This window comes from Atractosteus spatula, chromosome 4, assembly GCF_055471065.1.
Source record: "Atractosteus spatula isolate fAtrSpa1 chromosome 4, fAtrSpa1.hap1, whole genome shotgun sequence".
In the NCBI taxonomy this organism is placed as follows: domain Eukaryota; kingdom Metazoa; phylum Chordata; class Actinopteri; order Semionotiformes; family Lepisosteidae; genus Atractosteus; species Atractosteus spatula.
The window spans coordinates 15,254,245-15,542,602 of record NC_142709.1 but is presented as its reverse complement, the minus strand read 5'-3'; the positions used below and the strand labels follow the sequence as shown (position 1 = coordinate 15,542,602).

The following is a 288,358-nucleotide window of genomic DNA, read 5'->3' as shown; positions in this document are numbered from 1 at the left end:
AAATCTGACTGGTATTTGTGGTTCTTCTAGTCTTCCGAATGATTTGTAAGCTTTGCTTCTTTGGGTCTCTGTGATTCCCTTCTAATGTAAAACAGGCAAGCTAGGCTGACTGGATTTGGCCAACTGCGGTTGTCACCCATCAATCAATGTCAGAGCTCAGATGCAACAATTTAACAACCTTTTCAGTCAAGACTGCAAACCAGAATAACATCTGCATGCATTGAAAGACTTTCAGTTTACAATTGCTAGAAATACAGCACAATTCTTTGTGCATTTAGCTAGTCATGTCCCATGTGGGCAAATAGCGCAGTCCGTAGTTAATGAGTTTGAATGCCAGTTTGCCCAGTTAATGTTCACAGGGAAATCAGGCCCATTGTTCTAACTCACATTCCCCTGTTTATTTACAAGAATGATATGATCATTGTTTAACAAAGTACCACGTGTTAAATAGTGGTGGAATATGAACTCTCAGGGGCAGTCTACCTTTCCTGATATTGAATGATGTTATTTTTTGTTGCAGCTGCCAAAACCAGTTGCAACATCAGTAGTGAGATCAGAATTCTGGCCTTGAACAGCTGTTATGTTTAATACTGAAAGGTTTCATAGTTGTATCTCAATATCAAGGCCGCCTACCTTAAAACGGCAAGGTTTTTGAACACAGAATCACTCATCTCTCTCACACAGGGCCTAACCAGCTGTCTATTTCAACTAGCCTCTTCACAAACCTCTTTTAAGTTGATGTTTTTTCCCTCCGCTACTACAACGGAACAATCACTTCTTGTAACAATTGGCAAAGATCATGATCAGTTACTACCTGGTCTTGTTGAATACTTTTCTTCTCAGGTACAAGAATAAAAATGATTCAGTCTCATGAAAACCTGATATATTTCTTTCTGTAACATTGCCTTAGCTTATTGACTCTGAAATAGAGATCAAACACACATTCTGCCGTTTTGAGTTATAAAAAGTGCATACTGTACTTTCAACTTGTAGGACATCAGGTACATCGGTACAACCAGTTAATGTGGTACACTGGTAACACCTCACCTGAGTTCCAAGTCTTTACAAATGGATACTTTAAGGGTGCCTTAAGATATCCTGAACATGCTTTTTCTTTCAGATCTTCTATGTCTGATCTTTTCTCTCCACCTCTTTGCAAGCCAGACTGCATTCTCATTGTTCAGGATTGATCATGTATAACAAACAAAAGCGTGCTTTAATAACTGTTCATTTCCAATATCTTCAATTAAATAATATTCGCTATTCAGTGAGGTGTTTCTGATTTCTATTGATCATTTCTGGGATATATATATATTTCTTCCCAGGGGATCCCGGGTAAAACCAGCTTGTCACTGTAAATACGTTTTTATTTTATAAGCAGGTTCTCAAGTTACATCCTTTACTTAAGACAATAAAACACTTCTGGCAATAGCTAGTTTGTGTTTCTTGTGTAGAATAAATATTGCAATACATTCAGCATGAATAAGTTAAACACCTGCCCTATTATGAGGGAGCCACAGAGCTTCAGGAGACAACCAAAGTGTAATTTGAATGAGCCACACTTAAAACACATTTTGATGACTATGTTGCAGAACCACAGGAGACAATGCCTGAAGTTGTAAAAATGTGCCATTTCAGAAACATTCCAAGTGAATATGGGGATTGAATTGAATTGACTCTGAAACATAACGAACAATATTTAGATTCCTCCGAAATAAGTATTTATCTGTCCTATATAACAAATGACCCTTGAAGCAGAGTTATAGTTATAAAAAATCTAGAAAAAGGAGAAATAAAAAGAAGGCCAATCCAATCTCCCTCAGTCTTTTAACTGAAATCTGATCAACGCTGCCTGAGATTGTTATCAGGATAACAATGTGTATGAGCTACACTGATGAAACTACTGTACATACCTATATTATTACTAAGGGAAGAAAGGGATATTCTTCCATTGATATTAATTGCATTGTCATTTCAATGCTCTTGGGATTCTGGGCCAAATTGATCAAATCTGAAACCTCCACATGATATTTTTTCTTATGAACAAAACAACACATTTGATGTTTAAAGGCAACACAGCGACCTTTAACAAGTGTTCCTTTTCTCTGTTTTGTTCTTAAGAATATTATATATCTGGCATTATGAAAAAAACTATATTAATTAATCAATTGGTTAATGACTTAAACACAAAGTTACTTTATAGAAAACAGTATCGTGTTGTATGTTCAGGATAAAGCGTTTAACAAGCGTTAAGAAAAACATTGCATTTGTGTCTAAAATTGCCTATGTGGTGTGTGGAATGTTGGTTATCTTGAACAGGTGTCTTCATTCCTGGCATTCACACACCAGCAAACTTGTCTCACACAGGTGACAAAGTGTACAATATGTTGCCTGGATCTCTTAATTACTATGGGCCCTTCCTGCCCACAGCAATTAAACTTATCTGGAATGGCTGTTGGGGATAATTAAGTAACTATTCAGTTTGTATCTATCTGAGTAAAGTAGGTGTGTGCTTGACTTGAGGTTAAAATTTGGCATTGCAGTAGAGCGTACTTAATAACTGACCAGCACTGCAAGAACTTCCAAGTTTCTGCAAACTCCAGGAACTGTGCACATTTTTTTTAAATGATTCAATGAGTTTTGAAAATTGTACACTTAAACTTGTGAGAAATAACCATAGTGATTATAGGATAATCCAGCTACTGTTCTCTGTGGAATATGAATTTGATGAAAACCCTGAGGACAGTGGAGAATCTTAATCTATTCACACAAGTTATCTGTATACTGCATGCAGAGAGAGAAGATCATGGAGAACATAAGCAGTATCCAAATCTAGCGTAGCAGAAACTACTTGCTGATTTTTAGCTTTACTAGTTCCAAGAAAACAATATTTAAAAAAAATCTGTCTGAAAGCCCAAACACTACTTCTTTAAACTCTTGAACTGAGCCCTCCTTAAAACCATTAGAAAGGCTTCTGTCTGACCCTGAATGTATTTTTAGCAGACACCTATTGTACGTCCGTCATTCAGATGAGATGTTAAACTGCACTCCTGACTCTCAGTGGTCATTAAAGATCCCCGGGCATTTCTCGATAAGAGTAGGGAGTTATCCCAGTGTCCGGGTCAAATTTCCCCCCTTGGCCTTTACCGTGGTCTCAAAATTGTCCCCATGTATGATTGGCTTGCACTTGCCCTGCGATGAACTGCCGCCCTGTCCAGGGTGTACCCTGCCTTGCGCTCGTTGCTTGCTGGGTAGGCTCCGGCTTCCTGTGACACCATATGGTATAAAGCGGTTTGGCAACTGACATGACATGATATGACCTGTTGTATGTGACATTTTAGAAATAAGTGAAAGGCAGGGATAACATTATTAGCATTAGTCACTATGCTATGTGTGGACGTTTTTTCTATAGTTCTAATAGTTTTACAGTGATCCAGTGGTCACTCATGAACACATGTTCATGGTAACTGTTAAAAACTGGGCACACTGCCATAAGTGACCGCATACTATCTGGAGCAATTAGAACTTGCTCTGCAATTATCCAATGATAATTGACCATTGGATCAATTTTCTCAGCCTCCCTCATCCAGTTAATGGGTGCAGTATGTTATGCCCCTGGTACGGTGCTCTGTCATTGAGTTGCTTTCAAGGTTACAGATTTCAGTTCTGACCTGCTTCTCCTGCATCTGTCTGAAGATCAGTCCCGAGCCTGACTCCCCTGAGTACCTCAGTCCTCTCCTCAGCACCGTACCAGTGGCTCCTGCTCACAGGAGGGACGTTTCTCAGTCGGATCCTGTCCTGTCGACTGAGCTCGTGGTCTTTGAACTCTACCTCTTCGCAATCACTGCCGGCCTGAGTAGATCACTGAGCTCCTGCAGTTGGACTACTCATACTGTATGTGACTGTAAAATGTTGCTGACTACAGCAATAATATAGTGACTAAGGAATTAAGTTGTACTCATGCTGCTGTAATTAAGCACCCTGTGAGGTTACACCTTGGTTGTGCCTTCTTTGGTGTTCGCTAGAAATGGCCTTTTCATCATAAAATAAAACTCACCTCAAACCTTGGCTAAACTGCACTGCGACGTCTTGTATTTCTACACTACAGATCAGAGGAGGCCCCATTAACTCATCTAGCTGATTCAAGGATCGGTTTAACAACATCAGTGAGCAGCTTGTTTCAGACTCCCACAACCCTCTGCAAAAAGAATTCCCTTGTGTTCTCAGTTTTTACATCGCTTCCCTGTAGCTTCCACTTGAGTTCTCTGACTGGGTTGACTTTGTCAGCGCCTTTGAAACAAACTTGTCGTGGAGTGCGAAATAATTTAGCCTTTGCCTGAGGCATCATCATCGATCTAAACATTTCCCTACTGGGTGTTGATTAAGGAAAGTAGTTTATTATCGAAAACAAGATAAAAACGAGTTTGTGGGTGTTAAATATTAAACACCTAACTAACAGATGTTAACCAAGCTGAAATGAAAACCTGGACTGGAGAAATCTAATTAATTCTTAGGGAGCCTACAGTCAAACTTTCGCAAATAAATAAAACTACAGGCACATATTGGTATACATCATACATAAAATGACAAGCTCTGTTGAACAGAGATTACTTTCTTTCATCTTCGGTTTGTTTATTGCTGAATATATTAAGCAATAATTTATAAAGAATACCTACAATTACATAGAGGGGTTCGTTCAAGAATAGTGTACAATAATCCTTTATGATGAATACAGTACAAGTAACTATAAAGTATAGGTATAGTATGAATATATATCACAGATGAAGTTATATAAGCATATATCATTGGCTGAACTGCATTGTATGAATAAATGAAAACAAGATTCTATTATGTACAAGGCTTAAATGATTAAACAAGCATTTCTTTCAGAATGTTTCATGTGTTTCTATCTGCAGCTTTTCAGAAAGAATGCTCTTTCTGAGCATTTAGCTCAACATTTTATTGTACATTAATATTCAGAATTTGTCTGTCCAAATGTGTGTGTGTGTTAACTTGAGAAGATTCAAATTTGATATACTGTACTTGAATATCTCTAAGATGCATATCTCATATACTGTAAGTTTGAAGTCTTCTCTCATTTGTTTTCTGAATGTTTGTGTGATTTCATTCTGCAAAACACCAAATTCCAAATTGGGAAAAATGGTAAATGTAAGGAATTTTTAGTGACTTATTTCCAGAAATGGAAATTCGGAATATTTTAATATGTTTATTTTTTTAAAAGAAGATTTTAATTATTCTCATATTTTATCAGCAGGAAGGAAAGTATTGATATGTTTCATACTGTAGATAATGTCCCATCTTTAGGTTCCCCATTCTTCTGCTCCCTAGAGAAGACAGAGTTTATGGATACCAGGTTCAAATATTAGCTTGGACAATTAGGAGATTATGTATTTTAGACAATTTTAAGCTTAGTCTCATTCTTTATAAAACAATTCTTTAAGAGCTAGATCAAAATACAAAGCATACAAATGTACAGTATTGGTATTTTCAGTCATTTTAATGCACCTTTCAGTGCTCATTTCAAACTTTTAGCAAAGCATACTCCTTTTTGATTTAAAAATGAAATACATGCTGAAATGGCAATTTCAAAACCATAAAAACTGTCAGGTTATCATTTTTGCAGTTGCTTTTTTAGGTTTTAGCATTGGAGTAATCCTCAAATTCCCTTTTGGAAAACACTTTTCCTGCAGTTTTTTCTTTACGTTTTAACATAATTGTTCATGTTCTAGCTAGTATATAAAATCTTATTATAACACTCCTTTTGCCAGATTTGGTCTCATTGTTTTATGCTGAAAGATATTACATTCACTCAGAGGTTCACCTGGGATTTCTCAAATTTAAATTTATGATTATTCTGCTCTGTGAATGTAGGATTGTTCTGTCCTGTGCTTCTCTTCTGAACATTCAGATTTTTTCCTGGCAAAATCAGACATGGAAAAATATACAATACTTTAATTTTTTTCCTGTGTGAATTACTAGGATAAAAAAAATTAAGATTCCTTTGTTTTCTGAATGTAATTTGGAATTAACACTTCAGAAATATTGTGCTGTTACAGTTACTTGAGAGCTAAACTAAAGTTTAATTTGCTGCGTGAAGTTATGAACCACCTTGAGCAACACTGGAGAAATAAATATTCCCTGCTTCAATTTAGGTTTGGCTTTTGGAAATAAGCATTTTGTTTTTCATACTGAACCCACATACAGTAACACCTGTTCTACCATTAACTCTATTACCCACAGTTTAAACAACTCTCACTGGGGAAGAAAGGTTTGCAAATTTGTGGCAGCTATCGAACATTTTGTAATTGTGGTTAGAATTTCCAGATTACTTTATTAATATGGAATATGTATTAAGTGTGATTTTCTATGTCTGTACAGGTAATCATAATTGAAACTTCTTGCTCAACTCTAAGATGTTTGGCTTAGACATGATTACGACTGCAGCTGCAATAAAATTATTAGCATATTTATAGGAAGAAGGTGAAATTTATGTTATCAAGGCTCCCAAGATATTTAGTAAGTAAGGCAGGGGCTACAGAATGTGTGTTTCCAGAGAGACAAGAATGCTGGCACTCAGGGGAACCCAGGAAGGCTCTAATGCTCATTAGCAGCTCCCTTAATGGGAACACCATCAGCAAGAAGCACAAAGACCATCTTTTAGGATAGTGCAGAAGTTGAAGTGTTTACAACTTCACTGACTATGCAGGTCCTTAACGTACACAAAAGTCCATCCATTTTTCAGAAGCCCAGTCAGTTTCTCTGCAGCTCTTATTAACTCAGCAGTTTTTTGTGCATAATTTAAGGACTGTTTCAGACCCTGATATTGAGTTGCAATGAATTACAGCTTACAGCTTAGGTGTGAAAACCTTATATCCCTCAGCAAATAGCAAGTGCTAATATAAAGGCACCGCAGGCCAAACAAAGTGTCATACAGTACCCTGACACTCACACACATTTCAGTTCTTTGTGAAGACTTCCCATTAATGATCAATCTACAGTATTTGTTCTTTTTTTCTATATCTAGCTGAAATGCAAATACATCCACAAGAAATATTTTTGTTGCTTCGGCAGTTAATATGCGGGGCATTTTCCTCAAATGGTATCCTCACACGATTGTAATGCATACCCAGAGGCACAAAGTTACAAAACACACTCAGACTGAAAGGTCCCTGTAGAGAAGTCTGTAGAGAGGTACGCAAACTGCAGTACAGTATGTTTAATTCAATTGTGATGATGCTCAACAAAACTGCAGCGCACAGTGCTAAATCGTGCATTTACCTATTTACTTAAACAAGAGTAATGGATGGTTAATATATATGGAAAATGCTGCAGAAGTAAAAACAAACTTCTTCAGCTTACAGTAGCAAAACTGTAATAGTTCAAATCCAAATTGCTACAACCAGTGTTTTTTTTTCAGATTGTACAGACCAGACCTAATCTCAATAAGAAGTTAGAAACCTCTAAAGAAACAAAAAAATTGCTATGAAATATATTTAAACATTTCATTGCTACAGTACATATACAAGCATTTTAATGTGACAGTGGTCTTGCATATGTAATATGTCAGATTTAGGTTTTATAGGGAAACAGCATGAAGGTAGATCTAGAAGAATCTAACTGATACATACAGTAGTTATTCATGTAACAAAGAGAAGATTTTAGCTCTTACAAAGCCTTACATGACTTGAGCAAGAATTAGAATTCAACTTGTGCTGCCCTTCCTCCAAAATAAAATCAGGAAGCTAGACCAGTAACTGCAATGCTTCCTGAAGGTAACAGCACACCCAGCACAGTTTGAATTTGTTATTATTTTCTGACAGCAATGTAAAGGACAAAGGAATAATAACAGGCTTAATCCAGTCAGAGCTCTATCTAAGACAGCAGTAATAACTACAGAGTAGCAATCTGTGTCTCTTTTTTACTGCTCCTTGTGTGCATTAGAGATAACAAAACAGCATAGAAAGCATAAAGCATAGAACTATAGAAAACATAATTTGATGTTTAATTTACTCAGCATGACAATACATACAGGGACACGGATGCAACAGTATACTTATAAAAATTTAAATGTTTGAATATATACTATATACTGTATAAAGTAGACTCCACCTTTATTAATACTTTTTGTTTTGACACATATTTTGTTTTAATTTCTTGAGTGGGTAAGTTTGTAAATTTTCCGAATTCCCATCACACCTGTGTTAAATAGGAGGTGGTGTAGTGTTGTCGTTAAGCCTTTGAAATTATCACTGGAGGTTGTGGGTTCTAGTCCCCACTGCAGACTCTGCTGTTGTACCTTGACTGAGGTACTTTAGACCAGTTTTTCCAGTCTTCCCAGCTTTATAAGTGGGAACATGCATTGCTGGGGGTAACCCCTGTGATAGACCACTGTCCTGTCTATAGGAGGAAGTCACATGCTCTCTAGTCTTCTAATTTCCATGGAAACCATGATGAGCTCTGGTATAGACTTTACCTGCTTTCATTACTTCAAACACCAACTCTCCCAAAACTAAACACGAGCTCTCGAGTGTATCAGAATAGGCTCCCACACAGCGATTGAGTTCACGTTTTCTAAGACACGAAAATCGGGAAACATCAATCATATGCTCAGATCACATCAACAAAACCTGTTTCCTCTACCTTTAAGAGCTAACACGCGTTCTGGGCATAGGAAGAAGTGACCAAACGAAAAATGTTCCAAATGTTCCAGTTTTTGTCTTTTCTCTCACAGTGCAAGTTAAAAGAGCAGATGTAAGCATGGTGGGAACTAATTTAACATTTCTGCCATAAATGCTGTTGAAAGAATGAGCTGATTTAAGTGCAGTTATGTGAAAACAAGAACATAAGAAAGGTTGCAAACGAGAGAAAGCTTTTCTGCCCATCTAGTCCGTTTGGAAGTTGTTAACTAATTGATCCAAGGGTAATGTTAGTTTGTTCCAGATCCCATTCTTAAAACAATTTACATACTCAAGCGCCGTGTAAATGCAATCCGTCAGGAATTCAAGGGTTTTAGACATGGGGTTGTGTTTCTTGTTAGTTTCTTCGTGTTGGAAATAGTGTTTCATCATTTATTTTACACTCGTACAATTTTTGATTGTATCCAGCCCATTCATTTTCATTTTCTTACCAGCTAACCTGAACATCAGCTGTTGAGAAGAGAAATTGGTGTCACCTCAATCTGCTTTTCAGTGTTTGCCTGTTGTAATTTATCAGCAAAATTGTCAGCCTGTAATGAAGTTGATGAAAAAGACAGTTCTCTTTGTATGGATAGGATGATGAGACGGATCTGACTGTCAAAGTCATCTTTGCTTTCCTATATCAAGTTGATAGTATGATTGAGCTGCTTTGAGAATGATACACCTTATTTTGTAATGTGTTAGATTAATATCTACTTTAGAAACTATAACTATAATGCTTATGCAAAAGAATGGGCTAAAGCAGGTACAGAGAGTCTGATCCAATACATTAGAGTCAATAAATAGCTAATCTTCATGCTTAGAGCACATATACTGCATAGAGAATGATACCTAATTACTGAGGGGAATCACACCTAATCATAGTTTTATTTGTTCTGTTATGAAGGTAAGCAGATGGAGCAGCAGGAAATGAGAAGGAGAAATATTTCCAAGGAGACAGTTACCACAGGCATGTTGATCTGATGAACCCAGAGGAAATCACTCAGCCACTTACCTTATAGCTGCACCACTGAGGCGAACTGCACCAGTAATGAGCTTGAAGAGAATCCTCTCTGTGCGCTGTAATTGAAGAACCTCTTTGTTTTTGTATGAATAGCAACATATTAATGAAACTGAATGATTGGAAAATCACTTTTGGCAGTTTGTGTTTAAACTCTGTTGGTTTAAATGCAAATGTTATGGTGCTATATAAGCAATTTGCAAGATGTTTTCAGATTGTTTCCATTCCTTTGGGATGGTTATTAGCTCTTAGGAAAGTAGCTCAAAGCTAGCCAATTGTGACACAGTGAACAAATATGGTTTCAATATTGCTCAGAGGTTAAGAGAATTTATGCTTTTTTATCTAAATACTAGAACTATTATTCAAATTTCTCATTTTGTTTTCATTACTAATAATATTGCTGGTGGCAGATGGACTAGTGAGAGTCATTACTGACAGCAAGTGTACACCATCCTTAACACTAAAATGAATGATGACTATATGATCTTCCTTGTTTGCTTGAAACTTGAAATATTATCTCTAATAAGCATTCTGGGAGGGGTGGCCCGTGACTGGGCAGAGTGAAGTGTCCCCCACTCTCAGTGTTAAGCAGGAACGTCTTGGCAGAAATGAATCAGATAACAGATAAAAACAAATCAAACCGATCAGATCAGATTAGATAGATTAATGTTAATAAGACAAAAGCAATTTGTATTTGATTTTTTTAATTCAGGCAAGGGCTTGTCGTGTTATGGTGATATCACTCCCCTTAATGTGATCCACATTCACATGTACGCTGTGTAAGCCCATGTGGACATCTAGAAGCTGCCCTAAAGCAAGAGGAATTAACCCTTTCACACAGATTTTTGTGCACTGCAATACCACATTGGCTGACAGAGAGAAAACACACTCTCTCTCTGCTCCCATTCCCATCTATAACATAATGCAAGATCACCTCACAGAGTACTTTCACAATACAGTCGGGGAGAAATCAGATGTTTCAAACGTTTCAACAGCCTGGAAACCTCTCAAAGGGAGACAAAACGAAGATTGTGTTTATGTAAGCAGCTGTTATCTAATGAGACAGATGCAGTGCATCACAGTTTCTGGCAAATATTCCTGATTAACTATAAGACAAACATACAAAAGGAAAAGCATTTCAAATACCTTGCCAAATAACTCGCCATATCAGAGACGCCAGCTTACAAGTATAAAATGTGCTTCTGACTGATCACAAGGGCAGCCTACTTAAAGAGAGAGAAGAAGAAACACAGGCTGCGAACAGCATAGCACAGACACCAGGGTGTGTCACAGGGAGAGCCCCATGACACTGGAGCAGGAGTAGCTTCTACCGAGCTGCTGTGACAGAACCACTGTCAAGGGATAAAAACAAGACCTTGCCAGTAGGCAATGTCAAATCTCACACGCCATGAATAAAAATAATTGGTGCAGGAAATCAAATCAAAACACATTTGATAGACACAGACACATCCCAGTAAGGTGATTGTGGAAGAGTACTTATTGATATTTGCACTTTTCCTTTATGGAAAATGGACAAGAATATCAAAAAGAGCTTCTTATAAGCCAGATGTTGCTGCACTGGAGGAGCTGGAAGTTGATGGGTGATATTATGATAAATGCTAGGGAACAGTCTAAAGATCTGTATTTATACTTTAGACTGCCTGATTAGTGGTGATTGGCGCTTGATCTTCTCGTGAGTTTTTGCCTTTAGATCCTGGCAATGGTTCTGAGTGCAGAGCGAAACTAGGAAAAGCATTGAGTGAAAAATTAAAAGGCATGTGCAGAAAGCTCTGATTAATGAAACCAATTCCCAACATTATCACAGCCCACTCCTGCTATTACTTACAAAAATGGCCAGCCATATCACCCCTTTAAAATGTAATCCATTATTCAATATAAAGGTGATGAGAATACAGAAACAGTAGAAAACAAGACAGCAGTGGATTTGGATATTATCAAAACTAAAAAATAAACTACATATCAAATTGTGTTTTAAATAACCATTTAATATCAAATGCTGATCTTATATTTTTTGTTAGACATTGGTTATCAGGTGGATGCTGCACACTGGTGGTGGAGGGGAGTCCCCATTACCTGTAAACCTGTGGTTTTGAGTGGAGTGTCCAGAAAAGCGCTATAAAAGTGTAAGCAATTATTATTATTAATTATTATCTTAAATCAAGATCAGATATCCCATGAGCCCTCAGAGCGCTATTTGCTTCAAGGAGTTCCAAAGGGCTTGAGAACTATATCATAAAACTTTAGATGTTACCACCAAACTTTCTTCTTATTAGTATGGAGATCTTCTGTCTTTGGTCTGCATTTTAACTCCCCCAATGAAAGCAGTCTCTCTCACACACTATGTACACTATGATGTTTAGAAAGTGTGTGAGACATTTGCAATCATACAAAACATACAGCAGTACAACACCAGCAGTACATAAGAACACAAGAAAACTTATAGACAGAGGACATTCAACCCATCTAGCCATAAGCCTATACAATACATGCAACCTGTCCTTGTGTATGTAATCAAAGGACTGGGCCAAGTCTCCAGCAAGGATCACAAACAGAACAAGGCAATACCTGATAGGAAAACTGATTTGACATATAACCCTTCCAGTTGATGATATATTATACTGTATATTACTGACTCAAACTATTTGTTTAAAATGTCTACAGAAGAGTCTTCTGAGTCTGATGTTGTTTTAAAGTACAGTATACACCCACTTCTGCTCGGAATGTGAGAAAAATCCAAAGCATTAATCCTTTTTTTGGGCTTTGATCTGAATACTGAATACTGAAGAACATTTCCTGCTGAGAACCTTCTTCTCCACATGATGAGTCCTTTTTAGGTTTCGCCTTTAGAATAAGAGCTGCTTGAGACTGCTAGCCCTCATCAAGTCTCGCTGTTGAAAAAGCAATTACAGCCCACCTGCTCAACCTGTGAGACATGGCATGAAATGTAACTTCAGGAGCCCTTTGCAAGAAAAAGGCAATTAAGACTTTAATTGCCGATTTACAAAAACACAAATGTATATGCTTTCCAAATGAGATACAAATAGTGAGTGAGATACAAATGAGCTTTGAATACTGAATTGGGACACACTGAGAAGCTCAGGAAGTATTCCTTGAGATTATAATTGCCTCTTTATAACTCTGCTTGTAGGTTTCTAATTCATTTCCTATCAAGTTTCAAGTGTAGAGCCTCAAGCTATTTCTGTTTGCTTGAAAGAGTTACTTTTATTATTTCTTACAAGAGCTTGCTCTGTAACACAGTATTGTTGTAATTATATTTATCATTAGAGTATCTGGTGCCACACATCAGCTTTTGTGTCTAGAATGCTAAAACAGTAGATATGGCACCCAAGGGATGTAGGAGCAGATACCGTACAACAACACAGCAGAATCCCATCTTGTTAATCAGCCCCTTCTAAAGAATTTAATTTTTCATATTTGAAAATGGTTGTGTAATGTATAGTAAGTTAAGACTGTTATGGTAAAATCACTTTACAGCACTTCCCAAACTCTGTTTCCCATGGTGAGAGGAACTTCTTTGACTTTAGCAGACATGTCCAGTGCTTCTGTGGCCTCTATGTGTTAGGCTGTGTTACACCACTGGTGTGTGCGTTGTCTCTATCTTTGTAAAAGATTTTTGGCCAATCTTGTGTCCTCCAAGCCATCTACACTCCTTAATAATAATACTCGTTACACTGCCTGTCATGTGTCAAACATGGTGTGGACATTACATGCACCAAAGACAAACTCTGGTTTTTAGGACACCAGGAAGCTAGTCCCTGAGCTCCTGACTTCACTTGTAGGGCTCTGTTATGAAATTGTTTTAGTTAGAGTTTCCTGGTGGGGCCCTAAATATTCTTGCACAATTTGTTGCAACTTCTTATGCTATTTTTATAGGGTGGAGCTGCCCCAATCCCAACCTGGAGGACAAGGTGCTGTGTGAGTACAGCTCCTCACCTGCAGCCACATGCAGCCATATCACCCTGCAACTCACAACTGGCAACCCACTGAAGCTAAGCAGGTATGAGCCTGGTCAGTACCTGGATGGGAGACCTCCTGGGAAAAACTAAGGTTGCTGCTGGAAGTGGTGTTAGTGGGGCCAGCAGGGGGCGCTCACCCTGTGATCCATGTGGGTCCTCATGCCCCAGTATAGTGACAGGCGCTGTCCTTCGGATGAGATGTAAAGCCGAGGTCCTGACTCTCTGTGGTCATTAAAAATCCCACGGTGTTTCTCGAAAAGAGTAGGGGTGTAACAAATTTCCCAATGGGCCTTACCAATCATGGCCTCCTAATAATCCCCATCTATGAATTGGCTTCATTACTCTGCTCTCCTCCCTACTGATAGCTGGTGTGTGGTGATGGCTGACTATGGCTGCCATCGCATCATCCAGGTGGGGCTGCACATGGTGGTGGTGGAGGGGAGTCCCCATTACCTGTAAAGCGCTTTGAGTGGAGTGTCCAGAAAACACTATATAAGTGTAAGCAATTATTATTATTATAATAATAATATTATTATCATCAACCAATGCACTAATCAAGCTCCCAAGGCACTCTCTATACCCAGTAAACATAGGTCTAACCTCACCCAAGGAGAAAATCAGGCGCTCCAGTCTCTCCGCAACAGGGATGATATCGTCATCAAACCAGCGGACAAAGGAGGTGCTGTTGTGGTGTGGCGTAAGGATCTATACATCTCTGAAGCCTCTAGACAACTAACTGACACTTCTGCCTACCTCCCTCTCCAACAGGACCCTACCACTGACTACCAAAAGGAAGTGGTATCCACCATTTCTCTTCTTATCAGCAGTAATGAGCTCCCCCAGGAGGCAAACCGGCTCATCATGGAACATCCACAGGTATCTCAATTTTACCTCCTCCCCAAAATCCACAAACCGGACACCCCTGGACGCCCCATCGTATCAGCATGTAACTGTCCAACTACTTACATCTCAGCCTTTCTCGACAGCCTCATGAGACCGCTGGTTGAAGATCTTCCCTCATACATCAAAGACACCAACCACGCACTCCAACTTTTTAATGATTTCCAATTTCAGGGTACCGAATGCTACATTTTTACCATGGACATCACATCTCTGTACACCGTCATTCCCCATAATGACGGCCTTACAGCACTCAAGCACATGCTGGACAAACGCACAGTGCTTGATCCACCCACCCACACCCTGGTACGCCTTGCAGAATTGGTCCTCACACTGAACGCATTCTCTTTCAATAATCTTTTTTACCAACAGGTCAGTGGAGTTGCCATGGGCATCAGAATGGGACCCAGCTATGCCAACATTTTTGTCGGCTGGGTAGAAGAACGCTTCTTCGCTTCCTACACTCGATATCGATATATCGATGACTGCGTCGGTGCCGCCACATGCTCCAACGATCAGCTTGAGTTCTTCCTGCACCATTTCACCAACTTCCACCCGTCCCTCAAATATACGATTAACATATTGTAACGCAACGGGGGCTCAGGCGGGCGCCCTTGCCGCATCAGGTCGGCCCCACACTGTCCGGGGCTCGAACCCGGGACTTCCGCGTCTCTCTGCAGCGACCTAGCCCGGTGAGCTAAAGAGAGATCTCTCTACAGCCCAGTAGCTGTAGTCCTGCTATCACAGGGAAGGGCGGTGACGTCACCTGCTCTGGTAAGCCGGCTCTTACACAGTACCTGTCGGCCGTAAGCGTTACACTCTCCCCCGCTTAAATCGCCGTCCCCGGCGAAGGGCTATCCCATCCCACTTCTGACACCAATGTAACGCAACGGGGGCTCAGGCGGGCGCCCTTGCCGCATCAGGTCGGCCCCACACTGTCCGGGGCTCGAACCCGGGACTTCCGCGTCTCTCTGCAGCGACCTAGCCCGGTGAGCTAAAGAGAGATCTCTCTACAGCCCAGTAGCTGTAGTCCTGCTATCACAGGGAAGGGCGGTGACGTCACCTGCTCTGGTAAGCCGGCTCTTACACAGTACCTGTCGGCCGTAAGCGTTACAATATCTTCCACTACTCTTCCGTTTCTAGACATCCACTTGTCTATCAACTACCCCCGACTGTCCACTTCAGTTTATTACAAACCCACGGATTCACACAGCTACCTCCTGTACAGCTCATTTCACCCCAACCACACTAAAAACTCTCTTCCTTTTTCACAGTTCCTTAGGTCACGACGATTATGCAGCGACGACATCGACTTCGAGAACCAAGCCCTCGAAATGTACTCATTTTTCATCAACAGAGGATACCCCAGCAGTGTGATTGACAGGGCCCTTGCCCGAGCCAAAAACACCCCCCGGACCATCAACCCGATCAGGAACTCCCGCCATAACAACCGCATTCCTCTGGTGCTTCCTTACCACCCTAACACACTTCCTATCCCCAGGACCATTAACCACAACTTTTCCATCCTACAGGATGATCCCTCCATTGGGGCCCTCTTTTCTGATCGCCCTATCATCTCATATCGCCGACCACCTAATCTGCGTAACCTCCTTGTTCACAGCTCCCTTGACCGCCCTCAACAACCATCCACACCAGGCACTTTCCCTTGCAACAGAGCTCGCTGTATCACCTGCAAATACACAGCCACCACCACACTCATTCAAGGCCCCTCAGGACAATTCCGGATCACCCAGACAGCATCTTGTACCTCCAGCAACCTTATTTACTGTATCTCTTGCAGTAAATGCCCAGCCATCTACATTGGAGAAACAGGAAGGAGACTCGGAGACCGTTTCAGAGAACACGTCAGGGCTGTAAAGATTAAAGATCTCTCCAAGCCCATTGTTTCTCATTTCACCTCTGACGGCCACGACCACTCTAATCTCTCCGTCTGTGTTCGTCAAAGACGGTTTTCCAAACTCATACATCAGAAAGACCACCGAAACTAAAATTATTCTGCAGCTAGGATCACACCTTCTCCCTTCCCTTAACGACAGACTACTGTTCTTTTAAATTTTCTCCATTCATTGGAAGTTTCATTTCACACCTCTCTGCACCCATTCTGACTTCACACCTCTTGATTGGCCTCTCTTTCTGTCCCCTGCTCCCGCCTCTCACTCCTCCTCCCTCCCAACCTTTGTTCTCCCGCTACTTTACCTTTGCCTACTGCCCTGTCTCTCTCACACCTGAAGAAGGCTCCACGGCCGAAACGTTGTGTTCTCTTTCTTCTTTTTTTCAGCATGGAATAAACCTATTACTTGTTCCTTTGCAGCCTACGCATGCTGACGCAGCTACCCACCTGAATTATTATTATTATTACCTGGAACCTACTCATCATCACCAAATCCCCACCATCCCCACTTGGTTATCCTTTTTTTTCTTCATACTGTAATTTTAATTTTCAGAATATCATGCAATCACCCTCACATGAGCTGAAATCCATATAAGATGTAAAATGAACATAATTTACATAGAGAGAGATAAGAGATAAGGTACTCTGCAATTGCATGTATTAACTAATGTAAAGATCCTGTTATCATCTGCTTAAGGAAGCAGCCTCTAGCAAACAGGCCACTTCCTGTTCCAGCAGGCTGGCTTTGAGAAAAAAAAAGTGTGGAATGAGTTAAACAGATGCGTCCATCACCAGTCACATCCCGATGTGGGAGAAGACAGCTGTTTTCAGGAGAAGTGACAGTGGGGTTTTTTCTAACAATTTATACAGGGCTTCCAGAAAAGTGTGGACAGTGTGGAAAATGACAGCAGCTGTACTACTGGAGAAAGATGCCAGTAAATCTCACATGCAGTTATAGAGACAGGATGCAACAAGGCGGGATGAGATAGAGGGTTTTGGAAAGAAGGTGACATTTTCAATGTGGTCGGGTCTGGCATAGTGATTCAACATGTGTTGCTCCCACAGGGTTTTTATAACCCAATTTCAAAACAGCCTCTGAGATATATTGCTCTTCCCGTGCTGTTCCTGCAAAAGCATTCAAATCTGGGATTCAATCCTGAGCTCTCTGTGCCCACACCACATAAAAGATTGTGTAAAAGTTATTTATTTCTGCTCTTGCTGTAAACTGAAAGCATCCTATTTGGAAAATATACAACATTTCATCCTTGCCTGATTTGAAGGGGTTGCTGTAAAACAAAGTATTTAGCAATTGAAAATGTGTATCTGAATAAATAAGTAACATTTTGCTTCTATTAAATGCTGCTCCTTTCATTAAGCATTGTAGTTTGTGTCCTCATCTAATTCAACTTAAAATACATAAAACAAGGTCTAATCTGAAAGATAAAGGAGGATGGGATGTCTGTGGAACACATTGGATAAGAACAGTTGCACTGCATATGGACTGGAATACCCCTATCATGGTGAACGGAATTGCTGTTGGATTTGGGTGCGTGGTAGTTTATACCAAATGTGTTTTTTGAATTAATCAAATACTTGCCTCTTCTTATTTCAGTATAAGATCATGTAGCATAATATATTAGTTATTTTACATTGTATATAATATACTGTACATCCTTGTCTATTTTGAAATGTATGAGATAATACAGGTAAAGTACTACTGGCTGTATCCAAAATGGGAAAAGGCAGGAGCATCCCAGGAAGAGTTTATGGAACATTAATATGACTGTTTTACATACTGTATTGTTATCTGGCATGCTGTGGGACTTCTGAAGTCTTCATAAGAGTTCCCTAAAAGGCAATGAGCTGATAATTTACGCCAATATACAGTAAGCAGTTCAGCACAGGCTTGAATGCTTCTTTCGGTGTCTTCAGCACTAACAGCTAACTACCAATGCTGGAAAAGTTAATTATGTAAAAGAAATAAATGTATATAACCTCAGCTTCGGAAATTTTACAGTATATGGAACAATCTATTTGAAATATTAAATGTTTATGACATAATCAGTTGATACAGCATTATCCATAATCCATTAGAATCTATATGTCTCTCTTTATACAGTAGGTGTCCCCTGTTTGCTGCAGGGAATTAATTATGTATACAGTACAGATGAGGGCATTTCTGCAGGCAACTTGACACATGTGACAACTCTGTAAGTTTGCAACCCATGAAAAAGCAAATGATGTAACACAACATAAGCAGGAGCCCTTAGGGCTAGAATCTCTGAATGCTGGAAACACTTTCTTTAGGACTCATTTTATAGTATCACTCAATCTGAAGAACAAGATTGTGAGTCCGAACATTATATTGCAGGACATTACTTTATTGTGTCCCTGCAAATGTGGCCATTCTGGAGAAAACCTGAAGCAGCATTTAATATTCTTTAACTACCACTATGCCTGAAAGCAAAGTGCAAGTGCTATGCCCATTTGTTAAATATTAATGGCACTTCATGGAAAAATAAGGTATTTATTCAATCGTTTCTCCTTTCTTGCTTTCGTCTTTGCTGTCAAGAAGGTACAGAACGCAGAAAGCCACATCCCTCATGCTCTTGGCTCCAGATGAAGCAGACGATGAATAACAGATTTCAGCCTCTGGAGACTCACGCAGCCTATAGAGAGTTTTAGTCGTGCAGGAGCCAATCTTTCGATCTGCTTGAATTTTCTGAAGGACACAGGCCAAATATATCCATCACAGACAACCTTAAGCTCAGAAATCACACTGTGTTCCACTTCTGAGAAATATATCACTACAAGAAAATTGATAACTTCAGGGATGGGTCAATGAAAGCAAATTAGATTTATTCCAAGGATGGGACAACATTATTAATAGTGAAAGATTAAAGGAACCAAATCATTTTTACAGTTAATAGCTGCTGGATGAGGAGTGATTTGAAAGCTGTGAAAGGAATATACAATGAATCGGTATGAATAATCCATATATTGTCTTTATATATTTTTAAAATACCTGCTTCTTTATTGTCAGTATTTAACATACTGTACTAACGCATGCACAGATGTTCTTTGAACAAGGTCAGATTAGTTTAAGCCTCCCACTTCTTTACTTTTCCATGCCTGACTGATGGTAAAGTACATTGCTCTGATTTCTATTTTACCAGCCTGAACTGCTGACACTTTTACTTTCCTCTGTACCCCTGTAGTCATGAGAAGAAAAAGCAAAAAGATAATTTGTTTTCTAGCAGATTTCCTGAGTTTAGGTTAACAGAATTGAGCTCATAAGATCAATAGGTGTATTCCTGTCAACACAGTGCATCTCTCAATTTTTCATTCGAGTTGACCGAACGTGAGTTGCAGCACAGTGATCATTGTGGAACTATAGACAAGGCCAAATTCCATAAGCTGGTGAAGACAAAGCAGAATTTAATCCTACACACAGTCATAGACAGGCACGTTTGTAAGTGAGAAACGCATACTAGTAAAGAAATAATACAGTTTATTTCAAAGCCCTGAGCACTATCACAAAAAGGGCCCATTAACACAATTACTGTGGACTGATGATGGATAGTTGTAACAGGGCTCAGTGTACTGCGAGAGTTGAGGAAATGACATCATCACCCTCTGAAATCTAGACAGACACTGTCAAACACTGCCCTCATCTGTATCTGCACTGAATTCCCTACAGCAAACAGATGACAACTTCTGAAGAGAAGATTGAAGATTGTCTTTCGGTGTCGCGGTGTTATTCGCTGTCCACCCGCGGGGTGGCGCTGTGAATGCTAGCAGCCCCCTGCGTGACCGAATTCGAATCCCGGAAGGAGAATGGAGAGTTGCACTCGTCACGCAATCAATAATAAGTGCTATTCTCCGACCCAAATGATTTGTGGTGCTGTGAGTATTTTAATTCAATCAATTGAAATGTAGTTTTTTAGGTTTGGAATTTTTTGTAAATACACTGAGCGGCATGACAAATACAAGTGAGTAATGAAACCTGTGCTCTCAATACATCAATGAAAAACGCACCAGAATTAGCTTCCAGCGTTATTGCACAGGCCGTCAGAAAGACTCTTGCACTTTCACAAGCTAAAACATAGTTTTCACCCAGAGATGTTAAAATAAAGCAGCACAATTTGCTATCAATGTAGATGTGCCTGCTGTTTTCTTGGTTTTGTGTGTGTTACCATTCTACATTTCCTGTGTCAGACTTAGTTCTTGGAAGTCCCGCTGTATTGTTTTTTGTTTTACACAAGGTCTCATTTACAGAGCTGGTTTAATGATCTAATTAACTGCGTAACTCTAAACTTATAGATGGTCTCTGAGGCTTTTCGATCTCGTAGGGAAGGTAAAGGCCATACCAAACCCCAGCTGTGGCATAGTGACCCTGAGCTCATCCTGGCTGCAAGAGCTTTAGGTAGCCAGAAAGCAGGAGACTCCCTACCTGCTGGAAGAGACAATGGTCCATCACAGGAATGACCTCCTCAGCATTGCTGCAGACTGGCAGCATACACCAGTGTCTACAGCAGCAACTTGAACCTACAAGCTACCAGTCAGCAGACCAGAGACTTACCCACTATGCAATACTGCCCTCTACCAGCTGTAAAATAGAAAAATCTGCTTGAGTTCTGTAATGGAGCAGCTGTGTCTCCCAGCCATCTGTGATGGTTAGCACTGCAGGGGGCGAGAGAGAGAGAAAGTGCAGCATTCTCATGTGGGGGAGAGAGTCAGCCCGGCCAGTACCTTGCTGGGAGACCTCCTGGGAAAGCTGAGGTTGCTGCTGGAAGAGGTGTTAGTGGGACCAGTAGGGGGCACTCACCTTGCGGTCTGTGTGGGTCCTAATGCCCCAGTATTGTGCTGGGGACACTGTACTGTAAAAAGGTGCCATCCTTCAGATGAGACGTCAAACTGAAGTCCCGACTCTCTGTGGTCATTAAAAATCCCAGTGTGTTTCTCAAAAAGAGTAGTGGTTTTACCCCAGCGTCCTGGCCAAATTTCCCATTGGCCTTTATCAATCATGGCCTCCTAACATTCCCCATCTATGAATTGGCTGCATTACGCTGTTCTCCTCTCCACTGATAGCTGATGTGTGGTGAGTGTACTAGTGTCTTTCTCTCTAGAAATAGGTTCAGCACCTCAGCTCTTAATGACTAAGCTGCTCTTCATGGGGTAAACTACTGTAGTTAAGGAAGACCTGCCACATGGTCTCAGAAAATAGTTCAGTTTAATATTTTTAGATTGGCTGTGCATTATTAACTATGTTGTACCTACCTGATTTCTGGAATCGCCAATTATGTGTTTTTCACACCTTGGCCCACAGATATGAACCCTGCAACCGCACACGGGGTGAGAATGAGGAAGTGGAGGGAGAATCCTCCCTCCCCCCCCACCCACCTTTGAGCCAGTTGTCTTTTAACATGTCAAAGGCAGCACCACCCTATAGCTGAGGATCAGCACTGATTGGAGGAGAGATGCGTCACTCACTGACAAAAATCACATCACTGTGAGCTGAGAGAGACTTGGCCGGCTAACCTCTCCCAGCCCTCAGAGGTGCTTAGCCCATTGTGCACCAGTGCTAGGGGAATCACAGTCACAGTAGATTAATTGCTTGGAACACAAACCAGAAGACTCCAAGAACTGAGTCTCACAATCCTGCTTTTGCCATTTCCATTTCCCAGTTACAGATATGAAAAATATGCTAATTACCAAATATGCTGAGCAGGTTCCCTCAAGCAGAGTTTCCAGGTGAAACTGATCACTACCAAGAGATATATAAATTGCCATGCATTTATTTTTGCTTGTTGAACAAGACGTTCATAATACCCAAAATAAATGTGAAGGTCTGTAAAAGTGGGCAGCTAAAATTCATGGCCTGAGATTGAATTTTCAGGGGGAGGCTGCTTACTATGAAACTAAACTGCATTTTCCACAATACACTGAGAACATGGAGAAACCCTAAGACAGAAAAGTCAAGGAAACATAAAAACTCTAATTATAAATCCTGAAACTATGCAAGTTAGGTGAAATGGAGACAAGAAAGTTTGACACAGAAATGAAAAATAGATTTTGTTTACCTGAACATCTGATCAATAATAGTCTCACTGGCACTGTTTAAACTTACATGTTAATATTATAACTATCATTATGAAAAGTTGACTATTGATCAGACACTTGGAAAAACACAACTTGTATTATCCAGAAAATACTGGAAGTGAGACATTGCTGGGTGAAAACCCCAAACACCAATGTAAAGTCTCTTGGCCCTCTGAGTTGTAATCACAGCGTGTTTTGCCTGTGGGGTGAAAGCCAGTGAAATACTGCTTGAACTTTAGTTTTTCAAAAGAAAATTGTGTTGTACATGACTACCCTACCATCAATCAATGACATTCACACTGTGTCCAGGAGATTCATGTCTTCTGGTTTTCAATCCACCCTGATCTCTTAATGACTTGATTGGAATCAATTGTTCAATTGGACAAAAATATCTTAATTACCATTGCTTCCAAGTCCTTATAAATTTTTATAAGTTACCTATGAGACTTGATGGACTTATAGCAGCCTCCCAAGAACAGGAATGAATATCACTAATTTAAACCTTTGCTGATGTATCCACAGGGGCACAGTACAGCTATTTAAGTCCATGTTGAGTATGCTACTGTGGCAAAAATGACAATTATTGCTTTCTTTCTTATGTTTTTAATTTTTGCAGGCATGACGAAATTAAAAATTAAACATTCATGCTGATGTTATTTTTGAAATGTTATAGCTGGGCCAAAACAATTTGATGAAGTAATTATGAAACTGTTCTCATATCATTAAAGCTTTCAAGATAGCATATAAAATCTAAGTCTATTAAACAACAGTATTGCCAAGTTTTAAATTGAAAAAGCATGGCAGGGCCAGGATAGTATTGGGATGGGAAACCTCTGGAAAACCACGTTGCTGCTGTAAGCAGTGTTGGTGGACCAGTAGGTGGTGCTCTTACCTCTGGAACATAATTTTCAAATGTGTTACATCAGCTACCCTAGGTTCCTGGCTAAATTTCAGTCTTGGTGTTACGAAACGTCTTTCAGGACCCTATGCAGACAGCACAATCCAGAAGGGAGTGAACACACACGGGGAGGAGACGAGGAACAGGGCTGGTAGACGAACAGGGGGGGCGTGGTCCAAAGCAAACAACTCCAAAGGGTGTTCTTAAGGAAATTCATGGGATGCAAATGTCCAGAACCGGGTGGTCCTTCCATGACAGACAAGTTAAAAGCCAGAGTGGGAAACGGCGAAGGGTCAGGGAGAAAAGGGGGGAACGGGACCAGGCACTCCAAGTCCCGGACTTGGCTGGTTCAGGACGCCGATAGGAGGCGAACGCCCCCCGAACCACGGACGTAGGGCAACTCGGTGGTAGGCGGCCCTCTGGGCGTCCGTGTTCCAATGCAGAGCCGGGAACAGAGTGAGTGTCTGGCTTTTGCAGGGAGGCCGGAACAGGGAGCAGGTGCGCAAAATCAACTAAAATGTGAAAGAGCCGGAGCACCCTTGAGGGGGAGGGATTACAATCATGTCACTTGGCTTGCTTGTACAGTCTGAGCTCCCTAAAATCCCCTTTCAATTCAACTGGTTTAGTCATTTTTTACTTCCCAACACTTCACCGGTGGACAACTGGGATCCCTTCCTATCTGAAGAGTATTTTAACGTTAACAGTGCTAATACAAATACTTGTGTCCCAATGTTTCTTATTAATAGAAATAACTGTGTCAAAGCCCAGTCAAATTGTTTTGGTTAAATGAGTATTTCAGGCTTTATTCACATTTACTACAAACAGTTTCTTGCTCTACGGCTCAATGTCAGACTGCACCGAGAAAGGACGATTTCAATTTATTTTTCTGAAATAAAATAAAACAGCCTAACTTTCTCTTCTCTGTGCTGCTTGTGTTTTAGAACTCCAGTTAGAGTAAACTGGAGAGTCCTAATAAGAAGATGAAATCACCAAGGGCAAACAGAGGATTAATGGAACACATTGCCACTGGAGGAATAATATTAGCATCACACACCTCTGAAAACCTGACAGCCTTTCATTTTAAGATTAAACAATTGTGTCAGGAACAGTAAAGTGGGAATTCTTGTTGCAGAAATCCTTCCTCTAGTTCTCCCAAGAACAGTGTTTTTCCAAAGGAAAATGAATTTCCTTTGATGCTTGGGATTATGGCCTTATAGCAGAGAAAGAAAGATGACAGTCTATTGAAGCATGTAGACAAGGAACAACTGGAAGTGACATTCTTCAAAGACTGTTGCTGCAAGTAACAACAATCTGTGCTTTAGCTCCATAACTTACACACAATAACCATGTCTCTTTCAGGGCTCAGCTCAAGGTTTGCTGCTGAGGCTGGGCTCATCCGCTGACACTTAGGCTGATGAAATAACATGAAATTTAATTGCATGGGGCTAACTTCCCTGTCAACTTCTAAACCTTCCCCTGCTAAACATTTTCAGGCCTGCAAATAATTTCTACTCTGATCAAATTTACTTTGACATATAAATCTACAGATATGTTATAACTTTATTATTATTATTATTATTATTATTATTATTATTATTAAAGATTATTATTTTAGAAGTTATTTAGTATTATTTAAGAAGAACAAGTGTAAACATTTTAAGTTTCGGTAGCTGTGACCTATACAGACTTTGTTTTATGGTGTGCTCGCTCCCTTTTCTCTGTTGATGCTACAGAGATGATATACAAATGCTTGCAAGTCTCTTAATGGCAATCACTGTACATACGTTATTCATAGTGATGGTTAGCTTTTAAGGTAAAATTCTTGGGGTGGTAATATTGCAGCAGCAAGAGTGTGTAAGAATGTACAGTAGCTCATTGGTTGTGAACAGAGTCTTGTAGAGCAAGGTGAAGGAGCTGCTGAACTTTTAATGGGGTGTTTGTACTTCCATAAGCAAGAAATGATCTTAATGCCATATACAGTATGTGCACTTAATTGTATCATATAACCATAGGATCTTCAAACGGCCACATTTCTTTTGCAGTATTTAATTGAATGATCTACTGTACATGTTGAATAAAGTACATTATATTGAATGTAGGATTTCACTTTTGTAATTCACATTACCGGGAATGACTGGGAAACCTAATGGACAGAGGTCAGAACCCACTTTAAAAATAATAAAATCTTAAACATAACCGCTGGCTTTAGAAAATTCTTTCTTAGGCTTTTCTCATGGCAAAGTGTGAACAGCCTTTCTTCTTTCATTCCCCGAAGCTGCCAGAGTCCATTTGCAGACCGCATTAACACAAATAACCTCGGAAGACAAAATCTGAAATTATTACATTCCTTTTTCTACTCGTTCAAGGTGCAGGTAGTTATTTTCCCCCGTAAAATCTCCCAGTGAATTAGGCTGTGGAATAAGTGCCTTTAGCACAGTCTTTTTTAAAAGTCTGTTCTCAAAATCGATTTCATTGTTCACATTTTACAGCATATCCAAATGCTAAAATGCTCTCCTTGCTAAATAATTACTAATACTAGGCTGTGGTACTCTTGATTTCCCTTTTCTGTTGTTAATATAATCAATGAATACGCTTCTTAATTCGACACGCTCTTATGTGATTTAAACCAAATCCAAAACCAAAGCTAGCCAAACCTAGCTGCATCATTAGGAAGATGAACTCAAAGTATCAGACTTCTGAGAACATCTGAAATAAATCAGTTTTCTTACCATGCAGGGATCTGGGTGAGATGGCATACACCCTGTTTTAGCTTATCTGTGCAAAATGTGTCTATTAATATTTAATCACTAGGTATTTGTTCTCTGAATCTGTTTTTCAAATGGAAGTGTGGAGAGCTATGTATGAATTTCATGCAAGATTGTAAAAAGATCATGCTTTAAATTTAGACATATTATGGTTTTCTGTGTATAGTGAGTGGTGTGTAACTAAGCAACCTGTGTTTGAAAATAGCATATGGGGTCTTATTTAAAATAAATCAGTTTAAGGAAATTTACGGTAAATTGATATTTTCATTGGCTGAGTCAGGACTTAAATTAAACCTAAAGGTGCTAAGCCCTTATTCCTAAATACATCATAATTCCACCTGTATTCCACAGAGGCTGAAGTCCCCTTTAGAGAAGATGAAGATGATGAAGACCATCAAGAATGGCACAGCCAGAGAGCAGGCCAGAATATCATAACTCTAACATGGCCTATCCATCCTGTCTCCCCCTCACTGTGTGGAATTACATTTCATGGATTCAAAAACATTTCCCTTTAACCACTTCCTGGAGCTCCCAGAGACAGATGTACCAAATATGCACAAGGCACAGTTAACTCCACTAAGATTATACAAGTGCTGTTTAAACTTTCAGAATAAACAAGATTTTTTTTCTTATGCTTACGACTTTTATTATCATTACTCAGTGGGCTTGTCGTGATGAACATCATTCCTCCTGGACTTTTTTTTTTGTCAGTTATATGTGTTATTAAAACATGAACACTGTTGTTGGTGTTTTGTAATGGACCTTTTCCACGATTGTTTAAAAATCGGGCGCGGTTCCTTCTTTTCATTTAGGCCTTTAAATACAATGAATTCTTGTCTCTAGCGTGCAATTAATGACTTTGCCCCAGAAAAAAAAGTAACCGCTCCCTCTTCTATATCACTTTTAAGCTGTTTTTTGGCGCGATGTCGATTTTGCAATAATGTACCCCGTTTTATGTTACCATCACCATCTTGCATTGGTGTATCCAAATATCAGTTCGCGGCTAGAAATTGTTCTCCGTGGGGTCACTTTTGCCTCCCAGCTTGGACCTTCAGCTTTCGGCTTTGTCCGCTCCGATCGGCCACGTCACACACGGGGGGAGCAGGGGCCGAAATTCCTGAGCAGTGCTCAAATTTCCTGAAACCCCACACATACCTTCAGTGCGTCTCCGAGCAAGACTGCCTTTTTGCCCTCTGTGAATCTGCGCCCTTGGAAAGACAAAAAGGTACGAAAAGGAGCTCCTATCTTTTTCTCGTTACATCTTCAGTTGTTTCCCTTGAATACTCGGGCTCGCTACCCTTTCTTACGAAATATCGCATCTTTCTGTCTCCCGCAGATGTTGAGGAGCCTCTCAGTATTTGTTCTCCTGGCGGTCGCCTGCTGTCATGCCGAGGTAAGCTGGGTTATTTTTTTAAACAAGCAACATTTCACCCATCTGCATCAGAATAAGGACAGTTCCTGTTTTATCCAGCAATTATTACCATATTTACAAGTTATAGTGAATAAATCATAACTTTGTATAAAAAAGACGGAGTTTTTTTTCAAATAGGATGTTCAGTGTTGGGAAAACCAGCCCTAGATTTAAGCACCGAGTTGAACTTTAAAAATTAGATTCCGGGCGCGGAATAGACTCGATTGTAGTATGATTTCTGAATTACCAGGCGATAAAGATAGTTACAATTGCCTTTAGGTTAGAGTGTAAAAGTAATACTTGGTTACACTACACTAATACTTGGTTAGTAGCCTGCTAATTAACCGGGCTTTTACCTCCTTTTAACAAGCAAATCTAAAAAGTTAATATCCAGCAAATATAGTAAAGTCCCAAAAGTCAGATCGTTAAAATAACCTAATTTTTTTCAAGATGTCTAGGACGGGGTTCTGCTTATTTCTATAGAGCGACGACACCAGTCAATTTGACAACGAAGCTCAAGAATTGCTCAGGCGCTTAGAAGAAAATTTAGGAATGTAGGATGAAGGGACGTGAGGTTTATAATGGTTGTATCAGGATTATTTTCTATCAGCGTTTATTTCACAAAGTGCAGTAAAAGCCTATCATTTAGATACAGATTACATCTGTACTGTATCCTCTCCTATACAGTATGTGAAACGCTTTGGGATGAAAAGCTCACTGCACAAAGCATTAAGTTGTCTGTCTGGCATGTCCCCCGCTATGTCTAAGTACTAAACGATTTTTAAGAAAATGTTATATTGTATATGACATTCCTCTCAAGCAACCGATGTGCGCGCACATAATTTTACCGTTCTCTGTCCCCGGAAACCTAATGTCTAATGTCTAATGTCTTCAAAGCACAATTATCACCAACCTGAACATCATACTATAACAGTCATACTTAATTCACTTTTATGAAATATGATAAACGTTTTGAAACTTTAAACGTTTTGTGATATAAAAAACCAAGAGTGAGAGAAGTCCTTGCTCCAATACCATTGAACAGTATCTAGACCATTGTGTTCTTGTTTAACATTACAGTCAGAAGACCACCCAGGAACACAAATATTTGTGAGGTGGGATTTTAGTTTGTCTCCAAACAATTTAGGGAAAATGCCATACTGTACATAATTGCAGAATGATGTACAGCACATTCACCAAATAAACACTCTGGGAGATGAGCAGCTCCTCTGTCAGTTAACCCTTTCTGTGGCAGTGCTCTGTGGCTCAGGCCAAACAGCAAGTGACAGACGTTAACAGACAGCTGTTAAAGCAGAAAGATAAAAGGATGTTTTTGTTTGCTGGGTTTAATCTGCTCAGAAGCAACAGGGCAGGGAGGCTTGTGTTTCTGACACTGCTGTGTAAATGCAGCTGTTCTCTCTTGTAAGGTAAGGATTGTATGCTGGGCATCAGGACAAACTTGCTCCTGATTGATTGCTCACCTAAGTGCTAAGATCCCAGGCTTAGTAAACAACATCTGACAACCATGATGCTCTCACTGAATTTAAATGTGGGATTGCCTCTCTAATGATACACAGCGAGTGTCTGTTGCTCCGCATACCAGGTGGGCAGCTGTTGGACATCTGCTTGGACCTGTTTTTTTTTAAGTAGCAAAAAGCATCTAATTATAAGGAGCCAGCAGTTTCTCAAATGGTGTAGACTTCTCCATTTAAAAAACTAAATGGAAAACGGGCTATTGCGTGTATAAATGTCTAAGTGTGAGTTCGATTTAAGCCAATTAGGGCCAATAAAATGTGTTCCAAGATGAATACGCCTAAGTATTCTTAATCGATGATAAGATAAGCTGCTCCTTTTGAATTATTACTAGTCGAGCTTAAGACTTTTTTTGTGTGAAAACAGTCGTGTCTATGGGAAGGGCAGGAAGTGATGTATTGTAGCAAACAGCATCAGAATTGAAATGACCTCTCTTAACTCATGGAAGAAGTGATGCTGGAGTGATTGCGTGCACTGAAGTGCTATGAGCACAGTAATACTCTGACTGCCCTGGTGGTATGGAACAGTGTTAGACCCCACCTGTATGAGGAAGGCCTCTTTCTGTGTTTCTCTGTGTTTCTCTGTGCGGCGCAAAAGGGAGGGACTGTGGGAAAAAAAGAGCGACTACAACTGCGAGACTCAGAGAGAATGGTGTATTTGTAATGGCCACAGTCTGCCTCCCACAGCTGGGATTCATTATGTAGGAACCGTGGCAGAGCTTCAAAAGGCCGTTGAACAGTTTTGTCTGGGTAATTCTGAGATGAGATAATACTTCTCCGACATGGGCTGGTGTAGGTTTCATTTGTTGAGACTGCTCGTCTGCGCTGTGAACCTTAGCATCTGCATTCCCAGTAGTGTATGGATTTCCAGATTCTCTGCTGTACGTTTTATCACCACCTCCCAGCTTGGCCCCAACCAAAGGAGAATTGTTAAAAGATCACAGAAGACAACAGACTGCTTGAACTTATTGAATAGTATTGTTGCTCAGGTTGGTTTGATCCACTCACAACCTCCTGACCTGAACTTTTTAAAATAAAATCCAAAGAAATGAAAAAAATCTAAAAATATAGATTCTCCTTTTTCTGCGTCCTTGTTTTTGTGTCGCTCGGTCTTCACTCCTCCTCACTCTCGTTCTCCTGAGTCGCATATTCAAACAATCAATTCTATGCGGTTGTATACTCATGTAGGGTGAGCAAGGGATTGCTGTGCTAATTCAGTATTTTTTTTTATTCTGGAAACCTGAGTATAAATCCATCATAGCCATTCCTTTGTTCTTTTCATGTTGATTTTGTTGATGTGGATCGTCCCCAAATAAGCTCTTAGGACTGGTCGCTCCTCATCAATACTGCAGAAACCTCCTCTGATCTGAAGAACATCTTCCCTTCTCTAGGTCACTGCACTCTCTTACTATTAAGAACTCCCAAGGGCCACATCTTACATCCAAAGGAGGGATGAGATTTTATTTTCTTACGGAAAAAATAATTTGACAGGCATCTGAGATATAAAAAGCGATTTCTCCAATCCATGACTCTGGCTTGAATCAAATGTTTAGCTTGTAGTTTACAACATGATTCAGATTTTTGCTTTGAAATGCAGCAGATATGCTCAGTAAACAGCGTGATCAATCTTCGGCCAGGCTTTCGTTGCTGACATTCCATAGATAAAGATTCCTTTTCTAAACACGGAGTGTATAGAAAATCTGACATTATTGTTTTAAGTGTCAGACGGTTTGCAAAAGTTACCGATGCTGACATTTAGAAAACAAGAGAACGGAAATGAATTTGTCCAGATCCCGTGACAGCAGAGACATTTGCAGCTACAGTAGGTAATTGTACTGACATATCTGGATGTCTTTCAGACTTATTACCAAATAAACCTGCATCTGAAAGCAGTGGTCTCATTTTAAAAGCCTAGAAAACTATTACATTAATGAGGTGTTTATTTTATTGAGAGCTCACTGGATCTGCTAAATAAAATCTCCGTTTTGTAAGGAATGACAGCCTGTGTTTGAGATTTGAATTTCGATTTCTGTGTCTTAATGATACAGTAAATGGTATATTATTTGGAATTTAAATTATCCTTTGTGATTAACAGAGATTATTCTTAATCTCTATTTTTCAATGGCATCTTTATTAAAAGGAACAAGTAAAGGTTTATTCCATGCTGAAAAGAGAAGAAAGAAAACACAACGTTTTGGCTGTGGAGCCTTCTTCTGGTGTCAGCTCCACAGCTGAGATGTTGTGTTGTCTTTCTTCTCTCTTCAGCATGGAATAAACCTTTACTTGTTCCTTTGCAGCCCACGCATGCTGACGCAGCTCCCCACCTGAACTGTCTTGATTAAAACTTCATTATATCAAATATTGATTAAAGATGGCATTTTTTTCTGCTTATCCCCCCAATAGCCCCACTAGAAGTACTACCCTGGAATTTCATAAATATTTATGATCTGCTGTACAGTGACATTCAAAATTTTCAATAATCAGAATTAACTGTTTTGCTTCATAATTGTACTAATTTCACACAGGGAGAATTTAGAATCGTGAAGTATTGCATCTAGGGTGATTGTTTGGAGAGAGGTTTTTTGCAAGCAATTTTAAATTCTGAAAATTCCAAATAGATACTTAGTTTCTCATTACAGTGTAATAGGGAAACTAGTTTTAAATACTGAAGACTGCCAAATGTCTGGTAAATTCCAATCAGTGTGACACTCTGAAATGGTGTAATTAAGTGTCGTAGTGTCTGTTGCCTCCAGACTGAAGTCAAATAGCCTTCCCTGAAAGTTTTGTGTGTCTGCCTATATAAATGTCAGTACCATTTTCTTTAAAACTGTTACTAAAATAGTACTTCAGGTGCTTCTGGTTTAATAAGCAAATCAGTTCTCAACATGAAAGGACCCAAAATTTTGTTTTGGAGTTTCCAGATGATGTCAAAGGATTTTCATTCCTTCATTTTACCAAGCAAGTCGATTGTGTACAAATTCCCTTTTACTATGACAGCCCGGAGACCCATTCACACAGCAGAACATCTGCTGAAGGAACTGGAACACTTTGCTCAAGGGAGCGGCAGCAGCAATGCCCTACACAGAACTGGACTCCAAACCCCAGCTCTGCACTGCTGCCCCCTAGCTCCCGGGGGGTGTTGACGCAAGATATCATGCTTTTTATTACTTGCAAAATGTGTACATTTATTAATGACAAAAAACCCAGAGATAAATATATAATGCTGGCTGATTCTGGATTGTATTCCATTAGATACATCTCTGTTATTCATTATATCTACTCAGTGATGCTGTAAATGAAGTTTCTGCACACCGCCAAGCTGATTGTTAATTAGCAGTGAATTGCTAATAGTGCATTTTTTAGCAGAAATGCAGATTTTATCATACGAATGACATTTGTCACATAACTTATAGCACATATACACTATGAAACAGCAATATGTGTTAGAATAACAACAATTCTAGAGTGCCTGAAAGACCAGTGAGATTTTGAACTTATTGTACTTTCTTACTGCAGTTAGATGTCTTGCGTTGTGTTATGTTTGTGTTACGTTTGCTTGTAAATGACAGGTAAAGTAGACATGAAGCCTACTCCCAGCATGTTTAGACAAAATCAAAAGTTAAGATACAAATATGTCATTTTTTGGTATTTCTGTATATTATTATTTACAATTCTAAAGGGCAAACCCCTTCAAAAACTAATTTTCATTTCATGAATCTTAGAATTCACAGAATTCCAAGAGTCTGTTTAATCAAGGACTACCGAGCACAGGATGTGCTATAAGAGGCATTTAAAATTTATGAACTTCCAAGGCAGTGATCTAATACCCTGATGAATGCAGTTTTGCTGTCATGTTCTAGGCTCAAGTGAAACTCTTTAAAGTATTCATGCTTCTAAAAATAAAGAAGCGACAAAACATATTTTATAGAAACGGAACCCAAAACAGTATTTCCACAGTGATACAAGGCAGCTCTTTTATTATGGCTAACAAGTAATTAAATATCGTTATTTATATGGGATCATTTTTAATGATTCAGATTCCCAATGACAATTTGAAATGGCTTGCAGATGATGTGCTTGTGCTGAGAGTTCCTTCTTGAACCGGTCCTTTACTGGTAAATCAAAGTCTGACTGGTGTGTTATGAAGCTGGAGTGTCACCATACCAGTCTAAAAGCATCCAACTGGGCTTTCCTGCTGTGTCCTGGAGTGCTGGAGAGGGAGTGTCATTAAAAACAGTTTTATAAAGAGATTAATTGTGCAAAACCTAGCATAGACGGAGTGGCCAGCCGTAGAAGAGGTTAAAATTTAAGTTCTCAATATCTGATCTGCAAGGCACAGAGAGAAGCCACTCCCTGTCTGTTATTCTTGCTTCAAGGTTTTCTGGTCAGACTGTTTGGATCTTCGATAGCAAGAGAATGTGTTGGAGAGGGAAACTTTACAGTAAGTTGCTTCATGCAACAGCGAACAGGCAGGTGTGACATCCAGTAAGTACAGAGATGCCCTTGAGATTCAGGCAGGCTATTTCCTGCCATTTCCCCTGGCAAGGTTAACAAAGAGGACAGATGAAGGACTGCTCCACTATGAACTGAGCGTCTTTGAAAAAGACTAAGGCGCATTACAGCCTACAGACAAAGTGCTCTGACTGTGACTGTGCTACTGCTCTGATGTTTTCAATCTGCTTAGCATGTGTTGAGTAGAAATTGACATTCCATTCTTGGAGCAAGCTGGTTTTGAATGATCTCAACAGTCACATCTTTTTCTGGTTGTGTTCCTGAGCATTTGCCTAGCAGAGCTATGTTGTTAATGGTAGTGTTGTTCAAATTCAATACTGTGTTGTCTTAGGATGTAAGAATGCTAAGGATTATGGATTTTTTGGGATGTGTTTTGGAAATGTTGTGATGAATTCTTGGCCAATAATACTGTGAATTAATGTGGGATAGCTTTAGATTTAAGATAAAAGTGTAGTTTTTGCTTTTTTTAACCCTTTTTGTATCGTAAACATAATATGAAGGATGGGTATGTGCTTAAGCATTCAGTATGTGCTTAAAGTAGAACACCAAATGCATAAGGATATGCACTGTGTAAAACTTTGCTTTGGCAGGGCAGTTGATGCTATTCTGGCTTTGGCAATGAGATTCCAAAATGATCAAATCAGATGATCCTCTGAACAGACGAAAATACCAACATCCTACAAGTCCAGTAAGATTACAAAAATGAACTACAGGCTGAGGAGCTTGAACTATCGGGGGGGGGGGGGGGAATCCACAAGCAGTAAACACTTTCAAATATAGAAAGAAAATTGTTCCAAAAAATATGAGTTCTTTCTAATGAGAACACGATTAGTTTAATGGCATGGCTGTTACACAGGCTTTCAATGAGGATTTTTCAGCTTTTCTTTTTTTTTAAGCCTGTTCCATGGCATGGCCAAGTTGTCTCCAGTAAGAGTGCGCTGACCCTGGAAAAAATGTCTCGTGCACTTAAAGACCAAATTACCTGGATATGTGCCCAAAGAGGCCCTGTGGCCAACTGTTGTACCTCAACACAGTTCCGTTGTGAAATCAAATACTGGGCATTTAGAATTCGGATTCATGTCGTTTGCCCTTGGCTGTTGAGCAGAGAAACGGGGGGGGGAGAAAACTGCATTGCACTGTCCAGGCCTCAGAGACTGCAGGGCCTTGAGGGTGGAGTGCTTTAGTTATTTTAACTGCTAGCAGATGTGCTGGGGTCTTTGTTCCAAGAAGCAAGGGCGCCTTTTCCTTCATGCTTTCTTTTCTTCGGTGTTTCTTTCAAGCTGAGAAATAAATACAGCGCTCGCTCTCCGAGTTAAAAAAATAAAAATCACTGTACTGGGAAACCTTACAGGACTAAATTTCCCACTCTTTTCTGGGAAGCTGCTGTTCTTTCAGACTAAGATGACCAGTTAATCCTTTCAGTGAATAAATGCTGTCAGGAGAAGAGCCTGAGGTAGTGTTTGTGCTTTTCTTACTTTGAGTCCGCTGGCGTTTCCCTGCTCCGGTCCCTTTTTTGGGGCCTTCATTCAGAATGCTGAAGGATAGTAATCAGGCCCCATTCATCAGCTGCCTTTTGTTTTGTTTTTTGCGATTCAAGCAAGGAACGGAATCTTTGCATTCCAGAAATGAATTTGGAAAACCAGAAAGAATCAAGAACCAAGACTGCTGTGAAAGGTTTTGTTGAAGAATACAGTGAATCCGTTAATGCTAGAGGGGGTAAGAATTGAGCTCCTCTAATGATCACATCCCTGGCTCCTCAGTGTCTTTCATGTATGTCTTTACATGAGGCCCTGTGCTCTAAGGCTTTTTAGTTTTATAATCGTCAGGGGCACTGACCGTGCCAACCTATTAGACAAGAACGAAACACGAAATGGAGGACATGATGGAAACCACAGGAGAGTGCATTTGAAACTGAAAAAAGAAAGGGCTTCTTCACACAAAAGTGATGTGTTGTCTGGAACAAGCTCCTCAGCCATCTTGGAAGTTAATACCCTGGCTTCCTTCAAGAAAAAAAAAATTGAAGTCTTTGGATGAATTAGTCACCGGAGATCAAACGGGCAAGATGGGCAGAGCGACCTCCTCTTATTTGAAATTTTCTTATGGTTTAACATCACTCACTATGTGTTGTCCTTAAAATTGGATTGTGCTTTGACTATGCTAAACACAATACACATAGACCAATGACATTCTTTTTTTCATGCTTGTTTCACTGTCATAAACATTTCTCCTGTTTCTAATTGAACTTGATGAACTGCTACAATTTTACATAAGCTAAAATATATTGCATAAAATGAAGCACGGACCACAAAGTGGGATGGAGAACACACATTGCCCTCCCCCTTGACCCTTGACTACAGCTATAGGGACAATTTTGAATGGCTAATATATGTCTGGGAGACAAATAGAGTACCTGGTAAAAACCCATACAAACACAGAGGAATATGCAAGTTCCACACCTCTTTGGTGCCTAATTTATTTTAGTGTATATGCAAATGTAAATGGCTGTATTCAAAAATAAGACTGCTAAGATGTGAATCTATATGAAATATTAAGCATGTGCTGAGATTTTTTTTTAAAGATTTAACCAATGGAATTAGCCCCAGTTTATGGCACATTAAGAGGCCATTTTCAACTTGTTTTGCGTTTGCTGCTGTGTTTAAACCCATATTGTTTAATGTCCCGTGTTTTTGCAATCCAGAAATCACTTTTTGCAAAGCAAAACAGTGCGGCAGCATCTCAGGTTTTTCACTTGTCATGCGGTCTTGTGAAAAACAGCTTTGCCTCATTTCTTACCTACACAGGCCTTTTCCTGTTTTTTACCTACACAGGTGGACTCTAAACTGGCTGTGATTGATGCTGTTGTATCAGCCTTCCCCACATTTCATTTATGTAGACAGGTCCAATCTGAAAGCACTATGCTCTCAGTCCACTTGTCTTTTAAATTTGCCACAGGTGCCCAACTAATTGAACAGCTCCTATCCATGGGGCTAGATAAATTGTTCCCTTAACTGCTGATCAGAGATTAGTTTCTCCTGGGCCCGTAATTGAGTGTGCAGCACATTTCACAAATAGAAAGGGAGACAAAACATAAAGAAGCAGAACAAGCAGACGGATATTCTCGCTGATTCAAGCCCCTCCAAGCACTGGTGATTCTTATGTGACAAGTGCAGCAGTATTCTGTCTCTGCTTGGATTCAGTCCTGGTCATTTTTGGACCCAGGTCCAACACAGCACCACTTTCTAGCCACTGGAGAATTCCACTCTGCCACAAGACCAAGTTCGTTGCTGTGGCAGTGTTTTATACTGTCTAGATTTCAGAGGGGGTGATGTCACTCCTCTACAATCAACTAATTTTCAGTCAGCCAGTGGAACAGCCTAGATGTGAACTAGCAGTGTCTGGCACATAAGACACAATCTGAGAGTCCCTTTACTGGCTCAGCAAAACTCCAGGTAGCCCCTGGAATGCAAATTTGTGACTTTTAGCAAGTGACAGTGAATTATTTTGGATTTGCACAGCTGCAGAATGAGTCATGAGAGGGAGGGTTTGTTTTTTTGTGTTTATGACCCAGAAAACAGAGAGACGGAATACTTGCTCTGGGCCTCACTTAAAGTGCTCTGCAGGGAGAGCAGACTATTCTCTCTGCACTTGTTTTCCTACAGTACTTTATTAGTCTTATGTATGACTAATAGCAGGAAACAAATGACCACAGGGACTTCCAAAAAACAGTCATGCAGGGGGTTGTAAACAGGAGAACTACAAACTAAATTGTTTTGCAGAAAAAATTGTATGTAGTATCAAAATTAAAGCTATGCATTAAATGCAAGTAGATTCACCTATCACCAGAAAGTGGCTTATTCCTGGCCTGAATCGCAGCAATCTGAAGGCTGTCTGGTAGGTACTAGGCACAAGGTGGGACATGCATGTCTAAAATATTTCCTTGAAGACAGGTATGTATTATGGGTTTTGCTTCAAACTGTTACATTCTTCAACCTATATTTGAAAAATGTTTTTTTTAATTTATATGTATCATTTGCATAGGTCTCCTGGCCTGAACATTAGATCTATCGCATGTGCTCACTGTAAGTGTAGCCGTGTGGTGAAACTTTCATTTGATATACAGTATTAGAAATATTATATTTTCAAACAAGAAGGGGTGATTGGGCAAATCAAGCCTGTTTAATCTTCACTAGCTGTTTGACTCCAAGGTTTCTTGAAAGAATCCAGGGTATCCTGTGTACACGACTGTAGACTGGTTCCAGACTCCCGCAGTGTTTTGTGTAAAGAAATTTCTCCCATGCTCTGTTTTAAATACACTTCCTCTTGTGTCCACTGGTTCCTGTCTTACTGTTGATTCTAAAGATATCTATTGGGCTGACTTTGTCAGTGGGGATATTAAATAAGGTACATTAAGGTAAATGAATCTGGTACTTTCGTTGTGGTCTCTGTACAAGACTAAAAAGGGTCAGTTCCTTCAACCTGTAGAGTATGAGGGGAATAAAGTGTAGGACTTGAAGCTCCAGAATGTATTAGGTTGCTGAAGACCTTTCACATTTCTTTGGTCTTCAGTGGGACACTTGTTGCTTCCAGCTAGTTTCCTCTGCAGATGTTGTTATGGGTAGCTAATAGCTTTGTAAATAATGACCCTGTCTTTGAAGTGTAAGGAGAATCATATTCATATTTCCTTTACATGATAGGAAGGCACTCCTGAGTGAACCTGGCTTTGCTAGGCAAATCACTGGCCTTTTAGTTCATTTTCTTCTGCAGACAATTATAAAAACAGCAGACGGCTTTCAGAAGAAGAATCTTTGGAATTTTGTCCTTTTGTGTCTAAGTGATTATAGAGCATTACCTCAGTGCTGTGGAATTTTAAAACCATCCTATTGCATCTTTTGTCCTCCTTGTGCCCCCAGAAGGAGCACTTGGAGTATGAAAGGTCGGTCATGTTCTGAAAACCGGGCTGTGGAATATTCCCACTGCCTTGGTCCCTTTTCATTACTTCTGAAATGTTTATGCGATTTAATTATGGAAAGCTGTGTAACCTTGGCTGTTTTTTATTGCTTGTTAGTACTTGGGAATGATCGTACAGGATTCAGGAAAGGCAAACATTTAATCAAAACTTTAGGTCTCAATTCCTTTAAGTTTGCATCAGGAGAATGGATACATTTCAGACAGCACGCTGAGATGTCATAGTTCTGTCTGACTTCGGGCCTGCTTGGCTTCTGCCTGGAAGAAAAAGGCCTGAGGGCTGCTTTCTTGGGTGCTTTCCACACTTCAGAATATCACAGCCATTTGTTTCTGTTCGCTGAGCTTAGTTTGTTCTTAGAAAGGAAGGTATTGTCTAGACAGCCTTTGCTTAGCTCCAAATTCTTCTTGGGAGAGGGGAGGCAGGGAGGGATAGAGAAACGATCCTCTGCTTCTTTCGTACTGTACGTTTTTATTTGGGGGGTTTTTCTGTGAGTTTAGTGGCAGAAATGGCTCATTATTCCCTCAGCCCCGGAAGAGGTCTGAACTCTCTCAGCGGCCGTTAATTGAGGCATGGCGACAGACCAAGCCTAAAGAAAGGATCTTGGGGCATTTGTCTTTCCCTTTTCTTTTAGTATTTTATGTCAGGCTCTAATTGGTAATTGTGAAGACGGTTCAAAGGAGATTTGTGCACAATACTTTAAGGAACTATCGGAACCTCCAGCAGTGCTAGTATCCCCTAGGGAGGAGTGTACTTCAGAATATGACACAGGTTTACCATGAAAGGGCATTTCCATTTATATATTGATTTGTATTCAGTGAAAATATATCAAAAGAAATTATCTAAATGTCAGATGGCTTACACATTTATTTTTAGAAAGGTTTTGTTTTAATGAAATGGCTCTGTTCTCCTCCCCACTGTTAAATATTGTGTGGTGAGCGTTCTGGTGCACTGTGGTTGCTGTCGCATCATCCAGGTGGGGCTGCACATTGGTGGTGGTGGAGGGTAGACCTCATTACCTGTAAAACTCATTGAGTGGAGTGTCCAGAAAAACACTATACAGTATGTGTAAGCAATTATTAGTAATTATAATGTATTCTGCAACTTTGTTGCTTGTTTTGCAATGTTATCAACTGTTTTGTCAAGGAACATTGTTTGGAAAATGGTTGAAAGTACTGTAGGTCCCTACAAGCTTCTGGTTTAGCTCTTAAATGTCATGTAATGACCTTCTGAATGAGAAATTCTTCTTCTTATTCATAGTAATAACAATAATAGATGCTCTATTTACACCAAATGAGAGATTAGTACCTCTGTATGGTTACAAAAATAAAAAAAACAGACTCTTCCATAGTGGAAAAAAAAAGATTTTTCACAGAGTGCTGGCTCCTCAGAATTTTTTAATTGTGCTCCAGAGTGGACAGTACATCTGCTGTCAGGTGAAAAATGAGCTGTGCATTTTATGCATCATATCCTGCAATGCCCTATTTTCTGTCCTTCCTGAAATAACTAATGATAGTGCTGTTAAAATGACCCCTCAGCTAGTTTTACCAATCACATTGAGTCCAATTCAGTCTTACGGTCCTCAAGCCTCCCCTTAGACATTTTTAATTTGCTGAGGATCACTAAATCATACTCAAAATAGCTGATGTCAGCCAAGGCTTTTTTAAAATGCAGATCGTTTTTATAGCTACGGAAATGCCATGCAGAATAATTGAAACGTGATGTTTTGGGCTAGAGAATTGTTTTCCACCTATCTGCAAATATCCCGTGTATGCAGTGGTTAGATGTCATTGAATAGAGTACATGAATCATCTGTTATCTCTTTTGTAATTTCTCATGAGTTATAAAACTTTTTTCAAAGAATCATACACAATTCTAATGGTTTTTACATGGATATACTTCTCTGGTACAGTTGGATTAAAGTATTTGTCATGCCAAGAGAAATCCAAGTAAATAGTGTAGGGACATCTGTCAATGCTGGAACATGCTTTACCAATGACAACAACGAGGACATGGGGGTGACATTAATTTCCTTCCCCTCTGCGCTTCCTGGCCTTAAGCTTTGATAAGTCTTTACAGACGTTGTTTTTGCTGGACTAGCTGATTAGCATCAGAATATTGTCTTAGCAGGAAGAACAACAGAAAACAGAAAATGAGGCAGAGATTTTAAAAGCACGCGACACTTTAGGATTCCTCACCTCGGTGACAACATGCTCCTGCTTCTTGTCGCTCATACCAGCATGACGTCACTCACTCCTGCATGATGTCACTCAGTCAGCGGAGCTTGATTACAGCATGCCATAATGGAGTCACTGAATGTAATAAAGTGGATTTTATAGCACATCCACTAGTTTACTGTTTTATTGCTTGTGCTTGTGGCTTGCTGGAGTTCGGATGCCCCTACTGTGTCACAACATGGTAAAATCATGGTAATGCAGAGAGATACAACAAGGTAACTACAAAAAAAAACATATCAGAAGTAACTAAGGTGTCAATGCTAGTGCTCGCTTCACTGAATAAGATTGAATCTTAAATTTCTGGTCTTGTCTTAACTTTAAACTCCTCCCAAAGCCCTAAACACTATCCCTAAATATTTTAGATTTCCTGTTGACGAAGAGTTGCTAAACCCTTAAATTAGACTGTATTTCCTGGGAGCTCTGCTTATTTGTAATTTTCAGACGACTTTGCCTGGACATTTCTGACCAACACAGATTTCGGCTTCCGAAAGATCTAAGAGTACTTACTGTACGTGTACAGCACACTCCAGTTCCCAAACTAAAACTAAAAGGTGCAAACTAAAACCAAACACTGTGGCACTGAACAGTGTTGTTTTTGGCTGTAGTTTTGCTTTTTCTCGGGGGTTCAAGAGAAAAAAAACCCTTCAAACATGTGTTAAAAATGTTTGCCCAGCTGGAAAACGTTTGTCTCTTGTCTGGTGTCTGTTCCTACAGTGGCCTTCTGCTGAAGAGTCAGACTGTTCGATGAATCATTCCAGTGATTACCTAGCCTCTTGTTTTGGAGGTTCACTCTACATTGCAAGAAATGGAAATGTAGGCAACAGTACAGATTTAGCTATGAGCCGGGTGGCAGGAGCTGAACTTAGCAGGGGTGTTCGGTGCTCCCAGTAGAGTACTGCTTTGGGTGGCATCTCATGTAACCACACAGTGCTCTGTCTAGTGGTTAGGAAAACTGTTTGATACATGAGTGAATAAGTGGCATCATATGCCACAGAACAGCTTGTTGGACCATGTGGAGTCATGTCAAGACGTTTTCTTTGACAAAAAGGTGATCTAAATCAATGTAAAAGGTACAGATCGTTAGGGAACTAAATGCATGCATCTTAATTTGTAGCCTACAGGCAGACTGGCCCAGGTCTGCTAATCTTGCCACCCTAGATGAGATGAAGATGATTTGATTTATAGGATAGCTCCTTCTGGCAAGCATGCTGAATACAAATCCATTCGATGAATTTGAATGGTGAATCAGTGGTTCCCAGTACAGATCCCTGTGCCACTCCACTAGTTACATCATCCTAGTTTAAAGAAAATATCTGTACTCTCTCTGTTTTATATTAAACAAATCTCTGTCCAAATACACATATGTCCTTGAATGCGAGAACTAATCTTTTAAGAGGAACATAGTTTCTGCACATGGGGTCTAAAACGTGTTTTTATTACATCATAAAGCCTTTTCAGTCACATCAGTCTCTCAGAAGAAATAGAGCCTCTCATTAACTGTGTGGTACCAATTGCACAGTACAGTACCTAGAAAATGGATAGATGGGTCCATTCTTTGTTACTAAGCAATCAGAAGGTGCAGGTGAACTAGGACACAGTAGGAAAGCACACTGGTGCACTTCTTCTTACTTCTTTATTCCTTTAAAGGAATAAAACTGAGATTTTTTTGATTATCTGCTGTCATCCTTCAAGCCTTTGATTTGAGTCCCATTTTTTTCAAAAGGCCACGATGATCATTATCAGGCTTGCATGCTGTACTGAGAGCTGCCACATTATGTGAAGGAGAACATTTAACAAGCTCTCCCTTCTGGGTTCAATACAGAGATGTTATTTTAAGTCCTGCAAGAAGTCATGCTATATTCTTATATAATGGTGGCTGTGACAGTATGCATGTCTTTTTTCGTACTGGCTTTGTGAAGTCATTGCTCATGTCTCCACACCACAATTCTTGTCATTTGTTTTTCCCTGTTTTAAACAGTATTTAAATGTCTGTCATCAAAATGTCGGTGGATATACTCACACATGACTGAAAACGGGTCATTTCAAGCATTTCTGTGAAAAGAAACTGTTGCAATACATGGGAATCAGTTTATTTAGTCGTGCCTCTTCTCCTTCAAGTAATGTGAGCATAAATCCACTTTAAATAAAGAAAGAAATGTTTAAAACTAATGGCAAGACCCAACTACATTACAGATCCTGAAAATTGACTCTATTCATAAAATGGGAATGCTGGATTTACGGTTTCCTTTTTGTGCTAGTGTCACATTTGAAATAACAGGTGTTGAACTCTTAAAACAGGCTTAAAACTGCTTGAAAACAAGAGTGAAAATTATATTTCACAATTTTGCCAGAACTCATTCCAAGTCCTCTTTCATCTTCATGTTTTAATTGATCATCTAGTTTATACATAAATGAAAAGACCAGAGCCCCCTCCTGTGGTTTTTGATTAAAGCTATAGAGCCTTTCTGTCTGTGCTGAGCTTCTCGAAGCTGTGGAGTACTTCTCCTTTGTGATGCGTGATGACACGTGTCCCAGTTTTGTCATTCAAGATTCAAGGAAGCAAATTTAGGGCTGGAATGGAAGACAGATGTCCCCTTCACATGCTTATCTGGTGCACACATTCTGCTGTTTTACACTAATACAACCTGAAGCTCTTTGGCAAAGGAGGATAACACTGTGTTCTTTATGGTTACTAAACTTATGTCTTCACCCAGTGTCTCTAAAAGTCTTCTTTCTACCACATTGGTCATTTCCTTGATGATTTAAAGGTACATTTACTAGTACTGACAGGTTCATTTATCTCTGTCTGATTAAAGCCGTGTATTAGAGTGAGAGTCTTTGTAGAAATATGAAACATCACCCCTCTGTGCTGGAAGTGGGGAATTAAGGTACCGCAATGCAGGCACACCTGCTTCCTTTACTTCCCAGGCATGAGTTTCACACTTGTCAGCTACTTTTTGGGACGTCAGGCTGAGGGAAGGCGATGCTGCAGAGCCGGGGAGCGAAGAAGAGAAAGAGGAGCCCTCTCTGTCAGCCTGCCCGACTGCTCGCCCTGAAGGGATGGATCCTGCTTGATGTCACGGGATAATGCTAATCCCCAGATTCAGTACTGTATGTTCAATTTTAACTTTTGTTAAACTTTTTTTTATCCTAACTGAACACTTACGTGATTAGGAAACACTAACGTACTACATAACTTCCGTCACAGGCAGTGCGAATTAAATACAAGATTTACAGTTTCTTACGAGAATTGATATGAAGGATGTGTTAGTTCTTAACAACACTGGAGCGGTCTTGGTAGTACGAAACCTGGGCCTGAACAATACTGGGACAGGAGACCTCTAAGGAAAACAAGGTTGCCACTGTAAGTGTTATAGTGGACCAGTAGGTGGCGTTCCTCCCTCTGGACCAGAATTTCCAATCCAATGTCTCAGTCTTGTAACTGTGGACACTGTGCTGCAGGACAATATTTCTCAACCTTTTCATACCGGGTTACAAGCTCCCTAAGATCCGTCTCCTTGAGGACCAATTTGGTTTAAAAGTGCATACATTTTAATCAGCAGTGTCTCTTAGGGTTATGGCAGCGACCGGTCACCCTGAGACTGGAACTGGCACTGGTCCGGGGACTGGGAGTTGAGAAACAAGGCTGTAGAAGGCACCGTCCTGGTAAAAAAGTGCTTCCGACAAGTGGGTTTCTTGGAAGATGTAAACTGGAGCTCATTCCAAGAAGCTTTTCTGTCCTGCTGTGTGTGTGATGTCGTATGCCACCGGTCTGTGAGAGCCGGGCAGGGAAATAACTCCTGAGCCATGCCAGGAGGGCACAGCTCTGTTCAGGCTTGGCTTCGGCTTGGCTATTGGGACAGGGGTCAGTAAAAAGCCAGTGTGGAGAGGGCTGTCCCAGGAGGACTCGGTACAAGAGTGCCTGTATGAAAAGGAAAAGCCACTGGAAAGACTACACTAAATCACAGCTGGTCGGCTCTTGTTCTGAAGAGTCCTGGCCCTTCAGTGTATGTAGGTTTCTTCATTCACTGGCGATAGGTCATGTTTACTTTGATTCACGGAGCCAGGAAGTGGTCAATGAAGTAACTGAGACTGAGATCAGCTGCATTGACCCTCTCTGGTACTCCGGTACCGGTACCTGATCTCTCTAATCTAAACCCCAATTTGGATTGAAATAAATGGATTTTTACTTTCTAAGCGTTTTAGAATTGTGCCTTTCAGTGAGCAAAAGAAATGACTTGGGAAGGTTTTTTTAGCTTGAACTGAGCTATAAGAAAAGTAAAACAAAGGACTTTTTGTCTTGTTTGGGATTTTAGCCCATCTGAAATCAATCCTACTGTATGTGGATTTTTTTTTAAATTTGAAATGTAATTCTGAGCAGTACCGATGAGGAATGTTTAGTCATTTTCTTTGCCTTGGTGTTGTGTGTTCTGTTTGCTCCCCACTTATTTTTTGCAGTTTGCATCTCAATGCCCAATTTTGTCATTAAACTGGAATGTGTGCTCCCATCTGCTCTTAATTAGCAGTGTTTGTGCAAGCTTTGGCTCCATAGCGACAGCAGTGGGGGTCAGAGAGAACGATTTCCTGCACCCAGACAGACTTTCTGCCCTTTTCCATGGCAAAAACCAGGCAGATTGTTCAACCCTTCCTGAATTCATCTGATTTATTTTTGTCTGTAGTTTGGAAAAAGGGTAGAGGAACATGCATACCTGTTAACTGTAGCCAGTATTATGTTAGTAACTGGATTTAGAAAACACTTTTAGGGAATCATTTTTCCAGCACAGACGTCTCTAACTCAGTCGTAAATCTATATGCCTTCCTGCCATGTGTATCTATGCAGAGCTCTGCCTATGGGACCTGCTTGGCTCTGTGGAGGCACTCAGGCAGTCGCAGGAGATGGCTGTTTCACTGACAGCTGAGAGGCCCCTGGCGGACTCTATTGCTCTTGTGCTCCCAGCGGTGATCTGCCAGCTGTGTGCTGCTGCTTGGGGAATCCCTGTCACAGCAACTTGGCTAAAGAGGAATTCAACCCACACTTCAAGTGGGCTCCCTCACCATTTGAGCCACTTGAGAGCCCCGCATTGTCCTGTTTTAACATAACATCCCCCTTCATCTCCCTGCTGGAAAACATATATGGCATTCTTCAGAAACTGGCTTGTGTTCTGTTGGATTTACATGTCATTTCGGTCTGGGTGGTCCGACCTGAGGGCAACTCGTTGTCTGGCCTCTGCAAACTAGGCAGTCTATACCTCTTTATTCTAAACAGCAAAGACTCCATCCCGCCAAGTGAGATCTGAGGAACGATAACTGAGTCAGAGTACTAGAGGACGCCACTGTATGATGTGTGAACGCACCTCGAAGAGATGAGCAAAGCGGTTAAAAATCTGTGATCTCAATACTTGAGAGGAATCTATGGTAAAAAAGACTGAGGGAGAATGGGCCTCTTTTTTTACTGTAATGAAGCTGTAGAGTCACTGTTTAATGTAGCAGCTGAACAGGTCTGTGCAGCCCATGCTTGCTGTTAACCTGCTCCCCTGCCACCATCAGCAGTCGCCTTCCTTTTCTGTGTAATTTCACCCCGAGCTGCTGTCCAACTCCAGCCACATCCTCTCTTTTGAAGACGCAGGTGATGCAAAGGAGTGATGGCATTAAAGCTGGAGCCCTGGCGGCATAATGAGGTCAGGCACAGTCCCCAGAGGGTCAGGGTGCCAGCAGAACGAACACGCTGACTGCTGTGTTCTGTCACAGAGCAGCAGGGAAGCCTCAGTACCAGCCCCACTCAAGTACAGCATGGTCCCAGCTTTTTGACCCGGCTTCTTCTCAGAAGGAATGTCTGTTCTCTCTGGGCTCAGGAACACCACTAACAGGCCTCAGAGGCTGTCCCAGATCTGAGAGTCAGGCAGAGTCACAGGGCAGCCATCACTGGATAGGTGATGATATCTATTCAATTATCAAGTCATATCAATTGTTGGTATTTCTTATTTTATGCATTGCTCCATCAAGAGCTATTCTTTTCAACATTCTGTTATGTATTCTGACAAGTTTTTTTTGTGTCGATCTACTGACAGTTTAGAACCCCCCGTGGCAAACCAAGAAAACCTTTAAGTCTGTCCTTTAAGGCGACAGACTGTAAGAGTAGACTAAAATTTGGAGAAATAACCTTTACGGGCCTGTTGTTGTAATGTTGTAATTTTCTCTGCACATAATATTGTCATGCCTGGTTGAGTAGTGAATTATTTTAATCTAATAAAACATGCAGAATCAAGTACATTGCAATGTCAAAGATAACTAATTGATTCAAAGAGCTTTTGGTTTCTTGGAAATGGTTTGATTATAATACCAGTTCTAAAAGGACACTTCAATGGCTGCTTCAGAACATATTCAGCCCTCGACTTTTCCAAACAGAGAAATGCATGTTTAGAGTTAGTTTTATATACGATTTATATAGTAAAATCTTTATGGTAAAATCAGCTTTATATATGATTAAAATCGTAAAAGTTAGTTGTAGGTAGAAAAAAACGTAAATGTGCAGAGATGAAATGGTGTGCTGCTGGCCTTGTACTTACGTCACATGTAAATTCAAGTTCAGAAGTTATTGCTTCTTTGGAACAGTGTGGCCATGACTGTAGGAAAAGAGTAGACATTTCTCTTTTTCTCTCTGACCAACAATAGAGAATGGCCATGTCGAAGATAGCTAAGTCTTCTCCATTCAATTTAGAACATTTCACTCCATTCCAGGAGATAGTGAGTTTATAATTGACACTAGCTTTTATTTTCAGATGTCAGTAATTCAAAATGTCGTAATGCCTTCCCTAGACACTGTGCTTTTTATTGTCCAGGGAAGTGGGTGGTGGTTTTCGTGAGAAAGAAATTAAACAATGATTACATGAAAAACCCTGCACTGCCTGATAGCCTGAGCAGCAGTGAGTGTCCCCTGATAACTCGGGCCCTGTGGGAATGCTTGGTACACTTTGATGACTTGGTTTGGGCCATAATTGTATGATGATGGTGTAGTAAATAATACAGAAGTTTGTGATCAGCAAAATGGACCTGGAAATCATTGTGAGACAGGAACCAGCTGTGTATAGCCAGAACAGTTTGAACAACAATATCTACTTATCCTGTCAGCCTCAGTGCTGAGGAATGAAAATTAGAGACTGCAGTACCTTTGAGTAGGTGTGTGTTGGCAGGGGGGGCTGGTAGGGTATAAATATGTTTGAGTAAGACAGAATACATGAGATCAAAACCTGAGAGTAGGCAGTCTTCCACAAAGTTTCAGCCACTAGCTACTTCTTATCTACTTAAAAACCCTCCCCCATTCATTAACCCACAGCCTTACCTTATGGAACAATGATGTGTCTCTTTAAATACCCTGCCTAGGGACACATGACAGCTTGTAATGCAGGTCAAAGTTCAAAGGGCAAATAGTACCAACAGCTGTGTTTTCCTGAAGATGTTCCTGTGAAGTATTACTGCTACAAACTAAGTAGTGAGCTATGCACCCATTGTCTAGCTTACTGTTTAACTGCAAATCAGTCCCTGTGCAGAGAGAAAATAGTTTGGCATCTGGAGTGGGGGTGTCCTTATCATGAGCTGTGATATGTTTTGTACAGAGTAGAGCAGAGAGGCAGCTAGTTGGGACCATCAGTCAAACCCAGGAATATGGCCTTGTGAGCACATTACTTAGTTGGCTGATGCTTTTATGCAAAGCAACTTACATCTGCACCCACATTTTATCCAGCTGGCTATTGTACTGGACCAGCAGTAGGTGAAGTACTGTACCAAAGGATCATGCTCAAGGGTACAAGCAGTGTCATACCAGGGATGTGAACAAGCCCAGCACCCTGGCTACAGCTCCACACCACTGCTGCCTGCCTGTCTGGCTCAGCTGCAACCTCACAGGGAAGTTCAAACATTCTGACATAAAACCCTCAGTGCTAGCTAGTCTACAACACTTTCCATAGGGAATTTAGGTTAGTGATTAGTATTTGGGCTGACAATGCCTGTTCATTTTTCTTATCTATAAACAAGAAAAGTGCATTTTTTTGTTGCTGGGGTTGAGCTGCCCTGAGCTTTATTTTTAATGAACCTCTTCATATTTGTCTCTTCTGTGTGGGAGATATTCCCCTTACGAACCCGACAAATTCTTCTCCCTCCACAAGGAGGAAAATCCACAGGACAGGTAGAAGTGTGAAGCCTTCTGTCAGAGAGTGAGAGTGGCACTGAGCCACTCCTACTCACTTTGTGACAGAGAGTTGCTGTGAAGTGTGCTCTCAAGGATGATTTCCAGTTCCCTGGACATCTTTTCACAGTATTGGTTTAACCCGTGTCCTTGAAGAACGTATTAAAGCTCCATGCACACCACTGAGAGAATCAGAGAGATTTATGCTCCATTATTGAGCCACAACACTGAGCACTAAGCAGGCGCCCTGTAGAGTCTCTAGAGATTGAGCATATGATAAGAAATATTTGTGGGCATGTGTATTAATCAGAAGGGTCTAGCATATTTGTAAGTAGCCAGGCTGTCATTAACCCACCTGACAGGCCATTTTTCCAGGCGTCATGTCTGAAACAAACATGTTTGACAACATGAAGTCAATTTTATTTGAGCAGTTTTCTATTTTAAAGAGAACATATATAGTATGTAGGCATTCGACAGAATTTTAAATGTAGGACTGATGAAACCAGAGGAAGCAGTGCCTATTTCTTTTCCTGTGACCTTGAAGTAGCGTATGCAGAAATCATAGAGTACAGAAATCAAGAGTACAGTTTTTCTGTAGTCCAGTCTGACCAGTGGTTTTTCATACCATCATAGCATGACAATAGCATGTCACTGCTATTACACATAGAAATAGACTTTTTAAATAGTGCCACAACATAAGGCCTGTGTCAGTATTGTGAAATGAATGAATGGGCTGTTCTGATTAATTTCTTTCAGAATTAGAAAGAATCACACTTTCAGAATGTGCATGCCTGTACACTTAGTAGACTCTTGCAGGGAGGGATATAACATTATGTTCCTTTGCAAGTTTTTTTTTAATTTTCAAACCATTACATTCAGAACTACATACCTTCATCAGCCTGAAGGATTAAATTCTGCAATGTGGAGCAAATCCCACTCTGTGAGACACAAACGTTTCAAATGATTTGCATACTTGTTAATGATCCATTTACGCCAGGCACTTAAAACCATTCGATCGTAGTAAATTGGTAGCTGAACGCAACGTTCGTCTAATTAGCCTTCAAATGATTAATTCATCCACCCCCTAATGTGCGTAATTATATGTGTTTAAGTGGAACTGATAAAATAAATTCCATTTTAGAAGTTATGCCTCATCTCTCTGGGGTGTCACTGGGATTAAATTATAGAAACCTCTATCCTGAGAGCTGCGGTACAGGAGTGCTGAAGCCTAATTAAGTGAAGGGATCCTCTCTCATCTCTACAACACAGAGGCTAGAGAGGGAGACAGATACGAGCTCTTCTTTTGCTCCCAGCACCTATGGGCCAATTTTAAGTCAAATGCTGGACTCGAGGAGAGTGAGTCCTGTTTAGGTCAGCACCGGTCTCCGGAATTAATGCGTTACTGCGGCAGAAGTTTTGTCTGATCTCTTCCGATTTTTAAAAGGATTTAACCCGAAGTGACTTCTTACTGAAAATCCATTAAACAATGTTAGCCCTCCAAAAGAAACGCAACAACAACAACAAAAAAAAAACAGCATGCAAAGGGAATGAGTCTCCAGGAAAGCGAATTTATTGCTTTAAGAGATTCAGCTGGGAAACTATTAACATTATGACTAACGCGGTGGGGCACTGCAGAGGAGGGGGAGGGGTGGGGGCGACGAGGGGAGGTAGAAATTATGGCATCCGTGGGAACAGCGCAAGGAAAACAGAGCTCAGAGCCAGATGTGGCCGTTCTGTTAAAGAAACACGCACTTGGCTTACAGTTTTACGTTGTCCACAAAACAGCCTTTGTCTATAGGCTATGTACGCGTTTGCGCTGAAGGAATTTAGGTGAGATTTGGGATTCGTGTTTTGGATGCCTTTAGAAAATAAAGGTCTGTGCGAGTATGAGAGCAGCATGTGTGCTGAACAACATCATTATCAGCATAAACAGCTGTACATTATAGCAGAATTTGTCCTTGAGTACTATCTCAGTGGGGCACTGTGAGCTCATGGGAAGAAGTTTCTCAAGAGTTTTCATCGGCCCCCCTGCCTTTGAAAACATAATGAAGTTTAATTACGGCGCTTGTTAAGTGAAGTCTGTCGGTCGGATTTCGGCTGAAGCAGTTTGGTCATTGTGTTGGGAAAAGCAAACTGAGTTTGCTAGAGCATATTTATCAAAAAGTACTGTGTGTTATTAGTAAGCAAACCTATGATATAGGATGCTGGTTAATATTAAAAATATAGGGTACATTTACTTGATAATCAGATATTTTTGGTCCCAAAAAATATTTTGTACCCAAACATGCAGGATTGATAGTTAATCCATTTTTTTCTACCGTCAAAATATTGAACAAAATGTCTTTTACACAAATAGGTGCTTCGTACCTGGTAAATTGTATTTCATCCATCCATTTTTTAACCGCTTCTTCCAGTTCAGGGTCACAGGGGGCCAGAGCCCATCCCCGCAGGCAAGGCAGGGTATACCCAGGAAGGCACGCCAGTCCCGCACAGGTCACACTCACTCACACCTAGGGCCAGTTTTCCCAGAAGCCAGCTAACCTACAAGCGGTTCAAGTAGGGAGCTGCGTCAGCGTGCGGAGGCAGCAAAGGAACAAGTAAAGGTTTATTCCATCCTGGAAAGTGGAGAAAAGAAACACAAGAGGCCTGAAAAAGGCTCCACAGCCGAAATGTTGCGTTTCTTTTTTTCTCTTTTTGGCATGGAATAAACCTCTACTTGTTCCTTTGTAACCTACAAGTATGCTTTGGGACTGTGGGAGGAAACAGGAGCACTCAGAGGAAACCCACATGAACATGTGGAGCACATACAAATTCCATAGAATAGAGACAGCACCCCAGGTCCAGAATTGAACCCAGCATTGCGAGACACTAACCACTGCAGAACCATGCTGCCCCAAGTGTATATATCAGTCAATAAATCATCTGACTTCAACCAGTGGGCCGGTAGATCTGAATGGAAGTCTTAGATAATATAATGATTAATATTCAAACAAGAATAATGCTGAACTTTATTTTTTATGGTGCCTCACAAAGTAACATTCTCAAAGTGTTTTAAAACAAAATCACCCAGATGCAGTATTCTCTGACTAGTGTGCCTAACCTTCTGTCCTGTTCAGTCCTTGACCAGTATTCTTTTACTTTCCTACGATTGCAGCTGAGACTGAAGTTTGTTTTGTTTTAGGGTTATCAACTAGAAATCCCATTACTTCAGCTGAAAGAATAGCTCTGGCACTTTAAACAGCACAGCAGTGCAGAGGTTACAAGAGCTTCTTTTTACTGCGTTAGCCGGGCTCTTGAGGTTCGCTGCTGGAAGTAAGGAAGGGGAGAAGGGGGGTTAATTGAAGAGGGCTGTGTTTTGTGCCTTCAGCTCTACCTGGCGCTGTCTGATTGGCCTCTGCCTGTGCTCCTGCTCACCTGATTGGTTAAGACTCTTACATGGCCTTTTTTCCAAGCCAGCAGTGGGCCTGTTGAGGTACAGAGAGGTGCAAAGTATCTGGGTCAGCCAAGTCCGCAATTAGGTAAAACCAGTGGTGTGAGTCATTGTTCACTCCACAGATGCCTAGTACTGACTTGTAGTGTAAGTATTTCAGAAATTCAACATCTGTAAAAATGTAGTTTCTGACAGTTTGTATAGGTTTTTTTTACCTTCGAAGTGCATGAAGATATGCACCTTCCACTTGACTTTTCAATTAAAGGCAATCGTGGGCCATTAATGTTACATTATATCCTCCTTGTCTGATGTATTTCTAAATAAAAACACCAAGACAGACATCTAAGATGTGGCAGAATTGCAATTAACATACACAATTAAGGGGTGTTTGCTTTCAAAGGGAGACTACTTAATAAGAAATTGAGTGTCTCAACTCAATGTCACTCTGAAGATAAGAGCGTTCTGTTGTCAAGGCAACCTAAAATACTACAAGTCTCCCTGTTTAGTAAACTAATGTTTTTTTTGTGCAATATTGGTAACACCAATAAATGAACTTTTTCAGATTTGTTTGTTTACTTTTCTTAACCAGAGCAAGGCCTACTCGGTTTTCTCAGTTCATATATTAGTCTTCTAATATATATTTTTTCTGGTTTGACTAACAGTGCTCATTTCTATCCCCTCCTTTCTGACACCGCGGGAGTGTCTGGTGAATCTGTAAATCTTAGTTTTCTGCAGGCTGTTGCCTTGGTGATGTGCTGAAATGTTAACATAATATAATTTATATAGTGTCCTTCATGATGCATCATCTCAAGGCGCTACATTAAAGCAAGCAACATAAGAAACAAGTATACACAAATTATCAAAGTACATCAAAAGGAATCAAAAGCAGACAGCCTCCTTTTTAGAGTTAATTACAAAGTTTGGTTTGTGACACATAGAGTGCAGGCTACCCCATCTGTGTCAATCAAAGATTCTGTATCATTAGAATGAATCCTTCCTTGACCCACTTCTGTTTCCCCAGCACAGCTGTGTTTCCTGCCTGGCCAAATTCTCTACTTGCTACAGCACCACTCTGCCAGGGCTTCAGAGTGCTCTGATTGGTGCAGACATTGAAAGGGCAATATGGGTGACTCATTTTAAAAATCTATAAACCAACTGTGCTTTTACTGTCCAAATCGCGAGAGTTGAGAAATTACTGTCATGGATGTCAGATTTTCACTGCCATGGGTACTGATGGCCAAGATGACAATAAGCCTTCAGGTTTTGCTTTTTGTGTGGAAAGCCAAGAAAAAGGACATACTGGGTTTTGTGTTGTACAGTATGTATATGTAATGGATATATGTAGGAAAGCAACACACAAGGCTTGTTAGAGAAAAGAGAAAAAAATAGTGAGCTTTGAAAAGGAAGAACACAGCGTGTTTTCATTCCTCAGCTAAGTTTCTAGCAAGACTGCTATCTTGCCTAATTTATAGAGTGAGAAACACAAACCCAGATTTATTTCTGCTACACAATTATGGGTAAGCAATACAAACAGTGTTAGGATACATAGTCAATACATGTAGTCAAATGTGTAGAATTTAAATAAAGGGGTGTTATGTTATAATTGTACATGGCCTATTGTAAGGCATCATTTTAGAAAATGTTGTGCAATTTGTGTTATCATGTTACAGAAAATGTATTTACTGCTCTGGACCAGTCCGGTGTAGAACAAACAGATGCATAACGGGGTATAAAATGTCCTAATTCAATAGGCTGAAGGAACTAAAGCATTTTAGTCTCAAACAAAGTCAGCCTAATAAGCTTTTCAGAATTAGCACTTAAACACAAACCAGAGAACAGGAAACTGTGGAAGGGTGAATTTAAAACAGAACGGGGGGGGTTCTTTACACAAAGCATTGTGGGGGTCTGGAACAGCATGTCCAGCAATATTGTTGAAGCTAATATCCTGGTTTCATTCAAGAAAAGGCTGGATAAGGTCCCTGGATCAATTAACAATAACAGCCAAACAGGCTAGACAGATTGAATTGGCCACTTTTTTGTACCTTTTCTCCAATTCCAACAAGACAGAAATATCTCAACTCGGTGTGACCCTGTTAAGAGCTTTATGTTGTCTTGGCAACGAAAGAACCATAGTGTCACTGAGGAGTTGAGTATAATGGAACCCAGTAAGAAATAAATCACCTTTTTCCTGAGACATCTCTCTCAATCCCAGGAGAAGGGGGCATAATACGCCAAGGCTGTCTCCGATGAAATCTCAGGGTTTTCTTCCACTCTTTTATTTTGTTGGCCTCCCTGCAGTAGTTTAATCACACTGAAGTATTCAGTCGTTTTTGATGCAGGGGTTCAGATGCATGGATGTAGGGGTTCAGTTCTGTGTTGATATGAAGGTCTTCCTGTGAGTACTGAGTAAAAGCAGAGACAGTGCAGATGTCAGTTCAAAATTATCAGTATGTTTGTGTTTCGTCAAGCAGATTGGCCTTGTTAAACTGTGCTGTGGAAAAAAGGAGGCAAGAATATCTGTGATGGGTTAAGAAATCCTTTCTAGAGAGCTGATGATTGTGGCCTTGGTGTAGTTCTTTATCTTAAACTGTGTTTCTTCTCAGGCTTGCAGAAAGATAATATACAATTCTTAAACTTTGCCCTTTGATTTATCCTTATTTTGTAGGCAGTAGCTAAAATGAAAATGAAAAGCACACAGAACGTTAATGCTAGTTTAAAACAGCTCAGGACTGTATCTTCCACTCTTGTGGAAGCATACCGCTAACACTGTACAACCTGACTGAACGACAAGCACACAAGACAGGTACTCCTACTCCTACAACCTCTTGTGTATAGAAGACCCTCCTGCTCTCAGGTTTAAACACATTTACACATAATTTCATCTTCTGTCCTTTTAGTTTGTGTTTCATTGTTCATTCTATAGAAATTTTCTGGGTTGATTTTGTAAGTGCCTTGCGGATTTTGAATTACTCGTATAAGGTCGCTCATAGTCTTTCCTTTCAAGGATAAAAAGGTCCAGTTCTCTCAGCCTGTCTGTGTAAGACATTTCCTAAAGTCCAGAAATGTATGTGATTGTCCTTCTCAATGTCTTTACTATGACATGTGACTAAAACTGTACACGATATTCTGAAAGAGGCTGTACTGATGTTTTTATACAATTTTAACATAATATCCTTCAATTTGGATTCTGCACTTTTAACTATATTGTGTATCTTAACTTTCTGTTCACCTTTTTATTGCTTCCACACATTGTCTAGAAGATGAATTTGTCTGCAGGAAATAAGTGGCTTTCTTCTAGTTCTGTATTTTCCATTTTGTATTTATATTTGAAATATTTACATTTATGCTTTATTTTTACTACCTGCGTGTAATGCTCCGTGCTTATCTACAATGTAAATTGTAAAATTTCCTCTCCCGAGTATGAGTGCTCGTCACTGAACTGTACTCTTTTTTAAAATCCAGTGATAAATGTTAAGGTGTATGGCTTCGGACACTCTGAACATGATTTTGTGGCTCTTAATGACTGGAAATAATTTTCTTGTTTCTCAGAGATTAAACAGATGTTTAGAAGAGTCAAGTTAATTAAACCTCACTTCTACAATTGTGACCGTTTGTAATTTTTGCCTTTTAATGACTGGTAAAATGTCACCATCTTGTGCTGTAAAGGTCAGTTGTTGCTCAGAGTCAAGACTTCATTGTCTGTTTTTCTAGCCTTGTGATTAACCATCTGTTCCCTAGAAATGTAAACGTGAGTTATTTTTATGTGTGAGAAAAGCATCTTGATAGGTTACGACAGCACAGTGCCAGGGATTGATAACTGGGTACAGAATCGAATAGGTTGGGGGAATGTTGCCACCCATCTGCGCATCACACATGGGGGAGTAACTTCGATTAGGTTGGCACAGTGAAAAGCCACACAGGTCCTGGGTTTCCCTCTGGGAAGCCTGGCCACAATGTGTGTGTAGCACCAGATGAGCGCTCATTTCCAGTGACACTTAACTGTGCTATTTTACCATGACCCGAGGAAAAGAGTGTCAGTCCTTTCGAGTACTTTACCCTGAATATATGGAACTGTTTTCAGGGTGCCAGCTGTGAAGCTGTTGACAGATTTGAGTATCATCAGGCAAGGGATAGGAGGAACACTATCATAAACTCCTTTTTCATGTCATGCAACTGTTGACTCTGGGATAGGAGGCACTACATCCTAGATTCCCTTTTTTACTGTATGTCCTGAAACTGTTGACTACTGAGTCTCCTCTACTCAGGGGTAGGAGGCAATCTTATGTTTTTTGGAGTTGTACCTTGGAGGCGTTAAAATTGAAAAGATCAAGTGCTGAACTGCCATCAGGCTAAACAACACTGAAAAGGCAAGACGTCAGATTTTGTTTTCAGCAGTCTACTTGCAGAAGATGCTTAAATGAGGATCACTCCCAAGCCAGTGCTGTGACTTGGCTGGCTGAGTATATTCAGCATGCAGCTGCAACAGCAGTGCTCTTCTGCATTTGCCTCAGTATTGAAAAGAGACAGAGCTGTTTAGAACACCTACTTTACTTTGTTCTCAGCAATGGGAAATGTGTAATGCAGCATTCTGCCAGACTGCCTTTTCCTTAAAGTTTCCACAGAAGGTAGTGGCTGTAGGAAATCGTCAAAATAAGGGAGCTGAAACCACAAGTTCAGTCACCAAAGAGCACTGATGCCCTCTAAAGTAGAACCTTTGTTAAGAAAATAATTTATGGAATTATCCTAGCTTTCCCAGCATGGTTACATCTAAGGTATACTTAAGACAAGGGCGACAAACTCATTTGCTATGATGGGCCAAATTTGATTTAAATGTACTCCAAGTAGGCCACAAATATCATATAGTATCAAACTATAAGATACAACCATTATTTTATTTAAAATATCATTGTTGTGGTTATTGTACACTATGTAAATCTATGCTCCATTGAAAAGAATTTTGTCTGGATGTCTCCTATGAGTTAATTAAGAGACTGTATACACCCACCCCTGGTTATACAACAGCTCAATTTACATTAACTTTTACTACAAAGAAGTGTGGATTTTAATACCTGTTTTTCACTGTACAGAGCCATTTCCACTACAATGAAGGCACTTCCAATGAGCTCTCATTTACTTAATTGTTAGCCATTGTCCTTATTTTCAACATCATGTCAGCAAAGAGTGCTGTCAGAGCTTCAGGTGTCACGTAAACAAAGAAAACAAGGAACGTATCCCCCTGGTTGTGGAACGTGAAGTGGGAGAAAGGATTGAAAATGGTGAGAAGTTGAAAGATATTGGAATTGCTATAAATTGTTCGAGTTTCTAACTTTTACATATTTTGTCTTGTCAACTTCTACAGTATGCTAAGTTAAATAAGCTAATTAGCATAAACATTTAACAGTGTTGTAATTTTCACAAGTCAAGACCCCTAAATTAACAGTGTGTAATATTAGGCAATTTACTAGACCTCAGGAAGGCTTAAGATGATTTAAGTGATTGCTATGAGAAATTTCACATTACAGAGTTGTTGAGGATTGAATTACTCTTGCATACTGAGGGATAGGTGTATATGAATATCAATTAGTAAACTACAGGATTGAAATGCAAATTGCACTTGAGCTGGGATTAGTGATCAGCATCACCTGTAAACTCTGCTTGAGAGACTGATGAGACCAACATGACACATCATCATAAGGTGAGCAGCAGCACAACAATATGTTGTGCAATTGTCACTTTAAGTACTTTTTGCTAAAAAAACAGAATCGGTAGAAGGCAAATTTAATAAGTTACTATGTGACAAAAAATCAAAACACTGAAAATGTGGAACTCAGATTATTTGGTAGATATAATAGCGATATTAAAAGAGAATACTTCCAACGCTATTGCTATTGCTCTGTGGCAACTCAAATCGAGCATGTTTGCTTTCCATTCACAGCTCCTAAGATATTTAAATTATCCCTCTTGTCTTGAACCATACAACATGGCTTTTCTTTAACTCAAGAACAATACTGTAATTACAAGGCCCTGTCACTGTTCTCAAAAATCTCCTACTGAGACAATGCGAAACACTACAGTTTCTACAGAAACACTACAGTTTCAGTGAGATCAATGGTGATATACTGTAGCTAGTGAAGCTGCTCACAGGTAAAGCTGTGCAGTTTGCAGACAGTGATTTATTTTTGAACAAATCATTTCAGTGAAACAAATTAATCCATTGCTAATCTGATTTACTCAGGTCTTTCAGCTCAGGGAGACGAATGGGGTATCGAGTCAAGCGAATCAACACAGGAGAAATGCATTAGTTTTTACCCCAGAGATCAGAGAATGAAGGGAGGATTTGGGAACCTCAAATCCAGTGTGATACAGTAAACATTAAACAATTGTATATTGTAAAACTCCATCAAACATGCATTGCTCTCACATTCATAGTGTCTGGTTCTCAGGACTGTGGTGAAGAATGAATTTTTGCTGGTTATTTCTGACAACTGCATTGATTTAGCTTTGAAAACAATTACGTCAAACTGCTGTAATAATACTAAGCACAGGATACCTCTACTACTAGAAGAGAAGTACATACTTTGTGTTTTAAAGCAAAGGACAACTGTACGCAACAAGCAGGCCAAGTTTTCATCATCTAAACTGTCTATATAACATATTTTCTCCGGATGTTCACAAAATATTCATCTTTTTTTCCTCACACTACACATCTTTTCACATGGAAAAAGGGAAAGGAAGTATTTCTCTGAATGTCACATTTTGTATTTCTGTATCAGTCACTGAAACTCCAATAATTTTTCAAGTCGTTCTCTGGTTCAGACTCAACTCAAGTGGTGCTGTTTCATTCAAGTAAATTGGTGAATCAAATGACAAAGTAAACACATCATTTGAATTAATTCATCTAACTGCACTGAATCAAATGAATCAACTCACTATGAAAAATAATCTTAACTGCCCAACTCTTGCAATATGAATTCTTTGCCCAACATTTTCAAAAATCATCTTTTTTAAGACAGTTCTTTAACACACTTAACCTTTCCAAATGTATATTTGGCACAAGGAGCTAAAAGGATTCGATTTACTTTTTTCCTAAAATTTTGAAGGGAAAACAAGTAAATTGGTCACAGGTATGAGATATTTTGGACTGTGTGAGAACTAGCAAAATAATAAACAGACACCAACACTGATGATCTGTTTCAGAGGACTTTTAGAGTACGTGAATACCTCTGGTACTCTGATCTGTTATTTAACAGTTATTTAATTAACTGTTATTTAATTTATTATTTAACACATCAATTCACTTTTGAAGCTCTTTGATCTAAACTATTATTTGAACTGTGCAATCTTAACTTAAATCTACACCTTTAACATACTTAAAGATTTAAAAATAAAAAATACTCTGGGAAAAAGAAAGAATGGTCTTTGTGCGGTTTTGGACAATACACTTTTTGTGGTTTTATGATTTCTGTGACACTAAGTAACTAATAAGTATTCATATTAATCCATAATATACAAAATGTAAATGTTAAAAATTATTGTTCTTATATTATTTGGTGTTTGAGGGGGCATTTCATCATCATTAAATCATTGAGCAGTTGTTTAGATTATGTTTATGAGGGAAGAATTAATATATCCAGTACTATTTATGGATTAATTTGACTGCATTTTAGTTATTTCAATTAAGCAGTTAAAGTGAAATTGCTACCTTACTTTTACAAAGGGTTTCAAGTATGGTCAGGTCCAGATAAGATTTGGTGAAATATCATTTCCCGAGTGGTGAACCGTTTACTTTCATTTCACGTTTTAATTTTTTATTTTCAGTGTTGCTAATATTTAGTTTTAGACGTTTCTCATTATTCACAAGAGACATTTTGAGGCACTATTATGAAAGAAGAGTTTTGTTTCCGTTTTTTTTAATATGCGTATGTTAATTTTTAAAAGTCGTGAGTTCCATCTTGTGTTGTTAGCTGGTACTGCAAAACCTCACTAGAAATGTACTTGTATGCGTGACATTTTGCAATACCCAGCTTTTAAAAACAAATCAGAATTCAGAAAAAAATGCCTTAAGATCCTTCTTGTAGCTTGGTTTTTATTAGATTTCTAGTCTTCCTTTCTTTCTTATGAGCGCAGCGCAGTAGCGTAGTCTGCCTTGCAGTTTGGGTCCTCTGTTTCAGTTAACACAAATATATATTGATATCAATAGATACGCTATCTGTACATATAGAGAAGATACTGTATATGTAAAGATAGTAAAACATATAAAGTTTTTCCATGCCGGGTACAGTATATTTTTCTTGCTTTATAAAATCTGGACAATTGGTGCGTACAGTGTGTTTACACTTCATGTTTTAGGGTTAGGGTTAGGGTTAGGGTTAGGGTCAGGGTCAGGGTCAGGGTCAGGGTTAACATCAGTTGTTTACACTTATATATTCTGTTACATATTAACAATAACGCATTTTAAGATAATTCCAGATGTCTGTGAATGAAAAGGCGACGGTTTAGTCTGAATGTTGGTTTATAAACAATCATCAGTTTATTGAAGTTGATTGAAGATTTTAAACTGAGAAAAAAAAAGTCGAAGGCATACTCCTGTAAAAGAGCTGCGAGTAGTTTGATATTCTGCCACTAGATGGCGCTATTATACAGACAAAAATCGAGCTGTTATTTATACATTACTAATGTGTTACTTGTGCATTAAATAGGATTTTTGAACGTTAAAAAAATGTTTTCCTGTCATTGTAAACACAGCAGGAGAAATAATGGAACTAATTAAAATAATGGAACAGATTAAGGTAGTTTAATGAACACAGTTCATGAGCCTATCTCAGCAAGCAACAGGCACCAGCTGGGAGGGAGCACATCACAGGGAAGGGAGCACACAGACACAGACTCACACACACAAGGGCCAGTTTCCCCAAAAGCCAATTAACCTACTTGTATGTTTTTAGACTGTGGGAGGAAACCAGAGCACCTGGAGGAAACCTCCACAAACATGGGGAGAACATAGAGACTCCACAAAGACAGCACCCCAGGTCCAGAATTGAGCCCAGGGTCCCAGTGCGATGCAGCAATGCTAACCAATGCGTTACCCCCCCTGCTGAAAATTTTCAAAATAATCAGGCATCTTTTGGTGACAGTCATGTTTGGTTTTTTCCTTTCCACAACTAAAGGGAACAGCTTCTGACCCTTTACTGTTCTTTGTTTATGGGTAATGACGACACTGAGTGCAAGAAAGAAGATATTCATGCAACATAGAATTCATTGAACAGCTTTCTTTAATTTGGTCAGTGCTGTAGTCACAGAGAAACTGAATGTCCTTGTTGTTGTTGTTTTTGTTTCTTGCAGCAGGAGGTGAAGAGCAAGTCCAAGATCTGTGCCAATGTGTTTTGCGGGGCAGGAAGAGAATGTGCCATCACTGAGAAAGGAGAGCCAACCTGCCTTTGTATTGAGGTGAGTGTCTCTTTACAACTGCAGTTCCTGCGTTCCTGTGTTCAGGAACACAGCGGACACAAGCCACCATGATTTTAAGAACTTTAGTTCATGAACCCAGTTCATGAAGCCCATTTGGTAGTGAGTAGTTAATGTAGCCAGCTGTTTCTTGGGGGAATGAGGCTTCAACAACAAGGCTGAGCAGCTTGTTTCAGTCTCCCGCTACCCTTTGGGTAAGGAGTGCCTCCTGTTCTGAGTTTTAAATGTGCTTCCCCATACTTCCCACTTGTGTCCTCTGGTTCATGTTTCACTATTGATAGTGATGTTGTCCATTGGGTTAGCTTTGCAAATGCTTGACTCAGGATCCCCGTCCTTGTCACTCTGTTCTCTTCTCAGCCCTTGTGCCTGAGTGGAGAGCCAGGCCACAGAAAAACAAATGAAAAAGTTTGAGGGACAAAGCTCTTGTCTGTGAGAGAAGTTCCCTCAAAACTCCAATGAAAGGAAATACAAATTCCTACTACTTGTAGTTCAATGAGGGTTTTACCCAGTCTGCTTGCTTGTGTAATAAAAGCCTAATTAGTGGGACTGGCACAATGTCATATAGGATATGTCAAGAAATATAAAGCACATGAATAAAGCCACTAAAAACATGTATCACCAGTGATTATTTTCACAGATAAGAGAGGGGAAAAATAATTGCTGTGCTAATGAGAAATCGTGGGCTGCACGTGTCACAAGAGGCTTTTAATAAAGACCTGAATCTGGTTCAGAGGTGTTAAAGCTTGCTTTGTTCCAGTCCAGCGGCGGAGTTTGTTATCCCTAAATCCTCAGTCACAAACCCCTAAAACTGAAACCCCGGGAGAGTTACCTGTATCTAATCTGTATAAGATAAGATCACTTTATTGGCCATATACAATTTCTTGCATTAGGAATTTGTCTTTTCGCATACCCCAGCTTGCTCTCCATGAGACACACAGGCACGCAGACGGGGAGAGAGAAGCTTGGGGTCAGAGCATAGGGTCAGCCATTTATACGGCGCCCCTGGGGAAGTTGGGGTTAAGGGCCTTGCTCAGGGGCCCAGCGGAGTAGGATTCCTCCGCTGGCCGTGGGACAGGCGCAGATCCTTAGCCACAGAGCCACTGCACCATATTTTCAAATGTTCAGTCATGAGTTCTGAAGGGATGCATTCTGTAGGGAGGGATTTCCCCCTCAGATAAAGAACCTCACTTTCTAGCTTTGAAAACTAAAAAATAGTTATGAGTAATTTAACAACAGTTGTTGACCTGGAGGACAGCAAGGACGCGGCAGGCCTGAGGGCGGTGTCAGTGTGCCGTAGGGGAGTCTGGTGTCACAGGGGGTCAGTGGCGCACGAACCCCTGTGAAGGGAGAGAGAAAGGCCTGAAGCAGAGTGGGATCCTGGCCGTCCAGCTGAGGAACGTTATTAAAACTCCCAAAATTAATAACCTGGACAAGCCAGCAAATCTTAAGTGTATTAGCCTCAGGAATCCGAAAACCATTTCTAATTTAAAAAAAATGCTGGAGGCCTCTTAAGTGGCAGAAACAGAATAGTCAGGTGTTATAATCAGGAACTGGCAGTGGAAGGAAATGCCCCAAGTGCATTTTTCTTTAACTTTGGAAGTTCAGTGTGCAAAAGAGCCCTTTCTCCAATAGAAATGGAGCTCCACAAAATATATGTATTTTATTTATATATTCCAAGGCAAAATTCCTCTGTTGATGACTGAACGTTTGATTTCAATCTTATGGACGTCGAAGCTGTCGACTCATTGTGCAGGAACTATTGATAAGGGTGAGATCAGGTGCGGCCCTTTTGACCATAAGGTGGTCTGCTTATCGGTTTGTTGAATATTTACTAAATGTGCGTGACACACACGGAGTCTCATTCAAAACCACTGCTTCTTCCAAGTGCTTTGTTTTTTAGTTTTGTTCTGTGAGGGGTTTTGACTCCTGTCACCAAGTGTCCTCTCCTTTGCGTTTCACGTTCAAGGAAAAGGTGGGCAAAGGGTTGATTAAACTTGATTTTTTTTCGAAATGTCGTGCTGGTGTGTGGAATCCTTACACGCGAGCCTGCCTCCGAGTGTTGACCTTCCTCCTGGGGTTGTGTTACAAAGTTGCGCTGCGACAGACGCTGGCGTTCCGGTTCGAGAGCCGAGCAGGCTGATTGCGTGGGCTCTGCCCGATAGCGAGGGCGTAACTCGGTGTCGTCGTCTCTTTAGGAATGCAAACCTCACAAGAGGCCCGTGTGCGGCAGTAACGGCAGGACCTACCGGAATCACTGCGAGCTCCACCGGGATGCCTGCCTGACGGGGCTGAAGATCCAGGTCGCCCACGACGGACACTGCGAAGGTGGGTGCGACCCGGCACGGCACTCTCAGGGCCTGCTGTTCCAGGCTCAGTGAAGAGGTCGCCGTGCCGACGACTCGCCCTCCTGGGAAGAGCTGCGCAGGCACTGTTCCCTGTGAAGGTGTGAAAGGAGGTTTATTCTGAAACAGAGGGGCCTGGAATTCAGGCTGACATTTTCTCTCCCTCATTCAAAACCAATGTTTCCTTCTCCCATTTAATAAGGTGCTTTGTTTTTGTTCTCTGGGGTTTTTGACTCCTACAATTATACCTTCCCCGTCTGATTTGTGTACCATTGTTCACAAGCATTTTATATACTAAAAAAACATCTCCTTTAATTACCCTAAATGGCACACATTTCAGGACCAGTATATTAAAAGTTAATCGTTTGATCCTTTATGCAGAAGTCCATGTAGGACACAACAATATCCCTTACTGTGCCTAGCTGTCAGGTTCCTTTCTGAATACAACAGGTGTCTATACAGCACAACCTGACCTGTCTTACGAATCTACACAGATGTTTGACTGTTAATGCACACTGTTACAAAAATCCCTAAGAGAACTGATCTTAAGTGTGCAGTACGAAACAAGGAAAATGTCCAGATATTTTCTGTATCAGGATTGGCCTGCTGCATGTCATAATCAGACCATATCAAACCAGGTGCCAATGTAATCTGCTGCCTGGAGTGTTTGAAGCAGCAGCCAAGGGTTGTCTGGTGGAGATGGCATGAGATTAAAGCGTTAAGCGATGCTGTGAGCTGAGTGTGCATAAATCCTTGTTAATGGGCAGATTAGTGTTAATAAACGAGGGATATAAATGCAAGGTCTGAATTAATTGGGTATATCAATCTTAAAACTAGGATTAAATTAGTTATTAAATTAATCTAATTTGAATTTTCATTTAGTACACCTAGGATTTTAGAATCTTTCAGAAGTTAAAAATTTGACCCCTCCAGACTGTGTGGGTAGCATTTATTAAACACACACACAGTACTTATTTTCTTTATTGTGTCATTTGTTGCCGTTCTTTGAAGAGTGTGCCTCTCACTTTTCAGTTTCATTCCTATTTCCGGTCCTGCTGGGTGTGAAACCTAGTGTCTCTCGGCTGTTGTCCTCGGCAGGCTTCATTCAGTGAACCCCAACATGAACTGGCCCTGAACGTTTCTGCAGAGCAAAGTGAAAGAAGGAGCTCGGGGAATACACCAGTGTGTCCTGACCGTGTCTCAGTCAGCCTCAGAGCACAGCCTGCAACCGTCTGCTTCAGACAAGGCATTTTGAAGGCAGGCTTACGTAAATTGGACTGTTAGTGTAGTGGAGCTAGTTTGGACAAGGTGACGTCACCGCCATCCCTGCGCGTAGCAGGGACCTCAGCCACCTGGGCTGAGGGGGGTCTCCTTTAGCTCATGCGGCTGGTTCCCTGTTGCGCTCGCACCCCAGGTGTTGCAGGACGAACCGGCGGGGTGGAGCAGCGGAGGGCACGAGCCCGCGCGGAGCCGCTATGGTCACATTAGGGTGACTCTTCGTTGAAGGATTTGATCTAGAGAGCTCATTTTCCAAAGCTGTGTTAACATGGACAACAGACACCACTCTGTTTCTTTCCACACCTGTGCTGTCTCTTCTAAGGAACCTTTTAAAAGAGATGCTGATTTAGAGGCATTCAGTCATAATCCCACAGATGACAGCTTTGCACTATTGGTTCATCAGGCAAGCAAATGTCTGAACCTTCAGAGATTTACCAGCTCTTGGAAAACGGGGGTAGGTTTTGATCTGGATTGAAACTTAGGGCCTTAATAGATTAGTAAGTCAGATAGAGTAGTTAATTTACCACTACTTAATAGAGTAGTAAGTAAAGAAGACATTACAGACCACCACCCTGACTTTTATAAAGTACTTTCGCCCTGTGCTGAGATGATCAGTGAGCCACAAGTAGACATCCCATTTTGCAAGCAAAATGAAATGTGATGATTTTGTATGGCCTAGTGCAAAGGAGCTGAGAAAATGTGTTTTCTTTTTCTGTTTTAGAGAAGAAAACTGAGAAATCTGCTGCAAGCCCAAGTAAGTCAATCCAATCAAAATAAGTGTGTAAATGTGTACAACACAGTAATTATCATATTTTATCATTCGATTCTCATTCCAGGATTGATTGTGCCTGTTTGTTCTAACTTTGGTCTACTTTGACATGCGGTACTGCAAATAGGGAAGTAGGAGGCACTTCTTTATACAAGAAGGTTGTGGGAGCATTAAACAAGCTCAAGCCCATTCATGTTGGCAATGATGACACCCTGGCCTCTTTCAAGAAACCGCTGGACTGGAACTGCAGTACTAAAACAAGCAAATAAGTTAAATGGATCAAATGGCCTCTTGTTTGCAGAGTTTCTTAGGTTTATATGTGCTTTTCTTTTATCCAGTATGAAACATTCTTCCATTATTAATACTATCAGTAAATATAATACTGTTTGGCATTCACATGCAAAAATACAGACTAAATTGCTTCACATTTTTTTCTGAGTCTTTGCTCTGTTGTCAGCTGACAGAATAAACAATACAATTGGTTCTCCAGGGATTTTAGAAAATCCCACTTACAAGTGTTCTGATGGTTCCTGAAGATTCCTGTACACATGGATGATTTCTATCTGAAAATCCCAACAGAAAACAATACTGAATTTCACTGAGAGCCAGGCCGGGAAGGTGAGCGATTGAGCTGTTGACAATGAGTCATTGCTTATCAGTGTAACTCACCATTAACCTCAGATGGTTAAAAGGCCCCATTTCCAGATGAACCAAAGAAACTACAGGGAGGTACATTTAAAACAGAAATCAGGGGCACTTCTTCACACTATAGTTGAAGCTCATATCCTGGCTTCTTTCAAGAAATGGCCAGATGATTGGTTGGCCCATTTAGCTACTAAGTACTAAATGGGGTAGATGGGTCTAGTGACCTCTTGGGTACAGTTGTTCTTAAGATCACACAAGGCTTCTACAAGAGGAGCAGTGTTCCTGCCACCTCCTGCATCAGCTCAGCAAAGCTGCAACTTGAAACAAAGAAGTGTCCGTGTACAGCCTGTGAGGTCCTTGAGCCACAGTCAGAATCAGAACTGTGGCCAGTGGCGGTTAAAGCAGACAGGAAAAACAAGGTGATAATTACAGCATGAATCAGGCTGTGCTTTGCCTGTGATGTTGCCCATGGGAATGTTTTACCAGATATTGTGATTTAAAAGAATGAGATGAATCATTTGGAAGCATTGAAACTCTAGTTATGCTTGGAAATGCTAATATAAAGCACAGTTTGGACATTGGTTTATGGGCACTTGTAGAATTTGTTTTTTATCGGGTTTAGTCTCTTCTGTATCTTCTTAATCAGAATGCTGGAAGCAGGCTTGCTTTTAACATGAGAGAGTTCTCCAAGCATCAGTGGCTGCCCGGAGAGGGGCATAACCACAAAATAAAAATGACTTTTCGATGCAATGCAGCTGGTTTGTCTCCCATGTTGTAGCCCCCTGAAAATGTATAATAATAAACTTCATTTTATATAGTGTCTTTAAAAACAGTAATCTCAAAGTGGTTAAACCACACAAAAAAGGACATTACGTAATAAAATAAAATTAAAGAATATTACAAAGCAAATGTTGAAGATAAAACAAGGACAGAAAAGTCTTTATGGAAAAGTAAGTTATCATGGTGGATTTCAAAGTACCTATTATTCTATTTCAGAATAAAATATTCTGCAGTTTTCCTCATGGGATTAATAAAGTATCTATCTAGTGTCCCAGAGATTTAAGGCACAGTAGCACACAGTCCTGCCACTCACAGAGTAAAGACGAACATTGAGAACATTTACAAACTAAAATGGACTGAGAATATGAAGGTCACACGAGTGGAGTAAACACGTAACATATGTGATACTGGGAAGCCAAACTACTGTATGCAAAGCATTGAACATAAGAAGAATGATTTTAAAATGTTCCCCAAACCAGACTGGAAGCCAGTAAAGGGACTGTGGGATGGGAGTGATGTATTCACAGGTGTGTGACTTAGTCAGGATTCTAGCTGTCGAGTTCTGCACATGTTGAAACTTAGATTTTAAGGTGTTCTTAAGCTGTTCAGAAGTATTTACAGATCTCCAAACCAAATGTATTTCTTCTGTTTTATGTTTCCTGGTACTGTTTTCCTGTACTGTTACTGGTACTGTTTGTAAGGGAAGAATTGCCACTCATTGGAAAAGAAGGGTGAAAAACACAAAATGAAGTGGTCTGCTGGTGAAGAAACTGAATTTTTAAAAGCTTACGTATGAGCCACAGAAATGCTCTTGTTCCTCCAGTTGTGTGCTACCTTGCCGATCGCAACGAACTGAGAAACCGCGTCATCGAGTGGCTGCAGACCGAAGTGGTTCCAGATGGGTGGTTCTCCAAGGGCTCCAACTTCTCCGAAATCCTCCACAGATACTTTAAGGTTGGTGTTGGTTTGTCTCTTGAAAGGGCAGACGTTCATGACGTTGTCAGCATGGAAGAGACCAGCAGAGCAGATTCCATGGGTTTCAAACTCTCGCTCGAAAAACTCACAGGCTCTTCTTTTTCTTCTCCACACTGATCTCACTTCAACCATTCATGTTCTTAAGAATTAACAGTACTCAGGCAATATAATTGAGACTAGCAATATACAGTAAGTCAGTTACTTTAGTAAATCAAATAACTGATAACCTGATAAACAGTGAGACAGTTTGCTCGGCTCTTGCTAGTATCAGCTAATGCTGTGTTTTTCTATTTCCTGTGACAACCTTTTTTTACTTTGTTGTACTCTAGATGTTGAACTTGTGCTGTAGATGTTGTACGATGCATTGCAAAGCCAGATCAGGTTAAAACAGCATCTGTATTTGCCCTGTTGAGAAAAACACTCCCAAACCAGCAGCAGAAAGCTTGGCCATCATGAGCATCTTGTGTCAGACCCTGTGAGAGATTTATAGCACCAGATCGTACTGTGTCTGCTGTGGTTTTTCTTAGTGTTTTGTTGCATGTTTTTTTTTTACTTTTTTCAGTAGGCTTGTTAGCTCTTAATAGAACTGTTTAGCAATAATAACTATTAACTGCAGCATCAATTTCAAGTTTAAACCTCAGTAAAACTGATATAATTGATTCAAATTCAAAGAGCTTTATTGGCATGGCCGATGAATTACAGTGTTACCAAAGCAGATTGAATTCATAAAATTGAGACCATGCCCGCATTGAAATGGCAGTAGAGGGTGCGTGAGATACAGTAAAGAGCCTGTGGGAATCTAAATCTTTTTTAAAAAATGGTGAAAAGACTCAAATGACTGAAAAAAAACCTCAAAGGTGTTATAGGACTCAAATGAGAAATGGACCTTTTTACCGGAGGCGCGGCTTTAAAAAAAAACACGTCTTGCTCGGTGTTTGCGCGCGTTTCCCTTTCCGTGTCTGAATGCATGGCCGGCTGGCGAGAGGCGGGGCATGTTTCTGAAGCGCCTGGTCAGCGCAGCCGCCCCGCAGGGGAAACGCGCTGATTGCGACTTCAGCGGCAGATGACGGCGGCTTATTCTTCACGATGGGGTTTGCCATGGCAATGCCTCACACCGGGGGCGGCCGTCTGCTGTGCTAATTTCTCAGTGTTGAGCTTCGGTTTCTCTAAATCTTCTAAAGCCTCCTTTTGTGGCTTGATTATTTGTGTGACAGCTATCTCAGGCCTGTTATGGACAACCGCGATTGCTTTTAATTACGGGGCTCCCCCACTGGGAGAGACTCCAGTTTCTCACCACGTGCTGTAGGTTAAAGAGGTATGGGGAGACCCTCTGGTTACTCTGTTGAGAGCCTTTGACAGCTGTCAGGTCTGCCTTCATGCTACTTGGACTGAATTTCTATGGCTCAGGTCGGTGCTGGAGCCGGGGAGAGGGAGGGAGGAAAAATCAAAAGGATTTCTTGGATTCAAGCGTCGGTTCTCAGAAAATTTCCTGTGTCTCTGCAGGTGATTCGTTCATATGAGGCCTTGAATATGCAGAAGGTTTATTGGAAAACCTCTGTCAAGCAGATAGATATGCTCTGTTCTTATATGAGTTATCAGGTACATGGCCTTAAGAAGCTGGTTAATTAATAGCCATGAATGATAGCTCTTTGTACTGCTTTTGTAGCAGTAAATATGTAATCCTGATGACTGCTTTTACTGTATACTTCTCCTTTCAATAATGTGGAACTCATGGATCTCTTGCATAACTTCATAACTCTAACATCACCCAGCATCAAAGTGCTGACAGTAGCATGAAAGGTATTGAACACATTTTATTCCACTATCATTATATGTGGTTTTCAAAGATCAGTTTATAGTCAATGAATTGCTCCGGGATATTAGGATGACTTAATTGCATGAATATTCATTGGTGACCAAGACAATTGTAGCACACAATTTCAGCTTGATCAGATCGGCACAATTGCTGGGCTTTTTTTAACTGTGTATATCAAACACTTGTGTCCCATTTTAAAGTTTCCCATTTTTGACAGTAGACGTTCTTAAATAACTCACCTGTGGGGATTCATTAACCATTTACCAGAAATAAGTAAGGAAAATGGACAGATGTTTGGTCAGATTTGCCACAATTTCCTATTTTCATTCAAGTTTTTAGTTGATGTAATGCAGTGCGACTGTTTCAGCTTTTTTTGTCTAAAGTGAAAATTAGGTACTGGAGTAGTTAACAAAAAATCCCTTTCCATTTGAAACACTTAAGCTGAAAGATTTCTTTGGTAGCCCTGAATCTAATGAGTTCTGTCACCAAGCAACTGTTCTGCATCCAAAGCTCTAAGCCTCTTTAAGAAATGGCAACAAGTTAATGAATAGAGAGTTTCTTTTTTCAGCAACAGACTGTTAAGAATTGAACCATTTGCGGCCACTGGAATTTCCAAAGTCACCCAATAACACCATGGTTATTTTAAAGATTGTATCTGCTCTTGTTTTTAGAAATAACAGACCGTTGATCAGAATGGTATTGACAAACATACGACATGTTCTACTTGCGTTCCAAACATATGAAGTACAGTATATATTACAGTTGTATGTTTTTGTACTATGTGTATAAATACTGCAACTTAGCATTACTAGAATATTATCTTCCTTCTCCAGAAGGATTATTGGTTAATGGAGACAGCTGTCTTTCCCTGGGGTGACTGCAAATCCCTTGGGGGAAAAAAAAAGAAAAAAGCTTTTGAAAACACATTGCCTTATGCTGAGTGTTTGCGCTTTGTTACTTTGATCTCTCAGCCTGTTCAAAACCAGATATTTCCAATCCAGGATAACCAGGACGATAAATACATTCCTTCTATTTCAAAGTACAGATTCCATGCTTGCAAAAAATATTGATAAGAAACTTATCATGGGGAGCAAGGACTGGTTTTTAATTGCTGATAAACGTGGAAACAATACTGGGAGCTCTTCCACCTTGATACGATTCCAATAAGGGCTTGTACTAAGGATCTGCCATCTTTTTTGGACTTTTCATTACCCATGTGTCAAACATGTCTTTCTGTTTTAGTTCAGGTGGGTAGCTGCGTCAGCATGCGTAGGTTGCAAAGGAACAAGTAATAGGTTTATTCCATGCTGAAAAAAAGAAGAAAGAAAACACAACCTGTGTCACCTGAAGAAGGCTCCATAGCCGAAACGTTGTGTTTTCTTTCTTCTTTTTTTCAGCATGGAATAAACCTATTACTTATGTCTTTCTGTTTTGTGTACAACTGCAGAGCCCTACTTCCTCATGCCCACATACAAAGGTACTGTTCTCTGTTTTCTTCAGACCTATGATGATGGTGACTCCCAGATGGACTCAGCCGAGTTCCTGAAGTTCATTCAGCACAATGAGACTGCTGTCAACATCAGCTCATACATGGATGAGGAGAACAACCGTCTTCTCAGGTGTGTGTTTCTCCATTGAAAATTCCCTTTAGGTTCTCCTGTCAAGCTGTGAAAGCAAAGTCGTTTTGCCGCTGTTTCTTAATAAGCTGTTAGTTCTGGAAAATACAGTTATACAGTAAGTTAGTACTTGTTTTTACAAGTGTGTATACACTGCTCCTAGAATTTCTACTTCCATGATATAGAAAGTAATGAGTTAATGAGCTACGGTATTAATTGATATAAATGCAAGCACTTCCAAGATGTCAGTTCACTTTGTTGACTCACAGCTTACAGCAATATCTGCTATTACATAGCAGAAGCTTACCATATGTCTTCCCTTCTTTGTGCAGATGGTGAAGACATCACCTTTTGATTTCTGTTTTGGATTGAAATGAAGAACTCAAAACATTAGAAATGTATGCATCTATGCTTAACAGAATGTTGGAGTGCTGTTCAAGCCCAACAGCTGTTGTTAACTATTTTTATTCATTTAACAGAATACCCAAAACTACATCATGCAACACAACCCATCTGTATTCTCCAGTATAGCAGTCGAAAACAGACGTTTGCATTTTTCGTGTCATGTTGGTGCAGCATTTTTCGAATCAAAACTCAACTGGACATACAATATTTTGGGTGTTTTTGCAAGGAGATCAGAATACTGAATATTTTTTCTTTCAGCGTTTCACAATACCGCAGGTGGACCTTTTGTCCAGTGATGTGCAGAGATTAAATGATTTTTCAAAGCAAACAAATCACAAAGATACAGAAAGGCCACATCTTATTTGCCCCTGTCAGCTGACCTGCATTGTTGGCAAGACAGAGCAAGGTCTTTCTTGTACAGTCCAACTAGGGACACATATTTTAATTCTGTGCTTTTTCAGTTGTCAGAGCTCATTGCCAAAGCTGGCCTTGTGGGGAGATTGAGAGTTGTGCACAAACATAACAGAGTTGCAATACTGCCAACTGTCTTTTTGGGGGGTAGAAAGAGTGCAGTTGTTCTGTGGCACAGTTCTACTTATTTGCAGCATCCATGTGACAGCTCGGTGTCAATGGTCTAGGATTAGATGGCAAATATGAGGAATTGTGTATTTATTGTGTAAATATATTGTGTATATATTTATAAGCACTGCTGGGTTTGTTAGACTTTCCATGTCAATTGTCTGGATTCCTTCTGTGTTAAAGCTATTCTGTTTTGTTTTTTTTCCCTCAGGAGCCTGTGTGTAGACGCACTCATTGAACTTTCAGATGAAAACGCTGACTGGAAACTGAGTTTCAACGAGTTCCTCAACTGCTTCAAGCCTGGATTCAACCCCACTCAGAAGAGTGAGTAGCAAAACTATTAATTATTTGTGGTCAGCTGCATTAAATACTTTTAAGTATAAATAACCTTCAGTGGTGAACCTGCTGACTCACAGCTCTTGGGTCCTGGATTCGATTCTGCCCTGGGCTGACTTCTGTGTGGAGTTTGCATGTTCTCCCCACAGCAGTGAGGCTTTTTTCCGGGTACTCTGGTTTCCACACACAGTCTAGATATACAGTAGGCTGGCTAGGATAAGAAATGTCTCTAAACCATCCTTGTGCTTGTGTGTGAGTGAATGTGTGTGCACCCTGCCCTGGACAAGTGTGCACCCATTGGTGATGGTAGGTCAGGCTCTGACTCACCATGTCCCTTTATTTAGGCGGATGTTACTTTCAAACCCGGGAAAAGCACACTTTGGGACATATGGTCAAATTGCAAAGCGACTGTTTACCGCTTCTCTGACTGAGACCAGATCCGTAACCTGGATCACAAAATTCATTGATTGTACCTTAGAGTTATCTTCAGTGACTTGAAAAGAGTGAGAAATAAGGCCAGCTAAAGTCCAAATCGATACAGTCAAGATATTAAGATGCTGTGGCGTTCTGAAACAGAAAGCTGTGGAGTTTCAAAAACATTCCAAAATCTGATAAAAAAAAACTTTCAGGGTTATGGGATTCACTGGAGCCATCATGCTGTGTAGTAAATGGAATGCTACTGTGCTAGCCCTGCCGTTTCACGTTCACTGGAAAAGTTAACTGGACAACATGTGTCCTAGAGTTAACACACCCTCATACCACAGCAGACATGTGTGTGACTCGGTCTCCTCCCCTTTGCCCAGAATGTGCCCTGGAGGACGAGACCTTTGAAGATGGGGCAGAGACCCAGGTGGAGTGTAACCGCTGCGTGTGTGCCTGTGGGAACTGGGTGTGCACTGCTATGACCTGTGACGGTAAGTAAGGACAGTTATCTACAAGCCTGAGGTACGGCATACTTTCATTTGCAGACCTTGATGAGACTGTGACTCACCAAAAATTGAATGAGTGAAATTGCTATATTACTAAATCCAGAGTTTCCCCGCCCTGGTGTTACTGACTCCATTTCTTTTGTGCTTATTTCCTGACGAAATCTCATTCCCTCAGTCAAACCCGCAGTTATACTTGCAGTTTCCCAGTTGCTCTGTTTTTTTTCCGCTGCTCTGAAGCTTTAGGAAATTTCAGGTTACCTTTATGGAACAAAAATCCAAAAGTAATATTCAGATGTAATCTTTAGGGTTTCGGATTATTTAAAATATTCACATTAGCGGACTGTCGTTCTCAGCAACCATGAATTAGCTCAACTATCCTGTGCCAGTTTAGCTGGGGACTTCATCTCTCACTGCTCATTCAGCATAGAAAGACCAAACCTTAAAGGTCAAAGGGATACTCCATGAAATTTCCAGCTGAATAATTTTCGAAGCGGGCTTGCAGAATATTGTGCTTTAGTGGTAGTTTTGTTGCATTTACACCTATGAAAATTGCTGTCTCAGGGGCAGCAATGGAGCAGAACAGCTGGTATGACTCCTGCTCTGTGCCATTCTGGACATTCTGAGCAGGCGCCTGCTGACAGGATTAACATTTCTAGTTAACATTTCTGTCTTTTTTTTCTGCGGGGTGCCCACAGGACAAAATAAGAAGACAGCCCCTCTGGAGGACACTGACCTGACCGGACAGGAGGAGATGACGGAGGAGGAATGGACCCGCAGGGTGGAGGAGCTGAACAAACACCAGGTCAGTGTTGCCGGGGCAACCGCACTGGAACAGCCAACCAAAACAAGAAATGGAAAAAAAAAGGCAACACAAAACACACTCAGGCCTCAGAGCTCGGGGAGATTCTTAAACTCCCAAGTTCTTAAACTTGCGTGGCTAGCAAATGAAAAAAAGTCTTTCACGATATTTATTTAGTCATAAATATTTTTCATAAACTGAGTATGATGTTTGTGAGCTTGACTGTACTGTAAATTGTATATTTCAGGCTTATACAAATTTAAATTTAAACCAAAACTATTTTAAAGTGATCTCTCTTAAAGGTACTGTCTCACTTTGGGGTTGAATGACGGGCTGAACCGATAAAGGCTCATGGTTCAAGCACAGGTTGGGCTCTTATGATCCAGTCGCCTCGTGTTTGAGCCTAGCTCATGTCGATACCGGACTTTCATGGGGTTTCATGGGATTCCCACAGTAGTGGTGCCCAGCTGACTCTGCTCAGCTCCAGGGGTGGAGTTGGGAGGTCAGTGGAGCTCTTGCTTGTTGAAATCTGAAGGGCTTATGAACAGGTGGACAAGTGGAGCCAGCTCTCTATCCCTGGTTCTCCCCACATGGCTACAGGGGTCCTCACATTAAGATACAAAAGACATAGCTGGTGATTCCAAATTGGGTGGTTATGTAAAAAATGACAATTGGAGATTTCAACCTTGAGTTGTATAAGAAAAACAATACTGTGACAATTTAAAATAACAGGCAATTCAGTTCAGCATTATTTAAGTGAATTTGAGATCTTCAGCGCAGGAATATCTTCAGAACTCAGAGGATGAGACTTTTTTGATGCTATACCTGTGATATTTGGTTAATAATGGCTGTAAACCAAGATGTTATGGCCGACATTAAGCGGTCAGTGTTGGTTAATAATGTTTGTATAAAGCCAGCAGGTGTGGGGGTCTGTGGCACCAAGGCTAAACTCCAGTGACAGAGTTCTAACATCCTGTCTGGAGCTGCTCTCCTGCAGACAAACACTGCTGATGTCTTACATAAGATAAAACATTGGCTCCATAATTTATTAACCCTCCCATTACTTTAGCATTGTGTATGCTTTCTAAACTTAAAGGTATCTCCCTTTCAATGTCTAGTCTCTGTGTGCCTGATCATCAATCAATGTGTAAAACGCCCATCTCTGTCTTACAGGAAACAGTGGAGAAATCAAAGAAATCCAGCACAAAGGAGATATAAAGAGCACAGGCGTGCGAAGAGGAAATGGGAAAGCTCTCCAGTCATCCTCACATTTTTCCTTCATGAAGATCAGGCTGATGCTTGACTTGCGTACTGTTGACGAAAAAAATACATTGTAGTTTTTTGTGTGTGTTTTTGTTTTCATATTCCGATGTTTATTTTTTGCTGTGATTGCTACAAGTGGGGTAGCAATCCAACATTGTTGTATGTAGGGTGCTGTAGCCTTTAGATTGTACACTGCGGGCCTCAGCAGAAAGAGGGCAGTGTCTTTTTTGTAAAACAGCTGCCGTAAGTAACTCTCAACAGCTACAAGAGGGCAAAAGAAGGGAAGGACTGGTGCTTTGCAGGCTCTGCCATCTCAACTTGCACAGCTGGATTTGGATTTGAACCGTACGGCGTTACTAAGGACAATAGCATAATGTCTAGCCTCTTTAGTACAGTTAATAAGGGTCACTAGGAGCAGGGTTTTTCTAATTAAGTCTTAGAAAAGTACAGTTTTCACAGCTTGGCCCTTCATGTCCTCAACTCCATGACTGGCACAGCTGGATTTGAACTGGCAATTTAAGCCCTTGAAAAGCATATTAACATACAACTCATATCAGATTAGAGAATAACATCACATTTGGTTAAATCGTGTTACAACGTGGAATGTTACCAGTATAATATACTTTTTATATGTATCTGCTCAGTTGCTCAGTTTTGTTTTTCACAAAATGGGCCAGGCATATGTATCCATAATAGCACTGCTTGTACTGCTTGTAAGCATGTACAGAACCATGCTTGAATGCCTGTATTTCAACGAGAGGATAAGTATTTGTATGTTGAATTTAACTTAGAACAAATGATGAAAGACATATTTTGAGTGTTGCAAACATCATCCCCAGCTGTTTAGCTGCTCTGTATGAAGTTGTCACTGCTGTGAAATTTAAAACCATCCCAAAGTTTGCACAACTTTGGTTTAACTCCTAGTTAACTCTAACGGTGCAAAACCTTATTCAGAATAAACACACTGGGGTCCACTGCTCTGTGGGATACTTAGTTTAACGAGGCACAGCTCTTTTCCCTGTAAAATGAACAGCACTCCTTCGGCATTTCAAAAAGGTGCTATATTTTTAAGTTGTTATAGTATTCTTGAACATTTTTTTGCAAAAGCTAGTCTTTTTTATTTTAAACTTTATTGTAACTCAGACTGCAGTCTTAAAGAAGTCCAATAAAAAATGCATGCTTTTCACAAATGGGGACATACTCATAAAGTGTAAGATGTGTACAGTAAATGCACAGAATTGTAAAACCGGAATGATACCACTTTCTGAATGTGCCACTTGTGTTCCCTGGTGTTCTTCCTCTTCAGAGTGCAGCAATTAGTAGCTTTCCAATAGTTTCATCTGAAAGCTGTGTTGCACATTGTTCATTTATTTCACCTAATAGCAACGATGGAAATCAATTTTATTGGCTTTTGCTCCATCCTTTCTGTTTAGTCTGGGCTGACTGGTGATTAACCTGATTGCAACATGTCTGTGTACTGAGAGAATCTGAATCATGGTTTTGCCATCTGCTTTAGAAACGCTGCTGTCTGTTTTTTGTTGTTTTCAATGTATGACAGATTGAAAGTATGTATCTGAACAAAAGGAGTCTCAGCACTAGATGGGATTTGTTTGCTGCTTGTGAATGGGCTCACAAAAATCATGGATGGAGGATGAAATGATGGGATTCAATTACTGGAGGGGGGGGGAACGTTCCTGCAGGGAATGAATAAAAACAGACACAGATGTTGTACGTCCAGGTTGTGGGTAATTTGGGATATCAGGAGTGCCTGGCACAATGAAAGAATGAGCAGCAAAAGTGTCAGCCTGTGGGGCGTTAATTGAGCCGCTGAGTCATTGTAAAGCACTGGGAACGAGCTGGAGACACTGAAACCAAAGCCTGATGTAAGACGTTGAATGATGTTGTATAACTCCAGGTAATACATTACTCTGGACCCAGCAACGACAATATACCTTTTCTTTCAATCTCTATCAGTGGAGTAGAATCAGTATCCACTCTAGAAGCATAAATTCTGTAGTTATTTTATAGTTCAGTTTCACACGATCCTATTGACAATTTCGTTGTACCGCGTGCAGTATCAGTGCCTTAACAATCATGGAAAAGCAGGGGGTGTTTTCAGAAGAAAAACTCCTTTAAAGCCATCAAAAGCAAGATCAGCAGCTGAAAGAAAGATGGCAGTTTTTCCATTGAGTGTTAGATCCCACCTAGGATATTTTAAACAGCACAAATGTATCTGGCAGTATTACCTTATAATAGTCCAAATTTGTTTCATTTTTGTCTTGTGAGCATGTAAACCGTTTTGTATACTTGTAAAAGCTATCACTACTTTGTTTACTCACTGTTTATTTGTATTACTGCTTTGTGTCTTACAGGTTATTTGGGGTATACATGCCAATAAAAATACTACAAAATTCTTTAATGGCCAGCTCTTATACTTACACAATGGAAAGAGAAGGCTTTCATTTTTTAACAATGAGGCAGCAACTGCAATGAAGGTAGTTACAAATTGGCTGATTTATTATATCTCCGTTCATGTTGTTCGATGTGCCATATTTCTGATAATGATATAACATAAGGAGAAAGTCTTTGTGATGCACACAAGATTCAAATGATTAATATAGCTGACGGCTCTGTGAAACGTTTCTAAGGCATCTGAGATAGCACCCCCACATTTCCAGTCAAAGCTGTGTGAAGAATGCTGCTCAGCAACTAAGGGAAGGAGAAAATGTATTCAAATTGTAAGTGTGGGAATTTCGTTCCATAAACATTCTATTCTGACAACATGCCAACATACAGACCATAGAAATAAAGCATTTTGTGTTTGTTTTTTACATTTTTAAGAAATCTGGGCATCCATGCTTTTAGAAATGTATACCGATTTCAGAAACTGATTAATAGTTCTGCTGTCCTTTTGATTAATTGATCATTCATGACTTTGGTACTCTAGATAAGTGGTTCTTAACCTGAGGTTCAAGCACCCTATGGGGCTGTGAGATGCCCTTTCTGGGGTAATTTTTCACGTATTCTCAATGTTCCTGGGAAATTATAATAAATAAGTCTATCTTTCATTCAATAGTTACAATATATCTAAGGTTTAAAGAACTGTCCTACTTCAATGATTCTTGATAAAGGGTGCAAGGATATTTTAAGAACTAAAGGGGTGCAGTAAAGCTTAAAAACCACTGTTCTAGAGTGACTTTGAAAGTTTCATCAGCACTAAATCACCTCACTAACAAGCCAGTCGATTGCGCACAGGCAGCGAGTTTATGTAACACGTGAAATGTCAAGTCTGGTGAAAAGAAAGAGAAGCATCTTTCCAACAGAACAACACCTCAGCTGGACACAGCAGCATGGATGCCACGTCTTGTGTTGTGTGACTCAAGGTTTTGTGTAGCCTTCCTGTTAGACATCAGCTTGTGTGGCGCTGGTGGGCCACAAGATACGTTCATTTTCATGTACATCAGATCCATCGGTGCGGAGGTCCAAATACGACTCTGAGTAAGTGTGTCGACTCACTAAATGCAAGAATTGAACGGAATGTATCGGACAGAATCGAAAAAAAAATAATGTAATAAAATCTTTAAAAGGCCGGTCCAGGCTCTGGCTACCATGTAGATGGGAGGCAATTTAAAGACAACAGATAAAAAAATATGTAAATACTGTATTATCACTTACAAGGCGTAAGACCACTTTATAAGTGTCCGAATCAAATACTTCCAGGCATCAAACCCAACAGGCTGCACAGGTCTTCAACACAACCTCTGAATTACTTTGGAACTCGAACATCCAGCTTGCGTAACACATTTGACAACGGTTGATTGAGGGGTCCGTTATAAAACGTAATGAGCTTTGATTCTTGTGGACCGGTAATGGACTTCCCCGAATCCTAAGACCATAAGAAAGGTCACAGGTATGAGGAGGCCTTCCAGCCTCTCTATCCCGTTTGGTGGTTAGGAGTTGCTTAATCCAAGGATCTCTTCTAGCTGTTTCTTGAAAGAACCGAGGTGTTGGCTTTAACAACTTGGCATTGAAAGACTGGTTTGCAATAATCTTGTATTGTGGATGTGAAAAGAACTTGTTAAAGTATGAAGTACTGTAGCTGCTTGCTTTGTGCAGTCATCATCGGGAAAACGCTCATTAGGGCTAAGCCGTGTAAAGTTTAAAAACCCTCGCCAGTTGTCTCCTGCATTTACTTAATAAATCATGCTGGATTGTGGAAAAACAAACATTCAGTGGCAGGAAAATGCTGCTGGTGGACAGGATATTTAATTTAGCTTGGAAAATCGGGATAGAATGCGATAGTTCGGGTGAGGTGATTATAAATATAACAATTACAACTGTATAATTATTCTCACGTGAGTGTCAGAAACAAAGTACACTTCTTTCTACTGCAATACTAATTTAAATGCTTTGTAAACTAAACCCATAATTACTGTCCTGAGGTGTGCTTCCCTAAACCCAGCAAATTTCCATTTTGTAAAAGTTGGAATAATCTTACCACGTTAACTTTCAGCACTTTAAAACGCGCTAAACACTTTCAGTGCTCCCCAAAGCCTCTTTCTGCTGTGCTATTTCAGTAAGGACGAAACCATGACAAAAGCTGATTACTCATGTAGCTGCTCCATCTTTAATTATCGGATTTTTAGATTATCTCCCAGAGAAAACGATTGGGTAAATTTAGGCACGTTCCGGAACTGAAGGTTAGAAAATAATTATCGATTGCTTATTTTAAACAAAAATGGAATTGCAGTACTAATATCAAATGAAGACCAATTAAGATATGAAAACAGTTAATGTAAGTAGTTGATTTAGTTAAGTAGCTGAGAGATATTTGAAATGATTGCATATAAAGACGCAACGTAAAACAAAGTTAACTGAAATATATAGGAATACAGTTTACAGGCACGCAGAAGGCAAAAAAACAGTATTTACAGTATACAACTCTTGTTTTCTACGGCCATTGTGTGCATATAAACTTATTTATAGACTGTAGAAAACAGGAAGCGATGTCCAATGAAAGTATGTTTCATCAGAGCTAGGGTTATGCAGCGGTTTGTGTAACAGTGACAGGCAGATACAGCAGAGGTGCTCATGAGCAGACTGTATAACACTCCTGTCCTACTGTATGCAAACGCTATGTAACGTGCTGTACGTGGCAGTTGTGTAATACAACCTTACGAAACCCCCCCCCAAAAAAATAAGAAAGGACGCGAATGTGAATCAAATCCTGATTATTTTCTTTGTCCTTCCAACTGACAGGCATAAAGCGCCTGTGTCGAAACTGAAAACCTCGACAGCTAAGATGACCTCTGAACAAATATGTTCGCGGCTTCACCAGCTGTTAACATCCTCGCCTCTTCTCACAAGTGCGGAAAGCGACCCTGAACCTGAATGGTGGCCCAGATTCATCCACATGTTCACAACTGACTGCGAGATAGCCAATGTCTGAAGGGGGGACGTGACGAGATCAGCCCCGGAACCTGTATTATGAATTGATATGTGCAGCGTAAGCGTCTACTGTCTATGAGTTAAACAGCTCCTGTGACTTATTAATATAGCTAAATGTATTTTCCCCAATGCCTTATGATACTTGAATAATTTGTTACTTAAGTTAACGAACTAAGAACTGATACAGGTTCTTGAAGCAGTTGTGAGAGATACAGTTTAACATTATTTCCCTTGCAACGCAGTAACCGTTCTCGTTTCTAGGAAACTCGCAGGACGGCAAAAAATAACTTTTGTTTTGGAAAATGGAGGTCTCCGAAAGAGCAGACGGGGAAAACGTCTTGGATTTGTCGCGGCTCAGTTTGGAAAGCCTTACCCTGGATAACGTGAGCGAAGAGCGGAAGAGAGAGACCCAGCAGCTTTTTCTGACTTACAACCGATTCACGGTGCTGCCTGCCTCCGTCAGCCACTTCTCCAACCTCCGGTTCCTCGACATCAGCAGCAACGGGCTGGCGTTCATCTGTGAGGACATTCTGCGACTCACAAAACTCAAGACCCTTGTGGCCAAGAACAACAGGCTGGACGAGTCCTCCCTGCCCAAGGACTTCGGGACCATGTCCCTGGAAGTGCTGAACTTCAGTGGGAACAGGTTTGAGGAGGTCCCGAGTCAGTGCCTGGAACTGCAGTCCCTACAGTCCCTCTCGCTAGGGGGAAACAGACTGAGAACCATCCCCGCAGAAATAGAAAATCTCACCAGGTAAATCTGAAGGGTTTGCGTTTGAGATCTGTCAGGAATCACAGGAGATGTATGACGACGTTGTCGATGAAGGTTGTAATAATGTGCGTTTTCACTTTCCGTGCAAGACAGTGGTTTTACTTTGTGTTTTCAACAGGATTGTAAAAGCAATGTGCTAACTATACAACGTTTCCCAATTTCCCCAATGTCGTTCGAGCTACTTCTGTTCTAGATCAGGGTTGAAAGCATTGCATCATTTTTGTTTCTCTTGTAGCGTTAAGAGATGCATCACAGAGCTGACAATTCGTATTGCAAGACTTTAACAAGCGCTTCGTTTTAGATCTGTGAACATATCTACAGTACCAGATAAGTGGGATATTCCCTTTATTCCTGGGTGAGGGGCACCTGCCGTCTCCAGACTAAATCAGTGCGAGAGCAGCTTTGCAGATCAGCGAAATAGGCTCGGAGGGTGAAGAAATGCCTCTAATATCATGTTTTCGCTATACGACTGATTTGTGACTTATTCCTTCTTAAAAGCATCTCCTGTGTGTGTGTTCTTTGGTTTGGCGAGTACTGCATCCAACAAACAAGACGAACTGCAGTTTATAGAGATTTGAATAGTGTGAAAATACGCGCACAACTGTAGGCGGTTTGACCACAGAAGCTGTTTAGTGTTTTTGTTCAGACTAACCAAAGTTTGCCTTCCAAAAACTGATCGTGCATAATATAACGACGAAGAGACACGTGCTAGCTGTGATTGTGCAGAGTCATGCTTACTGAGATAAAGAGACTGGACCACTCACCTACAGGATTTCAATCAAAATGCGGGGACAGTGCAACTGATGAGCCATTGGACAGCTGTGTCAGCACTGTCTGCTTATAGGGCTAAAAACCCACCACAGTTGTAGCTGTGCTTTATGGGGAAAAAAAAACTATAAAATATTGTAGATATCCAAAACTGTAGTATTGGCTCTGTAGTGTGTTTTGCTTGTAGATTGATGCTTTTGAATGATTCAGGAAAGCAGTAGTACAACGCATAGGGTTTCTGATTGTACTGTCTGTGGACAAAACATTGGACGAGGATTAAAAGTTTATTCTTACTTCCAATCGGTGTAGTCTGGAAGAGCCTGTAGCTGCTGAAGATGTGGCAGTGGTTGATCCCAGGGGTGTCAGGTGAGCTGTGGAGGAAGAAATGAGGCTTGATCTTACTGAGGGCTCACAGGCCACTGCACTTCCATATTCTGGGATGTGTGAGGGAGGGGCTGAATTTGACCTTGACTGAAAAACAGCTCAGTGTGCTGGATCACAACGAGGACATGTTGATGGTATTTTGGAAAAGAAAAAGAAATGTTCTTAAGCAATAATAGCTGATGTCTTTTATACCTGATACTAATACCTGATACTGAGGCACTAATCGCCAAAAAAGTTGTTTTCACTGCAGCTCAATCTAGGGTGGTTTCACAACAAATTTTATGCAGGACAGTAGTGACATATATGACTGAGACTAGAAAAAATGGCTTTAATACTTGTTAATTACACAGTGTTATTTGGTATATATTGTTTGCATTTGGTATAGAGAACTGAGTAATGTTTTCAGCAGATTTGCCGGTATATAATAAATACTTCTTCCAACACTGAGAATTAATTAATTGACTGTTTGGCACCCTCAACAGCAAAAATGAAGGAATTGTATTGGAAAGAATACCTTCTTTGACATTGGAATGTGCACTATTAGGCAACGGAATATATTATAAAATGGAAAAAAACATAGCCATTAGTGAAGTAGGCCTCACTAGTATCAGGGGGTGCATTATGTTGCTGAATGCTTGTGATTCTTAACTTGTGCTTGACGCAAATAGCTGTGCTATCTCAGGCTGGGGGCAGTGGGGTTACTTTATCTTGAGCATATGGTATAGCTGTTGTGCAATGGCAGTTTACGTTTCTCCCAGCTTCATGCAATGCCAGTCCAGATGTCGTTTCTAGTTAATTTGCCTGCTGTCTCAAAATCGCTGTCTCCAGCTCCTGAGTTGGACATATACATTCTGCCTACCCCTAGGACAGGCATATATGGCCAAGATCACCTCATTTACCACACAGCAGCTGAGAACTCATTCCGAACCTGATCCAAGACATTGCGTCTCGTAGATGCTGAAAGGTTATAGTAGGAAAATGGGCTGTTTGACTTCGTTTGATTATTGAACTGTTCACCATGCCGATCCACACACACTACTAAAGTTGACACCCCTAAGACCTTTATTTATATTTCCTGATCTCAAGCCAGCAGTGAGGTCTTAAATTAACTGACTGGATTATAAATACTTGTAGCCAACTACTTACAGAAGCTATAAAACAAAATCACCCCATCTGTGCCACAGTGACACAGTTATTTATATCAGGGCTCACCAGTTTTATAACCCGATGTTAAACATTAAAAGCTGTCGGAGTTTTACTGCTGTAGAGGCTGTGATGGGTGTAGGAGGGCTGACTGGTTCCCTGGGGCCAATGCAAGGAAGCCTTTCCTTCTCCTGAAAGGAACAATCCAAGATCCACCCGTTTATGGTTTTCAGCTGTGATCCGTGCAGAGTTAGGAATTCCTATATTGGAAGTGTCTGATACAGTGTAATTCCCACCTGCCTGCTCAGCATGAGTTTTTTCTAGAGAAATGAAACCAGATAAGGAGTTTGTTATTTTTTTTTGCAAATGTCTAGGCAACAATGTGCCTAACACAGTGTGTTTTGGAAACTGAAACACTGAGCTCAGAAAACACTTAAATGGAAAGAACTAAGATAGGCGTTAAGGGACTAAAAGATGGTAAGACATTGTGCTGAGATTAAAGTCACAAGCGCTGAAGACCCCCGGCTTGTCCAATCACATGTTCAACAAACCCTTTTATTTTTATTGTTTAACTTAAATTCATTTTAATTACAGCTATGATTTTCCTTGTAAATCTTTTTTTCCTGTTTGTCAGGGCAGAAAAACATGTTATTTTTAAGTGGTTTACTTAAACCATTAGGGCCACAGCTTCCTAGACTTTGTTTTCTTACTGTTGGGATACATCTTTTGTACTTAAACAGAATATCTTTAACTTTTTGCCATTCACTCTGTACTGCTTCACACAAAATCATTGTTTTGGACTCTACCTGTCCAGGTTCAAAGTACACTTCAGTGCTTACTGTATTATGATAACTGTTCCTTAATGGTTCTCTCACCTCTTTTCCTCTCTGTCTGGATTGATTGACAAGACTAGATCAATACCGGCATTGATTGTAGGTGCTAAACTACTGAGGGAAGAAGAATTTGTTAGCCTTGTGTAATATTTGAGTTTCAGTTCCTGCCAGTCCTCATGTTCCTAACCTGATTGAAAAACAGCCATGAGAATCTCTCCCTCCTTTATACTTGTACACCCCTCATTTCACTCTGTAAGACTGCATAATAATAAATGTTTGAATTATAAGATAGACCCATATAGGTTTTAAGACTTTTGAAGCCAGGTTAAGTCATGTGCCTGAAGGCTGTTTTTACACCTTTCCTGTCTCTTCAGAACACTGTTTGTGTGTCAGCTAATGTTGTATCAATCATCTCCTCTCTGCAAGGCATGCTGCAGTAACTCCAGTTACACCATAACCTGCTAAAACAGAATTTCTAATATTGTTCATTTTGATCCTAATACTCCTGCCTTATAATTACAATATAAGCATTTCATTATCTGACACTTTGTTTTTTCCCCCTTGGATTTTCGTTTTGAATCTCCGAGTCTCCCTTGCAGGTGGTCTTTGAATTCTTCCCCCCTTTCATTATGATTTAAATGTTATTTGAAATTATTGTAAACTTTATTTTAAGTCAGTTTCATTCATTTTGGCCATATTCAATGATTGTCCAGTCTTAAAAGAATAAACTTCAAAAGTTTTTTCTTCCACCAATAGTGTGTATATACAGTATCGTCTATTTATAAAAATTTTGGCACAATACGATCATTCTTGTTTAAAGTGTTGACTGAAACAGATTCTGCCTTTCTAATCTCATCAGAGATTGCTGTGCGTGTGATATGTATGTCATAGTAGTACAGTCTAATTGGCTCCTTGTTGCAATTGCAATGATCAGGCACCTCAAGTGAGTGCTAGAGAGCAGGATAGTGTATCTGTGATATTTATTCATGAATCGAAGTGTAAAAACAAGAAAGGGACATTTTTATCTCACTGTTGAAATGTGCAAAACATAAAAATATTCTTTACAAATTTGGGTTCTTTTACAAAGGCAATTTTGTTAGAAGAATGCTCTCTTGCGGTTGGTTTGCAGAAATTCGGTGAATGTGACAGACCAGCAGTTGTATTTCCTGAAGGGGTTTTAAAGTCTCTGAATCTGTAGTCCGGACTCCCATGTTTCTAGTGAAACCAGTCCCTGAAGATTGTGCAGAGATGTGAGTAGCAGGCGTGCTTGTCTGTACAAGCGTGGAGCTTTCCTCTGACAGAGGTGAAAGGCTAACATTGTGTTAGACTTTGAATTGCTTGTTGTCTTGATTAGATGTGCTTCTTCCCTGGTGAGATCTAAGGGAACAAGCAAAAGTAAAGCCTGTGTGGTCCAGCAATTCAGAACTCCTTGGGGGCCAGTGTCTTGTTTGATACATGCCCTCCCTAGGCCTTTTGGACAACAGCTGTACCCCGCAGTGCTGGGGAGGTCTTTGCACTTCATAACAAGCTGATTAAGGTCCTTGGACCTCAGTGTAAGAGCATTTAAAAAGCGCTTCTCATTAGAGAAGCCACTTAGGTAGCAGCGATGACAATCTGCTTGCTGTTCACCGTTAATGAAATTCTTCCTTGTAAAGACACTCTAGTGGGAACAGGTACTTATCGGCTGCGTTTTTGTAGTCTTTAATCCTGAGCTTGTTTTGCAAAAGGTGTCAAATGATCTGAATTAAAATTCTGTAGTTTTACCATCTTTAGCGAAGATGTGGAGTGAAGGTTTTTGTAGGATTCAGTGCTCAGCTGGGATAAAAAGATTCATACTGCAGCAGGATCAAAGCAAAACACTGAAGACAAAAGGAAGGTGAGATTCAGTAAATTAGAAAACGCTTAAGTGTCACTTTTCACTTGCACAGGTTGTTAAAAGCAATAATACGTAAGAATACTATTTGTGAAAGAGATGGAATTAGGCGTAGGCGTAGGGAGAGAGATGCCATTCAGGCAGTGATAGCATAGTGTCACTGGTGTAACTGCTGATGTAAGGTGAGCTGCTCTGTGTTCAGTATTCTACTACCTAGTCCTCATGTTTTTCTCTGGCATGAAGTTAATAGTATAAATGAATATCTTTGCAGTGTCATTCATATCCTTTTTTATGCTTTTCAATGCAGTATAATCAAATCATGCCTTTTTGTGTGCTCTTTTTATTGTTTAGCTTATGCCCTACATTTCTGGTAGTGTAAATGTATTTGGAATTTAATACATCATTGGTAAATCGCCACTGCCTGACTTTTTAACTAGTTTAGGTTATTCAGTCTAAGGGTTCACATACTGATTTACACAAAGATTTATTGTGGGATCGTTTTATTTAATAATACAAATATATATTTCGCCTTTGTGTTATACATTTAATCAGATCATCTTCATCTCTTATTGGACTTTCATGAAGGTCTAATTACATTTTAGATCTAAAATATACATGAAATTGAACCCCAGGGGTTCACCAGTCGTTTCTCGGTGCTGTTGTATTAAGCCTTATTTTGAACAGAGGTAGCCTGTGTATCGGCCAGACTGTGCACTAGTTTCCCCCCTAGAACGAAAACAGCATTGATTAGGATAAATGACTTCTTTAGATAAAACGCTTAGTTGACACAAGAAACCTTGGAGAGGAATGGCTGTGTTCCCAGACACAGTATAATAGGCAGCTTAAAGTACTGAATCATGTGCTTTTAGCTGCTATTATTCCACAAATTCTGTCCGGCCTGTGTTCAAAGCTTTTCTGTCTATAGCGCATTTAATATTATCAGGTCTCAGCAAATCAGGTAAGTGAGAGCTTTGAGTTTCAAAGCCAAAGGACCTCGTATAGCGTTCAGTTCTCTTCCACGGCCTTACATTCTGGAAATGCAGAGTGCCTTTTATCCTTAAAAGTGTTCAAACTTGTTTCGGTGTGCTGAGAGTTTATCAGCATTTCATGTCAATATTAATAACATAAGAAAGGTGACAAAAGAAAGGAGTCCATTCACATCTAGGCACATCTGGGTTGTTTTGGAAGTTAGTAGCTAATTGATGCATCCAGCTGTATCTTGAAATAAGCCATCTTATAAAGTCAGTGACTGGATACCTTTTTCTGTGCTCCCAGTTATTCTTTGCATGAATAACTGTCGCCCATCACTTAGTTTTAATGCACTTCAACATAGTTTCCACTGTCGCTCTCTGGTTCGTATTTGACTTTTCATTCTCAATGCCTTAGAGGATTGTGAATACTTATATTAGGTCCCCTATAGTCTTCTCTGTTCATGACTATAAAGGTTCATTCCTTTCAGTTTGTCAGTGTAGGATATTTTCTTAACTCCCAGAATGTCTGGTTGCTCTTCTCTGGACTAATTCGGAACAGCAGTATCTTTTCAATAACGTGGTGGTCACAGCTCTAACATGACATCCCTTGATTTCAATTCTGCACTTTAACTGTATAGCCGAATGTTTTTCTTTGCCTTTATTTCTTCCTCACATTGTCTAGAAGATGATTTGAAAATGATATAAACATTTTAGTGATTTGGTTCCTATTAGAAATGTAGTGAACAGTTTGGACAAACAGACAAACTCAGTATGATTTTTTATTGTTGGTCACAGTATACAAGGAACCTTAACAATCAGAAGATTTAGTGATTTGCCCTGTATTAAAATGTTTTGAGGTTGCAGAACTAGAGGCCTTTTGTTGAGAACTGCCTTCAGAAAAATAGATACTAACATGGGAATCCGAGAGTAACTGCCTTGAATGTAGCTAAGAGTACCTCTCTTTTAATGTAATGTGATCTGTTTTTCTGGAAACAGTTTTGTCTGAATTAGCACATATTTGAATATGAATGTGAACATATGAATATTCTGATGTTTTGAGTTCAATATAGAATATATTCTGAAACACCCTAAGTTCATAGATTCCTGATTGTTTTGACAAAAGTACAGTATATTAAAGAATATTAAATCTGAAAACAAAAAAATTACCAGTAAAAAACCCTGAAAAAAGGATCAATCCGCCAGAACTCAGAAGTGATCATTTTAGTAAAATATAGTATTACAGTACAAAAAAATGAATGATATAACAACTTTGTGTGAAGAGAATTCTGTTTCTACAAACAGGGAACATCCTGCAGCTAAGATACAGCTGACTACATAGGAAAAAAGTATCAGGTTTAAAATACTCTGCCAGCAAAGGTCAAAAGTGAGATTGGAATGAGGTAAGACTGGGGCTGTCAAATTTAAAATGTTATTGGCTCTAAGCAAAAAAACAAAACAAGAAAATATCCTCCTCCCAATTCTCTACCAAGTCTCTTCTAACATGTGTAGGCAATATTTACATATGGAGCTGAAAAACCCAGTTGAAGCCTGTAGTGGTGCACACACCTTGGTGTAGGCTCTTGTGGTTTGTCTCGGTGATTTAAAGATGTTGCCCGTGTCTTGTAGTCTGGAGCTGCTGTACCTCGGAGGCAATTCCATCTCCACCATCCCTCCCGAGCTGGCCAACCTGCCTCACCTCAGCTACCTGGTCCTGTGTGACAACAACATCCAGAGCATCCCTCCACAGCTCGCTCAGTGAGTGCTGCTCGGCCTGGGCTCGTCAGGGCTGCACCTGAACCCTCCCAGAACCGGGAGACACTGGGGGACACTTCTTCTAGGACTGACAGCAGTGGTGGTGAAGGAGCTTTCTCAAGGATGCAGCAACAGAGTAAAGAAGGGTGGAAAGAGTTCTAGAGCTGTATACACAACCCCATATTCCCCCAACACACTTGCACATAGAACCACACTTGTACAAGTTCACATGTACACACACATACATCATCACGTCATCAAATAGCTTTAAATGACACAAGGTAGTAAAATAATTATCTTTAATTATGTTGAAAAACACTGGCACAGTAATGGCACAGTGGTTACCATTACAGTCTAGCAGTGCTGGGGCCGTGGTTTCAGTTCCTGAGGTGCTATCTGTGTGGAGTCTGTAAGTTCTGCCCACGTTTGCGTGGTTTTTTCCCCCACAGTCCAAAAACGTATTGGTAGGTTGATTGGCTTCTGGGAGAATTTGCTCTGGTGCGAGTGTGTGCGTGTTTGTGTCTGTGTGTGCCCTGTGACGGACTCGTCTCCTGTCCAGAGTGTGTCCCGCCCGGCACCCGGTGCTTGCTGGGATAGGCTCCAGCTCCCCCGCGAAGCCTGTACTGGATAAAGCGGTTCGAAAGTGGATGGATGGGTGTGTACAACGCTGTGGGAATATTAGACAGATCCGCTGTGGCCATTTCAACAGAGCAGGGCTCCGCAAGTCACCACAGAGTCTGTTCTCTGTTCCAGGCTGCATTCTTTGCGATCCCTGAGCCTCCACAACAACCTGCTCACGTACCTCCCCCGCGAGATCCTCAGTCTCGTCCAGCTGCAGGAGCTCAGCCTCCGCGGCAACCCGCTGGTCGTGCGCTTCGTCAAAGATATGACCTACGACCCTCCCTCGCTTCTGGAGCTCGCGGGCCGCACCATCAAGTCCCGGAACGTCCCTTACACCCCTTGGGACCTGCCAGGAAACCTGGTCAGGTACCTGGATTTAGCAAGCAAGTGTCCCAACCCGAAGTGCGGAGGTAAAGAGGTGTTCTTTCCTGTTCAGAGTCGTTCAGCCCAGTATAGGAAGATGCACGTGTTAGCATTACCGATAGCAAAAGGTGCATCAGCGTGGTCTTCTTTTAAATGGTGTCATTGAATATGAAGCTCAGATAGAAAGTGTTGTTTGCATAGGCAGTGCAGTGTCTTAAGAGCGTCAGATTTCTTCTTTTGGTTTCTCCCTGAAACTCTTTTGCTTTGTTCATTTTTGCAGGCGTCTACTTTGACTCCTGTGTGCGTCACATCAAGTTTGTGGATTTTTGTGGAAAATACCGCCTGCCACTGATGCACTACCTGTGCTCTCCCGAGTGTACTTCTCCCTGTAGCTCCAACCCACAGAGTGATGCGGACTCGGAGGATGAGTTCAGCGTTCCCGCTCACAGGATGCAGAAAGTCCTTCTGGGATAGGAAGAGTGATTCAGACTGAAGGCGTCCTGATCATTTCCCAAGGCCAGACTGCTGTTGTAAGAAAAATTTACAACGTGATGCAAATTGCTTCCAGCTCAAAGGAGAATTGTGTTCATGGACAGTGGGTGAAGTTTTGGGGCTGTCACAGTCAGACTTTCCGAAGCCTGGGGCACGTGTACCGACAGTGAAGACTCTGCACTTGCAGTCAGCCTTTGTATTTCAGCCCTACGTGGATGGCGTAAGCTTGAACATTCAAGCAAACACTTTCTGGCACGAAGAGGAGTGAGTGTGAGATGGGGATCTTTAACACGGAACTGAGGTGCACCCCAGTTGCCAGCAATTACGATAGCTGCAGTCGCATCAGCTTGTCAAGAAAGTACAAAGGACATTTTGAACAGTAAGAGGTAGCAAATCTTTAAAAACTGACAAAGCACTACCCCTGGACCCAGGTAGCTGTCACTGCTGCTGGGACACATCGTTATCAAGGAGGAGTGATTTAAGAGAAAACTAATCTCTGACAAGCATGCCTGTCAGCAATTTACATTAAATACACCATTATGCATTAATCATAACTGCAAAACAATGTCCTACATGTCCTCTAAATAGATTAGATAATTTGTAAATCCCTATTAAGTGCCTGGTTTCTACTGTTTAAACAGACAATACTGTAACATTATGAAAAAGGATTTACAAAACATTACAGTATCTTTAAACTGTCATCTTAATTTATGCAGTGGAATTATTACACAATATGATTATTTTGGATAAACACTTTCACACTTATTTAAGCATATTGATGTATACTGAAACAGGATTAACCCAAATTGTACGTATTTTTAATCTGTTTAATCATAAACTCATTTATGTTTGAGGGCCCAAAGTGATTGTATTCAATAACATTCATTCTCACGAAAGAGCTACAACATTTTCAGTAATGTTTTAAATCCTTCTGACTGGAAATGATCATTTGTCAGTTATCACTAACATCAAACAGTTGAACATCTTTATGCATAAGGCTGTCCTTTGAGAAGTACAAGCAGTACTTCAGTGTGTACAGCTGAGAGCAAACCATGTGTTTCACAGATGAAGACATCTGAGGCACACACATGCCTGTCACGTTTGAAAGCTGCTGGGTCCCCAGTCTGTCACTGGTCCCTTTTGCCTTCCAAGGCAAAGGTGAGGAATGATACTGCCTCTACGCGCCACCCCGCAGTTTAATAACTTGGATGCATGTCAGATGCTGTCTGATTGTAAGAGAAACTGTGCTTGTCTGTGCAGTGGTTAAAGTACAGTCCACTCTGCTTTGTCTCATCTATGTCCTTCCTGCTCACTGGCAGCAAACTAGGACCCTATTTCAACTGTTTATTTTCAAAACACCACAGGAAAGTGACATAACCAATATGTAAAGAAATCACACCTTGTGTACCCTTAATACATACTTCCCAGATGGACAAGACAAATGGAAAGTGCACAATGATTGCTCTGTGACTGACCTGTCTCAGCAGGTCTGCAGCCTGGTACGTTTTGCCATAAGGATAAAACAGTGTTGTGTCCAGATGTAATTTCTGTTTTTTTCTTGGATATTTTTGTTGAATTATTTCATTTTTAAGTGTTTGCATAGCAGGAACCTAGCTGTCCTCCTGCAGTACCTGGATGAAAGGCGATTTGTATAACATACACTTTTTTCTCCTCTTATTTACATAAGATGTTCATATGAGTGAGGTTTGGGTTTAATTCTCTTCAGTTTGAGGATGCTTCTCATTCACTGTACGTGTTGCTTTGTTGAGCTTCTGTTCATAAAGCTGTTGGCCCTAAAGAAGGTCACTTGCTGGTGTCAGTATTAAGTTTGATCTAAGGCTCATCAAAAATAGTTGAATATTGTTTTAGTTCTGCAGTTGGAACAGTTTTGCCGTTCATAAACATTACTGAGAGGTTTAGGCAGTAAACCTTGTTTTTTTACAATAGGTCTCCGAGTCTCAAATGGCAGGCAAAGTGCTTCTTGCAAGAAATACCAAGACTTTTAAAACGATTTCTACTGCCTAACAGAGCATTTGTTGAGTTTTGCTTGCTTTACCTGGTACAAAATCTCAAAAGCTAAAATTATTTTCAGTTTTAATTAAAGTATCTGACTCATGACCTTGGGATGAGCTGCGTATAAAAATGCTTGCTTGTTAAACAAGAAAAAAACATAAACCAAACTGTCAATTTTTAAAAAATTCAAAAAGTTTTACCCAGGTTTCCAAAGGCAGTTTAATTCAGTGAAGGTACTACAATACAGCTTCAGTAGATGACTGTATAGAGTAATGTTATTGCACTTTTTTTCAAAAGATAGTGAAATCAGATGTTTATTATATTGTATATTAGAAAAAGACTGCTTCATGTGTTTGTGTCTGTAGTTTAATTCCACAAAGGTATACTACAACTCCCATGATGCAACATGTTAACACACTTCTGCTGAGTTCTGAAATGTTCCGTGAGGGGAATCTGGGATATTTTTGAAGACTCAACTGTTGCCAGCAAGTATTGTTCCAGAAAAGTCTTAATAAAAGCTTTGTAACATAAGGGATTCTTAAAAACACCTATTTCTATAAAAGGCTTGTTTGGTAAGTAATAAAATACTAAATGATTCTCCAACACACACATACTTCACACTTGGTTTGTTAAAATGTATCTGCTTTGCTGTACTGTGACAAAGCCTAGCCTTAGTATCATATGTGATATCAAATTGCATTCCAGCATGTCTATCCCAAGTGCCTTAAAAGTACAAAAGTAAAGACAAAGACTAGTTTGCACCTTGAGTTGTAGCTATTTCTCAAGTTGAATTTTTTGTTTGTTTTTGTTGTTAAATTCTTCTCTTTTTTTGAATTATAACAAGATTAAATAAAATGGATATCCTGTTCTGCATTTGATATATTTCTAAAAGATTTCTCGTATGCAGTTAGAAATTAATAACACTAATTTGTTGGATGTTGGATGTTGAATATTGATTAGCACTATATTATGTGCATATGCACTTTCTGTTTATAAATTATATTGACTTAAATACAGACACATACAAAGTAAAGGTTCTTGTCTACTCTTCATTCATGATTTTCATCTTTCGATACTGTGTATCTCCCTATAGCTATTGCTCCCTGTATTTGGTTTTCTAACTTTTGGCACCATCACTGGCTGCTGATACCATTAATCTGAATCCATTAATTTCTTAATCATGGTAACTGAGAGCTTTATGAAAACCAGAGGTTGCCGCTCTCCAGTGTCATGGCTGGACTGCTATAATATAATTTGAAGTTTATGAAACTGTTTTGTTCTGAGCTCCGTTAAGTGGTTGGCATTACCATTCAATTAAATGCATACTTTGAAATACCTCAGACAGGTGTTTTAGGTGTTTTGTTGGCAACTCCACTGTGGTCCCATTTTCTCAGACCAGTTTTTAAATCTCCGTAACAAAATAAATTCTTTGACGGTATAGACAGATTTTACAAATTTCAAATAAAGCACAAAATTGTGAACTTTGTGCAAGTAGTGTAAGTGGCCATGTCAGTTGCAAACCGCTGCTCTCACCACGGCCGAGAGCAGGACTTTACGCAGATTGTGACGTTGAAGGGCCCTTCCTGCTCACTATGATTAATGTAATGCGATGTACAAGCAAATAATTACAGGTTGTGCAGCAGATATTTCACCACAGAAATGTTTCAAAAAGATCAGTATGCAGAGTTAATACATGTAAGTTAAATTTGGCAAGAAACCCATCTCAAAGGCAAGAGTAATATTTCTATTGGATTAAAATAGATGTATTCACAAGCCTGCTTGTTTACAGTGTAATAGGGACACTTTACTGTACCTCACGGAAACTTTTGTTGCCTTGTTCTGAACCACAGAATGTGGTGCTCCGCATACCTGGAAATTTTGTCTATTTTGTGATGTAGATTGGAGGTTTTACAAGCGCACATTTTACTTCAGTTGTGGTTTAAAATGCACTCATCAGTGCTGATTCTTCCTAATCCTGAAATAAAAAAGAGCATTGCAGTTCCCCGTTACAAAAGTAAATGTGGTTTGAGTAATTAGCCATGAAAGATCTTAAGAATACACCTAGATAATGTAGATATGTTCACTGGGGTAAATGTTTGAACGACGGGTTGGAACAGAAACCAGGAGGCCCTAGGAAACTCGGGAAATGAGTGTGTGAGCCCTGTCTTAGAAGCTGATGATGGAGTCTGGAACAAGGTGCACGAGCATGGTGTTGAATTCAGCACTCTGCCTTCTTTCAAGGCAGGGCTGGGTGAGGTCTTCAGATCAATTAGCTCCTCAGAACCAAACAGGTCAGCTGGGCAGAATGGCCACCTCTCGTTTGTAACCTTCAGTACGCTGTGATGTTTCCTCCTAGACTTGTGTTGCTGCACACATTTTGCAGTTTAGGAGCCATCCAGTATCGTGCAATTGTCCGAGTTGGTGCAGTCCTTCTCAGCAAAATGAAGGAAAGCATTAAGTAACTTCTGTAAAAAAGAAAGAATGTTTGGTTTAGAGTGTGTACCTTTATAATCTCAATTGCAAATTCCGTCTACACGGCAGCAGACTACCATCTACAGTGATTGTATTGAGTCTTATAAATATACAGAGAGGCATTAAAATGCAACATGTGCTGTTAGTGCCAATATACTGTACATTTGTGTATTTGTTCCCTGTGAAACTCCATTGTGAAAGAAATAAACACTAAAATATTTTTTTGTGAAGGGCTTCAGAAACAAAACTGGAACACAATGCCAACACTATGTCTGCCTTAACCTCATCCCACATGTAAAAATTGAATTTGACATGTTTTGTCTTATCCTCATTTTTATAATAGCACGCTGTACAATCACAAGACCCGAAAGCCCCAAAGAGTAACATTACCCTTATTTTTGTATATAAAAGTAAGGACAGTTAATTAAAATGTGACATTAATGGACTTGGGCTTTAACAACAAGAGGTTGTTACAGGTGACAGGTGAGCAATGCTTTTTTCCTAAAACCAAAAAAGGTAAATTAAATAAAAAGGCTGTAAAAATAGACGATGCTATTTGGTAGGCAAATATAAATGGCAAAGTGCCTGAGAATGTTTTCTCACAATACATGTTCAGCTAAAACAGAACTCTGGGCTTTACGTTAATGTCTTCTCATTTTGTTATGCAAGTGCGTTGAGTGTTAACAGACATTTATACAGTCTGTATGGTGCATGTAAGACCCTAAGTCTACATTAATTAACATGTTGCACTTTTATTGGTATGGATGTGGTGTTGCCGATTTTTTCCTTTGATGTTTTTCCATTGATTGAAAAATCTTCTTTATGGCCTGAATGCAGTTGCGAGCAGCTGTCAGAGAGTTAGGATCAGAGGCATTTGTAGTTCTCCAAGAAGCAGATTTGCATATGAACATGGCTCCCTCACCAAGCTGGAATACAGAGCAACTTCCTTTTCACTTCCCACAAAAGGCTCCGTGTGTTTCCCTTTGTTTTGCTTTGTTTCCGTTTTACGGAATTGAAAGCCTCTTTATAAATGCCTCTAAGCAATCTTCACTCCTTCTAGCTCTCTCTTTCATCGTCTAAGAGGTCTGTGGGTCTTTCATGGGTTTAGAGACATTTTGTTTTCTGGTTCCTTCAACCATTTCTTCAGGGCATGGATCTCTTGTGGCAGTGGATGTTGTCACTTCAGCTCTTCCAGTCACAAAGCCTTGGTTGCACAGACAGACAAAGATGATTGGCTTTCGCTGCAGAGTAAGGAGAGGAGATATAAATGGTTTATCAAAAAGCATAGAAAATACAAAATTAATTGTGCAACAGTGGTGAAATATAACAAACCAAAAGTGTTATCCCCTGTGTCCTGGGCAGCGGCACTTAGAGTTATGGACTCATACCTGGGAGGCTGTGGGTTCAAATCCCAGGTGTGACACAGCCGTTGTACCCTTGAGCAATGAGCTCCACGCCTGAAACGTTGCGTTTTCTTTCTTCTTTTTTTCCAGCATGGAATAAACCTATTACTTATTTCTTGGGGTAGATGAGGGGATGAAGCATATATTCTGTATTTTTCCAGCTTCTCTGACCTTGATTCTGACTAATGTTTTGATATCCAAAAACACTTGTTCTTACAGTACTGCTTTATTTTGTCTCACGCAAATCATTAATTTGTACCACAGAGTTCAATTTAACCCTCTTTCTGGGAGGTAGAGCAGACGCTCTTCAGACAGGTACACAATAATTGGTTGTAATTTGTGCTTACTTGTTAAGAATGTAAGAATAACAATGTTATTCCAGTTTCACATTTCTCATTTCTCATTTACCTTTTCCTAAAGGTTTTAATGCTAACAATGCAATGTGCATTTTATTTTTAAATGTCTTTTACCACAGTAAAGGTCACTATATTTATATAAAGAAAGCATTCCCCACCAGCAACTTAGTCTACACTGACAGAAACCACAAGGCTTTTTAAAATTAGAATTGTTTAAGGGACCACATATCAGTGATCCTTGGCCTAGTTATTCAAACATGAGCAGGAAACCATGGGGGAATTATACAGTACGTCATCACTTGACTAGCAATTCAAATCATTTTGGTACGCTAGGCCCTCAGCAACACTTTTAAGTTTCTCTGGTCGCACCTTTGTTACATAACTACACTTTACAAATTGATGAGAAGCGATCTGTTCATATAGTTCTCACATATTTCGGATTGGAACAATCTACTGTATCTACCTGCAGACTCGAGTCAGGATTAGGGTTATTTTTCTAACATGCAATTAATCTACTGCTGATATCCTCATCAAATAGATGTCACTCTATTAATACATTGATATGTTATATTTGTATAACACTTCTAACAGCATTTGCAATCCATAATCTTAAATGCTACCTTTTAGTGAATTAATAATGGGATATCAGAAACTATTAACTGTGTTTCTGGAAGTGTGGTGATCATAATGACCTTTTGAAAAGAAAAGACAGGACTGATATTTTTATCCCAGTACTGTTAGTGGCAGAAAGTTTGGAACGGAGAGGGTGAAAGGAAACTTGTTTTGCCGAGGTGCTGTACTCTGTCATAGGTGTACAGATATACACTTGGCCTTCATCAAGGGATCACAGCCTGCAATTAGTTTTTCACTTGTACAGGTGTTTTACATGAATCACCATTAAAAGACAACTCTGGCTTCCCCCCCCCCCCCCAATAGGTGGGGAAGCAAGATACTCGTGTTTCTATACCTCAGAAACTTGCAAGACTGGAAGCAAAACAGTATAGTAACCACCCTTTTCATAGTGATTGAAATACACTGAGCAATGATGCTGCTGTTCATCTCTGTGACCTTAAAGCAATGGAGCTAATAGGCACATCTAACAAGAATAACCCTGCCCTAAAGAGACGTTATTACAGCAGTCACAGTCATTAATTCCAATTTCACACAGAACAATCTGATATCCTAATAACACTGTTACCCATACTGCTGGGCACTGATTAAGTAATATTACAATACAGAATGTTCTTTAAGGACCTTGTGTGTAATTGAACACCAGAGACTATATTGAAATTTATAATATCAAATGTAAAGATCAAACATATAAAATGCTTTTATGATACTATTATTCATCTAAGGTTAAGTATGGAGAACAGTAATATTCTTCTCCAGACATTGACATGCTCAGACTTCAGACTGGTTGATGGATAATTTGAAAAAGTTGTATAATTAGTTCAATTAAGTAATTAGGATTTAAGGAGGAGTGAAAAAGACAAACAGGTAGAGCCCAAGGACTGGAGTTGCCCATTCCTTGTTTTAAAAGGTTGAGGAGTAAGAGGGGGAAGCTGAAGTCTGTATGGTAAAGCAGGACCATTAAAGATGAGCGGGAGATGAAACAGCTGTGGGGAGAAGTCACATTATCCCCCCTGGGTATCTGTAGCCAGACAGGTACAGTAGCATTCCTGGAAGCCATGTGCCTTATCATCTGGCTCCCGACAGCAAGTCTTTAATTAGATTGCGGTAAAGGTGTGAGCTAGAGACTGCCTGTGTGAGCACAAGAAACGAGTTCATTACCAGACTGATGGAGACCACTGGACTTGGAAGGATAAGTCATGACATCCTCCCCTTCAGTAGTAAGTTAGGGGTTAAGCAGGCATCTTCCTGCTTCTTTGAGCCCAAAGCCAGTCTTCCACCAACATAGCTGGTGCGATGCGTCTCCTACCACATTTATTTCAAAGCCAGGGCCTGTAGGTCTTGAGTCAGGAGTCAGATGTAGATGTAGACGAAGGCCTGATACCTCTCAAGATGGATATCATGTCTCCCCCTAGGGGAGAGGCAGAGATCACACCACATAACAATATAACAAGGCTGGCCTCGTTAAGGCCAGTTAAGACCTCAGAAGCTGATAGGGTGGAGCCAGGTGTTGCAGTTTCTTGCATGTCCGCACGAGACCCAAGAAGCAGAGAATCAGTGGGCAGCGCAAGACACAGGACGGGAGTTGGCTGATGCACAAGTACCAGTCTGAGCCACCTGCTGCTGTGGCCAAGTGGGAGGGTAGAATGTGATGTTACTGCACTCTCAACCGGGTAGTTCATCCTCCACACCTGTTCAGTCAAGTAGAAGAGCTACTGAATATGCCTTTCAGATGCCAGAAACCATTCTAAACATCTGAGAATATCCCAGACTAGTATGTCTAAGAAGCAACAAAATACAACTACAGATGGAAAACATGAATTCTCTGGAAAAGCACACAGCCCCCTACCATTTATTAATATAAATGAATAAATCTGTAAGAAAGGTGTTATTCACGAACCCTGTGCAGGTCTCCAGGTGAGGTCCGGAAGCTAAGGTATCCAAGGTGGGCGATGAGGTCGAGTGGTCGGTTATTCCAGGCTGGGTCAAGTCCAGGTAACAGGCGCGAAGAGAGGTGAACAAATCAGATAGGGGCGAGACAAGCGAGAAATCCAAAACCAATGTTGAAGGAGTCCAGACGAGGTAGAAAAGGGGCAAGGTGAGGTGAGCTCAGGAGGCAGAATAGATCCTAATACCAACCAATGTTACAGGGTGAACTGTGGGTTTATAAAGTGAAGAAAGGGGTGTGTAAGGGAAATTGGATAATGAGCGGTTAATTGAGACCAGCTGCAGCCGTAACAAAATCCTTTACTGCATTCCATAAATAACAATAATATTGAGAACTGCAAATACATCTACAATTCTTTGTGTGTGCAGTATATAAATTGTATATAGTTTGTTATATTGCACAGCACATGTTTTGTAGTAGCAATTGTCTCTTTTTACCAGTGTCTCACATTAAGAATACTCAAAGGAGTTGTGTTAAAACCAATTAACATTGGACATATTGAAATCTACCCAAGACATCTTGTAATTGCTATCATGTGTGGCCTAAAGTGTTCTAAAAGGAAAAGACACGGCCTTCTGTTTTTTTAATGTTCATTAAGGTTAACACAGAAGAAAACAGCAACACCTTGTTAATGCATTTTCAAATACACAACAGAGGGCAAGGATCAGTTGAAACCAAAGACAGCTTCAAAAATGAAACAAAAACTATTTTTAATTGTGTATTTAAACCAGTGATTATGTTACTGAGCAGCCCATGAGTCAACAGGAATCGGGCAGCGTGTCTGGATTCTGGGGCTGAATCACATGTGGGCTGTTTGAAGAGAGCCCTCGCTTACAGGTGACAGGAGAGCTGCGGGGAACAGGATTTCACCACAGGTGCATGGGCGAAAGATGGAAAAGGCTGATATGCATGACTGAACCTGACCGAAAATATGCTGCCAAGTTACTTTCGTTACGAGGGAGCAGTCAAAAGAGGACCGAGTGGAAGGAAGGCCCGAGCGAGCTGTCCATGTTTACGGCTTCAGTTCCAGAAGGCAGGGCTCAAGGCAATGGATCTCATCCACACCCCACCCCCCCCAGCTGAGGAGATGACCTGATGACGCTGAGCAGGTGCGAGACTCAGGCCCGGGGAGCTGAACTACGAGCCTGGAAGCTCTGAAGACGAAGTGTCAGTGCAGCGGGCGCTGTGAGATCGATGACACCAGCCTGAGGACGATGCTGTCACTTGATAGACCAAGCCACTGCAGGTACAGTCCAGGTGCTCAGACGGATACCAGTGTGTTTCTTGGTGAACAAGCATTCTGCTGTGCCTGTACTGCGATCTTCCCCTCCCTCAGCTCTAGGTAAGACATGCTTTCTCCCTTGTCCTTTTAATGCAGTAATGCCTAACTTTTGCCTCATTTTGGAAATAGCCTTCTTCTATTTATGCCAAGAAAAGTATGAATACGTTTGGTTAAGAACTGAAAAGGACAGAACAATATGTTTATAAGATATATTAATGCAAAACTAACTAAAGGCAGTTGTTTATTGTAGCTCAAAAAGTTGCTCTATTTTAAAAAATCACCAATCAAGAGGAAAGAAAAAGCAAACTAAAAAAAAACTTTCCTTTCACAATGTTCTACATTAGTTGAACTACTTCTGTCCATAGTTTTATATAAATAATCTAGATTCTGGTATCATCAAATAAACTAGTCTAGTTTACAGTGTGAATTTCCTTTGTATTTCCCCTAATGTTGTAGAAACTGCAAATGAAATTCAAACAAATTTACACAAAATTCAACACTGGGCAAACATCAGATAGAGAACATTCACTGTACATACAATGAGCAGGAAGAGGCTATGTATGAAAGACTGACCATTGTTCTGTAATGTGGGGAAGCAATAAAACAAAAAATGTCATGTTATAGAGTTAAAAACAATTTAACTCAAAGGAAGTTGTGTTACAATTACACCCAGCAATAGAAAGATCTCATTTTGAATACTATATTACAAAACATATTACTGCTTTGGAATTAGTCTATAGAAGCAACCAGATACATTACTGGGATCAAATTAACATTCTGCACTGACAGAATAAAAGAAAATAATCTCTCGTAGTCTTGAAGTAGAAGCAAGACTACAAAAGGATCTGGTACATTCCAAATACTCAAAGATATTGACGTAGTTCACCCAGTGGATGTCAGAATCAACACTGAAGCACAAACTATAGGACACAAGAAAGTGCTTTAAAGCAAAGCATAGAAGGAACTTTGTCTCATAAAGGATTGTGGAAATTTGGCATAAACTACCCAGCTATATTGTCAAAGCTGATAAAGCCGGCTTTAGTCTTTATGTATTTCATGTATTTGTAGAGTAACACATTTTGCTGTGAAAGTCTGTATTTGTGTAAGGTTGGACATATACAAACTAAGACATTTCAGGTGAATATGATTTTTGCACTTGTGCTACTCTCTCTAGTCAAATTGCCTATTGTGCGACAGTTCCGCGTCAGCAAGAAATAAACAGCCTCACACAGGCATGTCCACTTCTTTGGAAAAGCCTCTGTTTTTTACTCTTTTAGTAGGAAATAAAGATGTATGATAGATACTGTATATAGATAGACATAGATGATATGATATTAGTGATATTAGAAGTTATTACAGGTGTATTACATGTATGTGAATGTCTGTTGCTATACATTGTATGATTTAATCATTTGAGACGTATTAGGCACTTTAGGAAGTCAAATATGACTGGAGGTTTTCGCATGTTATCGACAGTTTACGCTGAAACACATATACTTTCATGTTCAACTAGATGACAGGTGTGTATAAACCTCATTTTCTGTGTTGCATGTACATAATTGCTGGAGTTTATGATTTAGGGAAAGAGAAATGTGGGGACGCAGGAGTGCAGGCAGTGATGGTGTGAAGTGAGTATATCAATGAATCACTAAAAAACGACATCACAGATTTAGGCTGCAGGCACAAGCAGGCAAAGCAGGGCAGGAAAACAATGAAGAACCAAGAGCTGAATAATGCACACAGGCACAGGAACATAAATATGGGTATACAGAGTAAGAGAAGGGGGTGAGGGGTGTCTGGTATGTGAATTAGTGTTTGTATGTGATATAGGAAAAAGAAAACAGTAATTAGTGCATTACCTTCTGGTTAGAAGCAAAAGTATTCCTTCTAATCAACTTATTATGCCAAAACAGAACTAGATCCATTTTCACAAGTCGAAATGGCATACCATTCTTCAGAAGGCACAACAGCCTTGCATGTTCGTGTTTTCAAAAAGACCAACTAATCATCATCCCCTTCAAGTTGAATTAAATAGCTCCATTTCAAATTTCAAAGGTACAAAGGTTAAAAATCCAGGAGTAAGTTCACTGTTTTCATGCCAATTTAGTTGTGTGTGCCAGGGATTACAGTTTGGTGCATGTGCCACACAGTGCTTGTTTTCTTAACTACAAAATGGGAGTTTTTTTTTCTGCTTCCAGAAAAAAAAATGCTACACCTATTGCAGGCAAGAGTGGTGCTGAATGTGGCCTGCGCACGATACAGGAGTCGTACGTTTGATGGAGGACTCGCCTTTGTTCTCTAGACAATGTGTGGATGCGAGTCATAGGAAGTAGGATTGAGATGTTACAATGCACTGTAAAGACCTCATTCAAAATACTGATCACCAGGTTACACAAAGAACATAACTGCCCAGGAAAGAGTGCACTGCGGGCTCCCTTAATAACTCCTGTTCCACACCACCACCCAGAATCCTTAAAGGTATTGAACAGGAAAGATCTTGTAGATGTCATACAGAGTGGTGAATCTAGAAACTAAGGCTGCAACTGAGGAAATATGTGTAATTAAAATGCAAACTGAAAACGTTTCTTTGCCTAATAGATGTGGGTATTGGGAACACTCTGCCTTTATATGATGTTGAATTCAGTTCCCTTCAGTCAGAAAGCAGCTAAATTTCAACGTAACAAGATGGACTGAACATGGACCTGTCATTGTGTAATTTCTTACAATCATAGAATGATCAGAGGGGAATGCACCACTCACAGCTTATCAGAACAGAGAAGAGATTACATATGAACTCAAGCACCCTACAGTATCTCTGCAAACACAGCATTAATTGCAATGTAAAAGACACTGGATGTTTAATGGTTTAACCATTAGATGTAATAAAAAACAGTCAGGTTATCCATATGTAAGCCTATCAAAGAATAACAGCCTATCGATTTCAGTAAACTGCATTGCAGCTAAACATTTGTCTTCTTGAAAACCGTAGGTCAGAAAACCTTTCCTGGGTCTTAGAATTATAGTTATATTTTAACCATCAATGCGTACATGGTGTCGCCGAATAAAACCTGTTGGATCTTGATACTGTCTGAAGAAGATTTTGTCAGCTCCTCAGTTATCTTTATACTTATTCTTTCCTTTCCTTGTTTTATCCATTATGTTCTCTTGTTCTACATCCCAAGCTGGATGGGACACTCTTCCTTATCCCCTCAAGCTCAATGTTCGCAATGCTGTCTCAGAATACGTGTAGAGAGAAACACACATGTGCTTCTGGACAGGGGAGTGACCATGATAGTGTTTTCACTGACATCTGGGAACACAAGCCATAGGTCAAAAATGAAGGCCAGAAGACAAAATCATCCTGTTTCCTGGTGGTGAGTAAGAATAGATGGAGGGTTATAAAGGAGAAGAGACCATTTGGCTCATCTCACTCCTTTGGTAGTTAGTAGTTAATTCATCCAAGGATCTCATCCGGCAGTGATTTGAAAGATACCAGGGTATTGGCGTCAACCACATCTGAGTACATTGTTCCAGCTTTAAATACACTTTCCTGTAGGTGAGCCATGAAAATCTGATACTGGGAAGACCTGATACCCAAGTGTGATCTTAGCGTCCAGGATGGAGGTGACTTCCCAAAATTACAGGTCATTTTAAATTTTCACTTTCTGGGAAGACTAAGGCACCATTGCTGCACTACTTTTGAAAGATGACATTTGCAATGAGTAAAGCAAACACCTGATTAAATTAAGTAGAAGCTCAGAACGCAACAAAACAAGAAGGTTCTTCGGGTCATGTTTGCTTTAATTTTTCCAAAACAATTTGAAACAAGTAACGAACGTGAAATATCTCGCCATTACATGTTGCATATTTGCCACACATTAATTAGAGCTTGTCCAATGAAAATTCCCCAAAGAACTACCCAGGAAAGAGTCCAATAACGGTTCCCTGAATAATTGATGTTCCACACCACCATCCAAAATCGTAAAGGTTTTGAAGGACAGATCTTGTGGGTGACATACTGAAGGATGAATCTAGGAACAAAGGCTGAAATTATTTGGAATTAGACAGGCAGCGTGCACAGCACCATAGTGAGCTCCAGGGAAGTTCTTCAGAATGGGCACATGCTCAATTGAATTTAAATCCACAATTTGTACAATCAAAGCATTATGGACAAGTGACGTTTTCTAGCATCTTTTTTGGTTTTGTAAGATAAACCAGATTTTTTGTAAACCTCTAATATAATGGCAATACTGATTTCATAGGTTGTCCTTTAAAAAATATTTTCCATTTGCCAGCTACTAGAAGCCCCTGGCTGCTGGGCTTATCTTCCCTTAGCAGTAGTCATGGCTCATCAGGTGATTGACTGTCACATGGGGAAACAGCAACAGATATATCCTTTCTGTCCGAACACCCTTTGACTCTGGTGTGAGGTACAGCATTAGCAACTTAAACTGCTTCTTCAGTTGATTTTGCGTCAAAATGAGAGATCTGTTTAAGCGTGCGTATCTTTTAAAATTGGGGGAATAACAAACAGGATTTTAAATTTTTAATTTTTTAAAGTCTCCTCTGCTTTTTGTGTATTTTTAAATTCAATTGGGTATTTCAGATACTTAACGTTTAACACCTAGGGAGAATAAAATCTTCATATGTCTTAAGCAGTTTATCAAGCTGTTCAAGTCTAGCTGTTATGGGCATTTCATAAAATTCAACCAGCCTTTCCCAAAAATCAAAGAACCCTCATAATTGTGATGTGATGGGAGTGAAAAGGCTTTTAATGAAAAACTGGGCCTTGTGCAAATGAAAGTGTTTATCATTCCTTGCAGATTAAATTAAATGTACTCAAATAATGGAGAAAATTCAGATATCGTCTTTCATCAGAAGTGAAAAAAGACAAGTGTCAGATACTGTTAAGCACCCTTTTCTAGGTTTTAGCTCCATTCTTCTACATTCTCATGCTATTCCATGCCCAAGACTAATTTTTCTTCATCCCTGTCCCTTGCCAACTAAGAATCAAAATCAAATCAAATCAAAGTTTATTTATCAAATGCACAACAATACAGTGTGCAGCAGTAGTTGCTGCTATGTGCCCATGGTGTATGCAATATATTATGTGCAAGTAGTGCAGTAGGATGAATACAATGAAAACTGTGTGTCCATGTAGCCATTATGGGTGATTTGCTAAAGGAGCTGCAGGTTGACTGTTTAGCAGTCTTATTGCCTGGAGGTAGAAGCTGTTCCGTAGTCTGTTGGACTTGGACTGAATGCTTCGATACTGTTTACCGACCAGTAGGACGGAAAACAGTTTGTGACTGGGATGACTGTGGTCGTCTCTTAACAAACTGAATAAAATGATCTAATTGTCTCCATTTCTCACATTTAAAACTCAAATCCCTAATCCTTGTGCCCAGAGGTGACTCTTGGCCCAAACCATAGTAAAACTTTTTAAACACAATTCAGTCTAATAGTACCATTATTTCATCATCAACAAACACACAACAGCAAACCTAAAACCAAAAACACTCTCAAGACATATTAGTAATCCCATTTAAAACCTAGGATTATAATTAAGACAAGTCTATTTTTTAATGCAAATTTTAATCCCCAAATCCCAGGCCTAACAATAACACCACCACCAGCATAAACCGAGAATCCTTATCCAGCTCGACAAATCTTTTCAATTAAACCAAAAAAACACTCTTCCAATCAAGAAAATCCAATCGGAATGTACTGGAATCACTCTGTTCCTGAATCAACATCTAATAAATTCAATTTCTCTGTGACATGTTTCAGGTTTGCAACATAATGTACAGTACAAGCTCAGTTGCATCTCTAGACCTACACAAGCCCTAAAGGCCTATTACTCAAGCAGGGGAAAATGAAATGAATGCTACAGGCTTGTTATGGTACAGAATATTCTTTTAAAAACTGAAGTCTTACAAACTAGCTCTTTCAAATCTAGAACACCTGATTAGAGCTCCCACAAGCATTGTGGTAAAGAAATGCCTCACGGTTCCAGTATTAAATGAACTCTCCTCAGTTTCCACTTGTGTCCTGTGGCTGGTGGTTCACTGCTCATTCCCAGAATGCCCACTGGGCTAAGCTGCATTCTGTTTGAGTTTTGTATCGCTTCTCCTCAACGTCTAAAAGCTGAAAATGATACATCAACATATACTCCTCAGTATTTTTAAAAAGTACCTTCTTCACATTCTGTGTTTTCCATCTTATAGAAAAATACCAAGCACCACATATAAAAAATAATATATGGGCATGAAAAAAAAATTATCACCCTATGCATGTATGCTAGAAATTATGGTATACAGATTTTGGCTATCAATTAATTAATTTTTGTGTCAGTTTGATTTATTGATCATTCATGACTCACTAAAATACACATTAGTTAGTACATACCTCATTAGGGAGAGCTGATTGGACATGGATGATGAAGTGATTTAACCTGTTATCAAGCCTGGAGAAAATCAAGAATTTGTATGCCCCACTGACCAGGAGAAAAAGACCTTTGTGCCATTGGAATGAAAGCGCAAACACCTCAAGTGAACTTGCCACTAATTTCGAGTCCTCCTTAGTTTCGAGTCAAGATTTTGTATAGGCCATCCAACAGTGAATGTGGTGAAGATGTGCAGAATAACGTGTATCAGATCAACTAACGGGGAGGTCTGAGTGTAGTGGTCTGGACTTAAGACTGGTCACTTACACAACTCCTCTTGTAGAGATTGATTACCGGTTGTATAGTTTTCAGTGGTGGGCACACATGCTATGTACTGTATATGTCCTTTGGTTTAGTTCTAATGATTGTTTTCATAACCGTACATCTAATAGAAATCAGTCTTATTGATATGAAATTCCTTGCTTCAGTTCACGCTTATGGATGGGCATTGCATTATGTAGTTCTCCTCTGGACAGGTACTATCCCTGTTCTTCTTATGGCTGAGGAACAACATTTCAATATACAGTGTATATGTGAAAGCAATATAATGTCAATACATTTATAATGTCGCCCTGCATTTTATACCCATCCAAACGTTAAAACCTGAATGTCAAATGTCTATTTCATGGAAACCGTTACATATCAATGGCCTGATATATTCTTATACACTGAGGTGCTTTTGCAAGATATCATGTCTCAGATTGCAATTTTGAAGAATTTATGCAAATATGCGAATACGCCTCCGGATATACATTCAAACACATTGCTGCATTGCATAGCTACCACTTGACTTTAAAAGGCTTCAGTGACCTTCAGTGTTGATATCTCAGTTCCCCTGCAACACCTCTGTTTAAAAAGAAGAGTGAAAAAAAACAATAGGAAAGTTGTTCCTTGCAGCAAATGGCAAGTAATTCCAGTTCTGCGTTACTGAATAACACTCAGCACAAAAGAAACACACAAAAAAAAAAGAATTATGATTCACAGGTCGGAGAAGAGAAGTCTGTAATTTTGGCTTTTGTTTCAGCCTTTGTAAGTCATTTTTATCTTCTCTCACTACGTCTTCATCTGCTTCTTCTAATATTCCAGACTGCATTTAATCTGTGTACGCTGTTTCTTTAGATATCCGCCATTTACCTAATTAGACAGATTAAATATGTATTAGCTTGGAACTTGATTCTTTGTGCTTGACACCTGCTGAAATGTGAACATGATACTTGTTTGTAATGCAATGGACACACAATATGGGTACAGGACAATAATTTTTAAAAAAAGAACCAGGTATTTATTACAAAGCATGGGGGGGGGGGTTGTCAGTTTGTGTTGCAACATCCTCTTGGTGTAGAGGATGCTATTTGACAGCACAGGCAATAAAACAGGAAAAATGAGTCCAACATTAAGAGTTTTGGTCAACTGTGGAATGATATATGCTGTATTTATTTGAGTTGTAGTAAACACTGTGGAGTGTGTACAACTAGAGAGAGCATATCTTCTAATCTGAAGTTGTGCACTTGCAGTTTTATTCCATGTAGCACCTCTTTGTCCAGAATAGAGCCCACTGCCCAATGATGTTGTTTATTATGGGTTAAAAGAGACAGACAGTGACACCTATTGGTTCCACCACCACTTTACTGGACTCTAGACTCTTGGACTCTCCCAAAACTGGCAAGGAGTGCACAGAAACTCCAGTGTTATTCCTCCGAACCAGAAAAGCCCTTTCTGAAAAACAGGGCCATGCTAATGATGACGTCGAATACAGACGCACTAAGAATGATTTCATCTTGCATTTGCATCAGACTCTTCCAAAGAGGCTCTGCAAGGTTAATTCTCAAGTTTGCTGTGAAAGCAGGGTGTTAACAAACTGACCTACTCCATTGGCTCTTGCATATAGTATGTCATCAAAGTCAGACTCAATAGCTGACCTTGAGGGGCACAGACATAGAAATGGGTTTCACAGTCTTGGTTTTTTTTTCTCCAATTAAGAGATCTTGGAAGCTTAATTAAATAATCTAAATCAAAAACATGGTTACTGGTAATAATATGTTTAATTGTTGTCTGCTTCATAAATCTGTCTTTTTAAAGCAGACTTCATTAATAGGCAGACTGTCTTCATAAATAATTAAGGAAATAATTACAAAGCTCGACCTGTGCACATTGCTAGCAAAGACGTTGATGGGTACACTAACAGAGAGCTGCTACAGAATGGCAACCTGAAGAATTCTGCTTTACAGCTCTCCCCACCTCCGACTCACAGAATCCGAGACCCGACAGAACCTGAGTCAAAGGCAGAAAGTCTGAAGCACCCGGCCAAGCTTCACTGGGCCAAGCTTCTGACTTTGTTGTGTCAAAAGTAAGTGATTCACACACATTACACAACACAAGCAGTTAGTGAATAGTCACTGAAGAATGAGGGGCAATTCAATGACACTGATTTCTGCCAGAAAGCACACCTCTGGCATCATCCGACAACACAACTGTGTGGAAAACATTAGCTCCCCGTGTGGCTATAAGGTCAAAATGATAGTCCAAAATGTGAAACAATATGTGTGTTTTGAAAGCATACCTTGTCTTGTCAAGTGCTCAACAGGACAGAAGACAGTGAGGGACATACTGTAAATCATGCTCTGCAGCCAGGAAGTGGAGAAACATGTTTGAAACGGTTATTATTCTGTCACCTTGTTTGTTCAGAATTATTGCTTGGTTGAAAACATTTTAAAAAATCTCTGCATATCAACCCCACAGTGAAATATAAAACTGATGTTTTATAACATTTATGTTGCATTTTACTGAATTAAATAAAAGAATTATTATTACTCATGTTGTTTGCCTTCTAAGAGAACACATAATGCCACATGATAATTTTTAAATTGCAGTCACTCACATGTGGAACTTATATTAAATAATGTTCAGTAAACAGGTTTACATTCTGTGTAATGTACATTATTCCATCAAGTATTCTATTGATATACAGTATAGGCTCTGTGTGTTCATTCCTTCTGGTAACATTTTGCAATTAGGCAAAAACAGTAAACATTTGCAAAATAATCATAAAATATTTTGGAATTCCGAATTTGTGCCACTTTATCCCTGTAAAAGGACAATTTGTCAATATGCATCTTTTTTGTAAAAATAAAATACGTGCTTTCTGTGTCTTTTTCAAAGAACAGCTGGTATATAGCACACACCTCTACCAGGTTCTGGGAATGAGGCTGCAGACCTATTTGAAGTTGTAATGACAGGTTGTGTTGTGGGTTTCAAGATGATGACAACAAGCAGTAAAAGATAGAAGACAACACCCTCAAGGAATGTGTATTTGTACACCCATAAAGGAATTCAAGTTCACACTCCAGAGTGCTGTGTGTGTGTGTTCACACTGAGCACACCTGCTGCTAATAGATACCTCTCTTTGTTTGAATTAAAACCAAGGAGGCCATTTTAAAATTTAATATATAACAGTGTTCAATTGAAGTGGTTATTAATAATAATAACTTTTATTTATTATGCACCTTTCCAAACCCAAGGACACTGGAAATTATTACCCACAGCTTCAATTTAGTCTGTTATCCACTCCCTTTCAAAGAACTAGTTTGTTCTTAACCGTAGTTAAGGTAGTTAGTAACCGCTGGATGCAAGAATCTCATCAGCCATTTCTTGAGAGAAGCCGGAGTGTCGCCTTCATCTTCCATACATGGCTGGGCAGCTTGTTCCAGTCTCACTGACCACCCTGTTGGAAAACCATGTTCATGGGGGTTCATGGGGGGGCAGTAACCTGTGTTTTCTCCCTGTCCCCCACCCTGTGTGCTGAGGAGCACCTTCTAACAGTGAGAATAACACAGGCTTCACTGCGGCTTTAGGCCTTGATCTTTGAGAGCACATTGCACATACAGTATATACATACATGACGCAATGCAGTGGCAGGACATGGGGCATAATTAGTGAGGTTTGCCTGGTGCATCACATGAGATAACGCACCTGGCAGTGGTTAGGAAGGACATTTGTATTCCCATGCAGAGTGCCAATGGGATGACACATGTCATTGAATTGTACTATTGTGCAATACTGTCAGGGCCTATATTGTTGACAGTGACCACTGCAGAAAGAGGTGAAGAAGCCCTGTTTCTTCTTGCACCTTGGCCTTGGGGTCGTCTTCCTGATCTATGTTGAGAGTTACTTCAAAGTAATGAAACACATCCCAAGCTACCTGTAGTCAATATGTACTTTTAAAAGGGCACATAGGCTATTTAATATGTATAAATCATGCCTTTATTTCCATGTGAGGCTTGGCTCTGCATGCTAACCACCAGCACATTGTCATTCATAGTATAACCTGGGAGGTTATGTCTGGTGGAGTTGCTTATCAGTCAGAAGTGTTCAGATCTTTAAAACCTGAAGTTCATGTAGGAGAAAGCAGATTTGCACAGGTACGTTGAGCTAAACCGAGACGCGACTCTCAGTACTGCAGTGAGCACGCTGTTGTCCCTCCTTGCCTTCACAAGACTCCAAACATTATTGACAGATTGATAAAAATGTTTTGATTGGAGGTCAAAAGACTGAAGAGTCAAAATTTCCATTTCCAAGGTCCAGAAATCTCAACTGAACATCATCCTTATTTGTTCAGAAATATCCACCTCCATGAAGGGCTTTGAAATGAATGAATGAATGAAATCTGTTTGAGTTCCAAGCACACACCATGTTACACAGACCCCAAAACACAGTGAGCTCTGGACTCCTGAGCGTCATGGACCTAGTTCCAGATTTATTTCCCATCAATACTTTAGCACAGTGGAGAACACCAGACCAACCAAGGGCACAAACTCAGACTGGAGCCAATTTTCCTAGAAAAGCATTAACTAACAGTACCAGTATATCTTTGGATTGTGGGTAGAAACCTGCACAAACACAGGGAGAACATACAAACTCCACATAGATGGCATCCCAGGTCTGGAACTGAAACCAGGTCTTCAGCAGTGTGAGGCAGCAGTAGGAACCACTGAATTGCATCACTATGTCACACCCCCATAGTTCCTTCCAAAAAATATCACTGAAGAGCTCCGGCTCCCCCCCAGCTCTGAATTGAATGAAGTGGTTAGAATATGGAAGGATGGATGCAAATTACTGAACATTTGCTTTTGAATTACTGTATGTCAAAGGAGGACTTGACTGTGCAGTATATAGCTGGCACAATGCAATACTGGTAGCAGCCTGTTGGGCTGTAAACACTTATTATACTTTGGTTTAAGAGATGACACACTAGAATAAACTAAATTGACTCTGGCAAACACTCTTGTAAACGCCTGGTTTTCATTTATCCTATCAGCTTGATGATGCACCCTACCGGTGTGGGCTTTCCCTCAGACACAATTTACAGCTCGCCATCTGACACACACAGCCTCCTCTCCCCGTTTTTTTTTTGTCGAACAACTACAGAAAACAAGCCCTCTCCTTTAATTACATCTTGCCTGCCCTCCATCCCTCCCTCTCTCTCGAAAACTTTCTGATCCTGTTCTCATCCGTCCTCTGGGTTAGCAATGTTTTGAAGTGTGGAAATTAAGAAAATAAAGTTAAAAATGGGGCGCGCATCACCTCTCTGGATTTTAAGTGGAGGTTGGCTACAGAAAACCCAGGGTGGAGAGATATGAGACCGTGTCAATGTTTTAAACTTCAGAGATGAAGACAGCGGGATAATTACTTCTTCTTTCTGATTGCAGAATTACAGTCCACAGGAGAGTTTCTCAGGTTAGTCTGGATTTCGTCGTCATGTGCCGTTTTCAGTTGAGCACAGGCGCTGTATTACTGTATTACAATAACAAGACCAGCACCTTTGTCATTTTCTAGGCTATTATCCAGTCTATTTTGATCAAATTTAATTCACATTAATTTCAAATAATTGAATCAAAAGGTCTGTATTAAATACACACTGTGGCACACATGTGACAAATTGTTGTTTTGAAACGGATCCGGCTGATTAAAATCTGTTAATCAAACTCCATGGGTTAAAAACTTGTGTTGTTTTCAAAATATGTTTCTTGGAGTTAGTGGAGTGTTTGTGAATGAATCCAAACAACGTTTATGGTGTCGCCAGTGCTGCGCCAGAACTTCGGCGCTCCCGGTGTCTGTGTTCACGTACTGTACATTGTGAGGTCTAACGTTTATGAATGGAGTATTAACAGTATCTGATGGTTGTTATTTAAAAACTAAACATTGTAGGACAAAACCAGTTGAAATTATATTTGTTAATTTTAGCAATAAATTTAATTAACGGTTTACAATACGACTCATTAACGACTAAAATCTGAATTAACAATATAAAAGATTTAAAACACAATTAGCAACGTTAAACCTAACTTTTAAACTTTAATAATTTATATTTTATGTTTCTGTAGTGTGATAAACACTACAGAGAGGAAAGCACCAGAGCCCAGCAGGCAAATTAAATGCGGTGGTCAGTGGTCTTAAAAAAAGGTGTTGGTCTAATACAGTATCCTGCTTGAATTACTCTTCCCTATTAAGCAGTAACGGTGAGTTTAATTTGTGAATATCACTTTAAAAATATTTACTAATTATTCACATTTTGTGAGGCTTTTAAATGTGTCAAGTTTTTTTTAATTAAGGCGATTGATCGGGCTTGTAGTTAACTCGCAGGGTTTAAAACAGGATAGTTTTAATTCAACACATTAAATTCGTTTATTAGTAAGGTTCACGTGCAGAGGGTAAACTAAAAACTTGCATTCTTACACGTTTAAAGCTCAGCTTGAATTATTAAACGGATTATGCCGTGATGGAGAATGTTTCAATATTATTATTTTTTTTTCAGACTGAGCTCGCTTTGTCTTTTCCTCGCTCACTTGATTAAGTTTTGTTCACTACTCTCCGTTTGAACTCCATAATCTTTTCTCAAGCGGGGGATTGTATTTATGTAAAAGGAAAAACGGTCTTTCTTTTGGAAATAACGAAAAATTCCTATAAATTCTATTGTTTAAGAAGAGCTAAAAACTCGTTGTAACTGCTGAAACACATTTTATAATTCAGAGCATTGAATTCGGCATACTAGCCGACAAAAGCCCTTTACAGAGACGGCTCCATCTCTTTACATTTCTAGCGCCCTAGTCATTCTTTTCAATCCTTGCCTAAAGCGATAGGTTTGCTGAGGAATTATGTGGTTTTCAAAATAGTAAGAAGTGGGCACACCTATTAATCACCATACCTGGATTCAGCTAGACTCCTCCCAGTAATTAATAACACACTTCGTAAGTTGATTGCTCCTCAAATCATACTTCTTAATCTCTATCAACACTCTATGGCTGGAGCTTTTCCCTCCCCTCATAAAAGGAAACAAAATCTCTCTCTGGTTAATTGACAGTCCCCTGATTCTCTGTATTATTCAGGCATGCTGCCCCTTCTTACATTTAACCAAACATCCAGGTGCATTCAGACCTAGGGAATCTGAGGCTGATTTATTTTTAATTGTGCTGGAAACTCTTTTTTTTTTTACTTATTCTTCAGTATTATCCAGCAACCCCTTATTACTGAGATACAGGTAGACTGAATGTTTCTAAATCAGCCAGGGAGGCTGGTAACCGGGCAACAGATATCAACTTGAAATGGCCACGTTGGTGTCATAAGTTTTCTGCGACACCACAGCCAGCACTCCTGTGAGAAGCTCTCAGTAACCTCTGCAATGTGTGTTTCATGGCCTCGCTTGACCTTCCTTTGAATGTGGCTGAAACATAACAGAAGAATGGGCCTCACAAGGTCTTCCTGAAATCCCCTGTTTGGAAAATGCATTATCTGGCGCTATAGTAAGACCATAAGGCAGAATCACAAACATTGCAGACATGTTTTATTGGCTTGTATTAAAAGAGAGGAAATACACTGTCAAGGCCACAGCTTAGAGGAAACAACCTTTGTTTTTGTTTCAATCCTTGAGGGGCCGAATGGACTGCTCTCGTTTTGGAAAGCTGAAAATAATGCCATAGGATACAGGAAAAACTATCCTCACTGATTATATCTGAAGAGCAAATTCTGTGTTCTCTCCTTGAAGTTAAATCTCTAAATAGCAGTATCCATTGCTTAATTAAACCGCAGACATCCGATGATGAGCAGGCAATCTTGGATATTTTCATAGGTGTGTATTCCTTAAACAAAGCTTCAGTTTCCGCTAATTGTGAGAAGGGTGTAGTTACCACATACCGTTTACAAAACAGAAGATATTCAACTCAGAGACACACCTTTTAAACTTAGTAAATCTTAAAACAAAATGAAAAGGTAAATTATGCAGACACAAGGATCGCTGGTCAAACTCCAGGCAGATCATATGGGCTGATGAACCCTGTGAGTCACTGAGATGCTTTTTTGTGAATAGTACAAGGAAGAGAGTCTTACTGTACTTTCTATCCGTTTCATTTCCCAGTACTGAAGACTTTTTTTTATAGTGGGGAAAAACAGAGCTAGCTGACAGCAAGCAGGCAATGTACAATGTGTGTGTAAATGTGCAATGAGGGGTATTTGTGTAGTCAGCGTTGCACCCTAATGCAACAAAAACACACAGTCTTTGGCAGCAACCCTTCAGAAGGTTTTCAAGTGCAGTGTCATCTGCGATAGCTGATTTGAAGGGCAGAAAGAATATCAAGCTGGACAGGCAGCTGTGAACCAAGTAAAAAACACATTACGACATGTCCCAGCATTAAAAGGCAGCGCAGAACCTGTGATCTGCATAAACCTGTTTAAAATAACTATATTGAGTTTGTGCTCTTGGTTCTCATTTTAAAGAATGTGGTCTGAATGATTAAGAAACACTGAATGGAAAGAAAACTGATTGCATCTCTTTTCTGCCACACTCAGCATCTGGAGAGAGCAGGGCACACTTAATCTCTGAGGGTGAAACTGAGTTCCTATTAGTCCACATATTCCTAGAGGTAGAAGTGCACAAGAAGAATGGCATACAGTATGCGTGCAAAACAGGACACCAAGACATACAGTATACTGTGTATCATTCCATATATTTTTTTAATTACATGCATCTTTCTCTCTTAAAATAATCCTGGTACACTAGATTGGTGCTTTAAATTGTTTGAGCCTACAGTATGTCTGAGACTGGAAAGTATTGGACAGAAATGTCTTGGACAAGAAGTATTTTGAGCATTTCTGGCAACTGAGAGCATCTGGACTTTAGTCTGACATACATTTTCAGTAAAGCATACCCTGCACAATTCATACAGTTATTCCATGCAGTTAAAGGACCCAAAACAGAGAGCTGAGAAAGTCCAGACCTACAGTATCTTGCAGATAATTCTCAAAATGTAAATATCTATGCTGGAGGTGATGTTCAGATGTCATAAAGAGCTTCTTCTTCCCAGCCATTTGATACATGGTGTTGATATATTCTCAGCAAAGAGAAAGAAGGGTTACTTTAAAGGAACTGTGAGGAGAAACAAAGGGTTGAAAGTTACAGTAAGTACAGGACACTGGCATCCATTGGTCCCAGAGCTCTTTCTTTATGAGCTCTGAAGCTCGTGAACAGCTGCTGGAGATGGTTTCTTTCAGCAGTTTTCCTCACTGCAGCCATTGCCTGGGCACAAGATTCGATTAATCCCTTTGATCTTGAATCCAGTTTGTCATGCATTCCCACCGCTACTGCCAGATACTGCATGGACTGCATCCATTATCAGCAAGACCATGGTCCCCAAACCCACCCAGGATGAGAAGAGTCTTATTAAAACCTGACTTCAGAGGTGATGGGGTAACATTTCAGACCAGACCAGGTTTCACAAGTTTCAGACTTGACCTCTGGTAGAAGTGATTATGAACAATCTACTTAAGCATTTAATGGTAAAAAAAGGCAGTAATACCTGTAGGAATAACAGTAATAGAACTGTAAAGCACATTGCAGTTCTGTTTTCTTTCCTTACACCTCTAATGTAAGTTGGACATATTATGGTAATGAAGTTAAATCTGTGTTAAAAACGTCCTACAAACTTAACGAAGTACACGAACATTAACACACCAGTTGTGTAATCTTGATTGCTTTCTGCAAATATTTAAAAAGGAAAGAGACAAAGAACACACAACCAGCAGTGATGACAAAACTAAGACCTTTTAGAAGTTTGTTATTTTTGGTCATTTTTGCTAAACAGATGGTATTGTGGATCAACACAATATTGTGCCATCTGGGAAGAAACTGACAGGGCAGACGTTTGAGGTTTTTAGGTTGTTAGCAGGTCTGATTTTTTCCTTCTCCTCGGGCAAGCTTTGGGCAGATTGCCTGATTTAGTCATTAGTATAACTGTGGAGAACTGGTAACACCAAACACACTTCCAAAAAAAGTGAAATGTGTTTTTGCTACTCATCGAGTTTCTTGCAAGATGTGCTTGCAAAAGCGAATGACTCATCTCTGTAATAAATCGCCATTTTTGTGCTTGCCATGTCTAAAAACAAATTAAACAAAAAGCCTTGTTTAATAATGCACTGCAGTTTATATGATAAATTCAGTAACGATGAATGGCAGAATATGTGTTGTGCCATTCTTAGTATTGTAATTAAACAATTTAATAATTCATTGCATTTAATAATTATGAAAAGTACTGTATTCCAACATTGACTATTACCTCTAGTCAAACTCAAGTAAGACTACTTTTCCCCCCTATCAGAAATGTGTGTTTTAATTCAATGTACTGAAAACCCGAATGATCAACTTTCATGTAACTTCATTTTTACTTTCTCAATTATCTGTCTGTTGATTAATTCATACTTTTCTACAGTATATATCCTTGCTTTTAAACTTCTGAAAGTTGTATATTCAAATCTTCAATTTGAAGTGCTTCATGTTGATTTGGTTTTTTTAATACACATTTCTTATCACTAATAATTGTTTACATTTATTATACTCGGTGATTTTGAATTATTTTTCACAGTCTGAATTCCAACATGTTTTTTTTCACTGTTTATGTGGGCTGTAAGAGGACTCCTAGGTGGATTATAAGATTTGAATTTCTCTTTTCTCCAAAACACAAAGAATTTAACAGAAAAATGTGTACAAACTTTCATACAGCTGTTACTTGTTTAACTGTTTTAATCATTTTAAGATACAGTATGTCTTCTTTTAAGCTTTTAGCAATAAGCAAGCATCCATAGATGTTAGTAATTGCAGAAGTAGTAGGAGTAGAGTCTCTTATATCGTTAATTTGGTCAGAGACAGATTTTTTCACATTACAGGTGTTTCAAATAGAGACTTCTTGTTTTGAACCAACGCTTGTCAGTCTTTTCAGTATTTTAAGTGGGTAGCTGCGTCAGCATGTGTAGGTTGCAAAGGAACAAAAAGGCTCCACAGCCGAAACATTGTTTCTTTTCGTCTCTTTTCAGCATGGAATAAACCTTTACTTGTTCTTTTGCAGACTTCTCAGTTGTTCTGATCCTTGTTGTTTACTTTGTTCTGCTATAGTGTAACAGTCTAAAGATGCAAAACAATGCCCTCTTGTGGTGAAGACTAATTTGTCTTGAAGGAACTGAAACGGATGCCAATTTTAAAGTGTGAGGTTTCAGATAAGAAATAATAAACCAGTGGGTAACTGTCTCCTGAAATGTCATGCTAGGTGAACCAGTGTCATGAAATGTGCTTTAAATTAAATACAGTTGATTTTTATTAATTATTGTTTTCATTAGGATTCATTTGCAATTAAGCAAGCAATATGAAGCACCAGAAAATCAGAGAAAATGGATGTCAGTTTCAGAAAATGTAGTTCTTTAACTAAAATTAAGTATCCAGTGTGATGACAGAAGTTTATGACAATGTTCAGCTGATATCTGTGATGTGGAGAGCGGCAAGTTCAACTTAAATTTCTACCAGCTGAATTAAGGGGGAAGTTTAGGGAGCTCAGATTGCACAAGTCCAGTGTAGGATTTAGTCATGGCTTTAGGTTTACTGCTCCAGCTCTTTTCAACAGTGCCCTGGGATCTGTAATGCCAAGTGGTCAGGATCTTGGTATAATATTTCCAAAGACAACATCTCCTATAACACTGATTTGACTTCATTGATTTGGAAATTCTGGTCCAAAGGTATAGGGTTAGGGCTACAGTCTACATATATAACTTTCGGCAGCAACCTGGTTTTCCCTGGATGTTTCCCATGCCAGTGCTATCCAGGCTTAGTCTTGCTGTGCTTCTGACATCTTATAGGTTCAGATTACAAGGTGGCAATGCTGCTGTCGTGTAGTGTGTGTAGCTGGAAGATAAGTCTATAGGCAGTGAATGCCTGAATCACTTGAACCGTGCTCTTATATTGTCAAATGTCAAATACATCAGATGTCAGATCATATTGTCAATGGTGACTTACCTCACCATTGCTGAGCTCTGCCCCATACAGGGGGTCATATCGTGTTGCTGTAGGTGTGTAGGGCACATTTGCTGGTGGCTACATTGGTCTGTGTGTGTTCAAGTGCCCAGTGACACAGCTCTATTCAGCTTGACATGCCCATTTATTTAGATGCTTGCATTGTAGCATAGTGCTTAGAGCAGCTGTCTCTCAGCTTTTGTGTCCTGGTACTGACTCCGCACCAGGGAGTCTTCTGCAAAGAGATTGCATGTTTCTGGAAACATGTTTGCGACGGTTCTCTCCTATTGCTCTGGCTTCTTGCCCCCTGACTTGGTTGATTGCTGTGCCTGAGCTGCACTTGTGCACATGTGTAATGGATGTATTTTTCAGTACATTTCACAATGGAGAGACAGTGGTGGTTATCCGTGTTTTTCCATATATTCCATCAGTCACATTAGGAATAATTTTGTTTTCATAGTGTTCTGCAGGCACAAGTGCCTTTATCTTTTGAATGCTTGTTGAACCCTTTCTCATTTAATTTTGTATATATTTTGAACTTACAGTTTTTCTTCTCACCGATACAAAACTGGCAGTTCTTTCCTTTGTCTTCTCTAGGATGACTACATGAGGAGAAGAGAGTGGTCTGGCTTGATATGGACCCAGCCCTCAACTGCAGTGACGTATGTGACTCCAGAGACTGCTCCATCGGCCCAGACATTGATGCACAAGAGGGCTGGGAAGTCCTCAACAGGCTATGTGGTATTACCGCAGTGAGTGTGGTATTCTGTTAAGGAAGAAACTGAAATATTGTTTTGTAAGGGGAAGGCCACCCAGGCATGGTGCAGTATTTCTGTCAGATACTGACGTGAGGATAAAGGAGTATAAAGTGTACTAAGAGGCAGTAAAGAGCTTAGGATGTAGTGCCTCTTTCAAAACAATGAATGAAAACAGTTCCGAAGACATCCTACAGTATTCATCATCCTACTCTTTGTTTATACAGTACAACTAACATTATTCACTTCATCATAACTTCTGAAGAGATAGCAGGGAACATGGAGGCTTAGGTAAAAACAGACATCTAAAAGGAAGACACTGCTATTGTACTGTATGTGTACCGTACCTCTTTAAAATCAAATTAAACCGAGGACGTAGAACTGCAGTAGGTGGGAGAAAATGATAAATTATTCCACCCTCTCCTGCAGAAAGCTAACAAAACTGTTTGCCTTTGGTTTCTTGTTCTGCCTCATTCTGCTTTCCTTTCCATTAGAAATCCTTGCTTCCAGTGTGTCCCTGAAAAACCCCAGGTATTCCTTGTCAATGACTGAGAATCCCCTGAAAGTGTCTGTGTGCATATACATGGATAAGGAATGGATCATTTAACTGGAATTCATTTCAGCTGAAAATGTGAACTTGGCAACAGCTCTTTTTTCTGAAATTGAATACTGAGGTATTTGCAGTTGGGGGCACAGTAGTGCAGTGGTGGTCATTGTTGCCTTGCAGCCTTTCAGCGCCGGGCCCTGGGTTCATGTCTGGACCTGCGGTGCTATCGGCGTGGTGTACAGTATGTTCTGTCTGCGTTCATGTGTGTTTCCTCCAGGTGCTGCGGTTTTCTCCCATACTCCAAAGACCTATGGTTAGGTTAATTGGCTTCTAGGAAGATTGGCCCCTGCATGCCTGAATTGGATGAAGAAGTTAGCAAATGGATGGATATGAGCAATTTTTCTGCAAGGTTCTTAGTTCTGAAAGGTGTTATATGGAACTGAGCTCTGATTTCTTCAGAGCTATCTTTTTCTGGCTTTATTGTGCAATGCGTAGACAGTTGTGTCTCATTTTCTTTGTTCTGCCTAGACAATATTCTGTGAAGTTTTGTTGCATAAGGATGGAGTGTACCACTCTAGATATTCTTATTTGAATTCTTTAAGGTTTGTTAGTAGCAGTAACTAAGCTGTGTTTGACAGTTTGGAAAGAAACTGGATTCAGACTATAGTGTTCATCCAACACTGGGAATGTTCACTCTGAACTGCATGGTTTTATGTCAAATCCATTTCTTACTTGCCTTGAGGAACATTCTGTTGCAGAGACTAAGTGGAAAATGTCAGAAAGTATTCCAAATGATGTGGGAAGAATTCAAATAAGTAACTTGGAAAATTTACTTACTTAATTTAGCTAGTTTATGTCCCCCACCAGTTCTTATCAGAACTCACAACTGCAGTTTGTACACAAAACTTTAAAGTGCGGTACCTAAACATCCTGATTGAAATCAAGCTTGAAAATTGCAAAACATCTTTCTGTCCCACTGTATGATTTTTTTATGTTTACCCAGAGCACAAATACATCTATAGCTCTTACAGGTATTGTACATAAAAAGAGTGATATTAGTGTAAGGGCTTGCATCCTGTAGTGACACATCAGGTGAGACCATCTGTATGTCCAAATGGGCTTTCAAGCTTCACAAGTAGGGATGTTCCACAGTGATGACTTGCATGCTGTGGAAAGTGCCTGTAGGAAAGGTGGTATAAGAAGCCAGGAGTTGAACAGCCATGTCTTAGATCTGTACAACCTGCTCTTTAACCCATTTGCAAATGTCTTGAGTTGTAAAGCACACATAATGCAAAATGGAAATGCATGTGCTGAATAGATTGTTTTTGTTTAATATTTTTAATGTTTATTAAAAGTCTGCCAAAATATTTACCTGTATATTTTTTACAAACATAATTTGTTCTTAGAAACCCTTTTTAAATACCGAAAAAAAACATATCCAATTCCTTATGGGGAATAATTACAAAATGTCACCCCTACCTTTACTTTTTTACCAAGATATGACAAAAGAAACAATAATAACTAGCATTCATACTGTGGTTTGTGTTTTTAGTAATAAATAACACCGCTTACCTAGTTAGACATAATTAATTATACTTAAGTACATTACAGTTCTGTACAGTACAGGAACCACTTCATTTGCTTTTTGTGTAATTACACACACTACCCACAATTTTCATTTTCATGTCACTTTTAGGGATCTAAACCACAAATATTCTTATGAAAAGTAAGAGTGCACACAATAGTGAACAGTGCATGAGGCAAGACGTAGTGCACTGTATCACACATGTCTCCCATGCCACTCCATAGGCTCTGTGCCAGTTCTCACCCATATTAGTCACTAGTTAGTGGGGTGTGATACTAGTGGGATGTGATACTAGTTAGTGGGGTGTGATACTAGTTAGTGGGATGTGCTGCAAACACTCAATATGAGATGAGTTGTATGACATCTTCCACTTCACTCTCTACATTTAGCAGCGGTTTTGAAATTTTTCTTTGTATCAATTCTTCGTGGTTTGGAAATTGGCTTTTGTTATTCGAAATGTGGGTAACAATTGACATACTTCATAGCATTAATGTCCTAAAAAGAGCCTGTATAAAAAGAGGTACAGGTGTATTGATTTATCTCAGAAACAAATGTTTATTATTGAAAAATGTCTTGATCATACAAGTCCATCCATCCATTTTCTAACTGCTTTATCCAACTGAGGTTCGCATGGGAGCTGGAGCCTATCCTGGCAAGCAACAGGCACAAGGCAGGATACACTTTGGATGAGATGCCAGTCCATTTTGGTGCACAGATACTATAGATACAAACACAGACACGTGCACACTCACACCAGGGCCATCTTACCAGAAGCCAATTAACCTACTTTCTTAGATGCTCTTTAAATAAAATTATTCCTTCTTGTGCATCTTATTTCATCGGTCTCCCTCATGTAGTGTCAGTTTTATGGTTTCTCTCCTGTAGAGGAGCTCATTTCCCGAGACCACAATATCTCCAGTCCTCTGCGCTGTGATGTGGACGTTGCTGTCTGGTGGCATTCTGCTGTCTGCGTTCTTCCTGGTCTTCACGATACGCTTCAAGAGCAACAGGTACCTGAAGCAGCCCCTCTTCCTTTCAGCAGCTGGGGACAACCAGCATGATAACCAGCGCTGCTGAAAGATTTCCCCTCCACTACATTGCAAATGAAAGCCAACTGCAGATACTGTATCTGGTACCAATGACCACATGAATTCATTGAGACCTTTATTTCAAAAGCAGTAAAAGTAAGAATGAGATTTATTTAGACACAGAAAAGCTAATGGAAAGTTTTTTTTACTGTTTTTTTCCTTCCTTTGGGGAAACAGTGCCATAAAGGACTATGAACATGGAAGGATAATTTCTTTGTGTTTTTGAGGCTTTGTCTGTACAGGGTTTTGATGTGTTTTTGCTATTTTACACAAACAAGAACATTAGAGCTCTGAGCTTCAGTGCTGGAAATATGGAGAAGTAGTGCTTCCAAAATACCAAAGAACAACACTAATCACATGTGAAGATAAACATACTGCATTGAGCTCCCATGTCGGAATTTGATATTTGAAACGTAGCATTATGTTAAGAGTCAAGTTGGTTAGTCAGTACTTTATACCCTTATAATATAGAGTGGCGCTTTTCTTCAGATTCTAACGCCAGTGCTCTTGTTCAGGATTGTGAAGATGTCCAGCCCCAATCTCAATGTGCTGACCTTATTTGGGAGTGTGCTGACTTACAGCAGTGGCGTCTTGTTTGGGATTGAGGAGAAGACACTGCTGTCTGGAGCCGCTGTGAAAACACTGTTGCAGGTACAGTACGAGCCCATAACACACAGTCCTGTGGTAGATAGGACACACAAAGATCATGTTCTCCACCCCCTCCGGATCTTGCATTATGTATGACATATATACTTTAAGAAATTTGCTGAAGAAAGCAAATTCATCCATACTGATTTTTTTAATATAAATGTGACTCAGATAAAAAACTTCGGGCCCTTAAAAACCATGGAGTCTTGTTCCTTAAATACTGTATCTTCTTCCTTTGTCAGTGTTCAAGCTTTCTGTTGGAAGTTAGGTGTTGTTGTTTTTTTGTTTGCTAGTGGTGGGTTGCTGTAACATCACTTGTGTAGTGTTCTTTCTCCTTAATAAGACAATTTGAGGTGACCATACCAGGACATTCATTGGCCTATTTAAATTATTTATGGAAAATGCCACTTCAAAGAGAAGCTTTAGTAGTGAATAGAATATGTAAATGAATGAGGAAAGTGAGATTTTAAGTCACAATATTACAGTTCTTTCAAGAAAGTAGCTGAGTTGGTACAGTACTTTAACACTACAGCTTGAATAAAATAAAATAATTTGATTCTTTGCGTTATAACATCTTCCCTGACTGAGACCTGCCTTCTGAAAAAGCAGCGATCTGTACGTTTTCTGTAGCTGAAAACAATTAAAAAGATCTAATTTAACATTTAAATAATACAAAGTTTAGATTATGTATAATAATAGTTTCCACACTTTTATTGGTGCAGAATTCACTAATATGAGGGACGAACAGAGTGATCTGACAGATGACATCTGCCTGTTGAATCTGGAAGAAGATTGAATGCTATCCAGTTGAACTCAATACCCTCTCAGTCCTGATTGATATAACAGTGTTGAGAAAAAGGTTCTGTTTATAAAATCCAGATCATCACTGAGTCAAAAGCAGAAGTGGAGTTTGCCCTGGATGATTTCCAAGGACTGCTTAATTTTAAAAGGATATTCTTCACAAAAGTATCAGATAGCCTAGATGCCTTTATCTTGAAAAAGATATTTAATTCTGGTGTTTATTTCCAATCTGCTTTCTGTCTCCTTACATCAGCTCATATTAGCATACAGATAGATGGACAGTACTGTACAGTATATACACAGTTATTGAAGAGGTCTGTGTCTGAGAGGTAAAAGGAGTACAATTTCTTTGCTGGAATAAATTAAATCCAGCTAAAATCAAAATCAAACACTTGAATTGGAAACAGGATTTTTTAAACAGTAGCCATCATCAAATATAATTTGATTACTTATAATCATAAGTAATGTGATTTTTTGCCTTGAGCTGGAGTTTGTGCCTCAGTAGGTCTGTGCTGCTCTGATTCCCTGTGACTCGAGTGTGTGTCTCAGTAGGCCTGTGCTGCTCTGATTCCCGTGACACATACTGTATAGCAACAGCTTGAGTTTTATCTGCTTGTGAGATAAAACTACTGTATGCGGGGTAATTTTTCTACGTTTAATACCTTTTCTATTCATTCTCTAATTTCAGTTACAGTAGTACTATGCTATATACTATAAATTCCATTTATCATATTGACCAAGGTTAATTATAAGTCATCTGAATTTTCAAAAAGTTATTTCCTTAATGTAATTGCACTCAGTGGGTCATAGGTGAAAATACAGATTTCTCATCCCACTAGTAGCGTGTGTTTTCACTGCTGGGTAGAGGTAGTTACTTGCTCTCTTTGTTATATTTGTTTATCATTGCTATATTTGTTGTATTTGTTTTGGCTGACACTTAATTATTGATTAGTTATGCCCACTTGTACACCTGGATGTTTTATTGAAGCAGTCTGAGTGAAGTAGCTTCACTATCTATCTTGGATCATGACGATGATTTTTTCGGCCTCTAAACTGCTCATGGGGAAAGTTGATGTTTTAGTTGATCATTCTGTAATAATATTTGTTACTGGATCCCCCTATTGCACTTGTCATTGTGCAGTTCTTTGACTGACTGGCTTGAACACTTGAACTGTTCTCCTCTTCTCAGGCTTGAAGGGCCAATTCTCATATTTTCTTTCTCTGAACTCAAATTAGTTTCTCCAAACTCAAAAAATAATAAATTATGATTTATCATTTTCTTTGTGTTTCCATGTTCTTGTTATTTATACAAAATGTCACACTGGAGCACAAAAGTGAAGAATTTCTAAATCAACTCAGCTCCGGTCTTCTTAATTGGACCCTGACTTCAGCTAATAAGCCATTTAACTTGAGCTCCCAGATATTTTCAGCTCTGAAACCATTTTGAGATTTCATGTAAAAACTGTAATTGTATATGGAACCTGAGCTGAAACAAAGGAGGTGAATTCAAATTTTTTACATTTTTATTTATGTTTCAAGCATCGTTATGACTATTTCACTGTGCGGAAGTGCGAAGAGAAGTCCGTTGAAGAAATATGAATGAACCTCAGCCCTTGTTCCTCTTCCGCAGGCGCGGGTCTGGACCTTATGCATTGGGAGCTCACTAGTGTTTGGACCCATCTTAACCAAAACATGGCGGCTTTACAAAGTGTTTACCCAGCGTGTTCCAGACAAGAGGGTGGTACGTACAGTACGCCGCTACTTTTATGTGCATCTCCAATGACTCAGTCAAGAAATTTACAGCCTAACCTGACGAATAATCCAGAAGCTGTAGGTTTTACCTGGGTCGCTTGGTACAGTATACAGTATACTTGGCATAATTGACGTCTTGTTTGTTGAGAAATGGCAAAACTGTATAAACTTTGTGAACCTAGTACTTTACTTCTTCTCTGTCTGTTGGGCTTGGGCAAAGTGCCTTTTCTATGGAACTTGTAGAAATTAATTTATACGTATTAGATTAATTAGATCACTTTATTGGTCATATAAAATTTCTTGTATTAGGAATGTCTTTTTACATACTCCAACTTGCTCTTCATGAGACACACAGACAGGGAAAGAAGCTTGGGGTCAGAGCACAGGGTCAGCCAATTACAGTATATGGTGCCTCTGGAGCAGTTGGGGTTAAGGGCCTTGCTCTGGGTTTCCTCTCCCAGCCGCGGGATACGAACCAGCAACCTTCCAGCCACAGGCGCAGATCCTTAGCCACAGAGCCACCACACTGCCTACGTTAAGGGTTTGATTGAAGATCTGTATTTAGTTTATTAGTAACCCTGTTTTGGGTCAATGTGTGTATTTTTCTAACTGAAGCATGTCCTGGAGACAGGCAGCATGGGACATGACTGTTAGTGCTGCTGTGTCACAACTCCTCCTGGGTCCTGGGTTCGATTCTGGACTGGGGCACCTCCTGTGTGGGGTTTGCACAGTCTCCCCATGTTGGTGTGGGTTTTTCAAGTTCGTGTGGGTTGTCAAAGTTTTTTCTGACAGTCCCAAGACAAGGTCAGTTAATTTCTGCAAAGTGTCACTGTACTGAAGTCTGCTTGTTTCTTTCCTCTTACTGCTTGTTCCTACACATGCATACGGACTCACACTCTTCCCCGTCATATTTATTCTCTCAGAGCTGCCTGTTCCTGATAAGTACTGATGATTCAGCTTAGCAAGCTGTCTTTCCTTTATAGATCTCAATCAGAAAAGTTTAGCTTCTTGAGAACTGAATGCCCGAACCTTGAACCACTGGTTCATTTTGCTCATCTATCATTCTATTCACAATTTAATCTCACTTAGGTTTCGGAATCTTCTGAAATCTGTTGTTGTTATTCTCCATACTCATTTTTTAGCTTTCATTTTGTACTCATGCTGGAGTTTATTGTAATTTGATCGATTGCAATGTGTGCTTTAAATGAAAAGCTATGCATCTGAATTCCTACATAGTGACCCATGAAGATCAGACCATTAACTGGAGAAGAAAACATTAACTATCCACAGCAGTTGAAGCATAATTCCATTTGTATTTAGAAAAATTGGAATTGGCCATTTTTTTAATAAAGACCCCAATTTTTCTGGGTTATGGTGCATTGATCCCAATCACAAATAGAGAGCATACCTGAAGAATAATCTATATTCGTATTCATGTTTGCAGTACTGAAATCACATACCATTGTTGGGAATGTGCTGCAAGTACTTAAAATATCCTAAAGTCAAAGCTTTTAACTGGCCCCGTTATTGTGATCGTTAAATGACAAATAATTTCAAATAACAACTGCCCCAATAGGTAATAATTCAATTTTATTATTACATTCTCTTTAATCTTAATCTTAATCTTATTGAATCATTAATCTTATTGAGTATTTTTTCGGAGGAGTAAGATCAAACTGGGTTGCGTGTGCAGAGAGCATTAATTCCACTCAGGCTGCAGGAGACCACTGTGGTTTTGTAGCCTGTTGCGATGCTGAGTTTTCAATCCGACTGGAGCACAAGTGACACAGTGAGATGAAGTGACAAAGCAGGTTAATGAGCCCAGCCAGGGCTGCAGAGGAGGAATTTAAGATGGAAACCAGACCAGGGAGCTACGACCTTAATTATTTAATCTGATAACTGCTCTGCTGTTGCAGTCTTGGTGCAATTTATTTTTTTAGTTCATGTTATGCCAAATTCCCAAATACCTCCTATTAGGGTCTGAGGGATTGAAAGGATTAGAATTCTTCTGAATGTACTAACTTCAAATCTGTGAGACCTGGCAAAAACAATTGAAAAAATGACATGCAGGATTTTATTGGCTGCTAATGTGACTTAGCTTTTTTTTTTGCAAAACAATGGGAACAGTTGTTTCATATCAGCAAGGACTGGATAGATTGCATAGTCCGTGTTCTACAAATAGTGCTTAAAATTCCTGCAGGGGCTTAAAAGGGAAAATAAAAAAAACACAGGAGGGGGAAGTCCAAACATTGAATCATGTTTAGTGGGAGTGGAGGGTTGAACTGTGATAATCGGAAATGTTCTTGTGTGGTGCCGGTTCTGCTAGTCAGTACAGTAATGCAAGCAATATCAAACAGCTGGATAAGAGGGATTGAGTTTACACCTTCTCTTAGCACAACTATTTTATGGAGGGTTATTAGAGTATTTACAACCTTGTTATAAGAGATACACCAAATTCTCGCAAGGTGTTTCACAAAAAAGTATTCTATGGCCCATTTAAATACAGTAGGTGACCATAAAGGCAGCTATAACCAATCACATTAGTTTGGTTCTAGTATTCTAAAAAAACAGCAGCGAGTACCTTTGAAAGAAACCCATGTGCAACTGATTCATATAGGAAGTAAATGAGCAGCACAATTCACAAGCAGCTGTCCATAAATACCTGCTTAAGTATGCCATCTCTGGTTTTAATCTAAATGACTCTTTCCTTAAGAGCAATAAATATAAGGAAATGTTTTAAAAAAAAGACTGCATACAGTATCAGAAGAGGCCTGAGGCAAGCAGAGGTAGCCCATCTAGCCCATTCATACCAGGTAGCCCAGTATACCATGTGGACAAAGAGGAAGTAAATCACAAACTTCCAGTGAGAGAAAAGAAACCTCTGGGGGTCCCAGGGCCCAGTGACTGACCCCTCCAGGCAATAAGTTTGTGGTTTATGAATGATGATAAATCACAGATAAGCTCTGCAACATCTGAAGGGCTAGGATCCTGCTGTCCTGGCTCTTCTGGGTTTTCTTCTTGAGCACAGCAGCAAGGCTTTCCTTAGTAGAACTCTGCCATATGCACTGTGGGCCTCCGAGAGCACATGTTCCTGACTACAGTGTGCACAGCTGTCCACCCAACCCTCCCATGCTTGTGTGACTCATGGTTTTGTTAAAAAACCTCTGCGAATGTAACCCTTCCATCTCTGGTCTTGAACTGATAGTGATTTCAACACCTGGGACGACTCACTACTGTACCTCTATGTGCATCTTTTTGTGATTTTACTCTAGTTCATCTCAGCTTTGCCCATAACAGACATATCTCAAATTAAGAATCCTTTGTTATTCTCTTTCAGATCATCAAAGATATCCAGCTCATGGGGCTGGTGACGGGACTGATGTTGGTAGATATCCTTGTTTTGACAGTGTGGGGTCTGATGGACCCAGTGCAATGTGTGAGATCCATCAGTGGTGTAGTGAAGGTGAGAGAATGTCAGGTTGTGCTTTGAAGAAATTGGGGGGGGGGGATAGTTAGTATTTAGTCTTTTAAACCTGCTAACAGTGTTGATATGTGAAATCATTCAAATTGGACGGTTCTTTTTAGTTGATGTATTCATGATACAGACACCTGTATGATAAAAGGTGTGTTCTTTGAAGCAGTAGAAATTGGTGCAAATACAAATGTATTTAAATATTTTACAAAGATCATCTCTGTGGACAGAGGATTGGTTTGCATGTGTGTTTTAATATTAATAGAGAATTTTATTTCTTCTGAAAAAAAACTTTTGCATTTACAGGCAAAGCCCATGCAAATTTCCATGAATACTTTGTAAATGTGCTTGAATTCTGGAGCCATTTACCCTGAAAGTTAACAAAACATTGTCCCTTCAAGTTGTTGTCTAACTAAATACTCAAAATATTTTTCAGATTTTTAACATCTTAAGAGAAATGATGTTATTATTAAAGTAGAGAAATTCTTGCATTTTTGTGTGCCATATTCACTGTCCCATGATGTCCCGTTTGATATGATAGATAAGTGATTCTACATGACCTATCATGATCCCAACCAACATAACACAGCTTGAGCACATTTGTGTATATAAAGTTCGCAGATACAGTACATACAGAAGACTCATTATTGCTGCCAAAGATACTTAAGTATTGACTCAGGGGTGGATACTTATGCAATCGATATATTTGAGTGTTTGTAGTTTTCTTTGCAGATTTTAATCAAAATTTAGTTTCTTTCACCCATACAATTGATCAATTTAAACATGTGTGTTTGGATATTAATAAAATATTCATTAAAAAAAATATGTATATTATTTTTCATTCAGCAAAATAGAACATCAATGGAAGGGGGTGAATACATTTGCAAAGTACCGGAGTAGAGAATTAATTTGATAACAGATGTTTGCACATGTCAAACATGATTGAAAAATGACAAGCATGTGATCCTGTTTGAGCTCTCAAATTATGGTTATTATTTGAAAGCAATGGCTTTTTTCAGTTATCTATTATTTTTAAAGGAAATTCCTATTTTTTGTATTTTTGCAGATGGCAGAAAAGAATGTTATTTACTCTCTCTCACAGACAGAATTGTGTTCCTCTCTCCATGCTGATGTTTGGATTATTCTTATTTCTGTACTGAAGGTAAATACACACCCGGATTCTTTCAATAAGTTACACTATCACTGGAGTCGAGTATTTTGTTTTGACAGTTATTGATTTCATAACACAGTTCTTAGAATTTCAAGATTTTCAAGGAAGTTCAAGGTTTACACTGTACTGTTTAATTTAGTCCTGACTGTTTCATTTAAACAATCTAATCACGTTTAACCTGCTTTCATTTCTTTTCATGTTTTTAAATATTTTACAAGTTGATTGCTCAAGAAGAATGATTTTTGACCATAGAAGCCTTTAGTTTTGCACAGTAATAATAAAAAACATGGGTCCAACATCAAATGACTTAAATTAAGTAGGAGAAGTTATAATACATTACACAAAGCAGCAAAAGGTTACAAATAAGGAGATCATTCCCCACATCACTCCTGTCTAGTTGTTAAGTAGGTTTGTTTTTTTTTATGTCTGGGTAGTTGCCTTCACGTAATTACAAAGCCAGACCGAATCTGACTTCAGAAGTTAAGAAAGTTTTGAATGAGCAGTGTCTTGGGGTGATCAGGTTGCTGCTGGAGCACACCCAGTGCGGATACTGTGCCCCACAAGGGGTGACACTTCTGTGGGGGTGAAGGGAGTCCCCTCCCACCTGGAAAGCACTTGGTCACAAAACCGTAGGCTAGGGTTTTGTTTTCCAATTGGCTAGCTGTACAATCTTTTTTTACTCCTAATATTCCACTCAGGCCAGTGTAAATTAATTGCAGTAGATTCATTTTACCCATGATGGAAAATCAGAGCCAATATAAACAGATGCTGTGTAACAGGTTTTTCTTGGCAAACTAAAACTGCTAGTTGGACACTTCATCATCATCCTTCAGAGCTCATGCTGCTTGCATATTGGTTTATTTAAATCCTGATCTTCTTTTAGCTGTGTAGTTCAATTTTGGTATCTTGTTTCCTTGTGTATCACTGGGCAGTAAACACACAACTGAAAATGGCTAAATACAAAAGTACAGTGCTGACTGTACTTCAGTCTTTAGATCAGTTATAACCTTTGAAAAGCCAAGGTTAAGCAGCACATCAAAAGCAATGAGGTTTACTGTTAAAGGTGCAACTCAAGGGGCTCCTGAGTGCTACAGCCTATAAGATGGTCACTTGAAGGGTAGGTTGTGGGTTTGAGTCTGGGTCATAATACTAGCCCACTGTGCTGGGGATCCCCCCAAGTGGCACAATCTGAGCCAAACGCAGTAGAATTGGGGGTGAGTCAGCTCCAAGAACCCCTCCAATTTCCTAGACGTCCACAGCCTTGTGGGAATTGGAAACTGTGCAAGACTCTCCCCCAATCGCCGCTGACTCTCCTGTACATCTCTGCGGAGTGTGAAACATGTCCGAAGATGAACGGCTTGATGGGAGCTCGGGGTTTCAGAGAAGCCCTTTCTGCACGTCCTCGCTTTCCCTTGTGGGCACACAGGGAGTGTGGCTGTGAGCCTGGGTTAAGACACAACTGGCGATTCAAAATAATCTGTGATTCCAAATTCCTTAAAAGTAAAGAAGTGCAACATTTGCAAAAGTAGAATCAGGACCTTGGTTTTACATCTCATCCAAAGGGCGGTGCCTTTTTTTGTACAGTAGAATAAGGACCCACACAGACCACAGGATGAGCGCCACCTATTGACCCCATTTACACGTCTTCCAGTAGCAACCTTAGCTTTCCCAGGAGGTCTACCATCCAGGTACTGACCAGGCTGGCACCTGCTTCAGTGGCTTGCCAGTTGTAAGCTGCAAGATGATATCGCTCCTTGGCCATCAGTGTGCTACACTTCTAGCCAAAAGTGGTATTTAGCCTAAATATTTTGGCATGTTGCATGTAGGCTGTAGCACATTGCCACATTAAAACCCATTAATGTATCAGCATGCCTGTTTCCAGCATCTAATTTATAGAAGATAAACCCCACTTTGCTCCAAGATAGTTCAAGCTGGTGGCCAGTTTCCAGAAGTTCAAATTGCAGGTTTCAGCCAATGAGTGGTCCGTCCAGCTAGAGTTACCAAAGTGGTCTGTGTATCTTGGCTCTGAAGAGCATGGTTTGGACTCTTAACTACTGTATACTGCAGCCAATCACAGGTCTTTTCCCCTCCTAGCTCATCACACTCAAGCAGAGCATGTCACATCAAATGCTTTACAGACAGAGTATGACGAAGGTGTTGAGTGGGTACTGAGTGATCAAACTGCAATCCCGCCCATTCCAGCTCCTTCCTTCTGGCAGACGTCCTCGGAGGTGTCTCTTGTCACCTCCAGGGCCGTAGGAAGTTCAAACCCCGCCATCCTGGAAGATGGGTGAAATCCTGGAATTGATTACGTGTTTAACAACCAAATGAACTAGACGGTCCAAATAGCCTGCTCTCCTTTGTAACCTTCTTGATGTTCCTGTAACAGTTATTGCAACCTGTTTACTTTCCAATTTGTGTTGTGAGGGATTTTACATTTGTTTATTTTGTCATCAGAAAATTATATTACACTTATTTTTGATATATTATACTGTGCTTCAAACTGCGGTCTATTGCCCTACCTTTTGTAATGTATACTTTTATACTTTAATACTTTTTTGCAGGGGGCAAGCATTTCTCTTCCACTGAATAGCCAGCTGGCGGTGACGCCCACCCTGCGTTTCGCGAACAGCTCAGAATTTCCCTGTTCCTCATTTATTTTAGACAATTAGCTGTTTTGCTCATCATCATGAAAAATAGCAGTTCTTAACAAATGTCAGACGGTGATATATCCATGACACAAAGTTGAGACACTTCCTGTGAAATGTGATTAGCTCATGAAAATCTATCATTCCAGCTGAAGCCCAGTTTCAGTGGTATTGTTTTTTTTTCAAGGTACTAGTTCCTTATCAAGCATCTTAAAGCGAAGTTGCTGAGTGGATTTTTCATGACAAACCAGTCCACACTTTAAACAATACCAAAGGCAACAACGGAATATGCAAAGCCTGTCTATCAGCTTTAAAAGAGATTAATGATTTTAAGTTAATTACAAAATGGCTGGGAAAGAGTTTGCCTTGTGTCTAAAATTAGTTTCCTAAAATAAAGATGCTAGTGCTGTTTAATCCTGTCACGTTAAAGCTCGCAAATTATTTATTCCAATTATTTCCGATCAACCAAAAAAAACTACCCTCAGAGGCTCTCAGTTCTAAATACATGGTCAGGAGAGAGTTTTTAAGGCAAAATATCACAGCTTTCTTCAGGGATTTTAAGTTTCACAAGTAGGTCTGAATAATGAGGAAAATTTGGTGTTTCCAATTTTTAAAAGGTTCCCTTACCATCATTATGAAATGTAAGTGAAAATGATTAATTAGAATGAGTTGTTTTGTAAATCCCTACTGTATGTCTCTCATTAAAGCAGGGCTGTGCCTTCATGCAGTGATAGCCCACAGTTGTGGAACAGCCTTTCACCCTGCTGCTGCAAACATGTTTTGTAACTTGTTGCCTCTATTTTAATACCAAACCCATTCTGACTCATTCTACCTGGGTTATTACTTGCATGTATCCCCAATTAAGATGTTCCCATATCCAGTGATGTGTATAAAGAAACAATGGAATTTTAAATCAATTTCTGGTGTGTCTGAATGGACAGGGTAACCTAGTTTTAAGGAAATGAACTGACAAAAAAATAACATATTTCCAAAGAAGAAACATTTAAATTTTTTTCAGGCTGGCTTTTACCACATTGCTCATGCTTGTATCTTTTTTAATGGGGGTGACTTTAAAGACCACTGTTGCCGCTTATGTTACAAATCTCCCCAGGGACAAAACAGGCCTGGCAAATGCAAGACTGAGTGATTTTTTTGTTTCTTAAACATCTCAAACAGGGAAGCAGGTTTTAGCCCTTGTGTAAATGCTGGGTTTCGTCCCCATAGCCTGTGTGTCACCCTGTGTTAATTTGTCCCACAGGGGAGTCTCCTTCTGTACGGGACGTACCTGGCAGGCTTAACCAGCAACGTCAGCTCCCCACCGGTGAACCAGTCCCTCACCATCATGGCAGGGGTCTTCCTCATCACTGTGTCCGCCGGAGCCACCATCCTCATCACCCACCTCTTCCACTCCTGGCCAAACCTCATCTACAGCTTCACCTCCGGGGGCATCTTCCTCTGCACGGTCACCATCGACTGCCTAGTCTTCGTGCCTCAGGTGATGCTGGCTAATGCCTCGGCATGGCAGAGCACAGTCGCCAGCTCTTGTTCAGGCTTCTTCTAGTGTTAGTCAAGTTCACTCTCTTATTCTCCAGCGGGACGCTGAACCATACAAACTCCCGTTTTTCTTTGTGGAAGTCATTGTTCCCCTCCTCCTGCTGACAACAACTTTGGTCACAAACGTCTCCTGTCCGTTCAGGTTGTTTGAACAGAGGAACATAGGAAAGTGTTTCAATGGCAACACTGGTAACTAAGAATTGTTCCTTATTGATCATAACATTTCCCGTTTCCATCCCTTCCTAACAGTGAAGAATAGCTTTGAGACTTTGACTTTTATTGATTTCTGATTTAAAGAACCTGCTGTTCATTGGAATTCACTTTGGGAGTTCCGCATTCATAAAGACAGGCCAGTCATCATTAATCAAATGGAGAACTAAGGCTGCCTGTTCTCAAGTGAAGAAATACCAGATTCAAAGCTAGGACAGTCTGGTGTTGCCTGTTCCTTGAAGAAGTGCATCTCAATTCCTAAATCACATCCCTGTGATTCATTTAGAAAGCACAAGTTGAAGATGAATTGTTCATCAAACACTTGCCAGTACTGGTTTGGAAGGGATTTCATGATGAGTTGAAACAGAAAACACTGGTTAGAGAGGTAATTAGTGTCTGGGGATCTGTGACGTCAACAAGACTTTCAGGACAGACCACATAAAAAGAGAGATGCTTTATGATTAAAAATGGTATTGTAAATCACCCTGCCATCTACTAAAATGAAATGTGCACTGGGGTGTCTGTGGGGTGATTTCTTCATGAATCTGTTTCTGGTGTCTGAAGGTTGTCTCAACCCCACACTTTTTAGAGTAGTTTTGTGAATATCCTTTAAAAAATGACATGATCAACATTTTTCTTTAGACTCTTTAGCATTTTCTAGAGAAATAAAACTCATAAGAGGTAAAGAATAAAGGAAATTGCAGTTTTAGTAAAAAGGGAATTAGCATAATGGACTGTATCCAAAAGTATTGAGTGAGTGTGAATCTAGACCTGGGTTCAAGTGCATTTGAATATTTGAATATACATTTGCACTTGTTCGCAAATTAATTGCAAATGCTCACATGTGATCTCTCATCTATACCATGACAGGAAACTCATTCCTGGTCTGTTGCAGTTCTGAAGGCTTTAAAAATAAACACATCCAAATTCCCTTGAGTTTAAGACAATGTTAAATAACATAATTAAAAACTGAGAGCTCTGTAGTCAAAGAATCAAGACAGGAAAATCAGAAGAATATTCATCCCTGTGGGCTGGACACACATCAGAAGATTAACATTTAGATGTATTTAGATTTGTTTATCTATAATATTTAAATGTAATTTAAATGCTTTTGAGCCAAATTCTGATGCACATACTGTGTCAGTGTATTTACCTGCGGAAGTGCTCAGGTCGTGATGCAGCATTCCTCACGCCATAATATTCTTCCACCTGGCAGTCCTCATAAAGCCACTGTCACCCTGACTCCAGCTCTCTCCTCAGCTGACACAGTGGAAGCAGTTTGAAGACGACCTTACCCAAACGCCAGCTCAGATGGCAAAATACTTCAGCAGTCCGAGCAGGAGCTTCCGGTCCTGTTACAGCGAGGAGGAAATTTACTACCTGCTGGGGGAGAACAGTTCAATGAAGAGGCTGCTCACTGAGGTAAGCAGCATGCAGTCAAACGCAAGCAGGCCCAGACACCGGCACACTTTTTCTTTCTCCTCTGTTGTCCACTTTCTCCGAAGCAAATCACTTCAATGTGGAAATTCTGCTTCATCATGCTGAAAGGAAGCTGAAGATTAAGTAATTGAATGGTAACGGACACTTAGTAAGAAATTATGCAGCATTGGAAAATCAGGCTGTTTAATCATTAATTAAAGAAAAAGAACTTTAACTTCTGCAAAGTGAATATATTTTGCCTAGCTTTCATTTATCAATAACAGTGTCTGATGACAATTATTTGAGTATCTGTTTTTTTTTTTCCTGTGGTATAATGTAGTCTGAACTGCATTATAAAGATTTTACAGCACATTAAAGTAACTAAAAATACACTGTAAAATAATTAAAAAATAATATCACAATTCCAAACAAGTATGTGTTGAGTTTAGACTAAAAAATAAGTATTGATGAAAAGCTGATGATTTACTGTTATATATGCTAGACTGCTGCAGAGAGATCAATACTGTACATACCTGTACAGTAAACACACCTACCATTTGAAGTTACTAGGAAATTCCAGAAGCTGTCAGAACTGTCGTTTTTCATGTGAAAGTCAAAAACAAAAATAATACAGACCATAGATTTCATTATAAGTAAGTGAGACTACGAGACATTTAATTTACTGATTTCCAGCTATAGGTGTTAATTCTTTTAATTTTATTACGTATGATGCTGTGAGTTTCTTTCCTGTTTTTCAGAAAAATGCTGTGATTGAGAGCTTACAAGAGCAAGTGAACAATGCCAAAGAAAAGCTTGTGAGGCTGATGTCAGCACACAGTGCCAGTGAGGCCAGCGAGCTGAATTCCACTAACAAAATGAATTCAGCCTCTGCTGAAATGATCAATGTCAGACTGGAAGACTCTGGTCCAGGTGTGGAGCACATGGAGGTGATGACTGAACAGCTTCCAGTTGATAAAGATGACATTCTAGATGGTAAACGTGATTCAACAGAAAAAACGACTGTTTCGGATTCTGTTAACAGCATAGATTGTCCCCTAAACAATGACAATGTGAAGTATGTGAATGTGAAACAATGTGAAGTAAAACATGAAAGGCAAAGTCCCACCAGCTCCTGTGTGTTAGAAATGGAGGAGCAATATCAGGCTATGCAGCTTGCTAACAACATGACAGAGAAAGAATCTCAGACACCCTGTGATTTGAACCCAGTTCGACTTGTTCAGTCCAGCACCAGGGCAATAGAACCCCCTAGTTTTCTGAAGGATCAATCATCCGTCAATAAGCACAACTATGTCAGCAGCGAGAAACTGCAAGAGATCCTCCAGGATCTCAGCATCGATGCTGTGAGCTCCCTGAGGTCTCCAAGCCGGGTGAGAAAGGTGTCGGACCCCGTGTGTGATGAGTCTCCCTCCAGGACGCAGTTTCAGCATTGCTTTCCAGGTATTTCACCTTACATCATGAGGAAGAGAAGACCACCTTTTCATAACTCCAGAGGTGGGCCTCCTCCATACTATTTTCCAGGGTCTGAGCCCCCCTGTGCAAGGACTTTGGTGAGCAGTGACCTTCATCGAAACGACTCAAAGGCTGATGACCATAAAGATAGCTTACCGCCTCAAACCCCAGCTTTGCAGAATGTGCACCATCCCTTGTCCACCGGAGAGGAAGAGGAGGAACCAACTTCCTGCAGCTCAAAGCTGCTCCCACCCAGAGAGGCCAAACGCAGCCTCAGGCATGACTATTGCGACTTGTCCATAGAGCCGGCGTGTTCCCGTAAATGTGCTATTGCTCCTTTCTCAGCTCTCCACTCAAAACCTTTGCCCTCGGAAAGACAAGACTTCTGTGGAGACTGGCAGCAGTATGACTATTCAGACTCGGACTCGAGTAGCTCTGAAGAGAGTTACTGTTTCTACCACCGGCCTTACTGCGACGCCTGTTTCCGGGGACCCTCTGAGTCCAGCGAGAGTAACACCTCCGAAACCTCAGAGAGTGAATACGGTGGGCCTCCCCATCCCTTGCGCCGAACGTCTCATCTGGTGGTCAATTTTAAGGAGGATTTAAAACCCACATTTGTCTGAGCACCCTTTCTGTTTGGCTTCTTCTGCGAGAGGGTGGAAAATACCTCTTGGGGGTTCTTTTGAGAAGCGATGGTGGAGCTTCGTTATCACATACAACCTAATGACCCTCAGTTTCTTCCACTGATTGGCCTCGAGTTTCAGAACTTCATTCCTCTCTTGATTGAGTAATTAGGCAATTAAATTACAGTGAAAGATGGATCATTTTATCTATTAACAATTCCCTGTTTTAGGGGCACATTTAGAATCCATTTGTGCTTCATGTTATCCCAGGATATTGCACTGTCAGCTGCTGTAGTGTTCTTAATGGTTTAGGCAGCGTCACATACAGAACAACAGGAACATTTTTATTCATCTGTTAATTAATAAACAGCAGTCATTGAACAGTAAGGAAGGCATTTTTTAAGTTGCCTATATGGTCACTGTTGCTTTGCATTTAAATTGATCTCCTTTCAATTTGTCCAATGGCCAGTGATAAATTATCATGTGATCTTCAGACTGAAATGAAATAACAGCTTTTAATCTGGAAGTACTATAACTTCTAAACTGCAGCATTTCAAAGCCTGCTATTTATAAACAACATCTTGGAGATTTACTGATAATACTTCCTGCTCCACGACACTTTTTTTTCTGAAGCATGGAACTTTAGAGGGATTTCTGTTGGGAGACTTGTATTTTTGTTCAGCAATTACAAAGATTTGTTTTTCCTTTTTAGTTTGTAAGTCTGGAGTATGGGAATGAAATTATCACACAGGCACTGAGTTTGGGGGGCAAACAGAAACACTGCTTTGATCTTTCATCTTTAATTGTGGTGTGATGTTGAAATCATGAACCTGGCCCTGGCTTTTCAATGAATCCCTCTTTAAATTGGAAAGAAAAACCTAACTGAATGGCATTCTGTGATTATTTTTATGTATGCAGGTTTGTCTGTAGTAAAAGGATTTTATAGAATTACTCTAGGTTTAATATATTTCTAATATCGTATTTCTTAATTTATTGTCTGTTTTGTTTTACTGAGTTGTTTTTCTATTATAAAATAGATTTTACATCAAAATATATGGTAGCAAAACGTTTGTTTTGTGTTAAAATGTTACTAAGTCTTTGTGAATAAAACCTTTGTTTCCTACAAGTTCAAGTTTATTGTCAAATGTACATGAAGTACAATTAAATACTTGCGTGTTCTCCTCATGTAGAAAATGACATGACAAAGGACATCACAATTCTTAAAGACAGGAACACGATAGCAGCTATAATATTAAGTAGCATTCAGATAGCAGCAGAGTGCAAAATTCAAGTAGTTGCAGTATTTTGCGTTCAGTGAGGGTTGTCAGTGGGGCAGGAGGATTTAAGAGGTGGAGTTCAGGAGTCTTATGGCTGTGAAGTAAAAGCTTTCTTTAAATCTAGAGATCTGGGCATTTATACTCCTAACTCTTCTGTCCAAAGGAAGAAGAGAGAAAAGTGCATTTCCAGGGTGTTTTTGATCCTTGATTATATTATTTGCCGTTCTGAGGCAGTGCATGGTGAAGATGGTCTGGATGGAAGGGTGTTTTGTACCAATGATGGCCTTGGCTGTCTCCACCATGTTCTGTAGTTTTTTACGATCATGAGCTGAGTAATTGCCATACTAACCTGTAATGCATTCAGTGAGAATGCTTTCTATAGTGCATCTGAAGAAAGTTGTGTTTGTGAAGACCTACAAATCTTGGAGCAATGGAGATGTGAACACCCAGGAACTTGAAGCTGCTGACAATCTCCATTGCTGCGCCACGGATACAGACGTGGCCTTCTCCCTGCTTCCTGAAATCAACAACCAGCTCCTTCATTTTTCTGACGTAAAGTAAAAGGATGTTGTCCTGCCACCATACCAGCAGGTGCTCAACCTCTTTCCTGGACTCTGTTTCATCATTATTTGTGACCTACAATGGTGGTGTCATCAGCAAACTTAAAGATGAAGTTGGAGCTGTTTCTAGCCATACAGTCATGGGTGAACAAGGAGGAGAGCAAGGGACTAAGCACACAGTCCTGGGGGGCTCCTGTGTTGAGGATCAGCGTGCAGGAGATGTTGTTGCCTCCTCACTGATTGAAGTCTGCCCGTCAGGAAGTCCAGGATCCAGTTACAGAGAGAAGTACTAAAGCCCAGGTCCAAGGTCTTGGTGACCATCTTGGATGGGATTATAATATTAAATGCTGACCTATAATCTATGAATAGTAAACTGGCGTAGGTGTTTATATTGTTTAGATGAGCCAAAGCAGTGTGTATTGCAAGGGAGATAGCAACTGCTGTGGACCTGTTATGTCTGCATGCAAACTGAAGTGAATCAAGAGTTAATATGTAACATTACTAACCTCTCAAACCACTTCATTATGATGGCTGTGAGTGCTACTGGGCAATAATCACTGATTCATATACCTTATTTTTCTTAGGTACTAGAATAATGGTGATCCTTTAAAAGTAGTCAGCAACAGCTGCATACATCCTGGATACAGCAGTAACATCCCCTTGGTGAGATCTTGAGTATCTGAAAAAGAAAGTAAATTAGAGCAGTGTATCCCAACAGTGAGATCAGGGACCCCTGCGTTTCCTTAACCTGGTTGAGGGCACATTTCTACAAAACTTATGGTTGGCCTGATTTAGATTTCAAATTTATGATTTATTTCAAATAATAAATACAAGTTTCAGTTTGGTTTGAGGCTTTATTGGGATTGATTGCTTATGGAAAAGGTGGAGAACCACCTTTTTTAACCATGTTGCACACGTGCAAGTGATATTTCCAGCTCCTGCAACACCACGGCCGGCAGTCAATCTCCCAATCAATGGCTCATCTAGCGACAACACGGTCAGGCAGGCTGTCAGTACTGCCAGCCCATAATTAAACTGCCTCATTAGCAGCGGGATATTTATTCCCACTTTTCCGCCATTGCAGTGCTCCATCTTAGACTTTACTCCGTGAGCGGCATTTGTTTCTACTGTTTTTCCCCATTCCAGCTTTCCCAGTCTCGTCTTTGTTGCTTGACCTGGACTGCCTGAATCCGATACCCTTCTCCAGTGTTCGGACCCCTCGCCTGCCCTTTGGATTTCTCTCTTTGTACTCTGTGGCGCTTCTGCAGCTCTGCAATAGCTGTGCAGCTGTGTCCTCCCTGCGTCTCCATCTCTCCGTCTGCCTGTCTTGCCTGCTTGCCCCTGCAGAGCCACAGATTGACATCGCCTTACCTGAGCTCAGCACCTGTCTTCTCCTGCACTAGGACCCTTCAGGTGCGTTCGTTAATGTCTCACAACACAGCAGCCTAGAGCGCTTTCCCTTGAAGACCAGAGGAACATTTTTAAATCAGAACAGTATTCAGCTTCTATCCATTTCTAAAAGATTACTTCATGAAAGAACAAAATACCAATTAAAGCGTACCTCTGTGCTGCACATGCTTTCAAACTGAAAACATTTGTCTCTGTTCAAAAGGTGTAAAACAGCTTAAATGTATCAATAGAAATGCCCTAAATCTCTATGGTAACCTACAGTATAGGTCATCTATAGACTAATAGGAGTTATAAGGCTCTTTATTCACATTAGTAATTTGTTAATAAGATCATTGTGATACAAAGAAGCTACATTGTTTAGTCTGAAGAAATGTTAAGTTAGGTATAAAAATCTTGTTATTTAAGCACTAGTGACTCTATTCTAAATACCTTCTTTTTGTCCTGGAAAGTAACCAGCAAGATTCTTTTAAAATAGAGGTATGGGCCTTTGACACCATAGCAGGATTACAGATGCCAAAAATAACAGTATCTCATGCACGTGCGTCTGTATGTAAAAAACATATTACACATAATCAATTTAAAATAGTATATCCAACAATTATGTAGGATTGTTTTTATCTATAAGACCATGGTAATCTCATAACACTTGTTACCTTATGCGTGTACGTTCTGTGGTCACCTGAAGCACCAATGACCTCGCATCTGTTAAAAAAAGGGGGGACCAGATGGAGATATTGGTCTCAAGTGAAACTGGCACCAGATTCAACACAAACTGAGGAGTCAGATGAGTCAGAACAATGAACCTCAGTATGTTTCTAGGTACAGAAAGTACTTTATAGAATGAAGGGGTTGAATGGATGACCTTAGATATACTAATCTGTCTTTGTTTTTCAATTAGAAGGCCAGACCTGGCGAGAGACTAAACCAGTAAAAGCACTTACCCAAGTGCATGCTGAAATCTCTGATCCCGGGTTCTAGCCTGGGTCATGTAACTATCTGGCTGTGACTGGGATTCCCTATGCGTTGCTGATCTCTCAGAAATTGGGCTGGCTCAGGTTCTGAAGCCACTAGCAACCATATGAGTATGACCTCAACTCATCTGCAGCCCCACTCAAAAACACCCTGCTGAACAGCAGCCAGCTAGCGACTTTAACTGTTCCCTTGGCGCTCTGTTGGGTTTTATTAGGAACTTTATCCTATCACTTTTGCACAGTCAGATTCTGTAAATAAATCTGACTCTGCCCTTTTCTCTGTCCTAGCTACAGCAGTACGATGCTCAGTAGGTGCGCTGGAGAAGAGATTCCCTGAACAACAGAGAGAGACAGTGGGTCCAAGATCAATCCAAAGACTCACACAGGAGCTGAGCCCTGACTTTTAAAAATGAAGTTTCCTGCTGAGTATAACATCAAGTGCCCAATGAACAGTTTTACAACCAGAGGGAAAATATCCTTAATTTACTGTGCATGAGTTTAACTGATACATTAAACGTAACCTAACATCTAACATACAGAAACCCTGTGTAAAATACTTTCATTGCGCACAAATTTTAATTCTATTTCCACTCCTTGTCCCAGGTTCTGTTTGAAGCTGCATTATTTGAATATGGTTATAGATTTGGTCTATTGTTTTTGATTTGAGCAGCATTTCTTCTCTACTGTCTTCAATCTCTTGGTTCTTAGCAGCTACTGTAAAAATCTTTGTGGAAGTTACCGTTAGGAGAGTTTGCAATTTCATAAATTTGCATGATCATTTTACACTTTATTCATGGTTTAGCTCTACATTTAACACTGTTTTATTAATGGTGAAACACAAATCAGAGGACACAACTGAAACCGCAGAAACATGCAAACTTTCAAACTGAGAACAGGAAGCACTTCTTTACATGAAAGGTTGTGGGAGAGTGGAGCAAGATACCTGTTGTTGAAGCCAATACCTTAGTTTCCTTCAAGAAACGAATGGAAGAGATCTTCATTGATCTCTTCCATTCATTTGGAAGATCGTTTGGCCAACAGCCAAATGATCTAGATGGGCCAAATGGCATTGACCCATTTGTAACATTGTTTACTGTAAATTCTTGCTGCTTGTGAAGTTTTGCTGTGCTTACTTTTTAAAGATTGTAAACTTTTTGGCTTTAAACTTAGTTTTTGTCTCTAATTTTGAAAAATGTGCATGAGTTTGTCTGATCCAGGGCAAAAAGCTGTTACTTCTCCTGTCGGTATAGCACTTGTAAACTGGCTGCTGTTGTGCGTTGTTTTTTGCAGTAATAGCTAAATAGTAATATCAATGTATTTTAAATAATCCGTGGTGTAATAGTAAAGTTAAATGAACCTGAGGTATCATTTTTTTCTTTATTATTAGAGAACGTGACGTGTAACTATACCAAATGTGTTGCAAGATGCAGTACTAATTTCTGGGATCTACACCATGAGCTATGAATGCTGACGCAGGAAGGCTAGTCTCTTTTATAGCACATGCACAATAATGATTTTCGAGCTTCTGGAGCAGACAGGAAATGTGGGCGTTCAGTGGGTGATGGTGAGAAGCTGTTTTGGCTTGCAATGAAAGAGAGAGTTTCATTTGGAAGATGAATTTACAGTCCTATGTATGGCTCACTTGCCTTTTGAATGCATTGCAATGATCAAGTGTGGGTCAACTTGAGTAAAGTGCTGCTTTAGATATGCAAATCTGTAGAGTCATTGCTTTAACTCATCAGGCAGCTGGGCAACTTGGTGAGCAACAGCCAGTGCCCTCCCTGATGAATCCTTACGGGGGGTATTTTTGGTGGATAATATTTTGTGGATGCATATTCTTTTAACAAATTTGGTTTCCGTTGTTCAAACCCTGTCTTGAAAAGTCAGATCCCTTATTTAAAATTTTAAAGACATTTCAATATATTTTCAAATGACACCATATTTCAAAAAGTAGGCAACTCCCAGAAACACAGGCATCAAGGCAAGACTACAACCTGAACAGGATGCCGGTCATCACAGGTTGCACTCACATTAGACCAGTTTGAAGACACCAGTTCAAAAGGTAGATATTTCTCATTTCTAATACTGCTAATACCGATAATAATGCTTCTCATACACTAGACATTCTCATTTAGACACAGAGGAAAGGACGATCCTCTTCAGGAATTTCACTCCTTCACAGTGGAAAATCAACGACCACTAATTCCATGAAACAACATTAAAAAACCCCAACATTGCCTACAGAAGGATGTTAACAACACCTGATTCTGGAGTACCCCAATCCAGTAATTCTTACAGGTCACCCTAAATCATCTGGCAATTACAGATCAGGACCACTTGTTCCAGGATTTTCTCATAGATGGTTTGCCATTACATTACAATTTAACCCTGTCACCTGAATTTCCTTCAGGCATTTCTGTGATATAAAAGTGAACCTCCTCAGCAGAAGGAGGAAGGCAGAACAACCCTTCCTATTGTTCTATGACATTTTTACAGCAATCCTAAATTTCACTGCATTGAAAAGGTTTACCATTCAACTACACTGCACACCAGCAGTAATGAAGGTTGCGTGTAAACAGGAGGAAAGTTGTAAAAATCTATCCAGTATTCACTTGCCTGGAACTGGAGCCAAGAGAGGCCAGACAGCCGTGAGCAGGCCAGAGTCTTTAATTTTTGTATTCAAAATTCAGACATAACTGCAAAGGATGAGCAAGAATTCCATGCACAATAATTCACTAGTGCGTCAGAGTCCCAGCAAAATATTGTTTCACTGACAGAATTCTGATGAAGTCATCAATATTTTTGTATTAATTTTCTTGTCCACAGTGACATTTCACAGGCAAAATCTCAACCCACATGTACCCCAGAACACTTGGCTGTTGAAGGAACCTGTTTCCAGATGAGATTACTGTGTGATGAATAAAGAGTATGGAGCTGAGAGTGAGACTGAAGTGTTGGGTTCAGAAAGTACCTGTGTGAGTGTTTTTGAAACGGCAGAGGTTGGGGAGTATGGTTTGCCTTGGCTGAAGTAGTGAGCAACGTGTGAGGTGTCTGCATTTGTATGAGGGTTTGTGTATTTCCTGTTTGTGATCACTCTTCTCCCAAAATATCCTAATTCTGCACATCCACAAAACAGAGCAGTCAATGGTCGCCCAGTGGGACCGATAATAATAATAATGACTTACATTTGCAGAGAAATGCATTGGATCTCATCCAGTTGTTTCTTGAAAGATGCCAGGGTATCGGCTTGTTCCAGATTCCCACAAGGCAGCTGGATTGAGTTTGTCGGTGCCCTTGAGGATTTTCAATGCTTGTATTAAGTCCCCTTCTTCTCTATACATAAAGGTTCAATTACTTTAGCCTGTTAGCATGTCATTTCTTTAAACCCTAAAATGTACTTGGTTGCTTTTCCCTGGACTGATTCTATAGTAACAATAACTTCTCTATAATTATGAAAATTATGAAATTATGAAAATTGTACACAATATTCTGAAGAAGGTCTTGTTACTGTGTTAGACAATTTTAATACAACTATATTCAGTATCCAAACATTGCTTTATTTTGCTTAAGTCCTTAAGTAGCTTCTTCAAAGTCATTGTTTCCCTGTTTTTATTAGTTTATGTTTTTGCTACAGTACCTACAGTACATGCAATACCCCGGGCTTGTCTACAAGTCTAAATGTCATCTAGAAGGTTTATGCCCAGTTTTGTATTTATTCTTAATCTTTTAACATTTTTGGTACACCACTGTTACGAAATCCCAGTTTGAGCATTCAACCTATATTTGTACTCTTTTTCTGTCCCTGTTCTCAATCCAAACATGCATTTCTTTGAATGCCTACTGCCCATATTTTGAGAATTCATCTTTGATGGGGATTTTTATCAAAAGTCTTCTTAAAATCAAAATACACCATATTGTATCTTTTCTTTATAAGGTATTGTTGCTGCCTGTTCAAAGAACTCTTAACTGTAACACCTTTAGGATTCTGATACTGTGCTGTCTGGGAGAGTGAAACATTACCTGAACAATTTCAATTGCTCCAGGGCTGATGGGCCTACTGCTTTCGTTCCAGACTACACTCTCCACTATGTGACTTAAGTGACACTTGTCCTGCACATATTCGGTGTTTTATTTTCAAGGTCTTTTGCCAATAATTATTTTTAAATGCACCTGATGCAAAATACAGTACAATTCTCCAGCACATTTCGGAGCCTATGGAGTTCTGCTAAACGTATCAGTTTGATAAGACAATTAGACTAATTGTGCAATACCGAGACAACAAAACCCAAAAGATGCTTGGTCTCTTGGTAGTTCAAGTGGTTGACACTTCTGTCCTCAGTGGCTTGCATCTGTAGGAGTTTGATTGTAGCTATCTGTATGAAGTACACAAAACATTTTATTGCAAAACCTTTTAAAAATGTTCAAATATACTGAAAGAGGATGTCACATGTTGGAAGAATCTGTGCGAGGAAAACCTTTAGTTCTGTCAAAGAGCCTGATTTAAAAAAAAACTTGGGAAAATGGTGAAAGATTTCCTCCTTAGGTATTGGTATTTCACCCCAGGTTTTGTCAGGGTAAGTCTCAGTATCAGTCACAACAGAGCTCCTGTAAATCAGCATCATTCTGAGGGTGAGCAGGATGCTGGTCACAGAAGAGCTTCCAAGGTGTGACGATTTTGGCTCTTCTCGAGTGTTTTGTAAAGATCAGCTTGGGTCCAAGTGGGAAGAGACTGCTCCTGGAATGATCCCAGCAAAACAGCTTCCGCAGAGGCAGTTTGTTCCTGTGGATGCAGCTGAAGGATTCTCTGGAAAGTACAGCAGGGAATAAAGCATCCTTTTGTGATCTGACATGCACTTTTGACTAATACTGCTAATACAGATAATAATGCTTCTCATTCACTAGACATTCTCATTTAGACACAGAGGAAAGGACGATCCTCTTCAGGAATTTCACTCCTTCACAGTGGAAAATCAATGACCACTAATTCCATGAAACAACATTAAAAAAACAACAACATTGCCTACAATAGGATGTTAGCAACACCTGATTCTGGAGTGCCCCAATCCAGTAATTCTTACAGGCCACCCTAAATCATCTGGCACTTGATCAGGACCACTTGTTCCAGGACTTGATCAATTCAGTAATTTGTGTTTCATTGAAGGGAACACTGGTTCTTGAAGGCAAGAGAAGATTTTAATTTTTGTTCCATCATCTCTAAACTAAATACTTGAAAAAGTCACCTGTTTAATTAACCATATTTGTATTATTCTATGCCTTTAAAATTGATTATTTGAAGGACACCTATAAAGCCTGCTGGTCTGAGACTTTCCAGGATCAGGGTTAGAGACCTCTGTTCTACACCTGTGTAGACATTTGTTCTACTGTAGGATGAATGTAGTTGCTTTTGTTTAAATTCCTGTGCTGTTTGCTCTTGAATAGTGATTTGCAGAATTAAAAGTGCATGCTCAGCCTACAAATGAGTAATTATCCTTTACGAATCCAGATACATCATCTGAGAACAGATTTACATTTACAATGCTCACCTGTCCAAGAGGCCACACCACGAAGCACAGAAGACAGCGCTGTAAAAGAATGAGCAATTATTGAGATATAAATAATATAACAGGATGTTAACAAGTGTACATGTCAGGCAGAAAAGATTTAATAACACTTACAATGCTCCTCGGATATGAGGGTTTACAATTGCAGCTCACTCTGCAGGATGTTCCAGTCAGTGGCAGCAGCAAGTTACAATGACTTGTGCCCAGAAAAGGTAGTCGGTTGTAGGGGTGCAGTTTAATAATGGTCGAATAGCTTAAGCTATGGGATGGTACGGAGAGCTGCAATCGATTATGAAGACAAAAACATGTTTTCGCAATTAAAAATCTTGTGAATCCATTTAAACTAGTGAAGCATGTATTATGCAGAGAGGGTCAATTGGTCAAAGAATAATAATGATGTACCTGAGGGGGGAAGACAGTGACAAATCTAAGTCAACATGTATTGTAAAAGGCCCATTCATAAACGTTTCCATCTCCGCAGAAAACCTTTTTAACTCAAAGTCATCATCCAGACCATTAGGTTTTAAAGTAGAAATTTATTAAAGTGATTCATTTTGCTGTCCGTAGTGAATTTGAGAAATCTGCATTGAAATGCTTGGGCGAAGAGAACTTTGTAGCTCTGGATTGAAGTAAGGGGCTTTTTATGCTCATATTAACTAGCTGTAGCCAGCTTCAGAGATCGACCACAACAGACTTCAAGGTGATAGAGGTCCTGCTAATACACACTTTAATTGCACATGTAAGGGTTCTTGGGGTTTCCTCCCTTGCTGCTCCTACCCTGCCAGTTTGTCCCTCACTGCCTGGGCACGAACCCAGGTCTCCGGCATCACCCAACAGGGATCTTGCCGGCTGAGCTAAAGGAGAACTCCACCCAGCCCAGGCGGCTGAGATCCCTGTTATACACAGGGGTATATTCATTACACACAGCATAAGCAGAAAGCCCTATGTTTCTGTCACTCCAATAAGCAGGAGTGGAGAGAGACATCTATGTTTAGCCTTCACTTTTGGTAAATGGACTGGGTATCTTTGCTGTAGAGTTTTGATGGAGATTACAAGTTAATTTAATTATTGACACTTTTATTTCTTGGTGACTTACATTTCCACCTATGCTATGCTAAGCAGGTGTGAGCCTGGTCAGTACCTGGATGGAGACCTGGAAAAAACTAAGGTTGCTGCTGGAAGAGGTGTTAGTGGGTCCAGTAGGGGGCACTCACCCTGTGGTCTGTGTGGGTCTTAATGCCCCAGTATAGTGATGGGGACACTGTAATGTAAAAAAAGAGCCCCTATCCTTCAGATGAGACTTAAAACTGAGGTACTCACTCTCTGTGGCCATTTAAAATCTCTGGGCATTTCTCAAAAAGAGTAGGGGTGTTACCTTGGTTTCCATGCCAAATTTCCCACTGGCCTTTACCAATCACTGCCTCATAATAATCCTTATCTGTGAATTCATTGGCTTCATCTCTCTGTTCTCCGCCCCACTGATAGCTGGTGTGTGGTGAGCGTTCTGGTGCACTACAGCTGCCGTCGCATCATCCAGGTGGGGCTGCACATTGGTGGTGGTAGAGGGGAGTCCCCATTACCTTTAAAGTGCTTTGAGTAGAGTGTCTAGAAAAGCCATGTATAAGTGTTATAATAATAATTAGTATTATTACAGTGACTAACCTAGGGTTTGAACAATCTTCCAGTTACGAGTTTAGAAACCCTGACCACTGCTACACACTCCTGCATTCTTCCCACATTCTAAGATGTGAAGGCAGGGTGTTACAGTGGTTCCGCCTTAATGTCCTGTGACTTCAGGGGGACCTGCTCAGCCCCTTCCACACACCCCTCACACTTACTCTGTAAACATGCGACAACAACAAGAAAGTCACGCAGCTCTAATAGAATATGGCAGCACGAACGGCAATCAAATATAATGAGGGTAACAATTAGAACTACTTACAGCTTGTGCTCCCACAGTGCCTGTATGGCAATCATGGCCATTGGAGCCTAGGGTGCAGTCCCATTTCCTGCAGCTAGGGGGCGCATGGTCTTTACAGTATTATTTTAAGGGAAGAAACTTTAAGCTGGGATGCTTCGGAGACTGGAGCCAATATCCACGTTGTTCTAGCGATGATGTAGCACATCTCGCTTTGGCTTCTGAAATCTTTTTCAACACACATCCATGCTGATTTGAATATGGATACAACTTTTTTAATGTGAATATTTTCATGAAAAGTCTGGCCTTGTGTGAGAATTTGCATGCTGGCAAGTTTCCACATGCTGTCCGAAGTTTTGAAGCAATGCTTTTGCTGAGTGAATACCAGCTGAATTAAATAAATGAACAACACTTAAAAAATGGACACCTATCTGCAGTGGATTTGTCTTCAGGTTTTCAGCTCAGCTCTTAACAACCACAATCAGGTCATTTTCTCACAACTGGAACGGCTTCTTATCTTATCTTAGCTTTTCCTGTGCTTTGTAGAGACCGAGCAAACCCACAAACACAATGCCCCCTGCACAATATTATGTTTTGCCTGAAAAGATCGTAACAATACAAGACAGATATTGATGAAGTGCCTGACTGTTTTTCTTGTTCTATATGTCACTATAAACATCTTGTAAAATGAGCAAATGGCTAACTGTACCTGAATATCTCCACAGGATCTTCTGATGAAACAGTGGAGGCGAGCCCTTGTTAATGCAGGCTTTGATGTCAGGGATCCTGTAGCGTGCAGAACATGTTTAACTGCTTATTAGTGATAAAAGTGCTTACGCACTTTAAGCAACGTGGACTGTTTTCACTCAAAACCACAAGCAGTGATCACTGTTATTTCACCAGAGAATGACTGTTTTTTGCTTTTGTAGCGTCAGGCTCAAACCTGTCGCAGGCCACTCATGAAGTGATATGGTAGCCCCTTCTGCAAAGCACCTCATGAACAAATTGCCAAACTCATAGATATCCCATAACCCAGCACTATGGGATATCTCTCACTACCTATGTGAGAGAATGTGCATGCACAGGTCCCTGTCTTACAATAGTCAGCATAGTGTTGCTAACAATACAAACAAATGATATAAATAGTGGTGATACTTTATAAAGTTGATAGAAATAATTAAAACACCATTAATAAACAAATATTTTAAACATGTTAAAACCTAATGAATGTCTTCACCAGAAAATAACATAAGATAGTTTACAGACAAGAAGAGGACAAACAACACGGGTGGGATGTTTGTTTTAAACTCCCACAAATCTCTGTGTCAAGAAATTCCTATTCTCCTTGTTCTCTATTTTTTAATGCAGTTCCGTGGTTGTTTCATTTGCAGTATCGATACATCCCCAAGTTGATGTCTTCTGGGCAGTTCACAAATATATTAAGGAAATGTTTCCTGTAATTGACACCTGCCTCACATTTGCGAGAGGAGACATAGAAGCAAAGCACATTTTTAGATATCTGTCCAAGTTACCTACAGATAACAGTTACAGTAGGTTCACCTTCTAAAGATGGCGCCCATTTTGATGTACGCTAACTTAATTAACTCTAGCATGATATGGGATATCTATGGTCAATATAGAGCGATCTTGCTCTTTGCAGCGTAATTTGCACTCACGACCAACGAGATTGGTGAACACCCGGCGTCCTTCTAAAATTCGATTGGACTTTGCTCAGTCACTCCTGACGCAAACCCACCTCAGCCCGCCTCTGTTACCTATTTATGGTCGTTTTCGTTACAGCTGGTGGCATTCGGCTATCTTCGGAAAAATGGGGGCATGGGAGGTGGGAGGAGGGGGGCGCAGTCCCATTGGCCCTCAACCCCCGGATCTCTCCGCCCGTCTCGCTCCAGATTGGCTGACAGAACCTCCTCACGTCTGCTTGCGCGTTCACAATGTCCGATTCTCGCACAGCAGCTACTGCAGTCTGGTGACGTAGCCCACGCTGTTCGCAATTAGCCGTGGTGCCTTTGTCCGTACATTACGCAAATGACGTTGTGCGGGTCGGAGTGACAAAGAGAGCGAGCACAGAGACAGACGGAGACGGAATAGAAAAAGAAATTCTGAATTTGTGAGAGTGGCAAAATTGCTATTTCCCACTTAACCAGGCATCTAAGGCACTTTTTCGACCCCCGGCTTTATCTCAGAGAGTTCAGATTATAACATCCGTGTGTATGGGGCCGGAAGAGGCGGAAGAACTGCGGAGATCTTTTGATTTAAAATCGGGAAATTGGAAATTTTTCATTTGAATTGTTGGTTGGGCTGAGCAAGGGAGCCGCCATGGCTGCAGCTGTCGGATCATTGAGTCTCCACCTCAGAATATGAAGCAGATTTTCGTGGCTGCCCTGTGTAATCGGCGATATTTTAAGAGAAAGTTTGCGTTTTAGAAAGCAAATCGGATCCGATTTTTTAAATAAAAAAGATCTAAGCGACCTTGTGTTCTTTAAAATAAATTAAAGGGAGTTTTTTTTTTAAAAAAAGATAGAAGATACCGTGGAGGGGGAGGAGAGAGAAAGGTTCGCCGTTTTCCATGAGACACTGGGAAATCAAAGACGTTTTTCTTTTGAAGGCCTGATCGTCGGAGCGGGAGGAGAAGACGAAGCAAGGAAAGGGGCCTTTTTTCCCTGGGAGAAAAAGGGATGATTTGAAAGGAGACCCGGGTCTGGGTGGACAGGAGACGCCAGGAAACGAGTGAAACCGGGAAGGGGCCGAGAGCCGTGGGGAGCTGCTTCCGTTTGCCGAGATACGCTGGCCGTCGGCTCCGACCGGGGGAAGACCGCAGCGACAGATCTGATACCAGCAGCAGCAGCAGCGGCCGAGAGAAAGGCGGCGAGAGAGAGAGAGAGAGAGGGGTGGGGGAGACGGAGATCGGTGAAGAGGGATCATGTCCGGACGGCCCAGGACCACCTCCTTCGCGGAGAGCTGCAAGCCGGTGCAGCCGCCGTCCGCGTTTGGCAGCATGAAAGTCAGCAGTAAGTGTCACCCAGCCTGCGCCCGACTGTCAGCGCCCGGGCCGCGCCGGCGGCGAGCGTGTGTCTGTCATACTGAATCGTGCGATTTGAATTTACGACGCTTGTGCTGTGGCTGTTTGATTTTTTTTTTGTCTCGGGCGGTCGAGAGGTGATGGTGTTACGTGCTTATGCGGTTTTATGGCGTTTTTATTCGGCGAGAAAGCCGGCCCCTTCGTAGCACGGTTAAGGTCTGACGTCGGTATCGATAATCGATACGGAAGTGCAGCGCCAATAAGCCTAACGTGCATTTTAATAATACACGTAAACGCTTAGAACAAGACCGCTAAGCGTAAGAGTAATGTAACGTGGAATCAGTTGTTCACACGGGTTCGTGCAAAAGGCTTTTGATGATCATGCTGCACAGTCTGCGATGTAGCATCTGTCAGGCGTTAAAGCTACAGGCCGATTCCTCGCTGATAATCAGGTCTGTGTGACTTAATCGAGGAAGCGGATTGGTGATAAACCAACAGTATTGGAGAGACTGGGCTCCGAGTGTCTGCCAGAGTAACAAGACGAGCGTAGTGTGCAACCGTATTTCACTTAACGCCAGAAAGACACTTCGACGTCCTTTATCTAACTGCTGTATTTGTTGTCCTTGCTATAGCTCAAAAGAAAATAATTCACGAGAAAGTAAAAACAGTTCGCACAGAACCGCACCACAATTTTAACATCCCCTTCCATTGACTAGTTGTGTGGGTGGTACTGTACTGCCTTTGCTATTTCAAGCAGTAGAATTATTAATACCGCGTTTCAGTGCTGGTGTCAGGCACCCTTCCATATATCTCAGGCGGGAAAGACGACGGCTTTCTGTCTGAGGAGCTAGGTGGAAGTTTGTGTTTGGCAAAAATATGTGTCATGCTGAATTTAGAAGACAAGCTTGCAACAACGGGGAGGGGAAGAGAGTTCAGCGTTTTCCGCAGAGAAGGGGCAGGGGTTTTGAATGTTGTGGTTAAAAGCTGTGAAAGAGTGCGTTGACGGGTGTATGGGTTTTCAATATCACGTTTAATGTTTGAAAACTTGGTCTGAGGTGTCTTGCGCTAGCACCTGTGTGTGGATTTCATCTGTTGAATGTTCTTTGTGTGTGAATATGTGATGCTCCTGGTCCTGGACAGCCTGGGGTATCTGCAGTTTTCCCAGCTGTCTTTAAAGTAGTAGTAACTCGAGAGCTGGGCGGAGCTGTTGAACTGGTCCACTTAAGCCGTTAACTAGCTGGTTTAGCTCGTTATGAGATGGAATGAAAACTGCAGTCACACTAGTTTCCAGGACCAGAACTGCACACCCCCAGTTTAGTGTTGCCTCATCCTAACCAAAGGGTAGGAAGCTGAACCTGGCACACTGAGCGCATTCCCACTGATGCAACACTGCCTGTCCAGGATCCAGAAAGGTCCAGGTCAGTTATCCCATGTCTTGGGTTGTCCTGACTGATCCCTTGCTCACCTGCTAAACGTGCAGATTTCCCTTGCAATTATTAGTAAGGACTTGTCTCTGTAGGAATAAGGGTGTGAAGCATGAATCCAGCCTGGGATGCTGGAGGGAGCATCCCTTGCCAGCATACTTTCTTCCAGGACTTGATCGTTTTAGCTGATCAGCTGTTGGTTCAGCTGAATAATTGAGTAGTAGATCTTGGAACAGCTCCTGCAATGCAGTCAGGTTGGAAGCTCTTGTCTGGATGCCTGCAAGGCATGAAGGCAGCACAGTTCCTCTTGGCTCCAGAGTTTCGGGTTCGATTTCGGGGGGGGGGTACCTGTCTGTGTATACCTGGCATGTTGTTACTGAGTTTTTGCTGGGATTTCTGGTTTCCTCCCAAGGACGTGCAGTTTAGGATTGATGATTTATTCTGATGTTGCTTAGGATGGTCTCTTCTCATCTCTGGCCTTTCTGATGTCCTGATATTCGCTTTGGAATTTGTTTGGGAATATTTTGTACTTGGAAACTCTAACCTCTGTGCTACAGTGCTAGCTTCTATATGCAACCTTTACTCTTTCCAAAACGGAGCATTTTTTCATTTCATGGTTTTTGTATGTTCTGCAGGTGTAAATAATCCAGTAAATGTTCCAGGGTTGTCTCTCTTTGTGCATCTAGATATCACTGCGACACTGGCAGAGGAAGCTGGGTTTTGTGTTCCACCATTATTGCGATGTTCATTGTTTTTTTTTTTTGTGGTGCCTTTATGGTGGTGGTGTTTTTGTGTTTTGTGGTGTTTAACATTCAAAACAGTTCAATTAATAAAGTGTAAGAATGAACGAAGGACCCTACCAATGAGTGGAGATCCATCCCTTTTGCTGTGGATGATACTCTTTCTTCTTCTAACATCACGAGCGGGTAGCTTGTTCTAGACTGCCTTTGTTTAAGAAACTAGCCCCTGTTAATCTGTCTCGAACACACTTCCCTGCGGTTGTCACTTGTGTCCTCTGGTTTGTGGCTGCTCTGTCACTGCCTTTGAAGATTTTGAATACTTGAAACTCTGGTCACTCTTCTCGGGGCTAGAGCAGTGATATCTTTTGTTTTAGGAGTGTAGAGTGTTTGAGAGCAACAGTAAGAGGTGCAGAACCTACTGCTACACGAGGTGAATTGTAGGACCTGTAGGAGGGCCGGAAGAGAAGTTTTTTCCAGGCCAGGAAACGGGAGCAGAGCGAACAGGGTGTTGGGTGTGGGATAACCAGCAGCCAGACACAGGAAAGACAGGAGTAGGTGGAGGGTGGGTTTGATTCTGGCTGTTAAAGATGGGGAGTGAGAGCCAAGGAGAGCTGAGTGCAACAGAGCTGAAGAAAACATTACTAAGCAGCCTCTCGTGTGAGGTTTAGTACCTCGCCCACATAAACTGTGCGTTCAGCACTCGCCCAGAGTGAAGTCCGCACTTGAGACTAGAGGTGCTCGTGTCTGTGGACTGAGAGGTCGTGACTCCCCACCTGGTGGGATACCCCAGCTTAGCGCTGGTGCCTGTTTCTTGCAGCTGGGCTGCCTGGAAAAGAGTGGGGTGAAGAGTCCTCCTCACGGTGGGGCTGAGCTTCACCAGACTCCCTCTGGAAGACCGCAGCCCTGTCCGGGCCCTTATGCCGAAACGGCCTAATTAGTCATCCTGTCAGTTGATTATAATTTGGTTGTGAGAAAAGAGAGACGCAACGGAACAGCTCTTTTGTTTTCTTTCTGAAAATAAAGAGAGCGCTCAGTAATTTTTTACCAAGCGAAATCTCATATGGGTTGATCTCCACAGTGGCTGTACTCTTTGATGGTGTCAAAGTGGATAACTAATGTTTAACTAACGTTCGTGTGAGACAGGGGTATCAACGTTTTCCAGTTTTTTTACAGGTAGAGAGCGCATTTTAATACACCAGGGATGTGTTGATAGAAATATAGATATAGTTGATAGAAATCATAGCTCACAGTGTTTATTAATTGATCACATTGCCATATCATTGAGTTGTTCGGTGACTAATATTTCACGTGACAAGCCTGGTTAATGTACAGCTTAGGAACAAGGGAAGGTTTATTCCACGCTGAAAAGAGAAGAAAAGAAACACAACCTTTCAGCTGTGGAGCCTTCTTTGGGTGTGAACCATTACTTGTTCCTTTGCAGCCTGCGCATACTGACGCAGCTCCCTGCTTGCATGTACAGCTTATGCAATCTCAGGGTTTGCAAGCAGCGTGAAGAAGGGTAAAGGAATTATATACGTTGGAGTAAATTTGTAGAGCCATCTGCTGCGGTCTACCTGTCTGCCCGACTGTATTGGCATTGACCAGTGACTGTATCTGTAATCTGGATTTATGGTCGAGTTCCCTGGGGAGGCCTGTGTCCGGATGGGCGGAGCTGCTTGTGAAACTCCGTGAGTAAGCATCCTGCTAGATGATTAGAGGACACTGCTGACCAATAGGAGAGCAGAATCTCCACCACTCATCTGACCCCTCCTGGGAGAGGGGCTGTCCCTCGTGTACTGTATAGCCTGTACAGCTGTTGCTCACTTCCTGAGTGTGTGCTGGACTTGCCGTGGATTTGAATGAACGACCCAGGGAGAGGAGCGTTTTGCATTGACTTAGAAATATTTAAACGCACGTCTTTGTCGCTGAATTCCAAAGCGATTTTAAAGTCTTTTATCATGCCTGTTACCAGCTTCTGTGCATAAAGACCGGTTTAGAGAATGACTTTGAAGGTACGCAATGTGTATGCAAGCGCAGCACCGGTGCTAGTCGCTGTGTTTTTTTGCACAAGATGCGTTGTGCGCAGGAATCGTGGTGTATTTTAGCAAGCACAGCCGAGTCTAACCTGCAGAGCTTTGCCATGTCCAGATGGAGAGGATCCAGTCGCCGCTGTGAGCAGCGTTCTCTTTCAGTAGTGAGACTGAAAAGGCTCGTTTGCAGAGTCACGGCCTGACGACAAACCCAGTTCCTTGCGGGTCTGCTCTGGGTGGTATTGAAGCGACTCGTCTTTGTGTCTGGATAGCTGGCTTCGGCTTAAGGCCTAGTCTCCAGATGAGGTCTGAAATGATGGTTCATGTGTTTTCTACTCCTTTAAACCTCCCTGTTATGAGCAGATCTTGGGGTGGGAAGAGAGAATCCTGTAGCTTATATTAAAAATCACACCCATTTTACTCGATCCTTTAAATATAAGCTGGGATGCTTTGACAAATAGGGAATGACCATAAATTTAATTGCTCTACTGAAGAAACATAAAATTAGTTTGGTATGTTTTTTTTTTCTTTTGACAAAGAAAAAAGGGAAGAAATTCAGTTTAACTGACAATAAATTGTCAAACCGGCCGAAAAGGTTTTGTTTTTCAGTACAAAAATGTAGGTCTTTTTTGTCTTGGCTTATCTCGGAAATCATTTCCAGACCTTCCTTGAACATTCAGATTCTTTTTCTTGTGTAAAATTGCATAATGGATCACGGTAACGGAAATTGTAATCAGCCGTAAGGAAATGTCACAGGATGGGTTTGTTCAGTTAAAAACAAAAAAGGTAGCTCTTCCAAATAGTATGAGCAACACATGGATTTAGACGAGCGGTCTGTTTCAATCTGACATTGGAATTGTGTGATGTGAGAAACTAAATGAAACAGTCTAACTGGCCGTGTCCAATTTCAGGAGAAGAAGCTCCTCTGTTACTGTCAAAGTCTGGCATGCTCGGTTTGCAGTTTCAGTTCACACCTTGCCGTGCTGCTACTCTGGAGCCTCGGTAGTTTCACAGTTTACATGAGGCCGGCTGAGGAGAATGCTCTACAGCAGGCTAAAGCAATGGATTCAGGTCCCATTTCTCTGGGGCTGGCTCTCCGCCTTCGTGGGTCTGCAGACTGTCTTGAGGGCACAGCGGAAAATAACTTCCGGAGGGCTTGTAAACTGGAGTGAAGCCGAGTAAAGAGTTGTTTTCCTTTGTTCTAGGTTGCTAGCATGCAGATAGAAGATTATGCAGATTTGTTTTTGCCTCCACTTACATTTAAACACGACATTGAGTTTTTAATGCTTTATATAAAAGCAGACGTGTTTGGACCCTATAAGGTAAATTTCAACAGGAAAGGCAACCGGAACATTATTCACTTTGAGCCTAAGGCGTAGTTTAGATATTACATTTAAACTTAGCTGCTTCTTTAGATATTCTACTTACTGGTCCTTAAAAAAAATAATTCCAGCTAAAACCATCAGAAGTAAACCTGTCGGTGAGGAGTGCGTGTGTGCTGTACATGGAAGTATACAGCCAGAAGCCCTTCCTTCTGCCTGTTGACTGCTGTATTAAACATTAGGAAGAAAAGCCCACAGATGGATAAGAAGGCAAAACCCAAAGAAATTGTACAGGAGAAACTGTACTGGCCCTGGAATCTCTGGATTGTGACAAGAAACAGTTAAGAGCCCAGCGCTTGAGAGGCATATCTCCTTAGCCGCCTCTCTCCCTTCTATAAATACAATGTAGGTTAGTCGTCTGCGCGCTGAGAGATGGGTGTTCCTGGAAACGCACCTTTAACACAGTCCTGGGGCAGAGCCGTGTGAGTCATGACCTCACTATGACAACAGAGTTGGCTCTGCACGCACCAGGGAGTGATGTCACGTCTGATTCCAGGCCCGTGGCGACAGCGGCGCCCAGTCCCTGGCCTGGGGAGAGGATTGAACAGAAAACCTCACGACATGCTCGACTGAAAATATGCTCCGCTTTAAAAGAGGACACCAAGAGAAGAGAGGTGAAAAGTTCAACGAAACAAATCACTGGGGGAAAAAAAGATCGGTTTCTGTGGGTTAACAGTAACATAAACCTTCGGCGTGTTGGTTTCTGCTGTTCCGCGGTGGCTGTTCCATGGACGGGGGCAAGCTGAGACCACGACAGAACATTTTGTATTTTACTTTGTCCCAGATGTGGACAGTGATTTGTGCTCCCTGCGTTCAGACTCATCTCACACCTTCCTCGGCAGGCCCCGAGTTCATCGAACCCCTGCTTTCTCCACTCCAGTGTGGGTCGGCTGCACCTTCGCTTCCCTCTGCTCTCACCATCTCTTTTTTTTTATGCAGAATCTCTGTGCTAACTAACGGTTGAACGTCACCTAAGGAAGGATCACTGTCGAGTGAAACCACACAGATTAACCCATTCATTCCTGTGTCATAGTGATTCTTTCTGAAGCCGAGCTGTGTAAAACATTTAAAGAGAAGGGTATCTTGTGAGGGCGGTGCATTTCAGAACCCCTGCACTAGTCCAGTCTTCCTTTTTGGTTCTCATATTCTTGTCTCCACTCAGTTTCGGGATTGAAACATTTAGCTTTTTTTCGAGGCCATAAGAAGGAAGAAGTAATGGGTCAAGGCTAGTGATAGGTCAACCCTTCTGTGTCCTGAACTGTAGAACTCCATTTTAGCCTTGAAACAACTGGAAAACATAAAACCCTCAGCCCTCATGTTTAGCTGTGAAACCTGTGACTTTCCGATGTAGCTGCAGATTTTTGGAGCCGTGAATCCGAGGAGCCTCAAACATTAGGGCTCTCTGCTCTCATTGGCTTCTGGAAAAGGTGCGCCCACTGTTAAATATGGAACTGGACCTATTGATTGCCTGCAACTGTGTTCCAAAGGTTACATTTCCTGTGGAGTGATTCATTTCCCTCAGCTGAGCGATGATTGGTGTAGTTATTTAAGCAAAGAAGAGGAACTGCTGGAGACATTTTATAAAATGTTCTGTTCTCTAACTTGGCTCTCTGAAGGAAACACCCTATTTTAAGCCCACCTGCTTTTCTGTTTTGTTGGGGAGCTTGAGCTTGTCACAAGAGCTGAAGTAACCAAGAATTGTATTAGCCCATGTACTAGCTGCATCTGAAACAGCGCTCATGAACCCTGGCAGGTCTTCTGGGAGCTAATTTGTTTTGATTTCGATGGGAGCTCTTCTCATGGCACATTTGGCTTTGGCTTTTAAAAACAACTAAATGTTTTTTGGAGAATAGTCTGTGGTTCAAAGGAAGTCCAGAGACAACTAAGTGTGCAAAATGAAGTAAGAATGCAGGCTTTTTGATTGAATCCAAGGCTTATACCCAGTGCATACTGTATATAGAAGGGTGAACATAATGTCTTATTTTCGTATATATCTTCATTAATGACTTAAGTGTTTTGAAAGCCACAATACATGCACAAATGCTATACATGTAAACACAGATGGCATTAGTTCACTTAATCTTAGTTTACTCTTTAAAGAGATTTGGAAGGAAACAGTTGGTGAATAAAATGTCATTATCTGCCTTGTTCTGTTTTTTTTTTTCTATAGTAAAATGATTAATACTGCAATGGTAACAGGGTTAGAAGATTTAAAAGGGTAAGAACGGTTTTATACTTAACAGTACTGATATAGAAAATGTTTCTGCATTTGGTGGATATGCTGTGGTTTACATTTTATGATACAGTTGAAGATCAGTTTGCTTTTTTTTCCCCCTCAAATTCATGTTGGAAAACGTTTGTTCACAAAGGGGAGTCAATCCGAAGATTGAGGTCCGCCCGAATGCGCCCATCTTCAGTGGACTGTAGCTTCAGCTGAGCAAAATCCAAGCTTCGGACACTATTTGGTCTTTGTTTTTAAGCTCGTCCATTTCAGACCATTTATATTGTTGCGTTTGGGAACATTACTGAGTGTTCCAGACTGTCAGGGTTAGTCAACCAGGTTTTTGAGGTTGGAGTCCCAGAAATGTTTGTCTTACAAAACCTTGAAATTCAAGTCCAAATTGTGCTCTATCTACACAATTGGGGGGGGGGGGGAAGTGAAGTGCAAAAGTGTCAGTGAACGAAAATCAAGTTCAGCAAGGCAGCTCTTGAACTTGCCAGTTTCAGAGAGGAACTGGAGGTCAAGGTCAGTTGTTTTGTTGTGGTAGAGGGGCAATGCACCGGTGGACCTCTGTCCTCTGTCCCCCTGTGACTGCAGAGCAGGTTTCTGCCAAGTGGAGCCACGTGGTCCACAACTAAAAGAGCAGTTTCAATTTCCCTGGAGCTTCTGTTTTAGGGTCTTTGGGCAAGACGTCGTCTTGACAATGAATTAGAATTTCTGTGGCCGCCGATGACCTCTTAAATGCCTTCCTCCTGTATCACTGTCTTGTTCTCCCCCTCGTTGTCTGTCTCCGGCAGTGGGCTGCCTGTCGCTCCAGGGGGACAGCACCAGCATACCAGACCACCGTCAGACCCTGGGTTGCCGCCAGTGTTCCTTCTAATTTCTAATGTCCTGTGGGTGCAAAAATTTCAAGTTGTGCACATTTTTTCCCCAGTGACAAAAACTTGTGCGCACTAAATTGAGTGTATGTAAAATTGTAAACCTGAAATTATCTTTTGTTAATGTAGTCATTCTCATAGAAGTATAGAGATCCAAAAGACCGGGACAGCGATTCAGCAAGCCCAGTCATAGAGCTCGAGTGTCGAGCGAGCATGAGCAGTGAGGTACGAGGCTATGAGAGCATAGATATCGATGATCGAGTAGCAATAATAATGCCCACAGGCAAGTTGGGCCTCTCGCAGCCAGTCTCGTGTGGTCAATTTAGCCTTTTTCGATTGGCGGCCGTGTTTGTTTTATCATCATACTTTTTTGGGAATTGAATTTTTTGTGCGCAGTTCAGTTTCCTGTGTGTGCTGATTTCATAACCTGTGTGTGCGCGCGCGCACACTCGCACAGCTTAGAGGGATCATTGGTTGCAGCTGGGGCACACAGATCTGCTTCCTCTGGCTGACGGGCTGCGCGATCAACTCCCAGACTTGACTGTTTTGTCAAGTGTTGTCATCCAGTGCTGATGACCTCCCATCCACAGTCAGACCTGCAGACGCACCAGCCGTCTTCCTCAAGAGACTGGAATCTCATCTCTTGAAGAAGTACCTGACCCTCAAGGCCCATGACTGACCCCCCCCACTTACTGACTGTGCTCTTATGTTACTACTCCCTGTCTGTCAAGCAGCACTGAAACTCCTTAGCAACATCCCCAGCACTTAACTAACACTGTGCTTTCTGTTGATTGTGGGTTTATCGTTGTTTTATGCTACTGTTATTACCACCCTTTGAAAGTGATCCCAGTTGTGATTGCAAGTTGCTTTGCATAAGGACATTGGCCAAGCAAAGAAATGTAAATGCTGCAAAGCTCTGGCATATTCAAAGCCTTAGAAGATAAGATTGCTACAGATCGACAATCTGTATTTTCTTCTTTCGTTGTTGCCTCTGGGAATGTTTGTGCCCGTGTGCTTCTTGGTGGATGAGGCACACGGACAGTTCTAAATGAGAAGTGGCTATTTGACTCCTTCTAGCCCGATTAGTATGTAGTCACTAATTGGTCCGAGGATTTTGTGCAAATAGCAGGCCTGGCAAGCTTTTTCCATACACCCAAAACCCTGTGGGTAAAGAAATGGCTCTTGCCCTGAATGCAGGTTCTCTTCCAGTTTCTTGGAAGAAGCCGGATATGGGCTTCAAAGGCATGTCTGGGTGGCTTGTTTCACACTCCCACCAAAGGTGGTGAAGCCAGGCTTCTCTTTTTCTAAATGGAGAAATGAAATACGTGGCACTTGGCAACTCCCTCCCTGTAGTGCCAGAAATGAAGTTGCTGGCGTTAATTTCTTCTCTTGTTCAAGCGATTCCCCCTCCTCCCTCCCAGGGGGCAGAGCAGCCTGAGCGCTATCATCTGCTCTGTGCCGTCCGTCACGAGAAATTAAAAAAAAAACAACCCAGATGGTGAAGTCACGGCAGTAACCTGCTGGGTGGTTGTGTCGGCGGCCATCTTTGCAGTTCTGTCTTTTACAGCCATGGCAGAAAATGGCTTAGCTTAGGTTTATTTGTCAAACCGTTGGGGGGGGGGGGGAAGCCCCGGTGTTTTTCTAAAATGTCCTTGTGTTCTCCTGCTGGGAACGGGTTTTCTTCATCTCTTTCCTGCTCCCTCTTCCATGCCGCCACAAGGCGAGCAATAACTGTCAGACTGAATGATCTTGCCAGGTTACCCACAGCGCACTGCGTTTACTCCTCGAGTCTCGGCTGCTTCTTTCCTCGTGTCCCCAGCTGGGCCGGGACTCCGAGTACAAAAAAATGGCGGCAGATATAATCTGTCTGTACTTTTAATTCTGGGCAGTTTGGAGCTTTTTGTAAACGATTTTAAACCACTGAAAGAGTGGGCGTGGGTTGGGGTGGGGAGGTCAGTGGATGGTCTGACCAGCAGGTGTGAAAATCCCCGTCTCTGACCATGTCGATGCCTTCAAGCTGCTCTTCCCGTTCAAATTTTAGTTGCGAGTTCTCACCTGCCCCAGATTTGCCTGCTTGCGTTGTAAAAGAAGTATGAAGGAAGTTTTCAGGAATTGTATTTAAGAAAGACAAATTATCCTTTTAATCGGCCATTTCCTAACGTTTGCCTATGAAAGTAAGAAAATAGTGAAACGACGGGCAAAAAAGATTTCGTTTTAAATCCTGTTGACTCAAACTAGAAGCAAAATGCAGACTTTAAATCTCACCATTTTATGGTACGGCAAGCAGATGGGTGTGAAAAGCTGTTTTATAAATTCCTTTCTTTCAGTTTCATAAACTGGGGCTGTGCTCTCTAACATTAGAGGAAGAGCAAAAGACAAGTTTTTCAGGATCTCCTTTAAGAAAGGCCAGAAGCTGCAGGTATATGAATAGGAGTTACCAGCAATAGGCTGGATGAGAACCTTTCTTGATCAGGTGAGGAAAGTTTTCTCTTGCTGTAAGTAGTTAGGTTTACCCAAGCTAACAGATGCTTTTGCTTTGTAACTTTGAGGCAAGCTAGAGACCGTTTTCCCTGTAGCGACTTAAAAACAGAAATGCCTTCATTGGGAAGGATCTTATTTGTAAGCTTGAGGTGGAACGTAGAAAACGCTTGTTTGAATTTGTGGGAGATTTGGTGGTATGTGATGCTGTGCTCCTTTTCTGGTTCCTGCCACTGCTCTTGCAGTGTTTGCCATGTCTCGTTAATATAAATCAGATTGGTGTTTATAGACCGGACCCTTTGACCCAGATTTGAAAACACACACTTGAGCCTGTGAACTGTAGAAAATTCCTCAAAGCCGTCTGCAACTCATCAACTTAGTAGGCACCTGCACAGTCAGAGAGGGACCGAGGAGGAGCCCGATCTAACGAATGAAAGGGATTCCTGTAAGTTCTTCTTCTGTGCTACGTGAAGCTATCATAAATTATCCCTATTTTTCTGTTGTGGGCCCCAGACCCTTAAACGCAGCATTTCAAGGTGAAGTTGTGTTGGCACTAGAGGAAGGAGCTGCCGAATGGACTGGTTTTTGCGGAAAGCTGGGAGGAGGTGTGTTTTGGTGGGATTGTTCCTGCAGTGAGAGACAGCTGTTTTGTGTGTGTAGCCACCAGATGGGAGCTGTCGGTGCTTTGAGACTTTAATGCCTGGATACCCAACAGTTTTTGTTCAAAACTTCTGGGGTGGAATCTGTCAGAAAGATTGTGGGTGTATAGGTGACTTGTGCAGGACAGCCTGAATGAGGTGAAACAGAAAAGAGTTCTTTTACAAATGAGAACTAGCCATTAGATTGGGTTGAGTAGAACTCTTTTACCTGGAAAAATATAGTACTGTCTCATATGGCACTTTGTCAAACTTTGTATAATTTTGAATAAATAATAACTTCAAAAGCATAAAGGCTCTGCATAATACATTGTTAATGTAAAATTCAGAATTTAATTTGTTGATTTAATTAGCAGTATAACCCCAGCAGTGAGATGAAAGCCCTGTTTTAATGCTAGACCTTTGCGTGAGACACTTTGCTCAGAAAGTTTATATTTGGCTTTGGTGGGTCCTTGATAGTCCATGAGTATAAATGACCGTCTGTACAAACCTGGCACTGGGTCTGCAGGAGGGCGTTCAGAGTGCACACAGCTGGATCAGAAGTAGTGTTTTTGGCTTTGTTCAGAATTACTAGGACAGCTGTGCAGTAACTGAGTACTTGTAGTGTTGAAGTGGCTCGATGCACTTGTGTAGTGTCATACTTTAGACAAGCCACACATGAATGCAAAATTTTACTCTTTCAGGCCTCTAGCAGTTGAATCTGACTGACTTGATCTGAACTGCGTTGGTGATTTAAAGACAAGCGAAAGCATTTTCACGGTCAGATTGCATCTGAAGTGAGCAGCAGGAAGTGCCGTGCTCAAGATCATGTTTAAACGAGAATTCCAGCCCCTTGTAATGTTGCAGGCACAAGCAGATAGTTTTTAAGAGCACTCCACCACCTCAGTCTGATCTAAAAGGGCCTGAGGCATGGCCTCTTTCTGTGAGTGGGGAAATAGAAATCATGTGGCTTCAGAATCTAGCATTCATTTGTTTTTCCTTTACAAACACACCATGACTTAAAAACGGTTCCTGAGTTTTTAGGCGCATCAGCTGCGCTTTTAGCCCTAAATATCAGCTGCTACATTTTGCTTCAATGCTACAAGCCTACAAGTAGGCTTGCTCTTTATACTGGCAGCACAAAATACCGCTGTGAAACTCTGTCCTATTAACATTCAAGTTTAATTTGCTTATTAAAACTATCAGAATGTGCTTGTTCAGCTATATAAAATGTTAACATTTTTTTTAAATGAGCAACGGCTGCAAAGCATTAAGATGTGCAAATCACACATTTTAAGAAAATGTGAGGGTTCGATCACCCCTATTGTCCAGACACACTTTTGCTGCCCTGGTTAAATTGCGTGATTCGAGGCAGGGTTGGTTCTAGTTTACATTGTTCCACAACCAGTATAGGTTCCTCTTGGGGTTTTGAAATGTCAAGTCTCTTCAACCTCCAGTCAGTTGGTGAGGAGTGTCAGATGGCTCGAACAGGAAGGACCTGAAAATTGAAATGGAAACCTAGGCTAAAGTGAACAAAAACCTTCTTCGAAAAGCTGTCTTTTTTCATTCCCGTTTTTGAACATTTCGTTTGACACCAGAATGAGTGATCTGTATGATGTCTGTGTCCAGCTACTAAACGCATAAGGCTCTCGGACATACATGGAGAATACATGGCGTATTTTAAAAGTGAGAATAGGAGCCAATTTTCTAGTTATAGTGACAATTTCAGGACATAGGGTGATGGGAGTGTGGAACAAGCTACCCAGCCATGTGGTTAAAGCAGATACCCTGGGCTCTATCATGAAGCAGCTGGACATGATCCTTAGATCAATTAGTAATTAACTAATTAGCTGTTAACTACCAAATGCACTAGATGGGCCAAATGGCCTGCTCTCATTTGTAACCTTATAAACATCCTTGAATTCTGTGTCATTGATAGTGCGTGGCATCTGTTTAAAAATATGTAGTTTAAGAGAAAGAGAGATGTAGGTGCTGGAGGTTTCTGTTACTTCTGTACTATCGTTTTGCCTTGTAAGGAGTTGTCAGGAACAAAGATTGCCGAAACTCATTAGAACATAAAAAAAAAACCTTCACCCATGAACTTCAGCTCCCGAATTTCTAAAGTTATGAAGGACTGACGATGGCAGTTATTGTGGATTATTGTATAATTGAAGGAATTAAAATATATAAATTACACCACTGTCTTTATATAGCACCTTCAAGTTCAGTCTTTGAGCTTAATTTGAATGTGGTGGGGATTCTTGTCTTGAGCAGAACTCTCCTTCCAGTAATGATGCAGTGGTACAGGACAAAATTGGTGCGCTGCCTTATCTGTGACAGATAACCCAGAATTAATTGCATAGACCCACCTGGAAGCAGTGTTATTCCTTTCAGTAATATAACTACTTCCCATCTGCCTTGTACATTTATGTGCTAATTATAAAAGTAGCACATCCACATGCACTGTGTTAAATGTTTCGTTGTGGTTCAGGGAATTCTTCAGCACCCCAGAGCTGTTTTGTACAAGGAATACAATCCAAAACTCGCAATTACTTTTTCCAAAAAATTGAATTTAATATTGAAGGAGTGTGTTCTGCTGGGGCTTAGGGTTGAGTAAGTTTGCATTTAATTTAATGGCTCCATTTGTCATTCATTTTTTTTCGGAGAGTAACACCCAGTTTGTCTTCTGCAAATTTAACAACAACCAAGCACTTTTTTCCCAAGCTGTTTTTTTTCTCTCGCTACCTTGGTCGTGTTGTACGAGACACAGATGATTTTGTTTGTAAGGCAGTCGGAGTCTTTACCATCTGCCTTCAATTAGCCTGTAAAAACAACCAACGTGAGAGTTGGAAAGGGTCAGCACTTCCTTGGAACTTGAAATACTCTTGACTGTGTTGACTAGATATTTTTGGGGAACCCAGTCTGCATGTGTTTTGGGCCACTTCTGCATTGACCGTTACCTTCTTGGAAGTCTCTGTAGCTCCAGCACTTTCTCGTCAAGGTAGTATTTTCTTGGTTCAGGCTTGCCAGAACGCTCCCAGACAGAGAAACTTGCTGTCAGGCAGGTTGTAAGCATTCTTTGCAGCCGGGTTCAATCAATCCTGTTGAAACCCGCCTGCTATATGCTTGCTCCCACTGCAGAATTACCATGTAATTCAAAGCACATGTGTCCTGCTCTCTTGACTGAAGTGCAGTGCAGTATTTGAAAGCAGTCTAGGTTTATACGTCTGCAGAACTCCCCCATTCCCTCCCCTGCGCTCAGAACCACACCAGGTTTAAGTATTTGTCGGCGATAGCCCGCAAATATTTTTAAGATCTTTTTTTAACAGACTGTCCCAGTTGTATATCCAATATTTTTGGCATCCTCAGTTCTCAGGCTTTACTTTTCCCCTTCCTTTAAAAGACGGCTATCGAGTCTGCTCTAGAACTCAGTTTAGCAAAACAAGTCGTCCTCCTTTGGATACAGGATGTTTTTTTTTATCGCAGTTAACCATAATTATTTAAAATATCGGAATTCATTAACATGCACCATTTATTGTATTTTAACACCTCTTTTGTTTGACATCTGGTAAAAATGTGTATATGGATTCATGTTGGTAGTTCGTAGCAATCGGTACTTTATATTAAATTCATTGGTATTTAGTATCGTAGGCCTGTATTGTGGGTTGTCCAGGCTCTGAGAATATGGATTACGTAACATCACATCACTTTATTAGCCCTATACAATTTCTTGCATTAGGAATTCATCTTTTCGCATACCCCAGCTTGCTCTCCATGAGACACAACTGTATTGGCATCAGCTGTAAACTCTAGTTGAGGGATTATTGAGTCAAAGCATGTAGTGGCTGAGATGTGAAGTGCAAAGCAGTTTGCCACATTTCTGATTCTACTGCTTTTGAGTGGGGAAACAGAATTTGGATAAAGGTGCTTGTAAACGGTTCTCACGCGGCGACAAAAAAAATAAATAAACAGGGAAAAGCAGAACACGTTACTGCTACGGCAATGATAAAGCACCTCAAGGTGAATTTTGTGATTAGCGGGTAACGCTTGCCACGTCGTTAGAATACTGATTCCAAACCTATGTTTGCAGTGAGTGCCTGCTATCTGCCTCGTGATGTCGAGTCCATCTCGCTGAATTGAGCCGTGGGGATTGCTGGCCCACTGGCCCCTTGTGGGGTTACCAGCGAGAATCAGGTCCAGTCGTTCCCCTGACTCTTTGCTGTACCTCGGTGCTGTGGTGGCAGGAAGACATCCATACACCTTCGGAAAAGGGCAGTTTCTTCACTCGCGGCCTCCTGACAGAAGGGTAGGAGCAGCAAGCGGGAGTGAAGAACCCTTGGTCACTGCAAAGCGTGCAGCATAAAATATGTTACAGCCGAATCAGTCAATTACTTCATAAAGGGGAGAGGTGTTAACCGGTGTAAAACTTTGAAAGCAAGTATGATATCAAAGGGTCCGAAAGGCGATTTGAAAAGAAAATGAGAAACTTGCCCTGTCATGGCAGAAGTTGTATACAGATCTCATCTCATTAGCACTCTGGGGATTCGTGGATACATGATGATACTTGTCAGTCTTTAATCTCTGCTTTTGTGTAAAGGATGTGCACGTTTTGTCATACCCTGCTGCAGAGCCGTTGAACGCCGAGCTGTCGCTGTCACAGCAGTTTAAAAGAGAAGGCAGTGTCTGAGCGGGACAGAGCCTAGCGGTGGATTCTGCCTGTCAGGTAGAGAGATGCCCCATCTGCCTGTCGGCCCTCAGAGGACACGCCTTGGAAAGACTGCGTCAGCCCAGTGTGCCAGCACACTCCTTCCTGGTGCGCTGCCAGCAAGGGTACACCCTCCGTGTGCATCCGGCAGGCACGCGCTGCGGAGAGGTCTTGGAAATCTTCTCAATGAGCCGAAAGGTACACATTAAACTCTGGAAGAGGTGAGCAATGCTGCCTTTCCACAGCCTGCAGGTCAGGGCTGGTTTCTCCTCATGCTGATTCCACAGTCCCTCAGGGCAGTACAGTCATTCGTGTGTGTGAGAAACGGAGAGTGGAGATAATACTTGAGTCCTGGCAACATTTTGGCTGGTTGGTTGTAGTGTAGCAGTTACTCTAACAGCAGTACAGCATGGTATATTGTATTTTTTTTAATTACATTTGACCTTTCTTTGCGGGCATTTTCATCAACAGGGATTAGTGTAAAGTAGGTAACAAACCTGTCTCTGAACATTGTTACAGCTGACGACACTTTGTACGTTTGAGTGTGTGGTCATAAGTCCCAAGAAGACCCTTTCACATTTAAGAAAGCAGATCTTCAGGCTATGTTGTCCTGCAGTGATGAGACACGGAGGAAGACATTCAAGCTCTAATACACTGATCACAAGTCCAAGTGGGGAAAAAAATACACACAATGTATTAAAAAGCGGTCTATTGCAACTCTGTTTTTGTAATACCAATGTTTTTATTATTAAAATAAGTCTGTCTTTGTGTCACAATTGTGCAACAAACCCAGTCAAGACTTTAGAGCTGTAAGATTAAATTCAAGGTCAAGTCACTTATGTCTACTTATGTCACTTCCTGTTTTTTCCCCAAATCCTGTAAGATCTTCAGTACAAGAGTCTAGCACAAATCTGCTGGAATTCAGAGAGCTTGCATAAGCATTCCAAGCATTCTGCTTTTTTCCCCCCAACAATCAAGTCCTTTTTCCCTGGGTCCTCTCTACTCCTTTGAAATGTCTGTGTAGTCTTTCTGAATGGACTTAAAAGGCTTCCAGCTTCCTTTACATTGTTGGTGACTTCCTCTATTGGAATCGGCAGCAGTGGGGGATCTTCTGACTTCCTGTAAGCTCAAGAAGATAAGGGTGCAAATGTCTCTGGATATTAAAAACGAGGCATCGGACAAAGAGAATGCCACATCAGTACCATCTGCCATCACGTCTTTACTTTCAGCCTTCTCTTGTTGCTTTTTCTTGACTAACAGCAACTGGCAATGCGACCTTTACTTGCAACACCTTGGTTTCGGGCTGCGGTTGGCACCATTGCTTAGGGGCTTTGGGAGGGGCTGCGCACTGCTTTCATGTCCTGCGTGATCAGAGGACTGTGGATCTCGGGATTCGGACCGGCTGGGCGTTTACGCCTCAGCCCTTTGGTTGAGTTAGTGATAGTGACAACTTTAGGACATTAGATCGCCCAGTCTTTCTTTCACTGCTTGCAAAGGTGTTTAAATTTCTGCTGAAAGATGGCTTTAGATAGATGGCTGTCATGTTGTTTTTGTCTGCAGGTGGTACTATTGCCATAGTATTTTCAGCAGGAGGAACACAGCGCCTTGGTGCCATTTATTGAGGTACATGGTGTAGTTTAATGCTCACAAGGGGTTTCAGTGCCTCTTCAGGAACATTGGAGCTTGAAACCTGTTTATATCCTTTGCTGAAAGCCTCTGTATCTAGGGAGTGCAGTGTTGCACTAGCTCCGCATGGCCCTTCTTGAGGCAGATACAACATGCAGGGTTTTCTCGCCAGACGGAAAGTGGAACACTGTTTTTAAAGGACTAGGGAACCGCTAGGAGCAGTGGAGGAGAGAGAGGTGCTCGGTTTCCTTCGCCGACTAGGTCGAGTCGGTAAAGTGTGACCTGTGGAAGCTCTCGGCTTGAGCAGTCTCTTCTGGGATGCTGTTGGAGCAGCTGTGGCCCAACATGTTGTCACTATTGGCTGCTGCCGTGTTCTTACTAGGCAGTTTGATATTTTTACGCCAGAATGTGCCACATCTAACCTGGAACTACAGCCAAACCTGTCATGGCTGTCATGTGTTTTTTTTTTTTAACATGTATGAGAAATCGGACTTCATATAAAATATTACTGAAAGAAAACGAGTTATTTAGATTGCAGACTCTAGAGATCATTTGAGCATGGCTTTTTCTTAACTGCCAAATTGGCACCAATCAAGACGATATAGCTGTGTGGGTAGGCCTATGTCAGCAGCTCTGGCTTTTAGTGTGGGCTGATGCTTTTCCATTACATTTTATGTAAATATGAGCAATTCTAGACTTATGAATGATTTTAATACTGCATGTGTGATTGGTGGCGGTTAGACGCATCTTTGCACCGTGATGTGCAGATACTGACCCTGAAGTTTCTCTGACATTATGGTCCCTACCTTGGAGACAGAGCATTGTCTGCAGCGTGCCTTGAGATATTGAGAGTTGAAAGAGCAGTGAGGTTCCTGGCATACAGTATGTTTATGTGACGTATCGAGGGCAGTGTCCTTTAACTTCAAAGGGAAAATGTTTCTTCCAAAAGAGAGCAGTGTGACAGCCACACTGCGGCTGGAGGAGTGATTTTGTGGTGGAGACCTGTGAAGTGGCAGGGCTCGTCCCTTGTTTGGCGTGAAAGCTGTCAGGGTTGACTTGAACTGCGCTCTGTTTCAACTCGGGCAAAAAGCTGTAAAAAACCCACTTTGGCCTGTGTTTTGTGCCTGAGAAACGGGATCCCTGTTTCTTTCGAGCTGTTAAATACATGCTGTGAGACCAGTTTTCTCTGTGGCACCCACAGACCTGAAGGTGTACCCCCTTATCTCCAGCACAGAAATCGAGGGGGTGCTGTGTGATGAGGATGAATCCCCAGCCGATATGTTGGGAATATCCCGGAAGGTTGCCTTTTTGTTCAACTTGGCAGATTTTGTCACGAAAACTGAGTAGGTAGCAGCATCTCTTCCCTGTTCTGCGTCACGCTTCAGGTGGGAGTTACAGTCTTGACGGCATACTGATCTTTTTAATCCGACGTGTTATTTTTGGAAGGAAAATGGCCAGGTTTAAAGGCTTCCTCCCCTAGGAATACATCGGTCTTAATGCCCTACGTGTTCCAGTGCCGAGGCTGAGTCAAGGGCCCAGGCAGCTGGTTACTTCAGCGCCAGTCTTCAGTGGCTTCTGTACTTCTGTACACTTGCCTTCTTGGTCTTTGAAAATAGAATATTGCAGATTATAAAGAAATGGGCGATATAGCATGAGTGTGTCAAAGCGTATTTAGTTTTAGGTTGTTTGAGGACGAATTCTTATTTGCGATGATGTCTTAGAGGCTCATGTATTACAGCAAGGCCGTTTTGGAGAAGAATGATACAACAGTAATGTCCCGGCTGGAATTTGAACCCACGACCTTGCCTATGGCCAGGAGTCCAAAGCAGTGGTAACTACTACACTCTGCTGCCTAAAGGACGAAACTGGGCATTAATATAGATTTTGTTCGGTTCAGATGACGTTTTTTAGAACTGTAGACTCCTAAATTCATTTGCAGAACGAAGGTGATCTTTTGCTTTCTCAAATATAACTTCTCATCTGGAGCCATTTGATGTCAGTTCAACCAGCATGACCTTAACTGGAGTAGAATGTGTTGTCAAAATGCAATTCCGCTTGTCTCAATAGCTCATTCTCTGGATTCTAAGGAATCAAGATCTCCAAATGAAATTTTATTCAGGATTAAATCAACGTTGAGACTTGTCTCTTCTTGTTCCCCGTTTCATTACCCACTTGACACAGCTGTACACATCTCCTGCTGACCCACTGAGCCTCTGCTCTGCTGTTTGTTGCTTAGATGCTTGGATCCTGAAACTTCAGTTTTGGCGGCTGTCGTATGTTTTTAGTCAAAGACTATTAGTTTTTAAAAGCGAATTACTTTTGGGGGCAACATGAATAAAATGATCATAAAATGTGGAGCGGTTGTGGATTCTTTAATACTTGGGTTTTGTTGTTCTGTTATGTGGGTTATCAGAATGTAAAGATTACAAATGAGTGGCTGCAATTTGGTCCATCTGGCCCGTTGGGTAGTTAGTAGATTGGGTGACATCTTGAGAATAAGTAACATTTCTTGTCAACAGGCAGGGCATCGGTTTTAACTCAGCGTGGCTTGGGAGTTTGTTCGAGACTAACACAACCTTTTGGCGGATTTGGGGTATAGTATTTGCTGAACATTTTCAGAGCGCCAGTCGCTGACTAGCAGGACTGTAGTTGCCACTTGAGAGCACCAATTTTGAAATGTGGTTCCATATTGCTCCAGTCCCTCCTTGAGTGGACAAACGGTAAATGACTGTAGAACAATTTTTGGTTTGCTGCTCTTTAGCTGCTTTATTCATGTGTTTTATCTTGTGGTTGAGAGAAGCTCGTCTGTCCAAACTGTGGTAGAGCGTACAGGAAGAGGAAGTGTATTGATTCCTCGGACAGATTGGTGGTTTTTGTCCAGTGTCGCACAAACACAGGGGTGTCGCATTCCTCTTCATTCCTCTTCATTGCCTCAGGTCTCTTCCGAAATGCCAAACGTGTTTTTGTCAGCCGACACATCGAGATGCAGGAGCTTCCTGCTTAGATGTTGAGAGGAGATATCCTACGCAGTGCACATTTGAACTGAAATTGGTCCCTACTACTTGGTTAATTAGAGAACCCATGCCATTTTGTTGGGACACCCTGGTGTCCCACTGTGTCCCAGATTTGCTCAATCTGACCTACCAGATGTTCCCCCTAAATTCTGGTGAAGCACTTTTCTCGTTTCTGTGCCTGACCTGCTGTGTAGTGGGGCTGTTACCCAGGCGGTAAACGCTGTCTGCCTAGTCTAGCAATCCATTTAGTGATTGATTTTACTTAAGTACAAAGGGCTAGTGCAAACTTCCTGTTCTCTTCTGGAGTGTTAGTGAGAAAGTGAAAAATAGCAAGGTCTCCTGACCCTTTTCTTTTGTCTCCATGTTTAAATGCACCTTCCTCTATATTCCTCTAACTTAAACAGCTTCGATTGGTGTGAAACACTTGTAAAAAAACTTCCAAACACCTGAAAGCTTCTTATGTTGCCCTTGCTAGAGATGCTGTGGAATTGTGTAATTAATTTAATTAGCAATATCAGTTTCTTTTTCAAATAAGTAAATATCCCATTTTCTCTTCACTGAGTAATTCCTCAGGCTCTAACATATGTAGATAGTTTTTTTTTTTAATGAAAGAAAATATTGGCTGGCGTTCATTAGGTGTTGAGTTTTGACTCCTTTCCCAATGAGCAGATACTCCCCGTGCAGCTGTGGAGCATCACTGAGCCGTCCGTCGTGGCCCTGTTAGTCCTCTCAGAGGAGAGGCGAGAGCGGGAGGATAGGATCGCATTGAAAGTGCTGCCACTGGCGAGCTCCCAGCATCCAGCTGCCTTTGAAGGGATTGTTTCCAGGGCGGTCTGTCAGCTTCTCCTCCAAGAATGTTTTGCTCTGTCCAAAGCAGTATTTTTATGCGCTCAGCGGGACTTTTGTTGTTATTTTGCTGGGGCTGCATCAGTGCTGAGCTGGCTCGTAAAAAACTATCGAATGGCTTGGCGGAAGTATTTTGCGAAACTTTTGGAGTGGTTGTAAAATGTGACCCTCTTCGCTTCAGGAGAACGCGCTGCCTCAGGTCAGAAGTCAGCTGGTTTGGGGTAGAGGGCTTTTACAGCAATGTTTTATAGCTTTCACACATCCCGGCTCTTTGACAAAAGGCAGGGAGGAGAGGAGGTTTGAAATTAGGTGGAGGTGGTGGGAAGAGCAGAGCCCACAAGAAGGAAAGGGCCCATTCAGATGGAGCACTTGAACACTGTCCTTCCATTCACCTTTGAACGGGAGGCCCTTGCTTACACAAAGAGACGTGGGAGTGTGGAACCAGGTGCCCAGGCATGTCCTCAAAGCCAGTACCCTGGCTTCTCTCAAGAAACAGCGGGATGAGCTCCTCGGATCAATTAGCGGCTAACTACCGAAAGGGCTGCGCGTTTGGAAGTGTGCGCACGCCTCCTTACTGACCAAGGGAAGGCTCCGGAGATTTTCAGTCAGGAAGCCTTTGATTTTTGTTTCAGCTAATCTGAAAGTGCTGGTGAATCATGCTCTGAGCATTGGCATCTCGTTCTCTGGCTTGGTGTGCAAAGGGAAGCAGCGCTGCAGTTTTAAGTGTCGCAGGCTCGTGTAATTGATCCAGTGAGCACTTCAGACTGTTTGCGGGGGCGCTCTTTTCAGCCGGAGAATCTTTTTCCCAAGGTGACGAGCGGTTTTAGGCTTGGGCATTCCTGTGTAATTTTTTTTAGGCCAGTGCGCTACTTACAGCAGCGATTAGACGGTTGTGTTCTGAAGTAGCTTCCCACCGGAAAGTTTTTTTTACGTGAAACATCAAATACAACGCCACCACTGTTTGCTTTTGCCTCAAGACGTTGTTGTCCTTAGTTATTATTTAATTTCATTTAACCAGGTACGTCAGTTGGGAACAAATTCTCGTTTTCATTGATGGCAGGGGGACTGCTTTATACAGCTGGGAATTTCCTCGCTGAAGGGTACAACCTCTGCATTACTGAGAATTCCTGACAGATAGTATATTTTTATAACTATCCAACTAATTGGCGAGCCTTTTTTTGTCTGAAGTCGGGCTAATTGGGTAGTTTGTACGAGTCCTCCTGTTAAGCAGTGCCGTACATTCCTGTTGCGTACACTGGCACCCTGAGAGTGATGGCTCGGGTATCGGGGCCCACACAACCCGTCCCGCCAACCTGGGCAGGTCGCTGGTTTTCAGGAACCGTTGTGTCCTGGCCCAGGGGGTGAAGGAGCTTGTAGACGATCAGGCGTCTGCCCTGAAGAATGGTCCAAGCCTATTGTACTACAAGCATATGAACCCTAGGTTCCAGTTTGGCAAGACCAGAGGCGGTATTGGCACTGCAGCTCAGAGGGGGAATGCTGATCTACAGGTTTGCCTGCGCTAAGGAGATGGGGATTGAAGTGCAGGAAGGTGAACGCCGGGAAGGATGTCTGTAAAGAGATGCCCTAAGAGAAGTGCCGAGTACATCATTCATACTTGAAAGACTGTGTGCTTTATATGGAGGAGTATTCAGAAGAAATGTCTGAATTGAGGCACTTTGCTCTATTGCTATAGAGGTGTTTGCGCTGTAACCTTGACAGCTCGGTGCTGTTCTTTGTACTTTTGCTGCTGGAATCCGATGATGACAATGTAGCTGTGCAAATCGTGTGCGGAAATGTTGTATTGTGATGTAGTGCCACAATAATGAGAAGACAGCAAGTTAAAATAGATACTCTGGACATTGATTCTTGGCATTTTACTTGCTTCTGGAATGTAAACTTTTTCCGGATAAGATGAACTGACATTAGATTACCAGATAGATTAGTGACTTGGTTTTTGTATGTTGGCCATCGCTGTGATTGCAGTGGTTTATCAATTGTGTTACACAGTGTTCAGACAGCATCGTGTTAATGTTGACGTTAATAATTCAGGTTTCCTGCTCTTGGTTATTCAAGTAAAAATAGGCAGTTGAAATTTATCAGCTGTCAACACATGGGCCTTTGTTCAGGTTGTCCAGGAAGGGTGTAGACCACCAGTTGACATCTAGAGGTTTGTGTGGGGACCGTCAAAGGAGAGCTCAGAAACTGTAACAGGAAAAGAAAGCACCTTCTTTAGGCCCTCCACAGCCAAAAGGTTATTTTTCTTTTTTGGCTGTTTGGGTCACAACTAACCTCTGTTTGTTCCAAGTACATGTCTAAACCTCTCTTCGCTGTCTTCTCAGAGCATTTCTTTCTTGGATGATCTGGGCACAAAGCCCTGCACTGTTTTTGCTACCGGGTCTCCACAACACACTCTCCAGGGGGCGAGTCACAGATCGGGGCTCGCCCTGTCATTAGAAGAGGGTGTGGGAGTAACCAGTCTTGAAGCGTCTTTAGTACGAGACCTTCCGTTCGCAGCTTTCTTTTTCTTTTGCTTGTGATCTTATAACTGTAAAGCGAGAGTACAAAAACTAGTCGAGACGTCCAGGACTAGTATAATTACAGAAAACTGACACCCTGCAAACTTCTGTAAGTGTCTTACCTAATGGTAGGAAATTGCTTTGTAAAGTGCTGCAGAATGCTATAGATCTAACTGTGCACAATGCCTGCAGTAAAAAGCTCTTCAGATTGACGTTGTGCCGTGGAGGTCTGAAGAAGCTTTACACAGCAGCTGGACGGTTTTCCGATGCCACTTCACGCAGGTGCGATGAAGGCTGTCTTGGGCTTTGCGTGTGCCTCTGCACAATCGGGAGAGGGGTACCCCAGCAGTGAGCACCCTAGGCACAGCCGTCTGGACCGTGCTGTTGGCTGACCTTACCCCAGTCAGACTGAATTTAGTTTAGCTGAACTCCTTTCGGCAAGCTTTCCTGCAGTGTGCGTGAGGGTAGGGCTTTGCTGAGGTATGGAAATGGCTTGAGCAGTGATTTTATTTCTGGTAGTAGTGTAGTGGACAACAGTTGTCTGTGTTTTTATTTAGAAGCATGTGTGATTTAAAAGCATGTTTGATGGATAAAACATGAAATTTTAATGTGAAACCCAAATGTGGAAGATAAATTGATTTTATAATTCTAACTCGCTAGTGACAAATTATTGACCCCTACTAGTAATATATCTTGCAGTGGCAAGATGCTACTTCTTATTCATAGTCACACATTCATGTAATTGTAACATATTTTTAGAATAGGAAGGATTGCTGTGATCCTGAGAGGACTGTCTCCTGCTCACAGGCTGAAATTCAGCCCACGCCTTGCATCGCGCACACAATTTAATATTGTTGAAGCTGCGATTCGGTCTCAACTCTGGTACCCTTTCCAAGTGCTTTCCACACTAAAAACGGGCTTATGTGTTTGTGTATATTTCGTCCTTTTTTTTTTTAACAGAGTGCTGTGTTTTTATTTTAGTGTTCTTGAAGCCGATACCCTGGTTTCTGTCAAGAATCGGCCGGATGTGATCCTGGGAAACAGACTAGATGGGCCAAATGGTCTGGTCTCGAGTGAAACCGCTCTGAGGTTAAGTGTATGCTGGAGGAGCAGTTTCTGGTTTTGGTTGAAACAGATTTTCTGAAATGAGTAAGACTTTGTATGCGTGTTCAGAAATGTCTTGAAATTGTAAGTCTGTCATGACAGACGCACAGAGGGCTGTTTATACAGCACTCCAGTTACAAGACGCTGCTTCTAGCCTGTAGAATCGGCAGTTCTACTTCAAAAAGACTGTGGCAGAACAAGAAAAGCCTTCAAACTGAGAAAAGCTTTGTTTTTTTGGTCAACCACTTCTTTTCTGAGCTCTACAGGAGACGTGGTCAGGCAGGACAGTTTTTCAAGGAGTGGTGGGTTTTTTGCAGTGTGAAACTGACCCAGTGTGCTGGTGTGAAATTGGCTGTGGTCTTCGATAGCGGATGGATGAAATCTGCCCAGAGAGCCTGCAGGGTGTGGCACTCCAAGCCCACATTTTGGGCAGCCCTGCCCGAAACGGTTCAAGTCGGAAGCAGGTGTTTCTGTGCTGCCCCTGTATGACCCCTTTCATGTCTGTGGCCACCTCGGTGCTCCAGCTCCACTCTGGAAAGCGCTGGCTTTTAATCTGCGACAGCCGGGGCTGTCTTTGCAGTTTCAGGCAGACTTGTCAGAAGCCAGCGCGCGATCAGAGCGGATTAGTACCGCTCTTGTCAGAATGAGCAGTGTACATGATCGATGAGCTGTCGCTCCGCGCAAGAAGATTGTTCCTGTTTTAAAGGACTCAAGTCCTACTTGTTAGAAAAGTGGTGACTCTGTAACACTGCCACCTGCAGAGATGCGCTTTCCTTTTCATGGGCAATTTGTATGGATGCCATTGGAGACAGTAGGCTCTTAAGATGAGGGCTGGCAACACTCAAAAGCTCTATTGCTTAATAAGTAGTTCTCTGGTGCGCCTCCACACAGCTCTCTCTCTCAGTGCATCAGAATCGCATTAACTCCTGCATGTAGTGCAAGCTGGCTTCACAGTGTGAATATAGAAACCTCCAGATACTGTTTCCATTTTTCCAAATGTTCTTCTTGACTAGATCTGTCCCCAGGGATATCTGGACCTTAGCGCACACAAAGGCACTGCAGCACTGTGAAGACGCAACACAGCGTCTGGAGGAGTTAAAGTTGCACTTCCTAATCTTTTGTAATCTCTTACGATAAAGTTGCTATTTTGGAAAGGAGTCGTAGCCCATCTGTGTAATCCCTTATTTGACCAGAGGAGTTTTTTGAAAACTCATCGTCATTTGCAAAGATAACCCAGAGACCCGTTTATACAGCCGGTTGTATGATTACTGGCGCAATTGGAGTGTAGTTAGCAGCATCTGGCCTGGGATTCGACTCTGAGCCTCTGCTTCCGAACCCTAAGTGCCTTTTCATACTGCTGTTTAAATAGTAATCTTTGACATGTGGGTGGCGGTTCACTCAGTTGAACACATTGAGGAATCCCCCTGGTCCTCTCTGAGATGTGGTGGCTTCACCCTGGTCTTTCCCAGAGCAGTTCACCCAGTTTCGGAATATGGACCGTGACTGCTGGCACTCGGCTTGTTACACTCACCTCGCATCTATCTGCAGCTCAGCTCCTGGGGCCCTGTCTCTGATGTGAATAAACATGAACTTTGGATGAGGGAGGCGACACTTTGACCTATTTCAGTCCAAGTACTGCTCTGGAAACGTTCACAGATTTAGTAAATGTTTAATTGGGTGTTCGGGGCCTTTTGATCGGGACATGAAAGCTCATTAATGTCTTTGATTAAATCAGGATTTAAAATCAACTGGAAAGCACACACAGGGTATATTAATTCAAAGCTATACAGCCTTTGAAATCGGGCTTAATAAATATTCAGGGTTCATTGTAGTCACCGTTTGTGGCTCACAAAGGGAATCATTACTTGTAGTTTTAAATATATCCTGGTGTATTAGTCTTTTTCCGAGAGTGTGAGCTGTGGCCCTTCTAATTGAAAGGTAAGAGTTTAGGAGCAGTGCATGAAGCATGATACTTTGGCTGATACCAGAGTGCTTCACGCTGCCTTTCTTTTCTCACATCCTGCTAATGTAAGTGTGTGTAGTTATACCCTATGACAGGGACAAAATATTATCAATCATTGGCAGAGGTGAAGCTTGCATTTGCTATTTACAATGCAAATCTAATTGAGGTCTTTAGAAATCCACATCACTTTGTCCAATATACATGACAAAGTATATGAAACGGAGTCACTGAAAAAACTCCTCGTCTAAGGATGGCAAAAAATCAGTAACAGAGCCACACCGTTATTATATGTGTATAGAAGAACACATATAACCTGAAGAAGGCCCCACGGCCGAAACGTTTTCTTTCTTCTTTTTTTCAGAATGGAATAAACCTATTACTTGTTCCTTTGCAGCCTACGCATGCTGACGCAGCTACCCACCTGAACTATGTGTATAGAACTGTTAGTTCGCAAAAAAAGAGAAAATTGTCATGTTGTGGAAGTTTGTGTGTTTTCTTTTATTTGTATGAGAGAGAGGTTAAAGAGAAAAATTTTTTGGTTTTGGATGGCAGTTAATGCCAGTTCTCTCTCCCTGGGACCAGTTCTAGGAATGGGAACCATGCACTCAGTGACAGGAGTCCTGCGGCTTACCGTGTGTGACACTATTACGACTGACATGTTTTCATTTAGAAGAGCAGTTATTTGATATAACCTGAGACTGAACAGCTACTTGTGCCTTCAGTGCTGTACTCGGATTGACTGCAATTGAGGGAAGAGATGTGGAACTTCTTTAACTTTTATGGAAAAAAATGTTCCTGATAATATTCTCCATATTAACTGTCAGTTACAGCCAAGTCTTGCTCTCACTCAGGCGCTGCCCTAGTGTTAGTACAGAAATCTTATGGCCTGCTCATAGGCGATGGTTGTGGCTTTGGGGTTCAGTGTAAGGATAGCTCAATGGCTTCCATGTTTTCCATCAGGGCAGTCAGTATGTTTTCTAGGCATATCACAAAAGACTGCTCAGATGCATGAGGTCATTAGCACTGACGCTGACAGTGCTCTTAGTAAGCTCCACTGACTTGGAGAACTGTGCTCTTTCACTTCTTAAGGTTTGAAGACTGGCCAGATTGATCAGCAGACTCTGAGAACATCAGGGTGCATTCTTTGAAAATGAAGAGGAAAGTAGTTTATATACATAACACCATTGAACAAGAAATCTGGCAAATACAAATTCAGTTGCTAGCATTCAATCCCTCAAGGAGAGCATTCACCTAACCAGTTTTGTACAAAATATATGAACATATGATAGCAATTGTGCCATTTTAGTGATCCTCTTGTACTTTAATTACATAAACACATTTAGTTTAAAATGTTTTAAAATATTTTCTAATTGCACTAATTGATGGGTCTACGAAATGTGTACATGGTAGATAAACCACGTGATGTAGTTCTTCTGAAGTGCTTGATGAAACTGGAGATGGCTTTTTTTGAGCCTGACAGATGTTCCATCATGGGTAAGTCCAGCAACAATGGTTTTCCACTTTGCAGCCTTCATTCGAACTTAATGTTCAGATAATGTCTAAATCATCGGGCAAAGTTCATCATCAACCATAATCGCGTGATCAGTGTTGCTCTTCCAAAATCATAGCAGTGCTACAGAAACTCCCCAACACTGCCCAAGTCTCCAAAATCCTGGAGGTCCCTCTCCCTGTCTTTCCAAAAATGTCCCCAGCAAAGACTGAGCACAGGGCTGGGTCTTGTATAGAGTAAGCAGGTTGCCTTGTTATAGTAGATTGAGAACAAGAGAACATTCACATCACACCCGTCATATAAACAGCCTCACTTGTCACACTGACAAGTCAATTTATCACTAGAAGTGGCCGCTAGTGACCCACGCATTTGTGTTGTGTGAATTACACACAGGCATGTTGGATATTCAACCAGGCTAATGCTATTCCTTGGTGTTTTGAAAGTAATCAGTGTATAAATGGATGCTGGTCAGTGGAATTGAGATGGGATTGGTAATTCCATTCACTATGCAATGCCAATCCCAAAGCTTCGAGTCTTTTCTCGATTCCAATTCCACACTTGAGTTGGAACTGACCTTTGAATTTCAACTCGATTCGGAAATGACCCCAATCCTGGACTCGTGCTAGATCTTCACACTCAACTTCTTATGTAGTTAACCTGAAAAACGTGTGTGAACTCAGGAATGGTTGTCTAGTCCCTTTGTTATAATAAATTTCAATCCAGCATCATGATGTGTGGACAGGACAGATTTAAAACAATCTTACATTACGGTGCCATTTTCCTCCTTCTTGCAGCGTTTCAAACTATTTTAAAATGCTGAGGTTTTCTTGCTCTGAGCCTTTTAATGTCTGCATTTGTCTTTCTTTAATCTGTTTTTTTTTATCCAGTAACGCCTTACATTTATTTTACGCATTTAAACGCAAGGGCTCCCAGAGTGCTCTGCTGTTAGGCAGGGTGACTCATTTTAGCTATTTCTGCAGTAGTGTAACTGTTTACCTTCAGATTTTATTTCTGCCGTTCTTAATTATTTTCTAACAAAATGTTCAAAGCAAAAATGCTAGGAACATTAACCATCTCTTTGCTCTCGTTCATTTTACACTCGAGCAGCCTGAACTTTGGTGCTGTATTGGGAAGCCACAGGGCGTCGAGAATAACGGTGCTCGTCAGTTTTGTGTTGGTCCCTGGTTTAGTATCCTCGTACAGGTGTCTCAAATGTTTTTTCCGAGCAGTTTGTCTGCGTCATTCATGTGATGAGCTCAGTTTTACCTTCTCTTGCTGCTGTGGTGAAACGCCACTCTTGGGGCTGTGGAAAGAGAGACAATGGGTAGTTAACCTTTAACAGTTCGCCAACAAGGACTTTGCTCGGGAGCTGGAGGGAAGCTGCTCCAGTCAGTACAGCCAGATCAGGCGTGGAGCCGTGGTTCTCCTCTCGCACTCCACTGTGTGGGCACTGAAGAGAAGCAATTCTCCAATTTCTTATACTTATTAATGGGTTCATCATCAGGCAGTTTTTTGGCTCCAAATACTCTGTTCCAGACACAAGACATTTTTGAATTTCAGAATAACTAGTTTTCCTTATTCTTTGGGGTGCAGTTTGTTAAAGGGGAACTGCAGCGCTATTTTTATATTGTATGTTATAAAGAATTGGCATTGATGAGTGCATTACAAACCACTATGAAAGTAAAATGTACACTGTAACGTGTAAAATCTCAGACTTACAACACAAAATAGACGGAATTTCCACGTATGTGCAGTGCCAAATCGTCTGTGAATCAGAATGAGACAACAAAATGTGACTGACATGAAGCAGCCCTATTACATTGTAAACAAGCAGGCTTGTGAATACATCACTTTTTAATCCAATAGAAATATTGCTCTTGACTTCAAGAGAAATTTACCAACAAATTCAACTTCTTAACTCTGCATGCAGATCACATTGGAACGTTTCTGTGGCGAAATGTCTGTTGCACAACCTGTACTTATTTGCTCCTACAATGCAATACATTAACCATTACAGTGACTAGTGAGCAGGAAGGGCGGCTTCACATCACAGTTCTCATGAACTCTTGCCCTTGCCCATGATGAGACCAGCGGTTTGCGCCCACATGGTGGCCTTATAGTACTTTCACAAAATTCATGATTTTGTGCTTAATTTGGAATTTGTAAAATGTTGTGGTACCATCCGTTTAATTTTGTTACCCTGATTTAATGATGGGTCTGAGCAATTGGGACTGCAGTTCCCTTTTAATCAGCCTGGCTGAGTGCTGTCATCTGAGATGTTTGCCGTTGAGCCATTTGCTGTATTGTGCATTTTGAGCTCCATGCCGCCATGCAGTGACCTCCCATCTGATCTGAAGAGTTATGGGGCATTCACTGTCAGCACTGTGAGCCCCACAGTGCACAGCTAACTGCAAGCCTCTCCAGGTTCAGACAGCTGACATCAGATCATAAATCAGCTTTGTTATATACCCCTGAGACTGTGCGAATAAATCAGTAGATAAAGCTATGTGTGTTATGTAAAATTCACAGTGGTTAAAGATGTATAGGAAAGTTCTGCATGTATAGGAAGCTGCAGGTGAAATTGTCAGCCACTCAAGAAACCTTTATCTCCACAACCGCTTCCTCTGAGATTAAGACAAAACCAATCAGGGATGTGCTAGAAGCTAAGACACTTTAAAAAAAAAACAAACAAATGGGCTCTGTTAATGCTTCCCTTTGAGATTTTCATTTGGCGAACTGTAGGACGGAGCCTCATTCTTTGTTCAAATGAAGTTGGGGAAATTTGAAGTGCTGGGTCTGCGAGAGGTTGCGATTTGAGTGTGTTGATAACCTGGGTCACTGTCTGCACTTCCTCTAACTATTTTATCCTTGCATTCTGTTCCTTAAAAGAGAATAATGGGCTTTGTCTAATGGCTCGTCTTTCACTTTGTCAAACCCATTCACATTATAGTTTCCTTCCAGGACAAGACCTTTTCTGCATTTCCCAATTTTATTAGTGGCTATAAATAAAGCAGACTTTGCTCTTGTTCTAAAAATCCAGGGAAATTCCATTTTTTTTCTTCGTTGCAGGAAACAGAAGGAGAAAAAAGTCTGGTGAATACAAGCTGAATAGCTTTCAATTAAAAAATAAATGCATTAATATATTAATGGATATAAATCTGGTTTGGCTGGTAATGAAGTGTCTTTGCAGGGTTACATCTAATTTTGACAACTTTTGCACCTAAGTTACTCTTTAGTTGACACTGATGAAATTATGAAATTGTGGGGGTTTTCTTTCCTAAGATTTTAGTTGAATGGATTACCGTGCCATCCTGCAAAATGTGCCCGTGTTTCGGATATGGCTCCCTTTTCTTGTACGAAAGATCTTCAGAATCATTTTCCGCAAATGGATTCCTCTGCAGGGTTTATAATGGAAACCCCCTCTAGCCCCTCGTACTGTGTCAGCACATTTCCTTTCTTAGTGCAAGTCATCTCATCTTCCTCTCAAGCCATTTTTATGAAAGCGACCTTTTGGTACAGCAGTCTGCAAAGCACTGTTGAAAGGGAAGCTTAATTTAAAATAAAATGGGCTAAATTTTAAAAATGGATATGTCGGTGGATTCAGTGAACATACCACATTGCTGCTGAAGTTGAACTGGTTCGAAATGAGGCTTCTTTTTACTCTGTAGGCCTGGATACAGCAGCACCTAATTCCTTTGTTTGGCAGCTACTTAGCTACATGTATTAAGTTCTGCTCATTTACGTAATTATCCCTTTACTTTAACTATGTGTTAGAAAATTAGTAGGTTCCCTTGTCCTTTGTCGAATGCAGTGGCTTAAATAGGCTAGTTCAAGCAACTTTTTTTAAATTCAAGTGCGATATAAAGGCAGGACTGGCATTTTAGTAATTTTAGTAATTGGATGTTAACAGTCTTCACTAACCTAACTTTTATGTATATTTGAAAACTCCAGCTTCTTTCTTGAGATGGGGTATGTCACTCCAGAAAGAGAGTGGGCAGTTCCACATGATTGCGACTTTGAGTTCGTTATTTTTTCTGTTTTATTCATGCACGCGTTACAGAACTGTCCAGTAATAATTCTGCTGGTGAAATTGGTGCACAGCTGCCTGGAAATGGTGGAGGGGATCTGAATTGTGCCACGTTTAGTGAAGTGACTGTTTTTTTAGTCACTTGAAGACCTGAATTAAAGAGGTCTTTAATTTTTTACCAACCTAGGTATTCTGCAGTGGAAAAAAAAGCTTTAAATACTCATAGGCTCTTCCGAAATCCTTTATCCCAGATGGGACTGCTGTGCTCATTATACCCTGTTCCAAGTAGGAATCTAGTGTTAAATATGCTGTTTGTGGAAAAAGCAACACAATATTGCACACCACTTTCTTTTTATCTTTGTACTGTGTGCTTGCCAGCTAGGAAACAATTGCCCAATGTGTGCTTTCTTGCTTGCACATTTTAGTTTAGTATCAACATTGAACCATTGAAGTTGCAAAAGCATTCCCTTTGCTTGTGAAATCTTGCATGCCTGTGTCAGGATTTAAGATCTGCTGTTATTTTATTCCCTTTTTTATGGTAAACACATCCCCTGTATTAAACCCCCTGGTTCTATGAACAGGATCCATGTGCATTGAAACTTCTAGTGTCATTTGAGATGTTGCTAAAATGGTAGAAAGTGATTTTCTAAATAGGGTAAAAGCCATGCATATCTCTTTTTTTCTTATCCACTTTAGGGAAGTCAGCTTATCGTCCTAATTCAGTTTCATGCATGTCGGCTTTTAGCTGCCTTTTAAAATGTGGAGTCGGCCAGTTTCCCCATAATCCAGCTGCACCCTTGTCCCCGTGTCTTCAGACATGCTGTGCGCGACGTTGTCATTATTGCAGGACACGAACCAAAGAGATTTCCAGTCAGGGGCTGTGTCGTGTTTCGGGTGGAAAAGTCGAAATAACAAGGAACAAAATTTTTAAAAAAGGGGAAACCATACTTTAAGGTTGTAGGTTTTTTTTTATACCACAGGGAGTGGCAATGGCAAGAGGCGTTTGTCATTTCTAAAATCATTCACTAATGTTGAATTTTGGATTTTCACAATGTTGGATATTCAATTTTTAGAAGCTAATAATAGTCCTTACACTTTTATATAATGCTTTTCTGGAAACTCTATTCAAAGCGCTTTACAGGTAACGGGGACTCCCCTCCACCACCACCAGTGTGCAGCCCCACCTGGATGATGCGACGGCAGCCATAGTGCGCCAGAACGCTCACCACACACCAGCTCTCAGTGGGGAGGAGAACAGAGTGATGAAAACAATTTGTAGATGGGGATTATAAGGAGGCCATGATTGGTAAAGGTGGGGGGAAAACTGGGGAAAGAGGGGAATCTCAAAATAACTTACTTTAATGTTGAGTGGGTGCAGTCTAATAAAATATAATGTTACTGATTTATCTCTAATCAAACAATTGACATAACCTGACACAACTTTCAATTTTAAGTTGCGTATAATGATGTCAGGCATGTCTTAAGAGCTGCAGTAGTGCTTTCTTTTCAAATTACTGATGTCACTGCAAGAACTTGAGTCATAGTGAGCGCAATGCTATTCTCATTCATTGGAAGTTATAAAATATATGTTCCAGGTGAGCTTTTTCTTGGAATCCTCTGTATAATTTCAGATGATGAAATAACCTTAAAATCAATGTAATGAGGGAGTTATGTTGAAAAAGAGCAATAATGATTCTTCCCAAATGGGCGTGATTCCTGTCTGTCTATTACCGTGTACCGTAGACTACTGCTTCACCAGTACTTCTGTTAATGTGGCATAATACTTCATTCGGAGTGTGTTGAAGCTGTTTCTCACTTTTTTTTAATCTTAATCCTGGTATTCAGAATATTCTCTTAAAATAGACACTAATGGTGTTTGGTTTCTTTTTGTAGCATTGTTGCTGTGTTAGAAACGGAGAACTCTTGAAGATGTGTATGTTCCAGGGAGAATTCCCAACAGTTTCCAACAGAGAGAATTCCCTGTGTCAGAATTCCCTGTTACCCATTTCAGCTTCCAAGCTGTTGGCTGTTGTAATGTACATTAGGCGTGAGGAACCTGAGAATTTCAAATGATGTGGAATGCTGTTCATTGCGATTCTAGTTCTTCCAGTAGTCTGGATGCATAAGGGCCCAGAAGTGATTCTGGCTGCTCTGCACTGGGAGTCCTTCCGGTTTCTCGGCTGTATTGGAAGTAGTCGAGGTGCAGAGAGTGACAACAGTGCCTTTTTATTTTTTTGCAGGGGATAAGGATGGCAGCAAGGTGACCACAGTGGTGGCTACTCCAGGCCAGGGCCCTGACCGGCCGCAAGAGGTCAGCTACACGGACACTAAGGTCATTGGCAATGGTTCCTTTGGCGTGGTGTATCAGGCCAAGCTGTGCGACTCTGGGGAGCTGGTGGCCATCAAGAAGGTCCTACAAGACAAGAGATTCAAGGTGAGAAGAGCGATCGGGATTTCATCTCGGTTACCACGAGCAGTTTTGAACAAGCAGATCAACTAGGTCGCTGCGCTATGCACTCAGTTATTGATTATGATTTGATACTCAAAACATTTACTGGTCAAGTGCATTTATATAGTGCTTTTTTGGTATCCCCGAAGGATACCAGAGTATTTAACAAGTAGAAGAGGGCTGAATTTATCCACCACTGAATGGCACCCCCTACCTGAGTGACTGGTAGCAACCATTATATGACGGGAGGTTGCCTACACACCACATCAGGGAGAGGAGTGAAAAATCGGTGTGGATAATAGTGATTCTCATGATTTTAGAAAAAAAACCCAACTGTCCCTGTGGGGTTCCTTGAACAGGAAGTGATTTTCGAGCGAAGAATAAACCACAAAGTAAAACTTTTTGATATTGTCCGCTCATGGACATTTTCTTTCAGTCACTACACAAACTGAACAGTATGTCAAATCTCCTATCCCACAAGTAGATTGCTCCAAAGCATTTTAAGTGAGGCTGCAAACATGTGGTGAAAGGTTTTGTAATCAAATGAGACAAAATAAGAACTTTTTTGTGTAACTCTCTAAAGTGATACATCTGGTGGGAAATCAAAACAGCCAGACCCAGTCAGCAGCATCCGTAAAGTGAAACGTGGTGGTGACATCATCAGCCTATGGGGATACTTCTCAACAGGGACTGTAGAGTTTATTAGGATTGAAGAAAAGAAGTACAGAGCAAAGTACAGGCAAATACTAGAGGAAAACCTCTTTCAGAGAGCTGAAGACTTACAACTGGAGCAGAAGTTCACCTTTCCACTAAGCAATGATTCATGCTCTTCATGTCAAATTTCTGACTTGAATCCTGTGGAGAAGATGCAGAAATGCTCCAAGAGAGTTTGAGCAAGTCTGCCATGAAGAATGGGCAGAACTTGTGCCAAGTGGTGAGCAAGCTTAGTAGATATTCCCCCAGAAAGTCTTACAAATATATTTCTGCCAAAGGTTCTTCCACAGATTGAGTTCATGGGACTGAATATTTATGCAGTCAGCATGATCTTTTCTCTTTTTTTTTGGCGTTTAGTTTTCTCTTACCTTAAAGAAAGCTCAATTTCAAGCATTTGAGCATTTAATATTAAATATCTTTAATATTTGATTAAAAATAAGCTGAAAAGAAATGTGTACACCCTTTTTAATTTTCACAAAATGGGGCACCTTGGGAAAGGTTGGAATACTTGAGCAAGGCATTAAATCTGTAAGGGAGGGCGTGTTTGCTGAGTACAGATTTTTTTGTGATCATCTTGTCAACAGGAGACATTAACCTGGTCTTTCCTGGCACAGATATGTTGTACTCATCAGAAAGTGGGAAGCCATCTTATTTTACTGGTTTTAAGCTGTTTTTATCACAATTAAAGGTTTCTGGATTCACTTCCAAATTAGCAGCTTTTCAACAGCCTCCTGCATCACACGGCATCATTTATTCTGTGGCAGCTGAATGAGCTTTGTACTTAAGTCTGTTTTTTATGAAAACAAATACTGCTTGTGCAGCTGAAATCCAGAATTTCTTGCATCCGTCTTTAAAACAAAAAGTATGTGCTTATCTTCTATTCTTGTGTAACAGATGCTCTTTTAAGAGATTTTGTGTCATCTGTGCTTAATGAAAATTGCAAGTTAATCTTCCTACCTGTCAGGAACAGCAGTAACCACCGCCTTACAAATGAGTTGCAGAACAGTGGGGAGTTTTTTAATGCATGAATTTAAATGTAGTTGTTAGCTTGACTGACACTGCTGTTCTGTAGTCCAGTACAGAATATGTCCAAATTCTGGGTTATTGTAATGAACTTGGTGATTTTTTGCTAGTTCAGCTGTAAAATATACAGTATGCACAGGTTTTAGGTAAAAAACATCCATTTTGTAACTGCTTCAGTCAATTCAAGGTCGTAGGGGAGCTGGAGCCTATTCAGGCAAGCAACACACTCCAGGCAGGACCTACAGACGCACACATAATCACACCAGGTCGTCTTTCCCAGAAGCCAGTTTCCCTCCTAGTATGGTTTTGGGCTGTGGGCAGAAGCCCACAGGAATATGGGGAGAATATACAACCTCCACACAGTTAGTACCCCAGGAGCGAAACCCAGGGCCCCAGAGCTGTGAGGCAGCAATGCGAACCACTGTGCCACTGTGGCACCCACTAACAGAACTGATTCTGGTGATTTATGACATGAAGGCCAAGTATAGCCATGTTGAGTTGATTGAGCTTAGTGCCTTCAAAGTAGATGCAGCATATTACATGAATTGATGATGCTGACAGAAGAGCATAGTTCTCCCAGATCCTCAGAAATGATATGAAATGGAAGTTTTACTGTACAGCGTGAGAGTAGAGACTCAGATCTTCGCTTTTAATTTTCTCCGCTCTCTGTTTGGGTTGGTCGGTGGTTCTTTCTTGTCTGAGCTCGCAGCTGTGTTTCCTGTACAGCGGGGGCAGGGTGAAGGGGGGAGGGCACCCACCCACTCACTCACACAGAGCCTGTCATCTTCGGACACTCTGCAGCTCGACGGTGCTGCTCTTGCAGGAGAGTCGCGGCTGCTTGTGGGAGCTGTGCGTTTCTCTGCCAGGGCCGCAGGCCTGCACTCTTGGGAAGTCTCGGTGGTTGTTGTTTTGCCAGAGGGGACCTGCTCCAAGAATTCATAATCCTCAAAGGCATTGAGAAAGCAAACCCAGCGGATTTCTTCAGAATGAACAGCATAAAGTGAACCAGGGGAATAAAGTGGAAAATACATGGAGAGCAGGAGCTCCACAGAAGTGTGACTGAGAGCAGGAGACACTTCTTTACCCAGAGGGCTGTGGGAGTGTGGAACAAGCCACTCAGCCACATTGTTTTCTTTTTAAAAGCAATTTCGGGATGAGATCCTTTCATCAATTAATTACTAACTACCAAACAGGCTAAATGGGCCAAAATGTCAATTTTCTTGTTTGTAATGTTTCTTAAAGAAGCCCTTGTCTGTCTACTCCAAAACTTCCCCCAGGAGGCGCACTGACAGCTCTGCACTTGGCATCCTTTAGACCGAAGTCAGAGCTTTTCATTTCTTTTAGGTAGACCTGCCTCATCTTTGCCATATTTCTGAAGTGGAGTGTCTGGACATTGGTGGAAAAATGGGTTTCTAACTCTATTCAGCTTCTAGTGAGCACATGAAGTAAGCTGGTGGTATTTATAAACGATGAAGCCTAGTTGGTTTTTTTTTTCATTTTTAATAAATGCTTTATTGTTCATATTCTTATTTTGTTTCATTCCTGACCACTATGGACAGCTAGGGTTCTCTTCTCCATACATTCTCTCTGTTGAATGTATAGTTAGAAGGCTATGTAAATGACTAACATTCAAGGGTGATTTTTTTTATACCATTATTGCCTTTATGCCATTATTCCTTATTGCCTTTTACAACAGCACATAACCCTACACTAACACAAATGTGTATTTTTGAAAATGGCAGCCCTGTGTATTCATCCATTGTCGGTGGAAACAATGCTGAGTCTTTGTGCAGAAAGTGCAGTTTGCAGTTTTGATGAGGTAGTAGAGGAGGCCCAGGACAAAGGGGTTAGTGGTGGATGAGGCTTTCATCTTCCCACTGGCTGACTCTGAGCTCCTCCGCCTGCTGGGACTCACCCCGAGATGAAAACTCACACTTTCGGCTTCTGCTGGTGGTGGAGGGATGAAGAGAATAATCATAACCCTGGGAGGTGTCAGGCGAGCTGTCTTTGTCCCCCTCCATGCGTCTGGAGTCGCGTTAACGAGGACCTAGTTTTAAGCGTGCAAACTTACTTTTTTGTGTGGCCCGTCTGTCACAGCTGACACGAGAGGCCTTCTGTGCTTCCCGTTTAAGTCTGAAAATTAACATGCTGAAGAATTGTAGTGAAATGCATGACAATAGGCCTTCTCAGCCTCAGGATCCACATATCCCATTGTCTGTTGCATTTTAATTTGGGTGTGTGGTAAGACAGACTGTTTCATGTGACACACCACTCTCTTCCTGTATGGCTTTTCCCCACTCCTTGACCTGGTCTGTGGCTCCTTTACTTTCCCACTTTCTGCAAATCGAACCGGGCGGGCGCCGCGAGTCTGCGCAGGCTGGGAAGATGTGAGGCTTCAGCAGGGGGCTCCTTGTCCGCTTCGCTTCCTGTCCGAGGGCTCATTCCTCCAAGCAAACATCAGTGTAAAACAAACTGGCACCGAGCTTCAGTCACGGGCTGCCCTTCAGTCGCAGCACAGCTAGAGTGAAGAGCGAGAGGCGAGCGCGCAGACTTGGGGTGTAATGCGACAAAAAAAGTTCCAAGACCTTTCGTCTTATTCGCTCAAACTACAAACCCCAGGTTCTGTAAGACTCGACGTGTAAATTCACCTTAACATGAAGCCTCCCATAGGTCCAAAAATAGGATTTTTGAGTTCTGAAATGTGTATGTTAGACACAAACAGCCAGTAGTGGGAGTGGGTATAATAAGGTCTCCACCTGCATCCACAAAGGCTCTGTTTTACACCTGAGGCTCGCGGGCGGTGTCCTCAGCGTATCGGCTGTCTCGGTTCTCTCTCTTCCTCCAGTGTTTTTTTTATTATGTACTGTAAACTTTTTTGTGTAATTTTGTATATGTTATTTGTGTGTTTTTATTAAAATTCTAGGATTTTAAATGATTTTTGTTGGTAAAGTAAAAGTTTATTTCGCAATACCATAAATGGTGATTCTGGCGCCAGCACATTGTTGCACTGGTTAGCATTGCTGCCCTGTTTTGGGGCCCTGGGTTCAATTCTCCCGAAAACACACTGGTAGTTGAAATGGCTCGTGGGTGAATTGGTCCTGGCGTGAGTGTGTATGTTTGGGTCTTCTGTGTACCCAGGGTGTATCCTGCCTTGTGCCCGTTGCTTGCTGGGATAGGCTCTGGCTCCCCCACGACCTTGTATTGGATACAATGGTTAGAAAATGGACGGATTGTTAAATTGGAATTCCCTTTATGTGTTTACACAGACTCTGAGAAAGGGTTGCATAAAAAAAGACTTCCAGAAAGGAACCTTTACATATATTAGGGAATGGGTCTATATGCGACCATGGTTAAATAAGACAGAGATCTTGGCTTCGGGACGTTCAGAATAGTTCCATGTTATTGGTGCACTATTACAGAATCTGCATAACAGACTGCATTGAATAAATACCCTTTTCATATTTTAAGGGAATAAAAATAAACCTGTGAGATGTGACACCTCAGGCAGTCATATATTACTCTTTCACTGTTTTGAAGGAAAGTTATAATAGACCAGTGACTTAGTTCCTTCTAAAGCATGGTAAATGTTTCCTCCTTTTATTATTGCAGAATTTGAAAGACAGCTGGTTGATGAAATAAAATGTGCTGCTCGACGTGTACATTCAGCAGTCTACTCCAGCGAATGTTTTCTTTAGTAGGATCACAAGCAGGCATTTGCTTATGAAGGAAATGTATGTTATAAAACCGTTGAACTCCACTAAGGTTTTCAGGTGGTACTGTAACCTTTTGATGTGGTCTCTGCAGTTGTCCTCAGCAGTTTCTTTTCAGTTAGTGTCATATCCTGTTTTGTACACTCTTGGGTTCTGCCTCTTAACCTGACAGGCAGCAATGTGGAGTGACTTATTGCTAATTACATTAGTCATTAAGACACCCTAATCTTTCAGCATTTTTCCTCATTTGTGGATTTTCATTTGGGATCGCTTTATTTTCTAGGTCTGCACAGGTATGTTTTTTCTGTCACCTCAATATTTCTAAGTGCGTCTTTTTTCCAGGTGTTTATCTCTCGTGAAATCCCTTGCTGCCGTGTGTGAAAAGTATGACTTATCCAATGGACATACAGATTATTTGGAGTCTTTTTGGTAAAAGCTGTGAATCCCAAGTTGAGGCAAAAACAATTAACCTGATTTGGTCATGAGGCTTCTGTGGATCATCTGCACAACACATTGTCATAGGCTTGAGTGACACAGGCAGCAGTGGTCAGGACTCCGGGCTCCTAACTGGGAGGTTGTGGGTGCAAATCCCAGATGAGACACGGCTATAGCACACTTAAGCAAGGGGCTTTACTTGGAAACCATTCAGTAAAATGCCCACAAATGTAAGTTGCTTTGGATACAAGTGTCAGCCAGAAACATTCATTGAAGAAACTTTTGATTGAGTTTTGCCCAAGTTTATTAACTGTGTGCAGCTTTCAGAGACAGATCCATTGCATTTTTGGAAATTTGAATATTCTATTGCATTTTGTGGTTCATTACAGCATAACTTTTAATTGTTTCAGGAAGTATTTCATATTCAGGTGACCTCCAATATCCTCTAAATCCAACCCTTAAAATTTGTTTTCATGGCAGTGAAACTGTTTTCTAAAAAAATCAACAAATTAGCTAGCGCTGACAGCAATAATAAATATGTACACAGCACAATGTGTGAATTTCATTCATTTTTACCCCCAGAATTTAAACTCAGGACCACAACTTTGTCATAAACAAGGCAACGTCCTGAATTCTGACCATTTAGAGACTGAGGGGAGGTTTGTTTGTCCCGTTTTTTTTTGGCAAACGACAATCAAGTGATGATCACACAGACCCTTGACATTTGGTCTTTAGTACATACCTGAAGGCTAGCGTAGAAAGTTATGCAGAATTTATTTTGTTCAATTGGTCTCAATTGCAAGGTAGCAGACATATTGGAGAACATTCGGCATCCTAGGTGTTCTACAACTTGAGCAAATGCGTTTGTCGTTTTTTTTTCCTGTTTTTGTTTTGGATATTTCTTTGTAATACTGAGTAAGGCATATAAAAAATCCGAAGGTTCAGACTTGATGCCCGAGGGGTTTCCTTGAATTTGAGAACCCAACCAGTCCTTAACCAGGCCTGTATTGTGTATACGTTCCAAGATAATTAAAATTATTATAACGGAACCGCAGTTAGTAAATCTCAGTAACAAAATGTTATAAATTCCAAATTAAGTAAACAATTGTGAACTTTGTGAAAGTACTGTGTGGTCCCCGTTTTGTTGCAAGCCACTGGTCTTGCCGCATACGAGTATGAGAATTTGCATGGATTGTGATCTAAAAGCGTCTCTTCCTGCTCACTGGTCACTCTAAACAAATGAGAAACATGGTCTGTTAAAGTTAATTATGAGTGTGTTTTAGGTGAATGACAGGTTGCTCATTTTTTAAAAATTATCTAAAAAACGCCTTGGGTGTTGTTTTCATGAAAATATTGACTTCTAATATTGCAGAAATATGGTCTAAAGCATGTTTACAGTATAATAGGGTCGCTTTTGTGTCATAGAAAGATTTGTTGCCTCCTTCTGAATTACAGACAGTGATGGCAATATTGTGCTGCTCATACGTTGAAACTTCATCTCTTTTGTGATGTGAATTAGAGGTTGTGCACGTTACTGTGTACTTAGTAGCTTCATTGGGATTAGAAATGCACTCATGATTTCTGATTTATTATCCCCCAAAATGTGAAAATAGTGTTGTGGTTCCCGTTTAAGGGTACATCCATTCCAAGCAGAAAGTTTGCATAAATTGGGACTGCAGTTCCCCCTTTTCTGACTGGTTATTGAATCTTGGTTAACAAAATAAATTGATGGTATCACAGAATTTTAGTTTGGAATAAAGCACAGCATTGTGAACTTAGTAAAAGTACTGGATAGTCGCCATGTTGTCTCAAACTGTATTTGGCTCACACTGTAATCCAGGATGATTTCCATTCAGAATAATTCCATTGCAGAATATGCATGGCACTGATGCTGTGAAGTTTAATTAGGAGTGAAAAAATATATAAAGTAAAACTAGTAATACATTTCACATGGTGAGAGTTTTTTGTGTATCTTGTTATCTCAAACTGCTGGTCTTTCCATGGGCGAGATCAAAAGTTTGTGAGAATTGTGACTTACACCTGCCCTTCCTGCTCACTAGTCTCTGTAACGACTAATGAAATGTGATGTACAGGTTGTGCAACAGACATTTCGCCACAGAAATGTTCCAATGTGATCTGCATGCAGAGTTCACAGGTAGACTTTGTCGGCAAAAGAGCAATATTTCTATTGGATTAAAAGAAACAAGAAGCCTGCTTGTTTACAATGTCATAGGGCCAGTTCATCCCACCAGAACTTTTGTTGCCTCGTTCTGAATCTCAGAATATGGCGCTGCGCATACCTGGAAGTTTAGTCTATTTTGTGATGTAAATTGGAGGCTTTGCACATTACGGTGTACATTTTACTTTCATAGTGGTTTGAAATGCACTCATCATTGCTGATCCTAAGGTAAATCCCAAAATATAAAAATAGCATTGCAGTTCCCCCTTAAGTGCCTTTGTGGGGGCTGATAGTCAGAGGGCAGCAGTCCGATTTCTTTGCACTTGGATGTGACAGCCCTTCTCACCAGCTCCTGCTGCTCGTGTTTGCTTTGGTTGTTGAAACTGGCACCCTGGAATACAGCAGGGGGGGGCTCTTGCTTTCACCCTACCGATTAAGCAAATTGCTTCATTGTGAAAGTGCTGAAGGCAGTGACATGCAGTCTGGAGGCGGTGGGCGACTGTTGCGGAAAGGGTGTTACTTTGTGAATGCGGGCACTCACATGCCACATGGGGTAGGAGAGACGCCGGGATGTGACGCACATGTTTTTGTTTCACTCTCTTGTCTGGCAAGGGTCGCACTCCGGGAAGCGCAGAGCTATCTTGCAAGTTATACCCTTTTGAGGGCTTTTGCGCATTTTCCTGCGCACGTTTCCTAATTTAAGTTACTGGGGGTTCCCCCTCTGAACTTTTTCATTGCTTTGAGGTTTTTTTTTTCACCCGCACTCTGAAAGATTTTCTGCACATTTTGGAGTCTTTTTTTTTTTAAAAAAAAACAAACAAACCTCAAAGCACTGTATTGAAAAAATCTTACTCGTGGAATTGTTTTTCAGCGGTTTTCATTGATGCTGAATTTGAAAGTAGCGCGTGAATGACTTCTCAGAGTCTTGAAAGTGGGATTTGTATTTCGATAAAAAGCACATGGAGGTTTAAAGCGAAAGACCTTGTTCTTTTGTTGGCTGCAGAAATTACCAATAGCCAATGCTTGGGGGACGCTAAACAGAAAAGGTAGTAAGAACTTTGAGAAGGGCATTTCTTGTCTGTGAATTAATCCTGGGTAGCTTTTGTTCATCTGCTGTTTGTATAATCACTATTGAAGGCAAGGTTTTTAACAGGGCTCTTTAGTGCGGTGTCATGGGTGGTACCACAGACGAAGACCGTGGTGTCCCAGTATTCCCGGTGTTCTGCCGGCAGCATGTTGCATCACAGCCGAAGCTCGCATTTGCAGACTTCGGCACGTCAGTTGCCTTATGCAGCGAGGTGGCCTCTTTCATGGACTGAGAGGGCAGGCCACTACCCCCCCCCGTGCCCAGGCCTATACACTGGGTGTCACGGAAATGAATCCACATGCATGCTGTAGTGCTAATTCTCCTCACATGACTCCTCCCCCCGACCAGAGCTCCTTTCCCCTTCGGATTCGTGTCCAAGATCTGGCTCTCCTGAAACCTATAGTCTACAGCGGGCCGTGAGAAGAGGGCAAAGTGTCTGCCCTGGGCCCCTCACCTGCAGTCTGCAGTCAGAGCCGAGCATGGTGGTCTGTGCACAAGTCTCTGGACAGGTGCGCCCAGAACTGGCTGTGGCATGGTCTTATTTAGGAGAAAGAGCACAGGCCCTGGTTCATATCAGAATAAGTGAGTGACATGAGCTGGGTGAGAATTTTTCTCGTGGTATTTGGCACTGTAATCCAGGGTGATTTCCATTCAGAACAATTCCTTTGCAGAACATGCATGGCGCTGATGCTGTGAAATTTAGTTAGGAGTGGAAAAAATATAAAGAAAAACTGGTAATACATTTCACACGATTAGGGTTTTTTTTTCTTTGATATGTGACACGTGCCCCAGTGGAGGACTTGCTTTCTCCTTGCTTCCAATTACCATTGACTTTGGGCTCCTATTTTCTGTCTTGTCAAATTCCAATTTTTTAACCAGACATTCTCGAGACTTGCTTCCTGGTGCAAAACATTAACACACACCAGTGGTTTTCCTGAAGACCATCAAGGTTGAGGCCTAGGATTTGTGTGATCCATGAGCGCTTAAATTAAGATTTCTCGTGAGTTGACCACAAGGGTTAAGCCTGCGCTGCTGGATTCCCTTCAGGTAGTTGTCTGGTGCTTGACGTCTCTGCTTCTCGTGCTGGGTCTTCCCAACACATCAGATATTCCTGGTAATGAAACCTGCAGGGTCCCCTTGCTGATGTATACTAGTTCTGCCGGTCTACCCAATCAGTTTGTGGAGTTCATTGATCAGCCTGCAGGGGCAAACGTGCCCTGTAGTGCAGAGACAGGGTGCAGTGCAACACGGTTACCACCCAGCCTGACCTTGTGAACCACAAGCTGTGGCTGTTGAGGATGTAGAACGGTTGCTCTCCGCCGCCTGTTCACGAGAGCCTGTGGCTACAGGCTGCTTCCTCTTGCAGCTGAACAGTTTCCCTGAGAGGCACAGGCACTGAGTGTTTGTGGACAGAAGTGGCCATAAAAAGCAGGTGCACACATTGGTTTTTGCTGTGCTTTGTCATACTAATCCTCCATGGGGCAGTAAAACAAAAAGGGGTTTTACTGAATGCCTGGTTGTCTTGGTAGACTTGTTTCCCGCCAGTCTGAAAGTAATAACCTGCTCGGTTTAAGACCTGCTGCTGTTCTCACTCGAACTGCAAATTAAGTTGGAAAAGGCCCGGCTCTTTTTTTTCCGTGAAAGAAGTTACCTCTAGGGAAGTAACTGGGAATATCCCCTCTGTTGTGGAAGCTGTTCCATTGCCATTCCCATTGTAGTATGTCCAGCACGCGTTAACTCTGAGAAGGGCTCTATATAATTACTGTGGCTCCCTGCTGCGCTGTCTGCCAGATGCATCTTCATGCTGTGATAAGCCTTTTATGGGGGTACGTGGGGAATTTGAGCAGCAGGTTCACTGCTCAGTAAAGAGACAGTCAGCAGCGCATGGACAGCAATACCCTGACTCAGGGTGTTTCCTGTGAGCGCACCACAGTCACCACCAGCTGATCATTGCGCAGCTTGTGGCGCAGGGCAGTTTGCAGTATCCTGATGGACTGACGTGTCACACTGATTTCATGGCTGTCTGATGGGGCTGGCGGAGGGATGCTTTTCCCAGTGCTGTCTCTCCCGTGGCCGCGGTTCCAGAAAGATTACCAGAGATTAGAAATTGAAGAAGGATATGGAATATTTCCAGGTTATGGCTTCATTGGCGTTTTTGTTTTTCCCAAGAAGGACATTTTACCAGCGGACATGCAGTGAAATGCAGCATTAAGTGTGTTTTCGTTCTTGCTTTGCACAGCTTTTCTTCAAGGAACCTTTGTTTTTGGGGAGGGAGGAGGACTGGAGGAATATTTAGCAAGTCTTTCTGGCTTGCTGCCAGATAGCATCAATGCGTCTTTGCATTCTTAGTCAACCTGTAGTGAAGTCCTGAATACATTATTACTAGATAGGGTTTTTATTCCACAGCACAGGCTGGCTTTGTGAATCTCCTCTTCTTTTAGAGCAGTGGTTCTGAAGGACCTGTCGGGTGATGAAACAAGGTTATTGTCGCTCTTGAATTGACGCGTTTGTGGTATACATCCAAGGTGGACAAGCAGAGCAAGTTTCTGATATTCAACAATGGGTCCTGGATAGATCATCAGCGTGGGCAGAGCCCCTTTCTTACTCTATTCTGTATTGTAGTTAAAAATATCTAACCTCTTTAGGCTGAAACTCTGTATTTGTCACTTCTCTCCCTTCTCTGATTGACGATTAAGCAAGCTGCTATATCCGATTTTTCTTTTAGAAATTTACAATCACTATTTTTGGTTACACCCATCTGCTTTTAAAATAGCTAGTCTTGTGTTTTTTCACATCTCACCTTGAAGCTCCAAACCCTCAACCACACGTTGCTCCTTTGAGCCAATGGTCTTTTAACGTGGCGTAGGAAGCACCGCCCCATAGCTGATGATCAGTGCTGATTGGAGGAGAGGAGTGTCCCTCACCGACAGCACCACATTCCTACAGGTACCCATGAGTCTGCAGGAGTTGCTGCGCAACTGGGAGCTTGAGCCACTCTGCTGGTCACAGTTGCCTAGAGACATGACCCAGGTTCGGACCCGCGAATGTGGCTCATGTAGCTCAACCTGTGATTGGACAAGCACCTTCATTATATCTCAGCCACTGAAGGGCCCCCCCTGCATTTTCATGTGCAATCTTGTACAGAGTTCGTAGAACCTGTTGATAGTTACGTACATTACATATTTCACAGCAGGCATTCCTCAAACTCCTCCTCCGTACTTTCATGTGCAAAATCTAGACGTGTGCAATCCCACATCCTCTCCTCAGTGAAAAACTGCCATTTTTTCCTGCCATGTAAAAAAAAAAAATGGTACTTATTGACAGCTTTATGCAGGAGCAGATTAGAAAAGGTACTGGCTTTATGCGCTTGGAACATCACAGCTAGTATTGTGCCCCAGTTTCAGCTCTTCTCTTGTCCTGTAATTGTACCATATTCGATCATGTCCAAATGAAAACCCTCCTCTTCACAAAAGGGGCGATTCACAGCCCTCCCTGTCCTGGCAGCGGAACGTTTATGTTTCCGGCCCGTCGGAGGGACGACTGCAGAACTGTTCCTTCGGGAGACGTGGATTCTACTTTTTAATCATTTTCTTAGTTTTATTTTTACCTGTGTGGTAATTGGGAGCAATGCGAGTGAAATTGCTTTCTAGTTTTAAGTGACCTTCAACTCATTGCATTCACTAAGCGCATTTAGCAAAAAGATCTGCGTCTGAAAATCTTTAATCGAACCCTGTATGGTAATTTTTATAGCGTATGCTTTTAATTATCGGTCAGCCATTAAATGTAATTAAATGAAGCAAAACAAAACCTACAAAAATGTTTACGCTTTAATAAGGTTACTGAATTTGACATCTGCCCTGTTCGTGTTAACCCAGCGTTCTTTTGTTACAGGACGTGCATAAAATAGATGGAAGGGGGGAAAATATCCTTTTTTTTCCCAGAACTGTGCTAACTGCAGCCTGTTTTTCTATTTCAGAACCGTGAGCTTCAGATCATGAGGAAACTGGACCATTGCAATATTGTCCGATTGCGCTACTTCTTTTACTCCAGCGGGGAGAAGGTAAGTCAATCTAGACAAAGAAGCACAACCTTCTAATTTAGTGTCATTAGCAAGGCTGGAAACCTGTTGACATCATAAGCCAGGTAACGAGCCTGAAGCCTCCAGAAACATTAGAACGCGTGGCTTTTAAACTACCAAGGACATTGAGCTGCCTCTACTTTAGGACTGCCACATGAGTTACTGCCCTCTTTTTACATTCTGTAATTAGTCCTGAGGCTATAATAATAGCTAAAGGTGGGAAGACTGCTGACTTCCTGAAAACTGACTGTTTGTGCATGAAGAGGTCCTACTGAGCTTCAGGTTGGGAAGGGTTCATGCTGCAGCAAATATTTCTGTACCCACCCGAGTTCAGCCTGCTTTTATACTCAAGAATTGTGGGCGAGTTCCGTTATCAATGAGTTAAACGAGGTAGTGTTGATGCGGTTACTTTGAATTGGCATGTTCCAGGTTTTCTGTTTTATCAAAATAAATTCCCCGGACATCAGCTGTCATGCTGAAAACCAGAATGCAGTGCAGCCAGACTGGAGCCAGCAGAGGGACACGTGATGCTTAGTTTTTGGTTTTCAGTGCTTTCGGTGACACAATGCCATGCTCTCCCTTCGAGGTCTTCTGGCCTGTGAAGCACAGCGTCTGCTTTTGTGCTCCTTCTTTGCCCCGTGACTTATTTTTATAGAAATTTAGAATCAGCTATGTTTTTCAATGCCAAACCCACCCATTTTGCATTTGCCGATAGTGACTTCACATCTCGGCTGAAGGTGATGACCCCCCTACCCACTCGGGGAGAACGAGGAATTTGTTCCTCCACCCCTTGAGCTCGCACCTCTTTTGAGACTTGGCAAGCTCTGGAGCTCTGTACCGCAGAATATTCTGTGCTGACAGGAGGCGGACAGCATCTCTCTCTGATCATAGTCACTACGAGCCTGCTGCTCCCAGGAAGATATAAGTCTCCCCTGTTTTGCTGGGAGCTGACCAGCCCTGGTTGACTAATGCCCGGGCTGCTCTTGGCAGCACAGAGCCCACTATGCGTCGCTGCTTGGGGAATCCCAGTTGCAGTCAGTGATGTGACCCCCACACCAGTACTTAGAGCCCAGCCTGCCACCAGTTGAACAGCGCTGGACCAAGATGCCATTCTTGAAGTGCAGGGTTTGCTTGATGTCATTGGTCCTTAAAAATATATTATTGTCTTAATGGGCTGTTTTAAGTGCAAATACGTAGCATGGTTTCGTGTATAAAAAAATAATTTTATTTTTATATATTTTATATGTTGTGGAAAAACGTGGAAATTCAGGACAACGTGGCATGTTTCACCAGTGTTGGCCTCCTGTGTTTTTTATTCTTTTTTTAACTGGGAATCGGAAGAAGCGAAGATGAGCTCATGCATTACGCCTGTTTGGACCATAATTATTTTGCGTAGGTGCTGGTTCACTCGTCGTGGGAAATGTTCTGTATCTACCTTGTCATTGTTTTATGTAGCTGTTAGACAAGTTTACATGTGAAAATCATTTATTTCTTCAGAAATGTAGAAAAACTTTTAAAATGTAAACCATTTTTCAGTTTAGACTTATAACTGGCACTTTGTTATTTTGACAGTGGAATTTCCTTAAAGTGTTCTTAATCTGAGCAGTTAAGGAGGAAATATAATAATGGCCTAACATTCACATTTAAATAAAATGCTCACTGCTTTTTCAGTGATTTAACTTTGTACAAGGTGATTTTTTTATGCGTAAGAATGCTAATAATGTTTGAACATTTGTTAGTATTGATATTGTGTCCTGTGTATGTCTAGAAGCTTAATCACATCTACCAGTGTGCAGTCAGGTTCCTCAGCGCATGTGGACACCAGTCAGGTGTTCTTGGTCATTTGCTGCCTTTCAAAGCTCTGTAGTGCACAGGTTAGCCCGCGGTGCTCTGATCTAGCGTTGGCAATCCAGTCTTACATCATGAGGCTTGGTGCTCCGGCGGCTAGAGTTTTGTGCAGAAAATTGATGGGTCTCTGCAGGCTTGTCACTCTGAAAGGTACTTGCTCAGTTGTAACAGAGATGCCGTTCTGCTCGTGAGTTTACAACAGCAGCTGCGCGCTTTAATCATAAACTCACCTAGAAATATCGTCCACCTTATAGGGTTCTGCAGGATGTAATTTCTCATACGTGTTTTTCTTTAATGGAAAGTTCTGAGCTAACGAGCTTCATCATAACAAAACAGATGTCTGCAGTGATCAGATTAATAAAATAGTGTTACCCGCTACCTCTACCTAGACCACCAGACTTCTTTCTCGCTCTGCTAGGCTTTCCTTCCCGTTGAAGATATCGTCTCCAGTTAAGGTCTTTGATTCTCTTTGCCCTTGGGTTGTTTTCAAGGGCATTAGACCTGCAGACACCTCATCATGAGAATGAAACGAATGAAACCAGCAGAGCCTCTGTGATGGGCGCCATGTCTTTTTTCAGTGCCACTTGTGGTAAGCAATGTGCTTGCATGCAGTTTGGTTGAGGCAGTATAAGACATGCAGAGCCACATTGCCAAGATGTTGATGGTGTATTTAAAGATCTGTTTTCTTTATGGAACAAGAAGATAGCCTTTGTTTTATATTTGTACTGTCTTAAATATTTGATTTCTCAATTTGGTTTCATTTTGATCCTCAGTCACAAGCGCTAGTATATTTTGAAAACTTTATTTTAGTGACTAAAATGTCAGACTTCTGACATTTCCATTGCAGTACATCAAGTTTGGAGTGAGTTTTAATTGGCAAAAGAAGCACTTGCTGAAATGCTTGTTTCGATTAAAGCTGTACATCCTAACAGATTTGTTTTTAGCTGAACCTTTTAAGAAGTATCAGTGGATCAGTAGGTGGCGTGCTTCTCTCCGAATCAGAATTCCCAACCAATGCCCCAGTATGATGGCAGGAGAGACTGAAGTCATATATAGTCTGGCCTCTCTATAGAATTCTCCCACAAGTCACCTGCTGAAGCAGTTTCTCATTCCCCCCCATCCTCTCTGTAATGTAACTGTTGGGGTGGAACCAGTGTGTGCTACGCTTCAGTAGTGGATGAAGTGAGTCTTATCATAACCGTAAATCACTTTGGGGTCCTTTGGGATGATCTATGAATTCATCAAGTAAAATATCACAAAGGGCCTCCAGAATGGCTCAGCCATTGTAGGATCTCAGCTGCCTGCAGGTTGAACTCTGATCTCGGCTTCAGATGCGGGTCATGTCCCTAGCGGACTGTAGATAAGAGACGCAGTTGGCTGGATACCGTGGAGAGTAGGGTGGCATATTTTGGCCAGGGTTTTCTTGCCTTTCGGAGATGCAGTGAAAGGGACACGCCTGTCCTGCAGTTGGTGCTGATCCTGCACTGTGGAGCTATAATGTGTTAAAAGACAGCTGCCTCAAAGGTGGGTGGGAGGTCTGCCCATACTTCCTCATTCTCCCCTATGTGCGATCATGTGGACTGGAGTTGTGATCATGTGAAGTTTCCATGAGAGCATCTAGTGAATACCACATCGCATTATTTTCACAGTAGATGAAGCAGAATGTGGGCAGATGGTTCCACTCAGTCAACCATTCAGCCAAGCAGGATATAGAGGCAGCGACTTTTATCTCTGCCTGTGTTTTGACACTATTGAGTGACGTAGGTCTGGGCCCCGCTTTTCCGGGAAAAACAAGTCCCTTCTGTCTTTTCTTATCTTCAAAAATGAGCATACCTTTTATCTGAAGCTTATTTTGTTATACTGAACTGTTTTGTAGTACTGATACACCTTATTTGCTGATTCTTTATCCATTGATTTGCAGAGATGTTATTGCTATACATACATCAAAATTAGGTGTCTCTTGCCTGAATACTTCACTGCAACAATCATGTTATAAATCAGCAGATGACATGTTATAAGCACAGCATTTTGCCTTCATTATTAAAAATGACCAAGTGTGTTGAAATCATCTCCAAAGGTGTCACATGCTACACAAGCACATAAAATCCCAGCATGCTTAGGGCCATGTATGACGCTTACCAGGCATGATTGTCTATAATGACAGCTAGCATGACTGCAAGATAAGATCAGTTGGAATGTGTCAGATAGGAGCTTCAATGATCAACACAGCTCAGCTTGCTGTTTCATAGCCAGTGGTGTCTTAGGTGATGTCAGCATGGACCTCCAAGCGAAAAACATCCTCTGCAAAGGCCAACAGTGGGCGGAGGTGTATTCTCAAGCATAGTGAGGTCTGTGCATTGATTCAAAGTGCAAGGCAAAACAGGCAAGCAATCGCAGATCAGTTCACTGTATGTTTCAATCTTGGGTGCCCAGATTTCATCAGAAGCATCTTCAGAGAATTGCCCAGAGTAGGTTGCAGTGAACAAACCAGTAGACACTGGCACTTGCCATCTAAGAGTGTAAAGTACACTGGCAAAGGACTGACCAGTGGGGAAGTGTGATACGGTCAGATGAATCATCCTGCATCGTGTTCATTACTAACAGATAAGCGCACATGTGACACCAATCTAAAGAAGTCTATAGCCCTGAGTGCTTGATCTCAACGTGAAGTGTTCATGTGCTTCTGTAATGATATAGGGCACTTTTTCCTGACCTGGTTTGGACGCTCTTATTCCCTTAGAAGGCAAGGTCAGTAGTACTACTACTTAATAGCGGTGAGCGGTTATTTTTGCTCCATGTTGCAGCAGTTCTATCCCATCAGAAGGGATAGAACTCCAGAAGGGAATTGTTTTCCAGGTTGATCACCCAGTGGTGAGATGAACATGACACTGATGTTATTCAAATGTCACAGCCTTCTCAGTCACCTGATCTGAACCAAGTTGAGCATTTATGGGATATTCTGCAACAATACCCAAGACCACATTTTCCACCCTTATCAATCAGGCATGAGTTGATTGATCATCTTGTGGAATAATTGTACCACATCCCTCCTGCAGAATTCCAGATTCTGGTACACTAGACTATACCACAGCGCATACAGGCTATACTGGCTACACTGTGGCTCAATGCCCTATTAAATAACTTTACATTGGTGTTTCCAGGTGGTTGCATTTTGCCATTCTTTGTTCATAAATGTGATGTGCAGTGCATAAGCAGAACTGGCAACAGTAATACTTTAATACTGCCTCAAGATCACATCTCCACCATGCTGTCAAGTACTGGACTCACTTTAGAATTCTTTAATCTTTTGGTATGTATTGAAAACCTTTTTGGACCTGAACAGATTATTTTGTGCATGTAGTTTTCAGGATGGTTGTGTTTAAATGTCCTCTATAGATCAGTGGGATATTTGTGCAGAGATGAGTCCTGTCACACCTGTCCTTTTCCTCCTGGGCCGTCCCAGTTGAAAACGCAGGCAGGCTCCCATCGTCGGCTCTGTTCATGGTAGAGGCCATGGCGGTCATTCCAGTCGTCACCAGCTCTTCAGGATGCACATCCTGAAGCGACTTCAAAAATTCATTCCACGTGTGTTTCTGTCGGCTCCTTGCCAATGTTTTCAGAACCCGTTCTTCACAAGCCCAGACTTTGAGACCTGCAGGGAAATAGCAAGCGCCATGCTGAGCAGAGCTCTGCTGGTTGTTCGGTGACCTTGCGCTTTTGTCCTACACACAGGACAAAGACAGAGGAACAAAAGGCTGTGTTCAGGCCCCTGGTTTAGCAGAGCAGGGCAGATATGAATGGGAGCCACCTGGAAATAGATCGAAGGTCTCTAGAAGGCTGAGTTAAAGTGTAGCTGCATGTTATTGGTGCTGTTTTAACTCCCGTGGAGTACTGCCCTGGACAGTCAAGGCAAGATACTTCCACTGACACCCCCTTCCTTGGATGGCCTGTAAGTATACATTTCTGAATTGCTTGTTTAGTGTAAAACACGGCAGCTGGTCTTTAGGGTAACTGAAATGCGGTGTTGTCTGTTTGAAAGTGGTGCAGTGAAGTTACCTCTCGACCCCAGGTGTGAACCGCCATGAGGTCATGTCTGCGTTCCGTTTGTGAGCAGTGAGGTCTGCACGTTGACTTCTAATTACTGCCCATTCCATGTGCAGTGTCTGGTTTACCTGAAAGACTAACTCAGAGCTTTTCACTCCTTGTCAGGGTCCACTTAATCTTTTTATCTTTTTGGCATTAGCTGGGAGCATCAGTATTAGCTGTCAGATGCAGATTCCATTTGAATTTTTCTCATCGTTATTTTAACTACCTGAAATTAGAAGCTCTCGGTATCAGACTTGTAGGTATGGATTTCTAAGCAAACTAATATCTTCAGGGGAATCTTCAGGTTGAAGAATTATCTGAAGCCTGAATGTGGAGATCTCGCAGTCCAAATCAAGCAGCCAAGAACTGTTGACATTTTTCTCACTTCTGAAAGATTCCCTTATCTGTGGGGCTTTTCAGTCTTCAGAAATGAAACAGGGCCAGCCGGCCAGGTCTTCAGAAATGAAACAGGGCTATCTGTTCAGTCACCGAAGGTCTTCTTAATATTTTTAATGAAGATTTCTAAGAAATCTACTTGGCTGGGCTATTTCATTCTTTAATCTTACAGTGGAAAAATAGAAAGTATATATGTAAAGGGTGAGACATTGTTAAAATGTATATGATCTCAGCCCACATGCGCTGCATCTGCAGAAGCATGATTGTTTGGCTTAGTCCTTGACTAAATTGTTGCGAGATGTCTTCTCTGAAATCATGTTAAAAAAGTGCCCTCTTGATATGGGATTTTAGTTCTTGATTTTGTCAAGAGCGAGTTAAATGTCTCTATGGTGACCTATCTAGGGTGGAGAACTGAACCAAATGGGAAATATTCTTGTTTTACAGTTGATGGTCGACAACGAGTTGCACATTATGGCCATTACGATCTTAGCAGTGCTGTGCCCTTTCTCTGCTGATGCAGGCAGAGTGTGCCAAAGGTATTCGGCATCCCTACATCGGAGTGGCCCCCGAGTCACATGTCCCAGTAGTGTGACTTGTAGCCGTTTCAGTTTATATGCATATCTCCTGGAACAGAAACAACCTTGAGAGGCAGGGGGGAGAGTGGCTGCTGTAACTCGGGGGCCTGTTACACACCAGTGGTGCAGTCAGAAATTCCGAGACTAGATTTTCCGACTCCAGTGGGAACCGGAAAGACAAGCGCCCTGCAAAGCATGTGGAAAGCTCTAGGTTTTAATGAGGTTGCCGAGAACTTGGTTTAGAAGAGAAAGAACTGGAGAAAGCGATAAACCTCAGATCCTATTTTCTGACAAGGTAAGCCGTCCAGGAGGGGGTATCTCGTCAAAGCAAATGATTAGTCTTTTTCTAGCCCTGAGTTTTGGTCCCAGAAAAGGCCTCTGCGTCTAGGCCTCAAGATCCCTAAAAAGTGCTGCTTTTCTCAGATTTGAGAGCTAGCAGCTTGTCTGTTACTGATGTCCATACACCAGGAAGGTTTAATTAATATTGGCCTGCCTCAGGCTCAAGGACCCGGAAGGTTAACGGTATTGATTTGATTGCTTTGGGTTTTTCTTTTTCTAATACCAGGCCCTGAACGTGTCATTTAGTTTTCATTGTTTCATTTTCAGATTCTGTAAGTCATGTGATAAAATTCCCATTTTTACCGTAGACTTAACCCTCCTAGTTCCCAGTGCTTCATTATTCAATTCTGGGGTTTCCAAGGCAACCACAGTGATCCTGTCATGTAGCATTGATTTCAGCAGGGTGGCTTCAGAGTGCTGCTACAAGCATGGCTCCAGCTGCAAAGCCTATGCAGTGCCTACACCAGAATTGAAGTGCTGAAGTCGCACGTTACATGTTTTTTTTTAATATGGTTTAAGCATCGATACATGCCGCAGTGTGTTAGACTGCCGGGTGTTGATCCGAGCCAAGCCAGTCTAACTGCAGTAAAAACATTTTCACTGCAGACCTAATTCCTCAACATAATTTGGCACCAGCAGATCCTGATTTCTGTAGCAGCTGGGTGTGTGCCAGAAATGTATCATTCCTCAATGAGCTGGAGGTGGCTGTGTGATTGTCTTTGAAAAATTGTATTGTTTCCAGCGGTGTTGTAGAGGTTGGTGCATAAATTTCACATATTTACACTTTTTCTCCCCATAGTCATGCTTGTCTTCAGGTGTCTCCCATCGTCCACAGACATGGTGGCTGGTCTCTTCATGGTGCCCCGTGCGTGTGCTTGTGGGTGTAGTCCACTCTTGTCCTCTGTGCTTATGGGAGAGTCCTGGTGAGCCCCTGCCATTGCCAGGAATTCTTAGCTTTCTGATATAGGGAGGGTGAAAGGAAGGCTTTCAGTGAATTTCTCTTTGCACATATTTACAATTCATTGAAGATGCTAATCTGTAAGCAGATGTAATGCTGGAGGCTAATAAAATGACAGATGAATCCCACCACTGGGATTTGTAGTCTTCGATTCGTAACTTCGGAGAATACAGTATTTTCTTGATTCTCCTGGACTTGTCACAATCACTTATTTTCATAATTGGGGGATTAAGGTGGAAGTGTTTGCGTATACCTTTTCCCTCCGCTTACTAGGATGAGAATATGTTGCCGCCCAGAAACTGCTTGCAGCCACGTCTAGCCCCAGTGCTGGCATGTGCTTCATTAGAATACATTGTTGTGTTGTAATGGAAAGTTTTAAAAGCAAGCACAGAGCTGCATACTTTGACTGCATAACTTACCTCAGCTGAAAGTCCCCCTTGTCCTTTCCATTGGTGTTGCTAAGCTACACCGGCACCTTTTTCGTGTGCAGGAAATGGAGAAACAGGGCCCTCGATGGAATGTTTTCTATCGCCTGTGGATGAAAATATTTGGATTGCAGGGCCTCTGACACCTGGGCCAGTTTAACACGCTGTATGGTGACTTTGACAGGTGCTGAAGAGATGTTCCCCCCACCCCCCGACCACAAAAAGAAAGCTAGCATGCAGATTTACAGACCAGGAGTGAGTGGCACTTCTCTCCTCTCTGCTCCCGGAAAAATGAGTCTTTCTACTTTTATAGAGACCCGTGTACACCTCCCAATGAAACCTGCTGGGTATCAAAAGAAACATTAGCGCAACAGACTCACAAGGTTATCACCAGGCGAATCACAATTGAGCAAGGGCACTGACATTTTATTGAACAGGCTGGACGTGCCAACAGGGAGTCTGCTTTGAAAGTCGCAGGCTTGATGCTCCTGTGCCCGCGGTTCCAAGTATTAGTTCCTTTCTGTGCTCGTCCTTCTCAAATTTTTTTTTTCCACCAGGCTTGATTTTAACAAGTGAAATCACCTCATAACTTGTGCCCAATCAGCTCTTTTGTTAATGAGGCAATTGAGTGCTTATGCAACAAAGTCACTCGAGTGTACCAAGGTCAGTCATGAATGATCAGTTCAACAAAGTGGAACCGAAACTATTTAAAACAGTCCTTATACTTTGTCTACAACATACATGCATGAACAAAGTTAATTGTATTGTGAATGTTCAGGTTATTAAATACCTTTGCCTTCTTGTCCGAATCTCTGAATGATTGAATTCAATTCGTTTTCTCAGTTTTTGCATTCTGGGGGACAGTTGTAAAGCACTTTATAGGAAAAAATGTGCCTGTCTTTTCAGAGGTGAAAAAAAATAAAATGGATCATAGCATCAAATTCTGAGATGTCTATGCAGAGGTGGAGCAAACAGAGAATTGAATCGAATCAATTCTATCACAGACCATTTAATATTATCTTGTCTATACAGATCACTACTCGGTTTTTCTCTTTTTTGATTGTGTATTTCAAATGTGGCAAAGGCTGAGTGGTGATCTAGTGGTATCTGAGACTCGGCTTCTTCACTTGAGTGTAAGGTAGCTGGTGTGGTCCCTTCCAGATAACAACATGGAGCTCTCTTGTCTGTGGAGTTCACCTTTACTCACTTTTAAGATTGTCTGGCTTGCTTTTTTGGTAATCTAGCTAATTGATTCAAGGATCTTGTCTGGCTGTTTTTTGAAAGAAGCCGGAGGAGAACTTGGCTGGCCAGCTTCTCCCTGACATTCCTAAGAGCTTGTAACATTATGAGATTAAACCCCCTTTTGGGCGGCATGGTCGCACAGTTCTTAGCATTGCTGGCTCTCAGAGCTGAGGCCCTGGGTTCAGGTTCGGACCTTTGGAGCGATCAGTGTGGAGTTTGTATATTCTCCCTGTATTCGCGTGTTCGGGTTTCTCCGGGCTCTCCAGTTTTTGTCCCAAAACATACTGGTCCGGTAATTTTCAGCTTGTAAGAAAACTAACTTTATTTGAGAGTGTGTTTGTGTACGTCTGCCTTGTGATGGACTGGCGTCCCGTCCAGGGTGTATCTCCGGCTCTTCTGTTACCCTGTATTGGAAGAAGTGGATAGAATGTGGGTGGATAAACCCCTTTTTAATCTCAGTTGTCTTTAAAAAGCATTCTGCAAAATGCTTTTGTTTTCCAAAATTGTAACTTCCTCACTGTAGATGTACATACAGCATACACTTTTTTATTTTCCTCATAAGTAAATGGAGGAGGATTTTGGGATAAGTAGGGATACTTATTGGGTGGCTGTTTTAAAACATAACTTTATTTCATAGAGGTCTATATTGCTATATTGTTCCACATTTAAAGGTAAAACATTTATTTAAAAGATGCCCAGTAATTAGCTGTTAACTGGGCTTCAGAAATCAAACTCAGGCCATGAAATCTTTGTTCATTTTCTGTCCTGCTATTCCTGTAGCACTTGGTCACTCACAGCATTTGGGGCCTGTCCTCTGATGAACATTTGCTGGTTCAAGGACAGCAAAGATTCTTTCAGATCTGGACAGAGAACAAAGCTGATGTTCTTTTGAAAGCAGAAAGTTTTGGTGTTTTGTATGACATATGATCAAAGAATTCTGTCTCTGCATCTTTAAAGTTATCATGGAGGCAGTTTGAACCATGTGACCTGGGAGTTAATTCCCACAATCCCCAGTGCAAAGAAGTGTTTCCTGTTTACGGTCATGTATTAAAGCCTGTTTGCTTCCTTCATTCTGTTTCTTCTGATCTTTTCCGTTCTAGGCTGGAAGGATTCAGTTCATTTAATCTGAGTGTGACATGCCTTTCAAATCAGGTATTAGAATTTGTCTGGTTTATGTCATTTGGACAGCTTTTAGAACAACATCATCTTTGTGACCATTACCGAATACAGTTCTCCAAATGAGGTCAAACACGGTTTTGATTTGAATTAAACACACCATTAAAATATACTCAAGCGTTTTGTTGGCTTTTAAAAAGGTCAAATATGAGGAAAAGCCTCTGTCCAGCATGTTTCATAGTTCACTATCAAGTAAATACTGTTGAAGGACTTTGAACGGTTTCACTGTGATAAATAAACGAGGAAATGTGTTGAAATGAGTAGTCTTAGAGATTATTTGGCACCAAAATCTGAGTACCTTTCAGCCCTCAAGAGCTTGACTCCAAAACTGTACTCTTAATTTATCAGATTACTTGCTTTTAGTCAGAAGTAGCTCTCAGATGTTCCCAGTCTTCAGAACCAGGTAGTCTGTAGCACTCGCTGGATGGGGGCTCTAGAGGGGACTTCAGGGCAGGCTACCCAACACCGGTCATGAAGGAGCTAATGTATGTCTCATCTGTGTTCTTGCTGTACCGATAGCCAATTCCACCAACTATTGTTGTGTGGCAATAAAGAATAATCTAATCTAATCGCTCAAAGAAACCTAGCAAGATAGTAAGAGGCAGTCTAGGTCTTGTAAATCTGTGCTGTGTCTTGTAATGCAGTTTGCATTTGATATTCTGTCGATTTGTGGAGGAGTAGGCAGTTTGAATAGGCTGAAATATCCGAGTACAAGACTACCTGTTCAGGATATGCAGCAGTACTCCTCCCTAAAGTGTTTAGCGGCTAATAAACAATTGCAACATTTTTTCTTTTGAGACTTAAGAAAAAGTGTGTTTGATCCCCTCTGTTTTTTTCCTTGGTTAGTCTCACTCCAATATTGAATAACCGCATGTTGGGAAAAGTCACTTCGACAGTGCAAAGAGAATAATGTGCTTAAAACTCTCCTTAGGACACAAGATCAAAGATGGGAATAATGCTTTGTGGACTGCCCAGAGAGAGGAAGCAGAAAAACATTTATCTTGCACTTCCCGCTGGTCTCTTTTGCTTATTGAATGGCAAATCTGTTTAAATTAAGTATTTACGAATATTAACCGCCCTTTGTCAAGCAAGCATATTTCAGCTTGGCGTTGTCCTGTCAAGCGAACTGCGAGGATGAAAGTCCGTCCTGCAGTCCAGCAACTGGAGTGAAAGCATCTGTACTGCACAGCAAAGCACCCATTGCTTTGCCTGCAGGGCTTCTGTGCTGTGGCTGAGAAGTGCGAATGGGGCGTGTGACCGCGGGGTCTCTGCGCACAAGGGTGGCGCGTGTGACCGCGGGGTCTTTACGCACTTATGGGGGCGCGTGTCTGCGGGGTCCTCTGCGCACATGGGGGGCGCGTGTCCACGGGGTCCTCTGCGCACATGGGGGGCGCGTGTCCACGGGGTCCTCTGCGCACATGGGGGGCGCGTGTCCACGGGGTCCTCTGCGCACATATGGGGGGCGCGTGTCTGCGGGGTCCTCTGCGCACATATGGGGGGCGCGTGTCTGCGGGGTCCTCTGCGCAAATGGGGGGCACGTGTCTGCGGGGTCCTCTGCGCAAATGGGGGGCGCGTGTCTGCGGGGTCCTCTGCGTAAATGGGGGGCGCGTGTCTGCGGGGTCCTCTGCGCACATGGGGGGCGCGTGTCTGCGGGGTCCTCTGCGCACATGGGGGGTTGCATCTGCCTGGACGCAACAGTAGTACAGCATTTTCAAAACGTGTGCCAGAAACCAAATTTTGCCGGAAAGTAATGGCTGGTTAAAAAAAAAAGAAATTGTCTTGGGCTAAGGTGAAAACTCAGCAGTGATGTTCTGACGTATTCTGTTTTTCCCACAAGTCCGCGGTTGCTTTAAAAACGCATACAATCCTAATACTTTATTACAGTCTTGTAGTTGGCGTAAATCCTGATCGCAAACTCACCACAGCATCTTTGTTTAAACTGAAAATGTAGTCCTTTTTATTTCTCCATACAGTTTACTCTGACCTATAGATGATTATTGGTTTGAACTCTCACAATTTAGTTGCTAGCCACATTCATTTTTGTGGTGGATCATGAACTTTAATCAATTTGTCTTCATATTGTATGGCAGTCGCTATCCTTGTGTATCTCATTAAAGATTGTAAAACTATTAGAGCCTTTTTTTAAACTAAAGCAAAAACTGTTTGCTCCTAGAACATACGTCAACATACGTTTGAAAAGCAAAGCTCAGCCAGTTGGCAAGTTTATCATGCCTTTAACAGTTTAAAATGTTAGAACAAGGCAAAGAGCCAGCACCATCAGTGCTTCATTTTGTAGTTTACTAATTCTGAAATCTTACCCTTGAAATGCAGTCTGCCAGCATATGATAAATACAGAATATACAATTTCATTATATCTGAGTCATTATTATTTTTAATTTGCTTGGTGTTTACCCTTGTGCACGTCAGTTACAAAAACGCCAGTGTCCGATTATGTAGGTACAGAGCAGGTGGAAAGAGAATAAATTTAGGAATATACTGAACACAAGAAAATAAGCAGAAGCTGAACCTGCAATGGCTGTGCTAAACAAAGCCATTTGTAAGTTTGTTTTGAAACGGCACAGATACAAATTATACACTTTAATATATACCTTCGTTTGTCTTCAGCAAAATGTATTTTAAATAAGCATGTACAGGTAACTGCCAAACTAAAGGAAACACTTGAGTAAATGAGGGATACCACGTATTTAGAAAGCAAGTGCTTCCACACTGGTCCCTGTATGATTCCTGGTTAATTAAGCAATTAACATCCCATCATGCTTAGGGTCATGTATAAAAATGCTGGGCAGGCCCAGTTGCCCCTTAATATGGCTACCATAACTAGAGAAAGAGATATCAGTGACTTTGAGAGAGGGGTGATTCTTGGGGCACGTTTGGCAGAAGCATCAGGGTTAAAGGCTGCTCTAATTACAGATTTTTCACGAGGAACAGTGGCTGAGGTGATATTGCCATGGAAGTCTGAGGGAAAGTCATCATCAGATAGGGGAAATTGTGGACGAAAGCGCTTATTCCTCGACTGTGATGCCAGTGCTTTGGTTTGAGACGCAAGGCAAAACAGATGAGCAACTCTGAATCATTTGACTGCAAATGTCAATGTGACTTGTGAGCAGGCAGTTTCATTAAGTACAGTCCATCGAGAATTTCACAGAGAGGGAAGCTCTGGTTGGGTTACAGTGTGTTAACCCATTATTACACCTAAAAATCCAGTTCTGTGAGGAAAAGGGGTGCAAAAAACACAGGCATTGGTCTCTTGACCAGTGGGAAAGAGTCGCATGGTCAGATGAGTCTTCCTTCACCCTGTTCTCAACAAGTGGCCGAGTACATGCGGGGAGCAAGCCAAAAGAAGCCTACAGACTTGGGTCTCGTTTCCCACAGTGAAGGGTTCTGGTGGTTCTGTAACGGTGTGGGGTTCATTTTCCTGACATGGTTTAGGTCCACTCAACCTGTTAGAGGGCAAGAAAAATGCCAATAAATAGAAAGCCAATCTGATGGGCATTGTGGTTCATCGTTCATCTTGTGGTTGAAGCATTTCTAACCTGATGGGAGTGGAATCTTCCAGGATGACAGTTCCGCGCTCACAGGGCACGAGTGATCACTGAATGGCTGGATGAACATGAAAGCGATGTAAACCATATGCCATGGCCATCCCAGTCACCAGATCTCAACCCAGCCGAACACTTAAGGGAGATTCTGGAGAGGCGCCTGGAACAGCATTTTCCACCACTATCATCAAAGCACCAAATAATGGAATTTTGTGGGGAAGAATGGTGTCTCATCCTTCCAGTCGAGTTCCAGCTACTTCCAGAATCTATACCAAGATGCACTGAAGCTGTTCTGGTGGCTCATAGTGGCCCAACGCCCTATTAGGATGGTTTATGTTGGTGTTTCCTTTATTTTTGGCAGTTACTTGTATTAATCGTGCATTTAGCAGTGTTCAGCCTGTTACATGACTAAAAATAAAATATGTTCCATTTTTTCTTCTTAACATGTGTTTGTTATTCTCATTTATTAAGTTTCTGTCAAATGTTTTTGTAACTGACTTCTGTACACATGATCATTTTTTATTGTTTCATAACAGCACACTGTAAGACAAACTGTACCTGCTTGGTATATAATAACACAGTTGCACAATAATTATTATTTACTTATTTACTTCCACTCTATTTGCACTTCTCAGCCACTGTACTTCTCCGACTGTGTTCTGTAGGTTCAGGCCAGCTAAGTTTATCAGTCACTTCTCTTCCTATAGGCTTCCCCTGCAGTACAGAATCGGAGGTAGTTGCGGTAGTTTTGTAGTAGATGTAAAAATCAAGGTTTTGTCTTCCTGCGTGTTTTTTTAATAAAAGTACAATGCAACCTTTCATGGGTTTAATTGATTTGAAAGTAGAATTAAGTATATACAGTGCTTTGGAGATGGGTGTTATAGAGGGCTGGCTACCACACGTTAGTACGTGTTCAGGACTCTTGGTCTGCTCAAGCTGGGTCTATATTTGGGAAATGGGGCTGCACTCACCAGCGTTGAAAGCCTATAATATTGACTATTTAAAGTCTGCTAGACCAGATTTGAAAGGCACCATCGTCATCTGGATTCTTGCACAGAAGGCTAACGTTGCTTCTTTAGAACGTCATTGCTTACATAAGCAAAGTAAAGCTTAATTAATTTAATGCAGGGAGTGAAACTCATGCCAGAGCAGTTCTGCAGGCAGAAATGGAACCCAGCAAGAGGACTGTTGAGGTGAAGCATGGCGGCAGACACTGGTTCGATCTGCATGGAGACAGGGCTTGGCTGATGCTTAGCTTCTCCTTCTTCCTCCTCCTCCTTCTCCACAGCGACGACGGCACCCTGTGCCTGAAGACTGACGCATTGGCGGGTTCCAGGAAATTTAAAAGCAAATCAACAGTCTGTCAGTTTTTTTTTTCAGTATCTGAAGGGTTGGGGGCTGTCACGCCTTGAGTGCAATGGGTGAGTCATCACTTTCATGAGGCTAATTTTAGTCCCATGGCTCTGTTATAGGGTAGAAGTAAGAAGCTGCATTGTGCAGCAGTGATTAAAGCTCTGGAATTGTAACTGCAAGGGTGTGGGTTCAAATCCACATTTTCCGGAGATTAGTGATGCATACTTGTAAACCATATTATTTGAAAAGGGTTTCAGTCTGATAAATAGCTTACAAGGTCTTCTAAAGGCAGAGATAACGTTTCTGTGTTTCACTGAAGAAGACATAAACCTGGAAAACAAATAAAAAGTATTTTTCGTCACATGTGTCAGGCCATCCCTGGTTTGCGTCTGTCAGTGAAGTCTTTCCTTATATAATACAACATCTCCCTCGAATACTGGCGACTCCAAAGGTGACAGTTTAGGACTGTGAGTTGGAAGAACGAGGACCCAAGGTCAGTGGCTTAGATGTCAGTACACTTTTTGGCTTTGTACTTTGCTGGAGCACATAATATAAAGATGAAAGCTGCCACTGTTTCAATTTAGCCAATTTTTTTTTTTTCCCAGCAGCTGGACGTAGACCCTTGTGATACACGTCCTGCTATGGTTGATTAGTTTGCCATTTTGATGTATATTCAGGTTTATGAAATGTGGTCCTGTAGTGTCCTAAACCCTCTTTAACCTGACTCTCCCAAACCAACGTTTTCTCAGTCAGGGCAGTAAGGCTTCCTTCTGACCCTGTGGGACCTGGAAGTTCAGCGTGGTGCGCTGATGCAGCGCTATGCACACTCAAAGTGTGCTGGAAGATTCCATGCCAACAGGGTCTTTCAAGAATCGAGTTGATGCGTTAGTGTGTCTTAAATGAATACGCGTGAATGAGCTTGGCAGGGATCTTCCCACCCTGATTGTGCACTAAGGGAAAGAGAAGAGCTGACCGCAGCACTGGGTTCTTTCCGTTCTGAAGCTGTCAGTAGCTTCTTGTCCTTCCTGCCTGTTTTTTGAGTTCAGTAGCGTGTTGCCTGGGAGCTCGACCTTACTGCTCCGCTCGAGTTATCTGGACCCAAAAAGCCCCGTCTGATAGTGTCCAAGAGATGCCCATTCTTTCCCCGGCACCTGCTCCCAGACCACGCGTTCCGATGTGAAGGAATGGTAGCGATTCGTCACGCTAGAGCACGGGATTAAAACCTGCTGGACCTCCCGAGATTGGCTAACGCTCATGATTTATGTGGAATATTAAAATGTAACTAGATAGGAAACATCCAGTTGACACTACAGTAATAGCTGCATTCCATTCTGGCAAGTCACATTAATACATTTCTAGGCACTTTTCCCAGTCCTGCGGGTCCTGCTTTCATGTGAAACGAGTCCTGCTTTGCTGTTCTTCTGCTGGATCTGTGCCAATCTTACCTAACACCCCCCCCAACACACACACACCACTCTTCTTTCTCCCTGGCATCTTTTGGAGTTAAAAGCTGTTCCATCTAACCATGCCTCCACCCCCCTTCTTTTAACTGGCTGCTGTGTTTGAAGTGATAAAAGTCAGCTGCAGCATTTAAAAAAAAAAATTCGCAAAGTTGTTTTTGTGACGGAGTACATGTCTTTCATTTCAGAAAAGGAGGTCTGAATTCCAAAATCCACATGTGGCTTAAACCCTTGGAAGAAAAAAAAAACAGGCTCTGCTGGGCGTTTCAGTTTCTCCTCCCTGTAGAGGCACCATTTGTCTTCTTAACCAGCTGCATACACCTTCATTAAAATCGCTTGTTCAAGTGTCAGGCCCATTATTTCAGAACAGCTGTTTCTGTGTGAAAACAAAGATGGGTCTCTGTGTCCTCTGTGGAACTGACTGAAGTAAAGACGAGTCAGTGATGTAACTCGCAAAAGGAATGCTGAAATAGAAGCTAAAATGAAAAACATTCATTGTGGACAAGATTCAGGCTACAACCTCGATTACGTACTTTAGAAGAATTTGGTTTTACTGCATTTTAAAGGCGAATAAATTCAGCTAGGAAAACGTTTCTACAAAATTGGAGTTTATCAAACTCTATAATCAGTTCATGAAAGCTGCTCTGTTGTGGCATTAACAGTTCTCAAAAGACATTCGTTGTGCAGTATGTATGGCAGACAATAGCTGCAGTAAGTTCTTTAAACGACTTTGTTAGTTGAAGATTGTTAGCTTGGTCTCCACACTTTCCAGAGCATTACTGTGATGGAGTTCTTGTTTTCCCAGTTTGTTACCGAGTTCTACTTTAAGGCATAAATGTGTCAAGCTCGCTGTTTACAGCATCGAGGCATCTTTTACTAACGAGCAAAGAGGCGTGCGCCTGTTTTCTTTGCTTGCTGTTTAGTCATGGTAATTATTTCACTACTTTTAATTTTCTGTGCAGTGTGGGATTAATGTCTAGTTGTGAGAAAAGATCACTTAAATCTGCTGATGGATCATCAGAGTGGGCTCCTGTGTTTTACTGTGCTTAAAACTCCCTAAACTCGAAATCGCTTTTTAGACCTTCCAAGAAGCACAGAACTAAATCTTGCAAAGCAATCTAATAGGAGTTCTTTGTCAGTGTCCTTTGTCTTCTACAGAAATACGCTGACATTTCTGTCCGTTGAACCCGTTGAGGTCTCTGTCAAGAGCAAAATTCAACACTTGTAAAAACAAAGCCACAATCATAATAAATGGTCTCGTCCAGAATTTGAACTTGTTGAACCTTTTCGTTTGAATGCCGTAATTTACAATTTGGGTGCCTCTTGTTCCCATCACATCTGTATTCTTAGTTCATAATCTTAAACAGATCTTTTTTTTTTTTTCCCCCACTGTGAAGTCTAAGCTGTTCTCTGTGGGTCCCCCGCTCAGACATTCCAGCTGCAGTTTCAGGAGACTCCACGCCTGTGAGAGGCTCTACATCTTAGGATACATCTCAGAATCTCAGTTGCTGCCGAGGATGTGGATGAATAGCTCCTTTTACTACAAAGGGCTCGGCAGAGCTCCGGAAGAGCAGGACTGCTTCGGCACACTTGACCTCAGCAGCCAGGAATGACAAACATGCCAAGTGGCTGCCAGTTAATAGTGGCTTCACCCTGCGAGACTGAAGGAAATTAGGTGGGGTTGTAAGGTCTGGCGACAAAACTGTAACCCCTGGAGCGGAAGTTGCCTCACACAGTGTTCCAGGGGAAGGTCTGGTCGCTCCAGCGAAGCCAGTCTTTGATGAATGGGCAGGCTACAGTTCCAGGCTGGCTTTGTTTTAATCCTCTTTTCTGAGGACTTGCTCTCTTTCACATCTGCTCTGATGGCAATACAGTTTAGTTTTTACCTTATAGCGAGTATCAACTGCCACTTTTGAAACCCCACAGAAATACCACGTGTTCATTACATAGTTTTTCAGAGTTCGGAGAGGGACAAGATAGGAACCTCTGGTTCAGGCTGCATTTCAGTGTAATCTGTAGGTGTATGTTTTTAGCATGCCGTCCCGTAGAATTTTCAGTCTTTATCACCTCTTATTTTGATATTAACCTCTGGCGTTTATAAGGTCCCTGTTTGGTGGACTTCTTCCAATAAATCTCCAGTATTTTGTTAACAAATGAAATGGCAAAATACCAGTGCAGGTTGACAGATGTGCAGTCTAGTCAAACGCAGAAAGCTACCTCCACTGCTGTCTTACAGTCTTACTCTTATCTTTGCAAAGCCCTTTGGCCCTCCTGTGATTCTGGCTCTTTCTAGTGATAGTGATTTGCCAGGTAACCTCCTGTAGCTTTAAAATGTGTTCCTAAAGAAAGCTGCTTCTACTTCATTATCAGAACAGCACGTTTCTGACTAAGAAGCATACAGCACAATAACTGGACAGTGTGGACGAGGTGCACCAGGGCTTGAGCTGTAGTCCTTTGTGTGGCAAACTTTTCACACTCGATGGCCTGTTCCAAACGCGTGCTGGTGCAGGGTTTTTTTCCCCACCATTTTCCCTGGATGTTCTCCGGATTGGCCTGCTGCTGTTGGTGTGCGTTCCGCTCTAGAGGAAGCTGCAGAAGAAGCTAAAAGCTGCAGCTCACCGGTGGTCTGCTGTCGGCACTCATCGTAGGAGCCGCCGACAGTGGAAATTTCCACAGACGTGCTTCAGAAAGAGCGAGAGATCCGTGCTTTGAACTTGAGTAACCTCTGCAGCCTGGCTCTGGTGGCTTTCACCAGCTCTTCACGGCGATGTGGTGGGGGACAGTCATTAAAACCAGAAGGGCTGGAACAACCGGTGCTCTGGTAGTTCCTGTGCACTCGATCCAGCTGTGCTAGTCGCAGGGGTGGATGTGTGGAGACTGGAGATGTAAAGTTTTTGCTGCTTCTCATGTTTTTGATTACACTGAGATAAGAGTGGGCAGGGCTCCACAACGTGAAAAGAAATGGAATTTTGGAAATTTGACGTTTTTGGTGCAGTTTTTTTCTTACTATAATAAAAACTGGTTGTCAGTTTGTTTTTTGTTCCTTTTCCTAAGCCTAGCTCATAACAAGGAAAATGTGTGTTTGGAAAAGTGTATAGAGAAAACATCAGTTGATAGCTAACCCAAAAGATAGTTACAAAAAATGGTGAAATATCGGGAGTAGACCGAGCAGTTTGTTCAATAACAAAAAGAAATAATTATTTCTATTATTTCTATTAAAATAGTTATTGTAAATAACGTTTGCCAGAATGTACCCGAGAGGTTGGTACAGTTAGACGCATGTGAATTCTTTGTTCTCTGGCACACCTTTGGTGTAAAGAGTAATAATTTGAGCATACTTCATGAAAGAAATATTTATTAACAATGACAGTGACACACATTACACTACACAAAACATAAACATACACTACACATGTTGCTATGTTTACAGTATGTACACATAAGGCATTTCAGAGGCCTAATGTCCTAACCACCCAGAAAATCCCAAACTGCTGCCGTGTATTCAGTTTTTAAATAATCCCTGCAGAGGCCCAAAATAAGAGATAAGCTACCTTCTAAATAAAACAGAATGCAATAAAACCTGCAGTTAAATCTGTCTCTCTGCAAACCCGGATCCAGCCATAGAATAAACAGGAGCCTATCTCCCCATTTTTAAAAAGCACCCCTAAGCAGGAAAGGCCAAAATAAGATATTATTGACTGGAAATCAAAGTTCCCTTAAATACAGAATAGAAAGCTCTCTCTAGCAAGGTTCAAATATTTACCTCCCATCGGGTTTTGTCTGGATGATCATGAAGTAGGGGCTCTCTGCTGGCGCAAGCTTCAGGTTCCTTTTCCTCCTCCTCTCTCTTTTGTGGTCTCTCCTTTCTCTTCCTTTCCCCTTCTTCCCCCTTTTAACCTCCTGATCTGATCTTGTGTGTTGCGTTTCTGGACTGCTGACACTTAATCATTTACCCAGAACTTAATTAACTAAGGTAAACCAAGGCAAACTTTATGATTGCTTTGATCACAGACTCTGTACCCCCTACATCTCAGCTAACCTTCCCTCTGCCACTTGTTACACACTTCAAACTCTTAGAGGCACCTCCTTGGCACCTATAGCTATTACAATATTTTGAGAGATTTTTTTATTGTATTGGAATTTGCTCTAGGAAAACCGTTGAAGTGTGCAGGTATTCACCCTGGTCCCATTGTGTTCAAATACAAATGATGCATACGCTTTTTAAAATCAGTGTTGTAAATCAAAACTTGAATGTGCGAATTTAGCACTTAATTAAAATCTGTTGATGTCATAAGCAGTCACTCCCTTTTCGTCAAACCTTCACGTCGTTCAGGAACACACATTACTTTGATAAGTCATACAGTGGAGTTGCTCCTACAGACTTTCTGCAGAAAGTCAGGCACAGAGGTTTTCATAAGAACATTTAGCAGTTCCGAACAGGAGAAGGCCACTCGCACCATCTTTCTCATTTGGTAGCTCGTAGCTAATGGATCTTGGGTAAAGAAGTGACTTCAGTTCAGGTTTAAATGCACTTCCACCTGTTCTCTGGTCTGAGTTTTTTTTGTTTAGTTTTTTCCCCATTTGTGTGTGTTTTGATGCATTAAACCATAGACACTGTGGTAAGCCTCCGACCTCTGTGCGCGTCTACAATGGGAGAAGTACTGTACTGCTACAATGGGAGAAGCAGCAAGAAACCCCCCCAAAAACTCAAAACACTCCTTCAGCCTCTGCCCCCCCTATCCCAAAAGGTTCATGCTGAATTTGAGGAACAGTCTGTAAAGGATGTAAGCGCTTTGTGTCAGTCCTAAAAATAGCTTGTGAACAGGCTTCGCAGAATCTAAATCCTTTCACCCAAAACAAAGTTATAATCATGACATTTTCGAAGGAGATAAACAGGAAATACTGTGGGCTGCAGTTTTAACATGTCAATTAAGATATCCTCTGAGTGTTTAATGTGAACTGTGCTGATGTTACTGTCAGGGTAGATCAAACTGTTCCGCCTGTTTCTGTTGACATACCTTTATTCTTAAAACAACCTAAAAGACAGTTACTGCCATTTTTGCTTTTATTTTGTGTGATCGTACTGTGAGGTTTTCGTTTCAGTCACAGCATAGTAACAGCAGGTTAGACTCTTCACCAGTCGCTGCCGTTTTTCTTCTTTGCTTTGGTTCCTGGTGTATTTGGAGACCTCATTCCTCAAAGGGGCTTTGGTGGTAGTGCCCTGTTTTTCTAACACGACCTTGTTTGTTTCTTCCAGAAGGACGAAGTGTATCTGAACCTGGTCCTGGATTATGTTCCTGAAACAGTGTACAGAGTCGCCAGACATTACAGCCGAGCCAAACAGACACTCCCGATGATCTATGTGAAGGTAAAGTTGGGTTTTGTTCTGTACTGGCACTGTAACAAATCTAACTGGAAGTGCTGTTATATTTTCAATACTACCACGATAATCCTCTGGTTGTTTCTTTGGATGCAAAGGTTTAAGACATGGAGTGAGCTGATGGGCGATGTATGGAAAGTTGGAGGGACATGATCTCTTGACATTTACATAGAAAAGTCACTGGACAGCTTCCTGCAGTGAATGAGGTTTGGCATAAGAACCCTCTGAATTTGCATAGGCTCCGAGGCATGTAATTTCTAAGGAGCATCAGTAGGGCAGCAGTGTAAAGCAGGGTTCTGGACTAGTAACTTGAAGGTTGTGGGTTAAAATAGTGCTTTACCCTTGAGCTGACCTGTTCCAGTAAAATACTCAGCTGTATAAATGGGTCAAAATGGTAAGTCATTTTGGTTAAATCTGGGTAAAAGCCAGCCAAATAAATTTGCAAGATAGAGTATCAGCCGTCCTGAAACAGCTCATCTCCAGTTATCTTAGAAAGTTTTTTTTTAAGATCACTTTATTGGCCATATACAATTTCTTGTATTAGGAATTTGTCTTTTCGCATACCCCAGCTTGCTCTCCATGAGACACACAGACAGGGAGAGAAGCTTGAGGTCAGAGCGCAGGGGCAGCCATTTATACGGCACCCCTTGAGCAGTTGGGGTTAAGGGCCTTACTCAGGGGCCCAACGGAGTAGGATTCCTCTGCCGGCCGCGGGACTCGAACTGGCAACCTTCCAGCCACAGGCACAGATCCTTAGCCACAGAGCCACTGCACCGTCCCCTTGAATGCTGAGAATACCCTATTATAACCTAACAAGTTCCCAAGTAGATGAGCGAGACATTAACGGATATCTCTGCATGGGAACTTGACATCTGGGCTTAGAGTGTGGCAAATGGCAGCATCCAGTAGTGTAAGCTATTATTTTTAATGACATTTAGGGTATAAACTCTGTCAAAGATGAGAGAATTGACACAATCTTTGCTATCTATGTGATTTTACAGGGTATTAGGAAAAATTGTAAGGAGATGTGAATGATTCTCTGAATACCAAATAGATATATTCACTTTTTCTTTTTCCACATTATTGGTCTTTGCTATAAATTTATTTTTAAGCATTAAAAGCATTTAAAAGTGGCCGAATTAGTGTACTTAGCTGGGTTGCTTCATTGTAGCTTAAGCTCAGGACTGTAATTCGATGCTTTTCTCTCCTCAGGTGTGCGTGTTCTTTGCTTATGAGCAGACTTCCTGTGTGAGATTAGCCTGGAGCAGGATTGACCTCAGATTTGTAGTCGTGCAGTATTGAGGGAGTTTGGCTGCCGCCAGCATTTCAGGAGGTCTAAGTGCTGGGTTCCTGTACTCCTGTCCAAAACATTAGCTGGAATTTGTTAGTTGTTATCTTCCCTGCCAGGCAGTAGCACTGCTCCAGTGTCATAAAACCATGCGTTTCTTAATGGCTGAATGCCAGACAATTCTACAGCAGAATGACTGCGCTAGGTTTTAACATTGCCCGTTTCCATTTATCCTTATCTGGAATTCTTCCTTATCTACTTGTTTACCGTTTGTGTTCATGTGGACATTTGTATTTGTAAATGTGTGCACGCTTGTCCATGTCAGGACCGATGTTTGCATGCATTGAGTTTAAAAAAGTCAAAAGGGGACTTTCCAGTTTGTCAACCTATAAGATAGTAAGCCGACTGTGGGCAATCACCAGCCTGCACACAAGAACTGCAGATTCAGTCTTTATCCTTTGATCAAATACATTTTAACATGGAAACGTTTTGCATAGTTCACATAGAGCAGCAGGATTCTGTCAGCAAGTGAAACACATCAGTGCTGCAGAGGAGAAGCCCATTGTGCGTATTGTACCCAGCTGAAAAACCAAGCATGTTGAGAATGTGTCACTGGAGACAGCTCGTATTATTTTTCAGCTCTGGACAACCTTCAGGCTGTATCACTCTTAACTTCTGTGTCCCACGATTCCACTGTTTCCCAGAAGTGGAGTTTAAAGGGCAGGTTGACTGTAGGATAACAAACTGAAAGAGCACTGCACACTGAGCAAGCCTGTTTTCCAGGCAGTAAGCACGGTTATGACTTGTGGGCTTTGTGGTCATATTAAATGATTGTACCAATAGCTACACTTCCTTTTTAGTTGCTAATTTCCTTTAATTTTTTTTATCCCAGATATAGTCTTTACTTTAGACCCTGACTTTGGGTGTGAGTGTAAAATGCAGTTTTAAGGCGAACATTGCAACAAATTGGGTGGTGAAAAATAAAAACGTATAGGTTAACAAGTGCATCATGCGTACATCTAAACTAAGCTAAGCTACCCGGTTTGTGAAGATGGAGAAACTCTGGCCTGTACCCTCTGCTTGGAAAGCCACTGTATGGGCACATTTTGGATTAAATGAAGTAAAAGGTCAAAATGAGCTGGATAAGAGCCGTGCAGTGTGCAAGCTGTGTCATACCAAGATAAAATATTTCGGGAATACAAGGAACATGCGAAATCACATTTCACCTTTCCATTCGGAGTTGGAGGAAAAAAACGGCCTATTCTTGTTGCTGCCGAACAGAGAGCCCTCGAGCAAGTGTCAAAGGTTCCACATAGTTCGGAAAGGGCCAAGCTAATCACCAGGTCTGTCGCAAGGTTTATCGCAAAAGATTTTAGGCCCCTACGCCGTTGTTGAAAACCCGGGCTTTTGCTTAATGTTGCAAACACTAGAGCCGAGGTACAACATACCGTCTCAGCTCGTTTCCATCTGTTACTATATTGAGTCAGTGAAAGACAATGGAAGTAAATTCAGCCGAGTGTTTTGCACTTTCTCGGTTTCAAAAGCAGCAAGTAGCCACGCAGTAAGAAAAAAAAAATCATCTTGTAGAGAAAAAAACATTTAGATGCATCGAGAACCGATTTATAATCGCATTGTGGCACCCTGAATCGAAACCGAATAATGAGGTGCCTAGAGATTCCCACCCCTAGTGGATGGGTGTGATTTGAACTCATCATGTGCTTAGGTATCTGGGTCAATAGGTTACCTGGCCACATGGATTGTCATGCTCTGGATCCACAGAATGTTTATAGCCAAGAGCAATCCAGAGAATGATCTTGCTTTGTATTCTCTTATTCTAGACTGGGGTCTGGTTTGATACAGTCCAAACCATGTATTAGCAGCCTCTAATATTGTGTTATTAAAGTGTGACAGGAATGGAGGTTCCCCGGGTGGAATCTTGAAGTAGGGATGCCCCTGCTCCACTCCAGAGAGAGAGAAACAGAGCTCTGTTGGTGCTGCAGGCAGGGATGTAGGGGTGTAACCCCGGCGTCCTGGCCAAATTTCCCATTGGCCCTTACCAATCATGGCCTCCTAATAATCCCCATCTATTAATTGGCTTCATTACTCCGCTCTCCTCCCCACTGATAGCTGATGTGTGGTGAGCGTTCTGGCGCACTATGGCTGCCCTCGCATCATCCAGGTGGGGCTGCACATTGGTGGTGGTGGAGGGGATCCCCATTACCTGTAAAGCGCTTTGAGTGGAGTGTCCAAAAAACCGCTATATAAGTGTAAGCAATTATTAATTATTATTATTATTGTAGCGTGAAGTTGCTATGAATGGTCAGGGATTATTTGTTCACCATCCCTACACTCCCAGCAGTGTTCACAACTGACAGGAGCCCCCCGAAATCTGCTCAACCCAGTACAACTGTGTGAAATGGCCAAACAGTGGGAATGTGTGAAGGATCTCTTCCTCTCGCCTGTGGTAACAGCTGATGAAATAGCTGTGTGCTGTGGAAGACTGATAAACCCCACTGTTATTTACCAGGAGCTGACCGGCTGCCTTGCCAGTGCTCCTCTGCACTAAGCCTGGGGCACCAACCGCAGACTGGCAGTCTCAGACTCTCTGGGCCATGAGCTGTCAGGCTGGGGGCCTCTTCTCGAGCAGCACACGGGAAAGGGAACCGCAGAGCTCAAGTGGAGGCCTGGAGGCTGTGCGTTCACTCTCGTTCGTGTTGGGCCTCGACCCAAATCAGCACCTGCGACACTCAGGCCCTTTTCATGATGTCCCAGGTGAACAGAAAAAAAGTCTTTAAAATATCTGTGGGCCTCGCTAAGGTTAACCAGTCTCTCGGCGTGAAGGGATGAAGTCACTTCTCACTTTGTTCAATGACATAAGCTCCCCGTTTTCAGAGCTGTGGCAGTTCCTGAGAAGCAGCGGATTTCTCACCCTTCTTGTGCTTTTTTTCTGCCTCTAGTTGTGGTGAGTAAGTGCAGAACTGATGGTGGTGATGTCCCTAGTGAGGAGAAGCAGAGAGAAGTAATATCCTTATGTCAGAAGGTGCAGTTGTTGGATTAGTCAGTCAAGACTGGAAAGAAGTTGGTAATAATAATAATAATTGCTTGCACTATATATTGCGCTTTTCTGGACACTCCACTCAAAGCGCTTTACAGGTAATGGGGACTCCCCTCCACCACCACCAATGTGCAGCCCCACCTGGATGATGAAACGGCAGCCATAGTGCGCCAGAACGCTCACCACACACCAGCTATCAGTGGGGAGGATAGGAGAGTAATGAAGCCAATTCATAGAGGGGGATTATTAGGAGGCCATGATTTTCCACAAAAACAAGTTAACAGACTTGTTAACAGCACTGTCCTTAGGAGACAGGTTCTGTGTTTTTTAAACCCTGTTAAAATCCCACCTGTGCCATACCCTACCGTTCACATTGGTTGCCTTGGCAACACTTAAAAGGGTTCTTAAAATAAAGGTGGTGCTGATGAGTTTTTGAAAGGGTCACACCATGCATTTTGAGTCCCTCTCTGTCTTCTGCTCTCGATTCCTCCACCTGTAATATTTTATCAAGCTGCCATTGGCGAGCTTTTTTATTTAGCACGTCAGCCAGGTGTAGAGTTCCTCGACCGCCTCAGTTTGGTCGCCCTGACGTGATTCTGCGAGAGGAAGCGGGTTATAAACATGTCAAGACTGTGGCGGCTGCTTTGTGTACTTCTGATCTTCCTGTTTCCTACAAGGGGAAGCTATGTGAACAAAGGAAGGCTGGAACAAAGTCCGCTTTTTAGTTCGCTTTGAGTTTCAAGGACCACATACAATTTGCTCCTCCCGCGATCTCATTCATTTTTGCTCTGTGTGGCGCTGTGCAGAGTTTTGACAGTTAAGGCTGTATTTCCATTGTTACTCTTTAAATATCATGACCCTAAGGAAACCTGTGAACAATTAATCACATTTTATGTGGAATAATAGAAGTTGGGGAGGAGAGAACAATCTCAGACTCAGGATATGGTGACAATGTGAAAATTAAAGATCTTGCAAACATGCAGTTCAACTGCTAATGCTACTTCAAAAAGTTCTCAGGAGCAGTACAGTGAATCACTAAACGAAACTACAGTTGATGGATTAATTATGTCTCGTCAGAGCTGCCTCCCTTCTGGCAGGTATCCTCTTCTCACATCTTGGGTGTCATTGCTATTAAATTAACACAATAATAAAGTGTTAGTGAAATCTATCCCTCCTGTATGTAATTGCACAGCTGTGATACTATTAAGACCTCATACCTCGCTGCAACATTTGCAAATCAATCAGCAATGGCCTGGAATACCTTTATCTAGGTGAATCTAGCTATTATCTACTTTATATGGAGATAGCACACGGACCGCTCATACTGGAAAGCAGTACGAAGGTAATATAGGGTTCTTTCAAAAGGCCGTGTGAATCTGTAACAAGCTACCAGCCATGTTGTGGAAGCCCTTGCTTCTCTGACCCATGACCCTCTGTGTCAAGAAGTGCTCCCCTATTCTCCATTGTAAATTTACATCATCTTAGTTTCCAAGCGTCCTGCTGTTTCACTGTTCATCTTGAAGTTGACTTGTGAGGATTATGGAGGGTTTTTCCAAGGACTTCAACAAGCACCACTTATTTTAATCAAATGTCCAGATGAGTTTGTTGAATAAAAGCCTGTCACTTTGTCGTTTCAGTTGTACATGTACCAGCTGTTCCGGAGTTTAGCGTATATCCATTCCTTTGGGATCTGCCATCGGGACATCAAACCACAGAACCTGCTGCTGGACCCTGAGACTGCAGTGCTGAAGCTGTGTGACTTTGGAAGGTGAGACAATCTGTTTCTTCAGCTCTCTGTGTCCATGGTGCTGAAGTGCAGGCCACCCATTGACCTGAAGAACATAAAGTGGTTAATTCCATGCTGAAAGGTCAAAATAGTGAAACCTTTTCGGTTGCAAAGTCTTAATCGGGTACGTGGAGGTAGAAAAGATGCAACAGAAACAAGAGGGGTGAGGAAAATAAAGAAAATGTGAGACTGGCTTGGGGATTCAAGAGATAAAAATCTACAGGGGAAGTGTGGGGGGCAGGAATCTGGAAGTGACTGGAGAGATTAGAAAGGAATAAGTTGATCAAGCAGCGCTGCGGGACTGTGAATTATGTTAAAGGTCTATTTGGCTTTTCACGGAGCTGTTAGGCTTGGAGAGATCCGCGTTCCTCTGATGTTCCCTGAAATGGCTGACCAGCCTTCTTCCTGTTTTGTCAGTGTCAGGGCACTTTCTGCAAAAGGTGCAAGAAATGAGATTGCTGGACTACAACATGATGCCTTATGGGTGATGTTGAAATGGCCTGAGAGACCACGAGTCTGTGTGCTGCTGGAGATGTAGCTGTAGTGATACCCTGGCTCCAGGTGTAGCTTAAAGTGATTGGTTGGCAGCTGTGGACAGTTAAGAAAACTGGACAAGAAGCCTGTGTAGGTCAAGTGATTGGCAGTTAGAGCTGATTGGTGCATCTAGAAAAAAAAGTTTCAGATGAAAATGGAGATATTTTGTGTGATGATCTGGGAAGCAAACGGGGTTTTGCGGTGGAAGGGAAGGAGATGTGGAATGTGGTTCTGCGTGCAGAGGGTTACACTGTGGGTTCGTGGGTTCGTGGGTTGTTGTTGAGTGGGGTCAGAGTCCTGTCAGTGCTATAGGAAAGAGATCCCCTGTCAGTGAGAAAAACACATTCTAATGGCTTTCCTTTGAAGGTTAGTCTCATCACTGCATGAGTGACACAGTCTGAGGAACTGTGAGACAATTGTTAGAGGGAAAGGAGGTCTAAAAGAGATAATCATGTGAATCAGTGGGAAGTTCTCAGTCCCAGGTAGTTAAAAGACGTGGGTTCAGAGAATGAAGAGAGGTAGAAGATACATTAACAGTGAATTTGGGACATGGACGGAAGTTGGTGAAGTGATGATTGCGAGATAGAGCACCTCTATCTCCAGCTCATCGAGCTCAAGGGTGAAGCCACCGGTACAGGAGAAGAATCGCTCTTCTGTGCCTTTTTTTTCTGCCCCTAGTTAGGGTGAGTAAATGGGAACTGATGGTGGTGATGTCCCTTGTGAGGAGAAATAATATCGTCACGTGAGAAAGTGGAGTTGTTGGATTAGTTAGTCAAGGCTGGAAAGAGGTTGGTAGGCAGTAGGGTGTCTACTGTGAAGGAAAAGTGAGGAAAGTGAAGTTAGCATTGCTCGCCCCCATGGCAAGTTCTCTGACCTGCTGGTTGGAAAGATTATTGCAAGAAAACACATGTGGGGTGAGACCCAGGTCAGACAGAGTGAAGGGTGCAGGCTGAGGGAACGCGAGAGGGTGCTTGAGGCCCACGAAACTGTCATCGTGAGGATTGATCGAGTCAAGGGATGTGAAGAAACATCCTGGACCCTGGGATTAAAAGCTGCCAAAAAGGTTGTGAATGGAGGAAGACCCTCAACCAATGGCCTTGTTAATGAGAGATGCTATTTGAGTCTTTGTTTTATCTAGCGTTTTCTACAGTTGCGGTTCTGGTTCACTGTGGTGCTTGTGGTGCCCCTGCAGCAGACAGGCCTTGGCACCGCAGAGCACTGTCTCATCAGAAAGATGATGCTCATTTCCAGTACATATATTAGATGCCTTTTCTGTTTTTTTGTTCAGTGTATTGTATTAGACCTGTTTTCTTTAGACTGCCGTCATTATTATTGCAGTGTGCCCCTTTTATAATGACAGAGTTGTCCCATTTTAATTAGCCCTGGAGAAGAGCATTGGTTCCTTACATTTTCTTGTCACATGCATAGGAGGCAGAGAGGTCATAAAGCTGGTCAGTCATTGGAAAACCACTGCTTTTGCAGCTTTTGATTAGTGTACTAATGTAGAATGAGAGTGTGCCTCTGTCTGGATTGTCCTTTGATGTGCTGTGAAATGATTATCCTGCAGGTTTAGTGATATCAGTACAGAATTTTGCATCACAGCCGAAGGATATCCTGAGTGTACCTATTTTTAAGAACATGGTCTTTTTGAAACCTACAAATCAGCCACAACTTGAAATATGCAATCAAAGTGCAATGCTGTGACCTTTATTCCAGTTTTGTTTTTGTTCCATTTTCCGGTTTATTTAACAGGAGATTTTGATTTACTAAAATAAATAAATGCTGAATTACTGCATTAATCAACTGTGAAAGAACTATAGCATGTTCCAAATTTAGCTTCTTATTCGTTTAGTTTTTTTTTACCAGAAAACATTGTTCAACATCATTCATTTTATAGACGTTGAAAGACTTCCTCAGCTTAATTGATTCCAGAGTATTCATGGAATTGCTCCTTATTTTTCAGTGCAAAGCAGCTGGTCCGAGGAGAACCTAATGTGTCCTACATCTGCTCGCGGTACTACAGGGCTCCAGAGTTGATCTTTGGCGCCACAGATTATACCTCAAGTATAGGTAAGATTATGCAATGCCTTGTGGACTTTTTAGTCAACTTTTTAGTTGATTTGAGATATCTGTGTTTTTGAAATAGTGTGGTCAGGAGAATATGGTTTAAAGCAGACCCAAAACCATGAAAATAACCTTCTTGTTCTTTGAGGTTGTGTACAAAATACATGTTTAGTTTGTCATTTATGCTTTTAATGTCTCACTAACAGTCCTTGTCGGTAGACAAAGTTATGTTATGCTAATATCATTTAATCAAGAAAGGATGATGAAACGTTTTTTTTAAATTCAGTGATGGACTGTCTACGGGGCCATTCTCACCTCTGTTCAAAATGTTTTTGTCAGCTGTCAACTTTCTCTTTAAACAAACTATTAGCTTATTATACATGACTGGGTCATTAGATTAGTCACATATAGACCTGTTAGAGAAAACAAGTTAATTGTCCTCCAGAAAAATTGCCATTTATTCCTTCAAATGCCATCCAATCCAAAATTTGAAAAGAACTGTAACCTCTTTATGTGGCTTGTTTCAGTTCTGCAAAATAACTGACCAATTAGAACATCCATTTTAAACAATGTACATGCACTATGCACTGACAGTGCTTGTTTCAGTTTATGCTAAAGGCTTCACGCTTGGTATGTGTTTATAGAGATTGATCCAGGCATTTGTCATAATTTCTGCCCCCAGAAATCTTCACCATTGAATAATGATTGTCTTCACATTTTATTTGGCTACTTGCAGACAAAATCATATTATGCTTATTCCCCTGCATAGGAAACATGGGAGATTAACTATCTCTAGCATTTTAGATGATGATCGGTTCAATTTAGATTTACTTCTTCCTCTTGTGTTTTTTGTATCAGACATTTTAGGGGGATTTTCAAGAAGAAACATTATTGTAACACAATACAACAACAATAATATGTAGCACTTTTCCAAACTCTTAGATGCAGTCCAGAATAATAAAATGCAATAATAGCAAACATACAAGACAAACGTAAGACAGTCAAGCATAGGTCTTAGTAAAATGGTGAGTTTTTAAGTTTAGATTTAAAAATAGTCAAAGAATCTTCCTCTCAACGGGTCAGAGCAGGGGCATGCAATATAAATGAAGCAGTGACAGAGCAAGCACGGCCACCCACAGACTGGCATTTAGCTGTAGGTACAGTGAGCAAAGGGCCAGCCTCAGCTGAACAGAGCCTATGGAAAGGAGTGCATACATGTAGAACATCGGAGATATATGATGGAGCCAATTTATTTAGAGCCTTGTAAGTCAGTAAGACAATCCTGTATTGAACACGTGAATTTGCTGGCAGCTAATGGAATAGCTTAAAGCAACAAAGGGTTTTCGCTCAGTTTCCTAATCTACACACGTCATTAATGCTTAAAAGATGTTACTGAGGTCATTGCAGAAGTCATTTTATGGACATAATATACTGGATTGTTGCAAGTGGCTGAACGTCATACTATAAGATCAGGGTCATGTGAGTCGGGAGCAAGCCATGTGGTCGACACTAATGCCCTGGATTCCATCAAAAAAATTACAAGAAGTGATCGTCTATTAGGAGGCAGTTCTTTACACAAAGGGTGGTGGGGGTCTGGAGCAAGCTACTCACCCACATTGTCGGAATGTGCTACTGACCACCATAGTCCGATATTCTTATCATTCAGAATAGAAATGAAATTTAGATATGTATAAAGGTAGAAATGGTATTCAAGGGGCACTCCGGCCTTCTTCACAGAAACTGGGACAATCAACTAGGGATGTCAGCAGCAGAAACTGAAATGATAGACATGGTTAATGACTGTTCTCTTGCCCAGACTGTCATAGTGATGAAACTCCTGTATTGATCAAGTCTTTTCAAACAATCCAGACAGAGGTGAGAGGACTGCTAGAGAACTGTGATCATAATGTGGTATGGCTTTGAAATTGTAGAGTTAATAAGTCCAGATCAAAGGTTTACACTTTCAGGAGAGGAGACGTTTTGGAGTCAGTGGAGAATGGATGTAGTCAGTTTAAAATTATTCTGCTTGAAGCACAGAACAGATTTGTCCCAAGAGTAAGTAAATCAAAGACTAGATAGCAGTGACCCAAATGATTAAGTACTAAAAATATAAAGAGACAGAAAGCACTTTCTAAAATGATACAAACGAACAAGCTCTAGTTAAATAGAGTATAATGAATACCAAGCACAAGTAAAATGAATGTCAGGGAAGCCTAGTGATAAAATAATTTTCAAGTGCTTAAATACAGTTCATTTTCAGTATTGAAATCATAAGGGAACTGTAAAGAAGAAAATGTATTGGGATTAGTAATGAGGACGTTCTAGATGTCAGAAGGGAAATGACTGATGTAAAGTAGCCAGGATCACACTAAAAGGGACAACTATCCCATCGATGCCCTGCACACTGAGTTCTGTCACAGCATTCTCCATGTGCAAAGAAAAACACCAGACAATGAGTGTAAGGACAAATTTGGCCAATACCCACTGATTACAAATGTAGGGGGGGAAAAAGAGCAATAAAATACTGGCTACATCTAAAAAGCAGTGGGAGAGAATTTCTACCGTCACAAGGTCCTGTTGAGCCCAGAGAAGAGCTCCCTCAGCCAGCTGGGCCAGAAGCTCACTGCCCTAAGTCTGACCGACATCAGCCAGCCTCAGGACCGCACTGCTAGAATACCCCATATCACAGCCAAGTCAAACAACTCTACCGCACCCACTGGGAAATAAACACAAACTGCACTGCTACTGGACCCTAAAAAGACAATCCACACTTGCCTGGTATCTGACCAGGGTAAGAGACAACAAGGAGAAACGGATCCTAATGGAGTACAGGCCCAGTGACCTTCCCAGATGGCTTCCCAGAGAGGATGGGTGAAGTGTCCACAACCTGGACATAGAAATTGGATACAGGGAGACCTGGGTGTCCAGAGAGGGCAGCCTGTGCTCCCATTATGAGCAGGAAGAAGCAGAGATGAATCTGCACTTCCTGATGCACTGCAAGAAATATGCATTGTATATTATTTCCAACTTTATATATTATAGGTAATATATATAGGTTTGCATAGGTAAAATAGGGGATCATCTGTAGGATGATAAGATGCTAAAGAAAAATCAGCATGGTTATAGAAAAGTTAAGTAAGCAAGACCTACTTTATTAGAGTCTTTGAACAAGTAACAACAGTAATGTGTACAAACAGCATACAGTGTGGTGTATTTAGATTTTAAGAAGGCTTTTCATAAAGGTCTTCATTAAAGATTAATTGTCAAATGGGATGTGATGGGATTGAGAACTGGTTAATGCAGAAAGTACAGATAAGGAGTGAATGCATTGATTGGGATGACATAATTAAGGACCAAAGGAATCTGTTCTCAGACCACTGTTCATACTAACATACTGTAGATCAGTGATCTAGATTCAAGTAAGCTGGTAAACAAGTCAAGACTGCAGGTGATACCAAAATAGGATTAGCAAACACTGTAGACGCAGAAAAGGAAACCTAACAGTATTTTAGAATTGAGAAAATATAAACATATACAGTATTTTCAGTCTTGAGATTTCCTGAGTGCATCGTGTACAGTCAGACCTTCCAGTCCATAAGACTTGCTTCTGATGTGCTCTTTCTAGTCCTGATCAGTGCAATAGTAACCTGATTGATAATAGCAGAGACAGTGGATTAACTGAGTTCCATCAGGTCACCTACTGACTCTGAAATTTCCCAAAAGTACATGTGCAGCCAGACCTTCATGCAGGAGAGCACACTATGACTCCTTTTTTTAAGGCATTCAGGAACTTCCTTCAGAGTTACTCTAGACATAATTGAGATATCAAATTGGCATCCAGCAACTGTATAAATGTGTACTTGTAATTGTATCATCATAATTAATTGTACAGATATATACCCAGTCCTGTCTGTGCTCTCTCAGCATTGTCAGAATGTTTGCTGGGGTTCTTCAAACTCAGTATTTGTGTTTCCAGCTGCAGTTGTGACTCTAAGCAGCACTGTTATTTTTCTTTTTCTTTTAAATCACTGAACAGAGTTATCGGACTGGCTCCTTAATTACAACCACCCTTTTCCAGGCTCAAATTAACTCCAATTAGCCACTGAAAAGCAAATGAGCTAGTTGGGCTTTTTTTAGTTTGTGGGTTTTTCTTCCCAGTAAATGAGGAATCTTTTAAAAATCAGTCTACAGATATGTAAATCAGATAAGCATGTTTTCAAATTTAAAACTTACATGCTTAAGGACCCATGGGAAATTCCACATTGATACTAAATTAACAGGAGTTTGTTGTGGTTAATTTCATGGCATGGTCTTTGGAAATCCCCCCTTGTCTCATTGAACCCAATCGATTTGTGGCAGGCAGTACAGAATGGAGATGGAGGTTTTTCCTTCGGCATGAATATTTCTTTTTTTCAGTTTTTATTATTTTGTTAAGTTTGTTTTGCGTTTTGGGGGATGTCTTTTGTGGAGTTTGCATAACGTGGTAAAAAATAAAAATTCCAATAACATGATAACCTTCTTGTATGGTTTTAGTTCATATCGCATAGGTTTTAATTTATCAGATATGTTCTTTTCTGACTACACGCATGTTTCAATAAAAGGTTCTTAAGCCTTGTCTGAATGTGGAAGCAAACCGATAGCCTTTTACTTCTTTATGGTGAGCATCACAGTCAGACTGGGCTGTCTTATGGATATTTTATAGCTGCCACTAGAGTTTTTGTGGTTATATAATATCTTACCATGGCTCTTCAGACATTTCTGTGACTTTCTGCATGATGAAATGGTGCTCAGTGGTAGTCATAGTGACTTATACAAGGACCTACAAACTAAGTCTTTGTGGAACTACCAGATGACTAAAATAACATAAGAGGATTAAATTAACATAATGAATTTTAACACGTTAACGGAGTATGAATAGAAGTCAACACTGAGACGTGTCATTTTTTCACGAATCAGTGTATGAACTGGAATTACAATGAATGTATCTAGCCCTGCTTTGAAAGAAACCAGGAGATGGTCTTCAACAACATGGCTGAGTGGCTTGTTCCAGACTCCCACAACCTTTTGTGTAAAGATGTGCTTCCTGCTCGGTTTGAAATGGAATTCCATGTAGTTTCCGCTTCTGTCCTCCGGTTCATGTTTCACTGTTCATTCTGGAAAAATGAGCTGGGTTGATTTGATCAATGCCCAAAGCCAAATATTTCCTCCAGTGTGCTTGGTCATACATCGGTCATCGGATATTTCTGATTATTTGTATTTTCCCCTTTAAAACTATGTAGTGCACTAATTGCCAAGCCTTGCTTTTAAAATTCCAGTTGTCTTTTATTGCTTCTTAGACTGGAAGACGTGTTCTGCAGTACTAACCCCAGGGTGTGTTTTTCCAACACAGACGTGTGGTCCGCTGGGTGTGTGCTGGCTGAGCTGTTGCTAGGACAGCCCATCTTCCCTGGCGACAGTGGAGTGGATCAGCTGGTGGAGATCATCAAGGTTGGTGTTGCCTCACTGAAGACCTGCCCCGAACTTACGGATCGTCATAAAAAGAGAACTCTTTTAGCCTTAAGCCGCAAGAAGTGGTTGTGAGTAAAATAATTTGCCGCCTCTTCGGTGCTTCTGGAAAGGCTCTTGTCTGGAAACGGCTTTTTACAGGCATCTAGCTCAGAGTTATTCCAATCATGCAAGTAACTTCATTGATACTAGTATTTAGTTATTTCGCTCACAGAAGCAGAATGGGCTGGAGGCTTTTGTTGAAAGAAGTGACGAGCCTGCAATTTAAAGAGAGGACTTTTCAAGGGAAATGCCAGAGAGCTACCTAAAGCAGGAGAGAGGAGCAATTTTTAAGGCATGGGCTGAAGGGTGAGATGAGTGCTCTGGCACAGTTAGAGTTAATGCGTTATGATTATTCAGACCAAGTCAACAAAATGACTTGGTTTCCAGGTTTATTTTCTTTTGAGCTGCTTTTTTCCATCAATATGGAAATAAAGGTGCACTACAAAGACTTGAAGTGTACAACAAAGATATGATACTGTACTAAAGCATTTGCAGACAAAAGAAACTAATCTGTGTGTAGATACATGCTTATAGAATTGGAGATAATTGTAAACTTCAGATAAAGTGGCTGTATAATGAAATTATATTGTAATTATAGACGCAAAAGTGAGCACAGCTCATACACTAAACACTTGGTTTAACAAACTTGAACATACAGAATCTGCAAAAGAGGAATCTTGTTTGTCAAAATTAGAAATACCGGGCTTTCCTTGAATAACAGATACAATAAAATGCTGCAACATTAAAACGGTAAATGGCACCTTTGTACAGCATACAGGTAACTGTTATAGGATGTAACGATATTGCGTATTACTGTGGAAAGGGAATAACATTTTGTGAGAATGTTTGTCAGAGTTCCACCTGTTGTCTGTTATTTGTACCACAGTTCAGGTAGGGAAAGTTAACTCACAAAGTGAGATGGTCCTTATTGTGGAAGTAACTGCTTGTGTCTCGTATGCTTTAGCAAATTTTATACAGTATATTTACAACACTTGAAATAAATATCTTGTATAGTGTATATACTGTATGCATTTTTTTTCTCATGTGATAGTGTTTTGTGCCTGAAAGAACAAACCATAGGATTTGGTATGTGAGCTCTTTTGCTTTACTCAGAGCTTGACATCTCATTTTCTTGCCTCCATGAAAATTATCATTGGAAAACTGTAAAATGTTGTTACAAGTATCTTATAGCACAGCTCATCCATGTTGTCCGGTTGCTCTTTCTCTTCTGTGCCCCTGGGGTCTAGCCCGTAAAGCCTCGTGGATGTTGTTAGAGAGTGTTTGTGAAGGCCGCGACGTGTGTGAGTGTCCCATCAGCCTCTTCCTGTCCCGGGCTGCTTCTGTCTCTACTGGTTGTGTACTTGGGGTCGTTGTCATGCTGGTAGATGAATCCCTGTCCAATCAGATGCTCGCATGAGGGAGTAGCATGGTGGATCAGAGTGAGCAACTACTGTATATGCCCTTGCGGACCATTGTGTGTTACAGGTCTCACAGAAGCATTAACACCAGTTTTTGCTGGTGGGAGATTCATAAGATTCACTAGATAAGTGAGGAGCTTGACACATTGGGATAGTTTTTCTTAGCAGTAGCAGTTTGTTGAGCTCTTTTCATGGTGTCACACTCTTTTCAGGGTGGACCTGGGAGAAATATGACCTGTCAGTAGAAGTAGAATTTTTATTTTCTTAATGTCAGGTATCATTTCTTTCCCAGGGAACCATTTCGTTCTCTAGAATTATAAAATCATACGTACTGTTGCTTAAACTCTTAGAGACATCATTTTTTATGTAAGATTTTTCTGTCATTATATATCTGCTTTCTCCTCTGTTCCTGGATTTTTTCCCCAATATTGTCTTTACATTTAGATGTTAATTAAACAAGCTGGTTGAAATTAAATGCCATGCACTTTACAGCAGTTAACAGCAGTTTATGTCCTAAAGCTCAAGCATGCACACAAAGGACTGATTCTGGCTCACCTCAATCTGTGTGAACTCTTCACATTCTGCATCAAAAGGGAGCACAGGCTTTCTGAACTTTCTTGACAGCTCAAACCCTCCACTACCAAGTGTGCACAAACGTGTGTTCACGTTGATCTCAAACAGAAATCGTTTCACTGTTTTAGCATCATTCTGCTGCTTGACAATTGGGGCCAGAGATTTGCACATTGTGGCTCTGTCTGAAGAGTTATAACACTTACTGCTGCACTGCAAAAAGTCTGAAAAGACGCGATGATTTAATCAGTGGACAAATCCCTACTCTCCACCCTGTCCGTGGAGATAAGCCTCACTATCTTGGACAAGCATCTTCTTTTTCAGTAAATTATTATCTTGATAAGCATGGGAAATGCTACCCTGTAATTATGGACATACTGTAGGCAGGAAGGGCTTGGAAACGTGGCATTTAAAACTTGCAGGCATTTTGGGGGACTGCTAGTGCCTGTTGGAAAACACAAATTGCATCGAGTGTAATTTTTTTTGCTTGACTTATATTCAGTACTTGGACAACTCCGTGACACCTTACTGAGTCATACATTTCAGGATTATGAGATCAAGGGTGAATTTTAAGACGATAAGTACAATTCCTCTTCTAATTCTGTATTTGGTGGCTCGAGATTGAATTTCATCTGCCAAAAGAAACAACTGTTATTATATAGCTCGACAGGAGATGTGCTCAGTTGGTGGTACACCTTCCGACTAGTTCCTGAGTGCAGTATCTCAGGCCTTTTATGTGAAAGGGTTTCTAAATGGGGATGGGCTGTTTCTGAAATGTCCTTGCCTTTGCTGTGATTGAGCAGTGAGCAAACAGCTGTGAATTGGGAATATGTCTGCAGCACTCCTTTTCCTGCAGTGCCAGAATGATGCACCAGTTCATCGGCAAGCCATTTTCTGATATTTTCTCCCATCTTCTCAACCAGATTAGATACTGGTTCTTCTAATTCATCTACAAATAAGCATATGATGCATGCCAAGGGTACAGTGGTCCATCAGAACCATTAGGTTAAGCTTTTCTTCTTTCAGGGTACCATCACAGGAGACGGCGAACTAAAATCTTAGTGCCCTTACGACTGATCTAGGCTGGCAGCCTCTGTGTCTGAAGCAGAGACTTTTAATCTCTTTGCAGGAGCTCTGCAGCGTAGCCCGGGAGAAATCCATTTCAGTGGAATTGTCCGTGCAGACCCTTCGTTTATGTTTTTTTTACATAAGCATTAATTACTGTTAAGTGAGAGAACTGCAAGATGTGATGTCATGTGCCATTGCTGACTGCTGACAGGGCCTCTGTGTGTGTGCTGCGCAGGTTCTAGGGACACCAACAAGGGAGCAGATCCGAGAGATGAATCCCAATTACACCGAGTTCAAATTCCCCCAGATTAAGGCGCACCCCTGGACTAAGGTGAGTCAACAGGTACTGGATCACAAATTTTCTACTTTCAGCAAGCTGTTTTTTCACTTTGTGCCTTAACATAATCTGCTTGGCTTTGCACTCGCTGCTTGTCTTTTGTGTTTTGGACATTTTTGTATTCTGTGATAGAAACATTGTGACCATTGAAGTACCCATTAAACAAAGCTTGTCAGAAGCTAGTGTCTGTATTGCATTGCACACATGTTAGTTCTCATCACTTATCATCATTATCAGTCTTCATATGTACAGGAGTAGGCTTGGGGTCCGCATCTTTCGAAAACCGCTGGTCTTCTTTTAAGTCTTTTACTTTTGTAGGAGCACGTTCGATGCGCAGACAAAATGTTCTGGGCTAGTGGAGCAGATCTGCCTTATTTGAAAAGAAAACTGTTGTGCTTCCAAAACATACACCAGCGGCATTACCTCATGCCCTGTCCTAGTCAGTAAGGTTCTGTAAGGACAACCAGGGTGCTGCCGTAAGAGGTGTTTGTGGACCAGAGTGTTCAAACTAACTCTCCATTGTGCTGACCAGGGACACTGCGCTGCAATCCAGTGGATGAGACTTTAAACTGAAGTCCCTACTGCTTGGCTATTAAAGATCTGAAAACACTGTAAGAGTAGAATTGTAAACCCTGACGTCCTGAATAAATTTCAGTCTGATCTGCTCTTTAGTAAGGTTGCTGGTGCAGAATAATTTTTGAGCATCACCCAGGTGGGATCTGCACCTCAGTGGAGGAAGAAATGGGTCCCCATCTAAGTGTAAAGTGCTTTGGGATGACAAGTGCTGTACAAATGTAAGGAATAACTAATCATTAGCAGAATGATGGAGTAGTACTATTCCAGAGGTTTCCAACTGGTGTGCCATCAGGCTTGAATAGCTGTCTGGAAAGTCACAGCCAAAGAAATAAGAAAGAAAGTTGGTACGACTGATACAGTGACCCACATTTTTTAATAAAAAGTCCCAAGTCCTACACACCTGCCTAATCCTCTCACCACCAGAAATCATGCGTAATCATTTATGTTTTTGACCAAGTGGTCACTGGCAGTGACAGGCCTTGTGCGTTGCCAAGCAACAGAATGCCAGAGGGCTCAGCCTGTAGCGGCTTCGGAGGTGAATCTGAATGAAACGTGCCAGTCCAGTTTACAAACCCCGACAAATACTCTGTTTTCCAGAACTGATATTTGGTTTGATAAAAATTAAGTGATTACTCTTTCACACCTGGAAAGTTGACGTCTTGTTCCCTAACAGATCAACATTCGAAAGAACTAGGTTGCGCACTGATTTTTAAAAGGCTGACTCAGATAAATAACTTGAATTCAGACTTATTCATAATTGATTAGTTCATTCTTGCCCATATTATATAAAGCTCTGAATGCGCTGCAGTCAGGCTCCAAACTTTTTAGAGACTGTGTGCTTTTTATTTTTTGAAAGTGTTCCTGTAATTTTGAGGCTTGGAGATTTTTTTTACAGTCGATCATTGTGTGAATTCATCTGGAGTTTTGCTTGAAATGAAAGAAAAATCTGATCCTGGCAACAAACAAGAGCCAAGATATATGCTTAAGCCAAGAAAGTTGTTTTGTAAGGTTTTTGGTTGTGTTTAATTGATAAAAAACGGTTTTTGTTTTCATTTTATTCTTGTATGTATGCATTAAGTTGTACATATTTACATTTGTCATTACATTAAGTTGTAAGAATCGCCTTTTGGTCTTCTTAATTTACATACCTAGAGTTCAGAACAGATTTAAGTTTTGATTTAAACAGTAGAGATACAATCATAGGCATGCACATACCTTTGTTAAATAGTTGTAGTTCTTGGTGTGTGTGTGGAGGGGGCGGGGGCTTTGTGTGTCAAACACCACTTTCATAGTGGCAAGTGTTCCTTAGGCTGAAAGGGCTGGGTAGCACTAGTTTCTGGCTCATTCATGCATAGTACTGCAGAATGTTGTCCAATTAAGGAAGGTCCAGATGCCCTCTTGTGTTTGAATTGGAGTACTGCAGTGAAGTTGACAGTTTTAGTCTTTAAAGGGGAACTGCAATGGTATTTTTATATTTCAGGGTTAGAAAGAATCGGCATTTATGAGTGCATTTCACAGTGAAACCAAAATGTACACGGTAACATGTGAAACCTAATTTACATCACTGAATAGATGGGATTTCCAGGTATGTTCAGCACCATATACTGGGATTCAGGAGGCAACAAAGCTCATGAGCTTGTGAGGTGTAGCAACCCTATTACATTGTCAACAAGCAGGCTTGTGAATACACCTCTTAATCCAGTACAAATATTGTTTTCAACTCCGAGACGGTTTTGCCAATAAATTCTACTTATTAACGCTACATGCAAATTACTTCGAAACATTTCTACAGTGAAATGTCTTCTTGCACAACCTGCACATATTCACTCATACATCGCATTACGTTAGTCATTACAAACTCTTACTCTCGCTCGTCACAAGATCAATAGCTTACAACAACATGGCAAACATACAGTACTTTCACAAAGTTCGCGATTTTGTCCTCTTAAATGTACCATTCATTAATATCTCAATATGAGAGATTGGGACTACAGTTCCGCTTTAAGTATCATCTGTAAGTTTGGTATGTAAGCATTAAATTGTCAAATGTTCAAGAGTGAAAACCTAGTAATATAGTAAAGTAACTAAAAGTAAAGAAAAATAAGTCAGGAATATAAGTAAAATACATTGATGGGGTTTCCTTTTTTATTTGTACAAGAGTTTACACATTTTTGTGTAATAGTTTGTGAATTGTGCTAAAAGTTTTCATGTTTTGTTTCTTCTTCAGGCTGGAGCAAGGCGTGTACGTTTTTTTTGCATCGCGCATACGTTTCCTTGCATCGTTAAGGATGTGCAACTCTTGAATTCATCTGTAACTTGTGTAATTCAGGGAATGTGTCCTGTTCCTCACCACCACGTACAGGTAGTGGACAGAAAAAATGGAAACACCTTGGTAAATGAGAAACACCCAGTATATACAAAGCAAAGGCTTCCACACAGGTGTGCCCATTTCATTAAGCAAACCTGCCAGCATGCTTAAGGTCATGTAGAAAAATACTCAACAGGTTTGGTTTTCTGTAATTGTGGTTAACATAACTGAAAGAGGAGACCTCAGTAACATTTTGAAATACATTTTTGGCTGGGGCTGCAGTGACCGACCGAGTTTAACTTGCCAGTGTGTCATGAGCACTGATGTCAACAGGGAACTCAGATCGAAAGACATCATCAGCAAAACCCAACAGTGCAAAGAAGCGCTTCCTCCTGGATGGCGATATCTGTGCATTGAAAGTTAGCTACAGCCAGAGCAGCCAGTTTCGTCAAAGACTTGTACCACAAACTTCACAGAGCACGAGACCATAGGCTGATTGCTGGGAACAAACTGTTCATCACACCTGGCAGTGCGCATCTGCTAGTCCAGTGGTGCAAAGAGCACGGGCAGTGAACCAAGCAGTGAAGACGTGTAACACGGTCAGATGAATCGCCCTTCACCATGTTCTTTCCTAACAGATGAGTTCATGTGCGGCACCGACCAAAAGTCCTCTACAGCCCTCAGTGCTTGATTCCAACAGGGTTCTTGTGCTTTTGTAATGATGTACTGTACAGTGTATTTTCCATACATGGTCTGTGTATAGTTAATCCCTTTGGAAGTCAAGGCCACAGCTAATGGCCACCTATTAGTACAGAGTGATAATCTTCACCCTGTTTTGCAGCAATTGTTTCTTATCAGGAGGATGACAATACCTCATCGCATCCACAGAGCACGTGTGATCACTTAGTGGCCAGATTAACACGAAACTGGTGACTTTCTCATTAACCTGATTTGGACCAAATAGAGGACTAATGGGATATTCTGCAACAGTGCCCAAGACTGCATTTTCTACCTCCATTAACCTGGAGTTATTCCACATTCTGGTAGACTCTATACCAGAGCTCATACAGGCCGTACTGACTACTTGTGTTGTCCCAGTTCCCTGTTTGGAATCTTTACACTGGAATTTCAGTTTTTGTGCGCTAAATCTGTATGAGAGCACCTTCCTGAGTGCACCAAATTAAATTGCTTTTAGTTTGCTGCTGTGGCCATAGCAAATGTACGTGTTTATATCCACTTCCTTTCAACTAGCTGGGCAGTACTACCTTCCGTCCTTTTCTAGTTAATGACATGTTTATCCTTCAAGTGCTGCAAAAGTGAGAGGAATGGGTTATACAGAAAAAGCATGCAGTCGCTATAAATATTCTGTAATGTGCATTTTTATAAATAGATTGGGTTGTCAGCCTTTTTAATATTTACTGGTGGAAAGACTGAGGTTACATGACTACTTGTTTCCTGGAATAAACTGCATGTGGCGTTTTCACAAAGTCCATGAACAGGACAAGGGAGGAGTAGAAAGTTGTTCAGGTTATAGATGTGTCTTCAGTCAGAGAACGTATTTGGCTGGATTTTACTATGAGGACGGGTTTAATTTGCGAAGGGACCTCCATTACCAGCCACAAGCAGGCAGTCTTCTTTACACCAAGACCTTGCACTGAAAGATACAGGAGTCTAGTGTTGGAAAGGACGGTGCTTATTGTGCACCTGAATCTCCTGGATCGTAGCATAATCCCTAGAAAACAGCAGTTCCCCAGAACAGGCTTTCTGTTTGGAGAGGGTGAAGATGCATTCCGATAATACTTGTTCACAAATAAGCAACGAGGAGTGTGTAGTCATCCCATCACAGATCTTAATTTGTGTGTTCATTTCAGAGCTCCTACAGGCACAGCTTCTATATCCAGACTGACTTGTAATGCTGTCAGAGACTTTTTTTCTCTGTCTATTTGATATTACTTAACATCAGATTGGCGGAAACAGGCTGTTTCACATGAGACACAAGCGTTTTCAGTGGCCTGCAGCCCTAGGTGAACAGAGCTTTCTGCATGTTTGTTGTGATTTTAAAGCGACACGCTTTTTAAAATGCAGTAAGAATTCTTTGCGTTTTTGCCAGTAAAGCAAAACACATTCATTCCTTCCAAAGGATGGGATGATTTTTTTTTTATCATCAACCATAACTAGGTAAAATTTCAGAGCTGTGAAATTGTACACTGGACACATCACGTCCCTGTCATGTTGTAAAGAATAGCTGTCGTACTCGCTCGATGACAGGGAAGTCAGCCATACGTGTGTATGTCAGTAATCTGCAGGGAGTGAAGTGCCAGTTTATTAAAGGGCTCTAGGTTAACTGATCAGCATCACAAATTAGCCCCTGTGGGGGGTATTTGTTAAGTAGTTTCTTTTGTGTGTTAGACTTCAAACGTAGGTAAGAAGTATCACATGGACTGGTAGCTTTTAAACACCCTGCAGTCATGATCATATATCACAGGAAGGGCATGACAATTGCATGGCGGATGTGGCATTTCTGATTTTGCAGTATATGCTGCCTGATTGTAGTGAATTCATGTCTGTTCTCCATGTTGGTCATTCCTCGTCTTTCCATATGACTGTCCATTCTAGCCGGTGGTGTACATAACCTATCAATGACCAATGTCAGCTTTCTGCGGCTCGATTGCAGGTCTTCCGGCCCCGCACCCCTCCGGAGGCCATCGCTCTGTGCAGCCGGCTGCTGGAGTACACGCCCACCGCCCGCCTCACGCCGCTCGAGGCCTGCGCGCACTCCTTCTTCGACGAGCTACGGGACCCCAACATCAAGCTGCCCAACGGGCGAGAGAAGCCCTCTCTCTTCAACTTCACCACTCAAGGTACAGGCCGCCCGCCCCTCGGCATCTTTTCAGCTTTCGTTTGGGAAAGGAAACGGGGAGGGTGGAGCCTCAGGAGGAATGTGCAGCCTGCCTTAGTCTTCGTGTTTTGTCTCTAGGTCAGCTGGTTTCGACTTTTGCATTTGAATACGTTGAGCTGTGTAACCCCATATTAAAAAGTCCTGATTTGTGAGGAAAAGTTCAAAAGAATAACAATGTGCTGTGTGGTTGTAAACAACATTCAAGACTCGCTAGCTGTCTTCAAAGGATGGAGTTCAGCCCCTGTGCAAAACCTAATGTTTTTCTTTGATATGAATTCTGCTTAGAGACTTCAAAGAATCCAGTACTCATGTAACTGTCATTAGTGGCTGCAGTTCTACACAGAACGGCAGCAATTTTCCCATTTCAAAAGAAAAAGGCCGACACTTCCCATAAATCCAAACAACATGGGCTGTGAGGTGCAGGCAGACTCCTCCCCATGCTCACCTTTGAACCAATCATCTTTTTTACACCTCACAGGCAGCCCCGCTCCATACCAGCTATTAAGTGCTGATTGGAGGAATGGACAGGCTCATAGACAGCACCACATGCATGATTGCACCCAGGAGGCCACCAGGGGTCTCTGTGTTTCTGAGAACAGAGAGAGCCCAGCCCAACTAATCCCACCATACTCTCCACAGTGCTCAGACATTGGATTAGGGAATTATGGTCACGTTCAACAAATGGCATGATTCAAATTTGACGCCATGATGGTAGAACTCAGGCTGAGCTCCTTGGGAGGCCCATCTCACAACATTTGTACTAATTTATTACTACACAATTCATACCATTTGGGAATACGGGACATAGCGCACACATCAAGTTTGTACGTACACATCTTCAGCACCAAATGTACTGACCAAATTAGTTTTCTAATTTGAGGACGTGGTTCTGTTGCATTTCTAATGTTTGATGCTAACCTCACTTTAGCTTCTGACTTTTCTGAGATGACCCCAACATACACACACTTTCCTGTTCATTACAGTGTTATAATTTATACTTCAGTATAAAAGCATTGGCTTTTGTAAATGCTATTCCAGGTGTTCCACTTGATGTACAGATCCAAAATCACTTGATGTACTGATACATCTTGTAAATATATTTGGAGTTCAGAAATTGGTATGTTCTTTATTTTAAGTGCAGGTCAGTCAACCTCAGGATTAACCATAGCAAGCCAAATTGGTTGTCCTTCAGTGGAAGAGTCAACAGTAGCATTGCAGGTTGAAGAGAGGGAATGTCTCTTAGATGGAACAAGATGATGAACATTATGAAATTGAAGAGTGATAAAATGGGCCTGTTACTCACATACAAATTACACATTGAACAGAGAATACTACGAGAGGACGGATTACAAGTATTCTGAGTCCTTAATGATAATTACAGTATCTTGTTGCTCTTCCAGTAAAGAGCAAGTAAATACATTCTGGGACTTAAGGGAATATCCTACACTGATATACTGAAGGAACCTTTTTTGTCTCAAACAATGGGACCTTATACCAGTATTCACCCAGTGGGTGTCTACTGAATGAACAAGGAGGTATGAACCAGAGGACACAAATGGAAACTCAGGGGAATGTGAAACTGAAGAGAGGAGGCACTTCCTTACACAAAGGGACAAGGTTGTAAGAACTATCCAGCCATGTTGAATTTGATACCCTGTCTTATTTTTAGACACTGTTGGGTGACATTCTCAGATTAATTAACTACGAGCCACCATACAGGTTTCATGAGCTGAATGGCCTCCTCTCATCAGCAGTCTTTCTTACATCCTGTAAGTAATGCTGTGTGTGGTCACTAAGGTCACTGTCTCCAAATAAGAAAAGGTAAAGAAACTCCAATTCAAGTACAGTTTAATACTCTTAACCGAGTCGTTTATGCGGGTTTGTTATCCTGTGTCTCTCAAACCAAATCTCACTGTTCTGTGAAGCCAGATGTCATTGAACACGCACAAATATAATTAAATAAACAATGAACACATGTATTTTGTAAAACAAATGATCAAGATGTTATTCAAGTCATCTTTCATGGATCCATGAAGACAGATTTCATTGTCCCTGTGGAAGCACCAGAGGTGGCAGTGTTTCCGGGATGTTCTCTGGAGAACTGGAGCTAGAAGCTACAGATTTCAAGGAGTCAGATGTTTGGGTTGTAAAATTTCACAAAACTAGAATTCAGGTGGCTTGCTTATTGTCACCGCGAAAAATGGATGGATTTCAAGAAATGACAGGAAAGAGATAACCTTTGAAAGCCAGTGCTGTTTCCTTACAGCTCATCAGTTTTGCCCTGTAACGAAGTTTGGTTCCAGCTACATTAATGAACAACCAGTCACACACAAGACCGTCTCCACTCAGGACTGGTTTTGGCTGCTTGCCAAGCGATGAACCAGCAGAAGTGGTATTACTGTGAAAGTTTGTAGTGTGTAAATGAGTGTTTGTATCCCTGTCTTTCAGAGCTGTCCAGTAATCCCTCGCTAGCTTCAATCCTGATCCCAACCCATGCCCGGAACCAGGCTGGAGCCTCCACTCCCACAAACGCCTCTGCAGCCTCAGGTGAGTGGCTCTCACCAGCTGACCCAGGCCCACCTGGGCACTTCCCTGCTGGCGTCACTGTTCACTTCGCTTTTATTGCCAAGCATGGGAGAAAGCACACCAGGCAAGTTATACGTACTTGTCTGTAGCTTTCCTAAATTCAATACCTTCTTTAGCGGATTAAATTCAGGATGCCTGCAATGTGATTTGGCCTGCTGAAACAGCTGTGTCATGAGAAGTGCTGTAAACTGCAATGAAATTCAAAACGTCCCCATAAACAGATAGCCCACACCACAGAGAGGCACTATCACTGTCCCACCGGGGGGCACAAGGTGTAGCCTAGCATTACAAATTTGGTGGCGTTGATTTCTCTGGAGTATACGATCACTGTGCCTGAACGCATCATCCCTATGGTACACTAAATTCTTAAGATTTAGGAGCCATCAGAGTTCAGTGCATTTTCTGGTACACTTGTTTTACGTGGAATTTAAATTAAATCCTTAAAAGCTTTCGCCTAAGCTTTCATAGGTTATTCACTATAGGTAAAGTTGCACTGGGATCAATCTATCAGGGGAAACAAATTGCATGAAATCCATGCAGCGTTTATGAAGTTGCTTCTTGACCATTTGAATTAGTTTTTTCTGTTACTAGGGCATAGTTTCACAAAATTTCTCAATCTTTTTGAATCATTTACAGCTGAAGAGCTTTGTAAACGGTAAAACTGGTCCACCTAAGATAATGATGAGCTCAATTAGGTCATTAAGAGCTGAGCTGGAGCAGACACCTACAGACACAGCTGCCCTCCAGGACTGGAGTTGTTCACCACTGAATTAGGGTGACTGTAACTATTACTAACAGAGGTGTCAGCTCTAGACCTGGAGCTGGAATACTGTGGGTTGAAATCTCAGGCAGGAGGCTGCTGTTGTACTCAAACTGCTCCACTCAGCTGGCTCAACCTAAGTGAGTTTTCATTCTCAACTGATTGATCCAGGTAAAGGTTTCTTGGGATTTTTCAATCCTGTTTAAGCAGATGTAACTGCAGTCTACCCGCCATGTTGTCGAACGGGTGGCCCATGCAACAGCCAACTTTGTTTATATTCTTAAATATTAAATCTTGTGTTTTTCTCCCCCTCTTTGTTCTCCAGACGCCAACACTGGAGACCGTGTCCAGACCCCCAACGCAGCCTCCGCCTCTGCGTCCAATTCCACCTGAGAGGACGGGTCCCCGGACAGTGCCCTCGCGTCACACTTGGAAGGCCCTCAGCCGCGCCGCTCTGAAATCGAGTTCAATTGGAGGAAACACAAAAAATCAGACGGAGAGAATCCCCGATCGTTAGCGTTTATTTCTCCGTTTGTAAAATAGCGTATAAGTACGTCCGTTTTTGTTTTTTTGTTTTGGGTTTCGTGCTCACCGAGGGGATGTTCCAGATAACACCGAGCAATATAGATATCCACGTCGTTATTCCCTTGACAATCTTATCGAGGTCTGTTGTAGCTAACCACCCAGCACACCCTTCAAACAAGTCCCAGCGCCCCTGGCCCCCACCTGTCCCACGCCCACGCTCGTTTTCCTCCTCTCGCGCCCCTGAGGTTTGGAGCCTGGCAGAAGCCTGCGTCCTGGGACCTGTCCCCCTGCTTGTGTCCGGGATCTGACTTAGTGCATGGCTTGAATTTGGTTGGGAGCACAGAATGATTCACAGTGTTACATTAGAAAGTATCTCGTCTGCTTTTCCTTTGGCACACAAAGAAAAAAAACCGCCCTTATTTTATACATATGTATAGATATCAACTTTTTTTCTTAAAAGCTTATCCAGACCCAGGATAGCAAGCATTGCAGTCCTTGTTTCTCGGAAGTGTTTTTATGGTTAGCGAGCAGATGTTTTTGTTAAGGTGGGGGGTGGGAGGGTGGGGCAGGGGGCTTTCTGGTGAGTCTAAAAATGACTCCCGTCTCTTTGTGCATCTGTGTGCTTGTATTATATATACATACACAGTTTATATATACTTTACATTATGTAAAATACATATATAAATATATATCGGAGGGGCTGCCACAGCCCTTGAATTAAACCGTTCAGAAAACACAGAAGGTCAGATGTTAAGTGTGCGGCAGCAATATTTGCTGCTGTTGGAAACTGTTCAGCTGGACACCTGGAGTTTAAATGTGAAAGCCAGGTTTCCAGCACGGTTTTATTTTTGTTATTGACATTTTTGACTTCATATAATTGTATAAACCTTTTGTTTCAGCCCTCGTTGCATCTTTCCTTATTTATTGCTGCATGTGTTAAACTTGCACGTGTCTATCATGAATGGCAAACGTAAAGACAAGTATGTGGACAACACCACTCTAACCATACAGCCTAATTCTACTAGGAATAGGCGGTCCAGTTTTATTTAATGACACTTGAATTTTTTACAGTGAACGTTGAGTGTAATAAGGATGGATGCTTTAATTTTAAGATTTCACGAGCTGATTTAGTGTGATTAAAATCTGATCATTAAACATTGAAATATGCTTTCATCAATATCGGCGTGTAAGAGTTTTGTTAGGGTTTAGTTTCAGTAGTGTTTAAAAGTACAGGAAAAAATCATTATCTGAAATGGAGGAGACCTCGTTGGGAGCATTTCTGTACAGTACTGACATGTCCTGGGTTTAAACAGAAGGCAAAACGACCTGTTTTGCACAGACTGCTTTCTCCAGAACAGGAGGTCCCGGCAACTGTAAGAGCTTTTCCACGTGGTAAAGGTGTCAAAAGTTTGAGGCTGGCTCAGAACCAGTCCAAGCTGTAGCAAAAATGTGAAACTGACCATTTTGCAGTCTGTGAATGTGCTTCCTCCTGTAGAGTAGAGGATCTCTCTCTTTCTTGTATCTATGCGAGCCCAGTGGCGCGCCGATAAGCACAGGTGACCGGGCGAAATATACCTTGTCTTTGATCATGCTGTGAAAAGAGTGATGACTTATAACTCTGGTGTAAGAAAATCCAAACAGGATGTCCCTCCTCTCGGGCTGATGGGAAGGAGTTGGTAGCCCATGTATCTTCTTTTCCCATGTAAGAGTAATGATTCGAGGTCATTAAGCATTCTTCCGAGCAGTCAAAGGCACCAACTGAGGGACAGGTGACTCTAGTGTTTGAAAGAGGGTGAAAGGACAACACAAACCTGCAGGAAACGTGTCATGAAGAAGATGCTGTCGATCTGTAGGCTTCGGTTTCATTTGACCACTACTGAAGGATTTTGTGCTTCGTGTATTTTTTTTTAATTGTTCTGATTTTTACTGTTATTACCTTCGCCCTTCCACTTTCCGTGCCACGACCCTTCTGCACCGCGCTGGAATACGTCTTATTTCACCCAGTTAGAAAGAAAACCATTTTATGTATATATCGTTGCTCCTCACCAAATTCTGGCTTGTACTTATTTTTGTTTTTGTTGTTGTTGTGTGTATGGTATGTAAATATGTGGACCCAAGAACTGTTATGAGCAAAAACAAACAAGAAGAAGAAGAAAAAAAAAATTCAGGGCAAATAATTCTGTTTATTCAAAATGTAGATGAGCTTTTTCAAGCCATATAGTTCAATCTTACTGTACAGTAGGTGCCAGCTATATTATTGTAACAATAACTAGTAATGTATAGTGTATCTATAGTTTGGAGTGCCTTTGCTTCCATTCTTTTGAGATTTTCTTTCTCCTCCTCCTCCCTGCTGAGTGCTGCTGAAATCCCATCCTGATCCTCTGACGTCCGATACGGCCAGTTCCGTGGTGCGGTTTCTCTGCTTGGTACAGCTCTTCACCAAAGTTCATTTTTTCCAGTTCGAAGTCGGAGCATCTAGTGTTTTTGGCGCGGTATTGTTTTCCGTTCTCCATATACCAGTGATCCTTGGCGAATAGAGTTTGTTTTCACATTGAAGTTTAGGCTTCAGTGTTTTTATGTCTATTTTAAGTGTGTGATGTTTTAAAATCCTGTTGCAGATTTGCTGTACTTTTAATAAGCAATTTTAGACGTGTCCTTAATTGGTTTACCCTGAGGAGTGGTGCCAGAGTGTACAGTGTACACTCTTTACATACAGCCCTTGCATTGTCTGTGAAGGACAAAGAAAAGAAACAATATTGATCTTTCAGCAGGTGGGTCAAGGCAGGTCTATGTACAGTGTTAACTTAGGTTTCTAGTTGTTCAAAGGTTGGCTGTTGGCTCTCAGACCTTTTCCTTGTCACACTACCAAAATGAATTGATAATGTCACTGTAACAGAGGGAGGCAATAATGATCAGTTTTGATCTCTCCATGAAACCTTCTTTGATTGGCAGTCAGCAGCACTCAATGGGTTAATTACCATGTAGCTCCCCTCTTGTGATTTTATATATACATATATGTGTGTATTTATGCATATATGTCTATATATATATTCAATGCTTGCTTGTAATATTTGCATTCATAGATGTGTTGCTATTGGATCACCTGGCCTGTAAAACAAGTGTGACCACTTCTTGTGTCTAAAGTAAAATTAAATAAAAAGGACTGTGGGTTATATACAGAATATCGCATACACTTGTGGAAAAAAAAGCTGTCTTGATTTAAAAAGAAAATGAAAAAAAAAACAACCTGTATAACATTATTACTACTTGAATGCCTCTGTTTGTGACTGAACATTTTTATTTCATTTTAAATATAAACTTTTTTTCCTGTGAAAGTATGCTAAATGTTCCCCCCCACCCTCTCCCTTCCTGTAAATAAGTCCGTTTTGTTCTTCAGTGTGACTTGGTTCAAAATAGTTAACTGGTACTGTAATTTGCATTAAATAAAGAGTAGGTTAGCCTGGAAATGAAGAAGGTGTGCTGTGTCTCGCTGTTTTTTATTAAGCAAGTGTTATCTGTGCTTACTTATTGGCAGCGTTGCAATGCCTGTTCTGTTGAAGAGCAAAAGCACATGAACCTCAGAAATCCCTGGACATTTCACCCGGAGATCTGGTTTTGCACATAGAGAATCTGCTGTCAAAGCAGTGATCGGCTTTTTTATTTTATATTCTTTGCGTTTTACAGTTACGTTTTTGTTTGGTTTACTTTTCAAAAGAGGTCATTGTTAAGATAAAATCACTTTATTGGCCATATACAATTTCTGTTTTAGGAATTTGTTATTTCGCATACCCCAACTTGCTCTCCATGTGACACAGACGGGGAGAGAGAAGCTTGGGGTCGGAGCGCAGGGTCAGCTATTTATACAGAGCCCCTGGGGCAGTTGGTGTTAAGGGCCTTGCTCAGGGGCCCAACAGAGTAGGATGGGATGCGAACTGGCAACCTTCCAGCCACAGGTGCAGATCCTTATGGTCTAAAGAGGGGGGACCCCCTGCGATTGACTGGAAAGCTCAGACTTATGGCTTCAAACAGAGCCAAAAAATAAAAAATAAAAGTCTGACGCATTCTTGATCCGCACGTGTTTTACACAATAGCACTCCTTCCCGGCTCCTCATTGCTAGTTCTGCCGAGCAGTGTGTGTGTGAGGAAGATCTCGTTAGGTTAAAATCATCACCTTTTGCAAACCGCCTTGCAACCTCATGGTGAGTACGTTTTTGTTTTCCCTAAGAAGTTCAGTTCACGTTTCTCTAAAGCTGTTCTGGGATGATGGACAGATCAGTGAACCTTTGTTACGTGTACACACCCATACACGGGTTCCTGCTTTATAAATTAAAAAAAGGATCTGCAGTTGTCAAGGACAGCGTCTTGGAACAGAGTTGCTGAAAAATACAGTATACCACAAACATTTTAAAGAAATTCCGGCTGTTGCTCTGTTGTGTCTATGCCAGCACCAAAATTAAAAGGTTTTTGTTGAGCATTTTCATGTTGTATATACTGTTTAAATACAGCATAAAGTTCCCAGGTCCATCACATGTGAATCTTGGAACAGCCACCAGAGGGAGCTGTCCAATAAGATTTCACTCTTATTGGAGGGAGTTATTCTGTAAAGGTCTCTTTATGGTATTAATCTGCACTGTTGGGCCTTGGTACTTAATTAGTTTGATGGTTTTACCCTCTATGATGTTGCAGAAATGTCTTTTATAATCCTTTTATCTTCTTTTGTGTCTCATGATCCCAGCTGTTATTTGCCCAGTGTCTTAATTTGGATGCTTGAGCAGGGACAAGGCAGATTTGCTGATTTGGCAGGCTGGGTGTTGTGCTTGATAGTAGTGTGTAGAAGATCTTACAATGAACACCTCTCCAGGGTCCTGTTGTCTTCTACCAACTGCACTTCAAGAAATGAGATGTTCACAAAAGAAAACTCTGAAGCTGTTGATCATGTTCCTCGTCAAAGATTAGTTCTCAGGTTGCAGGCAGTCGCCATTCAAGCTAATGGCAAGTTCTCTTAACAAGGTTCAAATACAGGGCAGGAATCTTACTCCTTAAGGTTGATCTGAACAAGGAGCTCTCGCCTCTAGTGTCTCCTTTTTCTTTCTTTTGTGTTCTCCTCTCTTCCCATCTCTACCCGTCTTTTTATCCTGTATTCCTGGACTGTTGACGTCTCTTAATGATTTACCTAGAACTTCATTAAGTAAGGTACACCTTACCATTTCTTTAATCAATGGGTCTCATACCAGCTACAACTCGGCAAACATTTCCTCTCTAGCTTTGATGCTCCCTAGAACTGCAAATGTTGGCACTAATGAGGTATTTGATCATTGTCTCTAGATCCTGTGACACTTCAGATAGCTAATATACAGTCCGTGTACGACAATCTACATATCTGCCCCAGGTTTTTTAGTGTACAAAATGTACGCACAATTTCTTTTAGAGTATTAGGTAAAGTATACTAATATAGACATAAATATTGGAAGGGTCAAATACTTGAAACAATATGCATATATTGTTCCAATCAGTGCAAACCCCCAGGGAATGGGGTTGAACATTAAAGATGTTACGAGCCAAAGAGCTAGGGTCCAGGAGTCACCTAGGATGCAGACAGGTGGACGTGCAGTGGAGACTGGTGCAGGATGGGAAAGAGCCACCAGAGTCCGGAGCTGTGGTTCGTCCAGAACTTAGGCATCGCAGGACAGAGGGGGACCAATGTCTGAGGCCGGGCAGCACGCTAGAAATTCTGAGGAGCACACTTGTAGGCAAAAACCGTATGAGTTGGACGTGAGACCAGTAGGATATTTTCTTTTTTCGTTCTGGCTTGTTTTTGCTTGCGGTTTGGAGCACCATCCACACATAGAATGAATGTGACACAAAATGGGAGACAAATGAAGGAGACAATTGAAAAACAGGTAGCATATTTGTCTCTTTTGTTCTGGGCTTATTTTGGCTTTCCAGCTTGTTGTTTGGAGCAAGGTCCACTTACAGAATGAATGTGCCAATAAATGTGTGAGGCACGAACATATTTTCTTTATTTTTGCTTTGCAGCTTGTTTGGAGTGTGGTCCATGTAAAATGTGATAAAAATGCAAGAAGAGGCGTATGCAAGGTTATATATAGCAGAAGGTATATATCAAAAGTGATATGATTTCCTTTATTGTGGTAAAGAAGAGTCTTTCTTAATTTAGATGAGGAGATAGATTCCCATTTGCTTTTGGGCTGTGGGATGGGAAATTTAGTTTTGAGCCGTATTCTTTTAATTAGGTTAGATTGGTCAGGTTACAGGTTTTCCATTCTGGGTTTTCTAGGTCTGTAGGATGTACACCTCTGAAACGCATAGCTCTGTATGTAGTGTAATGTTTTCTTTCTTTTGTTCAAACTTCTGTTTTTATTTACTTTTTAAATTTGTCCATGTCAATATATGACAGCTTGAAAGCTGAAAAATAATAACTATGACGAGGGCTTGCTTTCGCAAGAACATACTTTATTTCTCATAAATAAAACAGCAAGATGCTGGGGTTCATTGCATTTCACACAGCTGATGTCACAAACATGGTCCATTCACCACAGTCCACTGGCATTTAATAACTGGCTATGATCTAGAGGAAAAGAAACACGTGTCATCAAGGAGTCCTTAAAATACTAAAGACTGACTAAGTGTTTCATTCAGAGTACTGATGAGTGATTTTTAGAAAATGCTGCATGAATTGCATGTTTTTCCTCCTCAATCTTACAAACATGAATCATCTCAAAGATTGGACATTAATTTACTTTGCCTTGCTTTAATCTGTTATAGTTATAATTTTTTCATGTGATTATGCTTTACATCTGCATAACACTACAGTTTTATTTATGAAGAAAAGCATTTGCTACAGGTAGACAGCTTGAGGACCTTTCCAGTTTCATTAACCCTTTTCTAAATGGTGTAGGAGGAAAATGGCAGCAAAATTTGTTCGTGGCTGCACAGATCATGCAAAGAGTCATTAAAGTTCAAGTTTGCATTAGATCCTAAAACACATGGTCAACAGAGCACATTTAGTAGAACATATGATCAAATGTACTTTGCTAAGCTGTTTTATTCCAGATGTCTTCTTTAGTGTCGAATTTCTTAGAAACACCCCCTCCCACAAATGCTAACCTGTTGCCAATAACATTTGCATCCCTCTTTTTCTTCAGAAACACTGTTTGCACTTCAAGTTCAAGTTCACGTTTATTTGTCATTCCAGCCATATTCAACTTACACTGTTGATCCAGCTGATGTACGCAGAGACACGCGTGAAGACTGTAGGCTTCTTGTTAACATTACAGCCTGAGGCAGACACAAAGCTGGTCACTCCATGGACTTGGTATCTTCCACTGACGTAACAATTCAGGGGTCCTCCAGAATCCCCCTGCAAAATGACATTAGTCTCAGCCATCGAAGTACTGGCATTTGAACTGCACACGAAGTCTGTACTTGCAAACATGCCAGTGTACACAAAACACGCATGTATTGTTTTTCTGTGATAGCCTGCCTTCCGGATTAGAGCAGATAATCAGGTATTGAATGCAGCTGTGAAACAAAGTGCCAGCTTAATAGCAAACAGAAAAATGTCACTGCTACAGGAAAACGGTGTCTGATGGGTCTGTAGTGGTGAGACTTACATTACAGCCTGATCTGATTCCATCTCCACCAGCGCAGACCATGGTGGTCTTAACAGTCGATCCCCACCAGGAGCTACTGGAGCAGGTGGTGTAGTCTACAGAAGGGAGATGGGCCTGCTGCAGGGTGCCTGACAGCTGTCCACTCGCTGTTGACAAAAATGTTACATGTTGCATCTTAATTTATATGATCAACTTCCTTGTCTACATAAGAATATTGAAAAATTCTGTTGTGAATTCTAAAGTCCCCAGGTGATGATTCGCTGAACCCTCCCACTGAGAATGAGAAGTACAGTACTTTGTATGCCCCCTCGACACACACCTGTTAAAAACATTCATGTCCTGGCATGACCCACATTAGTGCGGATTGGAGGGTTCCAGAGGGATGTAAGAATCCCTATTTTACAGAAGGTTCAGAGAGTCCTGTCTGACTAATTCCCTCCTAAAATCAGTTAATTTTGTGCTGGGAAAATTCCAATGTACATTAAGCTTAATGGCACACAGTAACATCTCATCTGGGCTCTGAGTGCTCATTTGAAAAAGACACGGGAAAGTGTCATTCCCAATGTGAAGTCAAAGTAATTTATTTTTGGGACCTGAAGGGATAGGTAATTATCCTTTTTGAGGATGTATCCTTCTATTCATATACGTACTGGAGAGAGACAATCTAGAGACATTTTTTAAAAGGATAAAGTATTTTAATGCATCTTTTAACAACATAATCGTATGTAAAAATATTTTTTTGCAAAAAAAGTGTAGCATTTTATTACCTTCCATTTGAGTACTCATTTCATTTGAGTGTTTTAGTAAACTGCCAGGAATACACTGATCTGTCTTCCTATTTACAGTCAAATGGGTTCTGTCAGTCAGGAGAGATTTTCCTGTTAAAAACTTACTGCTGGTAAGGCCCCAGCCAGTGATGAAGCACACACTGTTTTGTGGAAGAATGTGGTCAGTGCTGGGCAAGGTGGCCAGCGCGACATAGGAGCTCAGAACAGCATTATTCATCAGCTTCACCAAGGCGATGTCAAATCTGCACACAACACAGGGAGCACAGGAAGTGACCAGTTCAGGAAAAATATATTTCAAAGCAATGTTGCCCAGAAGTTCTGAACACAAGCAGGCTCTGTAGAGACAGGCGAGTATCAGCAAGACTGAAGCAATTAGTGCCCCCTATATCCAGAGAAAAGTTCAGCCTGGAATTAAATATTTTGTTATAACTCTGCAGCAGAACATGTCAGAAGTCTGGTTCAGGTCTTAAATTGAAGCTAACCCCCTTGGCTTTAAGTGTGAACAGTCAAATGTCTTTTATCTCTTAATGCGTCCACTCAGCAGACAAAGTTATGCAAAACAAATCCAAAAAAACAGCAGGTGAAACTTTTTTTTGGTCTTCAGAGGTCTGCCACTGGACTCAAAATGCTCGTAGGTGTCTACTAGCTTGGATTAAAATTCGGGACAAATTTATCAATTTGAAAAAATTCTGCATCATTTTTTGAAGACCTGACCTGGAATGAAATGGCTGAAAACACAATCAAAGACAGCGTTTTTCACCAATTAGACCAGCTTTTTTCCTGGCGGGCTCGTTCAAAGTTCGTTTGCAAAAGCCAATACCTTTCAGTTTCCTCCAGGTCTGGAGGTAAGTAAAAGCTAAGCGTTTTGTGGATATATAACCGTTCTTATGGATTTCTGAAATAAGGTAAAAACATGGGATTTATTTTTTGCTGGCTTATTGATTACTTACCGATGCACTTATGTGGAAGTGCGTCAGCAGGTAAAAAATGTTGTTATGATCGATTGCCGTGGTGTAGGACAGTTCTGAGAACTGTTTTGTGAAGCCCTGGTTGTCTTTTTTCGATTGATATAAGGTTTACTGTAAGGTTTTGTGGTTTTGTTTGTTAAACGCGATGAAATGAGATGCGCGTCCTAATGCAAATAATAGACTACCCGGTCCCGTGGGCGGTCCCGCGGCACAATAGTACTAGGCAGACTTTCGAGGCTAGGTCAATAGCTTTGTGTGTATTTTTAATGGTAGATCAACTGATTTAAAAGATTCTTTTTGGCGTAGGTTTTGCGGAAAGGAACTGAGATGAGCAGGAAATGTTGCGAAGAGGAACTGACCCGAAAAAGTTGCCCCCCCCCTCTCTCTCCCTGGAAGTCCCTGGGCCCATGATGGCTCTTAGCAGCCCAGGGGCTTATAACTCAACTCCCACAACAATGTACAAAACATCCATAATGTATATGCTTACACGACGTACTGATTCTTGTGCCCAATTCCGAAGCTTCTAAAACATTTATTATAACACAAATGGGATACAAACCCAGCCGCCGCATTGTTAGTCCAGCTTGAGTGAACCAGTGTCTTCTCCACAGGAATGAATTGCTCCTTCCCCTCTATCCCATTAATATTGTGTTCTCCCACAACTGCAACCACAGACACTCCGCTGTTAAAAGAAAAACAGAATTTTAAGACTTGTTCCTCCGTCTTCAGGCAGGAAATCTGAGAACATCCGAGAGGGAAATTTCGAATTTTGTTTTAAGGGACTAATTCACTGAATGCTTTGCTTTTTCCTCCGTCCTAACTGACCGGAGGTATTTTCATACCTTCGGACGCAGTGGGCAGCCGTCAAAACCCAGCGGCTGTGAATCAAAGTTCCTCCACAGATGTGTGCCGACCAGTCACTGTAGAAAACCCGCAATGAGACCTGAGCCCAGCAGCAACAACAAAAAGAAAACACTGACGTCCACAGGGCAGTAGACGGAAAATATGTACGTTATGCATTTAGTGTTCCTCGCTGTGCAAGCAGTTCATTCAGACCAACTCACTTTATACAAAACCCCCTCTCTTTAGTGAATGTACTCGATTTTCATTGATAAATCATTACAGGTCTCTAAATGCATATTAGAACGTTTAGGGTGTTTGTCCAGTACATATCTTCATGGCGGTGATCGGTCCCGCGTACCCACGCAGGACAGCACACCTCTCGGTGCTGTTGGAACACACACAGGCAGACTTTCACAAGGGGTAGTCAGTGAAACTTATTTCCTTACTAGTTCTATTTTTCTTTAAGTACTGCCTTCGGCCTTCACTCAGGGCTCTGTCATTTGCCGAGCTGTTGTGTGTTTGCCATCTCGTAGTTTCTTTACGTCTGTTTTTGTTTTTTGCTCTCAACCTTTCTGCGCTTGCTTACGTATTGCAGCGCTTTCCCTGTTCCTTGCCACTACCGCACTGCAGCCCTGAGTGCTGGTTTTTTTTATAGCTTTCTGTTCTTCTTTGGAAGCCCCTTTTTCTTTTGCTGTGGTGTTTCCCACCTCTGCATTGCACGAGAGCTGCTTGTGAACCCTCGGCCAGACGCGCCTATTTTTTCACTGCGCCACATCAATAAACACATGCTTTGAATAATACTTTTGATTAGATACTGTCTATGTAACCTGGGGTTCATGTCTATAGGTCAACAAAAAGCACAATTCCAGAATCTAAGAGCTGTATTGCAAAATGGTAACCCTTCTAAGAAAAGCCTAAAGATCTAATTCTTTAAATTATTTTACAGTGGTCACCCTGATGAAGTAGGTGCTAAAGATTCAAATGGTGTTCTTGCATATTGAGGCCATTTCCTGAGTTTAAAAGTCATTTCTTTACTTTAGATTATGCTGCTGTGATGTCAGCCTTCCCAAAACACTCTCCTGCAGTCCACTGTTACATATCTTCCTCTGACCACCTAGTGCAGTGCTCCTGTTTAGCTCTTCAGTTCTGCATGAAATCTGCTCTCCTACCTGCCAAGGCCAGGAGTAGGGGACAGCTGTCACCCCTCCCACCACACGCTGGGTTGTGTTCCTCTGTATTTCCTCCAGATACTGCACCTCTTCTGCACATCCTGAAAACATGAGAAGACAATTCATGCTTTGATCTTTATCTCACATCTTTACATAATATATAAGGTATAAACAATTCAAGTGAATACTAAATCAGGGCAGGGCGGTGGCTCTGTGGCTAGAAGGTTGCCAGTTTTAATCCTGCGGCCCGCAGAGGACTTTTGGAATTGTTTATTCCAAACACAAGCAGATAAAAGAAAACGGATACATCAATTACTTAATGTGAAGAACTTTCTGAAAAATAATTTTAATTCATTGTGAAAGGATCTGTTCCTGGACTTTCAGTCTCTGCGGTTTTTTTTATGGATGTTGTGATGCCTTGAGAGGTGTGGTTTTCTCTGTGGTCTTGTTTTTTTTTCTAAGCTTCCCCCTGCCTAAGATGGCACTGTGTATCTCACAGGGTGGCTGACAGAATGCCAACAATCATTGGAGCTTCATCAGCTGCTCATCCTACTCTTATCTCAATAAAAAGAGCGCCAAATGCTGAAGGAGACAGTGAGAACATGGAGCACGTCCAAGGTCAAACTTCACAAGATTGCTCTAGCACAGGCTGAACCAGTCTCCAGGTTGAAGGTTGTGCTTATTTTTCCTATTGTTCAAGTCTATTGTTTCCTATTGTTGCAGTCCCAGCAGCTCCACTGCTAATCAACTGTTTTCTGCTGTAGAGCAGGCATTTTGTTTTCCAGTGTAAGAGCTGAAAAAGTCCCTTTTCTACTACAGCTACAAGAGCTTACTATCCTGACTAGGAAGCTGAAAGAGCCGTGTTTTTGCCACAGTGCAAGGCTGATTATTATTCTCCCCAGTGGTCCTGCTGGAAAAGCAAGTTTTTTCTGCCCCAGTGCAGGGCTGCTTTAATGAACACATAAACTAATATTTCACCTTAAATATTAAAGTGAAAGTGGGGTGCGTGTGTGTCCACCTAAAACCTGTGCCCCTATTGTGGGTTGCGCTATGTGGCATCACTATGTTTACAGTGTCCCTTGTCAGTCTGGTTTGTATTCTGGCTGCTGACTCAATTGTGTGAGTTTACTTTTAAAATAGTAACTTGTTTTCATAGACTACTGTGTCTTGTGCCCTGTGTCCTGTGATGGACAAATGACCCGTTGCTGGAATAAGCTTCAGCTCCCCTGCAATGCTGTATTGATTAAAATGGTTTGAAGATGGATTTAGTAGTTGGATTATTTAAAGCTGTACCTATATTGACAAATATAGTGGGTTCCGTGGCTATTATACTGTATAAATAGTGTGCTGTGTTATTAGATTTGAAAAATGCGTGCCAAACACCATAATATTTATTTATATTTATAATATTTATTTCTGACACTTCACCACAATGCAACCACCATGAATACAAACAGTATGTAACACGGACAATATTCCAAAAAATTAATGTTACTTTGAACTTTGACACTTCCATTGTAAAAGGATCTGTTCCAGGACTGTTTCTTTCCAGTCTGTGCCAGGCTGTTCCATGGATATTGACAGTTTCTCTTGTCACTTTGGGTATGTACTGTATCCTGGTTAATAACTCAATTATGCAAGTCTCCCTTTGAAATAGTAACACACTTTTACTGCTTTCACATACTTCAGGTTAATGTATATCAATTCAGAAGAAAAATGAAAAGGTTTAATTACACACAGTTCTATTTTTCACCTATCACATATTTGCTTGAGAAAATAATAAAAATTATATATAAAATGCAACTTACCAGGCAGAATGAGGAAAGCAACTAAAACAATGTAGGGAAGCATCTTGTCAGTTGTTATTTTGCTCTTGGTAAACTTTACAACCAATATTTATACCCTGCGTGCTGTGTAAAACCCAAACATTCCTTATTGTCATGGAACATTTCCTATAAATAAGTAAAGAAGTTATCATGAAACCTGCTCCTCCAGACAGAAAAAATACAAAAAATGCAGTTTGGTGCCATTTTCCTTTTTTATTATTGTTATAAGATTAACAACAATAAGATACAGTTTTGTTCTTATTGTTTCTTAGGTTCATAACCTAAATTGTTCTAAGGGCTATAAATGTAAACTGGCTTCTACAGTATGTTGAAATCTTGAGTGTAACAACTTTTACCCTGTTCTTAATGTTAATAATCAACCTTCAGAAATATGAGGTACAGTAAACAAAGCAGGGATATGTTGCACAACCTTTGGCTATAGGTTGTACTGTAGATTACATTGAAATGACAAAAATATTCAGCTGCTGTGCCTGTGGAAAGTCTACAGACTCCTTCCAAAGTAAAACTTCCAAAGTTTTATAGCTTGAAATCAAGAAAAAATAAATCAGAATTTATTTGACCTTGTTATATACAACCGAAGAACAAATACTCAAACATTCTGAAAAGTAATTACAAAAGAAAACCTAGAAAAATGTGTGAACTATTGTCCCTTCTCTCTGGTTTGCTCTAAACCCCAGCTGTCTGCTAAGGTGCAGTCACACCTGTGAAAGCCCATATGCCCAAATTAGTATGTTAAGATCAGATAATCAAAGTTCTGATGTAAAAAGTATCCGTTTTTGAACATCACACAAGCCACTGAATTTAAGACATGCTGAAACCTATTTTATAATTTAGAGTATACTTCAGAAAGAAAGGTACTACTATAGTCTAATCTTGAATAAAAGTGTAATTATTTAAGCATGTGAAAGGCTGGGTAACAATCTTAGCTGACCTTTATGTATTGTGATGCCACTAGAGGCACAATAGTTTAAGGGTGGTACTTTCCCCGAAGTGTCATGCAGTTTGTATTTGCCAAGCACATAGGATGAGATCAACAGGCAATTGCTGGAACAGGGAACATGAGATGAAAACTATATGCAGTAATTTAATATTTCATATATTTTTATGATAAAAGAAGTCAATACATTTTCACGTCATAGAAGAAACTGGTCCTAAGCTGCACTTGAGGAATGATTTTTATCACAAGGTAGCAAAACATGCAGGTAGCAAAAACATAAATTATAAAATGGTAACTGTGCTTGAAGGACCTACTTTTGTACAGTACAAAATGCTCATGTTCATATATAAAAGTTATTAAATGAAATTTGGTAGGAGTAACAAGGACAAGTCAAGTTTCACACAATTTCCTAATCGGCATAATGAAAATTATGTACTGTATATATAGAACATAAACGCCTCCTTTTGCATTTGTTTCAAGCATCCCTCCTCCACCCAATCTCCACCTTGCAGCTGTCCCTTGGCTCACTCCATTTGAATAAGGTTTGAGTCTCCTTATCCTATGACCAAGACATTTACCATTAACCAAGAGGGTTAAGCCAAGCCTATCCCACCAGATTTTCCAAACATTCCCAAAGCATTTAATTCTTGGATGTTTTTCCTTGTGAATTTTTTAATCTTCTAGATAATGGGGGGGGGGAGCAATAAAAAGCCAAACACAATGTTTGGATATTGTGATTGCATGGCAGGTTAAGACAAGATGGCAGCTCTTGTTGCTGTGCCACTGTGCCGCCTAATTATAGGAGTAACACCGTGTGCAAACACTTTGCCTTTTCTAGCTTCATCTCCCAGAAACGGGGGGAAAAAGTGATAGACAAAGTAATCAGCTTCCCTCCAAACCACAAGAGAGCACTGTGAAAGAATATTGACAGCTTCCTGGGTACTGTGTGCTTGATTATATTTTTGGCCCTGACCATGACTGTATTTTTGGCGTGGAGTGTAGGTAAGTGTAAACTTGCCAAACAAAGAAAAAAACTTTCTTCAGCTACAGTATTTGTCCATTTAGTGATCTACAGTATCACTGGTCTACAACTGTTCAGGACCACATTAATTTTTTTGCAACAGGTAATGATACAATGTTTCCTTATTGTTATTGTCCTACACCAAAACACTGCTTCCACCCCATCACTGTGTTTACTTTCAAAGTCTTGTTCATGATGCTCATAATGAATCAGGTCTTTCTATTTGAATGAACTATTACAAATGGAGAGAGTTGGTAGATTGAGCAACCTACACAAAGGTGCAAAAAACATTCCACACTACTGTATAAAACGGTTACATAGTAGTACTGTCATGATTTAACTAAACTACACAAAATAACACTAGACATTTTAGCATTATGATACAGCCATATGTCAAAAGGGATAGTTAATTCTTGAGAGAAACTGAAAATGTTTATGTTGAGAATTTTGTAGTTCGTTTTCTGCTTCATATTGTCACTCTTCAAAAGCTTTTTATGTCATTTTTTCAGTTGTGTGCTAATAAAAAGTACCAGTGAGTAGCGTGGTGTCAGGATCTGAACTTTTGGATTCTCAATCAAATCCAGATGGGGCACTATAGCTACATTTGTCAACAGTGTACTTTTATCCCAGTTGTGTTTTTATAATTTCAAGTGTTTCTGTACTTTCCTTTGTAATGAAATTGGGATGTTACATTACAGTACATAAAAAGCATGGTTATCCATCATAATTTAGCCATTATCTTTAGCAATTGGGGTTACAGTATTGGGTACCACAGTATAATGGGACAACAAAGTCAAAACTGTTATTTTTGCTTTAGACTCAATCAGTTTGTTTATTTGTGATTATGAGATTAATATGAATAATAACAATAAATACAAAGAAAACAAGCATTATGTTGTGAGTAATTGCATTAATATATTTGATATCATGTCAGATATCCCTTTATGGCAATAGCTGAATGAAATCTATGATCCACTGGACTAAAGAAACATCTGTTGGGATGTTCCTACTTCACGTTTTCTTCAGCATGTAAAGTGCATTCTCCTTTGGATTTCTTTCTCCTGACAAGCTCCTTGGCTACATTGGCCATTGTTGTGGATCATTTTCGTGCTGCATGGTGCAGCTGTGTCCAACATGTATGGACTTATTTTCTTCTAGAAAAATTTGACAAAATATTTGGTAAATGTCAATCCTAGTCAATTTTCTGATAATAAACAATAATACAATGATTTGTAAGTTTAGGGAACAGTTTAGCAAAACACCATGTACACAGGTTTATTAAGTTTGATGGAAAACGTGGTCTTAATGAATCTTTTCAATAAATAATGTAATCTCCTGAGCCACACAAGTCATTAACTTTCCTCTTGGTCTCCTTGCATTCCAATGCTTCTTCAAATCTATTGCAATTGTAGTGCCAAATATGAACAAAAGATGGCAGTGTTGTTGCATTTATCAAAATGATTATAGGACTACCATTATGAAAAGCCAATAAAAACTAATTCTTTATTATATTTATTATATTTAATATTTATTATATTATAACTTTATTATATTACTTTAATAAAAGGAGAAATAACACTTTTATTGCAGAAAACAGCTATTGTGTGCTAGAAACAGACAGCATTACATGCACAGAATGAAAGGGTCCAGTCCTACACTGAAAATGCTCAGTCAAGACTTGAGGAGGTGGGCTGCTATCACACACGCACAGGGAAGTCACAAAAAAGGGGGGAACTTAGAACAATGGGACATAAGAGATCCTCAACACATGACAAAGGCACAACAGTATTTAAAAGTACTGCCCTGTAATTACTGAAACCAATTACAGTAGTTTCCTGTAAATACTAAATAGCAATTACAAATGAAAACCTTGCAGCATGGCATGGAAAAGTGTATATGTTTAGTGATTCGCAATTGTAAATTTAGCTGTGGTGGAACCAGTTACCTTCAAATACAACAAGTAAATGAGCCTCCACCTGTGTTAATTTACCGTGTTTCTGCTGATTTCAGAAATCAGCAGGTCTCCTTTGCTGGGTAGCGTATCTCAAAGTTCAATTTCAACTATGGTCAGCAAACAACTAGCAATGGATAAAGCTGAGGAAAGGCACATACCAGGAGATGGATATTAAAAGATTTCAAAGGCTTAAATGTCTCTTGGAGCATATTCAGGATGATTATTTAGAAGTGGAAGATGTACAGTATGGAAACAACCAAAAACCAACCTGCCTAGATCAGGCTGTTCAGCCAAACGAGATGATCAAACAAGGACACTGGCCTGACCTACGGGCTTTTATGGCCAACATTGGTCAAAGTTTGCATGTGTCTGAAAATATCCCAAGCTCTCCACAGATCTGGTCTGTTTGGGAGGAGGACAAGAAGGATGTCATTGCTAAAAGAACACCAAATAAAATGTAACCCTGTCTTAATGCATATCCATATCAGGCAGTAGCTACTACACTAGTTCATCTGCTAGGAATCAAGGGTTTACATCAATCAGAGGGGACCCAGATATAGAAACAGACTACTGTATGATCTCTCGGACGGTGAGTTACAATTCCCCTAAAAGCAGTGGGCGACTTCCTGATGGCCAGTATGTCACGAGTCCCTATGCCGCCTTATTGTGGCGATGTCCTGTAGATCTCTCCAGTACTTCACCATTGATTGTGTGGAGTTGCTTAAAGAACACAGTAAGTGTCCTTGAGTGGCCCAATCACAGCCACAACCTCATTCCAATTACAAAGCTGTGGAATGACTTGAAAGTTGCAGTCCGTCAATGGTCCCTCGCAATTAAACTGAGCTTCAACAGTTCTGTAAGGAGGAATGGGCAAACATATCTAGGTGTGTTACATTGGTTCAGACCTCTGTAAATGGCTATAGTCAATGCTAAAGGTACTTCCACCAAGTACTCATTAACTCATTGGTGTGTACGCTTATCCAAAATAAAATGTCTTGGTTTTCATTTAAAGATTCCTTTTCAGAAAATCTGAGCATTTATTTTTCACTTGGAAGTTGTGTGTTACAATGTTAAAATAAAGGTAAAACAAATTGTAATTTAATGTCTTGATTTCAGACTTGATTTCAGACATAATGTGTCCCTTTGGGAAGGGTTTGTAGGCTCAGTCAACAGTTTCTAATTAATCTTGTATGTTTAATGGATTTTTAAAGAGGGATTCTAGCAATATAACCAGTGTTGCAGGTTGAATTTGGAGGTTTCATGTTGACACAATTAATCTGTATTTTAAAATTATATGAATTTTTAATACTTTCGAATAAGTTTCTAATTTTTTATATACATTTTATGAATTTATGTATATACTGTATATGTTATCAACATTCATGTATCTCTTGTCCTTTTCACACTCTATGGACCTTACAGGATCTGTACTTGCATTATAGTTTATAGTACTTGCTTTTTCGTCTATTTACATCTTTGTAAATTTCTTGTGGTGTTCCCAGGTGATTTTTTTTTGTCATTTGATAGGATTTTGGTCAGATACTTGTATATACAGTATCGTTTACGTGAGGGGGGCTAGTTTGAGAGGGGGTTGCAGTTACAGGCGGGCTGCCACTAGAGGCTGCTATGGGACCTCATATTAGCTGAAAGGCGTACAATACAGGCTTCTTGACTTCCCCTTTCTGGGTTATCGTGGGTAAGTTTGACTGCAAAACTCTTGAGTCTTCCTTGATTGAGGGTTGGGTCTGTCATAAAATGGTGCTGAAATTCAGGAGCACTCTGGTGTTGAATAATACAAATAATTATTTTCCCCTTTTATTCTTTTTTTTGGAAACTGCATGATGGAAGCTAATTGAGACAGATGAGACAAGACCCCAGCTTTCTTTAAAAACCTGCAAAGCTCTGAGAGATGAAAGGGGGGAGGGGGATGTCAGGAAAGTAATGGCCGGTTAATAGTTATCAGATGGCAGTGCTTTGAGATGGTTAGATAACTGGGGCTGATGTGAATGTTGTGATTCTGATCACCACTGCCACACATGCCTTTCTGCTTCGTGAAGTACAGGTACATGGGGGCGCGATTTTTTTTCAGGCGAGGGGAAGAGGAAGGGTTAGAAGTCCACATCGGGAGATCTGTTACCAGTAGATGGGAAGGACGTATGGGAGGAGCAAAACCCTACAAAATGTTTAATGTTTTCAGATATGATGGCGGATGAGCTCTGTTTATGTGCTAGCCTGCAGTTTTTTTTTTATGTTTAACCCGCACTTTGTAAGTCTGACAATCTGCACAAAGACCGTCACAAATCAGTTATTAGATAGAGTGACCATAAATAACATAAATGCCAGAAGTTATTGGGTCATGGTACATGTATAATGTACAACCTTTTACATGATAATTATTCTTCATTATAAATAATTCATAGCATGAACAGTTACAATGAAAATATTTTCCTCAATTTCTACTTCTGATTATAATTTTCAGGAAAATAATAGCATAATTAGAATTTGTATGCCCATGTTAACATTTAATGACATTTTCACTACTTGCATGTCCCCCAGCTTCTTCTTAATCTGTCAGTCTGTTCAACTGCACAATCTTTGGTTTATTTTGGATTTGTTTTTCTCTTTATTAGGAACAGGAAACGCATAATTCATAGGACTTCTGTAAAACATTTTGGCATCAGTCATGACGATCAAACTGTAGTGCTGATGAAGTGATGCCGGATATGTGTTCTGAGGGAACCTGTGATCTGTACAGTATATTCTTCATCTTGGCATGATATTTCTTCATTCCGAGAAGCAAGCAGTCAACCTTTATTAGTAAACCTGCAAAATGTTTTAAAAAAAGTCTGCAAATACGTCTGTGATGGACTGGCTTCCTGACTAAGTTTTAAACCCGCGTTTAGAATTGTCTATTGGGTTAGCTGCTGGCTCTCTGAAATCCTCTGAGTATATACAGTAGTTATTACTGAAGATGGATGGAATATATTTCAAATTCTATTTGAGTTAGTCCTGAAAAAGTATCATATTTCATAAGATCAGAACAAAGATTACAAATGAGAGGAAGACCATCTAGTCCGTTTTGTAGGTGGTTGATAAATGATCCGAGAATCTCATCCTGCCGTTTCTTGAATGAAACAGGGTATCGGGGTGAACAGCTGCTAGAACATTTGCGACAAAGGTCTCTGAACATGTCTCATTTCCTTGAGCACAATTGGTAAAACACTTTTGAACCCTGGGGATTTAATAATCCTGAGTGCTTCTAATACCTTGACTTCTTCCTAAGTGAATACCTGAAAAAAGTATTTGTCTAGTACCTGCAGTTATTTTACTTTCACTGTCTAGAACAGCGGTTCTTAACCTGGGGGTTGCATCATTGTCTTAGGGGGGTTGCCTGAATAGTGTATTAAAATGAAGAAAATCAATCCTATTAAACAACGTAATGCTGCATTTACAAGCTCAGAGTTGATGTAAGGATGGTTTTTTTTGTCAAAAATAGATTCTCAGCTAGCCGGCAGGTTTTCAGATTTGAAATGGCTGGCGCCTTTAGCCTGCTTAGCAGACATTTTCAGCTGGCTGAATGACCTGAACGCAACACTTAGATTAATCACAGCTTTTGTCCCAGGTGTATTTTACTCCATTTTTGACATTTCATGTACTGTTGTAGTACTGAATTAACTTTTAATGTATTTTATGTATTTTATGTATTTTGTATTTTAGCCTCCAGTGGAAATATTTTCAGGTTCTCTAGAACTTCTAACATCTACTAATAGTACTAGAAAAACCTGTCTTTTCAGTTACGAGAAAGTGAGAAGCTGACTTCATACTTTAACCTTACTCACAATGTTCTGGAAAGACAACTCGAAGATCTTATTGTAGTCCCAAGAACTGATTTCAATGTTTATACTTACTTCCTCATTGTATGGCACATTCTGTCCAGAGAGGTTATAATGCATATTGGAAAAGGTTATGTACTTCAGCTGAATAATCATTCTGCAAAATGTACGCCAGAAGACTACCAAACATGTTAAAGAAAATATGCCCACTTTTGAGCCATCTCTTTCTTTTGTTTGCAAGTGTTTTTATGTTACTGTTCTGTATTTCCCCATATACTGTATAACCCATTTCTCTTTTTACTGAGCTGAATCTTTACAGTCTTCAAAATAAAATCAGCCTGCTCTCTGCCAGACCGTACTTTTCAGTTTTCATCACTTTTTTTCTATTTCATTTATTATTTTGGTTCTAAGTTGGAATCCTCTATTAATAATGTTACAGTATTTTGAATTAGTACTCAGTATTTCTAATTTATTGTAATCTTTAAACTTGTCTTTAAATCTGTCTCTTTCATCCATCAAAATGGTGGCTTGACTTATAGTACATGATCCAAATATATAATTTAAAGTGGCCTTGACACGATATACTAAAGCAACTCATTGTAAATGTAAAAAATACCATCTACCGTACGTCCATGGTATTAGTTGCTGCAAAGAATGTTCATGTCACTCTTGGGCCATCAAGTGTTGAAATTGGGCTGTAATTCCTGTTGGAAAACTGTTCAACCAGATAAAACTCTTCAGCAGATAATGTTAATGAAATTTAGTTATTGAAACATGACCCTTTTGATACAACATCCATTTAAATGTAAGTGTGTGTCTGCTCTGCAGTGGATTCGCACTCAATCCATGTATCCTGCCTTGGTCCCGTTGCTTGCTGGGATAGGCTCTGGGTTCCCCGTGACCTTGAATTGAATACAAATGCTAGAGAATGGATAGATGGATGAATCAATGTTGCACAAGTATGTTCTAATTGACAAATACCTGGAAAAGATATTCTAATGTTAGAGAAGACACATAATTCTTGCATGTACCTTCTTTGCCACTAAAATGTATTCTACAACGGCCTTCACGTCCTTTAACACACGTTTACAGTAATGTTTTTCCTTTGTTTTACCCAGTAAGACCATGTAAATTGGGGGAAAAAATCTGTGCTTAAAAATAAATGCTAATTTCACACCAATCATTGTACTAAAGGTAGATCATTCTAATTAGTCAATTCACAATGAGAAAATTAGCCTTGCCTAGATGTAGGTACTGTAGAGGCAGGTGTAAACAGAAGATCAAATTCAGATTCTGAAATCATGGTAGGGCTTTAGAACCATAATAATGCTAAAATATTCAAAAAAGCCGTAGAGCACAGCATAAATACAGAGACGAGGAAGACAAAAAAGGCGACAGGAAAGAGGAGGAGACACAGGGAGTAGAAGGAACATCCTCACGCTCCTCTTCCTCAAAGCTTGTACCATGTGAGAAGACCCTGCTCTGATCAGTCCTGAGCATTATTCTACAAAGCTTGCGGAAATTCTGATTTTTTTATATTGAGGAATCAGATGAAATTGTTCTTCATGTTTTCACAGGTATGCATTTTTAAATTATGAAGAATTATGCATTCTATTTTCACTTTTGGCCATACATGTTTTTGGAAGGGAAATTTAATTCTGGGTCATATTCATTTACTGTATAAGGACACGAGTTTGACCTGTTAAAGCTTTTAGGTCTGTAGCACATACAGTAGGCACCTGGAGCATATTGATTTGCGCATTCAGTGAGTATTGATGTGTTCTGTAGTAGATTTATTAATACATTTGACTCTGATTAATTGCACTGTCACCAGAACAGTGCCAGTAAATGTACAGAAGAAATCCTTACGTTTACCTAGCATTTAAGCTTATTTCCTGACCCTTGCCTGATATGTTGTAACAGCATAATTGACTTTTTAAACTTCTCTGTGAGTCTATATTATGGATATCTGGTATTATTTTCTGATTTTAGGAAATAGGGTGGATAATGTCTCATTATCTACAAGACAAATACCCAGAGACCATCCCACCTCACTTGATCACTGCTGCCTGACACCTTTTTATTATGGGTGTGTCCATAGTCTTGAAAAGCAGTGACAGTGAATGTGGAATGGAACTAGTAGTATAAATATTATGGCACATATCTATTAATCTAATTCTGTTTCTTTATTTTGGCTCTTCATTATTTACAAGCTTTTGAAGTAGGATGAAGTAGGCAGAGACGCGAAATAAAGACCATGAAAACAAAATTTATTTAGCATTTAAAGTTTTATTGCTTGTATGTGTTTCAGTTACATGCTGTAGGGATATTCTTGTCAGAAAATCAGGGACAGCTTTGTTCTGCAGTCAGAAATGTGGTCCACACACAGCTGCCCGGAATCACTTAATTATAGGCGATGGTCTATAAGAAAAGAAATATGTCATAAGAAAATAAGTACTGCAAGTGTCAGTGATGGAGAAAGATAAAAATAAGTGAACTAGTGTAGCTGGAAGCATCCATAGTTGTAGCTCAAAATACAAGTAATACTTTTCAAACCCAGAGCTCTATAGCTCTGTAGCACTTGGTTAAATCTTTCACATTAATAATACAGTACCGTTAGCTGTACTACTATACAATTCTTGATTTCAAAGAGGTGCATTGATGCAGATACTATTCTTGTGTTTGCATCACTTTTCAGGGTGTAGTGGAAATTTATAATTGATTCACAGAGGGCATGCATATAATAGATCATACATTAGAAAAAAAAAGTCTTAATGTTCAAAATGTTTTAATCCAATCTGCTTTGATCCAAATTATCTACGCCCTTAAATGTACTGATCTTTCAGCTAAATAACTATATTCTGCTTTAATATGAAAATACTGAGGATAAAGAGAACACCTTGTCTTGTAAAATGCAACATTTTATGGTTACTCACATTGCTGATCCAGCTAGTGTAAGCTGAGATGCGGGTGAAGACACTGGGCTTCTGGTAAACATTGCAGCCCAGTGAAGACATGAAGGTCGAAATTCCATGAACCTCATATCTTCCATTTGTGTAGCAGTTCAGGGCTCCACCACCATCACCCTTCAGGAGACAGAGCACAGTGTGATTGTAAGATTAACACTGATGTGCCCAACCATCAAGGATGGGGCATTACAAATTATATACAAACACTGCACTGATGTTATCACAAGACAGTCATATGAAGAAATGAATTGAGATATCTTTGCATTCCTGAGCAAAGTAATTGTTTTCCAAATGCAGTAGTGAAGACATTTTCCTAAATATCTGCAATCTTGATGGCAGCAAGAGGGTTTTAGTACTCAAGAAGCCTGAGTTTACTAAATGAAAAGACGGATGATGAAAGTGACAGATCTGTAGAGAGAATACGTACATAACAGGCTGCTCTGTACCCATCTCCACCAGCGCAGACCATGGTGGTCTTAACAGTGGATCCCCACCAGGCACTGCTGGAGCAGGTGGCGTAGTCCACAATAGGCAGGTAGCCCTGCTGGAGGGTGGCTGACAGCTGGCCGTAGGCTGTAAACAACATCCAGAATGTCACCGACTGAGAACTCATCATCTTGAGATTCAATAAGATATAGATGATGATGATACTCTGAAGCATATCAAGATATTTTATTTTCCAAAAATGATGATAAAAGCAGTAGCGAAAAGAAATAATTTATGCAAATGATTTTCCAGTTCTAGAACATTGTTGCATCAATATATTTTATTTTACCCACTTTCCCCTTAATTTAAACCAGAATTTATATTGTAAGATTTCTTGTTACAAACTTACTGCTGGTGCTTCCCCAGCCAGTGACGTAGCAGAAGTTGTTTTTGGGAAGGATGGCGCCACTACTGGGCAGTGATGCCACAGCGACGTAGGAGTTCAGGACGGCATTCTGAGTCAGTTTGAGCAAAGCAATGTCATATCTGCACACAGCACAGGGAACACAGGAGGAGACCAGTTCAGTTCAGGAAAACTGTACAGATACAGTAGGTTATCATATATACATGTACAGATCTTTCATTCAAATTGTCAAGTAGAGGGTAATAGCAGGTTTTATTTGTGTTTCCATTTGTTACTTGCTTTCAATTATTATTAATCAGCAGCACACTCTTTGAAGAGATTGAAACAGGTGGGACCAGCTGCAGCAGTCAGTGACACAGAGGGACCGACGCAGCAGACAGTCGTGCTGTCTTGTGCAGAATCCCCCATCCCCTGTCTGAATCCTGTTACCAATTACACTTAAACTAAGCATCATATGCATCTTCTCTTTATTATTCTGTACAACAGAATTGTTTTACTACAATTGCTAAACCATCTTCACTCATTCACAAGCTACAGTATTCATCATAAAGGGCCACAGTGTGAGACGTACCCAGCAGCAAGGTTGTTAGTCCAGCTTGGGTGAATGATGGTCCTTTCCACAGGAATGATTTGCTCACGTCCCTCAATCCCGTAAATATTGTGATCGCCCAGGAAAGCAACCAGAGTGCCACTGTAGAAAGAAAAGGTACAGATAGTATATTCATTTCAACAATGTGTCTTTAGCAAGAACATCAATTACTCCAATTAATCTTCAATCTGACTCCATCGGCTCCATCAATCTACAGAGCCTTTAAATACCATGAACAGACCAGGATCTTAACAGATTTCACAGGAAAGGTGTTTTCAACAACGTTGTCCACTTCCTTAACACCTGTGTGTCAAACCAAGCCAAGGTCCCAGAGTTGTGTACCTGGAACATGGCTCTAGGTATTGAAGACTTTCAGTCTCTGAATGACACTGTGAAGAGTTGTACAAATGGACTGAAGCAAGATCATTTTCAATAAACCCTTCCCTCTCCTCTTACAACTTTGTTACAGGGAGATCATTTGTCAAAGTAAAGAAAGTCTCCAGTTTGTAGTTTGAAGAATCTGATTTGGAATTTCATCTTTTAAATCTTCTTTTCTACTTAATTAATGCTCCACTTAGTGTTTCTCTACCTTGAAGCACAAGAGGCTGTTGTCAGAACCCAGCGGCTGTGAACCAGGACACCTCCACAGTTGTGGGGATAGCAGTTGCTGGAGCTAATACGGATCGACACCTGAGGAAGAGAAACACACTGGATCAGGACTGGATTTCTCACAGCTCTCGTACAGGGACTGGAACTGAAATTGCACAGGAGGCATCTAGGAGACGTCACTGTGTGAGCCTTTAACCCAAATCGAATTGCTTTTTTATGACATTTTGGCCAATTGTTTATTTGTTAAGCATGAGATTTCAATGAAGAAATATACATATACTTTTTTATTAATGTAAATACCTAGTGGGTAACATTAGAATAAAAAGCCAATAACATTTTGATTTTAATTGCTAAAAACATTCACTGGTCTACTGGGCCAGTAGTATTGCATACTGAAGGATGGAGAGTGCCTTTAGCGTCTCCTGAGCAGAGCCACACGCTACTGAGAGACAATGATTTAAACGTGTCTTACTGCATGTAAGCCCTCCTGCTCTGCTGTGTATTTCGAAATGAAATTTGGTCTCTTACCTGCCAAGGCCAGGAGTTGGGTGTGGCCGTCACCCCTCCCACCACCCGCTGCGCAGTGTTATTCTGAGCATCAACAGCCTGTCCTGCAAATGAACAGAACAGAAATGATTTTTTTATCATCTTGCCATCTTGAAATACAATACTAGGTATATAAACTACCATTATATAGAAATATGAACTCACCAGACAGGACCAGGAAAGCAATTAATGCAATGTAGGGAAGCATCTTGCCTGTTGTCCTTCTCCTCTTGGGTAGTTTGCAGGGAGTTTCTAACTGATATTTATACCTGAAAACCTTGCAAAACACACCCCTCTCCTCTCCTCATTTACAGGAAAGGGAGATTCCGGACAGGAATGTCTTCAAACCTGCCTCTCAGCATTTTAATTTAAATTGTTTTGTATTTTTTCCTTTATCTTTTTACTTTTGAATGTTGAATTTGAGACAGTATTACAAATGAAGACGTCTCTGAATGTCTTTGCTCTTCTGTCCTCATCATGAAGTACCAAGTTCATGATGGGACTATTGATAATAATAATAGTAGTATACTGTATATACGTTCTATATTTTATATTTATTTTTTTTGTAACTTTCTGGGAGCAATAGCATTGTTCCCAATTATTGTGCAATTAAAAAAGAGGTTTATTTAAAACATTCTAGGCACCACAATTGAATCTTACAAATATCCTAAGAAAAGAGATCTTAGTGAAGTAACCCAACACTGTGTGTCTAACTAAGTTCAGTTTAGGGATGTTTTTAAGGCAGACTGGTCTAGCGTATGGGAAGGAAGATTAAATGAACAGGTGAGAACCTATAAACCGGCTGTTAATTCAAGCTAAAAGTGATCATTAGAACAACTGATATGTGGAGTGCCTTTTCTTTTTTGTCAATGCAATGACTGGGCAACTGAGGGCGCTGAAGCAGGGCAATTGGAGAGAGTCTCTTGCAATATGGAGTGAGAATTAGAGCCACAGATAACAAAGATAAAGGTGCACAAACCAGAGAAGAGACGGCAATATAGACACTATTGTTCCATTCCTGCAGGTAGCAGCTTCCCTAAGTGAAAGCTGTTTGTAGTACTCTTAGACGCGTGAGCTACTGAGGCCAGATCAAGAATTATGGATATGCCCATGAAGTCTTCCAATTCGTGCTGGCACTTGATTGACCCAGGACTGATAACTCTCAAGGGGCAAAGGGGATCTTTTCAAGATGGAAAAATGTTAAAATTTGGCATGCTGGCTGAGTAAAGAGTGGGGGTCCAATTAAGGTGGGCCTTAAGGTGAAATTTCATTTTCCAGACCTGGAAAAGATTTGAAAAATGATCAAATATCCATTAAGTGTCGGAAAACTCATGGATTTTTTTTTTAATTTACCCAAAATGGTCATGGCCGTATAATGTAATTTTGTTCATAAGTTAGCAAACTTTTAAAGAGAGGCTGTTGCATCAGACCCTCTAGCAGGACTTTTATAATGAGCCGTAAGTTAGCCTAGCACCCATGTCAAATCGCCGGGTAATTGTGTTATCAGTGACCTCTGGTTAACAGATGAAAGATACAAGCTATGGCTCCAAAAAGATGAAGACCCAGGACGTGCGAGATGTAAATTATGCAGGAAAAGAAGTTATGAGAAAGTCATGGAAAAGTTTTGGAATTTTGTTGGTAAAAATGAGTGGGGAACCCTAATGCAAGCTACTGTACAGTATATTCACATTCTGCAACATTCATTGATCTTGAACACAAAGACCATTTGTCAAATAAAACAAGTATCTTTATTTTAGTCATTATTGCATTTCAATAAATATATTTACTGCAGGCCTACAAGAGTATTGAAGTTGAAACATTCAGTATAGGCAATTTCATTCTGAATTAAAAGTGAAATGAAAGTGTTGAAATACTGCATGCTTGATGAAAACTTCAAAGAATTATGAAGCTGTCATCTTAAGAATTTCAGCTCTGTACTGAATGTGCCATACTATGAGGAAATAAGTGTAGAACAATGACATAGATTGTCAGAACTACACGTGCATCTTCAAACTTTCTTTACAGAAAATAAATGTATTAAAGGGGGTTACCACAGGACCCTGAACTGAACAGGCAGGTATTTCCAGGACACATTGGTTTACTAGGACACAGGGCACCTTAGCAAAATAATAGATCTCTCCACTTATGTCTCAGTCCCTTTATTTAAGTTTTCCTGCATATTATTGTTGTTGGTTTCTATGTACTGTATTTTTATAACATTCTAGACATTAGTAGGAATATTATTTGTAGATTTGCTCTGTCTATATTATCCTTTTTAATTTTCCAGTCTGGGAGACTTCCAGTAATTTGTAATAAGTGTATTTACTTTGTATTTTCCATTAGTACATTCTTGTGAATTGTTCTACAACTACTGACGTAGAAGTGGAGGAGGTGAAAATTGAAATGAGAAAATTTGAATTCAAGCATCAGCTAAATTGATGACATCGCTCACATCTTCAAAATAAAATACAAAGTAGCTTTGGAATCCATTCACCTATTGATTCTAAAAATTATTATAGTTGAACACCATGCAGCCAGCACCTCAGCAATCTGTCTCAAAGTGCCTGGCATAACATGAAGTCCTTCTGTCACTCTACTTTTGTAATAATATAATTCCTTACATTTATATAGCATTTTTTTGGACACTCCACTCAAACCACTTTACGGGTAATGAGGGTCTCCCCTCCACCACCACCACCAATGTGCAGCCCCACCTGGATGATGCACCAGTAGGCTCACCACACATCAGCTGTCCATGATGAGGAGAACAGAGTGATGAAGCCAATTCACTCTTTTTGAGATACACCCTGGGATTTCTAATGACCGCAGAGAATCAGGACCTTGGTTTTATGTCACATCCGAAGGACAGTGCCTTTTTACTGTATAGTGTCCATGACCCACACAGACTGCAGCGGCCCCTACTGACCCCACTAACCTCTTCTAGGAACAACCTTAGTTTTTCCCAGGAGGTCTCCCATCCAGGTACTGACCAGGCTCACACCTGCTTAGCTTCAGTGGGTTGCCAATTGTAAGTTGCAGGGTGACATTGCTGCTGGCTATCTTTCACAACAACAACAACAACAACATCACTTTATTATCCCTCTACAATTTCTTGCATTAGGAATTCGTCTTTTTGCATACCCAGCTTGCTCTCCATGAGACACAGACAGGGAGAGAAGCCTGGGGTCAGAGCGCAGGGTCAGCTATTGTACAGCACCCCTGGAGCAGTTGGGGTTAAGGGCCTTGCTCAGGGGCCCAACGGAGTAGGATTCCTCTGCTGGCTGTGGGATTTGAACCGGCAACCTTCCAGCCAAAGGCGCAGATCCTTAGTCACAGAGCCACCACTCCATGGCCCATAGTTGCTCCCACTCAGGAGGAACAAGTACATACTATACAATTCCCACTTCTGTGCCCTGCTGCTCATAATATAACCCTGTCTACGGCTCTCAAGCAAGGATGCTATTTTTTTCTCCCATCTCTTGTGGAGACAAAATCTCCTTATTATACAATTATAATCCCATACCGAATAGAATTGGAGTTGGAGCTGTGGATTCAACAGGGCTTCTCAGAACTCTGCAAGTTCACACCACAGACCTCATAGGAAACTGTGGGCATCAATTATATCAACAACGTCTTTCCCAGTAACTCAACGCTGTTGAATAATACTGGACCAGCTCTCCTGCAGGGAGCATCAAACTGTCTGTGACCATTCGTGCTCTCAATAGAGCATCACTCAAGAGAGAAACCTGTTTTTTAAGAAGTGTTTTCATTTATCAGATAAAATTGGTTCACTTTCTCTTACCTATGGTCTACCATGTCATATCTTTTTCTTCTAGAATGTGTAACTCTTGTCTCCAAGCCTTTACAAACGAAGGAGGTATTCTGTTCATGTTGATGTTGAAGAATACAGAGGTTTACTCAGGCATTGTTCCATAATCAATGGAATCCAAGCATTCCAGCACTACTGTCATAAACAATAAAAACACTACTCTTTTTAACACTACTGTTAAAAGGAAAACGTTCTCTTCTTATAGATTCAACTAGTTGAATTGCCATATCTTTTAGTGTTATTGGTAATGCTTGTATATACAGTAACAGAAGTTTACATCTTGCTAGTTACTTAAAAATATATGCATACAGTAATCCAACTTTGGAGTAAAGGAAAAAGTAATAAGTTCCCACTTATATTAAGGAAGATTAAGATAGAGATTAAGTTTAAGAGTGTATTCCAGTGGTTATGATGAAGAGATTATTATTATTAGACACATCTGTCTCAATTAAGTTGAAAATGCTTTTTACAAGGCAAATATCTGTCTCTGAAGAGGGTATGGAAGGTACTAAATAAAAATTGGAACAAATTGTGGGGAATGTCAACTCTCAGGAGCAGAGGATGAAATGGGGTCCATAGGTGACCGGTTTTGGTCAGATGATAGTCTCCTAACTCATACATAAGTGACAGAAATTCTGATTGTAAATGGCAGTGTCCCTCTATGTATAATGACTAGATGTCGTAGTAATTCTAGCATTTACATCATTCCTTATAATGGGTGTTAGGAAACATTTCTGTTTTGAATGAGAGTATGTTAATAGTTTAAGGTGTGAATTTTCTTCTCATTATGTACATGTTCTGAGTCAACATGTGGACCATGTACAGGTGTGCGAATGATTTATACTATACTGTACATGCATCCAACTCCCAAAACTTAATAAACACTGCTGCAGAAAACCTAAATCAAAGTTTTTAAGAGAGCATTTTTTCACTTTCAAGAATTCTGAAGCTGCTGCATGTTAGGCATTTCAACTGAACATGCCATGTGACAAGGAAGTAAGTGTTGAACAAGTGAAGTTAATTCCCAGAATTGAGAATCTTCAAAATCTTACAGATTTAAGTTGACAAACAAGTATTTCCAGCATACATTGGGTCACTGGTACACGAATAACAATAGATCTCTGCACCTGTGCCTGTCTTTCTTGAGTACTGCATTTCTGTAAATTAAATTCCATAATCGGCAAAGGTTGTGACCAGACAACACCTCTTTTAAATTAGAAATCCAAATAGCTTTGGTACAGTATGTTCTTCTCATGTCGATTGGGAAATTAACAAATGTAATGTTAAGGACCATACATTTTCAAGTAATTCCTTACTCTTACGGTATATAGCTCTTTTTCTGGGCACTCCACTCAATGTGCTTTACAGGTGGACTTCCCTCCACCACCAATGTGCAGCCCCACCTGGATGATGTGACGGTTTTATATCTCATCTGAAGGACAGTGCCTTTATTCAGCTCAATTAATCATTGTACTTTAGTCAACACTAACCACAATTTGTTTAACTACTGTGTTGTATAGTTTTAACAGTTCTTACCTTAATTTAAATGTTACAGTTGTATCAATGAATCTGAGCTTTTCTTTGGCTTTCTCTGTGGGTCTCCAAACATTGTGATAGATCTTTTTAAGAACAGATTTAATTTGTCTAAGTTCCGAAGAGTTTTGATATTCAATATCCAAGATCTCAGGACACCAGGGACATTAATGGAGTCCCTTGATCTGGGAGTATTTAATCAGAATTCCCACCTACTGTTCACTACAAATAAACTATCTTTGAACAAGACCAATATACAGTATGAAAGATACATTTACATTAATGTTGTTGCTTACATACTGTATAATTTAACATATTTAAAAAGTATCCAATTGAAGTAACATGAAACCACAAAATTATGCTGTTTAATTGTACTATGCTAGATATTTATTTTTTCATTTTTCAGCTAACCGAATATGTAACTTTTTGTTTCTACAGGACATAAACACATCTTACAGTAATAATGAAAACCACCAACTGGTAATACCTGTTTGTCAAGCCATTTGTAACCAGTGTGTTTGGATTTTTGTAATTGTAGCCTAGTGCAGTTATTTTGTCTTCAATTTCGTGTTTAACTTTCCTTTTGTCACTGAATATCTTTGACGCATTGTCTTCAATGTCAAGGTTTGTGTCTGATGCAATGCTGTTGTGGCAAATTGTTCTTGCTGTCACATTGTTTCCTCCCAGTGATGGTAAGTGAGTCAGCTGAATGGGCATTTCTTGATGCAATGTTCCCTGTTAGCAGGTCACATAATTGTTCTTTTAATAATATTATTAAACTTTTTCTGATTAGGATAGTCACATATATAGCAACTAAATAAAAATTCATAATGTATTCATTATAAGATTATCCTTTATTTTGAAATTTTACAAAGCACATAATTTGGTTAAGCCCCAGCTGCACATTTCAAAGAAAAGTATCTTCATCACTCAACTGAAAAGTAACCAAAATGTGGCAAAGTCTGAAGAACATGATAACATTGTGTGGTGACGATAAGGTGTGTTTATAATAAAAAAGTGTTGCTTGACTTTTTACATACAGTACACATCTTCATTACATACAAATCGTGTACTTTCAACAAAATTGAACAACACTTTCTTTACCAAATAATTCTCACCTGAAAGACACATGAAAATAATCATGATGCAGAACATCATCTGTTTATGCCGGAGCAGAAAGAAGCCAGTTTGTATTAATTTGAACTTTCCACACAGCTTGGAGTTGAACTCGCGTGGTAAGAAATCTTGGCCAGGATTTGATCCCACAACCTTTCACATGATTTCAGAGCTGGAAGCCCGTTTCCACCAGGGAGTAAAAAAAAAACGCGCTATGGTATCTCGCAACTGCGACTTCGAAAAAGCCATTTCGTTGTCCTTCTGTTATTGTAACGGATTCGGGTTCTAGGGCTTGTGCCCTCGCCGCTCCCACCCTAGTTCGTGCCTCACTGCAAGGGCTTGAACCCAGGTCTTGCCACCTGAGCTAAAGAAGACCTTCTTTTTTAAGTAAAAAAGGAATTGTACCAAAATTGTTTTGAATAGATGTGCAAAATGTTGTTAAACATTTAAAGGCAAATGTTAAATTTAAAAGTTTTGTAAGGTACTAAATAAAAATAACAAAAAAAAATAAACAAGATATGCACAATGAGAATACACAGAGAGAAGACAGTGCATGGAAGTACTGAGTATAGTAGGAGCAGACTGGTAAAGAACAGAACCAGTTAAGTAAAGGCTCTTCTAAAGAAGAAGGGTTTGAGTCTTTTATTTTTGCAACATGGATTTCACCCTCTGTTCCTGAGAGCTGATTTACCCCACTTTTATTTGTTTCAGTTTTTATTTAGTACCTTCCATACTCTCTTCAGAGAGGACATCTATTGCTCTTAATCTTTTATAACATACTGTAAGTGAAATCTGTTACTTTTGCCTTTAAAGTTACATGATGTATATATTTTTAAGTAACCATAAAAAAGTAATCTTTTCAGTTATATGAAAGCGTTACCAATAACACCAAAATATATTGCAACTTAACCTGTTGAATCTGTAAGAAGAGAATGTCCAAGTTATTGTTTATGACAGTAGTGCTGGAATGCTTGGATTCCACTGATTATGGAACAATGCCTAAGTAAACCTCTGTATTCTTCAACATCAACATGAACAGAATACCTCCGTTGTTTGTAAAGGCTTGGAGACAAGAGTTACACATTCTAGAAGAAAAACACATACAG

General features: G+C 40.9%; 6 protein-coding genes across 9 annotated transcripts; 4 read left to right on the top strand and 2 right to left on the bottom strand.

Moving 5' to 3' along the window:
- The first annotated feature begins 27,386 nt into the window (after positions 1-27,386).
- On the top strand, positions 27,387-78,970 carry fstl1b (follistatin-like 1b). Its single transcript, XM_088914856.1, has 11 exons — positions 27,387-27,517; positions 27,629-27,685; positions 61,902-62,006; positions 64,220-64,349; positions 66,366-66,398; positions 68,662-68,792; positions 72,130-72,248; positions 73,441-73,553; positions 74,369-74,479; positions 75,190-75,296; positions 76,467-78,970. The coding sequence occupies exons 2-11, from the start codon at positions 27,629-27,631 to the stop codon at positions 76,509-76,511; spliced, it is 951 nt and encodes a 316-aa protein (XP_088770982.1). The 5' UTR covers positions 27,387-27,517; the 3' UTR covers positions 76,512-78,970.
- Positions 78,971-82,049: 3,079 nt separating this feature from the next.
- On the top strand, positions 82,050-96,677 carry lrrc58b (leucine rich repeat containing 58b). The gene is made up of 4 exons (XM_088914524.1): positions 82,050-82,758; positions 90,375-90,503; positions 91,254-91,531; positions 91,765-96,677. Exons 1-4 carry the CDS (start codon positions 82,307-82,309, stop codon positions 91,956-91,958), a joined length of 1,053 nt encoding a protein of 350 aa, XP_088770650.1. The 5' UTR covers positions 82,050-82,306; the 3' UTR covers positions 91,959-96,677.
- A 17,341-nt stretch (positions 96,678-114,018) lies between these two features.
- On the top strand, positions 114,019-141,710 carry gpr156 (G protein-coupled receptor 156). The gene is made up of 10 exons (XM_088913528.1): positions 114,019-114,258; positions 121,445-121,599; positions 124,620-124,744; positions 125,338-125,473; positions 127,902-128,012; positions 131,361-131,486; positions 132,562-132,657; positions 136,573-136,809; positions 138,327-138,500; positions 139,256-141,710. The coding sequence occupies exons 2-10, from the start codon at positions 121,483-121,485 to the stop codon at positions 140,588-140,590; spliced, it is 2,457 nt and encodes an 818-aa protein (XP_088769654.1). The 5' UTR covers positions 114,019-114,258; positions 121,445-121,482; the 3' UTR covers positions 140,591-141,710.
- Positions 141,711-154,340: 12,630 nt separating this feature from the next.
- gsk3ba (glycogen synthase kinase 3 beta, genome duplicate a) lies at positions 154,341-257,691 on the top strand. Of its 4 annotated transcripts, none has more exons than XM_088912704.1 (11): positions 154,341-155,316; positions 190,667-190,860; positions 204,000-204,083; positions 226,777-226,887; positions 232,880-233,010; positions 235,526-235,632; positions 241,016-241,113; positions 244,465-244,560; positions 250,125-250,311; positions 252,798-252,896; positions 254,021-257,691. In XM_088912704.1, the coding sequence occupies exons 1-11, from the start codon at positions 155,229-155,231 to the stop codon at positions 254,086-254,088; spliced, it is 1,263 nt and encodes a 420-aa protein (XP_088768830.1). In that variant the 5' UTR covers positions 154,341-155,228; the 3' UTR covers positions 254,089-257,691. The 4 variants fall into 4 exon arrangements, with proteins under 4 accessions (XP_088768830.1, XP_088768828.1, XP_088768829.1 ...); XM_088912702.1 differs by having other exon boundaries at positions 250,104-250,311; XM_088912703.1 differs by having other exon boundaries at positions 244,465-244,572.
- A 2,979-nt stretch (positions 257,692-260,670) lies between these two features.
- On the bottom strand, positions 260,671-267,483 carry LOC148835907 (elastase-1-like). The gene is made up of 8 exons (XM_088912699.1): positions 267,428-267,483; positions 265,620-265,720; positions 264,450-264,550; positions 264,167-264,289; positions 262,745-262,881; positions 261,852-261,997; positions 261,449-261,598; positions 260,671-260,806 (listed from the first exon to the last, which is right to left on the bottom strand). The coding sequence occupies exons 1-8, from the start codon at positions 267,468-267,470 to the stop codon at positions 260,789-260,791; spliced, it is 819 nt and encodes a 272-aa protein (XP_088768825.1). The 5' UTR covers positions 267,471-267,483; the 3' UTR covers positions 260,671-260,788.
- A 9,997-nt stretch (positions 267,484-277,480) lies between these two features.
- Positions 277,481-281,032, bottom strand: LOC148835906 (chymotrypsin-like elastase family member 1). Its single transcript, XM_088912700.1, has 8 exons — positions 280,940-281,032; positions 280,757-280,839; positions 280,209-280,309; positions 279,602-279,721; positions 279,016-279,152; positions 278,608-278,753; positions 278,148-278,297; positions 277,481-277,632 (listed from the first exon to the last, which is right to left on the bottom strand). Exons 1-8 carry the CDS (start codon positions 280,980-280,982, stop codon positions 277,615-277,617), a joined length of 798 nt encoding a protein of 265 aa, XP_088768826.1. The 5' UTR covers positions 280,983-281,032; the 3' UTR covers positions 277,481-277,614.
- Positions 281,033-288,358: the final 7,326 nt, after the last annotated feature.

Excerpts from the sequence above, each read along its gene's own strand:
- fstl1b (XM_088914856.1), top strand. The coding sequence starts at position 27,629 with ATGTTGAGGAGCCTCTCAGTATTTGTTCTCCTGGCGGTCGCCTGCTGT. Across the intron at positions 66,399-68,661 it reads GAAATCTGCTGCAAGCCCAA|TTGTGTGCTACCTTGCCGAT; the intron begins GTAAGTCAATCC and ends TTGTTCCTCCAG. Across the intron at positions 74,480-75,189 it reads CACTGCTATGACCTGTGACG|GACAAAATAAGAAGACAGCC; the intron begins GTAAGTAAGGAC and ends GGGTGCCCACAG.
- lrrc58b (XM_088914524.1), top strand. The coding sequence starts at position 82,307 with ATGGAGGTCTCCGAAAGAGCAGACGGGGAAAACGTCTTGGATTTGTCG. Across the intron at positions 90,504-91,253 it reads ATCCCTCCACAGCTCGCTCA|GCTGCATTCTTTGCGATCCC; the intron begins GTGAGTGCTGCT and ends TCTCTGTTCCAG. Across the intron at positions 91,532-91,764 it reads TCCCAACCCGAAGTGCGGAG|GCGTCTACTTTGACTCCTGT; the intron begins GTAAAGAGGTGT and ends TCATTTTTGCAG.
- gpr156 (XM_088913528.1), top strand. The coding sequence starts at position 121,483 with ATGGACCCAGCCCTCAACTGCAGTGACGTATGTGACTCCAGAGACTGC. Across the intron at positions 131,487-132,561 it reads CCATCAGTGGTGTAGTGAAG|ATGGCAGAAAAGAATGTTAT; the intron begins GTGAGAGAATGT and ends GTATTTTTGCAG. Across the intron at positions 138,501-139,255 it reads TGAAGAGGCTGCTCACTGAG|AAAAATGCTGTGATTGAGAG; the intron begins GTAAGCAGCATG and ends CCTGTTTTTCAG.
- gsk3ba (XM_088912701.1), top strand. The coding sequence starts at position 155,229 with ATGTCCGGACGGCCCAGGACCACCTCCTTCGCGGAGAGCTGCAAGCCG. Across the intron at positions 241,114-244,464 it reads AGCTGGTGGAGATCATCAAG|GTTCTAGGGACACCAACAAG; the intron begins GTTGGTGTTGCC and ends TGTGCTGCGCAG. Across the intron at positions 244,573-250,103 it reads GGACTAAGGTGAGTCAACAG|CTTTCTGCGGCTCGATTGCA; the intron begins GTACTGGATCAC and ends GACCAATGTCAG.
- LOC148835907 (XM_088912699.1), bottom strand. The coding sequence starts at position 267,470 with ATGCTTCCCTACATTGTTTTAGTTGCTTTCCTCATTCTGCCTG. Across the intron at positions 262,882-264,166 it reads ACTAACAATGCGGCGGCTGG|ATTTGACATCGCCTTGGTGA; the intron begins GTTTGTATCCCA and ends TGTTGTGTGCAG. Across the intron at positions 261,998-262,744 it reads TGGCTGGGGCCTTACCAGCA|CGAGTGGACAGCTGTCAGGC; the intron begins GTAAGTTTTTAA and ends TTTTGTCAACAG.
- LOC148835906 (XM_088912700.1), bottom strand. The coding sequence starts at position 280,982 with ATGCTTCCCTACATTGCATTAATTGCTTTCCTGGTCCTGTCTG. Across the intron at positions 280,840-280,939 it reads TGCTTTCCTGGTCCTGTCTG|GACAGGCTGTTGATGCTCAG; the intron begins GTGAGTTCATAT and ends GTTCATTTGCAG. Across the intron at positions 280,310-280,756 it reads CCAACTCCTGGCCTTGGCAG|GTGTCGATCCGTATTAGCTC; the intron begins GTAAGAGACCAA and ends TCTCTTCCTCAG.